This window comes from Acomys russatus, chromosome X, assembly GCF_903995435.1.
Source record: "Acomys russatus chromosome X, mAcoRus1.1, whole genome shotgun sequence".
NCBI classification, from domain to species: domain Eukaryota; kingdom Metazoa; phylum Chordata; class Mammalia; order Rodentia; family Muridae; genus Acomys; species Acomys russatus.
This window is the reverse complement of record NC_067169.1, coordinates 61,693,780-61,982,137: the sequence shown is the minus strand read 5'-3', so window position 1 is coordinate 61,982,137 and position 288,358 is coordinate 61,693,780. Positions and strand designations below refer to the sequence as shown.

The following is a 288,358-nucleotide window of genomic DNA, read 5'->3' as shown; positions in this document are numbered from 1 at the left end:
AACTGTCCCTAATGCTTATTATTTATAGTTCCGTCTGGCAAGGTCTGTGAATATATTCATAAAATAATGATGCATCATATAGGAATTCTAGCAAAATAATAGTATAGCCTCTCTCCCTCTGTCATGAGCACCCTTTCTTTCTCTCCTCTTCCCCTTCTTCACAATAAATCTATCTACTTATCTATCTATCTATCTATCTATCTACCCTACAACATATTGTCATAATTTTCATTTAATAATTACATCAAATAAAGCCAAACTAGTGGATTAGTACAGTAGTAATCATAATTATTGAAAGGTAGAAATTAAGGCTTTAAAAAAGCCTACCTATAAAATAGAAAAATTTCAAGGAATTGACAGGCCCAATACTTTCCCAGAAAAAAAAATTATAGAATAAAAATCAATTCATGTGTAAAAATAAATTCCTGGAAAAAAATCTCTATTTTTCGGTCAAAACAAGTAAATATAGTCCTCCATATTTTCTTTATCTTCCAATGATAGCATTAAGTCACAATCATCAAAACTTCAATACATTTAAAGATCATTTCCACCTCAATATTATCTACACAATGTCTATTCTTTTTCACTGCTTTCTTGCAAAGTAGTCATAACAAAATATATCATTATAGAATATCAGTAAACCATTAGAACTTAGCCTTTGGGAAAGCAATTAAAATATTTAAGCAAGCAGGCTGAGCCTTTGGCAATATTTTGCTTTCCAAAACATGTAAACAGTTGGGTGTGGTGGTACAGGTCTTTAATCCCAGCATTCAGAAAACAGAGGTGGGTGGAGGAACTCATTGAGTCTAAAGCCAGCTTAATTTACATAGAAATACCCTGTCTCCAAAATACAAACTGTAAACAAAGTAGTCAACACTATTACTTAAAAGGAAAAAACTATACTTAGGCTGTGTCAGAGATAGAAATTTCATTACATACCACAGCAATCACAGTACTCTTCTGCAGTGCAGTGAGTCTGAAAGTAAATTATCTTCAATTCATATTTAATTAATATTTTCCAACCTTAAGAGACAAATATCAATACCTGAAAGTGTAACACACGTTAGGCAACATTTGATAGATTGGTTTAATTTACTTTGAAATTTTACTTAGCCATGTTGTGAGTAAAACCTTAGAATTCGAATTCTGGTATGTCTCAGAATAAAGCATAAGTTTACAAGCTGACAAGCTGCCACCTTCTCTAGGCTCCAAGTTAAATAAGCCAAAAAGCACTTGCTGGTAATGAAGAGTATGAAAGTATTCTATCTCTGTTCTTATTTTCCCATTTTGGTGTTTGTCTCATCTCATTTGTCTTGCACCCTGAAGAGGTCCAAAACATTCTCAATGAATAGTCTGTAGTCATTATTATTGCTCTGTTCCATATCTTTGAGTAGAGAAGTCAGGTAAGGAGAACAACATTATATTAGACATTAAAAAGCCTGCATTAGATGCCCTCTTTGATTGAAAAAGAACTTCCTTTTTGTTTTTCTACTGTGTAACTAAAGGCTTTCATCCAATCACTTTTCAGTCAAACTACATTCTATATCTTGCAAATGTGTGATGTTTCACTTTGCTTACTGTTATTTTACCTGTGATTTTTATGTTTTATTTGTCTTCTAAATGGCTATACTAAACAACAGGATGTCACCAGCTGAATGCTTACAATGTTGCTTGATTCTGAAGAAAGTAAGATATCTATCATGAATAATTGAATTTGCAAAGCAGAGTAGAATATCATTGCCTCAGTAAATACAGAAATAATGGTCTTCAATTCATAAAAGTTCTTGATTAAGTCACTTTACAATAGCAACACACTAAAATCTTCACAAATATGAATTATAATACTGAAAAGGGTAATGTGAAAATATATTTTAAAAACAAAATAATACACATTTGAGAACTGAGACACACAACTGATCTAGAGTTCCAATGAGCTTTATTAATTATTGTTGGATAGGAATAGTGCTCTGGGGATAGAATGGTGGACAGCTGTTGGAATATTCCAGGTATCCTAGTGATAATCATAGTAGTTATGGTGCTAACAGCTAATAATGCCTTACTACATATTATGTGCCAGGAATATGCTAACCTACCACCATATGGTAGCATCCTGATATTACATATTAGCAAACCAATGCTCAGAACACTGAGTAAACTTATTCAAGGCCATAAAATCAGTAAAATTTTCTGTTGTTACATGTTCAGGGGAACATGGAGTCATATTTCTAATCTACTTTAAAGAATCAGAGTGGAGACTCCACAGGACTACAAAACAGCTTGCCTCAGAAATCTTCCTCAGTGCTCCTTATTTTTTCTCTTTCAATATACTTTTATGTTAGGAGGGTCATTATTTTTCTTGGGAGTTTAAATATTTCTAAACCTCTTTTTCTCTACCATCACTGTCTTGGTCTCACTGATTCTCATCTCTGTTACTAGATGTCTCTGAGTGTCTACTGACATCTATTCTTATCAATAGATTTTCTTTATTGAAAGATAAAACACAAAATTATTAACCTGAAAAGACAAACACACCCATGTGAAATCAAGCACAACAGCTCTGAGTTTACCAATTTGAATCTTCTAAGTTTGGAGCTGTCCTCCTCTCTCATTTTATGGTCATTTGAAGACTCACAGTAGCCTGATATTTGACATGTTAACTTTAAGCTCTTTTTAAAATTATATAATATGGTAGGTTTATTTTTAGCTTTTTAAGTCTTCATCACACTGATTTCCATAAAGACTGTACCAGTTTGCAATCCCAACAACTTTTCCAACATTTTCTCTCAATTATTTTCCTTTGGTTCTTTTTTCCTTAGATTTATTTTTCATTTATGAGTATTTTGCCTACATGTACATATATGCACCACAGTGTGCCTGGTGCCCATAGATTTCAAAGAAAGGCATCAGTTACTGTGGAACTTAAGTTCCAGATTGTTGTGAGTCATTATATGATGTTGGGAAACAAACTTGTGTCCTCTGCAAAGGTAGCAAGTGCTCTCAACCACTGAACCATCTCTCTAGCCCTATCTTTCTTTCTCTTAATCTTAGTCTAAGCCAGTATAATTTCTAACAGCATACTAAGTACTTCCTTATATCCACAGATAAATGTGGCAGTCACCCCTCACTAAAGAAGCTTCTTTTTGCAGCAAATAGAGACCACTATAGAAAGCCAATACTGGTCAAAACGCAGAGAACAATGGACTATGTGGTAGCCAGCTCCAGTTGATCTACATGTAACACAACCCCGAATAATAAAGCTTAAAGAACATGATGAAAAAGGTAGTGGAAAGACCATAAGAGCCACAGGACCAAGATGTTAACTGTAAGATGATGTCTTCTTATGAACAGAGAAAAGAAATAGGAACTGGGGGGTTTAATAAGAGGGAGGGTGATAGAGAAGAGTGGGATGAATACGAATTATTATCAAAATATGGACTAAAAGTTCTTTTAAAATTAACAAAACATTGTATTTTAAAAGTATATCACAAAGTTGAAATGTCCATTGAGCACAGGAGATACTTTAAATTAATATTACTGTTTTGAAATTCTACAGAGTATTACATATGAAAAGTCTTAAACATGTCTACCACCAGTTCTTCATATGGGATGCTATTATTGAGCAGGATTCAGCACATGTCTACAGCTATTTCTTGCCTACTCCCTACTTAGGAAATAAATTTTGGTGGACCACAGCCACATTAATTAACTTATATGTCTGTGGTTGCTTCCATAATATAACAGCAAAGCTGAGTAGATGTGATGCTATATTATCAGCATCCTAAAATATTAAATATATTATTAAATATATCTTATTTGGCCCTTTGTAGGATTATAAACTTTTTATATAGAAAGATTATTAAAAATACATGAGAGTTTTAATAATTCTTTTTTAAAAAAGACTTACAGTGACAAAAATGGATGGATGACCTAAATCTCAATAATGCCAGACTGGTTAAATAAACTAAGGTGCTTTCTCAATAATAATGTATGTATCACTTAAAAAACAAACCTAAATGTATGCTCAATAGAATTCCATCATTAGAAATGATGGAGAGATAGAGACAAAATGTCCATTAACTGTAAAGCATATTTTCTTGCATTCGTATTTCCATTTTTAATGATAAGGATATGCTATTTATATAATTAAAACACAATGTTCAAATATATTTTAATAGTTTGTTTAACAATAATTAGAAAATAACAACTAGAGGATATTTAGACATATTTCCCTCTTTATAATTTTCTATTTGGACATTATCTTATTAAATAAAGAACTAATAGAACATTCCTAATATTTCTCCAATATAAAATTTTAAAGTCTTTGGAATTACAAACACTTTTCCATATAGTTTAATTTCTAGAATGCTAATGAAATTTTAATGGGAATGAAGATTTAGTTGAGAGAAGATGGGATTAATGCCATGTCTCCCAAAGACACTGGAAAAGCAGATTTCCAGAAATGAAACCTCTACAAGAAAAATGCATTGCCATTTCAAAGACCTGTTTTCTTTTCCATTTGTTTGCCTGTCTTGTTTCACTGTCATTGGGGCTAAATAAAACAATTAACAACCAGGTAGCTCTCAGAATCTTACTGCAATTATCTAGATTCATAATAAGCTAGCACAGGAAACAGGAACAATAAAGCTTGTCACTCATTCAGTGCAGCACAGAAGATCATGGAGAAAAAAAAATGAAGAGAAGAAGCAGCACATCCCAGTTTGAGCAAGACGTTGGGAACTAAACCAATTAGATAAAGTGTGTTTTACATGAAACACTGCTCCACAGATTTAAAGATGGCTTCACCTGAAACCTAGATAACTAGTTTCCTATGAGGGAAAAATTTGTTCCTTTACTTTGGCCTCTATACTCCCTCACTCATATCATAGTGAGGACAGGGATGGGAATACACAAACACATCACTAGCACATGTAACTAACAGTTTACAATAAAGTTCAACACAAAGTAAAGCAAACAAACAAAAGCCATTGCCACTCCTTGGTATTTTGCTACAGAATTCTGGAGGGTACTATTTTTAGGGAAACCATGGTCATAAAGCTGTCACACACGCTACACCAAGTCATGTCTTTGAGTTTTGGATAGCTATGTTATATATTCAGATCAGAGGCTTGAGAAACTCCAGACAATACTGGGTTCCTATAATCTATTTTTGTAACCAATCACAACACAGCAAATGTGACTTGATCTCCAGTTGTTATTGTCAGTGAAAAGACTTTTTTGTGTGTGATATTTAGACTGACTTTTTATTCCATTTCCTGGAGGCAAACACAACAACATGTGTACAATTCTTTTTTTCATATTTCTTAATGTATTTTTAAATATATTTTATTAATTTATTAATATTACATCTCAATTCTTATCCCATCCCTTGTATCCTTCCATTCCTCCCTCCCTCCTGCTTTCCCCCTACTCAACTCCCCTATGACTGTGACTGAGGGGGACCCCTTCCCCCTGTATATGCTCATAGGGTATCAAGTCTCTTCTTGGTAGCCTGCCATCCTTCCTCTGAGTGCCACCAGGTCTCCCTATCTAGGGGACGTGGTCAAATATGGGGCACCAGAGTACATGAGAAAGTCAGACCCCACTCTCCACTCAACTTGGAGAATGTCCTGTTCATTGGCTAGTTTTGGGTAGGAGTTCAAAGTTTAAGTTTTCTGTTACTATCTAAAAAACTGGGAATAAGGCTTCCTCAAGACCCAGCTATTCCACTCCTTGGAATAAACCCAGAAAATGCTCCAGCACACAACAAGAAAATTTGCTCAACCATGTTCATAGCAGCCTTATTCATAATAGCCAGAACATGGAAACAGCCTAAGTATCCCTCAGTAGAGGAATGGATAAAGAAACTGTGGTACATTTACACTATGGAATATTACTCAGCTATTAAAAACAAGGAATTCCCGGGATTTGTGGACAAATGGTTTGAACTAGAAATGATCATAATGAGTGAGTTAAGCCAGAAACAGAAAGAGTCAAATGGTATATACTCACTTATATCTGGACACTAGCCCAAGGGATATGTCCCATGAAAATCTTCACTTGCCAGGAAAATGAGACAGAGGGGAGGACATCCTATTGGGACTCTAGGTGAGAGAAGCATGGGAGAATAGCAAAGTAGAAGGATCCAGAGGGTCCTAGAAAACTACAAGAAGAACATTATGACGGGCAGATCTGGGCCCAGGGGTCCTGCTCAAACTATGACACCAGCCAAGGACAATATGTACAGTGAGAAGATTTTTAAAGCCATCTACAAAACTTGAGAGATAAAAGAATGTAAACAGAAATGGAAAGCTGCTTTTGCATGTCTGAAAATATGAACAATTAACTCTAGGGATTTATCTTTTATTTTTTATTGCAAAGTAAGTTCAGATTAAAGGAATGTAAGAATGTGAATCTACTGCACAGGGTAGGCATCTTCTCTCTCTCTCTCTCTCTCTCTCTCTCTCTCTCTCTCTCTCTCTCTCTCTCTCTTTATTTTTGGTTGTTCAAGACAGAGTTTTCTCTGTGTAGCCTTGGCTGGCCTCATATTCACAGAGATCCACCTGCCTTTGCCTCCCTGAGTGCTAGGATTACAGGAGTATGCCACTACACCCAGCTAGGGTAAGTGTTTTGTAAAGGTTAAATTCTTCTAGTGATAGGATTTTAAGAAAATCCTTTAAAAGTATTATTTGATGTATTTGAAGAACATTGTTTTGTAGGTGTAAAACTTTCAGAAAACCCTAAAATAAAAAAAGGATATTTATTAGACTTTAAGTTTGTTTTGAATAAAACAACTGTAAAATAAAAAAAGGTACCAATAGATATTTCTTTGCTATTGTTTGCCAATATTTGTAACTATGTTCCCATTGATTTTTAACCTGTTTTTCTGGTATTATTGAGCAGCAAGACAATTTCTCAAACTACAGCTGAGAATTTTACATGTTTTCAAAGGTTTGCCTAGGGTGCTTTTGGGTAATCTAGATGTCAAGCTTCATGCAGGCTTTCAGAGCAGAAACAGAAGCAAAAGAAAGACTGAAGTCGGTCACAGACATAGGGGAGGGGAGTAAGGGGAAAATGGGAGGGAGGGAGGAATGGGAAGATACAAAGGATGGAATAACCATTGAGATGTAATATGAATAAATTATTAAAATATTTTTAAAAAGAAAGACTGAAGCAGTTAGGCTTCCACAGTCCACTTGGTACATCTTAAGCACTGATACCTGTCTGTGTTCTTTATTCTAGTGAACACTGTTGATCACACAACACAGCTTTCAACTCAGGCACTTTGCATAGAGTTCATTTTTGTATGAGCATTTGTATGACATTTGTATGTCAAATAAAGGACAGAACATATGAAGGCCTCACTACCCAGACATAGCTATGTTGAGGGTGCAGCACAAGGAACAAACAAAATAAATAATAGTATATCTTGACCTGGCTCACTGCTAGAGTCTCAGACATGGGAAGCTGAGAATGGAGTATTATCATAAGTATGAGGCCAGCTAGGACTGTACAATTAGGACCAGCCTAACCCAGAGTGTAGTTGGACACCCTGACCAAAACAAAACAAAACAAACAAACAAAACCCACAACAACAAGGACAACAAAAACATAAAATGCCTGAACCAATCAGTCTTTTCACAATAATGCTTTAAAATCTAAATATTTTAGTTTTTTTTCTTTTCCTTCTGTCTGCTATATTCATAGCTCACTTGAATGATATTTCTGTTTCTTTAATCTCCAAATGGTTTTCTATAAAGCATTTTTGCCTTCCATTCCTGTATCAGTCAGGCTACATACTGATTCATTCACCATCATCAAACACTATCTTCTGTAAGACTGCTCTGCTTCCAAGTCCCTTATAAAACTCTTTTAGTACTAGTGAGGTAACCTCCCACCTCCAAAGCTATCAGGCTGTAATGCCTGCACATATTCTATCCATGACTTCTATTACAAGACAATGCAAATGTGATAACCAGATGAAAATTTACAGTCAAAGATGACCAATCTTACTTCTTCACTACTATTTCACTTTGGGCACTTTTATACATTTTATTAAGTTTGTAAGCTAGAAGCAATAACTCTTTGGTTCATGTTTTACCTATGGTTTCTTGTAAGAAAGACTAAGTTACATTTTTATTATATTTGCTAGGTATTTATATATTTATGACTTATTTTCAAGTTCTTCATGCTTTTAAAATCAGTCATCTATGAAAATACACAAAGAATTTCTTGTTTTCTTCAATGTTTTAAAATCTAAGTCTGTTTGGTAAAACCTCATCAGGCATCACTGAAAAAGCCTTCAGGTAATGTTACAGTTTCAATAGTGGAATAATGCAAACTGGATAATCTTATGTGGAATATTACAACCTTTTAAAACATCGGTCTTTTGGATGAGTAACTGAACCTGATTATTCTTGTTTCTGTTTGCTTGGGGTCTCCTCAAAAAGACAAACTTACACCAGTCATGCCACCCCTAATAAAAACAGCAATATTCTATTATCTCAATATTATCCCTCAAACACGACTATGGTATCATTTCTCCTTCACACAGGAGGTGATATAGAGCAGTGTTAAGCTATTCATTTGGGTTTCTTTTAGGATATTCTGATCTTTTCTTTATTTAAGCTCATCTGAATTGATAACCGGTCTCCGGGATGCTTCCTGTAAATCATGATGTCACAGGGGTAGGAGTGTATTACCAGTTTTACATATATTTGGAAAAACCTGTAAGTAATCACTTAAGCAGGGAAGGAAACACCTTATTCCTAGCAATGTAGAATACCAATGGGGTAAAATGAGAAAGAACATATGAACTCTTCACAGTCCTCTTATATTTATTTTAATGATTTATATTTATCTTAATTTTGACATGATAATTTCATTTAAAATATACCATCCTTAAAAAATGTACTACCATTTCATCTACTTCTAACTCTTTTTAGCCAGGCATGGTAGAGCACGCCTTTAATCCCAGCACTCAAGAGGCAGAGGCAGGTGTATCGCTGTGACTTCAAGCCCAGCCTGGTCTACAAAGTGAGTCCAGGACAGCCAAGGCTACACAGGTAAACCCTGTCTCGGAAAAAGCAAAACAAGAACAACAAAAAACAATTCTTTTTTATGGCTCCATACAATTTACCTTTTGTTACAGCTTTCTCACCTTTGTTGTGTGCTTTTGTTATGTAAGGTACTTTTTAAAGCAATATTCAAGTTGCTTTTACTGATCACCCAGTACTTGCTATACTCTAATGTTTTCAGTCTCATTTTATTTTGTTTTGTTGGCTATGAAGTCTTGGACAAGGACATCTATTAATTCAAGTACTTTGCTCTTCTAGAACAGCAAGTTTTTTTTTTTTTTTTTTTTTTTTTTTTTTTTTTTTTTTTGTGATGTAATTATGAACCAAGCATGCTTTTCTTGACTTGCAGAGGCTGGTTAGATATGGCATGGGTGATTATGTTATTTATGCACTCAAAGTCAAGTTAAAGCTGTTAGTGGATTGGGCAGGAAATATTGCTGACAGCAGCAGGGAGGGTACCTCCTCTGGATCCAAGCATGTGAATACAATTGGTACAGTTGCCTAGCTAACCCAGCTCTTATGGGGACTATTTTTATTTTCATTTAAACACTTTCTCCAAAAAGGATTTACCAAGCAGCCTAGAAAATCTGCTTATTCCATCAAATATCCTTGCAGCACTTGTAAAAATGTCTATACTGAACAGAAATGCCGCTTCAATTTGAAGCATCATACAGAGCAGCAACAATGCCTCAGCTCCTGACTTCTCCATCTCCTGATTCCTTAACCTTTGTAGTCACATGATTCCAATAATAAAGTCTTTAATTCACTGTGGTTTACAAGTCAAGATGTCTATGGAAGAACATAGAATTGGATAGCAAGTATCTTCTTTAGGAGTCAGCAGTGTTAAGGCTACATAGAGGAAAAAAATGAATTTTCAGAGACGTAAATTCTGCATACAACTTAGGATGCAAGTTTCCTCAAATACATATACTATTTAACTTAGAAACAGTCTCAGTTATCTAGTAAGTTTGATCAAGAGGTTGACCCATAGTAGATTGTACTCAACTATTTGTCTCATGTCAATCATGACAGACAAATGAGTGCATAAATACACTCGATGTGTGAATACTTTCTACACAGTGTCCTTCCACATGATCATGTAGCCCCAGGCTAACTATGAGCTGGCAAGAAACCTGCCTCCTCCTCCATATTTCTTTTTTGATCTTGTACATTTGGTTAGAAAGCTTGACCTACAATTGTAGAACTAAAAACATCTTCTTGTGGTTTTCACCTATTTCTCTGTCACTAATACATAAAAGATCCATAAAAGGTAAATTTACTTATTTTCTACTCCTTAATATTTTAAATAATATAATTATATTGATTTTCTCCCTGCCCCAAGCTCTTTCTATTCCTCATATTGGTTCTGATATTTCAAGCATCCCTAGATTTGTCCACACAGAGATACTCTTTAAGATATGATTTTATACATACACCATAAGATAATTTTTAGTAATCAGAACTAATTCATTGAACGCTTAAGCCAGCGTTCAGTATTCTGCATACATATACTCATTGCATCCTTGCAACAATTCCAGGTATACTGCTGAAATTAAGCTAATAGGCAGAGAAAGAAATGATGCAGATATCAACTCTCTAATTTCAGCAGTCCCCTCTTGTGCATATACCCTGCAGCATATAGAGTCCAAGTGACATGAAATTTAAAAAAGGAATACTAGGGATAAAGAGGTACAATGTTGTGGATGGAGTATGGGCGAGAACAGGGGAGAGGATACTCAATGAAAGCAAAGCATGTATAAAAATATCCTAATGAATTTGAACCTATGTCTAATAATGATTTGTAGTAATTTTAACAGATTTAAATAGAACCCCAAAGGTGTGGAAATCAAATTAATATCATAATGTCATACTCAGAGACATAAGTAAATGAAAGAAATAAAAAGAAAAAAAATATCCTAATGAAATCTTTTATACTATGTACCAATTATAAATTATACAAATTTGGAATACCCATAGATGTCAGGAACTTGGGGACATGGGAAGAATATTTCAGGTATAGAGATAGAATATAGTAGTATAAAAGTTTAAAGGGAAATACGGATCAAGAAGAGTAAAATTGGGCTCGAGGAAGAGAGCAAGGTAAAAGAGGGACTACCAGGGCCATAACTAACACAAAAGACCTCTTGGCCAAATTTACATAAAATGACTAGTACAGAAGGGTCCATATGTATGGAAACAATGCCCTTACTAGACACAATGGGGGAAACAAATGAATCAATGTATCTATGATCTCTTATCAGAGAAGTTTCTTTTTGCAGTAAATAGAAATTAGCACAGGCACACAACTGGTCAAGGTTAGAATGTAACAGAATGAGGGATGCACAGCTCACCCTCTCCCAAGGCTAGGGGATATTTTCAAATGAGGGAATGGAAAGATTGTAAGAGTTAGAGCTGATAAATAATATCAAGGGAACAATGTCTTCTGGACACAGCAGGACAGCTACATATATAAAGACACAGCTATTGTGACAGTATACATAACCCATTTAAGTGGGGCCAGAGAAAAACCCAAGAAAGGAGAGGGGAGGTGGGCTTTCTTCCCTCCTGAAAGAGCCAATTTTATTTAATCATATAGTCCCATGGGGTTAGAGAGATGGAACAGTTGTTAAAAGCACTTGTTTTCCCTACAGAGGACCAGGATTCAATTTCCAGCATTTACATGGCAGTTCACAAGCATCCATAACTCCAATCCAGGGAATCTAATGCCCTCTTCTGACCTCTATATATGTATGTAGTTTCCAAGGAATAAATATTTGGCATGATTTGTTTTCAGTGGAACTTTTATGGCCTCCAGATCTATTACAAGCATGAGCAAATTATCCACATTATCTTATACTTTATTTTTTCAATCATCAGAATTTAAATCTCAACTGCTAATAATTTCCAATACTCGAATCTCCAAATTTTTGTCACCGTCAGAGAAACATTTTTCATTTGCTCAGCAATCCAATGAACAAATTCTTTTAGTTTTAACTTTTCTTTTACATCTAAATATGAGAACTCAATAACATATTGCTGTTAACACCCCTCTCTTACTTTTCATTTTCATCTTTGTTACAGTGGTTGGCTTAAAGTCTGTTATTGATGGCTGATTTCCTGAACGTGTTATCTTATGTCTCACTAGGAAAGGCAAATAAAATGCCATTGAAAATTAAATTTCCCACCAGGCATGGAGACACACACCTTTAATTCCAGCACTCGGGAGGCAGAGGCAGGCAGATCGCTGTGAGTTTGATGCCAGTCTGGTCTACAAAGTGACTCTTTTCTATAATTTGTATAATATTTCTACCACAAACATAAATGTTTGCATGATGACTGTACTACTTAAACTCAACACAGCGTTGTCTCCTCCTTTCTAATGCTCCACTTTCACAAGACTTCTTTGCTAAAGCTTGAGATCTGATAATATTTAAACAGAGTCTTGGCATGACCTTTTATAATACATGATGATGTTTGTATCTATGTGAGATAAATGTCTGACGTATATCGGTTAGCAGGAACCCAGCCAAAAACGCGTGGCTGAGAACAAGTCTGGGCGAGGCACATCAGCATTTAATTGCTAAAGCTTTGTCTGGAAATTTGCTTGCTCTAGTAGAACACAGTGTTCAGAAACAAATTTCCAATGAAGTGCTTGGTTATTTTATGCCTTGAAGTTTAGTGTTCCTCCTAGCTAGCTGCATTCTAAAAGATCTATTTGCTATTCTGTGTGTAAGGTATGTGTTGTCAATATTTTGATTAATAAAAATATATCAAAAATCTTGAAACTGGATACTCTGCCCTACAGGAGTTATTGAGAACATTGAAGGCATTCTGTGTCTTCTCACAAAATTTAGGAAAATGAGACTCCCTCGGTGGTTGTTTTCTTCAATAGTATCTGAGTCAAAGAAAATTCTTAGCTTATGATTTTTCAGCACTCTTGTGGGGAACCATTCTACTCACCCATGGCACCGCAAGAGAAGGTTATTTGAAAATAGCTTCCAGTCAGATTCATTTTTCAAACCAAACAGAAACACTAATTAAAAAGAAAACATCTTTCACCCATCTGTGAGGTTGGACTTTATTTTTCAGACTAGATTTTTTTCAAGCTCTTTCTGACTAAGCATAACATTTGATTACATTTGTACCTTTAGTCTGTGTGTCAGAACAGAAATGAATCAAAAGAGCCTTTGACCTCCTTCAAAATAATTGCCTGTGCAGTGATTTCTAGAAGCTAATAAAAACCACAGTAGAGATAAGGCATCAGGAAAAAAAGAAAGGGTAGATAAATACAATCTTTAGAATTGAATTCTTTCAGCAGAACCTAGAAACAGCAAGTGCTGGGATGAGAAAAATAATAGGTAGTCATTTATTCCCTCTCTCATTAAGTGAAATCCATGAAGTATTTAATTCAGTGGCATGTTCCTGGTGGCTACTTAGGTAAAAATGATTTTAAAAATGACTAGTATTTATGCAAAATGCTTTCCCTCAGTAACCTTCAAACTCAACTTTTATTTTAAGTTATTTTCTCTAGTCAGCTCTTGTAATGAGCATAAATTAGTATATGTTTTCATTTTCACAACTGGACATTCTCAAATCTTATTAATCTGTTTTCTGTTTTTTTCTAAGTTGGTAAAACACCTGAGAAAGATATATTTTATAAGAAATTCTTTCAAAAACTGGAAGTTATCAGTGGTATTTATGCTTAACGGGTTATCATCTAAGTCAATTTTTCAAAAATAAAATCTGTATTTTTCTTCCTTAGTAGAAGCACAGTAGGAAAAAAATACTTCTACACTGAAATGAATGTTCAATTCTGTAAAATTCCAAACAATAGATAAAAAATATTAAAGTAAAAACTAAAATCTACCCTACTTTACAGAATTTATTTTAATGATATAATTATGAAACTATAAAGACTTTTTCTTTTGGGAGATAGTGACAAACCCCATATTAGGTTATCCACTCCTAAGGAGTCAGCCCTAATAATATATGCATATAAACAACACTAAATGAACTAAGATGCTATTTTATATACATATGTAAATATACATACATGTACTAATAACTGTAGAAGAGGTCATGAATTTGAGAGTGAATTTGAAAGGGAACAGTGAAAATGATATAAATGCAGAACTCATCCATGACATTCTAAAATTAAAGAAATTTAGAAACATATGAACTTCTACACTCTTAGAGATGTATAATTCCAAAAAAACTCAAATAAAATATTAAGTATAATTAACCTTGGGCCTACTTTACTGAATTTATTTTAAGAACAGTTTGAAAATATGTATAATTTTTCTATATTTTTTGAGACAGGGTCTCATTCTAATCCAGACTGGCTCAGAACTGATGCACAGATTAGTACCAAACTCACAATAGTCCTCTGTGTCAGCTTCAGTAGTACTGATATTGCAAACATAAACTACTACACTCAAGTAAATAAACTCTACTGCACAAATAGTTCTCTAAGCTTTATGTATATTAGGAACAAACTTTTGAACACTAAGTCTGTTTATTAAAGCATGGTTCAAAGTTTATGTTTTTAAGTTAACACTCTTGCTTCTATGCTTAATAAAGGAAAAGAATATAATCCAAACAGATTACTCAAATTTCCTAGAATAAAAGCCACATAAATTTTAGAAATACAATGTTACTTAATATTTTTCTTTTAAGAATAGGAAACTGTTCTTGAGGTGCTAGGGAAAGGAAAGTCACTGTTTTAATAAGGCAGAAGATAAAAACTCAACACTTCAATATTCATGCAATATGCAAGATAAAGTAGACACCAGAGAAAAAGCTCAAAGACAGATTTTAATCAGGCATAACTATTATAGAAGGAAAATAATCTAGTGTGACCAGAACTAAACTTTAATTCATATAGGGGTGACTGAATTTATTTTTTAAAGGAAATGAGGGAATATGGGTGGGGTATGTACAGGGGTTCAGTTGAGTCAGGAAAGTTAAATTCTGCAAAGAGAAAGTCCATAAAAGTATGCCTTGAGCACATAGACTTGCTTGCTGCAAACTATCTGTTAAGATTCTTTTTTTTCATTGAGACTGGAAGAGTCTTTACCTTCAGGAGTTAGCTAGAACAATTGGTACTTTCAAGGGAGGTAGAGTTATTTTAGTAAGGTAGCTCTGATATATTAGAAACTCTCTTAGTGTTTTCTTCAAGTTTTCATAGGCTCAAACTGAGGCTTAGACAAAAGTGCTCAGAGGACTCCATAAGCATTTGTCCAAGGACAAAACTATCATTAGTAATAAGCAAGTCTGATCATTTTATTACAAGACACATTTCTCCCTGAGAAAACAATCTATCATGAAATGCGCTAGCCTAAAAAAGGAGTTGAATACCAAAATAAGGGAATGTCTATTAATCTCCTTGATATTTAAAACATGTTGTCCATCTCTTGCTTCTTCCCTCACAGTTCTTAGAGCAGCTATTTTAAGTGCTTGGTGTATGTTCGAGGGTTCCTGAGAGATTGAAACAAGAACATGGAACATGTATCCAACAAATGCTTCCTTCAACATATCAAATCATTGAGTAAGAGTCCTAATAGGTTAAGTTCACGGGAACTTTCAATTTTAAAAATGTATTATTTCCTCACATCCTGCATTTTCTTTTTTATTTTATTTTAAATTATTTTCATGTACATTGGTATTTTGCCTACATGTAAATCTGTGTGATTGTGTCAGATCTCCTGGACCTGGAGTTACAGATATTTATGAGCTGGAATGTGGTTGCTGGGAATTGAACTTGGCTCCTCTGGAAGAGGAGCCAGTACTCTTAACCACTGAGCCATTTCTCCAGACTCACAGTATGTATTTTCTTAGGATTTTAAAATTTATTTATTGATAATTATATTTTCTCTTTACTATGAATTTCAGGTAGTTCTATAATTTATTTAAGTTATCTTAAAAAGTTGGTTTGTTCATTTATACAAAAGATATTCAGTGTCTTCAAAAATTCTGAGTTAGCTGCTGCATCACAGTTGCACAAAGCCTAGACAACTGCAGGTATTCATCTGTTTGTCAAAAAGTTTTTCATTTTCTATAACCACATAATGAAGCTTGTTGACAAGCTAAGTAGCTGTGTGCCCTCAATCTATTAGGGCTTTACCACAGTTTCCAGTTTGTCAAAAGGCCCACTGTGACATGCCGTTACTATTCCCTCGTGATTAAGCCTGGTATTATCCAAGCAATATCTGTGATCATATCTTCCTTTACTTTCTTCCCATGTGTTAGTCAAGTACCACTTTTAAGATATGTGATGGCTTTCCATAAAAATCTCCTTCTGGTATTTTAACAAGATAAGCTATTCCTTCATTGACAGTTTTGACACTTTTCTTCCCAGCAATTATCAATAATCACAGCTTTCTTACACCTTTCTCTCTCTCTCTCTTCCCCTCCCCTCCTTTGTCTCTGTCTCTGTCTCTCTGTCTCTGTCTGTCTCTGTCTCTGTCTCTGTCTCTGTCTCTGTCTCTGTCTCTGTCTCTCTCTCTCTCTCTCTCTCTCTCTCTCTCTCTCTCTCTCTCTCTCTCTCTCTCTCTCTCTCTCTCTCTCTCTCTCTCTCTCTCTCTCTCTCTCTCTCTCTCTCTCTCCCTCTCTCCCCCCACCTCTCTCTGGTACCCCAACCCCTTTCCTTCTCCCCCATGTGCATTTAATAAAAAGAAACTAGTAATTACTTGTACTGAATTTTATCTAACAGGGACTTGAAGCAGAATTTTGAACATCTAGAAGGGAGGGGTTCAATTATTGGACTAAAATAGTTACAGATGAGGCAGAATCTGGTTGTTCTGGGCTGTTTTCCCCTGGTATGTCTTAAAGCTGCCTGAGCAGCTCAGGTCATTGAATCTGTTTCATCAATAATTGCAATCTTAAAGAGACAGCACATGCTGGCAAGAATGTGAAGAAAGGGGAACTTAAGAACTCTTAATTGAAAGAATTTGGACTCAAAGACTTCTCTAGCTGCTGCCAAAATTGAGGATGTTTTCAGTTCTGGGGGGCCCAGAGAACAAACGATTAGGAAGATCAGTGCCTTCTAAAGACTTTTTGGTACTGCAATTGCTTCTTCATAGACAGAAACTTCATCTACACACTTTGGATAATATTTTTCCACCCATGGAACTGGTTTGACATTCTTGGTTTCTCCACTGCTTCCCACAGTGGAGGGTATCTCCCAGTCCTTGGTCAAATGTGATTTAGTACTTACAGATGTGCCTTTGGGAATTCCTGTATGGTTTCTTTTCAGTAGCCCCTGTCCCTCAGGTGTTTCTACTACGATTTTTTTTTATTCCAACCTCCTCCTATGATTTTCCCCCAACATTTTGTTTTTGTGTATGTATTTTCCCTGAGATTAAGCTTGAACACACCATATCTGTTGTTTATTAAGTGTTTGTACTAGGGAATATTTATGCTTTATTATTATTATTCTACAAAGCTTTTGTAATGATTTTAATATCTGTATAAGAAAGCTTAATTATTTATCAGAGTAATATTAATTCTTTTTTCTTTTTATTTAAAATAGAGTTTTAAAAGCATAATATATCCTGATTACAGTTTCCCTTCATTCTATTCCTCACACCTTCTCACCACCTCCCTCCCATCTGGATCCACTCCTTTTCTGTCTCTCATTAGAAAACAAACAGGCATCTAAGCAACAAAATAAGCTATAATACAAATGCAATAAGATAAAACAAAAACTAACACATCAGATTTGGACAAGATAAAATAAGGAAAAGAGGCCAAGAGACAGAAGAATAAGAGACTCTCTTGTTTACACACCCAGGAATCCCATAAAAACATTAAACTTAAGGTCATTATATATATGCAGAAGACCTGGTGAACACCTTTGCAAGCCCTATACTTGCTGCCTCAACCAGTGAGTTCATATAAGCTTTGAACATGCTTATTTAGAAGGCTTTGTTTTCTTGGTGTCCTCCATCCCCTCTGGCACTGTCACTATTTCCTCGTCAGCAGGGTTTCCTCTGCCATAACATGAAATATTTGATGGAGACTTCCCACATAGGGCTGAGTGTTCCAAGGTCTCTTACTCCCTGAACATGTCTAGTTGTGGGTCTTTGTATTTGTTCCCATCTGCTGCAGGAAGAAGATTCTCTGATGATGGCTGAGCAAAGAACTGGCCTATGAGTATATCAGAATGTCATTAGAAGTCATTTTATCATTCCATTTTTTTAGATGCCTAGTATTTGGTTTTACCATAGGTCCCTGGGCTACCTAGTTTCTGGGTCTTGGTTACCCAACCACTGTCAAGTATGGGCTTTATCTAATGTAGTGGGCCTTAGGTCAAATCAGATATTACTTGTTACTCCCATAAACCTTGTGCCACTATTGCCTAGCATATACTACAGGCAGGATACCATTATGAGTCAAGGAGTTTATAGCTGGTTTTGTCCTTACATTTCTCTTCTGGCAGCAGAGTATTTCCTGTACCAAATACTCTAAAATGTAGGAATGAAGACTCTGTTTAGGCACCAACTTAACTTCTCCTTGTTCAATATGTTGTATAGGTGTGGTCTTCAGCAATGGGATCTTGCTGTCAGTTTGTATAGAAAAACTTATAGGCTTGTCTACAGCCTGAGTTGTTTGAAGATTCCCATTGGGCCCCTTTGGCCCTCAATTAGAAGTAACCCAGTTCTGGTACTGGAACTTTATTTGGTGACAAGACATGGTCCCTTGGAGCCCTGTCTCCTCTATTACTTGGATAATTCATTAGGATCACACACACACACACACACACACACACACACACACACACACACACACACACACACACATATATATATATATACATTTTAGGAATGTTCTACTATATTAGGTTTATCCTTTTAAGATTTGTGTACAATTGTACTGTAATTTTGATGAGGATTTCATTGAATCTGTAGATTGCTTTTGGTAAGATGGTCATTTTTACTATATTAATACTGCCAATCCTTGATCATGAAAGCTATTTCCATTTATTTATTTATTCACTTTACATCCCACTCACGGCCTCCTCTCCTCAACTTCTGGTCCCACCCTTTCTCCCTCTTCCCTCTATTCCCCTTCCCTAACCCCCCAGAAAAGGGGAGCTACCTCACTAACCCCTCCAAGCACATCAAGTCATCTCAGGACAGAACACATATTCTTCCATGGTGACCTGGCAAGGCAGAGTTTCTAGGGTGAAGTGATTGAAAAGCATGCAACAGAATCCTTGTCAGAGACAGCCCCAGCTCCCCTTACTAAGTGACTTACATGAAAGACCATGCTGCCTATTGAATATATATGCATAGGGGGGCTAAGTCCAGTCTAATATTCCTTGGTTGGTGCTGCAATATCTGCAAGATCGCCTGGGTCCTGGCTAGTTGGATTTGTTAGTTTTCTTATGGAGTTCTTGTCCCCTTCCTTCTATCCTTTCTTCCACTCTTCCAAAAGGCTCCTTGCACTCCACCAAGTGTTTGGCTGTGAGGTTCAGTGTCTGTTTTCATCCACTGATGGGTGGAGCCTCTCAGAGAACAGCTATGCTAGGCTCTTGTCTGCAAACATACAGAATGTCATTAATAGTGTCAGGGATTGGTTCTCTCTCATGGTATGTGCAAGGATTGGTTGGACCTTCCATCATTCTCTGCTCTATCTTTATCCCTGTACATTAAGTAGGCAGGGTAAATTTTGGGTTGAAGTTTTTATGGGTAGGTTGTTGTTCCCCACCCTCCCCTAGAAAGTTCCTTCTGGTTAAATGGTGGACTCTTCAGTTTCCGTGTCACCCTCTACTAGAGGTCTTAGCTAGAGTCACTTTCATATCTGCCTAGGAGCCTACCCTGTCATAGGTTTCCAACTTGTCTCAGAGATGCACCCACCAACAGTTTCTTTTCTCTCTGCAAGCCCTCTTGTCCTCCCACCAACCTCTCCCCACATCTGGCCCCCTCCCTCATTTCTGTCAGCACTCCCACTCCTATCCTGTTCCCTCACTTCAAGCACTTCCTCTGTCTGTTCTATTTCCCCCTTATCAGTGAAATTCAAGAATCCTCCTTGAGTGCTGCTTCTTACTTAGTGTCCATGGTTCTGTGAATGGTAGTGTAGTTATCCTGTACTATATGGGTAATACCTGCTTATAAGTGAGTACATACCATGTGTGTCTTTCCTGGTCTGAGTTACCTCACTCAGGATGATATTTTCTAGTACCATCCATTTGTCTTCAAATTTCATGATTTTCTTGTTCTTAGTAGCTGAGTAGTATTCCATTGTGCTAATGTACCACAATTCCTTTATCGATTCTTCAGTTGAGGGACATCTGGGTTGTTTCCAGTGTCTGACTATTATTTAAAAATAGCTGCTATGAATATAGTTGAGCAAATGTCCTTATTGTATGGTGCATCATCTTTTGGGTACATATCTTGGAGTGATATAGCTAGGTTTTGAGGCAAAGCTATTCCCAATTTTCTAAGAAGCCTCCAGATGATTTTCAAAGTGGTTGGACAAGTTTGCACACCCACCAGCAATTGAAGAGTGTGCTTCTTTCTCCACAACTTGCCAATATGTGCTGTCACTTGAGTTTTTGATCTTAGTCATTTTGACAGGTGTAATATGGAATTTAAGAATCCTCTTGATTTTCATTTCCCTGATGACTGATGATTTTGAGCATTTCTTTAAGTGATTCTTCGCTATTGGAGATTCCTCTGCTGAGAATTCTTTGTTTATCCCTGTACCCTTTTTTTAATTGGACTATTTTGTTTATTGGTGTTTAATTTCTAAGTTCTTTATATATTCTGAAAATTACCCCTGTGTCAGATGTAGGATTGATGAAGATTTTTTTCCTGGTCTGTAGTTTGCCATTTTGTTCTGTTGACAGTGTCTTTTGCTTTACAGAAGATTTTCAGTTTCATGAGGTCCCATTTATTAAGTGTTGATCTGAGAGCCTGAGCTGTTGCTGTTCTGTTAAGGAAGTTATTTCTTGTGCCAATGAGATCAAGGCTGATTCCCATTTTCTCTTCTAATAGATTTAGTGTATTTGGTTTTATGTTGAGGTCTTTGATCCAGTTGTATTTAAATTTTTTCAGGGTGATAAATATGAATCAATTTGCATTTTTCTACATGTAGACATCCAGTTAGACCCACACCATTTGTTAAAGATGCTATCATTTTCATTGTACTGTTTTTTGTTTTGTTTTGTTTGTATTGCATTGTTTTGTTTTGTTTTTGTCAAAAAAGTGTCAGTAGATGTGTGGGTTTATTTCTGGGTCTTCAGTTCAGTTCCATTGATCCACCAGTCTATTTCTATGCCAGTACCATGCATTTTTTTATTATTGTTGCTCTATGGTACAGCTTGAAATCAGGGATGGAGATACCTTCAGAAGTTCTTTTATTGTACAGCATTGTTTTAGTTATTTTGGGTGTTTTGTTTGTTTGATTTTCCACATGTAGTTGAAGATTGTTCTTTCAAGGTCTGCAAAGAATTCTGTTGGTATTTTGATGGGGATTGCATTGGATATGTAGATTGTTTTTGGTAAGGTGGCCATTTTTACTATGTTGGTCCTATTGATCCATGAGTATGGGAGATCGTTCCATCTTCTGATATCTTCTTTAATTTCTTTCTTCAGAGACTTGAAGTTCTTTTTTCTTTAAAAATTTATTATAATTTATTCAAATTACATCCTGATTGTTTTCCCCTCATTTCTATCTTCCCCTTCCCACCCTTCCTCCCTCTTCTGCCCTATTCCCCTCCCCTAGACCTCTGACTGAAGGGGACATTCTCCCCCACCATATGACCACTGCCTATCAGGTCTCATCCTGATAGCTGCATCCCCTTTCTCTGTGTGCCATTGGCCTCCCCACCAAGGGGAAGTGATGAAATTGGGGGCATGAACTCTGATGCCCCCAAGTTGAGACTTGGAGTTCTTGTCATACAGGTTTTTCACTTGCTTGGTTAGAGTTACACCAAGATACTTTATACTGGGACACTAGCCAAGGACAACCCCTACCCAGATCTACCCAATGGACAGGACATTCTTCACAGTTGAGTGGAGAGTGGGGTCTGACTTTCACACGAACTCTGGTGTCCCATATTTGACCACGTCCCCTGGATGGGGAAGCCTGGTGGCACTCAGAGGAAGGATAGCAGGCGACCAAGAAGAGACTTGATATCCTATGAGCATGTACAGGGGAAGGAGGTCCCCCTCAGTCACAGTCATAGGGGAGGGGAGTAAGGGGAAAATAGGAGGGAGGGAGGAATGGGAGGATACAAGGGATGGGATAATTATTGAGATGTAATAGGAATAAGTTAATAAAATAAAAAAGATACGTTATATTATTTATGGCTATATTGACGGGTGTTGTTTCCCTAATTTATTTCTCAGTCCATTTGTCCTTTGTATACATGAGGGCTACTAATTTTTTTGAGTTAATTTTATATCCAGCCACTTTACTGAAGGTGTGTATTAGCTATAGGAGTTCCCTAGTAGAATTTTGGGGGCCAGTTATGTATAATACCATATCATCTGTGAATAGGGATACTTTGACTTCTTCCTTTTCTATTTGCATTCCCTTCACCTCCTTAATTGTCTTATTGCTCTGGTTTGGGCTTCAAGCACTATATTGAAAACATATGCAGAGAGTGGGAAGCTGTGTTTTGTCCCTGATTGTAGTGGAATTTAAGTTTTGTTCCATTTAACTTGATATTGGTTATTGGCTTGCTGTATATTGTCTTTATTGTGTTTAGGTCTGTACCTTGTATCCATGATCTCTCCAAGACTTTACACATGAATGAGTGTCGGATTTTTTCAAAAGCATTTTAAACATCTAATGAGATGATCATGTGGGTTTTTTCTTTCAGTTTGTTTATATGATGGATTACATTGATGGGTTTTCATATATAAAACCATCCTTTCATCCCTGAGATGAAGCTTACTTCATCATGTTAGATGATATTTTTGATGTGTTCCTGGATTTGTTTTGCAAGTATTTTATTGAAGTTTTTTTGTTTGTTTGTTTTGTTTGGTGTTGTTTTTCAATGTTCATAAGTGAAATTGGTCTTAAATTCTCTTTCATTGTTGGATCTTTGTGCAATTTAGGTATCAGAGTGACTATGACTTCATAGAATTAGTTTGGCAATGTTCTTTCTATTTCTAATTTGTGCAATAGTTTGAGGAGTGTTGGTATTAGCTTTTCTTTCAAAGTCTAGTAGAATTCTGCACTGAAATGTCCTGGCCCTGTGGCTTGTTACTGTTGTTGTTGTTTTTGGGAGACTTCTGATGACTACTTCTATTTCCTTGGGGGTTGTAGGTATATTTCAATTGTTTACCTCATCTTGCTTTAACATTGGTAAGTGGTATCTATTAAAAATATCATCCATTTCATTTAGATTTTCCAATTTTGTAGAATACAGGCTTTTGAAGTAAGACCTAATGATTCTTCCTGAATTTGTTATTTGGATACTCTTCCTTTGCCTATTAATTCATTTGGATAATGATTTGTCTGTCTTGTTGATTTTCTCAAAGAACCAGATCTTGGTTTTGTTGATTCTTTGCATTGTCCTCTTTGTTACTACTTTATTGATTTCAGCCCTGAGTTTGATTATTTCCTATTGTCTTTTCTTCTTGGGTGTGTTTACTTCCTTTTATTCTCGATCTTTCAGGTATGTTTTTAAATTTCTAGTATGAGATCTCTCCAATTTCTTTATGAAGGCAGTTTGTGCTATCAACTTTCCTCTTAGCACTGCTTTCATTGTGTCCCATAAGTTTGGGTATGTAGTGCATTCATTTTCATTGAATTCTAGAAAGTCTTTAATTTCTTTTTTTCCTCCATGACCCAGTGGTCATTGAGTTGAGAGTTATTCAGTTTCCATGAGTTTGCAGGCATTCTGTTGTTAAAGTCCAGCTTTAACCCATCATTGTCTGTTAGAATACAAGGTGTTATTTCAATCTTCTTGTATTTGTTAATGCTTACTTTGTAACCAAGTATGTGGTCCATATTAGAGAAGTTTCCATGAGATGCTGAGAAAAAGGTATATTCTTTTGTGTTTGGGTGGAATGTTCTGTAGAATTCTGTTAGGTACATTTGATTCACAATGTCTGTTGATTATTTCTCTGTTTAGTTTCTGTCTTGATGACCTTTTCATTGGTGACAGTACTGGCTTGAAGTCTGTCAGTACTAATGTGTAGGGTTCGATGTGTAATTTAAGCTTTAGTGATGCTTATTTTATGAATGAGGATGCACTTACATTTAGGGCATAGATCTTCAGAATTGAGACATCATCTTGGTGAATTATTTTTCCTATGATGAGTATGAGGTGTCATTCCTCATCTCTTTTAATTAGTTTCTGTTGAAAGTCTATTTTATTAAATGCTAGAATGGCTACTCCAGCTTGCTTCTTGTGTCTGTTTGCCTGGAAAACTTTTTTCCATACCTTTACTCTGAGGTAATGCTTATCTTTGTTGTTGAGGTGTGTTTTTTGTATGCATCAGAATGGTGGATCCTGTTTTTGCAAACTTTCTTTTAGCCTCTGTATTTTTATTGCTGAATTGAGACCATTAATGTTGAGAGATATTTATGACCAAAGGTTGTTAATTCCTATTGGTGGTGGTTGTAGTGTATATGTGTTTGTGTGTGTTTCCCTTCTTTTTTTTTTTCTTCTGTGGAATTATTTATTGTATTTTCTTGTATGTAGTTACCCTTGCTGGGATGTAGTTTTCTTTCTATTATTTTCTTTAGGGCTAGATTTGTGGATATATATTGTTTAATTTGGTTCGTTTTGGAATTTCTTATTTTCTCCATCTATGGTGATTGAGAGTTTTGCTGGGTATAGTAGTCTGGGCTGACATCTGTGATTTCTTAAGGTTTTCAAGATATCTGGACAGACCCTATGGTTTCTCTGATGGAAGTCAGTTGTAATTCTGATAGGTCTGCCTTTATATGTTAATAGACCTTTCTGTATTGCTTTTAATGTTCTTTCTTTGTTCTGTAGACTTAGTGTTTTGATTATTATGTAGCGGGAGGATTTTATTTTTTGGTCCAGTTTAATTGGTGTTCTGTAGGCTTCTTGTATGTTTATAGGCATTTCTTTTTTTTAGGTTGGGGAAATTTTATTCTATGATTTTGTTGAAAATATTTTCTGGTCCTTGGAACTGGGACTGTTCACCCTACTCTATTCTCATGATTTGTAAATTGGGTATTTTCATAGTATCTCAGATTTCCTGGATGTTTTGTGTCAGAAATGTTTTTATAGCTTTATCATTTTCTTTGAATAATGTATCAATTTCTTCTATCTTATCTTCTATACCTGAGATTCTCTCTTCTATCTCTTGGATTCTGTTGGAAATGCTTGCCTCTGTTACCTCTTCCCTAGGTTTTCCATCTCCAGGATTCTTTTAACATTTTCAAGTCTTAGACAGTTTTATTCATTTCCTTCACCTATTTAATTGTGTTTTCTTGTATTTCTTTAAGGGTTTTATTCATTTCCTCTTTAAAGGCCTTTATCTGTTTAATTGCAATTTCCTGTATTTCTTTAAGGGATATATTCATTTCTTCTTTAAAGGCCTCTATCATCTTCATGACACAGTATTTAAAGTCATTTTTCTGTTCTTCAGCTGTGTTAAGATATCCTGGGCTTGCTGTAAAATGAAACTGGGTTCTGGTGTTGCCACATTATCCACACTCTTGTTATCTGTGCTCTTACACTGGCCTTTAGCCATATGGCTATCTCTGGTATTAACTGATATTGGCTGGGGGCTGCTGGCTTCTGGAAATTTATGTAGATGTGAGGTCCAGTTGATGGAGGGTGCAGGGGCCAGGCTTGTCTATCTTATTGATTTAGTTTCTTTCTTTGGTTTTTTTTTTAATTTTGTTCTTGTTTTTTGTTGCTATCTAATTGATTTCAGCCCTAAATTTACTTCTTGCTGTATACTCTGTTTGGCTGTGATTTCTTCTTTTTATAGAGCTCTCAGGTATGCTGTTAAATTATTATGATGAGATATCTCTTAACAGCAAATGGAGCTCATCACAAAAAATCACAACTGGACACAATGCAGAAATCAATGGATAATGTGGAGCTCAGCCTCAGTCACTACATCCTAATCACAGCTTCTGCACCTCTGGCTCAGGGAAAATTCTGGAAGCGGGGAGGAAGAACGATTTTATGAGTCAGAATACCAGAAAGTCTTCTGTGAAACAGTCTTTCCTGGAAATGTCTACATAAGAAAAGTGGGATGATAGCAATATCAATGGGCACGTTAATGTAAAAGAGGGATATCTTGTGGGATCTTGTTCCTAGACAAATGACTACAGGTACATATTGAGTACTGGGGGAAAGAAACATTCAGCCTTTACTAGGAATAAACCTTCTTATTAGTTGTCCAGATCAGAGTAGTCAGCCTTGAAACTATACCAACACAAATTAAGTGTGTGTGTGTGTGTGTGTGTGTGTGTGTGTGTGTGTGTGTGTGTACACCTACATATAAATGTATGTAACAAATATAATAAACAAAATTGAGACTGTCAATTTGCATATCAAAGGGTGTGATGGTGGCTATCTGAAAAGGCTTGTATGGAATAGATGACTCAGAAAAGGATGTAATTCTATTTCTATCAGAATATTTTTAATAAAGTAAAATAATATAATCCATGTAAAATGTGACATAAAATAACAAAACTCAAAACTTTTATCACAACCAAACATGGATAAAAACCAAGGAAGAAGCATTCAGGTTTTTGTTTTTCACTTATTATCAATATGTATTATAAAGATAACACAAAAATGTGACATTAAATTACTTTACCACTACACATAGGAATATGTACACTTCAAATATTTTTAAGCTAACATGAATGAAGTTTTGTATTAATGGATTTGAATGAACTAAAGGAACAATAATCCTCATCTGATACATTATCCTTTGTATTTGAAAACATTTCTGATTATGTTGTTGGCTAGACAGATAAGAGTTGTGTCAAATACCAAGTGGTCTTCAGCCTAGAAATATACAAGAAGGCAATATTATACAGACTCATAAGGTTGTATTTATTTGCTTATTTGTTTGTGTGTATAACAACAATAGTTTAAAATGACAGAAATGTGAATTCGGGAGAAAGTAATAGGACATGGGATGTGTAAAAAGGGAGGCAAGATAATGGAGAAATGATGTGATTATGTTTTTAAAATTGTATCTTATTTATTTTACGACTTCTTCTTTTACTTCATATATTAGTACCAGCCAAGAATAATATTTTTTCTACAGCAATTTTAATTATACTGTTTTAAACTTAGCAGGGCATTTTTCTTAATAACGACATAAATGATGTCAAGATTTTAAGGCTGGAGCATGGAAGCCAATATAATTCATTGTGTGGCTGAAGTATATTAGTAATGTATTCTTCAAAAATTGCAATAAAAGATATTCAAAGAATATTTGGAAAGGTCACTGAAAACTAGAACAAAATTTTAATCAAATCCAGGATTAACTTAAGCAGCTATCTGGAATAGTGTTCATAGTTGAGTTACTTTAGAGGCACAAGGAAAATAAAGTTTGAGCATAAACAAATTCAATTTAAACTGGACCCAGGGAAGAAGGCATGGACCTATAGTCATCTCAGCTTCCCAAGTCTGAAGGAAGAAGATGTTTCAAGTTTTTGAGTTTGAGACTAGTCTGGAAAACATAACAACTCTCTCTATATATATGTCTCTGTCTGTCTGTCTGTCTGTCTGTCTGTCTGTCTGTCTGTCACTCTCTCTCTCTCTCTCTCTCTCTCTCTCTCTGTCACACACACACATACATACACACACACACGCACACACACACACACACACACACACACACCACACAAACACAGAAATTCAATCAATATCTGTACGGTTAATAGAATAAAGGAATGGAGTAGAAGGAAATAGGTCTTAATAAGTGCCAAGTGAGAAAACAGGTTATTCCTTCTCCTTGGTGAATTGCATTATGACAGAATAATGATGATGATTTCATGTGGCATCGGTGTAAGAGGAAATTTGAGTGCCTTTGTATTAAAATAGACTTCAGTTAATTCACTAAAATTCTGGTTCTGACAGTGTCTTTTTTATACTGTGAGGGATAATCAGATGTTTTATATTTGCTTACAAGTTATGAGTGCTCCTTCCTACAGCTGTTTACCACACCCTTTTGTCTGCTGTTTCTACTTTGGCATCCTACCACTTGGTACTTACATTGCTTCTTTATAAAATTACCTCTTAATATCCTATGCTATTTCTAGTGCCCCAGTTAATGGATAGTCAGGGTTTTATTTCAAGAATCCTGATACTGATGTGTGAGAGAGAGCTATTCCTTGCCAATCATCTGCTCTAGTGTAGATCTACAATCTAATGTTTTCTTAAAGATTCCTAAAGATTAATGTTTTTCTTTATGCCATTCACTCCTTCAGCTAGCCATTAGCCACCTCGCCCAGACAGGATCAACAATCACCATCAGGCGGCCCTCACTGGCAACCACATCACTTGCCTGCTATCTCTATTGGGCTTCTTAACCAAGTTTGAACACCTGGTTTATCATTTGCCACATAATAAATCATAGTCTTAACCACCAAGTCAAAGGCCAAGGAGTCACAGTTATTCCTTTATAAGTAGGCTGTTGTTAGCCTAAGATGGCATCTATTAGCCACAGACAATCCCATTATTGTCACAGATGACTTTAATCTAAGATTCATCCAGGGACATAGTTGCTCATACAGAATTTTCTCAAGACCATGAAATCAGGTTTTAAAGAAAATACATTTTGACTTCTTTCTGGAGAGAAGATAGATTTATGAACTGTCAAAATGTGTGAGAAAAATTAGAAGATAGCAAACACTGCTCACACATGAAATGCCTGAATCACCAAAGAATAATAAATATGCTGGGAAGTAGGCTCCCCAGGTGCAGAAGATTAGAACTAGGTCCTCATCATCTCTCATTCTGTACAAAAATCAATTGAAATGGAGACACAACCTTAACATGTGACCTAAAATTCTGAAACTGTAAAAGAAAAACATAAAGAAACATTTCAAAATAAAGACAAGGACTTTGTTAAAATGAATCCAAAATCTCAGGAAATAATATCAATAATTGACAAATTGGATTCCATGAAATTAAATGTTTCTGCACAAAAAAGAAACTGTCCCAGTTGGCCTTTGACTTGAAGGTTAAGACTATGATTTAATCTGAGGCAAGTGACAAGCTAGATTTTCAGACTTGATTAAGAAGCCCAGTGGAGACAGCTGGCAAATGGTGTGGTTGGTTGCCAGTGAAGGCCGTCTGACTGTGAATTCTTATCTTGTCATCAGAAACTGAAACAAGATCTGATGGTATGTAAAGAGAAAGCCAGAGAATGGGAAGAAGTCTTTGCCAGCTATACATCTACCAATGATTATGGTCTGGAATATGCAAACAATACAAAAACTAAATTATAAAAATTATAAACTAAAAAAAAAATACTTAGCATACCAAACATGACAAGTGTTCAAATTCAAAGAGAAATATACAAATGTATATATACATGTGTCTCAGAAGGGAGAGTGAGGAAATGAAACTAGTGAAATGGAAGCAAAAGATATTGTAGAGAAAGAGGAGGTAGGAGGTGAATATGGTCAAAGTACTTGATAGATTTTAAAGAAATTGTTCTAATAAAAGCCAAAACTATGGGCAACAAATATATGTCAATTAAAAGAATATGTGTGTGTGTGCGTGTGTTTATGAATGAAAAATATTCAACTATTAAATATTGAAATGTTAACACTAGTTATCTCTTGATAATAAGGTGAGATTATAAAATGGTACAGGTACGTTTGAGGACAGTTTTGTAAAATTTCAATGTTTAATCATAGACCTAAGCATGTAGCTGTTAGTACCATGTTTGATTAACATGTCTAAGGCTCTGGGTTTTATCCCCAGTTCTGAAAACAAACAGAATTTCACACAACTCTGCAATTTCATTCTAAAGACAGTACTCAAGAAAAAAATCAGACACAGTCACATAAAATGTACATACACTCAAACTAGCAATATTCATAAAAGCCAAAAAAGGGAAACAACCTAATTGTCAATTATTTGATTATTATGTAAGTAAATGTTCTATCTATGCAAGGGAAAATTATTCAAACACAGAAATGAATGATACACAGATACACAGTACAGTGTAACAAACCACTAAAACATTATGCTAAATGCAAAGCCAAATTAAAAAATTGTATGATTCCATAGATATGAAATGTGATGAAGGGGCAAATCTATAGCTACAAAAAGTAGATTAGTAGTTGCCACAAGTTGTGGAGACAATAAAAGATGACTACTAATAAGTGAGGTATTTTGTTTTGGGGTAATGAAAATATTCTGACCATTACCCTGAAAATACTAAGGGTATAAATGATTACATTATAATTGTATAGTATTTTAAGTAAGCTGTAACTCAATATAATAATAAATCTATAGAATAAAAGTAGAATACATGATATTTAACACTGGGAGTAGGGCAAGAATTTGACTATAAATAAATAAGAGCTTTGGAGGAGGTTGTTGGTATTGATATAAATTAGACTTGTGATATTTAAACAGCAGCAAATTTGTAGAAAAGTATTGAATTGTGAAATTTAAATATGTGAATTTTATGATGTATAAAATGTGTTAAAACTTATTTTACAAGATATGAATCACTGATTTCCTCCTAAACTGATTCAGCAAGAATACCTCAGGGTTATTTAGAGGCACCAGTAGTTTGGAAAGGCTTAAACACTGAGAATGGTGATGCATGGCTATAGTCTCAGGTACTTGACAAGCTGATGCAGAAAGATCACTTAAATCTAAAAGTTCAAGAGAAAACTACAAGATATAGCAACCCTTAGATAGAATATAATGAACAAATGAGCGAGTTATGAGCATGTAAAAGTCCAATAGACATTTGTACGATGAAAGCTAAGGTTGATAGAATACTTGGCAACTTCTTCAGCATTACCATATCATCTCATCACACTTGATCCATCTGTGGAATTCATTCATGCACTGGATGAAGGATAAGAATTTATTGAGTTTCTATAATGTGTTATGTGTTGTTCTTATTAAATAAACAACAAAATATTTTTAGAAAGCAAAATAATTATAGATCACAAAATATTTAAACAAAAATTCCATGTAATGTGAGAGGGCTGTAATTGAGATATGTTCTAGGTATAAAGATCCAGGAAAGGAATGTGACTAACTTATCCAGACACTGATGAAAGCTTATACTAAATTATGAATCACATATGGAAATGTTAATTAAAACATACTATCATAAGAATTGTTATATATATTTTACTTACACATAAAAGGCAGTGGAAATACTTAACCTACTTGAGGGAGTACTTTACAAAGGAAATTAAAAGTAAAATTGATCTTGAAAGGAGAAAGGGAGTTTGCCAAGAGATGGTAGTGAGAGAACAAGTTGAATACTCAGCAAGCAAACAAATACAAAGCAGAAACCCCACAAATCCAAAAATCAATGTTTCACAATCTTTTGAGATGTAACAACTAGAACATATTACTCAATCATCCTGTAGTGTGTGCATTTAAATGATTTCTGTCTTAAAGCTGGTATTTACTGTTTACTAGGGAACAGTTAGTGTTCCAAAAATTTATTTATCTTTACATTCTTAATGAGTTTAAGAATTTTTATGAATGTAACATGTATAGAACTCATTATTCTCATGATTGTCACATGGTTCTCCCGGCTGTATATAGTTTGTCTTATACATGTGTAATAAAATAAATTTTTTTTCAAAAACAAAAAACGAATTTTTGTTCATAGCCAAAAGTGGTGGTATATGCCTTTAATCCCAGCACTCAAGGAGGCAGAGGCAGGTGGATTTACATGAGTTCGAGGCTAGCCTGGTCTACAAAGTGAGGCCAGGACAGCCAAGGCTACACAGAGAAACCCTGTCTCAAAAAACAAAACAACAACAACAACAAAAAACAACAAAAACAAAAGAAAGAAAGAAAGAAAAGAATTTTTATTCAGTGTATATATTTTATGTACAGGTAGGAAGATATAAGACCAAAGTTTTTCCTAGGTAGTCTGTATGTAGATTCCAAAATCAAAACCACTACATTATTGTAAGCTAGGATTCGGCACCTGGCCATCACCACAGAAAGGCCAGAGTATGAGTAACTTAAACAAACTTCCAAATATCCATTTAGGATGTGGACACAGCTAAATTTGATTGGTTTTCTAAGATATTGACTTACCGTTGAAGAGAAAATTTACCTTTAGATGATTTGGTGAATTTAGTTTCCTTATTCTTGTTTCTCTAAATTAATTAAACAAGCTTAAAATTTACAATGTATAGTTGAGTTACTAAGAAAGACTTTTTATTAGCATTTAATAAATGTTCTGTTGGATGAGTGAGATGGTTCTATGTATAGAAGAAACATTTGTCCTACAAACCTCAACGAGAGTTTGCTCTTCAAATCTCACCGTGAAGTGTGGGAACTGACTCCATACAGCTGATCTTTGCCACCCACAAGCACACACCTAGATCTATGTATCATACACCTAAACAATAATAATAAAATATCATTATTAATAAATATCCTAGCTGGTGTAGCCATTTTAATATCTAATAAAATATACATCCAACCAAAATTAATAAAAAGAGATAAAGATGATCAAAGGTAAAGTCAACTAAGATGATACAACAATTCTAAACAAATATGCTCCCAATGCAAAGGCACCCACTCTTGTAAAAGAACTACTAACAAAGCTTAAACCACGCATCAATCCACACACATTAACACTGGGAGAATTCAACACTCCACTTTTACCAAAGGATCGGTCAGCAAAACAGAAACTAAACTGAAAAATAAGGACACTATCCAACATCATGAATCAAATGGATCTAACAGATACTCAAAGAACTTTTCACCCAAACAAAGGATTATACCTTCTTCTCAGTACCCTATGGAACCTTCTCCAAAATTGATCATATAGTAGGTCACAAAGAAAGCCGCAACAGATACAAGATGACTGAAATAGTACCTTGTATCCTATCAGATCACCATGGTCTAAAGCTGGACTTCAACAACAACAGAAATATAAAAAAGCCTACACACATATGGAAGCTAAACAATTCTCTACTTAATGACACCTGGGTTAGGGAAGAAAGAAAGAAAGAAATTAAGGACTTCCTGAAATTCAATGAAAATAAAAGAACAACATACACAAACCTGTGGGACATGTTGAAAGTGGTGCTAAGAGGAAAATTCATAGCACTAAGTGCCTTTAAAAAGAAATTGGAAACATCCCATATAAGCAACTTAATGACACATCTGGAAGCCCTAGAAAAAAAAAGAAGCAGAAACAAGCAAGAGAAGTAGACATCTGGAAATAATCAAACTCAGGGCTGAAATCAATAAATTAGAAACAAAGAGAACAATACACAGAGTCCACAAAATCAGGAGCTGGTTCTTTTAGAAAAACAACAAGATAGACAAACCATTAGCCAAACTAACTAAAAGGCAGAGAGACACTATCCAAATTAATGAAATCAGAAATGAAAAGGGAGCCATAACAACAGACACTGAAGAAATATGAAGAATCATAAGATCCTACTTTAAAGACATATATGCCACAAACTTTGAAAATCTAAGGGAAACAGACAATTTTCTTGATCGATTCCACTTGCCAAAATTGAATCAAGATCAGATAAACAAATTAAATAATCCTATTTATCCTACAGAAATAGAAGCAGTCGTTAATAGTCTTCCAACCAAAAGAAGCCCAGGGTCAGATGGTTTCAGTACAGACTTCTACGAGACCTTCAAAGAAGAGCTAATACCTATATTCTTCAAATTATTCCAAAAGACAGAAATGGATGGAACATTACCAAACTCATTCTATAAGACCACAGTCATGTTGATACCTAAACCCCACAAAGACACAACAAATAAAGAGAATTTCAGACCAATTTCTCTTATGAACATTGATGTAAAAATACTCAATAAAATACTCACAAAATGAATACAAGAATATATCAAAGATATCATTCACCATAACCAGGTAGGCTTCATTCCAGGCATGAAGGGATGGTTTAATATGGGGAAATCCACCAATGTAATACACCAAATAAACAAACTGAAAGAAAAAAACCACATGATCATCTCCTTTGATGCAGAAAAAGCATTTGACAAAATACAACACTCATTCACATTTAAAATTTTGGAGACATCAGGGATACAAGGCACATACCTAAACATAATGAAGCCAACATCAAATTAAATGGAGAGATATTCAAGGAAATTCCTCTAACATTGGGGACCAGGCAAGGCTGCCCACTTTCTCCATATCTCTTCAATATATTTCTAGAAGTTCTAGCCAGAGCAATAAGACAACAAAAGTAGATCAAAGGGATCCAAATGGGGAAGGAAGAAGTCAAATTATCCCTATTTGCAGATGATATGATAATGTACATAAAGGTACCCCAAAATTCCACCAGAGAACTCCTATACCTGAAAAACATCTTCAGCAAATTGGCTGGATACAAAATTAACTCAAAAATCAGTAGCCTTCCTATATACTAATGACAATCATGCAGAGAAAGAAACTAGGAAAACTATACCCTTCACAATAGCCACAAGCAATATAAAATATCTAGGAGTAACTCTAACCAAGCAAGTGAAGGACTTGTTTGAAATAAAAAAACTTCAAATCCCTGAAAAAAGAGATTGAAGATGACATCAGAAGATGGAAAGATCTCTCTTGTTTGGGGATCTGGAGAATTAACAATTTAAGAATGGCCATCTTACAAAAAGCAATTTACAGATTCAATATCAAATATGTACCCAATTTTTAAAGACATTTAAAGATCAATTCTCAACTTCACATCAAAAAAAAAGAAAAGCCCAGATTAGCTAAAACAATCTTGTACAATAAAAGATCCTCCAGAGGAATCACCATATCTGATCTCAAGCTGTACTATAGAGCAACAGTGATTAAAACAGCATGGTACTCATACAGCAATAGGCCGATGGATCAATGGAATTGAATCAAAGATCCAGAAATGAATCCACACACATATGGTCACTTGACTTTTGACAAAAAAGCCAAATCCATTCAATGGAAAAAGGATAGCATCTTCAACAAATGGTGCTGGTCTAACTGGAGGTCTACATGTAGAAAAATGCAATTAGACCCATATTTAGGACAATGCACAAAACTCAAGTCCTAGTGGATTAAAGACCTCAACATAAAACCAGAGACACTAAATCGATTAGGATAAAAAGTGGGGAAGAGCCTGGAACACATTGGCACAGGAGACAACTTCCTAAACAGAACACCAACACCCCAGGCCTTAATGTCAACAATTTATAAATGGGACCTCATGAGGCTGAGAAGCTTCTGTAAGGAAGAAGACACTGTCAACAGAACAAAGTGACAGCCTACAGACTGGGAAAAGATCTTTACTAACCCTACATCTGACATAGGTCTATTATCCAAAATATATAAAGAACTCAAGAAATTAAACACCACCAAACCAAATAAGCCAATTAAGAAATGGGACTCAGAAATTAACAGAGAATTCTCAACAGAGGAATATCAAATGACTGAGAAACACTTAAAAATTGCTTAACATCTTTAATCATCAGAGAAATGCAAATCAAAACTACTCTGATATTCCATCTTACACCCATCAGAATGGCTAAGATCAAAAACTCAAGCAACACCACATGCTGGTGACGATGTGGAGAAAGAGGAACACTCCTTCATTGCTGGTGGGAATGGAAACTTTGTACAACCACTTTGGAAATCTATCTGGCGCTTTCTCAGAAAACAGGGATAGGGCTTCTTCAACATCCATCTATTCTACTCCTTGGAATATACACAGAAGGTGCTCCACCCCACAACAAGGACATATGTTCAACCATGTTCATAGCAGCCTTATTCATAATAGTCAGAACCTGGAAACAGCCTAAATGTCCCTCAGTTGGAGAATGGATTAAAAAAAACTTTGGTACATTTACACATGGAACACTACTTAGCTATTAAAAACAAGGAAATCATGAAATTTGTAGACAAATGGGTGGAACTAGATAAGATCATAATGAGTGAGTTAACCCTTAAGCAGGAAGACTCACATGGGATATACTCACTTATAATTGGACACTAGGCCAAAAGGCATTTTCCATCAAAGTCTTCACTTACCAGAAGATTGGGATAGATGTGAGGACATCTTATTGAGACTCTAGGTGAGAGAAATACAGGAGAATGGGAAAATAGAAGGATCCAGAGGGTCCTAGAAACCTACAAGAAGAACATCATGATGGGTGGATCTGGGCCCAGGGGGTGGGTCTGCTCAAACTACTGCACCAACCAAGGAAAATACATGCAGTAAACAGTGAACCCCTACTCTGATCTAACCAATGTTCGGGACATTCTCCACAGTTGTGTGGAGAGTGGGAACTGACTCAGACATGAACTCTGGTTCCCCATATTTGACCACTTATCCTTGGTGAGGAGGCCGGATGGCACTCAGAGAAAGAATAAGCAGGCTACCAAGATGAGACTTGATAGCCCATGACCATATAGTGGGGGAGGAGGTCCCCCTTTGTCATAGACCTAGGGGAGGGAAATAGGGTAAAAGCAAAAGGAGAGGGAGGGGGGAATGGGAGGATACAAGTGATGGGATAACAATTGAGTTGTAATCTGAATAAATTAATTAAATAAAAAAGAAAAGTAAATAAAATAAAATGAAAAAACAATTGAGTTATAATCTGAATAAATTAATTAAATTATAAAAAATAAATATAATTTGACATCTTCATAAATTTGAAACTACATTATATCTTGTAAACTATGGATAAATAAGCAACTTTGAGTCATATGTCAATAAAAGGTACTATGGTTAAGTCAAGAGAAAACAAAGATTTGATCTTCTAAAAATTAAAATACCAATACAGATGAGAATTGATAGGCTGAAGATATTGAGGAATATTAGAGGAAGAGGGATCCCCTGTCTGAGTGCTAAGGGAGGGAAGAATAGAGGATGAGGGAGGGAGTCGGGATCAGTAGGGAATGAGGAAGGAGGCTGCAATCAGGATGTGAAGAATTTAAAACTGTAGAATAAGTAAGTAATTTATATTGCTAATCCCACCATATGGGACTACCTCTGAGACTGGCTGAAACATGAATGTCTAGGCATAGACAATGCTTCTTGTTAACTACAGAAACCCTATGAATTACTATTAGATGGCATTCTTCATATGGCATGAATGAAGATTTATAGAGGTCTTCTTTTCCTGATCATACAAAGAGCAGAAATCCAGCCTTAATTGTTCTGTGCATCACGTAAAATTTATATACATAATTTTGGAACTGTATAATGCGTGTGAGAAATTATATGCTCTCAGAGCAAAAGAATCAGACACTGGCATTTCATCAGACCTGACAGGATGCATTCCTTGCAGCATACTGGACATTGGCATCCTGTTTGGAGAAAATGGTTGAAGGGAAAGAAGTGGGAATATAGAAATGTACAGGGAAGATAGAACAAAAAGTAGATTAATGAATCTACTCCTCATCTTAATGTCTCAATTGTCACCCACTAGGTATTTTTAATTTGCTTGTATAAAATTTTGTATATAGATGCAAAATAGGTTAAATTCTAGATACAGTGGTATAGAATTCAAATGTAAGGTAATTCTTTACACACACAGTATATATATATATATATATATATATATATATATATATGCTCTAATATAAGTTACTGTACCCATATAACTCAATTATAATACAAGATTTACTTCCAATGCTTTGAAAGTGCTGTAGCAAGCTATTTAGAAGAAATAAGTTATACAAATTAAATGTTAGTAGATTAAATCATGGTCATGCCACTCACTAGTCTACTTTTATCACAAGAATGTATATCTTAGGAGCAGAAGATAGATATGACTCTATAGTTCTTTTTTTTTTTTTTTTTTTTGCATTCTTCATTTCCCATTTTTATTTATTTTTTATTTTTTTTATTTTTTTTATTTTTTTTCTTTTTTTTTATTAATTTAATCTTGTTACATCTCAATGTTTATCCCATCCCTTGTATCCTCCCATTCCTCCCCCCCCCATTTTCCCATTATTCCCCTACCCTATGACTGTTCCTGAGGGGGATTACGTCCCCCTATATAGTCTCATAGGGTATCAAGTCTCTTTTTGGCTACTTGCTGTCCTTCCTCTGAGTGCCACCAGGTCTCCCCCTCCAGGAGACATGGTCAAATGTGAGGCACCAGAGTACGTGAGAAAGTCGTATCACACTCTCCACTCAACTGTGGAGAATATTCTGACCATTGGCTAGATCTGGGAAGGGGTTTAAATTTACCTCCTGTATTGTCCTTGGCTGATGCCTTAGTTTGAGCGGGACCCCTGGGCCCAAATCTGCCTATCATATTGTTCTACTTGTAGATTTCTAGGACCCTCTGGATCCTTTTATTTTGCTGTTCTGCCATGCGTCTCTCATTTAGAGTCCCAATAGGATGCCTTCCCCTCTGTCCCAGTTTCCTGGTAAGTGAAGGCTTTTGTGGGACATGCCCCTTGGGCTAGTATGCAGATATAAGTGAGTATATACCATTTGATTCTTTCTGCTTCTGGGTTAACTCACTCATTATGATCATTTCTAGCTCAATCCATTTATCCACAAATTTCGGGAATTCCCTGTTTTTAATAGCTGAGTAGTATTCCATAGTGTATATGTAACACAGTTTCTTTATCCACTCTTCTACTGAGGGACACTTAGGCTTTTTCCATGTTCTGGCTATATGAATAAGGCTGCTATGACATGGTTGAGCAAATGTTCTTGTGTGGTGCTGGAGCATCTTCTGGTATATTCCAAGGAGTGGAATAGCTGGGTCTTGAGGAAGCCCTATTCCCATTTTTCTGAGATAGCACCAGATAGATTTCCAAAGTGGCTGCACTAGTTTGCATTCCCACCAGCAATGAAGGGGTGTTCCTCTCTCCCCACATCCTCGCCAGCATGGGGTGTCGCTTGAGTTTTTTATCTTAGCCATTCTGATGGGTGTAAGATGGAATCTCAGAGTTGTTTTGATTTGCATTTCCCTGATGACTAAGGAGGTAGAGCATTTCTTTAAGTGTTTCTCAGCCATTTGATACTCCTCTGTTGAGAATTCTCTGTTTAGTTCCAAGCCCCATTTCTCAATTGGGTTATTCGGTTTTGGTGGTGTTTATTTCTTGAGTTCTTTATATATTTTGGATATTAGACCTTTGTCAGATGTAGGGTTGGTGAAGATTTTTCCCAGTCTGTAGGCTGTCGCTTTGTTCTCTTGACAGTGTCTCCTGCCTTACAGAAGCTTCTCAGCCTCATGAGGTCCCATTTATTAATGGTTGACCTTAAGGCCTGGGCCGTTGGTGTTCTGTTCAGGAAGTTGTCTCCTGTGCCAATATGTTCCAGGCTCTTTCCCACTTTTTCTTCTAAGTGGCGTAGTGTCTCTGGTTTTATGTTGAGGTCTTTAATTCACATTTATTTGAGTTTTGTGCAAGGTGACAAATATGGGTCCAGTTTCATTTTTTTACACATAGACCTCCAGTTAGACCAGCACCATTTGTTGAAGATGCTATCCTTTTTTCATTGAATGGATTTGGCTTCTTTGTCAAAAATCAAGTGACCATATGTGTGTGGATTCATATCTGGGTCTTCGATTCGATTCCACTGATCAACCAGCCTGTTGCTGTGCCAGTACCATGCTGTTTTAATTACTATTGCTTTATAGTACAGTTTGAGATCAGGTATGGAGATTCCTCCGGAGCACCTTTTATTGTACAAGATTGTTTTAGCTATTCTGGGTTTGTTGTTTGTTTTTCCATATGAAGTTCAGAATTGAACTTTCAATGTCTTTAAAAAATTGTGTAGGTATTTTGATAGGGATTGCATTGAATCTGTAGATTGCTTTTGGTAGGATGGCCATTTTTACTATGTTAATTCTCCCGATCCATGAGCAAAAAAGATCATGCCATCTTCTCAGGTCATCTTCAATCTCTTTCTTCTTCAGAGTTTTGAAATTTTTTTCATACAAGTCCTTCACTTTGCTTAGTTAGGGTAACTCCTAGATATTTTATATTGCTTGTGGCTAATGTGAAGGGTGTGGTTTTCCTAATTTCTTCCTCTGCAAGCTTGTCATTTGTGTATAGGAAGGCTACCGACTTTTTTGAGTTAATTTTGTATCCAGCCAATTTGCTGAAGGTGTTTATCAGCTTTAGGAGTTCTCTGGTGGAGTTTTGAGGGTCACTTATGTACACTATCATATCATCTGCAAAGAGGGATAATTTGACTTCCTCCTTTCCCATTTGGATACCCTTGATCTCCTTTTGTTGTCTTATTGCTCTGGCTAGAACTTCAAGTACTATATTGAAGAGATATGGAGAGAGTGGGCAGCCTTGCCTTGTTCCCTATTTTAGAGGAATTTCCTTGAGTATCTCACCATTTACTTTGATTTTGGCTATTGGCTTGCTGTATATAGCCTTTATTATGTTGAGGAAAGTGCCTTGTATCCCTGATCTCTCTAAAACTTTAAACATGAATGGGTGTTGAATTTTATCAAATGCTTTCTCTGCATCCAAGGAGATGACCATGTGGTTTTTTATTTTCAGTTTGTTTATATGGTGGATTGCATTGATGGATTTCCGTATATTAAACCATCCCTGCATGCCTGGAATGAAGCCTACTTGGTCATGATGAATGATATCTTTGATGTGTTCCTGTATTCATTTTGCAAGTATTTTATTTAGTATTTTTGCATCTATGTTCATAAGAGAAATTGGTCTGAAATTCTCTTTCTTTGTTGAGTCTTTGTGAGGTTTAGGTATCAATGAGACTATGGCCTCATAGAATGAATTCGGTAATTTTCCATCCATTTCTATATTTTGGAGTAGCTTGAAGAGTATCGGTATTAGCTCGCCCTTAAAGGTCTGGTAGAATTCTGCACTGAAACCATCTGGCCCTGGGCTTTTTTTGGTTGGGAGACCATCGATGATTGCTTCTATTTCTGTAGGGGAAATGGGACTATTTAGCTTGTTTATCTGTTCTTCATTCAACTTTTGTAAGTGAAATTGTTCAAGAAAATCGTCCATTTCCCTTAGATTTTCAAATTTTGTTCCATATATGCCTTCAAAGTAGGATCTTATGATTCTTTGAATTTCTTCAGTGTCTGTTGTTTTGTCTCCCTTTTCATTTCTGATTTTGTTGATTTCAATACTGTCTCTCTGCCTTTTAGTTAGTTTGGCTAACGGTCTGTCTATCTTGTTGATTTTCTCAAAGAACCAGCTTTTGGTTTTGTTGATTCTTTGGACTGTTTTCTTAGTTTCTAATTTGTTAATTTCAGCCCTGAGTTTGATTTTTTCCAGGCGTCTACTCCTCTTGGGTGTTTCTGCTTATTTTTTTTTAGGGCTTCCAGTTGTGTTGTTAAGATGCTTATGTGCGATGTTTCCAATTTCTTTTTAAAGGCACTTAGTGCTATGAATTTTCCTCTTAGCACTGCTTTCAATGTATCCCACAAATTTGGGTATGTTGTTTCTTCATTATCATTGAATTTCAGAAACTCCTTGATTTCTTTCTTTATTTCTTCCCTGACCCAGGTGTCATTTAGCTGAGAGTTGTTTAGTTTCCACGTACGTGTAGGCTTTTTGTTATTTCTGTTGTTGTTGAATTGCAGCCTAAAAGCATGGTGATCTGATAGGATACAAGGTATTATTTCAATCCTCTTGTATCTATTGAGGCTTGCTTTGTGACCTACGATGTGATGAATTTTGGAGAAGGTTCCATGGGGTGCAGAGAAGAAGGTGTATTCTTTCTGTTGGGTGAAGGTTCTATAGATATCTGTTAGATCCATTTGACCCATGGCATTGGTTAATGATGTTATTTCTCGGCTTAGTTTCTGTTTCAATGACTTATCCTTCAGTGAGAGTGGGGTGTTGAAGTCTCCCACTATTATTGTGTGGGGATCGATGTGTGGTTTAAGCTTTTTTAGGAGATCTTTTACAAATGTTGGTGCCCTTGTATTGGGAGCATAGATGTTCAGAATTGTGATGTCATCTTGGTTGACTTTACCTTTGATGAGTATGAAGTGTCCTTCCTCATCCCTTTTGATTAATTTTGGTTGAAAGTCTATTTTGTTCGATACTAAAATGGCTACACCTGCTTGCCTCTTGTGACCATTTGCTTGGAATATTTTTTTCCAACCTTTTACCCTGAGGTAATGTCTGTCCTTGTGGGTGAGATGTGTTTCTTGGATGCAGAAGAATGTTGGATCTTGTTTATGTACCCATTCAATTAGTCTGTGTCTTTTTATTGGAGAATTGAGGCCATTGATGTTGAGAGATATTAATGACCAGTGACTGTTAAGAGTCTTACTTTTGAAGTTGTTTCCAGTCGAGCGTTTGTGTAGTTGTGTTTTTGCCATGGGATAGTTATCTATTTCCTGGGTAGTTTTGGTTGTAGCTTGACCCTTTGGGATGGAGTTTTCCTTCTAGTACCTTCTGTAAAGCTGGGTTTGTGGATAGGTACTGTTTGAATTTGTTTTTGTCATGGAATATTTTGTTTTCTCCATCAATGGTTATTGATAATTTTGCTGGGTAAGGTAGTCTGACCTGGCATCTGTGGTCTCTTAGGGTTTGCAGGATCTCTGTCCAGGCCCTTCTGGCTTTTATGGTCTCTGCTGAGAAGTCGGGTGTAATTCTGATAGATTTACCATTAAATGTTATTTGGCCCTTTTCCCTTGCAGCTTTTAATATTTTTTCTTTGTTCTGCATGTTTTGTGTTTTGATTATTATGTGGCGGGCAGTTTTTCTTTTCTGGTCAATTCTATTTGGTGTTCTGTAGGCCTCTTGTGTGTTTATGGGCATCTCTTTCTTTAGCTTGGGGAAATTTTCTTCTATGATTTTGTTGAGAATAGTTTCTGGGCCCTGGAGTCTGCTGTCTTCTCTTTCTTCAATGCCTATTATCCGCAAATTTCTTCTTTTCATGGTGTCCTTAATTTCTTGGATGCGTTGTGTCAGGAGTTTTCCAGATTTGGCATTTTCTTTAATGGTTGATTCAATATCTGTGATTGTATCTTCTAGCCCTGAGATTCGTTCTTCCATCTCTTGGATTCTGTTAGAAAAGCTCACCTCTGTGTTGCTCGCCTTCTTCTCTGAGGTCTCCCGTTCTCGTTTTTCTTCTGTCTGTGTGTTTATCATTGAATCCATTTTCATTTTCAGATCTTGAACTGATTTTTTATTTCTTTCATCTGATTTTTTTGTATATTCCTGAGTTTCTTCCATTGCCTCTTTATAGGTCTTCAGAGCTTGAACCGTTTTATTTATTTCTTTCATCTGGTTGTTTGCATTTTCCTGCAATTTTTCCAGTTCCACTCTATGTGCTTCTTTTATGTCTCTCACCTGTTTGTCTGCATCTTCCTGCATTTGGTTACGAATTTTATTTGTTTTCCTCCATTATCATCCTCATTACTAAGGATTTGAGGTCATTTTCTTGTATTTCCATTGTATTTGAGTTCTCTGGGTTGTTTTCTTTGGGATAGCTGGAAACTGGAGACGCCATGTTGTTTTGGGGTTTTTTGCGTATGCTTTTTCGTTGTCCTTGCCGTCTTTGTTTTTGTTGGGTAGCTTCCAGAGTTGAATGGAGGGTGTCTGACGATAGATTCACTTGTTTTCTCACGATTTCCCTAGGCTGCGAGCTCAAAGCTTCACTGGTGTGGATGTTAGGAGGTTAGCCCTGTTGTTCTGGTCTCTCACAGCCAGTGATCCTCAGTCCCCCTCTGCTGTGGATCCTGCAATTGTTCTGGGTCTCTGAATGAGCGTTGGGTCAGGCCAAGGTATCCACAGCCTTCTGTGTTCCCTGCCAAGTCCAGCCAGGAGCACTGGGACCAAACCACGGGCAGAACTCAGCTAGATTCTCAGGGCCTGAACCTTCTGCCAAGCTCAGCTAGGGATTCTGGGCCCAAAATGCACCCAGGGTCCAGCCAGAATTTTTGGGCTGGGACTACGCACCAAGCTCCGCTAGGGCCTTTTGGCCCAAAGTGCGTGCTGTGGTCAGTTATTGACTCAGGGCCTGAACTGACCACCAATCTCAGCCAGGAATTCTGGATTCAAACTGCACACTGTGTCCAACCAGAGTCTTAGAGCTGGTGGAACCGAGAGCTCTGTCCAGCCTGCGCCACAGCAGGGGAACTGCGGCTGCTCTGAGTTAGCGCCAGTGGTAGAACAAGTGCTCCTCCCAGACTGTGTCACCGCAGGCGAGCTGCCGCTGAGCTGAGGTGGTGCCTAGGATGGAACTGAGCACATCACCAAGCCTGCGCCACAGCAGGAGAACTGCAGCTGCTCTGAGTTAGTGCCTGTGGTGAAACCAAGTGCTCCGCCCAGACTGTGTCACCGCAGGGGAGCTGCCGCTGAGCTGAGGTGGTGCCTAGTGTGGAGTTGCGAGCTCAACTAAGCCTGCGCCACAGCAGGGGAGCTGTGGCTATGCTGAGTTAGTGCCTCAGGCAGAATTGCTTGCTGGTGCCGGGCCATTACCCGGGACTCTGGGGCCGAACTGTCCGCCGAGTCCAGTCTGGGTCCAAAGGCTCCACACGACCCAAATCCTGCCCCGAGTCCCCTCTCCCGCAGCAATTCCCACCAGCCACCACACCAATTGCCTCCACCGGAAGGCTATGAGCTGCAAACTTCAGCCGCCGCTGCTGGTGCCGCTGGTGCTGCTGCCTCTGCCACTGCCGCTCCGATCAGAGAAAAACCATGCTCCTCCTGTGTGCAGGGGCACGCAGGTCCTCCGCACCCTGGTCCCTCCGAACCGTGGAGCACTCTCGCTGCCGTGATGTTCGGACCTCGGTGTTCCTGGCTCAGAAATCTGTGCAATTCCCTGAATTGTTCACTGGAGCCTCCAAACGCGGTCCACACTGCTCGCCGCCATCTTGGATCTTCGACTCTATAGTTCTTAAAAACCCACAGAGACATACAGAATATGACTTTTAAAATGTTTTTATTACTTTAAAGATTCATTGACAATGAGACAAGTTAACTTCTGGCAACACCCAGTCTACCTCAAAGAGGATGATGAGCATCAAAGAACCTCCTTATCTAGATGGCTTCAAATATGGCAAACAAGCCACCTGGAAAAATGTCCTCATTCTTAACACAGACAGAATTCTGCCTAAAAAAGGACAAGCTTGAATGTAGGCAGAGTCGATGGCCAAACTCTGCCAAGACAAGTTAAGCAAGTCCTCAATGATTCCTCCCTCACAAAAATCTATGTCAGATATATTGGGCCAGAAGGCTGAAGAAGATGTTCCAACATTATAGAGAGTTTTGGGTAGAGAGTTTTCAGGCAGAAAACGGTCTCTGTTGTCTTTTCATTTGGAAAGCTACTAACCTGCACTCCTGGCATATTTAGGTAGTCAAGTCTATTCCTTCTCAAGTCTCTGATGGAGTGAAGACAAGGTAGCTGAGTTTTACAATGAAGCTTAGTTGTAGAAGTTAAGATGTTTTTAGGTGTAGATAGATGTTTTAAGTTGATAATGACAATATGTGATGGAGACTGATTTACATTCAAAATTTTAGACACACCAAGGTAGGAAAGATGTCTTCTTTTTTTTTTTTTTTTTTTTTTTTTTTTTTTTTTTTTTTTAAGAAACCATTGTAAATTTCTGGATGTTTATTTAATGAGGAAAAATAGTGCATATTACTACCTTCTGTGCACTGTAAATATTCCTTAACTTCAGGTAACTTCTTCCTCAATTGTGCACCATAATGATTTAAATAGGATGCAGGTTTTTTTTTTTTTTTAGTTTGTCTGAATTTCATAAATCTTGTTCTTTTTTTTTTTTTTTTTTTTTTTTTTATTTATTTTTTTTTATTAATTTATTCTTGTTACATCTCAATGTTTATCCCATCCCTTGTATCCTCCCATTCCTCCCCCCCCCCATTTTCCCATTATTCCCCTCCCCTATGACTGTTCCTGAGGGGGATTACGTCCCCCTATATATTCTCATAGGGTATCAAGTCTCTTCTTGGCTACTTGCTGTCCTTCCTCTGAGTGCCACCAGGTCTCCCCCTCCAGGGGACATGGTCAAATGTGAGGCACCAGAGTATGTGAGAAAGTCGTATCACACTCTCCACTCAACTGTGGAGAATATTCTGACTATTGGCTAGATCTGGGAAGGGGTTTAAAGTTTACCTCCTGTATTGTCCTTGGCTGGTGCCTTAGTTGAGCGGGACCCCTGGGCCCAAATCTGCCTATCATATTGTTCTACTTGTAGATTTCTAGGACCCTCTGGATCCTTTTGTTTTGCTGTTCTCCCATGCGTCTCTCATTTAGAGTCCCAATAGGATGCCTTCCCCTCTGTCCCAGTTTCCTGGTAAGTGAAGGCTTTCGTGGGACATGCCCCTTGGGCTAGTATGCAGATATAAGTGAGTATATACCATTTGATTCTTTCTGCTTCTGGGTTAACTCACTCATTATGATCATTTTCTAGCTCAATCCATTTATCCACAAATTTCGGGAATTCCTTGTTTTTAATAGCTGAGTAGTATTCCATAGTGTATATGTACCACAGTTTCTTTATCCACTCTTCTACTGAGGGACACTTAGGCTGTTTCCATGTTCTGGCTATTATGAATAAGGCTGCTATGAACATGGTTGAGCAAATTTTCTTGTTGTGTGCTGGAGCATCTTCTGGGTATATTCCAAGGAGTGGAATAGCTGGGTCTTGAGGAAGCCCTATTCCCATTTTTCTGAGATAGCACCAGATAGATTTCCAAAGTGGCTGTACTAGTTTGCATTCCCACCAGCAATGAAGGAGTGTTCCTCTCTCCCCACATCCTCGCCAGCATGTGGTGTCGCTTGAATTTTTGATCTTAGCCATTCTGATGGGTGTAAGATGGAATCTCAGAGTTGTTTTGATTTGCATTTCCCTGATGACTAAGGAGGTTGAGCATTTCTTTAAGTGTTTCTCAGCCATTTGATACTCCTCTGTTGAGAATTCTCTGTTTAGTTCCAAGCCCCATTTCTCAATTGGGTTATTCGGTTTTGGTGGTGTTTAATTTCTTGAGTTCTTTATATATTTTGGATATTAGACCTTTGTCAGATGTAGGGTTGGTGAAGATTTTTTCCCAGTCTGTAGGCTGTCGCTTTGTTCTCTTGACAGTGTCTCCTGCCTTACAGAAGCTTCTCAGCCTCATGAGGTCCCATTTATTAATGGTTGACATTAAGGCCTGGGCCGTTGGTGTTCTGTTCAGGAAGTTGTCTCCTGTGCCAATATGTTCCAGGCTCTTTCCCACTTTTTCTTCTAAGTGGCTTAGTGTCTCTGGTTTTATGTTGAGGTCTTTAATCCACTTGGATTGAGTTTTGTGCAAGGTGACAAATATGGGTCCAGTTTCATTTTTTTACACATAGACCTCCAGTTAGACCAGCACCATTTGTTGAAGATGCTATCCTTTTTCCATTGAATGGATTTGGCTTCTTTGTCAAAAATCAAGTGACCATATGTGTGTGGATTCATATCTGGTCTTCGATTCGATTCCACTGATCAACCAGCCTGTTGCTGTGCCAGTACCATGCTGTTTTAAGTACTATTGCTTTATAGTACAGTTTGAGATCAGGTATGGAGATTCCTCCCGGAGCATCTTTATTGTACAAGATTGTTTTAGCTATTCTGGGTTTTTTGTTTTTCCATATGAAGTTCAGAAGTGAACTTTCAATGTCTTTAAAAAATTGTGTAGTTATTTTGATAGGGAGTGCATTGAATCTGTAGATTGCTTTTGGTAGGATGGCCATGTTTACTATGTTAATTCTCCCGATCCATGAGCAAGGAAGATCACGCCATCTTCTCAGGTCATCTTCAATCTCTTTCTTCAGAGTTTTGAAATTTTTTTCATACAAGTCCTTCACTTGCTTAGTTAGGGTAACTCCTAGATATTTTATATTGCTTGTGGCTAATGTGAAGGGTGTGGTTTTCTAATTTCTTCCTCTGTAAGCTTGTCATTTGTGTATAGGAAGGCTACAGACTTTTTGAGTTAATTTTGTATCCAGCCAATTTGCTGAAGGTGTTTATCAGCTTTAGGAGTTCTCTGGTGGAGTTTTGAGGTCACTTATGTACACTATCATATCATCTGCAAAGAGGGATAATTTGGACTTCCTCCTTTCCATTTGATACCCTTGATCTCCTTTGTTGTCTTATTGCTCTGGCTAGAACTTCGAGTACTATATTGAAGAGATATGGAGAGAGTGGGCAGCCTTGCCTTGTTCCCGATTTTAGAGGATTTCCTTGAGTATCTCACCATTTACTTTGATTTTGGCTATTGGCTTGCTGTATATAGCCTTTATTATGTTGAGGAAAGGTGCCTTGTATCCCCGATCTCTCTAAAACTTTAAACATGAATGGGTGTTGAATTTTATCAAATGCTTCTCTGCATCCAAGGAGATGATCATGTGGTTTTTTTATTTTCAGTTTGTTTATATGATGGATTACATTGATGGATTTCCGTATATTAACCATCCCTGCATGCCTGGAATGAAGCCCTACTTGGTCATGATGAATGATATCTTTGATGTGCTCCTGTATTCGTTTTGCAAGTATTTTATTTAGTATTTTGCATCTATTTCATAAGAGAATTGGTCTGAAATTCTCTTTCTTTTGTGGATCTTTGTGAGGTTTAGGTATCAATGAGACTATGGCCTCATAGAATGAATTTGGTAATTTTCCATCCATTTCTATCTTTTGGAGTAGCTTGAAGAGTATCGGTATTAGCTCGCCCTTAAGGTCTGGTAGAATTCTGCACTGAAACCATCTGGCCCTGGGCTTTTTTTGGTTGGGAGACCATCGATGATTGCTTCTATTTCTGTAGGGGAAATGGGACTATTTAACTTGTTTATCTGTTCTTCACTCAACTTTGGCAAGTGAACTTGATCAAGAAAATCGTCCGTTTCCCTTAGATTTTCAAATTTTGTGGCGTATATGCCTTCAAAGTAGGATCTTATGATTCTTTGAATTTCTTCAGTGTCTGTTGTTATGTCTCCCTTTTCATTTCTGATTTTGTTTATTTCAATACTGTCTCTCTGCCTTTTAGTTAGTTTGGCTTATGGTCTGTCTATCTTGTTGATTTTCTCAAAGAACCAGCTTTTGGTTTTGTTGATTCTTTGGACTGTTTTTCTTAGTTTCTAATTTGTTAATTTCAGCCCTGAGTTTGATAATTTCCAGGCGTCTACTCCTCTTGGGTGTTTCTGCTTCTTTTTTTCTAGGGCTTCCAGTTGTGTTGTTAAGATGCTTATGTGTGATGTTTCCAATTTCTTTTTAAAGGCACTTAGTGCTATGAATTTTCCTCTTAGCACTGCTTTCAATGTATCCCACAAAATTTGGGTATGTTGTTCTTCTTCTTCATTTCATTGAATTTCAGAAACTCCTTGATTTCTTTCTTTATTTCTTCCCTGACCCAGGTGTCATTTAGCAGAGAGTTGTTTAGTTTCCACAAACGTGTAGGCTTTTTTGTTATTTCTGTTGTTGTTTGAATTGCAGCCTAAGAGCATGGTGATCTGATAGGATACAAGGTATTATTTAATCCTCTTGTATCTGTTGAGGCTTGCTTTGTGACCTACGATGTGATCAATTTTGGAGAAGGTTCCATGGGTGCAGAGAAGAAGGTGTATTCTTTCTTGTTTGGGTGAAAGGTTCTATAGATATCTGTTAGATCCATTTGACCCAATGGCATTGGTTAATGATGTTATTTCTCGGCTTAGTTTCTGTTTCAATGACTTATCCTTCAGTGAGAGTGGGGTGTTGAAGTCTCCCACTATTATTGTGTGGGGATCGATGTGTGGTTTAAGCTTTTTTAGGAGATCTTTTACATAGGTGGGTGCCCTTGTATTGGGAGCATAGATGTTCAGAATTGTGATGTCATCTTGGTTGACTTTACCTTTGATGAGTATGAGTGTCCTTCCGCATCCCTTTTGATTAATTTTGGGTTGAAAGTCTATTTTGTTCGATACTAAAATGGCTACCCCTGCTTGCTTCTGTGTGTGACCATTTGCTTGGAATATTTTTTTCCACCTCTTTTACCTGAGGTATGCTTTCATTATGGGTGAGATGTGTTTTCTTGGATGCAGAAGAATGTTTGGGTCTTGTTTATGTACCCATTCGGTAGTCTGTGTCTTTTATTGGAGAATTGAGGCCATTGATTTGAGAGATATTAATGACCAGTGACTGTTAAGAGTCTTAATTTTGATGTTGTTTCCAGTCGAGCGTTTGTGTAGTTGTGTTTTTTGCCATGGGATAGTTATCTATTTCCTGGGTAGTTTTGGTTGTAGCTTGACCCTTTGGGATGGAGTTTTCCTTCTAGTACCTTCTGTAAAGCTGGGTTTGTGGATAGGTACTGTTTGAATTTGTTTTTGTCATGGAATATTTTGTTTTCTCCATCAATGGTTATTGATAATTTTGCTGGGTAAAGTAGTCTGGCCTGGCATCTGTGTTCTCTTAGGGTTTGCAGGATGTCTGTCCAGGCCTTCTGGCTTTTATGGTCTCTGCTGAGAAGTCATGTGTAATTCTGATAGGTTTACCATTAATGTTATTTGGGCCCTTTTCCCTTGCAGCTTTTAATATTTTTTCTTTGTTCTGCATGTTTTGTGTTTTGATTATTATGTGGCGGGCAGTTTTTCTTTTCTGGTCTATTCTATTTGGTGTTCTGTAGGCCTCTTGTATGTTTATAGGCATCTCTTTCTTTAGATGGGGAAATTTTTCTTCTATGATTTTGTTGAGAATAGTTTCTGGGCCCTGGAGTCTGATGTCTTCTCGTTCTTCAATGCCTATTATCCGCAAATTTCTTCTTCTTTTCATGGTGTCCTTAATTTCTTGGATGTTTTGTGTCAGGAGTTTTTCCAGATTTGGCAATTTTCTTTAATGGTTTGATTCAATATCTGTGATTGTATCTTTCTAGCCCTGAGATTCGTTCTTCCATCTCTTGGATTCTGTTAGAAAAGCTCACCTCTGTGTTGCTCGCCTCTTCTCTGAGGTCTCACGTTCTCGTTTTCTTCTGTCTGTGTGTTTAGCATTGAATCCATTTTCATTTTCAGATCTTGAACTGATTTTTTGATTTCTTTTCATCTGATTTTTTTGTATATTTCCTGAGTTTCTTCCATTGCCTCTTTATAGGTCTTCAGAGCTTGAACGTTTTAGTTATTTCTTTCTTCATCTGGTTGGTTGCATTTTCCTGCAATTTTTCCAGTTCCACTCTATGTGCTTCTTTATGTCTCTCACCTGTTTGTCTGCGTCTTCCTGCATTTGATTACGAATTTTTATTTGTTTCCTCCTCATTATCATCCTCATTACTAAGGATTTGAGGTCATTTTCTTGTATTTCCGTTGTATTTGAGTTCTCTGGGTGGTTTTCTTTGGGATAGCTGGAAACTGGAGACGCCATGTTTGTTTTGGGGTTTTATTGCGTATGCTTTTTCGTTGTCCTTTAGACATTTCTTGCCGTCTTTGTTTTGTTGGGTAGCTTCAGAGTTGAATGGAGGGTGTCTGATGATAGATTCACTTGTTTTCTTACGATTTCCCTAGGCTGCGAGCTCAAAGCTATCACTGGTGTGGATGTTAGGAGGTTAGCCCTGTTGTTCTGGTCTCTCCAGCCAGTGATCCTCAGTCCCCTCTGCTGTGGATCCTGCAATTGTATTCTGGGTCTCTGAATGAGCGTTGGGTCAGGCCAAGGTATCCACAGCCTTCTGTGTTCCCTGCCAAGTCCAGCCAGGAGCACTGGGACCGAACCACGGGCAGAACTCAGCTAGATTCTCAGGGCCAGAACCGTCTGCCAAGCTCAGCTAGGGATTTTGGGCCCAAAATGCACACAGGGCCCAGCCAGAATTTTTGGGCTGGGACTACGCACCAAGCTCCACTAGGCCTTTTGGCCCAAGTGGCGTGCGTGGTCAGTTATTGACTCAGGTGCCCGAACTGACCACCAATCTCAGCCAGGAATTCTGGATTCAAACTGTACACTGTTGTCCAACCAGAGTCTTAGAGCTGGTGGAACGAGAGCTCTGTCCAGCCTGGTGCCACAGCAGGAGAAACTGCGGCTGCTCTGAGTTAGCGCCAGTGGTGGAACAAGTGCTCGCCCGCACTGTGTCCCCGCAGGGGAGCTGCCGCTGAGCTGAGGTGGTGCCTAGGATGGAACCAGCACGTCACCAAGCCTGCGCCACAGCAGGAGAACTGCGGCTGCTCTGAGTTAGCGCCAGTGGTGGAACAAGTGCTCCGCCCAGACTGTGTCCCCGCAGGGGAGCTGCCCGCTGAGCTGAGGTGGTGCCTAGGATGGAACCGAGCACGTCACCAAGCCTGCGCCACAGCAGGAGAACTGCGGCTGCTCTGAGTTAGCGCCAGTGGTGGGACAAGTGCTCCGCCCAGACTGTGTCCCCGCAGGGGAGCTGCCGCTGAGCTGAGGTGGTGCCTAGGATGGAACCGAGCACGTCACCAAGCCTGCGCCACCGCAGGAGAACTGTGGCTGCTCTGAGTTAGCGCCTGTGGTGAAACCAAGTGCTCCGCCCAGACTGTGTCACCGCAAGGGAGCTGCCGCTGAGCTGAGGTAGTGCCTAGTGTGGAGCAGCGTGCTCAACTGCGCCTGCGCCACAGCAGGGGAGCTATGGCCACGCTGAGTTAGTGCCTCAGGCAGAATTCTTTGCTGGGCCGGGCCAATACCCGGGACTCTGGGGCCGAACTGTCCGCCGAGTCCAATCTGGGTCCAAAGGCTCCACGCGACCCAAATCCTGCCCCGAGTCCCCTCTCCCGCAGCAATTCCCACCAGCCACCACACCAATCGCCTCCACCGGAAGGCTATGAGCTGCAAACCTCAGCCGCCGCTGCTGGTGCCGCTGGTGCTGCCGCCTCTACCGCTGCCGCTCCGATCAGAGAAAAACCACGCTCCTCCCCGAAAGATGTCTTCTTTAAGACTGTCAAATACAAATAGCCAAAACAGTAAGAATGTAACATTTATAAAATTCCTGATTGTGTCATGGTTCTTTTTGCTATAGTTAATCTACTGTTTATGTGTGTAATAATATAAATGTCTATGTAAAAAATAAATTAAAATACCTTGCTTTGGCAAAAGTGTGACATATTTTCAAATTATTGATTATCAGCTGTACAAAGCAACACATGAGAACAACATGAGGAATTGCATTAGAGGGTCACAGCATGATAAAAATTGAGAACCACTGATTTCAACTCACTATATTTTAGAAAAATAACCATGGTTCAGGTCGTATTTTGACGTAGATAATAAATCAAGTCTTCCCTGAACTACTTGGTAGCATAAAAAAGAGTAGAGATAATTTTAAAAGAAATGTACTTTCACGATGTGCAGTTTTCTACTTATTAAATTAAGCTACAAGTTGTAAAGGGCTTCAGAGAGGTTTTACTTTTGTGAATAGACTGTTACAAGAGAATTGGAAATTAACAGAGCAAATGTTATAAAGATAGCTGGTGCTCTCAATTTCAATTTGCTCTGTGCACTTAGTTTATTTTCCAAATGAATGTACTTACATTATTTGCATAGCAAAACACTCTTTTCAGTGATATTAAGCTATACATCATCAAAATCTCTATACCAACTGGAAATTTTTCTGAATTGAGGTAACTTGAATAATTCATGTTTTCAATAGAGATTTTATAGAGAACCTAACAAGTACACTGCCATAGTCCAGGTACTTAGGATTCATTAAGAACAAAGAGACAGAAGTTTTTATTCTCTTAAAGGTGATATTCCAATTTAAGATTTTAACTGTGCTTGAATGGAGTGAGATAAGAAGCATACTAGCTCAAAAGGAAAAGCCATTTAAATGCTGCTACTGCAAACCAGTTATATGTTCTAGCGCTTAAATCTGAAAAGTTTGTGAAATACACTCATTCTTGGATTTGTGTGTTTAGGGCTCATCCGTGTATGTTTTTCATGGCAGGGATTCAAACTAAGACCTCGATTGTGTCAAACATGTGCTGAGCCATGGTTAGAATAAGCCAGCCCACCCAAGCCCCTTAATCTGATCACTTTTGTGTCCACAACACTTTACTTTCTCCTTTCTGTACCTCTAACTCCTCTCAGTGCTGGGGAACTCATCCAGAATGGTGCATGCTATATATGCGTATATGTATTTGATCACTGAGCCATATGCCTAGTTGATTTTTGTTTCATTTTATTTTGCTTTTGGGCGATGGTTGAGACAGGGCTTCTCTCCAGACGTCAGTTTATCTTCATGGTGTCTATGTAGCTGGGAGTACTCTCCCAAATATTGAATTAAGTATGAGTCACCATGCCCTCCCAATCCTCTGCGCTTCTGTCTTTATATTATCAAAATACCCACCCCCTCTTCTGTTGTTTGTGATTCTCTCTCTCTCTCTCTCTCTCTCTCTCTCTCTCTCTCTCTCTCTCTCTTTCTCTCTCTCTCTCTCTCTCTACTCCTCTTCTCTCTCTCTCTCTCTCTCTCTCTTTCTCTCTCTCTCTCTCTCTCTCTCTCTCTCTCTCTGTGTGTGTGTGTGTGTGTGTGTGTGTGTGTGTGTGCCATAATACAGAGGAGGAGGAAGAATGATTTTGCAATTCTGATTCCATTCTGTCTCTTGTCTTATTTCTTTGTATCTATTTTTATCAGCTTCTGCTTATCTGCCAGTATTTGTTTATGCTCTGCTTTTTCAATGTAGCTTTTGCTTTGTTCATTCATCTCCTTTTGTCACCAAATATCTACTTGAGATAGTCATTTTGTTACTTCTCTTTTTTCCAGAGAGAAAGTAAGATGGGGAAATTGCTACCTTATCAAGGTTGCCATTTAAAGGACAATGCCTAGATATTTGACTCTAAATCACAGAATAACTTCATTACATGACTTACTCACATTTGTCTCTTTAAAAAGAGACAATAGACCCAGTTCCAATAAAGCTGAAGTAAACACACATGTTCTTCTTCTCTCACAAAATGTAACTAAAGCTATTTGTAATGATTTGAACTCTAAAGAATCTGCAGAAATATCAGAAGACAATACCTAAATTAAATGCACCACTGAACCAGGAATGAGTTTTCCATTTTCTTCTGTTGTCCCTAGCCTGAAATAAATGTAACATGGAAGTGAATTGGGAATGGTTGGCATGAAGGAGGGAGAGGAAGAGAAGAGAGATGGCAGGGGTAAGGCAGAAACAGAAGAAGGGAGAGAAGGAAGGAAAAAGGGAGGGAGGGAAAGAGAGGAAGAGGGAAGGAGGGAAGGAAGGAGGGAAGGTAGGAAAGACTTAGATATAGAAGAAAATGATTTATTTTAACTTCTGAAGTACAAAACGCATAGGAAAAATCATTCAAGTGTTTGTTTTCCCCATTCAATTGACCTGTTCAAAAGGCTGCTACAGTAAAATTAGAAATGCTGTCAAATATATGAAAGACCAAGGGATTCATAATGCAGAAACTATACAGTATATGAGTAACCACAAAAGTCTCACTCATATTTAGAAAGATGATTGGCAGATAACAATGACAAGGTGATACAGATTTTGGCTTGTCTGATGAGGTATTTAGAGTACTAGAGTAGTTGTTATTAAGACACTTGAAAGTTAAGAACATGTGTCAAATGAGAATATTGGTTATTTCCCACTTCCATGTTAACATGTGTATTTAGTGACATACTTGCTTAAGTCTTATTTAGGCAGCCATACTGTTCATAGAAATAACAGGAAAGGGTCACCTGAACATTGATTATTTTAAATTTAAAGCTAATAATTAATTCATTCTGCCTGACTTTTTAAGTCCAAGAAGCCATGGAGATAATTTTTTGGAGGATCACCCTTCATATATAAAAGCTTGAATATAGCTTTGATCACTAGAGACTGTTAACTGGGGTTTCAAGGAACCTTGGTGTAGCAATTTGGATGAGGATGGCCCCATAGGTTCATATATTTGAATGCGTAATAACAGTGGTTATCAACCTATGGGTTGCAACCCATTTGGGAGTAGAACAACCTTTTCACTAGGATTACATATCAGATATCCTGCATATCAGATATTTATGTTATGATTCATAACAGTAGCAAAATTACAGTGATGAAGTAGCAACAAAAATAAATTATGGTTGGGAGACACCACAACATAAGGAACTGTATCAAAGGGCCACAGGATTAGGAAGATTGAGATCCACTGGCTTTAGTCCCTAGTTAGTGGATTGTTTGGGGAAGAATTATTAGAAAAACACTTCATTCATGAACAGAAAGCAACAATAGCGAAACAGTAAAGAAAACTGGATGATGAAAATAAATAATAAAATATTCTGTCTAAATCCAAATACTGGTGGATATTATTATAGAGTAATAAAAACTTATGTTCACAGAAATGTCTGTACAAAAAATGTTTGTGACATCTATATTGGTAATAACCAGAGATGAAAACAACTCTGATGTACTTCAGTGAGTAAATAGCTCAATAACTATGGCCCATCTATACAGTGGAATCTATTAAACAGTAAAGAGGGAAGAATAACATATAAATCTGAGAACACGAAATTATATTAAGGAGCCAATCTCTAAACACTCTACATAGATCACAATTGACATGAGAATAAAGAGCAAGTCCTATGTTCTTTTTACCAAAGATTTGACCCTTTTTATTATTTCTATTCTTCCCAAAATTGTATATATTATGTGATTCTATTTACATAACAATCATGAAATGATAAAATCACATAAAATATATCATCTCCAAGGACTGAAATTTAAAGCCAGGTATAATGATGAAATGCCAATACAACTGAGTTTGAGGAAATGATAAAAACATCCTTCATCTTTATTGTTGTAGTCATTGTACTAGTGTGTGAGTGTGTGTGACTAGATAGTTCATGTAACCTAGTGGAGAACCTACTAATATTATTTCACTTAAAGGACTTAGCATTAAAATGACTCCTAGTGATTTAGCACTATACAGTGCATCACTCATCCTGCATCAGAGGAACTTCTTGCAAGAGATGACACTTAGGACTAAAATCCACAATTGATAAGCATACAGAGATTAAGATTGTTTGGATCTAAATGGGTGTTTATACCTCATTTCTTCCTTTAAGGCTCAGGGATCTTTTCAAAAGAAGGGGTTAGAAAACTCTAAGAGCAAGAGTTGGTAGATAATTTCAAAGAAACTGATTTCTGGACACAAAAATTCATCAATCTACATGCATGCATTTACATCATTTTTGTGGTAGCATGGACAAGCAAGATGTAATCTCAAGCCAGATAAAATCCCAGAATGAAGGAAAGGAAATGAGCATGAATTCCCACACCTACTTGAGCAGCTACTGATTAGTGTTGAGAAAGAGAATGCAAGTTTTCTTCAGTGATGTAACACCTTGTATATCAACTACACTCCAGGGAAAGCTCCATAGCTGGGAGTAGCTGGCTTACACAAACTGGATTCCATAGACAGAGAGAAAGAGACAGAGGGAAAGAAGCCATGAAGTTAGGTGGCTAGGAAGATGGGGAAAGATCTTGGAGAAGAGGATGAACATGATAAAATATATTATATGAAATTCTTAAAGAATTAGTAAAAACATTGTTGAATTTGTAATAATAGACTTTTGAGCTTCAATCAATGTAATGACTTTCCTCTTTATATATTTTTATTATTTTAAATAATCTTTACATTTAGGTATATTTTGATCATATTCTCTTTCTAAGTTCATCCAGACACTTTCCTCCTCCCAACCCACCCAAAATTTTGTTCTTTCTCAAAAAAACAAACTAAAAACCGAATATAACAATAAGACATCCAAAACCTGGAAAACAAAATACATTATCAGCCACCCCCAAAAAAACCACCCAACTGTAACCAAATAAAATCACATAAGAAATGTATTGAGTCAATTATTTGTTGGTTAACTACTCCTGAACATGAGTCCTGCCCAGTGTCATTCTTTGGAGGAAATTAGTTTTCCCTCTCCAAGTAGGTATAAATGACAGTTTCATTATTAACCTTTACCCTATGGTTTACATCCACTCATTTAAAAAATAACAAAATAAAATATAATAAGATAAAACAAAAAACTATCACATCCAGGGAAGTTGGTTCATGCCTGTAATCCCAGCACTCAAGGAAGCGGAAGCAGTCAGATCTCTGAGCTCGAGGCCAGCCTTGCCTACAAAGTGAGTCCAGGACAGTAAAAGCTACACAGAGAAACCCTGTCTCAAAAAAACAAAACAAAAAAACAAAAACAAACAAACAAACAAACAAACATCCAAAAAACTACTATGTCAAAGTTGGACAAGACAAATGAACAGCAGGAAAAGAGCCCAAGACCCAAGAAGCAGAAACTCACTCATTCACACAATCAGGAATATCATATAAGCAATAAGCTAGAACCCATAATATATGTGCAGAGCACAGGATGCAGTCCCATGCTGGCCTTGTGCATGCTTGCCTCAGTTTCTGTGAGTTTACATGAGATTTGATCATGTTGATTTATAGGACCTTGTCTTCTTGGTGTCTTCCATATGCTCTGGCTCTTGCACTCTTTCTGGGTAATTTTCTGTGAGGTTCCCTGAGATCTGAGAAAGAGAAAGAAAAATCATGAAGTTAAGTGATTAAGGAGGTGGGAAAGGATTTGGCATAAATTGCGAGAAGGGAGTGAATATAATAAAATACATTGTGTGAAATTCTTAAAGATTTAATTGTTAGCAGCAGAGTACATGTCAGAGGTTCAGTCGCAGTCCCCCCTCCCACCAAGTAGAGAATCAGCAGTTCATCTGCTACATCTGAACAGGGGGTTTCTCTATGTCTGTTTTCATGTCATCTTTTTGGGGAGGGAGCACAATTCAGCCCATAACACACGGGGTATGTTATTTAGAAGATGCATATTGTCCAGATGAAAAATGACAGTGCTGAGGCAAGGACAATGCAGTTGCAAATAAAAAATGTGAATAAATTCAATGTGCATATATTACCAAATTGTTGACAGACTTGCCATTAGATCATCTGTGAGGGAAAGAGTGAAAATATGAAAAACTGAGTAAGATTCTCTAAGAAATTTTAATAAAGATAGTAGTTGTAGTATTGAAGGGGAGGACTGGAGCATGTGTGCAATATTTCCCAGGGATATAAATCAAAGCTTTGTTTGGTGTGTGTTCAGATGTCAAGTAGCCATGAGTCAGTAACTAAGAAAGACAGTTTGGAGATAAAAAGTGAGACACATCAGCATTTATATGGTACAAAAGACATAAGAATTTAAAAAAGAAGTTTCTCTTGAAAATTAAAAAAAAAAAAAAGAATCTTAAAAAAAGGTAGTACAGAATGTGTGATAAGAGGATATCACAATCCTCTTTGATCGGCATGCTATTTCTTCAAAAGACATATGGTTAATTATTATCCTATGTTAACGATAAGTGTTGAGATTTTCTCACAGCATTCAATAGCCATAATAAGATATTCACAGGGTGGAAGGTTCAGTGTATGCTTGTCTGGAGGGTGGAGAGCCGAACACAAAAAAAGAAAAGATAGACACTGATTTCAAAACTACAAAGGCTACTTAAAAGTAACACTTAAGTACTGAGTTATATATACAGAATAGTAGTAAAATACTGAAAATGCAGTATTAAAAATTAATCTGGTGCTAGTAAAACAAACAAGCTGGAAAAGATAAAGTAAGGTGACAAGTAATTGAGTTTAGAATCCCAATACAGACAGCCAGATTTGAGGCTACAAATTCATGTTGAAAAATCTTAGAGCAAGGGTTCATAGAAAGTCAGAAAATGCTAATATATTTTTCTTGGTAAAAAGAAGTTATAGTTTGACACAGAACACATCCATAAAAGAATGACACTTTTTCTCCCTTTTCTGTAGACCTTATTTCCAATTATTGAGCCCATGAGACACAAATTAAATACTGCACTTGCCAGTAGAGCATTATAAGAAAATTGAATCTCCATCAGGCTCCCCTGTGTCCCAAGGTTTTATATGAAACAAGCAATTAGCAGTTTTGAACTATGTCCTAGTAAGACATCCTGAAACAATTTCCTTGTGGCCCATGTACCTCCTTAAGTAAATGTTACTTCATAATGTCATTTTCTTTATTTGGTTACCATTCTTTCTCAGAAGTTAATTAATGCTACAGCCTTTAGATTTGAAGTATTACCAAGGCAGCTTATTTTTTGCACCTAAGTTTGAATTTAAGCACTGGTAATAAATTCGAAAAAGTACTTTGTGCCTGCTCTCTATATGTATGTGAAAAAGGTTATAAGGATAAGTTCATAGGCTTCCTATCACCTGACTACTCTCACTAAAAGTCAGTAAGTCAAAGTTTCCTCATTGATGCTGTAAATGTGAGAGTCTGAAACAACAGACATGAATCTAGTGTGGCAGCTACTGCATCCCTAGTAGAGATTCTATTTATACATTACTGGTATGCAATGGTTCAATCACTGTGGGAGTTCTAAAGTCATAAGACCAATCTTCATGATAAGATAAGCTGTATCTAACTAGAGTGGTTAAAACTATAAATACTGCTGAGGATATAATAACTTTTTCTACCTTCATGTGGTCTAGAGATGATCACAGGTAACATTTAAGATCATTTGTAATTTATACTTCCATTGTGAGTACATATATTATTTTAAAGCTTTATTCATTTCAAGCAACATTCCTAGAATTAGATAAGTAATTAGTTCCAACTTCTTGGTTTTAGTAGTTAACTCTAGACCATCACACCTCAAATTGTTGTGACAGTTACTGTGTTTTAAGAGCCTTTAAGAGAGAATTTGTATCAATAACATGGATGTCCCTAGCATCATATTTTTGGGGGGATAACACAAAGACCATGATGATTTGATGAATCAGCAATCTCAGTGCTTTAAAAATTCAAGATCTGATCAACTAACAATTAACTTGTATAGCTTATGTACCCTAAAAAGCCTACAGTAGCACTTTCAAAGCATTGGAAATAAACCTTCTATTGTAATTGAGTTATAGGGGTTCAATATCTCATATTAGAGTATATATATATATATAGTGTGAAGAATAACCTTACATTTGAATTATATACAACTCTATCTAGAAATAAACTTACTTTGCATCTATATATAAAATTCTGCACCAGTGAATAAAAAATGAACTTGTGAGTAACAATCAATTGCTAGTCTGTTTCTATCACAAGAATATACATCCTAGATATGATATATGATAGATAATTCTATATAAAGATAGCGTAAAATAGTTAACTAAGGTCTTCAAAAACCTCAGATGTACAGAATACGACATTTTAAAATGTTTTTATTATTTTAAAGATTCATAGACAATGAGATAGGATAACTCCCGGCAACACACAGCCTACCTCAAAGAGGATAATGAGCATCAAAGAACCTCCTTATCTAGATGGCTTCAAATGTGGCAAAGAAGCCACTGGGCAAAATGTCCTTATTCATACCACAGACAGAATTCTGCCATAAAAAAAAACAAGCTTGGATGTAGGCAGAGTCAATGGCCAAACTTTGGCAAGACAGGGTAAGCAAGTCCTCAACTGTTCCTGCCTCAAAAATATGTCTCTCAGATATACTGGGCCAGAAGGCTGAAGAAGATGCTCCAATGTTATAGAGAGTTTTGGGTAATTAGTCAGGTAGCAAACTGTCTCTGTCATCTTCCCATTTGGTATCCTACTAACCTGCACTCCCAGCATACTCGGGTAATCAAGTTTACTCCTTCTCAAGTCTCTGATGGAGTTGAAGACCAGGTAGCTTAGTTTTACAATGAAGGTTAGTTGTTTAGGCATTAAGGTGTTTTTAGGTCTATATAGTTGTTTTAAGTTGATAATGACAATATGTGATGGAGACTGATTTACATTCAGAGTTTTAGAAGCACCAAGATAGGAAAGATGTTTTCTTCAAGGCTGTCAAGTACAAATAGCCAAAACACTAAGAATGTAACATTTATATAATTCCTGATTGTTTTGTGGTCTTTTTGCTGTAGGTAGTTTATTGTGTGTGTGTGTGTGTGTGTGTGTGTGTGTGTATAATATAAATGTATGTGTAGATAAATTAATAAAAAGTAAATAAAAATTTAAAAAATAAATATCCATGTCAAGCTACTATTCTTGGAAACTATTCTAGTTGACCTTTATTGCCAACTTGACTAGATTTAGTAGTATCCAATAACCAAATCTCTCAATGTGACTTTGAGGGTATTTTCAGAAGGGTTTAACTGAGGAGCGAACACCTTTTCCCATTGTGGGTAGGACAGTTCCTCAGACTGGACGCACAAGTGAATAAGAGGTACAAAATAAGAAATCAACTTTATCAGTGCTTCCTGACTGAAGACTTATGTGACCAGCTACTTCAAGCGATTGCTGCTACAGTTAAACCTGTTCTCACTATCATGATTAGCTCATGACAGAACGCAGTTTGTAACTATGAAACAAAATATACTTTCCTTCCTTTAACTTGGTTTTTATCAGGTATTTGGTCACTGAAACAAGGACAGTAATGAATATAGACCCTGCACTCCCTGTCAGGGCAAGGTCATTTCACGTGAAAATCATCCAATAAAATCTAGGAGATGTGACTATAAAACTACTAGCATAGCCAGGCATGGTGGCGCATGCCTTTAATCCCAGCACTCGGGAGGCAGAGGCAGGCGGATCTCTGTGAGTTTGAGGCCAGCCTGGTCTACGAAAATGAGTCCAGGACAGCCAAGGTTACACAGAGAAACTCTGTCTCAGAAAAGAAACAAACAAACCAACAAGCAAACAACAACAACAAAACTAGTAGCATAAAATCAAGGGTGTAGTTGTATACTTCTATAATCTCAAATCTGAGCTGGGATCAAAAATGAAAGCAAAAGCAACTTCTAGAAAGAAAAACAAATTCTCCCAGTTGCTCTAGCACTTCTGCTTCCTGTAAGGGGTCAGAGGTGACCTGTGAAGAGGGTTCACCACTCTCCTGACCCAGAAAACTCTACAAAATCATGCAAATTAAGACATTAAAATCTTGTTCACTTTCAGAACACTGCGAAACTGCCCAGGCCAATCGCTAGCCCCCATGGAAGTGCTAAGCATGGCAATGCTGTGGGAGGCAGCCAAGAGGATCTTTGGGGCTTGTAGGCCAGCCATTCTAATCAAAAAGTGAGCTCTAGGCCAGTAAGAGACTGTTTCAGAATATAAGATTGAGAACAATAGAAGATATCCCTTAAGGTCAACCTTTGGAATCTCACACAAGCCCACACCTATGCTTACATTCTCCCTCATGAACAGATACAAGCATATACATTACAACAAAAATACACACACAGACACATACACACGCATGCACACACACACACACACACGTACACCAATGAGACAGCACATCATGCCTATTAGAATATCTATTTTAAATGGAAAAAGATCATGAATATTAGTGATACTGTTAAGAAAACAAAGTTCTTGAATACTGCTAAGCTGAAATGTAAATTAGAAATCTTATGTGAAATACAACTTCAAGTATTATGCTCTCTAGACATTTTCCATGTGATGAGTTATAACTGAGAATTTTTCTACTAAAGAAAATGAATGCTATTTTTGTCCTTTCTATATCTAGTTGTTTGACCTTCACATAATTCATAATTTTTAAATTTATTGCATAAATAAATGTCAAATAAGAAATATGAATGATCACATATTTTATACTATACTCATTTTTTTCCTTTTAATTTATTCTTTGAGAATTTCATACAGTATATTTTTGCCATGCTCTTTCTTGTCAGATCCTACTCTGATCCTTATCCACCTAACCTTATCTTGCTAAAAAAAATTAATAAACACGTGGAGTCTGATTTGTGATGGCCTACCACTTCTAAACATAGGGCCTGTCCTGGAGTGTGGTTGATATATCCAGTGTCACTCCACTGAAGCAAAGGAATTTCCCTCTTCCTGAAGCTATTATTCAGGAATAGTTTCTTGTCCAAGAGTGGAACTTTGTGCTTACTTTTCTTAATGCTGGAATTTTTGTCTGGCTTAAGTTTCTGCAGCTATAACAGTCTCTGTGAGTTATTATGTCTAGAAGATGCTATTTCCTTGGAGCCATCTACATCTGTGGCTCTTAGAATCTTTGCACCTTCTCCTCTGCATAGATCTTGGAGCCTTGGAGCAGAGGTAGGATAAAGATCTCCATTCAGGACTGAGCACTCCAAAGTCTCTCACTCTCTGTATGTTTTCCAGTTGTGGGTCTCTGTGTTCATTGCCACCTATTGCAAGAAGGTTCTCTGATTAAGGTTAAGCAATTAACTTGCCTATGGGTATAGTAAAATGTCAGTAGAAGTTGTTTTATTTCTATGTTTATTTTACAGAATAATAGTAGGAGGCTTTCCCCAGGGCCCATTGCCTATTTAATTTCAAGTTCTTGACCTAGTTAACTATATGAGATAAGGGTTCCAGCTCATGGAGTAGGCCTTAAATCCAATAAATCTGGTTGGTTACTTCCATAATATCCACACTAGTGTGACTAGTGTACCAGTCAGTATCTTAGAGGTGAGTCATTATTATAGGTTGCAGGGTTCTTACTGTGTGAGATTGATGATTACTTTTACTCCTCAAACACATATAGCATCTTTTAATACTATCCAATAGGGATGAAGGCCCTGTTGGGTGCCAACTAGACCTCTTCATGTTCTATTCCATGAGTATGAGGTGTTTTCAACAATAGTGTCTTTCCATCAAGTTATGGAAGTTTCCCAGTAGTGCTGGCAATTATCGGTAGTGTTTTCAGGGTTGCTAGTACTCCGTTGGCAAATTATGCAAAAATATGTAAACCATTATAGGTACTTGGGTTTGTTTGTAGGTTGGTTGGTTGGTAGCCTTACACATTATAAAATAATTTGATTTAAATTCTATATATATCATATAAGAAAGAATATGAAATGTTTGTCTTCCTATGTTTGGATTATCTCACTCTGAATGATTCTGTCAAGCTCCATCCACTTACATGCAAATTTTTATTTTTATTTTTATTAACAATTGAATAATAATTCATTGAGTAAATGTGCCACATTTTCATTATCCATTCATCAGTTGGTAGCCATCTAGGCTGTTTTGGATTTCAGGCTATCATGAATGGAGCAATAGTGAATGTGGATTGTCAATTGTCTCTAAGCAAGATGTAGAATCCTTCATGTATGTGCCCAATAGTGGTATAGCTAGATATTGTGGTAGATTGATTTTCAATTTTGAGGAACCTTCACACTGATTTCCTTAGTAGCTATACTAGTTTGCTTGCAATAAGTGTTTTTCTTTTCTGGCATCCTTGCCAGCATATGTCCTCATTTGTTTTATTGATCTTGACTATTCTAACTGCGGCAAGGTGAAATCTCAAAATAGTTTTAATTTGCATTTCCCTGATAAATAAAGGTTTGAAAATTTTTTGTTTCTCAACCATTTGTGCTTCATTTTTTTTTTTTTTGAGAATTCTGCTTAGTTCTCTACCTCATTTTTAATTGTATTATTTGTGTTCTTGATATTAAGGTTTTTTGTTGTTTTTTATTTATTTATTTATTAATATATTCACAATACTAACTCTCTGTTAGAAGTGCAAATGGTAATGTTTTACCATTCTGTAGATTGCCTCTTTTCTTGAGTGATTTGAATATGTAGGCGTCCTTTGCTGGACAGAAGCTTTTTGCTTTCATGAGACCCCATTCATTAATTGTTGATCTTCTTCCTGAAATACCGATGTCTTGTTCAAAAACTCCTTTTGTGTGCAAATGAGTTCAAATGTAGTCACCACCTTCTCTTCTATCAGATTTGAGGCTTTAGTCCTTATGTTGAAGTCTTTGACCTATTTGGAGTTACATTTTGTGAAAAATGTTAGATATTGATCTATTTTCATGATTTTTTGTTTTTATTTCCTTTATTGAAAATATGTATTTTTAGATGGTGTAGCAATTAAGAACACTACTGGGTGCTCTTTTCGAGGCGCAGGTTTCAAATTTCAACAGCTACATGGAGGCTCATATTTATCAGTATTCAAATTCTTCTATATTCTGATATGTAGTTTGGCCAAAAGAATTTGTTGAACGTGTTTTCTTTTCTCCAGTGTAGGTTGTTTGTTTGTTTTTCTTTGTAAAAGAAAACAAGTGTCAGTAGATGTGTGGAGTTATGTTCAGGTCTTCAGTCTTGTTCCATTGATCAATATGTCATTTATGCCAATGCCATGCTGTTTTTATTGCTGTAGCTCTGTAGTCAAATTTTGGAATGGTAATGCTTCCTATTAACTCTTTTATTATTTAGGATTATTTTATATATCCTGTTTTTGTTTTCTTTTGTGCTTGGTGGGGGTTTTATATGAAAATAAATGGTTGTTTTTCTATTTCTATGAAGATTTGTATTGTTATTTTGATAGAGATTGCATTGAGTCTACATTCATTTGGAGAAGGAGAAGGGGGATTTGAAAATCTGTTTGTTTGTGTGTGTGTGAGTCTGCTTCTAGATGTTTTATTTTGTTAATAGAACATATTCCTACAAATTCTACATCATCTTTTTTACACTGACTTTATCATCAGTGTAAATATATGGCAGACAAAGGCTTTCCACTTTAACGGTGTCTTCAGTATTCTTAGATCTTCACATTTACATATTCTTATAAACAGCTTCATAATTTTGAAAAATGCATTATTTTTAGGTCACCACATTTTATAAAGTATTGAGCTTCCCAACCCTTGAAAAACTATTTACTATCTTATTAAATATGTGTATTATTAAACAGTTTTCAACACACTTAGAATTTTGACTGTGGAAGTTTTAAATAATTGTTATATTTACTTATAGGTATATATTGAAGAATCTTTTTGAAAATTTTTTCTTCCTGATTGCTACTAGCATGTTTTTATGCCCGTTCTTATGCTAATTTCTCTTGAAATTGATTGTATATGTACTACCTTTCCCAATGTAAAAAAAATTCTAACTATTTGAGGATTCCTTCAAAACTTTTGTTGTAACAATATATCACACATTCAAAAAGGATATTTAATTAGTTTTCTAACATTTATATTTTTGAGATCTAGTTTTAATATGCTACTTATGTTGACCTTAAAGTTATGAATGCACAAATGGTCATCTTTTGACAGCATCCTGAATATGTTGGACTATAGGGATGCAGTATGAGTGTTATTCAATGATCATATATTTAAATGTTTTTCTTACTGTCAGCAATGCCCAGGAAAATTAATAATTGAAATGATTGCAGCAAGCTGATATCTTTGTGGTTATTCTGATCATTAGAAGAATGGTTTTTTAACATTTAACTTTTGTGTGTCATTTATTTTATTGTATTTGTATGCACTAAAAGTGATTTTTAAATTTACTCTATGCCAAATTTGCTGAAAATTTTTTATTATGACTTGATGTTGCATTTTTAAATGCAGTTTTTCTATTAACTTCATCACTCTATTAGTCTGTTTTCTAGCACTATTAAAAATACCTTAAGCAAGCTAACTTTATAAGGAAAATAGATTTGTAAGTACCACATTTTCTTTTTCAATTCACCTGTTAGTGAGTCTTTATACTGGTTTATATTGTCACTATTATAAGTAGTACATCAAAAAATATGGGTGTGAAAATATCTTGTGATATGCTGCTTATACTTCAACTGTATATCTAGAAGTATTAGAGTTATATAATAGAAGTAGTAGAGTTATGTACTTTTTCTCCAAAAGTGTGTAGTGTGTGTGTGTGTGTGTGTGTGTGTGTGTGTGTGTGTGTGTGTGTGATGAACCTAGTACAGGGACCATGAGAGGGGAAGAAGATAACTTAATAGAGGGAAAAGCTAGGAAAACAGAAGGTAGTAAAATAAATGTGCCACAAAAGAAAACAAGGAGACTATTTGAGGAGAGAAAGGGCAGAGGAGGCAGGAGAAGACAGTGAGTGAAGTAGAGAAGCTAGAAGTAAGTATGATTACACAGATGTGTGAAAATGCCATTCTGTATTCTAGCTTAAAAAACAATAAAGTAACTACTTAAATAAACATTCTAATTAACTTATAATTCTGGTAATTTAAGGCAAAGCATCAGCACTGTATTAGTTCTAGTGAAGACTACATTGCCATTGGCATCACAGTCCATGAAATGTGCAAGAGGAAGAAATTGCATCTTAAATAGAAAGCCTGTGGCCCACAATTACTTACAATTACAAGCTACTCATTGACCTAAGTATTTCCTAGTAGGGTGCTATGATGGTTAGTGTTGTCTTGCCTATGTATGTGTGTATGTATGTATATAATCCATATATATATATATATATATATATATATATATATATATATATATAATAGATTGTTTAGATTACATTAATGGAGGTAAGAAGATCATCAAAAAAATGAGTGACATCATCCCTGTGGTTGGGTCATGAACTGCATAAAAAGGGAAAATTCAGGAACCAGTTGCTTTCTGATTGGGTTTAAGGCCTATTCCATTAGAAGAAATGTGTGCCTTGTACTGAAAATCTGGCCAGGAACCTATGATCAGAGAATTCATCAATCTCAGGGTTGAATTTACTACTACTATTGTGCTAACCAGAGATAGTATCAAGCAGTCCTCTAAATTAAAATCCATAGATTGTTATAGCTCTCATATTTTATGTGATAATTTTGTTTATACAATGGATAATAGTTAATGCAGAAAGCCACAATTGAACAAAGTGAAGAGGGTGTCAGTAGAGTGCTCAACCACAAATGGGACATCTATATTACCCTCAACACACATAAGTCTTAGGGACCATCACGGAAGAAGGGGCAGAAAAATCATAAAAGCCAGATATCGGAAGGACTGAAGTGAAACACTATCTCCTGGACATGACAGGTTTTCTCCACTCCTGAACTCATAGCTTATGTGGTTGTCTGCACAAAATCAAACCAGTTGAAATTCCAGCATGGAGGGGGAAGGGCTCAAGAATTGCTACCCCTAAATAAGGAGCTATTCACAATATATAACTTCTGGAGGAGGAAGAGTTGGTTTTCTTTGTGTGTGTGTGTGTGTGTGTGTGTGTGTGTGTGTGTGTGTGTGTGTGAAAGAAAGCATTTAATTGGAGGCTTATTTATAGTTTCATAAATCTAATCCAATATAACCATGGCTGGGAGAATGGTGGAATATGGCCAGGTGCTGGAGCAATAGCTGAGAGCTCTGTATCCAGATCCACAGGCAACAGAAAAGGATGGGGCCCATCAAAGGTTTACCATATTCTAGTAGTTATCCACAGGCAGGAATATATGAATAGCATATAGTAGGGATCTGTCTTTGGATTACAAAAAATAAAAGGAGACCTGAAGTTAAGAGGATTTGAAAAGTGGGAGTAAGTTGGGAAAGAGCTAGGGGAAATAGTGGGGGTATATGTAATCAAAATATATTATAGGAAATTGTCAAAGAATTAAAAAATGATATATTAAAATAAAGTAAATAAATACAACAGAAAGGCAAAAGCTCTCTGAGCAGGAGCATCTATTATTCTATGCTTCCTGACTATAGATACTACATAATTAGCAACCTCAATGTCTTGCCATCAGGACTTTCTCTTCATGTTGGAATGTACACTCGAAGTGTGAGTCAAAATAAATGCTTTCTCCTGAAGTTGATTTTATAAGGATATTTTATCACAGCAACAGGAAAAGTAACTACAGATAGTGGTTTAAATGAGAACAGCGTCCATAGGCTCATATATTCGAATGTTTAGTCCCAGTTAGTGGAACTGTTTGGGAAGGATAAGGAGGTATGACCTTGTTGGAGGAGGTATGTTATTGGAGGTAGTCAGGCTTTCAGGTTTCAAAAGACTTATTCCAGGACCAGCTAGTTATCTCCCCTACCCCCCCCCCTCTCTCTCAGTTGTGGATCAGATGTAAGCTCTTCAGCTACTATTCTAGCATTATGGCTACCTTGCCTTTGGCTATGTCCTCACCATGATTGTCATGGACTCTAATTCTCTGGATCTCTGAGCCCCAAATTAAACTCCTTGTTCTATATGTTGCCCTGGTCATAGCAATTTTTCACAGCAATTGAAAAGTAACTAAGAGAAAATACCCTCAAATTGTGATCTAAAATAAATTTTTTATCCATAAAGTTGCTTTTATTTGGATATTTTATATCAGCAAGAGGACAAGTAAGGCAGAACTCACCTATTTTGTTTTGTTTTATTTTGGACTACTTTTCTTTTCCTTCATTCTTTTCTTTCTGCACAGGGGACTGAACTGAAGCCCTGTTGAATATGAAACAAACACTCTAAAACTATACTACCTCCTACAGGCTTCAATTTGTCTTCTTTTTTAAAAGATTTTATTTTGTTGCATAATTATGTGTATGTATTTGTGTCTGTGTGAGAGTTTGTGCACATGAAGGCAATGCCCTTAGATGCCAGAAGAGGCCATCAAATCCTCAAGATCTGCAGTTATAGGCAGCTATGAACTGCCTAACTTAGATGCTATGACCTGAATTCTGGTCCTCTCTAAGAGCAGTAAGCACTCTAATTTATTTATTTTTAAAAATTTGTTTACTTTACATCCCAATAATAACCCCCTCCCTTGTTTCCTCCCAGTCCCACCTTCCCACTCTCCTCCCCCCTATTCTCCTTTCCTAGTCCTCAGAGACGGGGAGCCCTTCTTCCCTACCAACTGACCCTAGCCTATCAAGTCTCAACATGACTGTGGCATCCTCTTCCACTGTGGCATGATAAGACACCCCACCAAGGGGAAGTGATCAAAATGCGGGCAACAGAGTCCATGGCAGGGGCAGCCTCTGCTCCCCTTAATAGAGGACCTATATGGAGACCAAGCTGCCTATTGGTTACATCTGCACAGGGGCCCTAGGTCCTGTCCATTCTTAGTCCTTGTTTGGTGCATCAGTTTCTACTGCCTCCCCCAACTTTGGGCCCAGATTTGCAGGCCCTGTTGGTCTTCTTGTGGAGCTACTGTCCCCTCCCACCACCACCACCATGACCACCAACACTCATCCATAGGACTCCCCGAGCTCTACCCAAGGTTTGGCTTTGAGACTCAGCTTCTGCTTTGATATCTTCACTCTCTCAGGTCCCAATTCTTAAAGGCTATACCATCTCCAAATACTACTGTTTTGTGGAGCAAATTTCCAACACAAATACCCTTATACCATATTCAGCCAGACTGTCCTAATCATTTATTTTACTTTTATAGGCATTGTAGTTAGCAGAAAAAGTATGTGGGAGGCAAGTACATTTCCCATTTCACATATCAACTAAAAGTCTTCCATTTTATAAACGTCTTTCACTAATGTGGCACATTTGTTATAAATGTTAAAGAACGAACATTCTCCACCTCTTAGCACCCATTAATTTCCTGTAACTTGATATATAGTGGTGGCCTTGTAAGATCTTCCCCATCATCATTGGAATATTATAGTGGTTTGAATGAGAATGGCCCCCATAAGCTCATATATGAGAACACTCGGATTTCAGTTGGTGGAACTGTTTGGAAAGAATTAGGTGATATGGCCTTATCAAAGGAGATATGTCATGGGGAAGGGGTTGAATTATCAAAATTCCACACCTGTTTTTTTGCCTACTCTCTTTTTCTTGGCCTCATGGTTGTTGTCTCAACATCTCAGCTCCCAACTATTGTTTCAGAGCCATGCTTGCCTAGCTGATAAAATGTTCCATGTCTGGGGGGCTGGAGAGATGGCTCAGTGGTTAAAAGCACTTCCTACTCTTCCAGAGATCCTGAGTTCAATTCCCAGCATTCACATGGTGGATATCAACCACCTATAATGTGATCTGATGCCCTCTTCTGTCCTGCAGGTGTACATGCAGATAGAACACCCATATATATAAAATTAAAAAATTAAAATTTAAAAAATGCTCCATGCCTTTATTGTCATAGATTAACCCTCTGAAACTGTGAGCAAGCCCCCAATAAACTCTCCCTTCTATAAACTGCCTTGGTAATGGTGTCTCTTTACACAATATAAAAGTAAGTAAGACAAATGTCAACAGGTATTATCATTGTGCAGATATTCTGTAGGTTACCAGGGTATTAAGATTTTATGGGTACAACTCTGTTATATAGACAACACTGTTTTGAAACAGAGAAGATATCCTTTCCTCTGGCTCCACTTCTGTGATGTTTCCTGATAAGTTCTCAGCCCTAAACACACACACACACACACACACACACACACACACACACGTATATGGAGGCATCACTAAATGGCCTCACAAGGTTCTTATGTATACATATGTATGAACCTGTGTCTGTATGTATATGTATGTGTATAACAACAATAATTAATATAATAATTTGAGAGTTTATGGGAGACTTGGGAGGAATTGAGGGGGTAGAGGGTCAGGTAAAAATTATGTTAATATAGCATTCCTGCATGATATTTTCAAAAATAAAAATATATTTTAAATAATATATATTGAGATGGTATTATCACCAAAAGTCTGTTACTTGTGTTTGATTTCATCTTGGTCCACATTATATGAGTTTTGAAAAATATGTCAATATTATGCATCATATAGAGAAATTTTTCCCTAAAACATTTTCTTTGTAGTGTCTATTAAACCCCATCTCCCTTCCAACCCTTAGACAATATAACTTCCTGAAAACTGACAGCCTTGATCAGTTCTATCCTTTTATGTATCTCATATAGATGGAATCATATATGATGCGGCATTTTCAGATTTCTTCTTTGCCTTTAAAATAAGCATTTACATTCTCTGCAAGTATTCCCATGGGCTAGTAGATTCTTTCTACTTATTGCTAAGTAGTATTCCATTATATGGAATACCACACTTAATTTATTCCATGGCTTAGTAGTACATTTACTTACTTAAAGACACCATGATTGCTTCAGTTTTAGTAATTTGAAATAAAACTGTTATAAACACCACTGTGTAGCTTTTGCATGAATATGTCCAACTCTTTTTGGTAAATACCAAAGAGTGAAATTGTTAGGTGCTTCAAAATGGCTGTGCCTTCTTCCTTATCAACAAGAATGGAAACTTCTGTTACTCCATATCTTCACCAGCATTTGGTTTTTTCAGTCCTCCATATTTTGAGCACTCTAAAAAAATGTGTAGTAGTGATCCAGTATTTTGATTTAGATTTTTCTAATGGGATAAATCATTGAATTTCCAGAGCTTGCTTACCATTTATACATCTTTGATGTGTCTATTTGGTGAAGTATCTGTTATAGTTTTTGGTCCACTTGAGTTATGACACTTATTATTGAATTTTATAATGGTTTGTTTACTGTGATTTTTTATCAGATATACAATTTGAAAATATTTTCTCACAGCCTGTTGTCTGAGTCTCCATTTTTTGATGCTATCTTTTACAGAGCAAAAAAAAAAAAAAAATCAGTTTTAATGAAGTCTAGTCTACCAATTCTGTCTTTAGTGGATTTTGCCTTTGATACTATATCTTAAAAAATCACCAACCCCAAGGTCATCTACATTTTTCACTTTGCTATATTCTAGAAGCTTTATAGGCTTGAACTATACATTTAGGTGTACAATATATTTTGAAGCAATTTTTAATGTATGTAAAACTGTAGCATTATTTTTACACATGCTTAAATATCAAGTTATTTCAGGGCAATCTGTTGAATATGTAATATTTGCTACAGATAATTTTCTTTTGTTACTATTTGAGAATGTAATACACCATGTAGGCAACTGTGATGAAATTTGATCTACAGCTAGCAGCACTATTTTGAGAGATGGTAGAAATTTTAGCTGATTGAAGCTTAATTAAATGAAGTAGGTTATGTAAGGAAGGGCATGACACATCTCTAATTCTTGGTCACCATGAAAGAGTAACTTTCTTTATCCATATGTTTCTTTCTTCACCAGTATGTTCTGTCTCACTATATACTTACAGCACGGAACATGCCAACAATGGACTTAACCCTCTGAAACTCTGACTCAAACTCTTTATGTCAAGAGGTGGGTTTTGTTGTTTTGCTTTGTTTTTGTCTTGTTTTGTTTTATCAGAGTAATGAAACGGTGACTAACCCACATCTGAACCTGTGTCAAAATTCAGTTCATTAAATTTCTATTGTCCACTTATGGGCTCTAAGTTACACCCATTAATCTATCTATCTGTATTTTCATCAATGCCCCATTTTCTAGATTAATATGACTTTATACTAAGTCTAAATGCTAGGTAGTTTAGTACTCCAGATTTGTTCATCCCTTTCAGAATTATGGAAGCTACTCTTTTGCCTTTTCACATAAGTTTACATTCATTTTGTTGATAGCCAAAAATAATTTGTTAGGATTTTGAACTAAGATTTTATTTATGTTATACATCAAATTGGGAGACGCTGACATCTTGAAAACATTCATCTCCTTCTCCATGGAGATGAAATTTCTCTTCATTTATTTAGTTATTATAATTTAGTTACCAGAAGTTTCTGATTTTTCTAATAAAGATTTTAAATATTTTTAATTAATACTTAATTGTTTCATGTTAGAAGTAATCATACAATAGGATGTCCTCCCCTCTGTCCCAATTTCCTGGTACGTGAAGACTGAGATGAGAGAAGCATGGGAGAATAGCAAAGTACAAGGATCCAGAGGGTCCTAGAAACCTACTAGAAGAATATTATAATAGGCAGATTTGGGCCCAGGGGTCCCACTCAAACTATGGCACCAGCCAAGGACAATACAGGCGGTAAGCTTCAAACCCCTACCCAGATCTAGCCAATTGACAGGACATTCTCCACAGTTGAGTAGAGAGTGGGGTATGACTTTCACACGTACTCTGGTTCCTCATATTTGACCATGTCCCCTGGAGGGGGAGACCTGGTGGCACTCAGAGGAAGGATAGCAGGCTACCAAGAAGAGACTTCATACCCTATGAGCATATAAAGGGGGAGGAAGTCCCTCTCAGTCACAGTCATAATGTAGAGGAGTAAGGGGAAAATGGGAGGGAGGGAAGAATGGGAGGATACAAGGGAAGAGATGGGATAACCATTGAGATGTAACAAGAACAAATTTTAAAAAAGAAGTAATCATACAAATAGTGTTTTAAATTTCAAATCCCAGTATTAGTTTATTTTATATGCTAAACTGATTAATACTAACACAGAACAGACAGACACACACATACATATATAGATGCCTATATATACATGTATACATACATAGACATATACACACTTTCTTATAATCATTTATTAATTTAGGGACCTTTTTATTTATTAAGAATTTCATACTTATATACATTCAAATATGATATCACCCTTCAAATTTACCCTGTATCTCATTCCACTTGTCCAATTCCCAACTTCTACTAAGTCCATTTAGTACAATGATCCAGCAAGCTGCCCCTCCACCCTGCAGAAGCTATCAACTACCAATATCTCTTCAGTTAGGACTGGAACCTGTATGTTGTATACCTCAACAGTGCTGATTTTATCTTGATAATGTGCTGATCTTGTGCAGCTAATCAGAGTTGCTGTGATTTCATTTGTACAATAACCATGTCCAAAATATAGCATTTCACAGCATTTCTCTCCATCCTTTCTTTCTTACATTTACACTGCATCCTTTCCTGCAATGTTCCTGGGCCTTGTAAGTAGGATGCTGAACGCAGGGGTAATAAAGGTATCTTAATTCAGGCTGAGCCCTCACAGTCACTTATTCTCAGCACTTTGAACACTTATGAGTTTCTGCATTGACTTTTGACTACTACAAAAAGAAGCTTCTCTGACCAAGTTGAGAACAAAGCAGTTTGACAGCATGACCAGTTAGCAAAACAACAATAGGGCCAATGACTTCTCCAGCCCTGGACTTTTGACAAGGTTTACCACGTGAGACATGAATTCCTTCCTGTGAAGCAGGCCTCAGATGTAAGCAGAAAGCAGTTGTTTACCCCACAAAGTCATGCCACTTTTGTACCAATACCGATCTGCCAGGCAGGAACCTTGTTTTTTCTTCTTTGTTTTTCTCTAGTCCTACTGTATTAACTAGAACCTTTAGTAAAATATTAAAAAGCAACTATGAAAGGAGATGTTGGGTTGTTCCTGATCTTTTGGTGTGTAAGTTCCAATTACACACACACATACACACACATACACACACACGCACACACACACACACACACACACACCCCAAACTGAATCCATTGCTTTTAAGTACATTAAATTTATCATTTCATTATTGAAGTTTCTTGACAGATATTGGCCTAAGGATTTTTTTTAATAATACCATTGTTTACTTTGGATATTAAGGTAATTCTAACACTGTATAAATATAAAACAAGTATTTATAACAAGATCACTCATTAAAACTTAGTTTGATTTAACCCATGTCTTCAAATTTAATTTAATATTTAAAAAGCAAGCAATCATGTCTTAGGAGATAACTCAACTACATAACATGAGAATTTAAGTTCCATCTCCAGCACATACATTAAAAAAAAGTTGTACATAATGATGAGGGTCTGAAATTTCAATGCTGCAGAAGCAGAGATAGGAGAAGCCATGAGGATCTACATCCAGGCAGCCTAATATAATTGGCCAGCCCCAGGACATTTGTGTGTTCCTTTTAGACAAACAAGGGAGATAGTACTCAGAGAACAACACCAAAGGTTGATGTTTTTGTCTTCAACATGTACCTATTCACAAATTTACATGCATTATACTTCACAAATTGATAAATTAAAGCAGGATTTGGCTAAGCACAGTTTGCTGGGAATATCTGGACTGCTAAATACTTTCACAATCTTTTATACTTGTAGTGCTAGTACCAAGGACATGCTAAGCATGTACCTTACCTTCTACACCTCTAGCATGATTTTAATAAAAAAAAAAACTTTTTAGAACAGAACTACAAACCTGTTTCTTTTTTAATATACTACTCTGTAGCAGAGTAGAGGCTAAACTTTGACACTAATCTTGTCTCTTCACATAAAATTAAATTTTGGATAAAAATTGCATGATATCAAATTTCCAGGGTTAGGCATTGCATGTAATTAGCATGGAAATTCGCACTCTATCTGAGTAGCAAAAGGAAATAAGAACCACCAACAACACCAAAAACCCAACAAAAACAAACCTGAAAATTTGGAAAATCCTCAAGGACTTGTAAAGGTACTGGTGATATATATGTAAGCTACAACACCCAAAACTTGTGAGACAGATAGGGAGATGTAGAAATTTGCAACTTACCTCAGCAGAAATCTATTAATAAAAGTATCTGTGAGAATCACTGGCAAAACAGCAGAAAGTACACTATAGTTGATGAGTTCTTGTAGGCTGGCTTTATAAATCTAAGAAATAAAACCTCCAAGAAGAATCAAGTACAGATGAGATTGGGCGCGTTCAGGGGGCTTAAGGTCAACAATTAATAAATGGGACCTCATGAGGCTGAGAAGCTTCTGTAAGGCAGGAGACACTGTCAAGAGAACAAAGCAACAGCCTACAGACTGGGAAAAGATCTTCACCAACCCTACATCTGACAAAGGTCTAGTATCCAAAATATATAAAGAACTCAAGAAATTAAACACCACCAAACCGAATAACCCAATTGAGAAATGGGGCTTGGAACTAATCAGAGAATTCTCAATAGAGGAACATCAAATGGCCAAGAAACACTTAAAGAAATGCTCAACCTCCTTAGTCATCAGGGAAATGCAAATCAAAACAACTATGAGATTCCATCTTACACCCATCAGAATGGCTAAGATCAAAAATTCAAGTGACACCACATGCTGGCGAGGATGTGGGGAGAGAGGAACACTCCTTCATTGCTGGTGGGAATGCAAACTAGTACAGCCACTTTGGAAATCTATCTGGTGCTATCTCAGAAAAATGGGAATAGGGCTTCCTCAAGACCCAGCTATTCCACTCCTTGGAATATACCCAGAAGATGCTCCAGCACACAACAAGAACATTTGCTCAACCATGTTCATAGCAGCCTTATTCATAATAGCCAGAACATGGAAACAGCCTAAGTGTCCCTCAGTAGAAGAGTGGATAAAGAAACTGTGGTACATATACACTATGGAATACTACTCAGCTATTAAAAACAAGGAATTCCTGAAATGTGTGGATAAATGGATTGAGCTAGAAATGATCATAATGAGTGAGTTAACCCAGAAGCAGAAAGAATCAAATGGTATATACTCACTTATATCTGCATACTAGCCCAAGGGGCATGTCCCACGAAAGCCTTCACTTACCAGGAAACTGGGACAGAGGGGAAAACATCCTATTGGGACTCTAAATGAGAGAAGCATGGGAGAATAGCAAAGTAGAAGGATCCAGAGGGTCCTAGAAACCCGCAAGAACACTATGATAGGCAGATTTGGGCCCAGAGGTCCCGTTCAAACTAAGGCACCAGCCAAGGACAATATAGGTAGTAAACTTTAAACCCCTACCCAAATCTAGCCAATGGTCAGAACATTCTTCACAGTTGAGTGGGGCGTGGGATATGACTTTCTCACATATTCTGGTGCCTCACATTTGACCATGTCCCCTGGAGGGGTAGACCTGGTGGCACTCAGAGGAAGGACAGCAGGTTGCCAAGAAGAGACTTGGTACCCTATGAGCATATACAGGGGGAGGTAATCCCCCTCAGGAACAGTCATAAGGGAGGGGAATAATAGGAAAATGGGAGAGAGGGAAGAATGGGAGGATACAAGGGATGGGAAAAACATTGAGATGTAACAAGAATAAATTAATAAAAAAAAAGAATCAAGTACAAATGGCACTCACAAGAGTATGAGTTTTACCACCTAAATGTGTACCAAGTTCTCATACTGAATACCAGAGAATTGGAGAGTGAGGGAATAGGAAAATAAGTTATATAAATTATAAAAGAATTTAACAGAGCATACAAAGCTGGCCTTCTAGTGAACTATTTAACTGACCACAACTTTACCTGCTGTGGTTAGAATTAAATCCAAATATTCCTGCAATAGGGTATATTCAACTCCAGATCATTGGACAATATTAATAGGAGAGTGTACATAGCATAAGAAAACACTAGTGAGGTAAACAATGTGAGAACTTTTCTTTTCTTTTTTATCTTTGTTGTGTGTGTGTGTGTGTGTGCGCGCGCGCGCGCGTGCGCGAGTGCACACATGCACACGCACTTGGCATGGCAAGCTAGTACTGGGCTGACATTAGTATGGTAGTTGTACATCAAAAGAATAGCAGGAACTGGAATATTAGGGAGGGAGAATAAAGTGGAGGCAAATAAATAGAAAAAATGAAATAGAAAATAGTCACACTACAAATAAATAAGTTAATTAAGAAGAGAGCAGGAATATAAGGAAGAATGGTATGAAATGCTGTCTTCTGGGCATGTCATAGCTATCACACACATGATCACACAACAGCTCTGTTTACCTGCACAACACATCTACCCAATCAAGAGGATTAATAATTTCAGCTTGGCAGGACTCCTGATAACCCACCCTTAGCTGGAGAACTAATGGAGAACTGAGGAAGGAGTAGCCATTTTTTTTTGTTGGAGAGCTGAACATTAGTAGGTTGACTAGACCTCAGTGAATGGCATCACATATTTGAGCATATGTATGAGTTATAATTTTTTTCAAAAACTACAAATTTAGGAGGTAAATTGGATATATTTTGGTGGGCTAAATGCAATTTGCAGGAAGAAGTAGGGGATGGATGTGACCAAAATGCAGTGTACAAATATAAAAATATATTAAAATATAAAATAAACTGCAAAAGTAAATAAAATACATGAATAAAAAACTTATTAAGTACAAAGTAAAGCTGACAAATGAAAAATCCCAGGGAACAATTTTATTTATTTTATTAATTTATTCAGATTACATCTCAATTTTTATCCCCTCACTTTTATCTTCCCATTCCTCTCTCCCTCCCTCTTTCACCTTATTCCCCTGCCCTAGGTCTGTGACAGAAGGGAACCTCCTCCTCCACCATATGGTCACAGCCTATCAAGTCTCTTCCTGGTAGCCCTGTTTATCCTTTCTAAATACACCTTTCTTGATAACAAATAAATGAGGAGGAAAAGGCCCTGATAAAAATTGTATAAATAATGCAAATAACATGCACACACACATACACACAAAAAAACATATCCAAGGGCCACATATGCGTTTTCTTAAATGCTACAAACAATCCTAAATATTTGGCTTTATGTTAGGTCATAAAGAAAGTATCAAGGTTTTAAAAATTAAAATCCTTTACATCATGTTCTGTAACCACAATACTTTTAAGCTAGAAATCAATAGTAAAAAGTAAAGCAAAAGTCCATATATTCCTGGAAATCAATAATTATATCTATAAATAACCTGATATCAAAGAAAAGAGCATTTAAGATGGAGATAATTTGTAACGTGTATGTAGCTTAATGGTAGAGTATCTAGCATGTTCAAGGTCCTGGGTTTGATCTCTATCACCTTCCATCCTCCCCAAAATGGAAACAAGATCTGAACTCAATATTGAAAATGTAGTTCTCTACATATTACAACTTGATTTATATTACTCCATCTAAGTATTAAATTTAGGCTGATAATTCATTATGAATTAATCTTTGTAGAGGATAAGATGTTTTGGTTTAAGTTCATCACGTTATTATTGCCCACTTGTTGAAAGGACTTTGCCTTTCCCTATTAAAACGTATTTGTGATTTAAAAAAAATATTGAACACATGGTGGGAGTTTGTCTCACAGTAAAGTGTTTGTTGGGCTTATATAAAGCCTTCTTGTATTCAATCCCTAGAACCTGAAAAAAATAACCATATTTGTTTTAATGTATATATTGATATTCTTTTCCAATTTCACTGATCTTTGTCTTTTAACATGACTATTGTAGGCTTACTTTTAGTCTTACTATTAAATATCAGGTGTACTGCAACTTTGGTGGGAGGGTACTGGGTGTTAAAGCAGGAGCTTTAAGCATGCTAAACATTGACTCTGACTCTGAGTTACATCCTCAAGCTCTTTGTCCTCCACTCTTGTGTTTTTTAACTTTTTTTTTTTCAAAACTGGCATGGCTACTCTTTATTATCTTTCACACAAATTTCAGAATGAACTTTCAAATAATCTTGTTTTGAATTACACAGGGAGTGATTTAAATTTCTTTCAGTACTATAAATATTAAATTTGTATTTATTAAATAAAAACCAACTTGAAAAATCTTAAGTATTCTAAATCTTCTGACCGCATTATAATGTCTTTCTATTTAACTATATCATTTTTTCTCTTATCAGATTTTATAATTTTTAGTATAAATATTTTACATATATTTTGTTGGTATGGATCTTAACATTTTATTGAAGGAGAGTATTATAAATGTTATTGTTAAATGATTTATATTTTCAGTTGTTCAGTTATAATTATTTCTTGTTTTTCATCTACTCTTATACTACAATCAACACAGATCATTTTTGTGGCAACAAAGGTATAAAGATTTTATCCCACTAGCAATCAAGCAATCAATTTCATAGTGGACACCAACTGGGTGTTCTCTAATCCAATTTAATTTTGACACCACCTGGAGATGGTGTCAAACCTTATTGGTTGAGGACTCAATCTTTAAGACTGTTCCTTTCCACTTGTGAAACCAGCTACAAGCCCCAGGCTATTTTTACCTGTGCTTATGACAGAGCTGATATACAATTGGTATTTCCACATTATAATCTTTGGGTTCAATTAATTTTCTGAAGCAGCTCATATAACAGTGAAACACACATGTTTATTATAAAGAATGTTATAAATAATACTGATAAAGATAAAGCTTGGTCCAGAAGAAAGGTCATGGAGCTTTCACACTCTGAGTGTGTGCCATCCCCAAGAACCTCCCTATGCTTCCCTAGCAGAAAATTCACCAAACTTTGCACTGTGGGGTTTTATGGAGAGTACATTGTGTAGATATGATTGCTAAAAGACTGGTTGGGGGACCACAGGAAAAAATGTCTACTGAGATTTGCCTTGATCGTTCTGTGTAGCATTCGTCTGTTCAGGTTTGGTCAGCTAAATTCTTTATGGTCAGCTCCAAGGGGCAGGGGAGAATGGAAAAAAAAACTATTACAGTTTCTGTGATCGATCTTAGGGAGGATACTATAGGCAAGTGACTTTATTCAAAACATGTCTTATGTCACAATGATATGTAGACTCACCATTGGCATTTGTAACTTCATTTTGTATGCTGAAGTCTTTCAAATTAATTTATAATTCATAAGAAGGTTTTGTTGCACATTTGGGATTTTGTGCCTGGACAATAAATTTATGTATAAATGAGGGTAGTTGAAAGCCATTAAATTCGGCCGGGCATGGTGGCACACGCCTTTAATTCCAGCATTCCGGAGGCAGAGGCAAGTGGATCACTGTGAGTTCGAGGCCAGCCTGGTCTACAAAGTGAGTCCAGGACAGCCAAAGCTACACAGAGAAACCCTGTCCTGTGTGGGCCTTTGAAACCTCAAAGCCCATTTCTAATGACATACCTATTCTAAAATGGCCACACCTCTTAATCCTTCCCTAAACAGTTTCACCAGCTAGAGGAAGGTCTAAGCATTCATACAAATGACTCTATGGGGACCATTCTCATTCAAACCAAAATAGTTAGATAAATCTCACTTGGTCATAATACATGGATTTTCATGTGTTGTTAGATTTTTTTGTTTTGGTTTGTTTTGGTTTGGCTTGGGTTTTTTTGTTTTGGTTTGTTTGTTTGTTTGTTTTTGGTTTTTTGTTTGGTTGTTTGGTTTCTGGTTTGTTTTGTTTTGTTTTGTTTTTTGTTTTTTCCAGATAGGGTTTCTCTGTGTAGCCTTGGCTGTCCTAGACTCACTCTGTAGACCAGGCTGGCCTTGAACTCACAACGATCCACCTGCCTCTGCCTCCTGAGTGCTGGGATTAAAGGCGTGTGCCACCACACCAGGCCTGTGTTGTTGCATTTAAATTTGTTCATTTTTTTTTTTTGTTGGATTTGATTTCTGAGTTGTTCACCATTCTCTAGATTTCTTTAACATTTTTGTCTGGTGTTAATATTGGAATAATGTCTTTAAAAGCATTCCGTCCTAATTTATATAAAAAAAAAAAAAGTCCAAATATAAGGGCTAGGGTGCAGCTTAGCAATAGAAGAATGGGGGAGTAGTGTGATTTCCTGTCAAATATAAATCTCTGGGTTCAACAGAGGTAGAGAACAAGAAAAGGGAGAGGAAAAAAGGGAGAGGGGAGAGAAGAAGAGAGGAGAGGAGAGAGAGAGAGAGAGAGAGAGAGAGAGAGAGAGGAGAGCGCGAGAGAGAGAGAGAGAGAGAGAGAGAGAGAGAGAGAGGAGAGTTAGAGACAGGTTTTTTTTTGAATGTTTAGTGTAAGTAGGACTTTTCTTTGTGAAAAGGTAACAACTGTGATGTGAAACTCTTTTTATACATTTCATTTTCATTTTAGTTAAGGTGTAGTAATATGTGGTTTTCAAAGAACTGCTTCATATCTTAAATTGTATGATGTATAGGAGTAGATTTGTCCATAGAATATCTGGTTATCATTTTAATTTCTGTGGGGTCAGTAGCTAGATGTCTGCTTTCATTCTCATTAGTGGTTTTTGTTATTACTATTTTCTGTGTGTGTGTATCACCAAAACTTTCTAATTTGTATTGAACTTTTTCAAAATATTATTTTTGCTTGCATTCATGTTCTCTATTTTCAATCTCGGTGATTTTTAGTTCTATTTGTCATCCCCCTTTCTGTGTTTCAGGTACTTTTGAATATATATAGTTTTGCTATCTGATTACATTTAAATTGTTCCTCTAATTTTTCTGGAATAAAATACAGACATCTAGAGCAGATAACCTAGGAGTTTGCATTCAACTAATGTCCTTTATTTTAGCTAAAGATATACACCATGAATGACTGTCTTACACTTAGACTCATTCTATTTTTGACTTTTAGAAAAGATTATTAAGCCTTATCTGTGACAACAACATCTGGAATGTCTCTGATTTTGTTATTTTCCCCTTTTCACATCAGGCCTACATCACTTAATACTTTCTACTATAGGAAATTTTATCTGTGAAGGTGCAGCAAGTTCTTTTTTCTTTCAGAGCAACTTAGACATAGAGTATAATATTAGGAACTAACATTTGCTGTACATCAACAAGATACTAGACATAATGTGAAATACTTAATATTTGTTTTTATCTAATCTAGTCTAGTCTAGCTTATAAAAGAGAAACAAGTACATGGTTTATCAGCCCATGGATCTGTTATGTGTTAGAGCAAGTGTTTAAATCTAGGTTTGCTTGATTACAACTTTCTAATATACTCTGATAGCATCCTCTTTTATTTTCTTTTTGATGTTAGACTACCTTTAATAGCTATAAACCATGCACTATGTTTGTATTTTCCTGTTAGCTCTGTATGTGGAGAACCATTTGACTTCGCCCAGGGCTAAAGCATAGCATACCTCCACTTGGTTGTGTATTTGAGCTCCCAACAAATTCTTACAATGTAAAAAGTCTTAACTGTAAAAGTAACTTTTATTATCCTGTTTCAATTGTTGTCTACAAGGATTACTGTCTCTGTCTTTGTCTGGTAACCTAGGCCTAGTCCTGGAAGATTCTAGCCTCCATACAATCTAACCTAGGCCTAGAATGTTTTCAGCCTCTGAGACTTACTGCTTTTAATAAACTCACCTTTACTTGTTCTTTCTGAGCTCTGGGCTGGCTGGTTCAACTCAGCTGTTCTGGCTCAAACTCCTCTCCCATCTGGTTTATTTAACCTGGCTTCTTTCTCAGCCCAGAATTGCTCTGCTTGGCCTCAAACTAACTCAGCAATCTGCTCTAATCTTCTGGCTTCTTCTCATTTTCTAGCTTGTTCCATCTTCACCTGAGTTTTCTCTCTGCGTGTCTCTCCATTACTGTCCTGGTAAAACTGTCTCCTCTCTATAAAACTGCCTCTTAAGTAGCTTCCTTTCCACTCTCTTTTTGTGAGAGTTGAGTGTATCCTATTCTGTCAAATTTTCTCTGATTCATCATCTTTTCTGGCACTCAGACATCACTTTCAAGCATGGGTGCTTCCTTCTACAAGCTAACTACCTTCCTTTGGGATTAAAACCATGTAGTATCACTCCTAGACCTAAGCTTTTCTTTACCTGATATTTGCTCTATACCAGGCTGGCCTTAAACACAGATCTGCTTGCCTCTGCCTCCTGGATTAAAGGCATGTTTGTATTCCAGATGGATCACACAGACCTAGAAGATCTTTGGATGTCATCTTTTGCCTGAACAGATTACATATACCTAGAAAGTCTTTGGACATAACTTCTTGCCAGAACAGGCATATTCTGAACTAACATTCCTCTACATTTAACCCTCTGCCATTACTATCACCTTTTTTGTACATGACTGCTCTCAGTATCATGGTATATATTGGAGATTTTGTAAACCTTGTTGTATATCAAAATTATCAAGAAGACTTATTAGAGCCATTTTTTCTACCACACCTCTTAGATTACTAACTTTCTGGCCTTGGAGTATGGCTTGAATTTTTGAATTAAAATTTTTTCCGATGGGATTGATGTTTCTGGCTCCAAGATCTCTCTTTCAGTATGACAGATATGCTGATATAGATGATCAAATGCTTTTTGATATACTTTTATGATATGGTTCGCATTAAAAATGAGATATGCATTCTCAGTTACTTTCTGAGTCCAGTCAACTATATCTAGAAGAAAAAGTCACACAGAAAAATTTGAAACATATTATTCCATAAACATTATATTAGAGATATATTGTGCACAAAACATGTTTCATTGTCAACAAAAATTTTGATAAACACTACACACAGTGCATCTATTTGGAATATTATGGTCATAGTGTACATGCTCTTGTAAAAGGCTACTATAAGGTAATATAAAGGTACTAAAAGGTACTATAGCAATAAAGTTATTCCACAAATTGTATTTAACCAACTGCATATTAAGCCCATTGGGTCACAAAGCACTTCTTTGTACAGCTAATATTGTTTTTGACGTACTTTGAGAAATGCTGCATCCTTTAAAAGGCTTCCAGAATCACAGAGCCTATTCCACTGCATTTGCACACCCAAAGATTGGACAATCTGTCCAGAACCCAAGTCTCATTCTTCCCCACATGGCTTTAGAATGCAAAGCCAAATTGTTCTGGATAGAGATATACCACCAGTAAATTATATTTTAGGAAGCTTAGTTGACACTCTGATACAGGATTCAGTAGATTTTATAAGGGATTGTCTGTTTTCATTTTATTTTATATGTATTTTTAGACAACTGATATTTAGATAAATCATTTTAACTTGACTTCACTTCAGAGTAAAATGACCTGTTTATAAATGCTGCCTTTCATTTTTTTATAATTTGAAAAAGTTTTATTCAATCATTTAGATTTGAGCTTGTTTGGAGGTTCTAGCAGGGGAGCGTATACGCTTGACCAAAGACCGGTCCTCCTCTATTCAGGGAAGGTCTTCCTCTTCAACCAAGCGTACAGCTTCGGGAGAGATGCACATGGAGCATGGGGCAGTGAGGGAGGAAAAGGATACCCATCTAGTCAGCCAGATCAGCCCAATCAACCCTGGGGACCAATGAGGTGACAGATATCACAGCCAGATCACCCTCACATCCAATCATTTAGATTTGAAAGAAGTCATAGTAGTTAACACATGGGTGTGCATTCTGTACACCATCAACCCAAATGGATTGATTTCAGAATTTTTATAAATAAAAATAAATTTATTTACAGGAAAAATGAAAATACGCTATCAAGTTGAGATGTGTCCACTTGTAGTATTACATGTAAGATAGAAATCTCTTAGGATAAAAATTCCATAATTGAAGAAGTTAATTGAAATAGATGATCCATTTCTTACTATACTTTTTAAAACTTCAAACCCAACTTTAGACCAATATTTTAAAAGTTTCATTTTCTCATTACTGGAGGTAAAAAATATAAAAGCTCATAATACTCCCTAGAACCACCTAAAGCAAGAAGCTGCTCAAGGCTGCAGACTATGACACTACCGACATAAACTGTGACCCAGCTTGTGCCATGTGCCCTCTACAATAGTGCAGCTGGGTCACATGCCCAAGAGGGACTACAACGGAGTCAGCTTTATAACAATCACTTCCCACATCACCCTTGCATCTCTATAAAGCACGTTTCTATAACAGTAGTTAGCATGTGGGAGGGTCTTTTACTCTGTTGTGCATTAAAGACATTTCCAGTTCAGATCATTTCAGTGATCACTTTTACCTCCTGGTGAAATGTGAAAGTTTCCAAAGATTGACCAGGTAGTTTTGGGACACCACCAAGGAATAAGTCCATGTGTCATTTACATAGCCCTTTCCTTGAAGTCCAGTTAAGAGCAAACTGGTTAGGTCCATAATCCAGTTTGACTTAGAAAAATTGGTCTCAAATCAATTTAGTCAATGCATAAAACCTGAGTCCACCGCTATGTAGAACCACAATCCTCAAAGTGCCTGCTCTGTGCCACCTACGATGGTTGTTGGCACTGCTGAAATCAGTTGCCACACAGTGGGCTGTGAGAGAATGCTGGGCTGTCTGGAATGGTTTGTTCAGGATGAACTCATAGAGCAGAACTGCTGTCTCAGAACCATTTTTCCAGCTCTCAAATACAGCATTTTCAATGTTTGTGGCTTTGGGCCACTCAGTGGGGGATGGAGAAAGCATGTCTTGAACTGTCATATGTCTTAGGCATATGTGTGAGTAAACAGTGGTAGAAACTTGAGATTTCTTACATCAGTTAAGGTCCTAACTTGTTCCATCTGAGTGCTGAATGGGTAAAGTAGTTCAAAGAGAATCAAGCTTATAGAGAAGATGTCTACTTTATGGGAGTAGTTCTTTCTATGAATCTGCCCTGGGCTTATGTAGAGCTTGATCCTTACTTGTCCTATGTATGTGGCATAGGCTGGCATTAGAGTCAGAAGAGTTTGCTTTTCTTCATCCTGGTCCATTGCAGTCACTAGTCCAAAGTGTCCAACTTTGACCACATCATCCATTGTTAGAAGCCTTGTGGTGCAGAAACTCCAAGGCCTCTGAGATCTATAGGAAGATGTACAGGCACACTCTATGCTCCCTGTCTTCTATGCTGCAGTGACAGTTCATCTAGTCTTTAAGGTTCTCCTTCCTGCACAGCTGCATCTGAATGTACACATACACCTTGAAGGAGCTGGGCTGCAACTGGTCCAAGGTATTCTTGGTGAAGTCTAAACTCAGAGTGGTTGGCCTGGTGGAAGAGGTAGACAAGGTGACTTCTGAGGAAGCTATGCTGCAGGAGCACTTGAAGTCAGCTTATTTACATAACGGCTGCATTATGTAGCTGGTTCATTCTGTGGTCATCCTTAATGGATACATTATCACAGTCACTATGGAAGAGGAGGTTCCTTCCCTTGACCTTGTGTAGGAAGAAGCTTTAAAAGGAAAAACTTCAAAGGAGTGCCCTCATCATTGCCATCTTTCATGTCGCACTCCATCAGGCAAATGGCCTGGAGGTTGTGAACTGCATGCACTGACTCACTGTTGTCTAAACAGTCTATCCCTGAGAAGTCCAGGGGAAAGAACTGGCTCTCAGTAGAAATGCCACTGAGAAAGACCGGTTTATTTGAGGTGAAGGAGCTGTGACTTCAATATATTCTTTGGTAGAGAAAGGATCCATCCTGCGGATCTTGACTGATGGTACATCCATTGGGCTAAGGGAGCTGAGTAGCCAGTCTGTTCTTTAGTCTTTCATCCAGATTTCATCCATCTTTTTCTGCTACTTCTCTGGTGGTGTTTCTAGCCAGGCATTGAAATACCACACAATGACTGGATGTTCCTGCTTACCCAAGGCTTACCCCTCCTACATCACCTTCTCTCATGCCAACTCCCTATTGGGGAACTACTCAGTTTAGTACTCCAATTGCAACTGCGTGGTTGGTGAGGAATGACAAAATTATCCCCATTAGTCTGTTTGATGATGCAAGTTACACGGCTAATAAAGAAGTTTTGGAAAATAAAGAAGACATTGTAGAGGCTGCTCGAGAACAGCATGTATTTAAGGATGTACAGAGGCCAGCTGTATCTACATTCATCTGTCAGTGTCTTAGAAAAGTTCCCTACAAACACAAAGGCCTTGAAATCAGTCAATAGCAAAATGCAATAATTCCTCTGCTGACAATCAAATGCAAGCCATTCTAGGACTCCTGTCCTGGTGACTGATGAATGTGAAAAATGTCTAAGTCATGATTTTTCCCATGAAAAATACAATAATCATTCCCCTTCAATCCTACAATATCCATATGATAATGGTTACTATCTGCCATACTACAAGAAAGGTGTAAGTAGAGCACTCAGATCACAGTCAGATTCCTAGATAGCCCATACTACAGCAAGGACATCTGCAAGGAGAACCTAGGCCTTTTCCTGCACTGATGGAAGGAAATATCTGGAACAATCTTGCTTTGCATAGCAGCTGTGACCTTTATCATGCACAAGCTTTTTGATCCTCAGCCCCACAGTCAAAGGAAGGAGTCTGAAAATACCAAACTGAAAATACATTCCTGTGAATGTTGGTGCTAGAGACAATAGCTGGAATGACATTAAAAACTCAGGATACAAAATCAATTCAAAAAATTGGTAGCCCTCCTTTATACAAAAGACAAATAGGCTGAGAAAGTATCTTAGTGTAATTCTAACCAAGTAAGTGAAGGGCCTGTATGAAAAAAAACTCAAGTCTCTGAAGAATGAAATTGAAGAAGATATCAGAAGAAGGAAAGGTCTCCCATGCTCATGGATCATTAGGATTAACAGTAAAAATGGGCATCTTACCAAAAGCACTCTACAGAGTCAATGCAATTCCCATCAAAATGCCAATACAAGTCTTTACAGATCTTCTCAACTTCATTTGCAAAAACAAACAACAAAAACAATGACAAATGAATAGTTAAGGAAATCTTGTAAAAGAAAAGATTTTCTAAAGGTATTTCCATCCCTGATCTCAAGCTGTACAATAGAGCAATAGTAATAAAAAAAATCATGGTACTAGCATAGAAACGGACAAGTGGATCAAAGGAATCAAATCAAAGATGAGAAATAAACCCACACACCTATGGACACTTGATTTCCGACAAAGAAGCCAAAACCATACAATGGATAAAAGATACCATCTTCAACAAATGGTGCTGGAATAACTGGATGTCTACTTGCAGAAAAATGCAAATATAACGTTATTTATCAGCCTGCACAAAACTAAAGTTCAAGTGGATTAAAGACCTCAACATAAAACCAGACACACTAAATCTCGTAGAAGAAAAAGTGGGGAGAAGCCTTGAGCTCATTGGCACAGTAGACAACTTCCTTAACAGAATGCCAATAGCCCATATTCTACGATCAACAATTAATAAATGGAACATCATGAAACTGAAAAACTTCTGTAAAGCAAAAGACATTGTCAACAGAACAAAACTACAGCCTACAGTCTTGAAAAAGATCTTCACCACCCCTACATCTGACAAGGGGCTAATATCTAAAATATATAAAGAACTCAAGAAATTAATCACCACCAAACCAAATAATCCAATTAAAAAATGGGGTACAGAACTGAACAGAGAATTTTCAACAGAGGAATATCAAATGGCCAAGAAACACTTAAAAATATGATAAGCATCCCTAGTCACCAGGAAAATGCAAAACAAAATGACTCTGAGATACCATTTTACACCTGTCAGAATGGCTAAGATTAAAAAACTCAAGTGAGAGCACATGCTGGTGAGGATGTGGAGAAAGAGGGAACATTCCTTCATTGCTGATGAGAGTGCAAACTAATACAACCACTTTGGAAATCAATCTGGAACTGTATCAGAAAATTGGGAATAATTCTACCTCAAGACCCAGCCATACCACTCCTGGGCATATACCTGAAAGATGCGCCACCATGCAACAAGGACGTTTAATCAACTATGTTCATAACAGCTTTATTCATAACAGCCAGAATCTGGAAACTGTCTAGATGTCCCTCAACCAAAGAATGGATAAAGAAACTGTGGTACATTTACACAATGAAATACAACACAGCTATTAAAAACAAGGAAATCTTGAAAATTGCAGGCAAATGGATGGAACTAGAAAAGATCACCCTGAGTGAGATAACCCAGACCCAAAAGACACACATGGTATATACTCACTCATAAGCAAATTTTAACCACATATTGCAGGATAACCACACTACAATACAGAGACTGATGCACCTACCAAGGTCCATGTTTGATATGTTTGATGTGGACCTAGACACTCTGCTCAGACGTAGTAGATAGGAAGCACAATCTCCCTGTGGGTCCCAAAATATGAGGAGTAGGGACTATTTCTGACATGGATTCTGGCAAGGCAGCCTTGTCAGGCCACAGAGGAAGAGGATACAGGTAGTACAAATGAGACTTGATAGGCTGAGGTCTGATGTTAGGGGAGGAGTGCTCATCTTTCTGAGGACTAAAGGAGGGAGGGAGAGGGTATGAGGGAGGGAGAGTGTGATCAAGAGGTGATGAGGGAGGGGCTACAATCAGGATGTAAAGTGAACAAATTATAAAAAAAAAAAACCCAAGATATATGCTCTGGTTATCTAACAGATTTTGAGCCAATTTGGTGCCTGGGCCGTGGTGGCTTTGGAATTGTCTTTGAAGCTAAAAACAAAGTAGATGAATGCAATTTATGCTGTCTTTGATTTTTATTGAAATTAAAATAAATATCTTTTTTCTTACCTCATATCCTGGAACACTGCTCAGTCAAAAATTTCCCAACAGCAGTTGAACAAGACCAGTGTTAAGTCCTGTCAGAAGGTTGGAATGGAGTTCTGCCAGATCAAATGATTTGGACTCAGTTAATATGACACAGATCCTTTCATATAATCATACAATGGTCTTACCTACCTTGGGATTTACCTCTTTCAGACAAATGCTCATTGACCTTTAATAACATAAACATTCTTGTCGCAGCAGGCAGAAGCAAAAAGACTTAAGCAATTTTATGTTAACTCTACCTGTTGTTCTTATATCATTATCCCCAAGCTATGAGCCTGGGCTAGAGATAGATCTAAGCATCATCCTCATAAAACAGAAGGTGGAGTAAAGGATTAGTAATACACATAAAAACTGCTGATGCTGATGAAATGTATTTGGTGACAAATTTATAATGACTTTGCTGTTTAATTGTCCAATATAGTTCTATACGGCAATTTTGATAAATTAATTGGTGCTTTGTTTTATCTTAATGGTTTCAGGTAGCTAAAGTTTCTAAAAAGTAGGGCCATATTTCACTGGGTAATTTGATTTCCAAATTGATTTATTTACAAAAATTACACTGAAATCTCTGAACAATGTATTTTACAACATTATACCTGGGTAGTATATTTCAACTAGCAAGCACTTTCGTATTTGAGCTTAACAAGTTTGTGACACAGATACGATCACACACCTGGTCTTTTCCCTCTTTTTCTAGCATATAACTCCTAACATGGTTTGCCTTTTTTGGCATGCTAATTAATTGTTTGATCACTGGCTGCTGGAAACATTAAAGTAGAGAGCATTAAGGCTTTCAGACAAAATTGAATTAAATTACAGGGCTTCCAGATGGTGTCCATGGATGAAACAACTGCTTGCTTAGCATGCAAGATAAATCCTACCCCACACCCCTCCCTCACACATCGGTGGTGACATGAGTGGTCTGAGTTTTGACTGTAAGAGACTTTGAGTTTGTTTATCCATGTCCTCTGTAGAGCAAATCAGTACTTTTGTTTGTTTGTTTGTTTTTGTTTATTAAGACAGGGTTTCTCTGTGTAGCCTTGATTGTCCTGGACTCGCTTTGTAGACCAGGCTGAGTCTCGAACTCACAGGGTTCCGCCTGCTTCTGCCTCCCGAGTGCTGGGATTAAAGTAATCAGCATTTTTTAAATGACCCTCAAAACAGTTCAGCCAAAATGTAAATTATTTTTATTTTCTTTAATGTATGTAGCTGATGTTTCAATCCTTATGTCTGTCATTAATATAGGAGTTTCATTTTCTACTTTATTTGTGTATATCCTCGCTTGACTTTTTAACTACTTTTCTTTTTAGATATAAAACATTTTATTTACTATGTATGAGTCTTTTGCCTGCATGTATGTATGTGTATCATGTGTATGGCTGGTGTCCTCAGAGGTTAGAATAGGGCATCAGTTACTCTGTACTTGTAGTTACAGATGGTTGTGACCCACCATGCTGGTGCTAGGAATTGAACCCAATCCACTGTAAGTGCAGCAAGTGTTCTTAACTGCTGAGTAGTCACTCCAACCCCTTCATTTGCATTCTTAAAGAATGAATTGTTTTTATAGCTACGAATAGTGAATATAACTTTTAGATCTCTTATAATTAAATTACCTTCTAAGGGAATATCTGTTCTATTCCCCCAAATCAAACATTCTAAATTAGTTTTTTTTTTTTTTTTTTGGTACCAAATATAAAATATCTACATTACAGAGTGAAGCAAAGAACTGTTGGAAATATAATCAAGCATTCTCTGAATAAGTCTAGTGCTAAAAATAAGTAATGAACTCTTATTACCCCCATTTACCAAAAGTAGAGGGAGAGTACAATCATAAAGCTTCTAGAACACTGGATTTTCAAGTGTGAAATGGTACAGGTACTATTATTACATGAATAAGTGCATTTGTGTTTATTTATAAATAAAAACAATTGGCAATGCAGATCATGAATTCACAAGGGAGTTCCCAGAGAAGGAATTGAAATGTTTCGAGAATTATTGATTAAATTCTTGGTAGTGCTTACGCTCATTTCTTTATTCTTGAGCTTCAAGCTGTGTTTCTTATACCCAGGGCTAGGAAACAGAGATGGAAGACAAGTAAAGACTGAGGGAGTATATCAATATCACACATTAATTGTGGCCTAACTACATCAAAGTCGATGGCCTCTATTTCTAAGAAATGTAGAGGGAAGATAAGATTTTTATGAGGACAATACTTTCCATTCTTCACCTCAATTTCTTCTTTATATACAAATGATTTATTGACTGGCAGCTGATACTAACAGCAGTATGTGTATATTAAATTTACATTTCAGTCAATCTTAACTAGATGACACCATTTATATCCTGTCTCCGTTCACACAAAGCTTATGAAAAATTAGATAGCCAATGTTAGTAATTAGTTATTGATCTAAGATTATACCCAGTACTTAATAGGTTATGTGTTCCTAATTAATTTGTCATTGTTGTATTATTTTTATTTTTTGAGACAAGCTTTTAATCTGTAGCGTATACTGGACTGAAATTCATTGTTTAGCTTAGACTGACTTCAAACTCATAACAATCCTTGTGTCTCAGCCTCACAAACACTGGAATTACGGTCATGTACCACCATGCTCAGGTAATTTACAGTGATGCTGAGGAACAACATCTAAACGAACAAATGTGTATGAAACCTCTTCACATAGCAAGAAATGTGTAATAAGAACAAGTTATTTTACAGGTTAATTTTCAGGTGTTTTGTATATACCTTTCTTCCATGAAAATTCAGATTACTTCTAAAGTCAATTGTAACTTGTCATTTCAAATGTGCCTTTTCATCTGTCACCTAAGAGATGTCTTAGTTGGCTATGCGCTGAGCAATTGAAAACTGATTTAGCGGTTCCAGCTCTGATCGCAGACATGCACACTCTCTCTCTCTTGAGGTGTGCAGGGCAGCAGGGAGGGTTGTTTGCTGGAGGTGGGGAAGAGAAACAAGGAGGAAACAGATGTTGGGAAGCATTGTGTTCCCTAAAACTCCAAGTGAAGTGCTCTATTATCTGGGTGGGAAGGAAGGTGACTGTGAGATGACTGTGTGTGTTAGACTCAGGTCTCTCTGCTGTCAGCATTTGTGGAATGGACGCTTGCTTTGTGGGTCCCACCTTGATGGCCGTTTTCTCTGCTTGCCTCCTTGCCTCCATGCAGGAGGGAAAGGCCAGAGGAAAGTTCTTCTTGAAGATAAAAGCCACAGAACTATGCCCCAGCTCGTCTGAACTGTACTGACTGACCATCTTCTTTCCCAAAAGAAGAAACTTCATCCTCCCAGCATAAGAAGACTACCCTTCCCTCTTGACCCACAGGTGGTAGGTACTCTCCCTACCTTATAGGCCATTTGCCCTCTTTCACTAGCCCTGACTCAATAAAATAAAGTAAATAAATGGATGAGAAAAAAAGAAGGAAAACTGATTTAGCACTATAGTGTAGTTCATAAAAATTTAGACCCTGAAGTGAATCTTCCTATATTCAGATCCCAGATCCATCTTTAACACTTATTAAACTGTGGGGCAAAATGTCACCTTCTCCATATCTGTGTCTTAGGTTCTCACCAGTCAATCCTCACAAAGTTGTGAGAGTCTAACAATCCATGTAAAGCTTCTGGAACACAGTAAGTGACTAACTGGTCAATTATTATCTTTCGCTTGCTTATCACAAAAAGATGGCTACCCAGATGAAAGGCATTATCTTCTTTTTCTCTGAAATAGCGAGGTCCATATACATATAAAGAAGACACCCTTTCTTGAAGGTGCCCTTGGGTAGTACTTTGCAGTTGAATAGTGCTGGAGGAGCATGCAATCCTTTACCTGATGGGTAAATACCTTTATGATCCGATTTGCAAGTCGTTGTAAATAAGTGCTGAACACATTTCCATCTCATTTTGTCTCAAAAGGCACCATAAAGGTTACAGTTCCTTTAACAACAATGGAACTCCCTGTTTTCACAGGCAGAAAGAAAGAAAGAAAGAAAGAAAGAAAGAAAGAAAGAAAGAAAGGAAGGAAGGAAGTCAGAGCAAATTCCTGTGTAAAACTGCAACTCATTAAAAGCAAAATGCAAAACTCAAAGCATTTGTGGAATGGTACCATTTTCCCCAACTATTCCCACAGCGACCTCCAATTTCTAGTCAGACATTCAGTCCTTTGGATACATCTCTTTCAGTGTCGTTCAAAATACGTACTATGATTGGAGCCAGATAAACAGGTTCACAAATTAGAGAAAATGTCTTGGAGTCCCCATGGCAATCTGCTTTATCTGCATTATCGCCAGGGGTTTTTGAAGAATGCAAATTTGTCTCTGAAAATTAGTTTGTCCCTAGGCCAGTACCCTTTAATTTGCTTTAAGATCCTGGAATGAGAGCTCAGGCTTGAAGCCCCCTTGGCTAAGTTTAGAAGCCATGGAAAAGTCGTGGTTTTTTTCTCTAACAGGTTTTGACATTGGTATCGCATTTGTCTTCAAATCCTCAGAGTGCTCCTGCCCTGAACTTCTGTCTTGGCTTTTTCTAGACTCCTTTACCTACTGGGAAGGCTTGCTGCTATCTCCATGGCAAGGCAGGGCCTCTCCTGGCACGCAAACTTGCTGGGTGAACCCGCCCCGCAGGGGCGTGTCAGTACCACTTCCTGGAGCAATCTCCCAGGGTGGCTCTACTTTTCATTTGAGCTCAAATATTTTGCTGTCTACTCTGCAGCTGCCAGACCTGCTCCTGCTGCTGCTCAGGTAACTCATCTTTTACTGGCACCACCAGGGATAAAAGGTGGTTGATAAAGGCCTCCTTTGCGTGTCCCTGCTTGCCTGCCTGCCTGCCTGCCACGTTACCATCTTTTTATGTCTATTCCTTAGGGAGAGCACCTGGGGAAACCCTTTCTGACCACTGAGAAGATGAGCTCAAGCTATTGGAGTGAGACCAGCAGCAGTAGCTGTGGGACCCAGCAGCCCACTGAGGTTCTGCAGTGCCAGCCTCAGCATTACCACTGTTACCAGCAGTCAAGTCAAGCCCAGCAACCTCCAGAAAAAAATATAGTGTATGAACGAGTGAGAACCTACAGTGGGCCTATGAACAAAGTGGTGCAGGCCTTGGACCCCCTCGGCTCACGGGAAGTGCTCTCCCCACTCAAACCCGCCTCCTCCTACCAAAATTTGGTTTGGAGCGACCATTCTCAGGTAATAAAAGACAGCTATTCCAGATTATCAGGAAAAGGAAAACAATTCTTGAATCTCACTTCTCTTCTTTTCTGCTTCATTTGCTGTAACCTACAGAATAGCTCTTGGTGGGTTGCAGTTATGTATGTGTTGGACAGTCTCCCAAGTTCCATCTCTTAGCTATTTTTTTTTTTTTCTGTTTTCATTTACAGGTGCCTGTGGTTGGTTGGTTGGTTGCCATTTCTATGATTTACACAACCTAACCAGAGCATAGGAACACACATTTTAAAAATTGAAATTGATAGAAAAAAAACATGTTCTAAGTGGCAAAGCATTTTGCCTTTAAGGGCAAAAGCAGTCATCAACTTGAGTGCAATAGGTTTATTTTTAGAACAATTCCCAACACAGTCACTTTATATCAGGAGCAAACAGGTGTTTTGTGCTAAATAGAATGATGTAGAGATAATAGCATATATGGAGTGACATGTAGTTATTTATGTACAGGTAATAGTATCTTGATCCTAGATAAGTGACAGGTGCACATGTCTTAGAATTTTCTTATGTGTCAAAATGACACATACTAGCTGTATAATTTATGGAATGTTGGGAGAAGTCAGGTTATAGGATTTGAAAAGCGAAAAAAGAGGTAAGCAAGTATTGTTGGAAAGCAACAAAAGATGGATCTCTAAGACACTCTTGAAAATGAAATAAATTGTTTCTAAGGGTTTTTGTTACCATATATACCTATGCTAATAGTTTTGCAAATACATGAAAAATAACGTGGGGAGAGGATATAAAATGACAGCTAATGTCTGCTTTGATTCTCTAACTCTCTTTATATTAAATGCACATACCTTTAAGCTTTCTGTGAGCTTCTATCCAAACTGAAATTGTATTTTCAAGATATTTATACTGTGAAGACCTCATAAATGAATGACTGGGGTCTTATCCTGTCTTACATTATTATATCAATTGGAAATAGTAAGGTTCTTTTTCTACAGCCCATACTTCAAGTAGAATATGAAGCAGCAGTCTTAAAGTGTACAGTGAAACTTTTTAAAAATTATTTCCTCAAAGATACATATGGTTTCTAAACTATTGGGACAATCATTTTAGTATTGTTTTATTTAACACTTAGTTTAAATTCAGGGAAAATACAAAACAAATCTCAGATTTAATAACAGCAATTTTCTTTTTTTACTTTTTCTTTTATTGAAAGTAGGTTTTTTTCATAGAATATATTCTGTTTAGTGCCTTCCCATAACTTCTTTAAGATCCTCACCACTTCCTCTCCCACCTAATCCACACCCTTTCTGTCTATAGCTTGGAAAAAAACCTTCATGTGTATTGAGTTCAAGGAATAGTAAAACTATGAGGGTTAAAAAAAAAACAAGTTATATAAGTGATCATAGTGATGCAAATTTACATTGCAATATTCAACATTAGCATGTTAATGAACAAAAAAGCTGATATCATCTTAGATCCTTAATATCTCCAAAACAATGGTTAAAAACAATTACTATTATCTTAAGAATGTTGAAATCATCATACTTTTCAGTTATTTCAAGGCACAGCCTTTTTTTCATGTGAATATGCTAGTAAAAGAATGATAGATACACACTTCGGAGCAAATTAAAAATGAACAAATATTGAGTATAGGACACTTTTGAGAATTGTGTTTTATTATTCTTTGGTTTAACTTTCCTTCCTAATAATAATAAGGTCAAGGCCAAACTAAGATGGTTAAGCTTTTTATAAAACTTTTCTTCTTTTATATGGAATTTGCCAAATTGATCCCTCTAAGCCTCTTTGCATCCTGAAACTTAGTTCCTTGTAGAAAAGGACAATAACATATATGCTCATATGGGCTGAAAGTGTGGCCTTAGTAGCTAAGAAATAGGAATGGAGTTCATTGTGAATTCTAGAGTTGTTTATGACTAGAGAGAAATAAAAATAATGAATGAGTGAACATGAAGGAGATGAGATTCAAGCTGTGGGATAAAGGGGAAGAAGAAGAAACCCTATTCCTTGTTGGAAAAGAGAAACTTTGGCTACAAATTTTCAAATAGACTTGGATATGAATTCCACTAAAAAGGACTACAACAAAACAGCTTTTTAAGATTAGAAACTTCAGTGGCAATGAATAAAAGCCCTTCTATTTAGTTTCCCGTCTTTCCTGTTTGTTGGTGGGATGATGTTGTACACTATGTAAAATAGTCGTCAGTTTTAAATAGACCTGAAATTACCTTCATGCTGACAAAATGGGTTATTACATACCATCCAGGCACAAGGCAGTAGATATTACTCAAAACTCCCTTTATAGTTTAAAAACATCTATCTCTAATATGCTATATTTTAGATAAGTTGATACATGGCAGTTATGCTTATATAAGAATTTACTATAGGGAAAGCCTATAGTAATGAAGAATTATCATTCAATTTTTGATCATGATGAATTCAACTAAACTTTTACGTTGTTTTGATGAATGTGAATGACTTCCTTTCTGTGCTAAGATTTCTATTTACTAGCAGAAAATTGTTTCTGTTCTGTGTGAAGGGGTGTGATATTTAGAGAACTCAGATTTTAAAATCAGTCTTGTCAGTAATAAACTATTTTCCCTTTGAGAAACAATTCATGCAACTCTGCTTTCTTTCCAAAATCTTAATCTTAATTTTAGACTTAACTAAATGCCATTTATGATTATTTAGCATTTTCTATCTCTGGCATTTTAGAATTTGTTTTCTACTACTCTGCTCTTGTGTAGTAAAATTATGTTTACAGATATAAACATATTTATATTTCTATATATATGAGACATAATGTTTCTTTCATTTTTTATCCATAATTGATAAGATATATTTATGGTTTTCTTGGTTATTATTTTGTCTGATTAATAGAGTATTTCTCAAATAAAATTATAGTAGCTACCACTTGCTAGTAAGTTATCTGAATTAATAGTAAAATTTAAATAATGAGGCTTACCCACAGGAACAAGTATAATCATACAAAGCCAGAAACACTTTTAAGCTCAATGTGGTTTCACAAATAAATGAATAATGTTCTAGGAGCTACTTAAAGCTAAAGAAAACAATAACAACAAAACTCTTTAGAATTCAATCCTTAACACTTAAATATTAAACCACCATAATTAACTCAAAAGGCATAGTGCTGTAAATGAACAACACTGGTGTGAATTATTCATTGGACTTATATTTTTTCCTTTGGCTAATTTAAGTATTCATGAAGGTCAAGATATTTTCCATGAATACTGAGAAACTGTTTTGAGAAAGAAAAATGGATCAAAATTAACTATGTTAAATTCCAGTCATTCAGTGAACAGATGCTTCTGAAATGCCTATTTTACAGGAAATGTTGTGACTGGGCTAAACACCATTTGCTTATCCAAAGAAAGTCCACTTGGAGGATAAACACACAGAGTCTGGGCTGTCAGTGGCCCATATGCCTATCTACATTTAAAAATTTTAGTTTATATGTTGTCATGAGGCCTTTCTTAAACAAAATATTGGGTTTTGATATTAGGCTTAAAAAGTTTAACATTATTCTTTAATTTCAAAGCTTGCAACAAAAAATTTAACCTCAGAGTAGCCTAGGGTAAATGTGAATTTGTAAATGACCTTCCCTTGCCAAGAATTATTCACTTGGGGTAAAAATTTGTTTACAATGTATTTTCCTTTGTCTTTGGTTACAGAGACTGTGAATGACTTCCTTTCTGTGCTAAGATTTCTATTTACTACCAGAAAATTGTTCCTGTTCTGTGTGAAGGGGTGTGTTGCTTTGAGAAATTGTTGTTCAAGGGTGTGGTCAGAAAAGAGAATGATTGTTCAGGGAAGTAGGTTGTTTGAATAACGAATGAGGTCATGGGATAAAGGGGCTGGTGTTTTCAGAGTTGGTCATCCCCTTTGTGCTTACAATTAAATGAAGCTTTAGAAATTGTTAGTGCACCTAATTGCTGGGTGAAAATGTTCATGGCAATTGTCTCTTGTTAAGGCAGGTCTGATAAATTTCTGGGCCAGTTTTCAGACAGCCACACTCACAAGCCGTCCTTGTGATGTGGTGATGGGCAGGGAATGTAGCCAGTGGAAAAAGAGAAAAAAAAAAAAAAAACTTTTTGTCTGCTGTTCTTTCTTCACCACTGGGAGATTTGCCATGCTCTTAAGCTTCATTTAAAAGTTAAAGCTTTTCTAAATATATTTAAACTGACCTTTCACATCAGAAGCACTATCCCAGTAGAAGCTCTTCTTTACTGTTTGGAACATATTTCCTAGTAAAAACTAAAGACACAAATCATACACTGAAAAGAGAAGTATATATTTTATTCCCTCTTCATGTAATAGTTTTCTTTTTTAAAAAAAAGAGAATAAGAATCAGGAGTAAGCATCTCAAGTGAAGTATTAGGGCTTGAGAGAAGAAAGCACCTATTTTTCTTTTCTTTACCTGACAACAGAATCATAGATTTTTATTCTAATTTAAGGAAGTGTTTGTCTCATCTAAAAAAAAAAAGGTGGTGGTAATTTACATATCCTCTCTTTTATAAAACATTGAAAAGTCTCAACAATAATCTAAGGCAGGTGTTTGATGATGCTTTTGAAAGGTTCTAACAAAAATGGTCTCCTCACTATTCAGGGACTTTATTCAAATGGTAGATTACCTTTGGAAATTTTATAAGGATAAATGTCAAGTAGTTTTAAATTATATTGTGCTTTCAGATTTTGTGCTTTTCTGTGGTGTGTGTGTGTGTGTGTGTGTGTGTGTGTTTCTAATGTTTTTTAATTTTTGGTTTGCTTTTATTTTTAATTATTGTTTTGCCTGTTTTTCTAGAGAGAGAAAGAGAGAGAGAGAGAGAGAGAGAGAGAGAGAGAGAGAGAGAGAGAGAGAGAGAAAGGCCTGGAATTGAGTAACTGGGGAGTTGGAGAGGATCTGGGAGTGGTTGGTAGAGGGGAAACTCATCAGAATATATTGTTTAAAAATTATTTTGAATTAAAAAGTACTATAAAATGAAAAAAACTGTTTCTTTGAAATTACTGAACCTATAGCTTTTCTGACTAAGCATTATTATTTTCAGTTATTCTTATAAGTGTTGGGACTAACAAGAAGATTCAAAGAACTCCCATGATCTTCTCTGGTAAACAATATGTATTAGTCTTTAAGGAAAGATTTAAATGTCAAATTAAAAATCATGAAGGTATTTCATGTTCCTTGCAGCATTCTTCCAAATATATAGTGAAAAAGTCCTCTGCTGTGCATATAATATTCTCTACTACCTAATTTATTTATTTCTTCTCTGTTGCTTGAATATCTTGAGTGCTTTGGCCAAAGCTACCAAGAGATAAGTGAAAGCCAGTAAGAGATGCTCGAAGATGTTGTGATATTGCAGTCTAAACAGCTGTTACATAGAAAATTCATACAAACCTGCTCTTTATGAAATGTCTTAGGCAGAGCTCTAAGTATTCAATGCTCAGGATTTAAACCCTCAGATACTAAATGTTCAGCTGAAATATAATAGAATAGAACTCCGAAACAATGCAGTTTAGATTTGAAGCTTGAATTTAATTCATAGAACAGGAACTCATTAGCTGTATCTGTTATTTTCCTCATTTAAAAAGTGGGATAACAATAATAAGGGACTCATAAGTTATTGTTGTAGCCAAATGGGATTACATACAGTGGAAAACATATAGTACAGTGCCTGACACATAGGTAAGTGTTAAGTATTGTATAACCTTGAATAAGTCACTTGACTTGTTTGAACCTCTCATTACTTATTAGGAAAGAAAAATAAATAGATTTGTTCATACTACAGTGATTACTGAATGAGGTAAATGAGAAGGTCCACTAAATGAAGTACTATATCATTTCCATTTTTACAGACCCAGTCCCTGAAGTGCAGAGATGTAATATAACCTTTGGAATTCCATACAGCTAGTGTATACTAAAATTGGGATTTAAACCTAGCAGTTAGTTGCAGGTCTATACTTATAACCATTTTGTAATATTCTTGGTATGTGAATTTGACTCATTTACATTACAAAACCTGTCCTAGCTGATTCATTATTGTATTTCGTCACTATTTTCTTTTGTATGTACCCATTGCAAACTACCTAAGATAATATAGGTGAACATAAATAAAAATATATGATGGATATGGTATAATTTCTTCATTCAGGAGGCTGAGGTAGGAGGACTACAGTCAGTGAATGAGCCCAGCCTTAGCTACAAAATGAATTTAAAGACATCATAGACTTTCTAAGAAAATGTAGCATGAATAATACCTGTCTGAAATATGTTCTTTCTCAGGAGCAAAAAATTTTGTTGTTCAGAATTAATTTTTAAAATCTTTTTCTATTAATTTTACTGATTATTATTTATCAAAATAGATGATGATGCAAGAAATTAACTTTTGCTTATTTCAAAAGTTCAAATGCTCTGGGATAACTTTGATGGAAATACTGAAAGAATAGGACCCCCCCTTTACCTTCATGTAAAATTTTTTATCTAAATGACACAAAATATCGTTGATGATATAAAAGGAACATTTTAGGCCCTCCCATCCTACTTCTTTCAGTCTATCTCCCATTTGCTACATCTTTCCATCTTCTGTTCCAGATATTCATATGACTGCTTCCTAAACAAATTCAGTTTGCCACCTTCTTCCACTTCCACCTTTGTTATTTCCATTCCAGGTCCTGTAAATAATTCATCATGACTCAGATCCTACTTACAACCACTCCAATGCACCTATAAAGTCATCTTTAAGTTTTTTTCTTATCCTGCATCTTTTCACCCACAACTCTAGATTTAGTCTACTTTTAGAATTAATATTAGTTTGCATTAACTAGAGAGTGACATGCATAATACTGAGTAATATAATACCTCTGTGGTCTTTATTCCACGCAGGCTTTACACCTCTAGGGTTGACACATTATTTCTAAAAATCAAGACTCAATGACAAATGCAAGTAAATGTTCTGGAAAATAGAATCTCTAAGCTTTTTCTTTCTCTTTATCCTACTTTTCTGCCCCCTCCCTTCCTCTCTTCCTGCCTTCTTCCATACCTCTGGCATTTCTTCCTTTGCTATGATTATGGCTTTCCTAAATTCTGAACATGGTTTTTATAAAGACACATTTCTTAACTGGAACTATTTCAGACTGTCACTCTTGTACGACCTCTCTTTGAAATTAAACTAGAAGGGCACATATTGATTCTTTTTTAAAAAATGTGAACAGCACATAAAATAAACATAATAAACATAAGGAAGTTATTCAATGAGTTAATTAGTTTGTTTTCCAGGTCTTAGGTCTTATTAAGCATCTGAAATCAACTTATTTGTATTTGGTCTGTAGTTTTGATGGATAAATATTTGTCACAATTGTTATGGCATATGATGTTAAAGGTCATCATATCAGTTCTCTGAGCTGTTGTTGCTTGAAGCTGTTAATTAGTTTTCTTTTAGATATATTTCATGTACTTGCCCTGATGATGAAATTCTGTCAAAGTGAAGTTTTTTTGTTTATTAAATTTTACTCTATAATCCTCTAATGGTTTGATAGACTAGTTATGTGCCCAAAGATTCTCTTGTAAAAACTATTATAACTCTGCAGTACTCATCTACACACCAAACTATATTTGAAAATTTCTAAAGGATGATTTTTGCTTCAAACAGAGCATTTACTTACCCATTTATCTTTTTACACAAACTTTAGCTTGGATTTATTGTGGCTTGATTATGAAATGGCATCCACAAGCTCATGTTTAAACATCTATTCCTGAGTTAGTAACACCTGTTTTTGGAGAGTATAGAAGTGTTAAAGGAAATGTGGTCTGTGTAAAGGAATAAGGTCACTTTGGATAGTGACTTTGGCCCTACATCTTTCGGTGTATATTATCCCTGAACTTATATATATATATATTAAATCTCTCTCTCTCTCTCTCTCTCTCTCTCTCTCTCTCTCTCTCTCTCTCTCTCTCTCTCTCTCTCTCTCTCTCTCTCTCTCTCTCTCTGTTTCTTGATCTGCATGGTGTGATCAGCTTTGCTCCAACACAAGCTCTTGTCACCTTTTCTTTTTTAATCCACAAGACCAAGCATCTATAGGCTTTCTGAAACCATGAGCCAAAATAAACGATTTATACCTTAGCCTGTTTTTGTTTTTGTACTTGATCAAGCTATACAAAAATAACTACATCAGATGTAGAAATTATTTTAAATATTATTATCATTATTTTAAATTCTTCACAAACTTAATTACACCTTAATTTTTTCTAGAAAAAATTTTCAGGTTTTCTATGAACATCTCATTTTATTTTTCTCCCCATTAAACATTCAGTGACATTCAGTCTATAAATTTCTTTGTTTGACTTTCAGATCTACTTGTGATCTGCTTCTTATGGACCTTATTTTGTTGAAACTCTATTCTACTGGCCTGTGCTACAGACCAAATATAAGACAGTATTCTCTAAATAAGCCCTCAGTTTTTACACATCACACCAATCTACAAATGACAAAACTGTAGTGAAATTTATTACCCTCCTCAAGTGTTTCCTTGTGATCCAATCTTTAAGTATCTAAAGTTAACTTTACTTCTTAACACTTGAAGTTCCTGTAGTAAACTCCTTATAACTCTTCACTTTTATTTGTAAATTTTTATCTACTAACTGGTTATAAGTTTGACAAGAACAGAGATTGTATTCTGTTAATTCTTATACCTCTATCTTACATAACAATTAATACCCATTACACATATAAAGAGGGCTGGAGATATAGCTCACTTGATAGAGTGCTTGCCTAGCATGCATGAATCCCTCTGTGTGATATCCAACACCCACATAAACTGCTCGGATCCACACATGCATTTGAGAATCAGAAGTTCAAAATTATATTTGGCTTAATAGAAAGTTTAAGAACAGTTTGGGCTATATGCAACTCTGATTCCTGAAAAAAGAAAAAAAGAAAAAAATACAAATTAAAACATCCAATATTCCAACAGCCCAAGATAACTTGCCCAAGTTAGCATAGCTATTTTAATGAATCACAAATCACTGAATTTGGAAACTTACTTTGGCTATTTCCATCATATCAATTTATCTGCTTTAGTTAATATTAATTAAATAATACAGATTCTCACTTTAAACATATTTATATTTTTATTATGATAAGTTATTTGGTGAGTATGATATCTTTATCACCCTAGAACAGTATAAAGATATATTAGAAGACAAAAAGCATCCGTTATGATTTTTAATTCCATTCTTCAAATAATCCTTGAATGCAGAACATAGCCTACATTTTACAGATTTCCTATATGTCTAGAGGAGAATAACAGCTTTCCAGCTTCGGATTTTCTTTCTTTTTCCATTGCACTGTGATACTGACAAGCACTGTCATAAGAGAAAATAACTGAGAAACTTGGGCCAGTTACACTTCAAGTGATTTAACTGAAAAAACGTAGCCATTTTAACAGTTGAAAATGAACACTTTTCTGTGAATAGTGAATTCTCTACTGGAAACCAAAGTTTCTAGCTCTGGTATAGTATGTGCTAAGACACAGAAAATTATTTTGAGCGATGTGGTGAAAATTTCTCAGAAAGCCAACTGATTTCAACCCACTCTGATTGTAAAATTTCCAATGCCATGTCTACTTCATAAAAAGTAAATGATGAAGATGACAAAGAGAAGGAGCAATACTCTTACAACTGTGTCAAAGCTAAAAATCATTACCCGGGGCAGCACAGGAAAAACAGATCTAGATTTTATCCCGGACTTGTATAATTATGAACACTGATTTCACCAGACTTCTGTGTAAAGTAAGTTGACAACAAAGTGATACTTATCATTTCTGAACCATAAGAACAGATGACTCATTAATATAGTATGTATTTTATAAGAAAAAGTGGAACCATCCTGAAATATTAAAGGGATTAAGTGACATAAGTGGTAAGTAGAACTTTGGTGTTTTATTTGATTTAGAGCCCTGTGGTTGTTCTTTGCAAATGTATCATGCAGTGTAGATATATCCTTTGTTCAATTTATAGCAACTTAAATAATTTAATCAGGGTTGTCTCCTCATGCAATCACTTTTAGACAGGTATAATATTTTCAAGCATATAAAAGTTGTCTTTCAATTAGGTATGAGTAAGCACACCTATAATTTCAGCATTCTGTAAATAAAGGCAGGAGAATCATGAAGTCAGCCTGGACTACATACCACAATTCTACCACAGAAAACAATACCCAGGATATAGCTTAGTGGTAGTCCACTTGTTCTAGCATGCACAATGACTTCAATTTATTCTCCAAAAGCCAAAAATATAAATGCTATTTTTCACAAGAAATAATTTTAAAGAGGCAAATAAAATTTATTTAGTCTCCTCATATAACATCTAAGCACAATTTACCTTATAATTTGTAAAACTGAAAATATAATCAAGCAAGTTATGAATATGGCAAAATATAAAGTGATTAAATGCACGATTTCTGGAGCTGTTGCTACTTTTGTTGAAATTATAGTACCTAATAATACTGTATGAGCAGTGGAGCTGTGGCTCATCATTTAAGATCCTGTCTACTCCTCTAGAGGGCCCGGTTTGAATAATACCTGAATGATTGTCATCTCTTAAATTAGGCTGCTTTGTCTAAAATTATTTATAAGTATAATAGGATTGTACCGGTACCTTCCTTATGAGGTTGTTTTAAGTATTGGATTTTAAACTCTATGAAAGATGTCTGATACAGAAAACTTTTATTAAAGTTATTTTCTTTATTTATTCACTCTACATCCCTATCATAACCCCCTCCTCACTCTCTTCCCAGTTCCACCTTCTCTCCTTCTTTCCCCCTCCCCTACTCCTCAGAAAAGGGAAGACCCCAACAAACCACCCCAGCACATCAAGTCTCATCAAGACTGAGTGCATCTTCTTCTCCTATGGCCTGGCAAGGCAGCCCTGCCAGGGGGAAGTGATCAAAAAGCTGGCAACAGAGTCATGTCAGAAACAGTCTTTGCTCTCCTTACTAGAGGTCTCACATAAAGCCTGAGCTGCCCATCAGCTACATCTATGTAGGGGGTCTAGGTCCTGTCCATATGTGGTCCTTGGTTGGTGCTTCAGTCTCAGAAAGCCCCCCTGGGCCCTAGCTAATTGGCTCTGTTTCTGTTGGTCTTGTGGAGCTCCTATCTTCTCCAGGTCCTTCTATCCTTCCCCCCATGCCCACTTTTCCAAAGACTCCCTAAGCTTTGCCCAATGTTTGGCTGTGAGTCTCCACCTCTGTTTGAATCTGCTGCTCTTTGGGGCCTCTCAGAGGACAACTCTGCTAGGCTCCTGTTTGCAAGCATAGCAGAGTATCCTTAATGGTGTCAGGGGTTGGCTGTCTCCCATGGGGTGAGTCTTAGTTTGGACCAGGCATTGGCTGAACATTCCCTCAATCTCTTTTTCCCTGCACTTCTTGTAGGCAGGGTAAATTTTAGGTTGAAATTTTTGTGGTTGGGTTGGTGTTCGCCTCCATCCACTAGGAGTCCTGTCTAATTAGAGGGTGTCTTCTTCAGTCTCCACGACCCCTGCTACTAGGAGTCTCAGCTAAGTCACCTCCATATTCTCCCAGAAACTTACCCTGTCTTAGGTGTCCCGCTTGTCACTGAGATGCCCTCACCCACGTTTTCTGGTTTTTCTTCTCTCTTCAGTCCTGTCATTCATTGTCAGGCTGGGTGCTGCTTGCTTCTGGATGAGAACAAATGAACCTCAAGATAAAACGTCCTGCTTCTTACTCAGGGACAGCTTAAAGAACTCAGGGTGAGGTTCATGCACCAGGCAAGGTTCCAAGTCTCACAGCAGGAGGTGGATATTGAGTTTTCCATTTAGCATTACTCTTAGTTCATTTAGAATGAGATTGCTGGTATCAAATGGCAGAGGAAAGTTGGGACTTCCACAAGCCTATGATGATACCAAAAGTGTTACGGCCCTTTGTCAAGCCACTATGCAAGTCATGACAGGATGCGGATGAAGGCAGATGGATGCCTATAACCAGCTGGAAGGCAGGTCCTGTGAGATACAGGTTTGGTAGTGCTTTGCTGTTGGTCAGCACTAAGCTTGTCAAATTGAAGCAGCCTTCAGTGGCTATGGAGGCAGTTCTGCCATCACTGCCTTACCAGTACTGTGACTCCAGCAGTGATTTTCCAAGGACAGGAACCCTGCCTTCCCCAGAGTAAATGGAGTCTCAGACAGTCATGGTAGAGGAATGGCACAATGAAAATTCACTTCATGAATTAGAGACATTTATAGAACTTGGAGAGTTGAAGGTGTTTGAGGGTGAAAATGTTTGAATTACCTGGAGTAGGGTGCTAGGGACACTTGATTTACATGTAGTGGTATACTACCTAATTTACATGCAGTAGTATGGGGTCTTATCACAAGAAGAACACAGTATTTAATTATCCTATGGGTGTGAGAAGAACTTCCAGGTACAATTAAAGGTCATTTGCTAATAGCCAAGATCTCTTTAGCATAGGGTGGGGTATTTCCAGGAATCCTCAGCAAGGTGCTTGCAGAACAGATTCTATGAGGAAAGGATTGGGCCTGTATACTTCCCTGAGGGCTATGTGATGCTCCTTAGGGGATCTCAGCATCCCCAGATCAGGTGAAAAGATAATCCCTTTGAGAAAGGAAGTCCACCTTAATAGACTGTGCTCAGTTGGGTATCTGGAAATGCCAGACTTAGAACCTTTCCAGCAGAGCCCCACACAGACCTTCTGTCCTCTCTCTGCAGCTCTCCTCAGGTCTGATCTCCACCCTCATTTCTCTCTGTGCTCCCTCTCCTACTTGCCTCCTCCCTTCAACTGTTTCTACTGTCTATTCTATTTCCCCTTCTGAATGAGATTTAAGTATCCTCCCTTAGACCCGCCTTGTTACTTAATGTCCTTAGGTCTGTAAATTGTAGTATATTTATCCTGTACTGTATGGCTGATATCCACTTATAAATGAGTATATGCCATGCATGTCTTTCTGGGTCTGGGTTACCTTCCTAAGGATGATCTTTCCTAGTTCTATTCATTTGCCTGCAAACTGCATGATTACCTTGTTTTTAATAGCTGAATAGTATTCCATTGTGTAAATGTACTACAGTTTCTTTATCCATTCTTGGATTGAGGGACATCTAAATTGTTTCCAGATTCTATTATGAATAAGGCTACTATGAAGATGTTTGAACAAATGTCCTTGTTGTGTGGTGGAGCACCTTTTGGGTATATGCCCAGGAGTGGTATAACTGGATCTTGAGATAGCACTATTCCAAATTTTCTGAGAAAGCACCAGATTGATTTCTAAAGTGGTTATACAAGTTTGCACTCTCCCCAACAATGTAGGAGTGTTCCTCTTTCTCCATATCTTCATCAGCATGTGCTGTCACTTGAATTTTTTATGTTAACCATTCAGATAGGTGTAAGAAACAATCTCAGAGTTAACATGAGTTAGCATAATCATTAGTAACATCACCACCATCAAAGGAAAACAAGATTGACAAGTTTAAAGAATTTAAAATTGTTTGTAAATGTGGAACCAATATGGAAAAATAAGTTATAATGCTCTCCTTTTGTTTATGGAATGTCAGAAATAGAACAGATATTAAGGATTGTCTAAACTATACTTACATACACCTACATGTAGTTTCTCACGTGAGGAAATTGAAGTTCATGGAAAACACATGAGTTCCCCAATATCACAAACTGGCTAATACAATAACTAGGTTTTAACACAAGGAGCCTGACTCTAAGCCCAGGCACCTATCTACTGTACCGTGATAAGCAAAACACACCATCTGTGCCATAAATTACTTACCAGGAATGAAAAGATGTGGTACAAAAGGCATGTGAACCAAAAATATCATGGCTCATTGAATTTAATGTTTCCAATATGAAAGGTCTAAGTGATTTATGTATAGGTGATTTATACAAAATTAAACTTACAAAACCTACTAAAAATGAAATCCTTATTCTTGGAGTGACTTTAAAATTATAACGTGGTCTTTGGTGATTCATTCACAAACATTTTTTTACTTCTTATAGAACAGGAAATGACTGTCTGCAGGATTAATAAAGGGGATAAATATGATCCAGGTATATTATATGCCTGTGACTATTGTGATGAAACCACTTACTTTGTATATTTAGTATGCTAGTAAAATTTCTCACTAATCTTTTAAAAACACAAGAATTAAGTTCATGTAGAACAACAACAACAACAAAAAAAAAACACTTTTTCTCCATTATCTTTTGGCCAGATCCATTAGCACACGCTTATATTTGGAATCATTTTTCTGAAATGAAGAAGATGTACTTATTTGCTTTACAGTCTGTAACCTTCTGCATTTATCTGAACAGTTTTTAGATTCTAGCAGTAAATCCAGGAGCCTATTCAGAGGCACCCAGAAAATATCTGAATCTGTATTGTTCAACTTGAAATAAGGGAAGGGTAAGATGGAAATGTAACAAGTTGAAGACAAAATGACAAAAAAGTGCCAGTGTCCAGAGCATTCTCCGGTTTCAGGAAATGTTTTTAAAAATGCATGTTACACATACACTGTACTTTGACTTCTAATAAACATGTCAGTGTTTGTGGGAAAATATCCCAGAGGCATATCAATCCATTATAAATTATAGGAAGGTGTGAAGACCTTGAGTAATACTATCAACTCTGTGCAATCTAAAGATGGGGCAGTTGCTCAGTGGTAAGTGCTTGAGCAATGTATGAGGTCTTGACTTTTTTTTTTCAGCCAAAAAGATTTATTAATCAATGAGAAAACACAGAAAAATCCATATAGTATGATAAATATACAAAACAAACAAATATTTGTTTTTGAAATTTTTTTTCCTATGGCTTTTTACTTTTTATTGAAAGTAATTTATTTTTCTTTTTTTTCTCATTTAAAGTTTTATTTTATTTTTTTTTTATTAATTTATTCTTGTTACATCTCAATGTTTATCCCATCCCTTGTATCCTCCCATTCCTCCCACCCCCCATTTTCCCATTATTCCCCTCCCCTATGACTGTTCCTGAGGGGGATTACCTCCCCCTGTATATTCTCATAGGGTATCAAGTCTCTTCTTGGCTACCTGCTGTCCTTCCTCTGAGTGCCACCAGGTCTCCCCCTCCAGGGGACATGGTCAAATGTGAGGCACCAGAGTACGTGAGAAAGTCATATCACACTCTCCACTCAACTGTGGAGAATATTCTGACCATTGGCTAGATCTGGGAAGGGGTTTAAAGTTTACCTCCTGTATTGTCCTTGGCTGGTGCCTTAGTTTGAGCGGGACCCCTGGGCCCAAATCTGCCTATCATGTTGTTCTACTTGTAGATTTCTAGGACCCTCTGTATCCTTTTATTTTGCTATTCTCCCATGCGTCTCTCATTTAGAGTCCCAATAGGATGCCTTTCCCTCTGTCCCAGTTTCCTGGTAAGTGAAGGCTTTCGTGGGACATGCCCCTTGGGCTAGTATGCAGATATAAGTGAGTATATACCATTTGATTCTTTCTGCTTCTGGGTTAACTCACTCATTATGATCATTTCTAGTTCAATCCATTTATCCACAAATTTCAGGAATTCCTTGTTTTTAATAGCTGAGTAGTATTCCATAGTGTATAAGTGTCCCTCAATAGAAGAGTGGACAAAGAAACTGAGGTCTTGACTTTTATCTCCAGTACCATGAAAAAAAAAATCCCTGTACACACTAATGAGGCAGTGTATATTTCCTATCTTGGGGAGAAATATAAAGAATGATAGTATAGTCAAAATGGTAATCATTTTGTCTAATCATTATGAATATCACTGTCTTTCACATTCATGAATGATTTTATAACAGCACTACTGGCTCCAGGATGACACTGGTAGCAGAGGAGATAAACTACGATGGAGCCAACTTGAAGTAAACTAAGAATAACAGTCAAGTTTTCAAAAATAGCTTCATCTATTAGTTTGATAATCTATCTTTGTGTTTGCTCGACACATTTTCATTTTGTTCACAGCAGACATATAATATTATTATGGTATATATTAGCACAGTTTTCAAAGAAGAAAAAGGAAACCTAATAATACAAGATTGTGTTGTTACAAAAGTGCTCTAGAAATTAAGTTATTATTAGGTTATTTTAAAAGCTGGCCAAGTAATTCAGTAAATGTGTCCTTTGGATAGACATCATCAAAGAAAGCCTATATACAATGCTCTTATTTGTGACTAATTAGATTCATTTAATGTGTGGCCTAGTAATCACAGAAACTGGAGACGTTCAAAGTACAGTGGTCAGAAACAATTCCTGAACCCTTTGTTCTTCTCAACAGGAGCTTCATTCTCCAACTCTGAAAATATCTACTTGTGCACCAAGCACTCTACATATAACCCAAAATGCTGAGCAGGTAAACAAAATTGTTTGTTACATTAGACATGTTTTTCTTCTTCTTATGTAAGTGTGTTTTAAATTTTTATAGAACTATACCCTCACAAAATGTCATAGCTCACAAACAAAAGAGGACATTCTCATATATGACTATAGCTTTGCCCATGAGAAGGTTGTATAGTAAGTGCCATGAATTACATTTTTACTTCAATTATTCTCTCACTCACTGTCTTTAGTTTAAGTGTAGTTAAATTTTAGCTGAGACTCTTCTAGTGACTAGATATTTAAAATGTTTTTGTTTGTTTGAATAAAAATAAAATACATTAATTTGGATTGATTGAGGAACTGATAGTACTTTAAAATTTATACTTACTGGGCAAGAGATTATCTTTACTATGAGTGCATAATTTCAATGACACACACTTTTATTTCCTTTCACCTTTATGGCCTAACAATACTACTTATTGAGTTAGGTTTTACTGTAAGTATTGCATATCCATATGAAAGCTGTAATTAATAATAGTATAATAAAATTTTTAGCTAATTGATATGTGTAAAAAAGTAAACTTCTAAAGAAATAAAATTCAAGCATATTAAATGTGTAGTTACATGCAAGAGGAGCATATAATTTAGGGTATAGACAAGAGAGAAGATGCTATTTTAAGTTTCAGGAAAACACGTGGTACTTTGTTGTTGTTAAATCCTAATTCCTAGTTTTGTTGACTAGTTTGAGATTTGTTAACCATTTTCTTTCCCCTCATGTTTTAGTTGAGAACTTCATACATGCATATAAGGCATTTTGACCAAATCAGATCTCTATTCCTTCCCCTTAAATTACTATCCTTTCCTCTCATGACCTTTTTCTCCCTACTTCATGTACTTTTATCATTTTTTCAGAGTCCACTGTATGCTTCCTATATGGGCATGGGTGTTGGACCCTCTGCTAGAACATGAGTAGTTTTTCATAGGCCACATCCATGACAAAAACTTCAGTTCCTATCCCCAAGCTCCTTAGATAGGGGCAGGATTTCATGATACCCTCCCCGAACCATATTAGTGTTTTGGCTACTTTGATCTCGGACAGATCTTATACATGTAGTCACATACACTGTGAATTCATGTGTGTAATGGTTTTGTCATGTCCAGCAAATAATATTTTGCTGCAGATCTCCATGATTTCTGGTGATGATAATCTTCCCACATTCCCACCCTTCTTTCACAATTCATGAGCTTTATTTTATTTAATTGTACATATATTTGATCACTTTAATATTAATTTACAGATATTTTCTCACTGATATATAACAACCCTTTTCTATTACAATATTGACCTTCCCTCATTAAAAGTTTACAAATGAATTTGTTCTAGCATTTTTAACTTTCTCTTCTTTCTTTCTTTGTTTCTTTCTTTGTTTCTTTCTCTCTCTCCCTTTCTTTCTTTTTAAATTTATTTATTTAAATAATTTATTCTTTTTACATCTCAATTGTTATCCCCTCACTTTTTTCTTTCTTTTTGGTAAATTCCTGAGACAAAGTCTTGGTATGTACAATAGGCTAATCTAGAAAGCTATACCTTCTTGTTTCAGCCTCCTAAGTATAATTTACAGGTCTGCATCACCACATACATGGTTTCTGTCTCTTTTAATGTAATCTATGACTCTTTACCTCCAACACAATGAATATTTAAAGCTGTATGTTACCATGCCCAGATAAAGCCAAAATTTTAATTGACTCATTTTAAGCAGTATTTTGTTCTAATCCTATGGGAATGCATCCAACATGCAAGTCTCACCAAGTATGGAGAAACACTTAGTCACTAAGCTACTGCTGTTGCTTCTGGAGTTGCTGTTAGTCATATTTGCATAGCACATTTTTATGTGGTCTCCAGTATGCCTGATGTTGCCACATCAGCTAGCATTATCTGGAGAATAACCTTAACCTGGAAAGTGACTCCACTTCAGAAATGCTTTTAACTCCCCCCAAAGAAGCAGCAGAGAACCATTTGACCATTGAGCAGGCACCTTCAGCCTTTCTCCAAAAAGTAAATCAGACAAAAGACTGGGCATATTTGATTACAGAATGTTTGGTCCAGATCTTTTCTCCTTGATGGATGAAAATTTCTAGATTTTCACAAAGCTGGTATCAATGGGAAGAATATAAATACCCAAGTCATTGTCGAGGTTGTTGAAAGTCCTTACTCTAAAGCCTTTACATATCCCCATCTGGGGTCTAAGCTAGTCAGTCTCATTCCATGACTTGCTGTGGGAGTCTTTGCAAAAACCACAGCCAGCAAGATGTCCCTGTAAGGTAAACAAAAAGTCTGGTTAAACATGACTCAGTAGCTGGTGTTGGTTCAAACTTTTAGAATCTGATACTAAACAGTTTATTTTAGACAGATTTAAGCACAGCACAATTTGGAAAATATTTTCAGGTGATACAACAAAGCTTAAAACGTGATTGCATTGAAACTCTTGTAAAATACAAGTGACGTCTTCCATAAAGATGTGTTCTATAAATTAAGTAAAGAAGCAAGCTCAAGGTCAACAATGTTCATGAAAAGTGTCTCTGGGAGAATGGCGCCATAGATTGACTCAGATAAACATAACTCTGGGAAAGCCCATGCTGCCTGGTCATACAAATAGTGCAGATGTCACCAGGATATTAACCACATCGGTTCCCAGCTTTCTGGACAAACAAAACCAAACTGAGTTACATGTCTCTCCTTTTGAAAAGACAACTCTGCATGTTTAACATCTCTGATTCCCCTAGGGCTTATCTGTGAACACAAGTACCTATATGCTTCCTACACCTTGCAAGTCTGATGACAGAAGTCTTTGTCCTTGGTGAGGGAAAACAGTGGGGGCGAGGACTATAAGTTGGAATGATAATTGTTTCCATACACTATATTAGTTACTTTCCAGTTGCTATGATAAAATGCTATAACCAAAAGTGACTTAGGGAAGTGTCTTAATTAGGGTTACTATTGCTGTGATAAAACAACATGACCAAAAGAAATTTGGGAAGGACAGGGCTTATTTGGCTTATGCTTCCAAATCACTGTTCATCATTAAAGAAAGTCAGGGTGAGAATTCAAGCAGGGAAGGAACCTGGAGGCAGAAGCTGATGTTGAGGCCATGGAGGAGTGCTGCTTGTTTATAAAGCACAGGGCCACCAGCCCAAGGGTGGTCCCGCTCACAGTCTTGGTGCCCCCTCATCAGTCCAGTCACTAATTAAGAAAATGTCCTACAGGCTCACTCACAGCTTGATATTATGGAGGCATTTTCTCAATTGAGGCTCCTTTCTCTCTAATGACTCTAACTTATACCAAGTTGACATAAAACTAGCCAGTACAACTGACCTCTTGCCAACTTGACACACAGATAACTCCTTGTTAAGCCACAACCTTCCTCTTCTTGTCTATCCCCCAAATCACACATTAATATTGATATTACAATATAAACATTAAAAAAATTTAAAAGTCCCACAGTTTTTAAAAATTCAATTTCTTTGAAATATTCAGTCTCTTTTAAAAATCAAAAGTCTTTTAAAATCCAATGTCTTTCAGTTGTGGGTTCCTATAAAAATATGTTAAATATTTCCTTACTTCAAAATGGAAGAACCAAAGCATACTCACAATCTGAAAGGAAATACAAAAACAAACTCCAATTGTAAATAACTTGGTATCCAATGTCTCGGACCCACACATGATCTTCTGGGCTCCTCCAGAGGGCTTAGGTCACTTCTCTGGTTCCACTGTCTGCACCACACACAGCTTCTCCTGGTTCCACTCCACCGTGCTGCTGTGCTTGGTGGTTATCCCATAGTACTGGCAACTCCAAACTGCTGGGGGTCCCTTCAACTGGGCTGCACTTTCATCAGTAGCCTTTCCTGGACTCTGTTCATGATGCCAACCTCAACTCTCTTCATGACTCCTTAAACCCTGTGGCTTCAACAGCTACTAAGGCCTCTCCTGGCTTCTCACAGTGCCAAGCCTCAGCTCTTCTCCGTGACCACTTCATGCCTTCAAAACCAGTGCCACCTGGCAAACTCTTCCACAGTACCAAGTCTGGCTGCTAACTTAGGCACCGCTAGAACAAAGCTTCTGTGTGCTAACTCTTAGGAAACACTTCCTAGAAGATTTCACTTCAGGGTTGCTGATGTGTACTTAGCCACAGCTGATTCATCGGCTCCAGCTGACCAGCATCCATTGTCATAACAAGGCAAAGGTCTCTTGTTAGTCACAGCCAATTATTCACCTCTAGCTGACAAGATACCACAGATCCTTCACACAAATGACCTGATAGAAGCTTTACATATCTTTGAAGCCAGACCTCCCTCGCTTGCATTGCTCTCAGCATTCAATGACTTTTCTAGCCTAAAGTTCCCAAGTCCTTCCACAACTCTCCCCAAAACAACATGGTCAATTCTGTTGCAGCAATATTCCACTATCTTTGTATCAACTTCTGTTTTAGTTAGGGTTACAATTGCTGTGATAAAACACCATGACCAAAAGCAAATTGAGGATGAATGGGTTTATTTGGCTTATACTTTCACATCACTGTTCATCATTGAAGAAAGGCAGGACAGGAATTCAAACAGGGCAGCAACCTGCAGTCAGATTTATGCAGATGCCATGGATAGGTATTTGCTTACTGGCTTGCTTCCCATGAATGTCTCAGCTTGCTTTCTTATAGAACCCAGGACCATCAGCCCAGAGGTGGTTGCCCCACATACAGTAGACTGGGCCCTTGCACATCAGTCAATAATTAAAAGCATGTCCTAAAGGCTTGTTTGCAACCTGATCTTACAAAGGCATTTTCACAATTGAGTCTCCTTTCTCTCTAATGACCTAGCTTATGTCAACTTGGCATACAACTAGTCAGCACAAGAAGGGTTTATTTGTTTTACAGTTCCAAAGGCTGAGTGCAAAATGTTAGGAGAGTCCTTACAGCAGGTGGCTGGAAAAGGAAGCCATAAACCTTCAAAGCCCATCCCTAGTTAAGTACTTCCCCCAGCAAGAGTTGTCCCACCTAAATATCCCATAACCTATCCAAACAGTACCACCAATTGAGCACCAAATAAATATTCAGATTCCTGAGTCCATAGGGGAAATTTCTCATTTAAACCACCACTCCCCAGGATGGGACCATCTAGAATCAGACTTTTGAAAGCAAAGAGCAGCCAGAATAGGATCCCACAGACAACAAGAGTGTCTGAAGTTCCTGGTCTGTCTGTATTATTACCTACAGTTATGGCAACCAAAACCACACACTAAGTCTGGTGCCAATGCAGACATTACAATGAAATGCAGAACTTTGATGATCCAACCTGTCCATGAATTGAAGGCACTTTCAAAGGACCTGGAGCCCAAAGGTGTTAGATTTGGGAAGCCACTAACCTTGTGGAAAAGGACACAGCTATGAATGATGGATATGCTTGAAAAGTTAAGTTCTGTAAGAAGTAAGAACACAAGGAAATCACTGAACTTCCAGCTGCCCCTGCTCCATTCCAAGCAAGTTGCCTGCAGCATGGTTTTATTAGTGTCTTTGATCATATCAAGCCTGAAGACTTCCTCTGAAAGATACTACGGAGGACCAAAAACAAACAAACAAACAAACAAACAAACAAACAAAAGAAGCAAGCAAGCAATGGAGATCTTTACAATGAATTACATGGCTCAAGACTGCATCTGCTTCATGTTCCTAGAGAGTACCATTGTGGCTGCCTAGTGCTGATTTTGTGGTGGCAGCATGCAACTCATTACTTGTAGCAAGTAGGTGAGAATTCTCAACCTCCTCAACATTGGGTTCCCGATTGAACTCTCTTACACAGTAAAAGTTCTGGTGTGGATTATCTGGAAAGTAAATTGAACTATGTACAAGAAGGTCCAGTGTCTAAAAATAGACACAGACATAAAGAGATTTATATGATGAATACATGAAAGAGTTCCACAAAGCCAGCAAGTAATAAAGAGACTAAGAGGAGGGTGAGGAGATACCTTTCCTGATTTTTAGACACAAGTACATTGTGCCATTCCTCTGATCTGCCCTCACTTACTTTTTATGTGCATATTTGCATATACTGCATAAGTTACTTTTATTGATTACTTTAGGGGTATGCACAAGGCCAGAGGGTTTGCCATCATATCCTTGTGATGTATTGAGACTGTTCATATCCTTGGAAATACTCTTAGCAGCCAGATGGGCAGATGGGTGGGTAGATGAGGACAACAGAAAACAAAACAAAAATCCCCAAAGAGCCTGGAAGCTATAGTCATTTGATTCACACTTAGATCCCATATCTCTAGGAGAAAAGAAATTGACACCATAAACCTTATGTGTAGTTTTTATATACAACTTATTTAATATGAATTTTATTTAAGCTTAACTTTTTATCTAAACATGCCAATCGCTAATCACTTTGAGGAAGGGGATTAATAAAATGAAGGAAAGGGAAATTCAATATGAATTTCTTAAAAATAAATACCTTTGTGAAGAAAACCACTTTAAACCAGCCATTATGTAGATTCAAGACACCTTGCTAGATTTTCAGTTTTCCAAATTCTCTTACCCAAGACTGAGTAGGAAGGAGGGCAGCAAGTGAGAATTTTTAGAACAATTCTGAGGCCTTCCTTTAAACACACTTTAAAATAAAACAGAAATATAATGCTATGATTCTATTCAATTTACATGAACAGTAGCATTTCTGCTTGTGTCTTAGACGGTCCAGAAGACTGCAGAAGACTCCAGGAAACTTAGACAAACAAATAGGAGCAACATGGTTTAAAAGTGAAAAGAGAAGCACAATAAGAGGGAAAATAGTGTACTTCATTTAATTTGTTTTTGCACCATTTAAGCACTTTTCCTCTAATCCAGTATACCTCCAGTATGAAAATAGAAAAATGAGTTAGGAACAGGAATCTTGGAAATGTTAATTTTTAATATTTTATGAAAGAAAAATACCTCCATTATTTTTGTAAAATATTTATTGAGTCCTTGGGTCTCATGAATTAATCAATCTTTAGAAGTAGGGTAGAACTTAAAAACAAATAAACTATTAGTTCTTATAAAACCTTTTCCTTGTCAAACTCTAGTAGAAAATAATATATAATAAAAAAAATTAAAGCATAGTAAAATGTGAAAATATGATAAAATAAAAATTAATATAGTGTAATTACTTACAACAGCACTGAACAAATGTTGCTTTTCAAAAGTACTTTCAACACTAAAGTTAAATAAATTATAAAGTCATATGTCATTGTTCATAAAAGTGACTATATAATGTTCACTATGAAAATTGTTCCTTATTATTGATGGCTCTAAGTTACCAAATAATGATAATCTTATGTATTTACATGGATTTAATTTTTCTTCACAGGAACTCCATTCTCCAACAGTGAAAGTTACTACATATCCACAAACCACCATTAGGAGATATGTAGTACAAAACCCTGAGCAGGTAAGGTGTCTCTTTTTCCAGTGGCTAAGTAAGTCAGTTACTAGATCCTTAAAAGTAGATTACTGGCCTGTCTTCCAGTTAGAAAGTTCACATCTAACTATTAATATAAAACTATTTTTAATTTCACGTAGCTATGCATCCATATATTCTGACATACCAAAGCAAAAGTTCCAAGTAGCTTGTCTGTTATAATATTTTCATTTCTGTAGCCCCACCCTTGCACTACAAGGGACTTTTGTACACTTTGAACCAGAGCAAAACGGGACAAAGGTCTTCACAGGCTTCCCATAAAAATCTACCAACCATCAGGAATTGGAAGATTTAGCTTATTTGAATTTGCCTTTCAGATGTATATTTGGAAAAAGAAAAGTCAAAGTTAAAAGTTCAAAAATATGTTCATACGCTTGTAGCCTGTGATACATGAAATAGATGCATGCATGTACCTAGAAGCAAGCTTTTTAAAATTACATTATTATATTTTTACTAAGATAAATAACCTTGTCTTACAAAATTATTTATGTGCTGTCTAATTATAGAAGAAAATTAAGAAAACATTTTTCTAAAATAATAAACCTTCCTTAATGTACACACACACTTCTGTATCATACATCTAGAGTGGCAAGAGAAATTTTTTTTGTTTTAAAACATCAATCTCACAGTAGGAAACACTGTGTATAAACAGAGATATGACATTCTTTCCTTTACTCTCTATTTCTCCATTATAACAAGAAACAGTCTTTCCCTCTCCTGAAAGGTTGAGTGTTTATTCGATCTGTAGAAAGAAAAGGGTTAATGAAGACTCTCATGTTTGTTACTAATCTAGACAGTGTGCAGGTTCTACTACTCTCTAGTCTACAATAAATCTACTTATTAAAATCATGTTCTCAAGTCTCCTTATCTAAGGAAGCTGCTAGCTGTGCATGCATATCTGTGTGGATTTCTGTACATAGATGATCTGAGTAAGGAGATGATTGCTTTGGATATTTGCTTGAGTTTTCATAAATTTATGTAAACATTCAAAAAGGATGTGATTATAGCTAAAGCAGTTGCCTTCTCCTTCTTTTGCATAATCAAATATTTAAACAGCAAGCCTCAAAACAGGCAAGGTGGCTGGACAAGGGGCAGTGAGGACAGCCTCAGGGGGAAAGTATTTTCCCTTTGTCCCTCTACAGCTCCCCTTCTCAATGTATGTGATGAGAGTTGAATATATACTATCTGATACAGCCTATACTATTGGCTCCTTATAAAGGCAGAATTTCTGATATGTTTTGTACTTATATACATCTAATCTGCTTTTTTACTCACTTAGTTGCTGTCTTTATACTTACATAGGTATATAATCTTGTATCTGGTAATGTGATGTGATGTGTGTGTGTGTGTGTGTGTGTGTGTGTGTGTGTTTATTTGTATCCATGTATGCAAGTACATGTGGAGGTCAGAAGTTAATATCAGATGCCTTCTTCAATCATTACCTTTTTCTTTCTTTTTCTTCTTCTTCTCCTCCTCCTCCTTCTTTTTCTTCTTCCTTTTCCTCTTCTTGTAAGCCTATCAAAAAGGTTTTTTAAAAATTAATTTATTTACTTTAAATCCCTCTCATAACCCTCTCCCTCCTATCCTCCCTGTCCCATACTCCATCCCTTTCCCTCTCCCTCTTCCCTATTCCTCAGAAAACGGAATCCCCTCTTTACTCACTCTCCCCAGCTTATCAAGTCGAATCAGGACTGAAAATGCCTTTTTTCCCTGTGGCCTGGCAGGGCAGCCCCTCTAGGGGAAAGTGATCAAAAAAGTAGACACCTGAGTCCATGTCATAGACAGCCTTCTTTTCCCTTACTAGGGGTCACACATGAAGCCTGAGCTGCCCATCAGCTACATCTGTATAGGGGGTGTAGGTCCAGTCTATGCAGGGTCCTTGGTTGGTGCTTCAGTCTCCCATAACCCCTTCTAGGCCCTAGTTAGTTGCCTTTGCTGGTCTTCTTGTGGAGTTCCTGTCTCCTCCAAGTCCATTTCTCCTACCCACCCCCAGCTTTCCCACAAGACTTCCTATGCTTTGCACAATGTTTGCCTGTGAGATTAAGCATTTGTTCTGAAGTGCTGTTGGGTGGAACCTCTAGAGGGCAAATCTGCTAGGCTCCTGTCTTCAAGCATAGCAGAGTATCTTTATTAGTGTCAAGGGTTGCCTCTTTCCATGGGGTGAATCTCAGGTTACACCAGGCATTGGTTGGACATTACCCCAGTCTCTGCTCTATCTTTATCCCTGTACTTCTTGTAAGCAGGGTAAATTTTGGGTTGAAGATTTCGTGGGTGGCTTGGTGTTCCCCCTTCTTTTTGAGACAAAGTCTCTTACTGAAACTGGAGCTCGTGGGTGAGACTAGGCTGCCTGCTCAGTAAGCTCCAGGGATCTAGTGACTTTATTTCCCTACGCCTAAGATTACAGGTATGATACTAGGGCCCAATTTTTAATGAATGCTGAACATCCAAACTCTAGTTTTATGCTTACACGACAAACACTTTATCAACTGAGCCATCTCTCCAGCTTGGAACTCACGTTTTTGTTGTTATTGTTGTTGTTTGTTTGTTTTGTTTTTGTTTTTTTCAATTTGTTCAGTCTACATCCCGATTATAGCCCCCCTCTCTCATCGCCTCCCGGTGCCACCCTCCCTCTCTCATACCCTCTCCCTCCCTCCCCTAAGGGGAGCCCTCCTCCCCTAACATCTGACCTCCGCTTATCAAGTATCATCTGGACTGTCTGTATCCTCTTCCTCTGTGGCCTGGCAAGACTGCCCTGCCAGGCGGAAGTGATAAGTGTGTGGAGGCCAAAGTCCACATCAGAGATAGCCCCTATTTCCCATATTATGGGACCTACAAGGAGGCTGTGCTGCCTATCTACTACATCTGAGCAGAGGGCCTAGGTTCTTGGTGTATCATTCTCTGCAGCACCCGCCTCCTCTGCCTGGATTGATTGGCTTGGCTCCATTGGCCTCCTTGTGGAGTTCCTGACCCCTCTAGTTCCTTCTATTCTCTCATCTCTTCCATAAGACTCCTTGTGCTCTACCCCTACGTTTAGCTGTGTGTCTCAGTATCTGCTTGGATCTCCTGCTGGGTAGAGTCTTTCGGAGAACCTCTGTGGTAGATTCTGTCCTGTTCTTTCTTTGCAAACACTTCCAGTGTCTATTCTATTTGTCCTTCTGAATGAGAATTAAGCATCCTCCCTAGAGTTCTTCTTGTTATTTAGTTTCTTTAAGTCTATCTATTATAGTGTAGTTTTCTATATTATTTGGCTAATATCTGATTATAAGTGAGTATATACCATACTTGAAAACATAATTTCATTATTCTTGGGAAAATTTAAGTTCTTAAGTGATGCAAGAACACTAAGTTACAAAGTAACAAAGTTGGAAATGGATTTGAATAATGCAGAAGAAAAATTGCAAATTAATGACAACTCATAATGGACCTTAAGTGAATACCAGATAAATTCTGTAGCTACATATTTACTTTTATACTATATTGTTTATAAAGGCAACAATGTTAGAAGTATATGTATAAGTAAGGACATATTAATAACATCGGGTTAACTTCTCTAAAAACTCATTATCTCAGGCTTGTTGAACTACAAACATTTTCTCAAGAAGACAAAACAGAAAAGTGAAGAAAAATAGTCATTTTAAAAATTTGAACTCTGTCCTTAATTGAGCAATAAAACAAGTTTCAAACCACATGCTTTGTATATAAAAATAACCTAACTGGTTTTGCAAAAATAGCTTTAATACTCTGTATATCCATGTTTTCTTTTTAAGTGTGTTTCTTATGTATTTTGCACTTTTAATTCTCTCCAGGAGAAGATGTAGTTTAATTGCAATGTTTACAATAGGTTGAGGCTCTTAAATAGTAACCTCATTCTCTTTCACTTCCTAGCTTTTCTAAGCTTTATTCCTTCTTCTTGGGATTAAACTGATATCAATCCACTTCTCTAATTATAGTTCCTTCTGTCTCTATTCAGTTCTTTTTTGTGATTGCTCCTGATTTTTTTTATTCTTGATTTGTTTTTATAGTCATAGGATTTATGTATGCTGATTTATTTTTTATGCAAAATGAAGAAAATGCATTCATTTCATTAGTAGACGAAATCCAACTGATATTTATCAGTTTCGTTAAGTTTCTCATTGTCATGCTACAGGTATGGAGAAGATACTGTACAGCAGTGGTTCTCAACCTTCCTAATGCTATTTTCAATTCAGTTTCAGTTACTGGTGTATGTGAGTGTATCTGCACGTGGGAAGACTCACCTATAGATGGATAGAAGGGTGGTGTCTCAGTTCCTAATACCCTCAGAAACATGTGTTTTCTGTTGGTCTTGGGTGACCCACAGGCTAAGAACTGCTGCTCTATAGCCTTCAAATAGGCATAAGGAAATAAGGCATTTTTCTTAAACCAAAGGTGCTTACATTTTCTTTTAGGGTGGGAAGTAAAGCATATCCACAAATAGGCATGAAGATACATTGTAAATTACATGGTAGGGCAGGTGATAGTTACCAGTGGATAAATGCAAATTGTCGTAGTTTTCTCTTTCTGTGACAAAATACCATGACCTAAGCAACATAAAAAAGAAAGCATCTAATTTGAGGCTTGCTTACAATGTCATTGGGTGAGTAAATAAGCATCATGGTGGAGAGCATGGCAATAAGCAAGCAGGCATGGTGCTAGAGCATGGGTGAGAGGGTATAACTAGGTGCGGCCTTGCCCTGAGGTTAACATTACCTTTATTACATTTCTCCTTATCACTCATCACAAACTAAGGCTCCACCATTACATTTCCTAGTGCTCTTTTTCCTCTTTTTTTGCCCTGCTTTCTTTTTCTCACTGCAGATCTGCAGAAGAGAGATAGATCACTCATAAACATACAACATAATCAATACTTAGGCTGTATTCAAATCTCCTCTGCCAACAAAACTAGTCTGAATCTCTTCAGTTGAGTCAAGTCTCAGGCAGATTCTTAGCACAACAGCAAAATGTGGCCACGTTCTTTGCTAAAATCTCTCAGGAATGGTTGTTAGCCTAGTTAATACTGTTTACCTCTGAAACCAGTTGATCTGGGCCTCCATAATCCACATTGCTCTGAGCCCTATTGTTTTTCAATATCCTACAAAAATGGATCATTAAGCCCCACTTACATCATTCAACCACTTTCTAATCCAAAGTCTCAAAGTTTTTCACTTTCCTCCAAAAACAACAAAGACAATAAATAAATAAATAAATAAATAAATAAATAAATAAATAAATGAAACACTATGGTTAGGCATGTCATGGCAATAGCCCACTCCCTGGTACCGACTCCTGTTTTAGTTGATTTTCTATTGCTGTGATAATACACTATTAACAAAGCAATGCTAAAAGAAAGAGTTTAATTTGGTAGTTCATGGTTTGAGAGGGTGTGTTCATAGCCATCATGGTGGGAAGCTTGGCAACAAACAAGCAGCTATGGCACTGGAGCAATAGCTGAGAACTTAAAACTCATCCATAAGTGCTAGACACACACACAAGCACACACACACACCCACACACAGAGGGGGGGGCACTAACTTGAAATGGTATGGGTTTTTGAAATCTCAAACTCTATCCCCAGTGATACACCTCCTCCTCCAACAAGGCCACATCTCCTAATCCTTCTGAAATGTGCCACTAACTGGGGACCAAGTATTAAAACATATGGACATAGGGAGCAATTAAACACCACACTGCAGTTTGACTAGAGGTAACACATTTGTTGTATGTGGAAAATGAAGAAAAGATTTGTTTTGACATGTAATGTATTAGTACAATTAATATGATCTTAGAATCGTTATATTCATGAGGATATTAAAATTCAAACACGTGGGCTTTGCTCAGGTCTTCACAAGTTCTCCTTTTTTCTGACACAGAATCTTGGCATAGTTTTAACAAGATTTAATAACTTACTGGTTAGGGAGGATGACAGAAAAAAGTTAAGTGTGGGCCTAAAAGCTTGATAAGTGGACACATGGGTTATGATGACCTAATAGAAAAGTTTAAGGCAATTGGGGGAGAAGTTGGTTTATTAAAGGGGAATAATGTGAGGTCTGCTTGAGCCATTGGTATCTGAAGTACATAATAGAGAGGGTACCTAGTGCATATTTAAAATGACACTGCTAAAGGTCACATTTGTGACATTAGTAAGAGGGTTGGTACCTAAATTTTATCACCAAGGTGAGTGGGATTGCTGTGAGGTAATGGAGAGGGATCTGTTTCAAGGGAACCAAAAGAAGGACCCAATGTAAGAAAAGGTCCTCTCGGAGAATGTTGTCAAAACAGAATAACTAAAGCAAGTAGAAGAAATTATTGACTAACCATATCAAATTAACATAAAGCCAAGAATAGATATTAGAATGAGCTTTGATAGTTAAGAAAGTGATGGTGGAATTTAAAACAACAGTTTTAATATGCTTTTGGGAACAAAATCCAGTTGCAGGAAGTTAATGGGTGAACTTCTCAAAGGGAAGTGGAGGAAATAAGTGCAGGCAGTGCCTTTCTGAAATGGATATTGTTCAAAGCCAAGAGAGAAGATATCACTAGAGGAGAAAGCTGAATCTTGGAGACTCTGGAAGATTTTTTTATAGATAGAATGAATCAGTAATGGTGAAGGATAGTGATACAATAGAGAAAAGAGACAAGTGAGATACAATTCTGAAAGAGAAAAGAGGGGTAAAATTCCAGGTACACACAGAGATGAGCTGGAAGAAACAACAAGAGTAGTTTTTAATAGTACTGTAAAAATGTGGTGAGAGCACATTAACTATGCCATCTTGATTTTCTCTGTAAGGAAAGGGGTGAGGGAGCATGAGGATAGGGTTTATGAGAAATAAAGGCTTTAGAATCACAGTTATAGCATCTGATTAATCCAAGTATGATCACAAAGCTTGAAGGTGACACTTGAAACTGAATTAACTTGAACTTGTAATGAACAAAGTTTTATTTTAGTTTCAAAAACTGTTTCTCTATTATAGTTTTGTGGCCTGGGAACATTGAAATGGGTGTCGGGAATTACATACTTTGTTAAGTGTGAGAACTACTGCCAGAGATTTTGAAAGTAGCAATTAAAGTTATAACATCAATGGTTTTGAAAACACCTGCTAATTTTTAGGGTGGATTTGGCACCAAATCAAATGTGTAGACCGAAGAAAAGAAGATACCAAAACAGTGAAACTGTTGAGCTCCTCAACTGCTAAGAACTCTTAACATGCTGATTTATTTTTCTACAGTAGTTATTCATATGAATGTTTCATTTTTACCTTTTTATAAATTTGGTAAAGTGATAATCTAAATTTGGATATGTTTTTATTGTCATTTCAATAGGAAAACCAAAACACACTCTAAAGAGAATCAGTAGTTCATATATATTAGCCATCTTTCTTCTTGAAAAAAACTAATGATAGACAAAGATGTAAAATTAACTACATTTCACAGAGAAGAAAAATTTCATATTCATAAATTTGTTTTTATTTTTTAGAAAATTCTAAATCACCAAGTGTTACTACCATCCATTCTCACTCAATAATCTGATCTTCTATTATGGAAAATTCAGGGTCAATAATTTCTTTGCACTCAAAACAGTCTATATTATATAATTTAAACTGATATCCTAGAAATATTATAACAAGATTCCCTAAGAACATCTTAATATATTAAAAATCAATGTACACAAAAAGTAAAGATGGATGGAACCTTAAGATTATTTCACTTGATGCAGGATACCCTGCTTGTACTATCCTTGTGATAAGCATAAGGAAGTTCAGAGATGGCTAATGCCTTACTTACCTAAGAATCCACTGCATATAGATGGAGAAAGAACTGCAGCTTTTGTTTTATGCCACCATACCTTCCTTTTTCACTCCTCCTGCTTCCACTGATTATTTCAAGTTAGAGTCAATGAATTTGTACCATCTATTGATGGCTCAAGCATTTTCGTGTTCAGTTTCTTACTAAGTTGCTGAAAATTTATCCCTCTGATTTGTATGGTTGTTTTTTCTGTCTTGATTCTCAAACTTCATAAGACTTTCCTAGTTCTAATTTGGGGAGGATTTTGGGGGTGAAATTTGGCAGCTTTATCTTTGTTCTTGTTTGTCTTCCCTCACATTTTGAGCCGTTGTGTTATTATTAACCAGAACTTCTAATCTGTTCATTGAGAAATCTGGATCTGCAGACTTGAGCTACATAATTTCTTTTCTTGTTAAGAATCAGTCTTTTGGGCAAGTTACTTTAAGAACTCAGAGTAACTACAATACTTTTCGATCAACAATATTTGCTGTATAATAGTAATTTCATCTACTAGAAGTACATAAAAAATAAATGAATCCAATATTTGTGTTGTGACAAATCAATTAACAAAACAACCTAGTGACTGAAATTAAAATCAGAAGAGACATACTGGGCATGAGAGCATTCACCTTTACTCTCCTGACACTTGGAGGCAGAGGTAGGCAGACACCTGAATTTGAAGCCAGCAAGATCTGCATGATGAGTTCCACAGCAGCCAGGAAGTGCTATAGTGAGACTCTTCTTCAAAAAGAAAAAAAAGTGCGGAAAAAAGAACATGATGTTTACTACATTTGTTTTGGACCGTTGTCTGAATTTTTTATTAGTCTTTCAATCTAGGACACATCACAGGCGTTTTTTGTTTGTTTGTTTGTTTGTTTTTTTCATTAACTGACATCTTCTAAGCACTTGGCTAATGCTACAGTAATTTAGTTGATTACATGGAGAGACAGTGGCTCTTAAACCTTCTGCTCTGTTCTCAGTACTCAAAACATATATTGGACTGAGAATCTTAGCCTTGATCATCATCACTAATAGGAACTATACACTTCAATGACATGCAAATAGAGTCCTAGAAAAATACTTTAATGCAATTCTGCCCACTTTATACTTTAGTAGGATTGAATTATATTTATTCTAAATTTCTCTATTAATTTCTTTGCATTGAAAGAAACCTGCCCATAATCCCAGTTTGAGTGATGTCGACTTCACCCCAGACTACCTTAGAAGAAGCTTTTGTTGTGTCCTGCCTTAGAGACAATGGAGTCACAGCAGCTCAAACCCAGTCTGCTTTGTACTTCTCACCCAGAAAATCAAGTGTTAGCTTTCCTACTTCCTTCAAATCTCTCCCTAGAGAACTAGTAAAAATAGGAAGAATTCAAATTTTTCTCATTGATAATGGACTGTTTTTAAAATCATTTCTTTCTCCTGGAATAAACTTATTGAAGAATCATTCCATCATCTTCCTAATATCTGTTACTACCACAGAAGCTATTAGATACGATTTCTTTGTTGGAGTTCCTGTGAAAATAACACCTTTGAAATCAAAATATACTATTTTATCTCTTATTAGGAACCATTGTCCCCTTTCCTAAGAGGAGGTCACTTCTTCCCAGTAAACAATGTAATTTATGAAAAAACAATAAGAAAAGTGGAGAAGCTAAATACAGATCACGTAAGTAATCTTTTGTTTTAAAACTTGTACAAATATAAAATTTTGAATTATGATTATTTTTTTGGTTTTTTGAGACAGAGTTTCTCTGTGTAGCCTTGGCTGTCCTGGACTTTGTAGATCAGGCTGGCCTCGAACTCACAACAATCCACCTGCCTCTGCCTCCCAGAGTGCTTGGATCACAGGCGTGTGTCACTGTGCCTGGCTGAATTATGAATATTATAATTGTTGAATTATGAATATTTTAATAGAACTGAAATAATATTCAATTACCAAGTACCTGGCAATACCATTGTGAGTTGTGTAGTATGTCATCTTGTCTATGGTCCTTCATTTTATCCTTAACATTTTTATATTTATTTTATTATGAAGCACATTATACTGAAAGGGAACCTAAAGTCACATAAAAGGTTAATTGTAGAAACTGAACTTAATATGTAGTATATTTTTCTGATAAATATATATATATACTATTTAAAAACTAGTTTACAAAATATAATTTAATGGCTATAATGTTAACTTCATTATTTTAATATGTTCAGATTTAAATGACATTATGTATTAGCAGATAAGTAAAATATTCTGAAACGTAGAAAGTTGAAGCTTTAAGCCATATGTTAGTTGGGAGGTTTACAGTGCAAGAATTGTATTGTTTCATATTTCTTTTTCTTTCTTTCTTTCTTTTTTTTTTGGCTTTTTGGCTTTTTGAGACAGTGTTTCTCTGTGTAGCCTTGGCTGTCCTGGACTCACTTTGTAGACCAGGCTGGCCTTGAACTCACAGCAATCCGCCTGCCTCTGCCTCGGCTTCCCAAGTTTTCGGATTAAAGTACTGCATGAGACAAGACAGTATCCTTCTGTAACTGTCAGGAAAGGAACCCTTTCGTTCTTAGTTCCACTTGTGGCACCCTCAGGCATTCTTTTGATGGCATAATAATAGCATTCCTACCCTCGATTATTAAATGGTGCTCTATATGTGCATCTTCACATTGGCATCCCTCTGCATGAATGTCTTAGTGTAAAATTTTCTGATTTTTATAAAGACATTGCTCATATTGGGTTGGATCTCATCCTAGTAACCTCACTCTAAATTGACTCTATTTGAAAAAACCATATTGAAAAGAAAATGCTATATCTCTGGAAGTTATATCACCACCCTAAATTTGGAGTAGGGTGAACACTTCAGTACATAATAGGCAGTTAAATATTATAAAATTGATTTGGATAACAGAATCATTTTTCTCATATATAAATGAAGCACTCTTAAAATGTATTGGATTTTGTTTTAAAATTTCTTGGCATGAGAAAATACTCTATTTTTATAAGCACTTATTGGCAGTTGTTAGTAGACTTGGAGGAAATAGCATGCTATATATCAAATCTTCCTTATTTGATGCCCAGTAAAAATGAAATTACATAAATTTTCAGAATGATAACATCAAGATGTCTCCCTTTTGGTTTTCTTGTTAAACTGAATAGTGCCTAAAGTTTTGGTGGATTAAACACAAGTGTTCCAGAACAGCCCAACATTATGATGTCAAGCAGAAAAAAAAAATCACTACATGTTTCTGATATTCTGAGTAATATTTTCTAAAGCTATTAATTTACATTTATATATAATATTAAACTTGGCTATCTAAAATGATAAGTTTTACACATTAATTAGTAAGTGGAATGTGGGGTACATCATTTACACTGCTTTCAAGTTCCTGTCTTAAAGAGAGTGAGCACTTTTACTTCTTTATAGCCTCTAGAATACAATGTTGACTATATCATATATTGTCTTACCACCCAGGCAGCTCAAACAAGAAGGAGATGTTTAAAGAAGACTGCTTTTTCTTTTACACTTTTTAAAATTAACTCATTTATTTTACATCTCAGTAGTTATCCCAACCCTTGTATCCTCCCATTCCTACATCCCTTCCATTTTCCCCTTACTCCCCTCCCTTATGACTGTGACTGAGGGGGTGACCTCCTGCCCCTGTATATGCTCATAGGGTATCAACTCTCTTCTTGGTAGCCTGCTATCCTTCCTCTGAGTGCCACCAGGCCTCCCTATCCAGGGGACGTGGTCAAATATGGGGCACCAGAGTTCGTGTGAGAGTCAGTCCCCACTATCTACTCAACTTTGGAGAATGTGCTGTCCATTGGCTAGATCTGGGTAGGAGTTCAAAGTTTACTGCACATATTGTCCTTGGCTGGTGCCATAGTTTGAGCAGGACCCCTGGGCCCAGATCTGCCTGTCATAATGTAAGAAGACTGCTTTTGCTTACTTTTGATATCACTATTTGACTGTGCTCATCTTTTTTTAAACGAATGATTTCAATGGTTTGGGAGTTTTAAAACTGCCATGTCAGTTGTCCAAAGTACAATTACCTGTGCCAGCATAATTTTTTGTTTTGTTGTTTTCTCTGTGATAGGGGCTATACCACAGCATGCTGGGTAAAGCCAAGGTCCAAATAAAGCTATTTGTTGGCACTTGTCCAAGAAATAAGAAGCCTCTATAGTAAAAAGTTAGTAAAGTAGTGCCAGTTCCAAATTATTTATCTCTTCAAAATATTTATATTTTTATTATATCTAAAGAAATAACATATGAGAGATCATAACTTGGTTATTCTGTGCATTAAAATTTATACTATGATATACTTCAAAATATGATCAGCATATGTATATATTACTTTAAAATAATGACTTCAGTAGTGAAGTGTAAGAACTGGAGCTATAACTCAGGGATTGTGTGGATGATGCTCTGAATGACCTTATCACCAAGACTGAAAATAGTAAATACAATTCTTTTTAAATTTCCAGCACTACATGGTGACATTTTATAATATAAAAGAATAGATAATATATCTATCTGTCAAATTTTACCAAAGCTGATTAAAGCATATGGTTAGTTTTCTAAAGTGTAAATATCTCAGTGCTATCATACTTGTAAAATGAGTCACATTTAAACAGTCTAGAGAAGAAATGACAAGAACTGATTCTATGACCTTTATATGTCTACCAAGGCAGTTCCTATTAATAATATTTGTTTCTTCATGTATTTTCTTTATTTCAAAATATTTATACACATAAAAATAAACTCATACAGAGTAAGAAGTTTCAGAGTATAAAAAATATTTAAAGCAATACAAATTATATTAATGGTATTTGGCTTCTCTATCTGGGTCTTCATGTCTCAAGTTTTTGTTTCCAAATACCCACTCTTGGAAATTTATCACTCTATTTACAAAAAAAGAGATTTATATATTTGTAATATATGTGTGTAGATTATTTTACATGTTAAATCAGAGGGATAAACTATTCTATTCATTATTCTATACTTTGGTATTGTTTTCATCTGACATAGTTTGAAAATTGTTGCATCTAAGAGTATAAACCATTGAATTACAACTTTTTACCGTTAAAAAGAACATTTACATTGTATTTATACTTTCAAACTTGACTATGTGTGAGTGAATGTAACATTATGACTAAAACCTGAGTGTTTTTCCTTTGAAATCAGGTTTTTAGCTGTCTTTTTTTTAAAGCAGAATAATAACAACATACTAAAGAAGTGTTCAAGTATGTCTGAAGGCCTCACAATGGATATACATAAATGCTAGTTGTTCACTGTATTTCTCAGAAAAAAAGTCATGACATAAACTAGCAGGTGAAATAGATTGGGTTTAAAAGAAAATTCCAAATTTTTGTGCAGTCAATATAAATGACACTTACATCCTTAGAGAACCTGAGGAACAAATCATGAATTCTAGTCACAATTTTGTCAAACTTAGTTTTGCTATTAGAAGTATATCATCTGACTTCTGTCATCATTGAGAGAGTACTATTTCTATGTTCAAAGTTAGTGAGATAAATGATAATAAAACTGAAGTTTATGATGACAATAATGTTATAATAATAATAATACATATTTATCTCTCACTTCTTTGTACTACAAAATTTACAGATGATGCAATTACTCCACACAGCAACTCAATGGAAGCAATATTTGAATAAGCATGGTAGGATTAGAGAAAGGGCTTACATTTTCTAGATCAAAAGCACTAATCAGTGGTTTTCAAAAATTTTTAAAAAGCTCTTTCTCAAGTTTCATAAGCATGAGGTCATTGCCTCCCCAACAGGGATACAGACAGATTTCCTGATATTAAAAATTGCTGTGTTGTACTTTTTCCTAATTTTAAATTCTTTTTAGACTTTTAGCATTTTAGGACTATTATGTAATTAGGTGCTGGAGTACCTATAGAATCCTAAAAGGAAGCTTAAATTATTCATAATAATTTTAGAATTAAGTACAATTAAATTATTAATTTAATTAGAACATGCAATTTTAGGTCTACTTTGGGTAAGTATTTTGATGATCAGAACTGCTGTTTAAATAAAAGCAAAATTCAATAAAATTTTCTGAATGTATAAATTAAAAATAATACATCACTAGTTAAAGTTACAAATTCTATATCTAATTATTTTGTGAAAGACTTGTTGTGGTTCTCAAATTTGTTTCCAGTCTTTTCTTGATTTGTAGTCACTATGATTATAGGCTGCTATTTTTGACATGTGTATATATATATATATGTATATATGTTTTAGGAATGTTGTCCTCAAATTCAATGCCATCATCATGCCATCCAACAACCCCAGATCATCTACTCTCCACATTGTCAACAATCCCAGTCGAGTCATCAAATCCAATGTATAACAGAAAATGATTCAAATATTGGACACGAACTCTGCCATGGTGGGCCAAGCCAGATACATGAACAGGTAAGATTAATCATCTGAATACCTACCAAATTAAATAAGTTTCTGAGCATGTCTTGTGCATGTGAGTATCTTAACACTCACATTAAATTTTTATCCAAACATTGAGGAATTATACCAGTGGTATTTGTGTTTTTACAATATTTTAAAATAACTCTCCAGACTCCTCTCAAAAGACAAAATCATTCAGGTTCATTAATTAAATGTATAAAGTTATAACTTGAATCATGAATATTTAATTGTAACTGATAACTGATCCTTAGAAATGAGCTAAACTGTTGTTCAGCATTACACATTTTCATGCGATATAATATTCAAATGAGCAATGAATTACAAATGCTGTCATCTGAGACGATTGCTAATGGTAGCATTTCACAAGCTGGTAATTAGTTGCTGTATATATATTCTTTGAGACTATACTATACTAATTCAAGTCAGACTATGCTTTTAATTTATTGTGTATTATAACAAAATAGAAACCAAAACTTAGTTGCTAAGGAGAAACCTCCTTGGATACAATCTTGAGTGACTAATTTATGTTATGAAGATGCTGAAGTCTTGTAAACATCTGCTGCACAAGTGATAATAGGAAAAAATGATTTTCTTCGATCTGGTAAAAACTAACAATAATGACTGAAATAATGGAGAATCAGAGGTCATTTGTACTTACAATTTCAAATTGGCCTTTCTCATAGACATCTCTTAAATGATAAAAGAATTAGAAAAAAAATAAACAAAGTATCTTCTACAGGAATTTGGGTTATTTTGTATTAAGTATACATAGAATTATTTCTCAATAATGATACTTAGAAACACACACTTTGGTCATATTGATAAAAAAAACTAGAAATAATTTACAATTCATATTTTTCCAATACTAAAAAAATTGCTAAAATGATCTTTTCTCTGACTTACTGCATGGAGACATTAGCCTCTAGAATAGTGTGTGAAATTTCTTATGTACATGGATTGGCAATGACAAAAATAGTCATGTTATTGGATTAAATCACTTGAAATTGCTATTTTATATGTCATAATTGGCCAAATAGTCATACCTCTGTGTGGTTCAATTTAGTCTTTAATTTTACTTTGCCTTAATTTCCTTTAATAAAATAGAGGGACATAAAATTTAATGCAAAGCAAAATGTTGTCGTCTTACGTAAGAAGGAACAACGTATTTTGAGAGCAAAAGAAAGAATAAATTTATTTCAACTGGGAGATCAAGGATGTGGTGAGGTGGGAATTGAACTAGATTTTGAAAATTGGGCAGTATTTCCACATTTGATATCATGAGACAATGGCCAAGAAAGAAAAAAAAATCACACGAATAAAGTTACAGGTTTGAAAAATTGAAAATTGAAAAATAGGTATTTTGATAGGGATTGCATTGAATCTGTAGATTGCTTTTGATAATATAGCCATACTTACTATGTTAATTCTCCTGCTCCATGAGCAAGGAAGATCATTCCATCTTCTCAAGTCACCTTCAACTCTTTCTTCAGAGTTTTGAAATTTTTTTCAAACAAGTCCTTCACTTGCTTAGTTAGAGTGACTCCTAAATATTTTATATTGCTTGTGGCTAATGTGAAGGGTGTGGTTTTCCTAATTTCTTTCTCTGCGAGCTTCTCATTTGTGTATAGGAAGGCTACAGACTTTTTTGAGTTAATTTTGTATCCAGCTAATTTGCTGAAGGTGTTTATCAGACATTGAAAGTTCAATTCTGAACTTCATATGGAAAAACAAAAAACCCAGAATACCTAAAACAATCTTGTACAATAAAAGGTGCTCTGGAGGAATCTCCATACCTGATCTCAAACTGTACTATAAAGCAATAGTAATTAAAACAGCATGGTACTGGCACAGCAACAGGCTGGTTGATCAGTGGAATCAAATCAAAGACCCAGATATGAATCCACACACATATGGTCACCTGATTTTTGACAAGGAATGGAAAAAGGATAGCATCTTCAACCAATGGTGCTGGTCTAACTGGAGGTCTATGTGTAAAAAAATGAAACTGGACCCATATTTCTCACCTTGCACAAAACTCAAATCCAAGTGGATTAAAGACCTCAACATAAAACCAGAGACACTAAGCCACTTAGAGGTAAAAGTGGGGAAGAGGCTGGAACATATTGGCACAGGAGACAACTTCCTGAACAGAACATCAACAGCCCAGGCCTTAATGTCAACCATTAATAAATGGGACCTCATGTGGCTGAGAACCTTCTGTAAGGCAGGAGACACTGTCAAGAGAACAAAGCGACAGCCTACAGACTGGGAAAAGATCTTCACCAACCCTACATCTGACAAACGTCTAATATCCAAAATATATAAAGAACTCAAGAAATTAAACACCACCAAACCGAATAACCCAATTGAGAAATGGGGCTTGGAACTAATCAGAGAATTCTCAACAGAGGAATATCAAATGGCTGAGAAACACTTAAAGAAATGCTCAACCTCCTTAGTCATCAGGGAAATGCAAATCAAAACAACTCTGAGATTCCATCTTATACCCATCAGAATGGCTAAGATCAAAAATTAAAACAACACCACATGCTGGTGAGGATGTGGACAGAGAGGAACATTCCTTCATTGCTGGTGGGAATGCAAACTAGTACAGCCACTTTGGAAATCTATCTTGTGTTATCTCAGAAAACTGGGAATAGGGCTCCCTCAAGACCCAGCTATTCCACTCCTTGGAATATACTCAGAAGATGCTCCAGCACACAACAAGAAAATTTGCTCAACCATGTTCATAGCACCCTTATTCATAATAGCCAGAAAACAGAAACAGCCTAAGTGTTCATCTGTAGCAGAATGGCTAAAGAAACTGTGGTACATATACACTATGGAATACTACTCAGCTATTAAAAACAAGGAATTCCCGAAATGTGTGGATAAATGGATTGAGCTAGAAATGATCATAATGAGTGAGTTAACCCAGAAGCAGAAAGACTCAAACGGTATATACTCACTTATATCTGCATACTAGCCCAAAGGGCATGTCCCACGAAAGCCTTCACTTACCAAGAAACTGGAACAGAGGAGAGGACATCCTATTGGGAATCTAGATGAGAGAAGCATGGGAGAATAGCAAAGTAGAAGGATCCAGAGGGTCCTAGAAACCTACAAGTAGAACATTATGATAGGCAGATTTGGGCCCAGAGGTCCCGTTCAAACTAAGGCACCAGCCAAGGACAATACAGGTGGTAAACTTTAAACCCCTACCCAGATTTAGCCAATGGTCAGAACATTCTCCACACTTGAGTGGAGAGTGGGATATGACTTTCTCACGTACTCTGGTGCCTCACATTTGACCATGTCCCCTGGAGGGCGAGACCTGGTGGCACTCAGAGGAAGGACAGCAGGTTACCAAGAAGAGACTTGATACCCTATGAGCATATACAGGGGGAGGAAATCCCCCTCAGTCACAGTCATAGGGGAGGGGAATAAGGGGAAAATAGGAGGGAGGGAAGAATGGGAGGATACAAGGGATGGGATAACCACTGAGATGTAACAAGAATAAATTAATAGAAAAAAAGAAAAAAAAGAAAGTTACAGGTTTGGAGAAGTACATTTTGTGTTTCAAGGTTAGTTAGTCATGCGGTAGGAAGATAGCTGAATGGGTTTGCCATGCAAGCATGAGTATCTCAGTTCAGATCCCCAGAACTCTGAAGCAGGCAACAATGTGTGCATCTGTAATCCTAGTGCTTCTATGGCAAGATGAGAGGCAGGTAGGAGACTCCTTGGAAGCACTCAGGCCAGATGGACTGGTGTATGCAGTGGCAAAAACTTAAATGATCTTTTCTGAAATGGGGTGGAATGTAAGGCACTCCTCTGATGTCTAAATGCGTGAAGTGGCACATATAGGCCTCATTTACATACATGAGCCAGCATACATATCACATATATTCAGATACAGATGCACACACAGTACAGAAAAGAAATAAAATAGAATAGTTTTTTTAATAGAATGGAAGGTATGTGATAGGAAGTACTTGTTAACATGGTTCATTAAGGCTAGCTCATGAGGTACTAAAAATGTTAATATGAAAACAACTTTGGGCTATATACTAGATAGTAAAGGTTTTAAATAGGAAAGTACCAATAAGAATACTACTTTAGAGGGTTATCTATGGCAAGTAGACTAACATGGTGCTTAATTTTATTCTCATAATGATCAGATTAGAAAGCTATTACTGACTTTTTGTTCATAAAAGGAAACTAACATTTGAAGAAGTTAAGTTACTTTAGAGACATATACAGCTAGCATAGTTTAGATCAAAATTTCATACAAAAGGTACAAATATTCTGACATGAGATATATTGGTGATATAGACTAGATTAGCTTCAGAGTAAGAGCTAGTTTTATCCCTAGCACTTTGCATTTTAAATTATTCATTTTAATAATATAAAATATCCCTGCAACATTCTCCTTAATTAAATTTTGATAGTTATATCTACCTCACAGAATTGACAGAAAAACTAAAAGAAATACACTTGAGAAATATCTCCATAAAATAGGAAGAAAAAGGAAAATGTCACGGTGGAAATTTTTTGAAAATAATAAAGCCTAAATTAGATTAATGATGGAAGGAGTAATGTAAAAGACACTTTTCAAAGATGGAAGCACTATTATAGGATTCAAAATATTAGCTATAAGGTGCATTGATATGCATTTACCCAGTTAACTGATAATACATATGACCAGCTGATATTATTATCTACTTAAAAATACCAAGAAGAGACTTGATACCCTATGAGCATATACAGGGAGACGAGGTCCCCCTCAGTCATAGTCATAGAGGAGGGGAGTAAGAGGAAAATGGGAGGGAGAGAGGAATGTGAGGATAAAAGGGATGGGATAACAATTTAGATGTAATATGAATAAATTAATAAAATATTAAAAAAAGAATTAAAAAATAAAAATAAAAATCATCATCATCTTTAGGTACCTAATATATTCTTTCAGCTTCATTACTTACACTATAGTTTGCAATTTCAATGTACCTTTGTGAAAATACGAAGTACATTTTTATATACAGCTTTTCCATTTGATTGGATCTTTATGAGGATAACCAGGAGGTGTACAATATACACAAAGGAAGGTCTTAGTATTCACATGTCCCTTGTAGGTCTGATATATCAGAAGAGTCTCCTGAAAGCTTGTGTTTGGAATCCCAGCTCTGGGGAGGGGAAGATAGGAAGAGTTGTAGGGCTTTCTGACTAGGTGTGAGCTCTGAATTCATTGAGAGGCTCTGTCTCAAAAAATGAGGTGGAGAATAATTGAGAAACATGTTAATATTGGCTTCTGGCCTCTGTGCACATGTGACCACTCCAATATGCATATGCACCTGAACCTACATATACAAATGTGGTTCATAAGGAAGACAAATAATTATCTATAATATGTTAATGAAAAAGGTGTGAAAACAATTTAAGATAATTGTGTAAGAATTCAATTAGCTTTATTAACTGGCAAGTTTTAAGTTTTAGTTTTCATAGAGATAGAGAATCTTGAGATATATTTGTAGATACAGAACAATTAATTCCACTATTGGTAAAGCAAAGAGTATAAGCATTTAAAGGTTTTATATAGAATACTATTTATTTGTATATGGCAACCTTAGAGAAAACATCTTTCCTATCTTGGTGAGTCAACAACTCTGAATGTAAATCAATGTGTATCATATCTTATCTCTATCAACCTAAAAAAATCTATCTAAACATAAACACATCTTAACCCCTACACAACTAAGCTTAAGTGTAAGACTAAACTATCTGGTCTTTAATCCCACCAGAGACTTGAGAAGGAATAAAATTAAATATCTGAGTGACAAAACACTATGAATGTAACATTTATATAATTCTTAACTGTTTCATGGTCCTTCTTGCTGTATGTAGTTTATTGTATGTATGTGTAATAATATAAATGTATATATAAAAGTAAAATTAAAAAGAATATTATCTATATAGATCTTTGTATACAACTTCTAATTTCCATGACATAAATATGTTGTATGATATTAATATTACATGATAATTCATCCACATCATGATTTCATATAAAAGGCTTCTTACTGTTTAACAGACTTTTACTTCTTTAGGGGAGCAACTCCATAAGGTATACAGCCAAGATAACTAACATTGTGGAATATTCATCCAGACCTTATACATAGAGGGAAGCTACATACCACAAGACCATATGTGGAAGTCAGAGGACAATTTGTTAGAGCCTGTTCTTGCCTTCTAACATGTGGGTCCTGGGGATCGAACTCAGGCCATTGGGCTTGTAGGCAGGTGCCTCTATCCACTGAACCATCTCCGTGGCTCTGATTTCTTTGTTTCTTCTGATTAGCCTTGATGATTTTGAACTTGAGACACCTGAGTCATCTGCCTAGGCAACTCATTCTGACTTTTAAAAAATATGAATCTACACTCCTTTTAAAGTTAAGTAAAAGCAGAGAAGTAAAAGCAGAGAGGTCACACGAGTAGGAGGGATTTCAAAGAAGGACTATGGCTCATGAATATATATTTCTTTATAAAGCTATATGAACATGTACTGTGATTTGTATCCAGAATTTATTTTTTGTTGGTCAATGTTTTATAATCTAAATTTTGTATTATAGATGTAGTTATGAGTGCCCATTCTTACTTGCTATCTGGTCCTTCCATTTGTCTCATATGCCCAGACTTCTAGGGTATTCAGCAGAGATGTTGAAAATGAAGTATCAGTCAAATCTAAACTACATATCTCTTCATCCCTTGTTCAATATTAAGACAATATAGAGTATGACCTAAGCTATTGCTCTCTAGGCAGTGAATCTTTGGATGATTGACAAGGTAGGCAACAGCATTAGAAAGATTAATAGCAAAGAAATGAAGCCAATAAAGTATGTCTGAGGACAGTAGTCATGGTAATTTTTTGTCAAAGAGTTGAAATGCCCCTAGGTCAATAATTTTTTTCATTTAACCCTGAGCTGCCTTTTTCCATGTCTGATTGCCTACATACTCAATTAAAATAAAAAGTGAAGTATTAGAAAAAATGCATAAAGGCCATTGGATTGAATATTTTTTCTTAGTCTAACTAGTTTAATATGCACGAATAAATCAATGGACTTTCATCAAAGTAATAGGAATTCTTTTATAGTCAGCATTATTACAATCATTCACATTTTATTTACCCACAGTAGGCAGATAGGAAAGAAATTTTAGGGGCTTGGAGAGATGGCTCAACTGTTAAGAACATGTAGTGTTCTTGTAGAGGACCTGAGTTTGATTCCCATCATCCATATTAGGTATGTCACTACTGCCTATAATTCCAGCTCAAAAGATTTGACAATGTCTTCTGGCCTCCAAAGGCACATGCAGATTCCCCCCAACAACACACATGCGCATGCGGGCGCACGCACACACACACACACACACACACACACACACACACACACACACACACATTATAAAATTAAAAAATTTGGTGATAATTGAAAACTCTGATTTATTTAGTTATTTATTTTACTGTTTCATGTAAACAATTACATTCAAATATTTAATGTTATTCCAGAAGGGATGGAGTACACTAAGGAAATAAGGCCCTATAAGCACAGCAGTATCAACACACACATAAACTCACAGAGAATGTGGCAGCATTCAGAGGGCCTACAAAGGTCTATGTCAAATGGGATTCCAATGTTGGGAGAAGACATGGGCACAAGCCCCCATAGCTAACCCAGAAGCTACGTATAATTGATAGGCACTCTAAAGGAGTCTCAAAGGTGATACAAACCACTCTTAAGGCCAGGCCCCATACCCAGTAGTAGATGGCCAACACAAAATAGATTCAATGGCTTCTTTGTAGGTTCTCTGTCTTATGAGGTTTTAACAGGGCGTCTCTTTTGTTTTTCCTTCTTCTTCTTCTTCTTCTTCTTCTTCTTCTTCTTCTTCTTCTTCTTCTTCTTCTTCTTCTTCTTCTTCTTCTTCTTCCTCCTCCTCCTCCTCCTCCTCCTCCTCCTCCTCTTCCTCCTCCTCCTTTCCCTCCTCCTCTACATTGCATGTCATTACAGATTATACGCATCTGTTTTTATGTTTTGAGGGGATTTCTATGTGTCCAAACAATCTTTTTCTGTATCTACATGTATATCTTATGTTTTTAATTTGGCTCTTTCTCTTCTGTTTGTTTTGTCCTAGTCTAGTTTGCTATTTTTTTAAAATTTATTTGTTTTATTTCATTATTATTCTTTTTAAATTTTTATTCAATTAATTTATTCAGATTACATCTCAATTGTTATCCCATCACTTGTATCCTTCCATTCCTCTCTCCCTCCCACTTTCACTCTATTCCCTCTAAAAATGCATGCTTGTTTTCTAAGGAGAGACAGAAAGTGTGTAGAAGGCAATGAGAGAGAAGAAGTAAGAAGAAATCTCAGAGGAGTTGAGTAAAGGATAACCATAATCAAAATATATTGTATAAAATATCTATTTTCAATAAAAGAAAGAAAAAACTCAATATTACTCAAGTTTCAAGTTTTTATTCACTAGAGCACTTAGAACTGAGTAAAATGAAAGTTAAAATATCTCAATGTGGGTTTTTCCTTGCAAATCCTCTCCTCCTAAAAATACACACATCTGATGCATAAAAAAATTCACTGGCTTGATTCATATGTTGATTTTAATATTTTTTATTCTTTAAAATTTTATATCAATATATCTGTCAACTTAGAAATTTATAATTGCACTTGATATTTGCTTCAGGTGATAATTCAGGATGATGGCCCTGAAAAATTGGACCCTAAATATTTTGGAGAGTTGCTTGCTGACCTAAGCCGCAAGAATACAGACCTATATCACTGCTTATTAGAACACTTGGAGAGAATTGGAGGAAGGTACTATAGATGTATTTTTTTATCTTGATGTTGCAATTGTCAAATATTTTAGTATACTTTTATAATTTTTAAATTAGGCATTTAAAGATTATTTTTGATCTGCATATGTGTATGCCTCCATGAGTTTATGTATAAAACATTTGTTTGGGTCCCCACATAGTCCAGAGGGGGTTGGATAGCCTGAAACTTGAGTTATACACAGTTGTGAGCTGCTCAGCACCATTTTGGGAATGAAACATGGGTCTTCTCAAAGAGTAGTATGTAGCTCTAACCACTAACCAATCTCTCTAGCCCTCAAGATAGTCTTTTTGAGAAAGCATGTTCAGGTTCAGAGCAGAACACTGGTACTCTTCCTGAGGAAATAGGGTAATTACATGAGAAAACTGAAAAAATGTTTAATTTTAGAAGTTAATCATGCTGATTGTGGTGGCTTCACACCGGTGATCCTTACCTTCATTTTGAGGCCATCCTGGGCTATATATCTTATCTTGGCAGCTAGTGCTATATAGCAAGACTATATCTCAAAAAAGTCAAAACTAAACAATGAAGAAGAGTTAGTGTGCTTTATAAAAATCAACAAAGATCTCATTAACTACTTTAAGATCAGTTAAATAATTCTGAATATCTTCTTTTTGAATATATTCTTTTGTAATGTACTTTTATAGCAAAAACTAGTACTTGGAAAAGTAACTAAATAAAATGAATGTCATGTTAACAAGACAAAAGATAACAAATACTGGTGCAGATGTGGGGAAGAAAAAAATTGAATATTGGGGTAATTTACACTTGTCATTATGAGAAATAGTATTGTGGAGTTTTAAAATAAAAACTAAAGCTACCATGCGACCCAGAAATCTGACTATTGGGTATATAATCAAATTAAATGAAATGAATATGTAAAATACACACCTTCACTGCCATGTTCATGATACTAAGGAATAGAAATTTAAAAACAAGCAATTTCATAGAAAGTAAGAGTAGGATGGGCATTGCCACAAATTTAGTAAAGTAGATGGGTCAAGATGGAAATTTTATTCAATGTACAATGGCTGGATGAGGGTACGTTCTATTGTACTATTACAGAATGATGATTATAGTGATAAATACCTTTAAATTCCAAATTGAGAAGAAAGATTTTCAGTGTTTTCCTCATAAAGAGAATAAGTTTGTCTAGGGGAGGGAAAGAGGAAGGGATGGTGGGAATGGAAGGATGTTAGTGAGAAGGTAACAATTGGGATGTGATGTGAATAAATTATAAAATCAAAATATTAATTAAAAACAAAATATGTTAGATATTATAGGAATGTTTAAACTAATTTGAAAATTGTACTGTTTACACATGGATGTAAATATCACTTGGTGCCTCATAAATACATAGGGTTCTATGTGTCAATCACAAATATTTGGGTTTTATGAATTTTATGAATTTTAACATATTACATTTATGATAGAATATATGCTGACTACCAATACACCACTATGTGTATGTCATTGATGTGTTCTCAATTTATAATTTTTATCCATAAAAAATTATATTAAATATATATATCACTATATTAATTTATATAGCATATTGTATGTAAAATATATTGTGGAGGATTATATATTTCTAAATAGAAAACTGTATCATATAATAAATAATATGCAGCTAGATATTTAAATACATACATTTACCTTTTTCTGTGTACATGTGTGTACCTGTATGAGTTTATGCGCACCACATGATTACAGGTGCCTCCACAGATCAGTAGAATTTGGATTTTCTGAAATAGGAGGGGAACATTCATTTGTTATTATGAGTTACCTGATGCTATATAATGGTGGTCAAAGCATGTATGTGGCAACAAATTAAAAATAATCTAGAAGATAAAGGAATGTCAATAGATTTTTTAACTCAGATTTTTCATTGACTATATTCTTCTGATTCTAAATAAATGTTTATAATGATTTATTTATTTATTTAGTATATAAATATAGAGGGGCATGCCACAATATACACAATTTTGTATACCTCTTAAGCTAAAGAAAGCATATATTTTCCTAATAAGTATTTATGTTTAGTACCTTTAATATATTCTTTTAATCTACCTATCTCTTTTCTATCAATTTTGTTATCGTCCTGTAACCTTTCTCTTACCATTTTCTTCAAATACTTTTTGTTCTTATCTACTTGGTCGTCTGCTAGGAAAATGCTAATGCCAGGTAAGTACAGCTCTATCACTTGGCTTCTCTCACTTATATCTACTTCCATCTCTACTAATCACCTTTCACTGTCTACTAGCCACAGAATTTAGAGAGCTGTACAATGGCTATTTTATATAGTTTAGAATTCATGCTAGTTAATGCAGGACTTAATATCTGTTGACTAAATGTATGCCTTCATTACTGGTAATCCACTCAAAATATATCATAGTAAAGTAGAGCTGATTACTTAAATCTGTTCCATTATAAATGTGATTTTCCCTTTTGCTATATTTTGATCATAATCAACATTTCTTGCATTACCTAGAAAAACTACTTCATGCGTTCATTCATTTTGACAAGTTTACTGTCTTAATATATTTCTCTTCCTCCCAATAACCAATTTATTGAATGACAATCATGTGCCAGACACTCTACTGCTTATATGTATTACAAAATTTGAAAATTAACCTCGTAAAATTTCAGATGAAGTTAGTAAATAAGAGCACATACATACTGAGGGCTAGAGATGTATTCAAACATTTTTGTGTATTCTCTTACCTATAAACTATGACTATGTTTCTGCAAAACACTCCTTTTTAGTGCTGTAGGTATGTTTTGTGAATATTTTTCCCCTGGATATATCCCAAGATATCTATTTGGCACAACACAGCAAATACCACTTACATACATGTAAACTATTGTACATATATTAGCCATGCCTTAGGAATGGGAACCTGCAGTTCTTTTCCCATGATAGCTTGCATAATTTTATAAATGTATGCAAAAGGCTTTCCAGCATGAGCCATTTATCTCTATAATCAACATTTTGCTCATAAGCAATTGCATAAAGAATAAAGCTAGGGATAATGTATTGAAAGTCTTTTACCTTAAAATATCATTTCTGCCTTCCTGTCAGAACATGTACAACTGTTTTTATTTTGTTTGACTTGTTCACCATACATGTTCATACCCCATTCTTCTACTGTGTGCAGAGGAAGCAATCAGACAAAAACTAAAGATCGATCTGTGTTGCCCTTGACAACACAGTAACTGTATTCTTCCCAGTTTTCACATTCCCTACAGGATCATATTTCAGACTGGTATAACCACTGACAATCTCATAAGATTTGCCTTCTTAATTTGGCTCCACAAACACTCTCTCAACCTCTCTGTCCAAATACTCATTTTGTTGCTAGAAAGTCTATTATCAAACTAGAATTTTGATTGTTTTGCTTTGTTTGGTATAGATTCAAATGGCATTCTAACCTCCCCTCTTCCTGCTATGCATAGATTAAGTGAGTTAACTTCATGTTAAAAGTTTTTATTTTGATAAAATGGAATGAAAAACATGAAAACAGTAATAATGAGAAACAAACTCAAAACTGAAAATGAGAACCAAAGAGAAAAGAGGAATGTAGAATTACAGAAACCCTGTGATAGTTTTTTGATTCACCCAAGGACCATCTCCCTTGGGTGTCAAGAACTTCTACATCTCCCCTCAGATGGACTGGTGACAATGGATGATGTACTAATTCTGCCAATTTTATTATTTTTAGTCAGATGTTGCTCATTTTAGATCAGCTAATTCCAGGAAAATTCTTTTAGTCAAGCTAAGTGAAAGTTCCGTTTTTAAATATTTAAATGTCTTTATTTATGATTCCAATTTAAACCAGTATTAGTATGATATACAAAATGTAAAATAAGAACAGGAATATTTAAATGTGGTTACTGGATACATTTTTCTAAAGTTGTGTTTTTATTGTTATTCTTTCAGCAAACAAGATTTTGACTCTGCAGATGCAGTAAGTCCAAAAATCATTAAAATTAAGTAGAAAATAAATACATTTTGATTGTGATATTCTTTTATTTAGTACAAATTCTTTTACTTAGTACAAAACAAGTTAGTAAAATAAAAAATGTTAATATCTTTGTAGTGGCTATAAAATAATAATCACAGAGACTATTTTTATGACTGTCGTAGGATTTAAGTTGTCATTGTTTAAAGTATATTTAAATTTACCTGATCACAAAACTGTTTTAGAAGACAGAAATCTATACAATAAAAATAAATGTTTTCTAATATTCTGTAAAACCTATTTGCAACAGCAACTTGAAGTAAAAATCTTTAAGTATCAAGTTTATTACCACTGTAATTTTGTAAAACTATTTATTTTAATTTAATAAGCAATCAGATATTTATTTTAGCACAATAAAAAGAACAATCACCTATTGCACATTAATTTTATTATTAATTCCGGTATACTGCTATTCTGCATACACAAAATAGCTCTCTAAATCCTAAATTGCCTATGAAAAGCACTTATTTTAGCTTCTCTCTTAAATTTAGTTGAAGCTTACAAATGTTGCTGTGGTAACATTATAGTCTCTCAAAACTCACCACAGCCTCAAACAAATTTTCTTTAAGCTCTATAATACCTATAATTTCATTTTATGGTTTTCAAAATTTAAAAGTTAAACTTCTTAAACATATCTACCACCCAATAAAACTTAGTTTGAATGAACATTGATGATACTTTAAGTGGAATTTGAAATTTATATATTAAAGCTTGGTCATGAGCATATGTAGTACATATTAGCCTTGATCCTCTTGCCTTAGATGCTTGGATACTGGTTGAATAGGCATACCACCATACCCAGATAAGTAATCACTTTGTTTTAAATTGCTATTCCTTCCACCCCTTGGTTCTGGAGTTCAAAGCTAGACCCTTGTAATGTTAGACAAGCACTGTGCCTCTGAGCCCTATCCCTAAACTAATCTTTTAAAACAGAAATGGGATGTTTGACTGGTCACCCAAATCTTTTCTCTAACAATGAATTCAGTATTAGTTCCATATCTATCTATATAACTGAGTATTTAAAAGTGAGACTTGGTAAAACTACAAATACTATTTGTAGAAACTATTCTTTAAAGGGTGACTTAATCTTCTGCTATCCTCCTAAAATATGCTCTTTTTACACAAAAACCTATGGAGTGCAGTCCATAAAATTAAACTGCTAATGTTTTCAGTGGATAACTTCCATTTTCTTACAGTCAGAAGACATTGAGTCATTGATTCCTAAAGGACTGTCAGAGTTTACAAAACAGCAAATTCGTTATATTCTGCAGGTAAGATAGAATCAATGTCCAGCTTCAATGTGATAGTTGTTGCTTCATCTTACTATAGTTTATTTTGCCATGTTTGCTTGTTATCTCTTAGAAGCCTGTTCTTTTCTTTTTGGTTTTTCAAGACAGTGTTTCTCTGCGAAGCCTTGGTTGTCCTGGACTCGCTTTGTAGACCAGGCTGGCCTCAAACTCACAGAGATCCTTCTGCCTCTGCCTCCCAAGTGCTGGGATTATGGATCCAGAGGGGATGGAAGGTGGGGTGAAACTAAGAGTAGAGAGAAGGAAAATTATAAACATGATATATTGTATGAGAAAATAATCTACGTTCAATTTAAAATTTTAAAAAGTAACACTACAGCTCAGATCAACTTACTAAATTAATTAATTAAAAATTTTTTATAATAAACTTAAATTGTGTTTTCTTTAGGTAATCAGTCATAGGCAACTACTACCTAAAATGATTCTCATAAGAATAGATAGTCTCAAATAAAAGCTATATTGCACAGGAGTTGAAAATATTTTAATTAGATAGGATCACATTTTAGATTAGTCAGACCACCAAGACTTGAATGTTTAGCATTCAGGAAGCCAATCTAGAAATATTACTGTCTGCCATGAATTGTTCTTAATTCATACTTGCAAGATTTTGTACAACCTAATTCTAAATCATAGTCTTTTCCCCCTCTTTTTCTCATGCCAATTTCATACTCTACTTCCCCCATTTCTCTTTCAGGCAGTGAAAATGGAAAGGCATTGTCTTACCTTTCCAGATTAGTGTAAGGATAGAATCCACAGGAACTGGGAATTCTGCAATAAAGAAAAATCCACAAATCAAGATAGAAGCTAAGGAAATATGAGTGAAAGTAGTATGCATTTAAAAAAAAAAGGAAAATGCTAGTCAGGATACAGAGGAAAAGGCTTATGGGATAGCAAAGTCATCCACATAATATGGAAATCACTATGGATGCTCATCAAAAACCTAAAACTACTGTCTTAGTTAAGGTTTCTATAATTGTGATAAGGGTTTATTTCACCTTCCACTTCCTACTTACAGTCCATCAGTGCAGGAGGTGAGGTAAGGAACTCAAGACAGGAACTAAGTAGAAGCCATGGAAGAATACTGCAGTTAGCTTCACCCCGTGGCTTTCTCAGTTTGCTTCTTGTACAACTCAGGATCACCTTCCCAATGATGGCACTGTCCACAGAGATCTGGGATCTCTCACATTAATCATTAATCAAGACAATATCCCACAGACATTCTTTGTTCTTCGTTCTGTTTCTTTATGAAATGCATGGCATTTTAGAATTCCACTTTGATTTGTTGTTATTGTTTTGAGGTGCGCTGGTTTTCGTGATTTCTCTAGATATCAAATTATATATCCATGACTAAATCTTGTGTGTGGATTTGAGTGCATTTTAACAGTTTCAGAATCTGTAGAAAGCTTTGAGGTTTTTATGTCTTTTTACTCTATATTTGTATTATTCAGATACAGTACTTCTCCATTAAACAGTAACATATTAGCATCATATTGTTTCAGCTACCAAACATAAATAAGAAAGTTCAACATAATTACAGCCTGTTGTATTTACCCATATGATATTTTTCCTTCTTACTGTCCAATTGATTTAGAATTTTATTCTATTTAGAGAAATAGCTAATCTAGTAGGTCTAATAGTGATTTGTTGTTTCGATTTTTCTAGGCCTAAAAAATAGCATGATTTGTTTTCTTCATTTGGAAAGGAATTCAGTTTCATTTGATATAAAATATATAGTTGACATTTCTGTTCTTTGAGCATTCAAAAATGCTCTTGTTTTTGTCTCCATAATTTCTAAAACAAATCTACTATTGTTTTAGCTGGTTTTCCTAGTAACTAAGATTTCTCTTGAACCTTTCAATTTTTGTTTTTGTCTTTTAAGGTGTTTGGTTTTGATTTCTCAAGAAAAGATTTCTTTGAATATATTCTGTTTGAGATTTGTATATTCTCTCTCTCTCTCTCTCTCTCTCTCTCTCTCTCTCTCTCTCTCTCTCTCTCTCTCTCTCTCTCCTCTCTCCTCTGTCTCCTCTCTCTCTCTCTCTCTCTCTCTCTCTCTCTCTCTCTCCTCTGTCTCTCTCTCTCTCTCTCTCTCTCTCTCTCTCTCTCTCTCTCTCTCTCTCTCTCTCTCTCTCTGTCTCTGGCTGGCTGGCTGGTTCTGTCCGTTTCTCTCTGTGTCTATCTGTCTGTCTCTCTGTGTCTGTCTGTCTGTCTGTCTGCCTGTCTCTCTCTCTCTCTTTGTCCCTCTGTCTCTCGCTGTGTGATGTGTGCGTGTATGTGTGTGTGCATGCACACATGCATGTGTACATATATATTAATGAAGATTGCTAACATGGAGAACTTCTTAGCAGCTATTTCTCTGAATTTCTTTCATTTTCTACCTTTCTTTTTCCCTTTCAGAGCTCTAATGATGTGACTATTGGGTACGCATAAAGGATTCTTGGATCAACTTCATTTTTGTAATTATCTTTTATTGATGCTGATATTATGATCTTTCCTTTGTGTGCTTACAGTTAATTTACTCTGTCTTTTCTCTGAATTTTTTTTATAATCCATTCACTAAGAGTCTTTCTGTTGCTGTTTTCTTGCTTATTGGAATTGTTATGAATTTTTCATTCGATTATTTTTTTTACCCATTTCTTTGCTAAGACTCAATGGCTTATTGTAGAGTAATCTGTTTTAAGTCTGTTGTTAATTTCATTATTATATTTTATTCAATTTTTTAATAAATGAAGAAAAGTAATAATTTCATTATGAAATTTTCATGTGTAGCTGTCATTGTACTTTGTATATATTAATCTATCCAGTACTTTTGTCTTTGATCCTCCTATGGGTGAACCTTCCTACACTGCCCCACAACACACGTCTACTGTTATACAACATGTGTTCTCTTCCTCCCCTCTCTCTTTTTCTCCATATTAAAAAACATATGTGCTATTTGTGTTTCTTATTATCCTGTTTTGTTTTTCCCCTTCTCCTATTACTTTCTTTCCTCCCTCTCTGCTATATGAATATATGTACACACACACACACACACACACACACACACACATACACACACACATATATTCTATTTCCAGAGAAAAGATAGAAAGTTTATCTAAATTTGTTTTATTTTGCTTAAAAGATCTGCCATTCTTGCCACTGCTTGAAATAGAAGTTTTATTGTTCTTTATGACTAAATAAAAATCATATATACATAGTAAAATTTAATCCATTCACTTTGATTTCATATCATAGCTATTGAGAATATGTCACAACAAATGTGCGGATGTAGGTATCTTTGTGGTATGTTGTCTTAGAGACTGAGTATATGCCTAGAAGTGTTGTGGATGGACTACATGGTAGTTTCTTTTCTATTTTTTTTTTTTTGTGAAATCTTCCATATTGATTTCCACACTGGCTTGAAGAGCTTACATTTCTACCAGCCATATAGTTATATTCCAAACTCCAGCATCCTGGTCAGCATCTGTTGTTTGTTTCTCTAAAAGTTTAAAGAAAAAAAACTGTGATAATAATAGTCTTAGATGGCAGGAATTAACTTTTACAATTTGAAATTTATTGGTCCATGATATTCTAGATTTTATGTGGGCTTTTGTTTTTGTTTTGTTTTGTTTAGAAAGCTGATGTTGTTTAAATAGCTTTGCTTCTGTATGTTAAATGGAAGTATTCTCTTGAAGCTTTTAATATCATAAGAACTACAGCTTTATGTGTTTGTGGGTGAGTCTGGGTGTGTCTAGAACTGATAATCTGATAGAACTGATAGTCTCATTTTCAGCCAAACATTCCTGGTTTAATTTATAGAGCGGTTTGTGACTTTCCCTTTCTCAGTGTCTCGAATTTCTCCTAAGCCTTTTATGGTTGCTTAAAAGTCTTTGCTGGGCAATTCTAACAGTTCTTTTCATGTTGATATTGAATTCTATTGATTGGGATTGGTTTTCCTTATCAACTTGAGACTTCTTTTTTATCTTTCAGTGGTGAGTGAATCTTGATGAAAACATGAGTATTTTGTTACTGTGTTTTGAAACTCTGAGGCTCATTCAGATAGTTTGTTTTAGGTTACCTCCTGCAGGAAATAATCAGAAGAAGTGTTACAGTTTCTATTACTACCAATTGGAAGTGAATGCTCTAATCATCCTGTCTACATAAGATAGTACGGAAGGCTTTATGTTATCAACTGTACAACTGAGTTTGGTATATCATTTTTGTGCAGTTAGGATGAAAGTCTCATCTCTCTACTCTCTCTACTGACATCAACCTAATAAATAGTGTTGATGTGTTTCTTTAAATTGGTAATGGCAGAGGTCTGGGCTCATTTCTCATCTTCTTATCCTTAGGTGAAATAGGAATTACAATTTTCCCTGATGTGGTATTTGGTTTGAGTCAAATTTTTATTGCCTAAAGGTTTTCTGCATTTACTCTGTTCCTTTCATCATCTTGAATTTTTCAACATGTTTATGTATAACTGTCTATGATTTTTAGTCAGACTTAGTAAGGACATCAGAAAAAAGTGTCTCTCTTCCATCTTTGCAGAAGGTAAAGTTTCCTTTTAAAACTTTCCCATTAAACAAATGAGAATAATTTATTGTAAGAGTATTCTTTCCCTTGAAATTAGTTGATTCCATCTATACTTCAACATTATAAAGTTTATTAGTATTTGGTGAGCATATTATGTTATAAACATTGACAAAAGCATGGAGTTTTGCATGCATTTCCACTATTATAGAATTTATTGATTAATAATATATTCATAAGCTATGTCAGTATGTTGGCGGAACATCAACAATTATCCCTCATTTTATTTGATATTATGGCAACTGGAAACGGCAAGTTTTTTTTATGCAAATGTTATCTACTAATATTGGTTCTCACATTATGCATTTCATGTTACACAATAACATAGGATATTGAATTGCTAAGAAACCATTAAAGAGATGATGGAATTCAAAGTATTCTTTCTAAAGGCCTGAGCACTCATACAAATGCAATGAGAGCCATTGGATGTAGTTAGGTAAGATATTAAGGAAACCTGTACTGAATGAGTTTTGCAAGATAAATATCCCTCCAAGGTATACATGGGTCAAAGAGTATTCATGTTCTAGGGTAGTCAATATGAGGCCATCCCAAGTAATATCAATTCGAGGGAAGCATGTCCAGAAGATAAGGCTATTATGAGCTGTAGTTCTGGGGTCAGTTCTGAAAGTTTTCACTTATTGATAGCATGATTCATGTACCACATGATATGATGAAGTATCAATAAGGCTGCACATGTCAGTGTTAATAGGTTTACATACTTTATATGAGTGTTGCATCATTCATTTGTTGGTGTGTATGATAGACTGTTAGACCTGCGTTTTGTTTTATATGGTTTTGATATGTCATATTCCCCTGTCTTCTTAAGGTAATTTTAATTGTAGACATTCATATGTAGTCAGTTATATTTGACTTGTCTTGATCAGTGGTTCTCAAGCTTCCTAATGCAATTTAATACAATTCCTTATCTTGTGCTGACCCCAACAATAACATTACTTCCATTGCTACTTTATAACTGTAATTTTGCTATAGTCATGACTTGAAATATAAATATCTGATATACAGGATATCTGATATTCTACCCCAAAGGGATCATGACATACAGGTTGAAACCACTGGTTTTAACAGATTATTTATTTTTCAGTCTGTACTTCATGGTTCTTACTGGGTAGGTAGGTGGTTATTCACTTGCAACAGAGAGTCATTCAGCATCAGAGATTATGTTCACTATGCAGCAATCAAGATATGTTCCCTGGTCTGTCTCAACAGCTCTCTGTGATTTGGAGAGGTGGGACAACACATTGCTATAGCAGAGAGCCAGGATTGAGTTCCAAGTACCCACACAGAAGTTAACAACATTCAGTAACTCCACTTCTTGGAGGTTCAATGCCTTTTTCTTGCCTCCTCAGGCCACCAGGCACTCATGTGATGCCTATCTACATATACACGTGGGCAAAAATACTCATACACATGACATAAAATGAGCTTGTCTTTTTAAGAATTGTGTTGTGAGGTAGCATACGTTTTTAAATGTAGTAAAATGCTTTGAGGAGGGTGGAGTCATTCAAGGCAGGTTACTGCCTGAACACTCCACTTGGAATAGCTTAGGGCAAAGTGCACTGTATTCCAGACAATATTTTTTTCTTCACACCTCAAGTAGAATCCGTGCACATCACAGCACACTTAGGCAAGCTCATTTTATGGCCTGAAAAATAAGTGTCTCATCTCTTCTTTAATCATTTAAACAAAGAATTAAAAACAAAATTTAATGATAGAATTCTTCTGTGTGAAGGAGATGATTTTTTCCAAACAAAAGAAAAGCGTAGATTCCAATGATCTAGCTAAAGTGTTTTTTAGGAATGTTGCTTGACTTGCTTAAGAGCATTATTCAGAAAGTTTTTTTTGTCTCCAGTGAAATATATCAAAAATAAATTTATGAGAGTGAGGGGCATGGGAGGCATTCTAATGAGAGTACATGGGAGGGTCTGAAGGGAGGAAAAAGAAGAGGGAAAGTGATGTGATTGTTTCAATTGAGATTATGTATAAAGTGCTGAGTATGGTGGTGCACAGGCCTTTTATCCGAGCATTAGGGAGGCAGAAGCTGGTAGATCTGTGTAAGTTCAAGGCCTTCCTGCTTTATCTACAAAGCAAGTTCCAAGCCAATTAGGACTACACCATGAGCAACTATCTCAAAAATGCATCAAAAATAAAAGTTTTTAAAATATAAACAATGTTTACTTCTTCTGCTTATTTTAAAGCATTGGGAAAATAAAACTTCAATTGCTTTTTTTCTCCAGATGAGGGGCATGTCTGACAAGTCACTGAGACTAGTGCTATCTACCTTTAGCAATATCCGGGAAGAACTTGGACATCTTCAAAATGATTTAACAGTAAGATTCATTTGATATTTCTTTCCTAATCAGTATTTCTGATTGTTTGCTTCCTAATAAAAAATGAAAATATTTGATATATCTTTTAAAAGTATATCATAATGTGACAATAATACACTTACCTAGATATAAATTATTTTGTGAAACAGCTAATTAGCATTGAAAGATGAGAAAAAACTGCCTTGTGAGTACATGAAAGTATGTTGATATTTACTAATCATTTAATTTACCATTAACGTAATTTAATGCTTAAAGGCAGAGTTGCCTGCAAATTTAGAATGACTGTATTCATTTAATAAGAATTTCCTTCTTTACTATAATAATACAGCATATTTTGAATTTCTCTTTAAATAAAACAAGTTGAAAACCATTCCTCCCAATAGCTAACCTTTTCTATTTTTTATTTTAACTGTTATTCTGGTGCTATCACCTAGATACATTCTGAATGTTCTCTTCATAGTGAAAAATACCTTGAGGACTTTGGAGTGGTTCTTTCCCCTACTTTTCTAGCTTGTTTCTGCATTCTCATGAGTGTACCCAGATTTTAATTTGAAAATTCTCCACCTGCTGGGATTAAGAAGTCTTTGTAGATTGAAATAAAACATAAAAATGATTTCAGAGCATTCTGCTTCATTGCACTTAGAAATAGTGAATCCATCAAAATATTCCTTTCAATATAGGTTTTCAAGAGACTTGATACCCTATGAGAATATATAGGGGGAGGTGATCCCCCTCAGGAACAGTCATAGGGGAGAGGAATAATGGGAAAAGGGGGGGGGGCAGGAATGGGAGGATACAAGGGATGGGATAAACATTGAGATGTAACAAGAATAAATTTTAAAAAAAATATTAAAAAAAATCTTTACCACGTAGGAACATAGCAAATATCAGATTTTACTTTTCCCTTGATCTGTTAAGATCCCAACAAAATTAAGCTCAGTCTAGCCTTTTTCTCATTCCTCCAATAAAACAAGAATAGGATAAAAAAAAAAACAAAGTTTGTATTTTTGTATCTTATATTTCACTCTACTTTGAAGTATTCTACTTTGTTAAGCAATTACAAGATGAAACAAGTTTTTATTTAAAATTTTACAACATAAACAAGACTTTGCCCGTTAACAATTTTATATAACTCTGAGTTCTAATAAGTAATTTATGCCTTTAGTCACTGGAAAATGACAAGATAAGACTTGAAAAGGACTTGGCATTCAAAGAAAATCAAATAAAGGAGTATGAAGAACTCTTGGCATCAGTGAGAGCAAATAATCGCCAACAGCAAGTAAGTTGATGTCTTTTGTAGGTGATACTCTAGATTGATAGCTTTCCATATACTCAATTGCTGGCGTATTGAAGTTCTGAGACGCAATCCAGACGGCATTAAAGTGTGATGGAACAATTTGTTCATCTGAGAATTGAATAGCTTTGCATATTTTCAACAGCTGAATGCCCTCTCAGAAAAATACGGAACCTTATGGATTATATAGTATACAAAGTAGACAGTTCTTTGTATTTGGGAGCAAGAATTGCCACTGGAAGTCTGAGTTGACTCATTTAATCTAACGATGTACTAATAAGGAAAATTTTACATCTTATGTTTGTGTAGTGAATAAACAAGGGAATGAACTCTATAGGCATTCTACAGTTTTCTGATATAATTCTACCCAAACTGTAATGAGCCTCTAGAGTTCTTTTTTTAATTTTTGTCTCATGACTTCCCCAAAGCTATTTTTACCACAATTGAGGAAGCAATCATTTTAGTGACTGCTAGTATAGTATGTTATTCCTTTTTACTCGTTAGTCAAATGATATTAGGAACAAGATTAATATGTAGTATGATGTTTAAAATACCATCCAAGGGCAAGAATCTAGTAGACTCAATCTGAGAAAACATTTCCTTCATTTTTCTCAATGAATCCTCTGTAAATTCAAAATGCATTATTCTTACGGATTTGTATCTTCTTTACAGCAAGGACTTCAAGACTCAAGCTCAAAATGTCAGACATTGGAAGAAAATAACCTTTCTCTTCGACATACATTATCAGACATGGAATACAGACTAAAAGAACTAGAATATTGTAAACGTAATTTAGAGCAAGAAAATAAAAACATTAGACTACAGGTACTAATTTTTGTATTATTGCCCTAGTTATATAATTATAAATCTATCATAGTTGATAGAAAATACAAACTTCATCTTGAGAAGTACTTGGACTCTTTCTGTTGATCTTAAATGAAAGTTTTATCATGCTGACACTTGAACTTTACCAATAAGCCACTCCAGATCATTTTTATTATTTCAATGTCTTATTTAATCACATGGTATTCATGTAATAATAAAGCTTGAAACCTAATATGTATTTCCTTCTTAGGAATCCAATTATAGAAAGTTTTTTTTTGGTTTTGTATAGGTGTCTGAGACTTGCACAGGCCCAATACTTCAGGCTAAAATGGATGAGATTGGCAACCATTATATGGAGATGGTAAAAAACTTGAGACTTGAGAAAGATAGAGAAATCTGCAAGCTAAGAGTATGTTGATCTTACACTGCATAAATACCTACTTTTACAGAAACTTGTTAAACAATAGTGATTGTTGGGTTTAAGAGTTTGTAAATGTTGTTTTTGTTTCCTCTGATGATAGGATGAGATGAAAGCTGTACCCAAACTTTAGGAATACATGAATTAGGCTGAGCCCAGAGCAGTTCTATCTAAACATCCCTAGGCCTAGGCCTGGAAGCTTCTAGCCTCCAAGCAATATAACCTTATGCAAGCCTGGACTTTGAAGGCTTTAGATTCTAATCTCCATTTGCTAACCTAGACTTGGAATGTTTTCATCCTCCAAGATTTACAGCTGAATAAGCTCACACTTTTTAGTGCTTTCTGAACGCTGGCTGGCTGGTTTTAACTCAGCTGTTCTGGCTCAAAACTCCTCCCTCCAAACTGACTGATTCATTCGGATTCTCTTGGTTTCTCACTGAATTGCTCTGCTTGGAAAAACTGCCACCAAACTCCACAAATTCAACTGCATGAACTCAGCTGCACTTAACTGAACTGCACCAAAGTGTACTGTACTCCTGAACTCTGTTTCCACAGACTCCTGCACTGTACTCTATTCCACTGTACTGTACGCTCCACTGTTCTTAAGTAGCTTCTCTTTTCTGTCTGTTAGTCTTGAGAGTTGGGCTCATGCTATCTCTGATTCATTCTGTCGAATCTTTCTCTGATTCATCACTTTGTCTCTTCCTTCAATTAGACATCACTGTTTGAGATTATAGTTGTGTGCTAAAAGCATGTTTATTTTCCAGCCAAAGGGATTCAAGGTGTGTGGTAAGAGTATGTCTGTATTCCAGCTTGATCACACAGACATAGGTCTTTGGATGCCATGCTTTACCAGAGTAGCCATGTTGCTGGATTGAAATTTCTCTACAAGAGGTAATTCAGTAGTTAAAAACATTTGCCACAAAACCATGGGGAGCAGAGTTTATATACCAAAACCCATGTAAAAGACCAAGCATCCTTGAAATGCCTGTAACTACAGCTCTGTGAGATCTATTACCATCTACATACACATACAAGCATGAACACATAGGCATGTACAGATAAATTAATAATAAAATTTTTATTAAAAATAATAACTATAATCACCATCACAACTACTCCCTGACCTTACCACTATTTTAAAAAATGATTGTTACAACTTTAAATCTACAAAGAAAAATAAGTAAATTGAAGATTTTAAAATATTTTCTAAAACCTTTTTCTTGTAAATATACTTCTGTATATTAAAAAGCAGCAAAACTTCTAACTGGTTTTTCAAATTAAATTATTATAAAATTTAATTAAAAATTTTCTTCTCAGATGTTAGAAGGAAGTCAATTTTATTGTCATGATTTTTATTAATTTTTAACAATTTGTATTTGGAAGATGGGTAGAAGACCCTTCATAATATTGCTTAATGCTTGTTTTTTCAGAGAAGAGTAATAAATATCTCACATTATACAGCTAAGACATAGTTTATCTGGGTGATTATAAATACTTTAGTTAACATTTTTAATTAAAAAAATAAGTACACCATTTCCCCTTTCTCTTTCCTCTCCACAGTTCCTCCTGTATACCCATTCTTTGCTTCCTCTCAAGATCCTGGCCTCTTTTTCTTTAAATGTTGTTATTGCTTATTTCTATAAATGCCCAAATACATTAACACATCCCAGTTAGTGTTACTTGTATGAACATAGTATTGAGGCTGTCAATTCCATATTGAATAACCAACTAAGGGATTTATACATAAGGAAGCCTACTTCTCCCACTCTCTGCATTTCTTAGTTTTCTGTAGTTCTTTGTCTATAGATGGAGATGGTGGAAAGATTTCCCCTTCTGTGTTAGCATGTTCTTCAGGTATTTTTTAGACAGCCATATTGTTGAGGCACCATGGATGAAATTTCCCAGTCATTGCTAAAGGGTCAGTCTTAAAGCAGATTTACTAATCTGGCTTTTACACTTTTACTGCCTCACTTCCTTGATGTTTCCTGAGCATTTGGTTCAGTAGTTAGGTTTTACATGTATCAGTTGGTGCTGGACACCTCATGATCATTTGCTCTCTGTATTTTAACAAATTATACATATTAAGAATTTTGTCACACAACACATGATATTATGCTGAACTTGATTATCTATGGTGGACATCACGATTAAGATATTTTCAAAAATAAGTATGTAGTATGTTGCCTTATAATTCTTTTTGAATTTATTTAACTAGCCCTTCGAATTATTAAATGTAAACAAATACATTTAAATATCTCATGATTTCTTTATTTTTATTTTCTGTGGATTGTTATGTCTGTGTGAGGTTATTGGATCCCTTAGAACTGGAGTTACAGACAGTTGTGAGCTGCCATGTGTGTGCTGGGAATGAACTTGGGTCCTCTTGGAAGAGCAGCCAGTTCTCTTAACAGCTGAGTCATCTTTCCAGCCTTTTCATTTAAATAACTTAATAAACAAAATAGCCAATGCTTTTTCTCTCCTAATATCAGTGATTTTTTTTCTAAAATAAAATTTAATTTGTTAATAGGCTTACTGATCATTCTACCAAATTTTTTCCACTGGTCTCTTTTTTTTCTTTTTTAAATAATTTATTCAGATTACATCCTGATTGTTATTCCCTCAGTTGTATCTTCCCACTGGTCTCTTTTCTAACCTAACATTCATTATTGATAGCACTTTATCCGAGCAGCTTCTATGTCCACATATGTGGAAGTGAGGAAAACAAAGCTTGTCCTTGGGCATCTCTTCTTTGAGTTACAGCTGTTATTATAGTAGTATGGACTGCTTCTGGGATTCAACTCTTTTGAAAATAATACCTCCTTGGAATGCTGTGAATATTCCATTAAGTCATGCGTTAGGAGTCATTTTGTGAACTAAAAGTCACAGTAGAACATTAAGATTGAAGGTGTTTGGCAGAATTCAAAGAACCTGTTTTCTTAGCTTTATTTTATTGCTATGGCCTAAAGCAGTCGCTTAGAAAGTACTTAATCATATACAGCAAATAAGACATTTTAAGAAGAGAAATTTCTAACTGATACTTTACATTATATTTTGTTAATAAAATTCCACAAACATTTATGGAAATTGATATATTATTTTTAATTTTATGATTAGCTATGTGACTTGACCTAACTATACTACATGAATTAAGTTTTATTTTTAAAGCATTATAATAATTATTATTTCTAAATCCTTAGTCCCAATTAAACCAGTACCAAAAAGATGTTTCAAAAAGAGAAGGAAGTTGTACTGACTTCCAATTCAAGCTTCACGAATTGACAAGTTTGCTTGAAGAGAAGGATTCTCTTATAAAGCGTCAATCAGAGGTAAGAAAAGGGAAAGGAAAATGTAGGGTGGAGAAAAATTAGACAATTAAGTTCTGTAGAATAAATAATTCCCATGGATTAGGAAAGGACACACTGACCTGGAGAGGTGGTTTAGTGCTTAAAGGCTTGGCTCTTATTCAAAACATCAAGGAAATGATGCAATACCAAGACATACTATACTACATATGAGAGTATGTATATGAATAGTAAGATTTTTCACTTGAAATGAAAGCAGGAATTGAAGGTTAAAAAGAAAAACTGGTGTTGTCCATTTACTATTTCCTAGACACTGACTTTATATTTCATTTGCAATGAATTTCCCCAAAGCCTGTGAGCTCATTTCCAAATCATGAACTCTTCTTTCATTAAGGAATTATATCATATCAGTAGCAAGTAGCCCAGACTCTGCCATACAATAAATTCTATTGGAACTATTAAAAATAATGGCTAATATGCTATTGCTATTATTTTTAAATGGCACTCACAATAACATTCACAATAAATTTCTGTTAGAATTCTGCATCTACTTTCTTAATTGAAATGTCTTTGTTATTTATTATTATTATTAGTAATTGACCTTATTTTCAACTGTTCAGAACAAAAAAATTTACATCCTCATACTGACAACAATTTCCATACATTTGTCAATATACCACCTTAGTTACTGGGGTTCTTAAAAGGCATGTATAACCTTTTGGGTACTGGGAATCAACATTAGTAGGATTAGAACACTTTACATCAAAGCCAAGGAGGAGGAGTGGTGGGGGATTTTCTCAGTAATCTTACTGCGTCATGCTTATATTTCTTCTTAAAGAATCATTGTTTTTTATTTGTAAGGAACTATCAAAGTTGAGACAAGAAATATATTCATCCCATAACCAACCCTCCAGTGGTGGAAGGACTACAATCACCACAAAAAAGTAATGCACATTATTTTATATGGCATATTACTATAAAATTTAAGTTATTATTCTCTTTGTTGATGTGTATATCACTAAAATGTCTTTGGATTTATTTGCATGTTAGCAAATTATTATATATTAATTATTAATTATTTAAATATTAATTAATTAAATATTTTAAAAGACATTGCTATCATGGCTAGGATAATGTGAATTTACACTATGTGAAATTCTATAGATGTAAAAGCAAATGATCAGTTGTTTATTTATGACATTGTGCCTATCATTTGATAGATATTTATGTAGTTGTGCCCAATTTGAGACTATTGTGAAAAATGCTACAGTGACCATCTCTATATATGTGTTGACTATGTCCTTCAATTCTCTTTAGTATAGGCCTAGGAGTGAAGTTACTGGATAAGATTGTAGCTGTTTACTTAACTTTTTGAGAGACTGCCTTGCTGCTTTCCAAAGAAGTTGTGCCATTATACACTCCCACAAGTAGTACATGGGCGTTCTAAGGTTTCTCTACTATTGCCAACATTTCTTAGTGTCCTTCTCTTGGACAACAGAGCTGATGAGGCTATTATTTGTAGCTTTGACTTGTGTATTTGAGGGTTTTTTTTCTTGCTGAGGTTTTTATTTGGGTCTTTGATTTATATTTTTCCAACTAGTGATGATATTTTTGCATTATATCATACATATATGTATATACATGGAATATATGTTTATTCTTTGGAAATTTTTCTATTTAAATTATTTCTCTACTTTCAATTGGCTAGTTTTTACTGTAGAAGCTCAGTTTTATTCCATTGGTCCATCAGTCTTTATGTCACTGTCACACTACTGTTAATACTACAGGTTTTAATAAGTTTAAATCAGGAGTGTTCACCTTCAAATCATCCTTAGATTATTTTTCCTAGTAGTTCTGAAATTAAAAGTGTATATACCACCATGCCCAGTTCTCCTTCCATTACTACAACAGTAATTTGTAGTCTTTATTGTATAAATCTTACACTTTGCTACATTTATTCCTAAGTAGTTTTTTTCATACTATTGTTAGTATCATTGTTTTATTTTTTTAAAAACTTTATATGTATAGGTCTTTTGCCTGCATGTATGTTTATGTACCATCTGCATGCACAGGAAGGCCAGGAGAGGGCATTAGATCTACCAGAACTGGGCTGTAGATGGTTTTAAGCCACCACATGTGTGTTGGAAATTGAGCCCCAGTCTTCTTGAAGAGTAACCAGTGTTCTGAACCTCTAAGCCATGTCTCCAAGCACTCGAATTGCTTTCTTAATTATATTTTCTGATCATTCATTATAGAGGTATAAGATTACAGTTGGTAGTCTGTGTATTAATTTTATATCCCTCGAGGCTAAAGATGTGTTATAATAGTTTAATTTTTAGTTGAACTCATCAAAGTCATCATATATGAGACTATTTCATTTGCAAATAGAAGTGTTTAACTTCTTCATTTTCAGCCTGGTTACATTTTGTTGTTTTGTTTTTGTTTTTGTTTTTGTTTTATAAGACTGGGTTTCTCAGTATAGCCTTGGCTGTCCTGGACTCACTTTATAGACCAGGTTGGCCTTGAACTCATAGAAATCCACCTGCCTCTGAATCCCTGAGTGCTGAGATTACACAGGGCCCAGCTAGTCTGGACCCATTTTGTTTCCTTTTTCTTGACTAACTGCCCTGAAACATCCAATACAATACTAAATAGAAGGGATAAGGGGAAGTTTTTTCACTCTTCTTGATCTTGACAAGTGGGTGTGTGAAATTTACTCTTTACTTTTCATATATGATGTTAGCTGTGGGTATTTAAAAATCAATCTGAAGATATTCAATTCTATACTTTATGGCATTTTTCCATATTATGATCATGCTACAAAATTTAAAGCTCAATCTGTACCCACTTAGATGATCAAAAGACTGTGTCCACCATTCTATAAATAATATAGTACATTAAATGACTTTAAGATGTTACAATCCTATATTGTTTGAATCAAATATTTTGTTCATGCTATGTGATTATTTTTATGTTACTGGGCTTGGTTTACTAGCATTTTGTCAAGAATCTTTACTTCTGCATTCACAAATAATAGTGATCTGCTTTTGTTCTTTTAATCTTGTGATATATTTCTAGTTCTGGTAGCAGGTTAAAACTTACTTTACTGAATGAAATCAAAAGTACATTTTTAATTAAGTACTCTTCAGGAGAATTTCCAAGGATTAGCATTAATTCTTTTAATTTCTGATATACTTTACTAGTTGCAAATATTTGAGTATTGTTTTCCTGTGTGGGAAGTTGATTTACTTTGTTTTTAATAGTTTTTCTGTTTGTTCTTGAGATAGGTTTACACTCTGTATTCTCCTAAGAATGGATTCATTTCATCTGGGTTACCAAATCTGTTTCTGTGCAGATTTTTACCATACTTTTATGTAGTCATATTTTATTTCTTCAAAGTCTGTAATAAGTGATTTCCCCTTTTACCTTTGAGATCTTAATAATTTGAGTTCTTTCTTTTTTTCTTAATCAACCTGTATTAACTTCTCAGTTTCCATTTATATTTTATTGATTAAATTTGTTCTTTATCAATTTCACACAATGTACTCTGTTGTTGCTTCCCACTGTCTCTTTTTTCCCTCTCACCTGTCATACACCCCTCTTCCCTACAAGTCTCTTTCTCACATCCACGTCATTCTTATTTATTCAAAGTCAATAATAATGATCTTTTATTTTACCTATGTGATTTTAGCAATTTGAGACCTTTCTCTTTTTCCTGGTCAATCTATACTAACTATTCAGATTTTTTTTTTACTACTCTATTTTCTGTTCAATTTATCTCCTATCAAACATTTAAATTTCTATTTTCTAACTATTTTGTGTTTACTTTCTCCTTTTGAATAGTTGCTAAGATACAAGCCTGGGGGATTAAGTTGAAATTTTTCTTCTCTTATAGAAAAGGAAATATAGCCATAGTATTTTTCATTCAGCACTGCTTTCATTGTATTGCATAAGTTTCTGTGTGCTCTATTTTTGTAGTTGTTTTAAGTTATATCCTTTCTCTTCTCTTTCATTTGTTCCAGTGCTGTGAATGGAACATAAGGCTTTGTACATAATACGCAAGCACTCTGTCTTATATGTTGCCATCATCTGTAAAGAAATTTTGGGGGGTATTTTCCTTCTCTAACTCATTTACTGTTTAGTAATATCACCTAATTTACAAATGCTTATAAATTTCTTAATTTATTCACTTATATTTCTTATTTCATTCCATTTTAACTAGAGAATACTCTGCATGGTTGTGCTCTTAAAGTTATTGTTTGTTTCATAGTCAACATTTAGTCTATCCTAGACAAAATTTGACATGTATTAAAAATTATGTTTTCACTTCCTTTTAGGTTTAAAATACTATAGATGTCTTCTAGGCCTGCATATTAAGTGGTATTCAAGCCTATTTCCATGTTCACATACTGCCCAGTCTACTCTGTATAGAAAGTAGTTACTGAAACTTCTATGTATTATTTACCTATTTTCATATTTAATTCTGCCATGTTTGGGATCATATAATTTTGAATTCTCTCAGTTAGACTTATATATGTTTTTATTTTTTGTGATGCCTGTTGAAATTTCCTTCAGAATTTATTTTTAAATAAATTTTAAGTTACATTCATTTATTTTGTATGTGCATGCTGTGGTGCACATACGGTGATCACAGGACCACTTGTGGGATTCAAGTTTCTCACTCTACCAAGCTCATTTTGAAGAATGAACTCAGGTCATCAGGCTTAGAAGAAAGGGTCTTGACGGGTTTAGCTAACGTCCTGGGCTTCAATTTCTTTTGTTTGTTTGTTTTTTGAGACAAGGTTTCTCTGTGTAGCCCTGGCTGTCCTGGAACTCACTTTGTAGACCAGGCTAGCCTGAAACTGAAAGATCTGTCTGCTTCTGCCTCTCAAGTGCTAAGATTAAAAACATGCACCACTGTGCCTGGCTACCTTAAATTTCTTGTAGAGCAGTTTTGCATAAATCTTTATACTCTCAGAGCTTTTTTCCAGTGGCATCTTCCTCCAGCAAGGCCACACCACTAAAAGTTCCCAGACAACTCCACCACCTAGGGAGCAAGCATTCAAATGCCCAAGATTCTGACAGACATCTCATTCAAACCACTACACAATGTTTCAGTTCATGCTTGTTTGGCCTCAGTGCCCTTAGGCCTATGGTAAGACAGAACATTTGTCAGTGGGCACATGGCAGAAGTAGCTGCTTATCTCATGACAATCAAGAAACAAAGAAATTTGAGAAGACAGGCCATGGTCTCAACATCTTCTAGGGTACATGACCATTGACCTGAGTTCCTTTCACTAGATCTCATGTCCTAAAAGTCATGCCACTTACTAATAGTGCTACACATTGGCAACCAAAGTTTTAATCCATTGGCTTTTCAAAAATGTACCCACAATATAGCAGAATTTACATGGTATATATACTCTCATCATTTTGTTCTAAGGCTATGTTTTTATATTTAGGAAATTTCTTTTGTTTGTTTATTTTTAAATAGGATAACTAGCTGTTCTTCATACAATTGAACAATTTGCTGTGACAAAGCATTTTAAAAGCACTTATATTCATGACAATTATCTACACTGTTTGTTGAAATCTACTATCTTGTTAGATGTTTGCTATTCAACACTCTCCTTGGTCTTCCTTTTGTCCATTTTTTATTTAATCTATTTTTTATGATTATAAGTCATCTGTTGTTTATCATGCATATTTTTTTTCATTTTACTTTAGCACTTATAATATATAGTATTCTTCAGCATATCTAACTTCAACCACTTTTTTTGAGAAAGGGTTTCCCTGTGTAGCACTGACTGTCTTAGACTCTCTTTGTAGCGCAGGCTAGCCTCGAACTCTCAGTGATCCAACTGCCTCTGCCTCCGAGTGCTGGGATTAAAGGTGTGTGCCACCACCGCCCGGCTAACTTCAAACACTTTTATACCCTGGCACATGTCGCATATTTCTATTTCCTCTTATTTTTTTTTTTTTATTTTTTACTATATATACTTTCTCATATACATCATGAAATTTTTTTTTTACTTTTAAAAGTTAACTATCACTGAAAAGCATACTAAGAATGACAAAAGGTTGGAGAGATGGTTGAGGTTAAGAGGACTGTCCAATCTTCCAGAGGTCCTGAGTTCAAGTCTCAGCAACCACATAGTGGCTCACAACCATCTATAATGAGATCTAGTGCCCTCTTCTGGTGTGCAGTTGTACATGAAGATACAACATCATATACATAATAAATAAATCTTTTTTAAAAGAATAACAAAAATGTTTTAGATTTCTCCATATAATTACCTTTTCTAAGTCTGTTCATTCTTCATCCTGCATCCCAATTTTTATCTAGTATCACTTTCTCTCTGCCTACATTTTTATTCTCCTCTTCTAGTGAACAATTCTCTTTGTTTTTTAAGTTGGAAAGCTGTCTTTATGTTGCTTTCATTGTTCCCAGTCAGAAGAGTAACCCACTATGTGAAAGGAATATGATCCATTAATTACAGTATATATCTGAAACCTTGCATAGGATAAATCCTTATATAAAATTTGTCTTTTCTTATTTGATTTTAAAACAGATACTATCAAGATCACCATATAATTTTTCCATTACTAAGTGCAAATGCTTTAAAATCTGTTCATTTAAAGAATGTATAATATACCTCTGAATTTTCAGCAGTAATAATTTTGTGCTTTCGAAAATAAAATGGTTATGTATGATATCACCCATTGATCTAATAATAAAGACAAGTTAGTAATAAGTGAGTAGCATATAAAGCATGGATAAATTAACTTACATGGATATGTACATTCACATGCTAAATATGTACAACATAACAAGATTGTATTGCCCTACTCATAATGGTATAATATTTATAATTTAAGAATTCTTTACTTTGGTATTTTTCATTTAGTGTTTTAGAACTTATTTGTCAAGAAGTGTGTGGAACTGTTGAATAGAGAAGGGGCAGAATATTGCTTTTCCTTTGTATAGACTAGCACTAGAGAGGGCTGCTACACAAGATATGGCTGAAGCATACATTATTGTGTCACTTTAAGTTGACAAACTTTCTAGAATCAATTTAATTTTCCTTTCTTTATCCAGTAAACATGAAAAACTTCAAGCAGTTAGTTTAGTACTTATGGTACTTCTTTTTATCTTTTATGTGTATAATTGCCCTGTGCTACCAGTGTGCCATCGTGATCAGAGGCATATTCCTCTCTTTGTTTAACACAGTTGCTCTTTTATATTTGAGAAGGCATTTCATTTGAAACTAATCATTCATTGATAAAGTGATTTAAACCAGGGACTAGAAATAGGAGTGATTACAAATGAAAGTTATTTCATACTACCTGTAACTCTCTTTTTGGTGTATAGGTACAGGACACAATATCCAATCCTAGGCCTCCTGTATGATGACTATGAATATATACCACCAGGTAGTGATACACAGACTATTGTGATTGAGAAAACTGAAGACAAATGGACTTGTGTAAGTTTACTTGGGTAATTCTAGCCCATTTTAGTTACTTATTTATAGATTTTTAAAATTAGGTAAAATATCAAATGTCATAGACAATTTGAAGGGGAACGGAACATGAATGTGCATGTACTGATTAAATTTGTCTTGTATCTTGGGTATGGATACTTAGTCTTAGTACTCTTATTTCTTTAAAATTTGAAAAGAGAGTTGTAACAATTTTCTCTATAGATTGTAAAGTCCTCTAGTTTTAAATTCTGGAGTTTAATATGAGGCCAAATAACCTTACAAATAATATGTACTCTAAAATTTACTTTCTATATCTTCCTCCAACACAACCAGATAACATAAATATTAACACCATTCCAAATGCTTCGACTCATTACAAAGAGGGTGATTATTTTAAAAATCTTTTTTATAAATGTGTCCAGCTATTTTCCTAAGACTTCAATTGCTTTCTTAACTGTTAAAGTAGTGATCATCAAAGAAATACATATTCCCTAGCATAGTAGTTTTCTCCAGTGGCATCTACTTTGCAACTCCAGAGCATTTACTGTATTTAGACATTTTCAGTTTTCATTAAACGCTAGCTATATTGGCATCTACTTGGGAATAGACCAAAGTAATCTATACCCATGCATCTTATAGTGTGTAAGAAACCCACTTACAAAAGAATTATCTGGCCCCAAATTTTAACACTGCTGATTTTGAGAAAACTTGCTAATATTTAAAAAGTGCTCAAGTTTTTCTTTAATTGTATACTTCTATAATCTTGCAAGATATTTTAATAATAATTCACTGATCATGAGCACAGGGAACGTGTAACATTCTTCAGGTACAATGGACAGAAAAAAAGCTTCAGAATCTCAGCTCGCAAACCATACATATATAATCTTATACAAAACAGTGTAGAAAGTAACTTCAGTGTTATGTTAACTACTGCTTCTCAAATGGTTTATAATGCTACAAACAGGCAAAGCAAATCCATGGTTAGTAAACTCAAGAAGAGCTTAGTCTGAGAAAGGAGAGGCTGACAGCAAAGAACATAAGGAGGACTTCAGTTTACTAATAATACTTTGTTTTCTGAAATGCATAACTTTGAGTACATATTTTCAATTTGGAATTGTTATTTTATAAATTTTTATTGTACTTTGATACATGTGGTGAAAATAAATAAATCTTACATCCTAACATTACACCTCAGTTAGGTTGTTACTAAAATTAACCAGTTATTAAATAATGAATTAAATATATATATATATATATATATATATATATATATATATATATATATATATATATATATATATATCTTGGACAGTGGTGGTGCATGTCCCTGATCCCAGCACTTAGGAGGCAGAGGCAGGCAAATCTCTGAGTTTGAAGCCAGCCTGGTCTATAGACTGAATTCCAGGACAGCCAGAGCTACAAAATAAAACCTTCTCTTGAAAACAAACAAACAAACAAACAAAAAAGAAATGATATGATCTTATGGTCAAAAAAGTCCAAATATGTCAGTAGTAATAAAAATACATAATGATTTCAGTTTTAATGCTCTTTCCCAGCAATTAGACACTACTTTTTTTAAGTAATCAGCAGAAGCAGTATTTAGTAAATCTCCAACAAAATAAAAAGACATGAACAGTTTATTCTTTTAAAATCATATTTCAAATGTCTTTGACTACTTGGAAACTATTACTAATTATCAAGTGATAAGCATACTTGATAACTCAAGAACCAGATTGGTAGCAAAAAGAGGTCTACACAGGATACAACATTTTCACTCAAGGATAATTAGATGCTGAAAGTTAAGACTCAGAAACAATTGCTGGATTACATGTGCCTCAGCCATGAAAACAGTGTGGGAATCTGTAGAATTAAAGGGCTTAGTGTAGTAGCCATTCCTTCTGTCTCCAATGAAATAAATATTTAAGGTCTGAAGGAAACACAGAGGAAGAAGTTCCAAATATATTTAAATAAGTCACAAATGATAGATTCGTATTTATCAGCAGGCATATTTCAGCATATACGTAACCTCTAAATATGACAATAAGAAGAAAATGCACCCAATCTCCCTCCTCCTGGCTTAAAATCATTTAAAGCACGTGCCTTAAGTCAGAAAGATTATCATTTTATTGGGTACTCTAAAAATAGTATGTAAAAGTGTGATACATTTGTGTTAGCAGTACACATACCCAACTGAATAATTTAGTATATACATGTAATAATGGCAGTATTTCAAAATAATTGTGAACCAATTGTAAGATACATTTTTTTTCTCTTCTAGCCATGAATGGATTCACTTTACAGTACTCAACTGAAAAGAAAATTTCTTTGTCTGCATCAGTATTTTAATGGTCATTTTTCCACTGCTAAAATGCAATCAAATTGTAAATCACGGTAGTACCTCATGAATCTAATGGGATGATTTAATTCTGCAGATGAGTTCTCCAGCCATTCAGGAGATCTAAATCCTTTTTATACATTAACTTATTTGATATAACACCTTGCAAATGTGGAAAAAAAAACCCTTTGTGTTTAAAGTGTTTGCAGACAGCGTAGAACCTAACCTGCTATTTTTATATAGAGTGCTTCCTATATGTTGAACTTATTCATAAGTATAGAGTCTTTACAAGTTACTCTATTATACTAAATATGTGATTTAGCTACAAGATTTCAGTGCTGTTTTTCAGCAAAACAGAGGCAAAGGATAATTAAATTAAAACATAAGTTAACAAGCATGAAATATACATCCTAAATTTACTTTTCTCACATTAAGTTTATGACTACAAGAGTGTGTAACAGGGCTAACATATCTTGGAAACAGAGAAGTCAAAGGTGGAGGTTAATTTTGTTAATCATGGAAATGGGCTAATATCTTTTTAAATAACTGTATTAATTAAATTATACATTGTGTAACTTGGTTCTAAGTACATGTGAGTACCTGGGAAAATCTGTTCTTTCAAAACATATATTCTGCAAGTGATCCCATTCACTTTCTTAAAAACATATAATAGTGTACTGTAGTAGTAGGGCAATAAGAATGTAGAATGTTTCATAGTGATATCCAGACAAACACTGAAATATTGCAAAGCCATAAAAGCTTAAGTAATAAAAATAGTAGTAAAATATACTTCATAGCCTTATCTTACTTGGAGGATATCTTATAGTAGAGTCTTCAATGTATTTAGAAGTTTGTCTGTTGAATTACAATGATATTACAAAGTGAACACAAGTATTTCTTAAATATATTAAAGAAATTTCATAACATAACCTAATTAAAAGGTATAAAAATTTATTCATCAAAGTTTGTACTAATGTAACAAATATATTCGGGTTACATGTTTAATACATAGTATTGTGCTAAAACATCTATGGAAATCTTTATAAAATTCTTTAATGTTTAAAAGCATACTCTAATTATTAATTGTTCTAAGAAGCAGTTAGGATAAGCATGGCTGTGGCACTATACTATCTAGAGTTATGAGTTAGAAATATATAAAAGGTCTTGATAGGAAATTAAGTTTTATTTATATTCTCATAACAATTGAGATCAACATTAAGTTCTCTGACATGAATAAGATTTCTATTTTACTAATATTTTATTATATGAAACTTTAATGTTTCAAATTCTTACAATTCCCCTCTATTTTATGAACAACGTATCAGTTTCTTACTCTGCTAGCTATTAATATATTTAACTGTGGCAAGTGTTATTCATCCATTATTGAAGTTACAAGTGAATGTTTTAATTACCTTGACAGAAAACTACCATAATTACATTTTGAAAATGAGAGTAAGAGTTTTTCAAAATTACTAAAAAACTGTATCCAGAATTAGAGAGCAATTAAAAAGATAGCTTATGTGATTCTGGATAGTTAGAATCACATAAATGTTTCTTATTATATTTACCTATGTTTTGAGATCCAACAGCAATAAGAGGAATATAAATGATATATCTTCTTCTCACCAATTCCATGTAGTTTCTGAATAAAAACTCGGGTGATATCAGGTGAGAATGCCTGTTTATCCCATTTCTATTTCCATATGTTTTTCACTTTATTTTTGTCAAATAAAACTGAGACTGTAGACTATCATGAATAGTTTGTTTATATGTCTAAATAAAATGTTAATCATCTATATGGTCCTTGTGGAATTTCAAATAGTAAAGACTTTTAGCTTATCTTCATATTTTACCAGGAAATATTTTTAATCACTTGAATGCTTATACAGTAGCTAAGAGGCAATACTGTAAAACAAACACATAGAAAAAATGCTTCTTGATGTGGCCTACACAAGGTGGAACTTTAACAAAAGTTTGATAACAAGTTGATGTAAAAATGTAATACCTTTGTTTACAAATTTAGTTTTCTAAGCCCAAAGATAGTTTGATGTGTTCTTTCCACCTTTGTACTGGTCTTTTCACCAAATAATGTTTTTCAAGGAGTATGAAAAGACCACAATTTTTAAAATTATTTAACAATCACATTTACATCAATTTAGCAAAAACTTCTGTTTGCATCTTTCTCATTATTGCAACTTATAAAGATTACATTTTTGGAATATAAAAATTCTTTTGGGCCCAAATCTGTCTATCATAATGTTCTACTTATAGGTTTCTAAGACCCTCTCGATCCTTCCTGCTCAAACTAAGGCACCAGCCAAGGACAATACAGGCGGTAAACTTTAAACCCCTACCCAGATTTAGCCAATGGTCAGAACATTCTCCACACTTGGGAGTGGAGAGTGGGATATGACTTTCTCACGTACTCTGGTGCCTCACATTTGACTAAGTCCCCTGGAGGGGGAGACCTGGTGGCACTCAGAGGAAGGACAGCAGGTTGCCAAGAAGAGACTTGATACCCTATGAGCATATACAGGGGGAGGTAATCCCCCTCAGGAACAGTCATAGGGGAGGGGAATAAGGGGAAAAGGGGAGGGAGGGAAGAATGGGAGGACACAAGGGATGGGATAACCATTGAGATGTAACAAGAATAAATTAATAATAAAAAATTTTTAAAAATTCTTTTGAAGGTAGGTGTTTTTAAATGATTTTCTCAAGTGGCCCATCTTCACCCTGACACACCATTACAAAATTTACTTGATTTCATATTAATTTTTGTTCAACTGAAAAATACAATGTTTCATGCTTACTGTAAGATAAATAGCAAGCACAGAATTTAGTAAAGAGTATAATAAGCACATCTTTTACTAAAAAGTGACCCTAATATTTACTCCAGAACAAGACATACTTTTTATTCTACAAAGGAATAATGGGATTGGTATGTGACACAATTACATGATAACCAGTATCAATCGATATTCTGTCATTTTAATGAATTAATCTTATTAAGAATGCGCTTATTAAAAGACAGGCATGCTCTGACATGAGTTCTGATGCCCCCAATTTGATCACTTCCCCTTGGTGGGGAGGCCCAGCAGCATACAGAGGAAGGTGAAGCAGGCTCTCCTGATGAGACCTGATAGGCTATGGTCATATGATGGGGGTGAAGGTCTCCTTCTGTCAGAGGTCTAAGTGAGGGTAATAGGGCAGAAGAGGGAGGGAGGAAAGGGGTGGGGACAGGAAGATACAAGTGAGGGGTTAACAATCGGGAAACAATATGAATAAATTATATTTTAAAAAGCCAGACATGGTGGCATATGCCTTTAATCCCAGCACTTGGGAGGCTGAGACAGGTGGTTTTCTGAGTTTGAAGACAGTCTCTACAAAGTGAGTTCTGAGACAGCCAGGGCCCCACTGGAACCATATCTCAAAGAAGTGTTTATAAACTTTATTTTCACGTCCCAGCATATTGTTTTATTTGAAATGTAAGCTACAGAGATCTTCTAAGGGGAGGACTTCACAATATAAGTATATTTCTATACTTAATACCATCAGTGTTGAATACTCTCAGTTTGTATGGGTCAAGGACCATCAAAGCAAACCAATTTGTTTAGATGAAAGAATATATACATAGTTTTATGTAGTTTCCTAAATGAATCTAGTGAGATAATCATGTTGTGGAAAATATCTGTTCCTAGGATGATTCCTAGTAAATCAGATGGAGGTGATGGAGGGTGGGAACTGGAGGATAAGAGCAAGGGGATAACAATCAGAATATAATGTGAATAAATTATAATAATAAAAATAACAAAAAATTTAAAGGCTTACATTAAGTGATGTGTAAAGCAGTAATACTATTATCAACTGGTTCCAATTTTTAAATGAAACAAAATTCTCTTTGGAAGAGCTACTTGAAAATGTGTAAGTATAAAGGCATAATTGGAACAGTCAGGTATCTAGGACTGGAGCTTGTATGCAACCTCATTTAACAGGTTTCAAGTGTACAACGTAATGCTTTTAGAAGAGCAGAGTCGATATATACAAAGTTGAGAACTAAGGAAGATTATTTAACATAATGATATTCTAGGGTCATAATATAGTCCTGCTCATACATGAAGATTTTACTCAAAATATTTAAAAGACTTACTGGATGAAATCTCAAGGTAATCAAGCCATGATTCCTTTTGTTCTGCCTTCTTAAATGAGCAATTCTAGCATCTATCAAAAAATTTTTAAACAATATCTGGGATTCACTTCAATTTAAACCACTGGGGAAAGGAGGCATCAAATAGCCAATTATCAGTAAGTGAATGAAGAGAAGAAGCAGAATGTAAATGAAATAAGTTTTGTCAAGTAATGTTAATCATTGAAGATTTGTAATGGGTACATCGAAGTAAATTTTATTCTTGAATTTGTGTGTAGATATAAAAAACAACTTCATCAGCAGTACAGGGTTGATAGTGGTGTTTTTCCTGTTTGAGATAGGGTTGAATTTAAGGGCTTTATCTGGGAAAAAAATTCCTGATACATTTTATCATGCCATAGATCATTTAAAAGTGAGAGTTGAACAAATCTATCATCTGCACATGATGGCTATGAACTATTTTGTAAAAAGGACTTTTCAGTAGGTCTCTCTTGGCATACAGGTCAGTCCTGTGTCAGGAAAAACCTGTTCTTTTCAGGACAATCTTTAATTTGTAATGTGATTTCTATTCTGCCTGGACTGGAATATTTTAGGGACAATTTATAAGTAATAAATAAATAAATGTATTTTTGTTCAATTCCACTACAACCAGGTATAACCTCTTACTATGGCACCTTGCTTCCCTCAGCAACTGGGAGGTATAGCCCTTACACTCTCCAAGAAGATCTTCAAATAGAAACCAAAACCAATAAAAAAAAATGTGCTGCCCTCAAGCCCGGAAGTGGTGGCACAAGCCTCTCATCCCAGCACTCAGGGAGGCAGAGGCAGGTTGATTGCTGTGAGTTTGAGGGCCAATCTGTTCTACAAAGTGACTCTAGAACACCCAAGGCTACACAGTAGAAACCCTGTCTTGAAAAATCAAAACCAAACAAAAATAAATGTGCTCTTACAAACCCACAATGGTTTTCAACTAGAAAAATCACAGGCTCCACCTCTTATCAGTCATAATCACTCACCATATCTCTCAACAGATTATTTCAGCTCAGATTATTTGTATTTATAGGTTTCCTTTCCTTGTTCTTAATAGCATGTCTTCAATAAAGATTTTCTTTATCCACTCACCCAGTTAGTTAATCAAGAGCACCAAAGTAGTCTAGAATTATACTAGATGCTTTTTATCTAACACCTTATTACAAACAGGGTGACAACACAGGTGAACTTGCCAGAAATGTAAAATTGTAATCACTACAATTGAATCTGAATGTACATTTTAATAAGTTTCCTAGGTAACCTTCTAACTATTAAATTTGTGGAGCACTGGTGCAATACATGAAATTAACAGATTTTTTTCCTGCTGCCAATAGGCTTTACAGAATAATCACTCAATTGGCAAAAATGTAACTAATAGTGATATATATGGCAACATGAATCTTGATAAATAATAACTATTAAAAATAGCAAATTATTGTATGCTTATTTCCAGACACACTTCACAAATACATGAAATCAATACTTTACCTTTTAAGTTACAGTGGGAAATATACTCATTTCCCTGAACTAGATCATGTAAAGTTTTAAATTTTTTAGTTTCTTTTCTAATAGTCAATCTCAGATCTTAAAATGAGTACCTTTATGTATAGCATTTAATCATAGTTTTTATCAAATAATACCAAATTTTGATGAATAAACATGCCACAATCATTGTTAACTGTTTAAATCTCTAACTCACATTAACACAAAAAATTCAACAAGGTATTTGCAAAAGATCAAACTGCCTAAGAGAAACTTTAAATGAAAAGTCTTTAATAAGGAAGTAACATTATAACACAACTTTAAATAAACTTATAAAACTTTGAATTGCAATAAATGCTTTTTATTGTATGCTCATTTCAATGAGTAACATTTAGAAATAATAAGTCCACATAACAGTAACAATCTTATTTTACAGCGTGTACATCATTTACAGCCACATAACACACAAGTTTAGAATTTCCAAATTTAGTATTCTGAAGTTAAGAAAGATAAAAAAATTTATTTTCAAGTAACTGATTCTTATCTGGTGCAAAAACAGAAAGGTGAGTATTACTTAAAACACAAAGCCACAATATAGCATGAAATGAAATTACACTTTATGCTGACCAGCTGAATATAAACTAAATTAGGTCAACTAAAACTTAAAAGTACATATCATATGCATTACATTTATGAACAGGATTTCATTAAAATTCCCTACACCAGCTTTTAATATTAAGCGCCATTTTGATTTGCAGCATGCTAACACAAAGCGCTGTTAAAGGGATGCATATTTTAAATTTTTACACTGTAAACTGAATACCACCTCCAAACTCTATTGGCAGCATATTGTTCTGTTAAATACTGCATAAATACCGCCTCATTGAAAATTCATGTTAAGAATATGGTATATAGATTTAAAAATCAAATTTTTCAATAATGGCATAAAATTGCACCTTTAAACATTAGAGCAAGTAAGACTTGAACAGTCACACTTACTAAAACTGTCCTAAAAATTCTAAATATTTTAATATTTAAGAAAACTGTTCTCTCAATTCAATATTTAGATTATAAGAAACATAGTGCTGGACTTTGTAACATTATACTTGCATCCATTTTAGAAAGCCACATTTGACTCAAATACACTTTTATCATATATGCCATACTGAATCTACTTGAACATCAAAACTGGAATTTCATTTCTAATATTTCACTTCAGATTTCAGCACAGAATGCTATGTCTTAAACTATCCTGTGATAAAATATCAGCAACTCTGAAGTTCTAGTTCTCTCTCTCTCTCTCTCTCTCTCTCTCTCTCTCTCTCTCTCTCTCTCTCTCTCTCTCTCTCTCTCTCTCTTCTAGTACTGAATTAATGTAACTTGTTTTTTCAATGAGATTCCTTGTAATGAATACACAAAACATTTGCCATTTCTAGAATCCAATGTCCAAGTACAATATAAAAGGTTCAGTGACTAAGTGACGGATGGATGACTGCATTTTCTTTCCCCACCCATTTCTAAAATTGCATAAAAGTGAGGATGCTTGCTACAGCAAAGCATTTCTAAATCAATTATATTCTCCTTTTAGAAACACTTATCTCTAGTGTGACCAATCAAATAAGGTGTCTTTCTTAACTTTCCCCTCTGTAGTTTAGTTATGCATATAATACTGTCAAATACACAGTTAAGTTCATCTGCAACCATCCTATAGTACTTCTTAAATTCTTTAATTTTCAAAGGGCTATAAGATCTCCCTTCTACTCCAAATATTTTAAGATCTTTAATACAAAGAATGTAAAGTTAAGACTTGATATCAAGCTTTTAAATCAGATAAAACAGTGAGATTTTCTTTCCAAATAGTAAATCTTATTTTGTAAATACCTTCTTTCTTTATATTGATCTTACTATATAAGAGTCTCCTTGTGGTGCCTCATTATATGCTGATTTTTTTCTGACGGTCTCCTGAATCCCTTCTTGCAGAATTCACACCTGTGTGGATAGTCTTTTGTATGTATTGAAATCACATGCCGTTTAAAGCCAGATGCGTCTGTGGTGCTGTATTCACAATATTCACATTGGTAAATCTTCCTTCCAGTATGTGTCTTCATGTGCTTTTTGAGCTCATTCTGTTGTCTGAATCCTCTCTTGCACCTTTTACACTTCAATGACTGATCCTTAGTATGAACTGAAAGGATATGACCACTAAGAATAAATGGATCTGATGTTTTAAAGTCACAATGCCTACACTGATGAATCTTCCTACCCTTATGAATATCACTGTGTTTTTTAAGCTCTGAAGGACGATGGAAACCTTTATCACAGACTTCACACTTGTGAGGAAAGTCCTTGGTATGGACAGATATGATGTGCCGCTTAAGGTCACTTGAGTTGGTGCTCTTATGATCACAATGAGGACATTGGTGTGTTTTATGTCCTTGAAACAAATCCAGATGGCGTTGAAGCTCTCTTTCATCACCAAATGCTTGAGGACAATGCTCACATTTATATGGCAAGTTGTTACCATGTTTAGACTTAATGTGAGTTTTCAAATTTGATTGATCTGCACACCTGAAGACACAATACTGACACTGATATGGCTTCTCACCAGTATGGGTTCTCATATGTTTCTTGAGTTCAGAAGGATGACGAAAACCCTTTCCACACTCAACACAAACATGAGGGAAATTCTTGCTATGAACAGCCAGCAAATGTCTATTTAACAGTCCTTGTTCAGCAGTTTCATAATCACAGTACTTGCACTTGTGCATCTTCGGCTCCTTGTCTCTTAAAATGAGTTTATTTGAACTTAGTGGACTAGCTTCTCTGTATCTTCGGGTGTATTCTGTAAATTCATGGGTTTTATCAACTTTGTTTATGAGCTTATGGCTTTCTAAGTGGTTATGGAAACTCACTTTCTTGTTAGTTGTAAAGTCACAATCTGTACACTGATATTTCTTTCTCATCAAATGATCAGGATGATTCTTCATATGTCTTTTTAAGAATCCCCTGGATTTAAACTTTTTTGTGCAAATATGGCAAGGGTATACTGTCAAGGGCTGTCCATCAGGACCTATTATAACAGCTGGATGGGGGAAAAAGAAAAATGTGACATTTGATGACAGTGCTTTAAAAGATTTTGTAAAACAGGTTCCTGAAACTAGCTGAAATTCACTAAGTGAAAATACTAGTTGAATAAAAGCCTTATATGATAAAAGTGCATATTATAAAAGTCTTGTAGTAAAGCTGCTTACTGAGTAGTGAGTGGCTCTCTATTGTACACTACTCACTATGGCATGAAATACAAAAAAGGAGAATTAAGCACCTCTATAATTAAACCCATCTGAATTTATCTTTAAAATATCTTTTGAATAAGGAAGAAATAATCCTTCTTAAAGCACTAATCATATGCTGTTAAAATATAATTATTAGAGCTGGAGAAGCAGCTTAGTGGCTAAGAACACTTGCTGCTCTTGAAGAGGATCTTAGTTTGATTCACAATACCCATGTCAGACAGCTCACAACTATCTGCAACTCCAGTTCCAGTGGTTCCAACACAAACAACTGCATGTATCTGCACGTACATACCCACGCATCCACACTCACACACATGCTGAATTAAAATAATTCTTACTATTTTGTCTATAGAGAATACAGGGATATATGGGGGTGTAACTACCTTAAAAACATTGATTTTACTTCTTGTATTACATGTGTATCTCAAATTACAATAATATCCATAAAACAAATATCTCACCTGTTTGCCACTGCCTTGTTTCTCCCCTTCTCCTCTTCTTGATTTTTTGTTTAAGTACTTTATTTGTGTTAATGTTATCACAAATTTGAAGGTACTGAGCTGCTGTAGTGCTTCTGTTTTCTAATGCTGAGTCAAAAGTGTTTCCTGAAAACAAAAGATAATGTTTGGTTCCCAGTTAGTGGAACTGTTTAGGAAGGATTAGGAGCCTAGGCCTTGTTGGAGGCAGTCTGGATGTGAAGAAGAGGGTGGGGGTGTGATTTGAGGTTTCAAAACCCCACCCTAGAGACAGTTTCTCTCTCTACTGGCCTACCTGATTGGCCTACTGGCCAAGCTGCTTGTCTGTTAACCTGATGCCATGTTTCCTGTCATGATAATGAACTAATTCTTTGAAACTGTAAGCAATCCCCCAATTACATGTTTTCTTTAATAAGAGTTGACTTGGTCACAGCCCTTCACAGCAATGGAAAAGGAACTAAGACATACATGAGAAATGTAAATCTATAAAACTGTCAGAGTAGCCTATATGCTGTGATATCTATCTTATTTGTATGAAACCTACATTTAAGTTTAGAGTCAAACTACCCAATGGAAGAAACAGAACAACTATATACTTTATCATGAGAAAAAGTCTTCTTTAAGAAAAATAGACCATTCTATCATGGAATAACAATAAAGTATATTAAACTAAAAATGTTATTAAGCTGGGACACGGATTTATGATAGATACATATTAGATGATTGCCATAGAAATTAAGAGAGTCTTACTCCAAGAATGATATTAGCAAATTGTTGATTTGAACAATTGTTCTATTTCTCTTCAAGTAATTTGTTTAAATTTTTTCTATAGCAACCTTTTATGGTTCATGTGGTAAATTGGCTAATACTTGTACCAAAGGGAAATCTAAAATGGATTTCATTCACAAGTTAATACATATTGTATTTATATATGTTACTTGTTAAAAAGAGGCAGACTCATGTGTAACACCTACAATAGGTGAAGCCCAAAAACTGTGTCTACAGACACAAGCTAAGTAGTTTTTACTGATCAAGTAGCATATGAAAGCAAACATTTAATTTATTTCCCCTATACAATGCTCTCTCACCTGTCGCTTGGCAATCTTCATACCTTCGGGAAACTCTTCTTTCATCTATATATTTAAAAAAAGACTAGTTATAAACTTATATACTGCCTAGAGAAACTACTACCAGGTTGCATTTTAATCTACAAAATTTTACTTTTGCCACCATTTTCTCAATGAACTACACTTGTTATTGAATGCTTTCATAAGTTAGATAATCTTCTCCACTAAAAATAGAAACGACATATCTGCTTCCTTAGAGTTGATAATATCTAGAACAGTTTTACAACTTAAGTGAAAATTGAGTAGCTATTTCTGCAGAGTACTCTTAGCAATGAAGATGTTCAATACATGCATGACTGTTGAATGAATGAAACTTTGAGAGAACTAACTTTGGCTAAACTAATGCATTGCACGCCAGAAGCTTTTAAAATGTAAATTATATAAAAATGAGATTAACAAAAGACAGAATGGAGTTTTTAAAAACTTGATGACTTAACATACATTCTAAAGATTTTGATTTTTCCCAGAACCTCAATTTTATTATTTGTGTGTCAACAATTGAAATATAGTTTTGTAAAAGGGGATGGTTTAATTTTAAAGGATACTCTTATTTTTGAAAATAAGGTATTTTATGGTGCTTACTTATATAGGTAAGATTTAGAACAGACAGATCCTAACAAAATGCATTAAGCAATGGTTAGTAATATAAGATATGATAGAAACATCATGTAAAATAATTGGAGATGAATCAATTCATGGCAGAACATTTTATTCAATTAGCCAACACACAAGGGCTTTAGAGCACAGAATATTTAATTGCTCAAAAGCATAGTAAATACATACTTAATATACTTAGGTAAAAATACTAGTGGTCCTACCATATGATGCAGGATAGACAACAGGGGAAACTGTTTTATTAACACCAGAGTCCTCAAGCTGAATCTCAAGGAGACTTCCTTCCTCTTCCCCTACAATGACTTCCATGTTCAGGTCATTTGATATTTCAGGATAACCTAAATTTTGGAAATAATTGCTTGTTTACAATCTCAAGTATTTAATAAATGTGTGAAGAATTCCAAACAATTTAAATCTTTAGGTTTTTAAGATTTCATCTCAGTTAATTTCAAATATATAAATTTATATTAAGTTTATATTTTGTATTTTTGGAAGCTAGTGCTTCTAGAAGACAACTGTTTTCCCCAAATTGTTATCTTCCTATATTTGAAACAAGTGCTATGAAAATGGATTCTTTAATTTTCTTTATGAGACAAGGTCTTGCTTTGTAGCCAACGCTGGTCTAAATCATGCAATCCTACTGCTTCAGTCCTCAGTGCCTTTGAATTATAGCCATGCACCATTATGCCTGGCTCTGAAAATGTCTTTTAAATGTACAAAACATTTGTACTTGAAAAGGGTATTATAATAATAAGGCATTAGAAATTTATAAAAGGGGTGTTATTCCATACACTTTCCTGAGAGTTTTTTGGAACTCAGAAAGTATTTCCAATATACAATATTCTTCCCCACACTATTTTGCTAGTACTGTATACGTAATGATTAATAATCAATATATTGGTCAATTAATAAACTTTTAAAAATAATTAAAATTATATGTGTATATACATACATAGGTACATGCAAATATAAATGTAAAATGCTTTTGCTCAAGAATTAGTAGACCTTCTTCAAGAAGCAAGACTTTTAAGTATACTACCGAGAGAAAAAAATAGACATATTTAAAGATAATAGTATTGGGGTTTAAAATATTTAAACCTGAGACAATTTACATACATTGTATGAAAAATATTTCTATTTAATGTCATAAATATATCATCAAATTTAATTTATGCTTTCCCTATAATTCAAAAATATACTATAGATGAAATGTGTAAATGCAAGACACTTGTCTATGTTTCCCACATTCCTACCAAATCCTAGCAATAGATAATAACCTCTACCTCAGTTTCTTATCTGCTACCATGCCTCTTATTTAATGAGTTAAAAATGATAAGATTTAGAGATGAAGCAAACATTATTTAAATAAACGTTTTTGGTCCTAACTCAAGTACTTTGCACCAAGTGTTTTAATAGTTTCAGCTGTGATGTGGAATTAGAATTCAGCTCTCTCTGGTTGCTAGAGAAAGACATGAGGAGTAGTTGTTACAGTGCAGCATAAGTAGAACAAAGCACTATAAAGGTAATTCTGTGAAAAGGAGGCACTCCCTCTTCTGCAATAAAACCAAAGAGAGTTTTGTCAGCATGGCAAGGAAACAGATGTAAACTTAGAAAAACCCTGAGTAATGAGATGAAGACAATGTGGGAAAAGAATAAACATCTCCATGAAAAGTAAACAACAAAAAGCATGAAAAAATGACAAAAGAAAGCAAATTTGAATAGTTTTACCCTATTATCCTCGGCCCCAAGAAACCCTAGTAAAAAGTACTCATAAACAGCACAATAAATTAACATCCTGGCAGAATGGCTTGTATAAATACTTACCAACCTAACCTCTCAGTAACAGGAGATTGACCAGTTAGCCCTTCCACTGCTAAATCCAGATAGGCCAAAAGTGTTTACTGCCATGTGGAGAAAACACTGGCAGGAGAGTAAGACAAGACTTCAAGTTCTAGTATTGTAAAGGTCTTATTTTCCCCAAGCCTTTACTTGTCTTATTAAAAAGAATACTATTTTCCACCTCAGAGATTGTTAAAATTAAATGAAACTAAATAGATCTAAAAATCTTTATATTTTTAAATGTTATGTCTATGTATGTGTATATGCCTGTGTGAGTTCATGTGCACCAATTGTGGGCATGTACAAAAGTAAGCCAGAAGATGGTGTTGGATCCCCTGGAACTGGAGATATAGCTGGTGGTTATAATCTGCCTGACTTAGGTACTGACATTGAACCTGGGTTCTTTGCAAGAGCAGTAAGTGCTCAATTAGACAGATATAATTCTATATACATAATATATAATGTATAAGATTCAGTTTTTATATATTTGTGAACTTCATTACAGCAAAAACTTAAACTCTTCATCTATTTTTTATAACATTATTTCAGATGTAGAGTTCATGTATTCTTATCTGAGTCATACAGGCTTATTTTTAAATTTTTTGCTCTTATTTAATACAGCTATTGTTATCAATTGCTTTTAAAGTTGTATTATTGCTTCTTCTAAGTCATTGCAATACCCTTTTATCTTACTGATATCATCCTCTTCTTGGGAAGAATCTTTAACTGCCATGTAAACCATTTTCTCTCGCTGCATTCGGTTCTGGTCAAGCACTCCAGCTACAGAATGGCCACTGGTGTATTCACTCTCTGTGACAATTTCTGTCCCACCTTAAAAATTAAAACATATGTAAACTATAAACATGAGTATATACAGGGTATATAATTATTGTGACAAGCTTGAAAGTACCATTAGAATATTCATATTATGAATACCTTAAACATTCATCTCTCATTTCAGTTGTTAACAGTTATATAGCATTTATATTCCAAGCAGTATTTTATATATATGCATGTTTGTATGTATACCCATTTATTTCTCATAAAAGAACACTTTTAGGTAGTCACTGTCATTATGGCCATCAAATGATGAAGAAACAAGGCAGAAGATCATACAAGTCATTGAAGGTTTTTCTCAGTTAAAGTTTAAAATCCAAACTACTTGCCTCTGTCATCAATGCTCTTATATACTCATCATAATCCTTATTCTAATACAAATTATTTTCAGGTTTTAAAACTTTTGTAATAATAGTTTTATATCTGAAAGAATCTAAGAATGACATCTTCCCTATTGTCATTTATGTGTCGATACTCATATACAGTTTTTAAAATACACTAAAAAGCCTATGAACATTTTCGTATTTTGAAAATTTTAGAATAATCCACATGAAAGATAAGATTTGGAATGTCTCTTATATCATAGAATTAAAATAGCTTTGTACCTATTTCAACATCATCTTCAGCCTCTGCTTTAAATATATATACTTTTATCACTTCTGAACCAAATCCATCTTCTTTAACATCTTCTTGTGAACCATCAGTACCAATTTTCAATGGTGTGTTTCCCATATGCTCCAACTTCTCTCCCACATCGTCCACTGTAAAACATAAAGGAAACTATTTCAGTTAAGAAGTTCCACTGACATTTAATGAGTGTTAAGCACAATGGCAAAATAATGTTTTAACCACCTACCCACTATATTCCCTTAGTGACCTATTATACAGTCATTAAAAATGGTATGTTTCATGGGAAAACAATACTCAAGACCAGCTATATCATAGAATCAAAGTTACATTAAAATATTTAAATTAAATCAATATTACTTAAACTATGTTTCTGTATAAGAAGCACTGAAATTTAAAATAGTAAACATGTATTTAGGTAGGCTAGTATTTAGGTAGGCCATTTTTCTTATATATTACTTATTACTTTAGCAGTTAATGAGTAGACATTCATAAATAGATATTCATAAATATATATTTATAGATATTCACTGCAGTCCATATATAGTGCCCCTGTGATAGTAATATGGTTCTTAAAAGTGCAAAGAATACTGTTTTAATATACATGTTAACTTCAAATACTATGTCTTTGCCTTTTCATATATGATGTCTTTATAGTCGCTGACTCCTCAGGCTATCTATTTATGTATTTGCTTCACATGCAATTATGATATAAAGTATAGTCGCATTTAAATAAAAGCCTATCACTAAAATCAGTAACAGAAAACAATATATGAGTCATAAAATAAGTTCATATAAACAACTTCCAAATGAATAAGCAGTTGTTTCTAAAAACATTAATGTATCAAATCTATTAAAGTGATGAAATAAAACATATCCAAATAATTTTAATAAAAACAACTTTTCATAAATCTTCATGAAAATATTATCTGAGAGCTCAAACTTCTGTTGAGGCATTTGAACAAAGACACAAATTTTCTCGGTATGTGAATTTAGTAATATATGCTTCTTTTTAAAAGCATAAACAAAGAAAATCCCTAATTGGGTGGTACTCTTTCCTTATTAAAAATCCTGATTGGGGCTGGAGAGATGGCTCAGCGGTTAAAAGCACTGACTCCTCTTCCAGAGGCCCTGAGTTCAATTCCCAGCAACCACATGGTGGCTCACAACCCTCTATAATGAGATCTGGTGCCCTCTTCTGGCCTGCAGATGTACATACAGGCAGGCAGAGCACTGTATACATAATAAGGAGTAAATAAATCTTAAAAAAAAAAATCCTGATGCTTCAGAGCATATAAAAACAGTAATACAAAAAAAGGTAAAGGAACTGTATTTGAAACTACTACTAAAGATTTTCAATATATGTACACAATATTATTCTGTTCTACACTCTGAGGATAACAAGACATGTCATATAAATACTATATATGAACCACAAAATATATATTCTATTATTAATCTTGTAATAGCCACAAGTCATATTAAGCAGCATATAAATAATGTGTCTCTAGCATTTTAATTTCAATCCTGTTCTTATAAAAACTAAAAAGCAAAAATATCACAATCTAAAACAAAACCATGCTATTAAATATTTTAGAATAAAATACTGAAGCTCCTGAATATATCTAAAAACTTTAAAACTGTGAAAAATAAAATAAATGCATTAAAGAGCTATGATCTTGGTACTTCTTAAAAATCCAGGCAGATCTAAATGAGTCAAAGTGTACAATTTCTCTACACCAGGTTTAAGGTTGATAAGTCATCAAAAATGTTGTCTTGCCTGTATGAAATGGAAAACAACAAATTTCACAAATTATTTTAACTCTGAAAGGCTATTTTATATTCTTATTTAAATATAAGTAATCCAATTCTATTTAAAAATGTGATATTCTATTGCCGATGAAAACTAGCATTTAAATGATACAAGAGTGATATAAATATTTCCATCGCACTATAGCTCCTAATCATATTACTACACTCTTAGAAATCTGGGATGACAATGTCATGAATTAAGATGATGAGCTATATGATATTTATTTAATAGTTTTTCTTATCAAATAAAATAATGAGATTTTAGAAATGAAACAAACAAGCAAAATTTTAAAGAAAATTCTGCCTCAAAAAACCAAAAGTGCATACAAAAAAGCTTAGCATAACAGAATTTTAAAATATACTTAAAAATTAAATAAATATACTTTGTGGTTTTAGTTTCAAAGATTGCTAACACAAAATTATGAAATGTCATATGTACACAAGCATACATACACAGATTTCTACATAGAGATTCTCTTCACAGTATTTTATTTTTATTTTTAAAAGGAAAAAGCACATATCTTGTAAAAGTTAAACGCCAGTATCTAATCTTTTCTATTTGTAGCAGGATTCCTTCAAAATTTATATTAAAAAAAAAAAAAACCAAAAAACTACTTTTTGCAAGACCTGTATGGATGCATGTGTACTCATGTGTATGTTCTAAGGGGTGAGGCAAGTACTCTACCAGAAAGATTTCCTATTTTTATAAATACCATCAAAAATATCATAAGATTTTTATTATCTTTGATGGTTGGTCTGGCAAATCTAGCACCCAAAATGAAAATAAAATATTTCTACTCTATTCTTTCAGTTGAAATGCTATAAGGACCTCAAAGTAGTATGAAATAAATGCATCAAATAGTTTTAAATAGACCACACATAATCAATTAATCAAAATAGAACATAAATCTGGAAAGAACAGCAGGATACAAACTAAGTTTATGCTATGATTGAAATATTTTAAAAATTCATATAATCTATATCTAAACACATTATGCTTAATTTCTTATCTAAAAATTTATTGGCAATGCCAGCACCTGTTATATTTTTAAAAAGCAATGGTAACATAATTTACTACTCATTTTGAAATATAAATTTATCATTGAAATGTTGTATTAATGTTTCTGTTGAGCCTTTCAAATACATATTCCTATTCTAAGACATTAATTGATCTTTTTACTTTACTTTGGTGTTCAATTTTTGAGTATATTAAAAATATAGGTAAACTCCAAAAGTATCTCAACACCATAGCTTAGAAATTACTTTCAAAAGGATTTCTTCTATTACTTTTATTGAATGTATCTTTAATCCCAGAATACCTTTCCATATATAGAAGTTAATCTCTGAAGCAACTGATTTTATGCTTCACTTACAAGATATCATTAAGTAGTCTTCAGAAGTGCTCTTGACATCTTCATCTTCATCATCATCATCTTCAGTTTTTATGGTAACAGTAGAACCAGGAACACTACCAGCTGCTTGAATCACAGTTTCTGTATCTGAATTGGTTACTAGAACTTCTTCTGATACCATTGTGGGAGAGTCAACACCTGAAACACAGTCTTGGACCACATGTCCCAAATGTCCATCAGGACCAGTAACAAGATCAGCTACAAACACCTGCTCAGGTACTCTAACAGTTTCTGTAATTAGTTCAGAAGTCAAAATATGATCTCCGTCATCTTCCTCTAAATCTTCTTCAATGGCAACATCAGCCTCAAGTACCGCTTCAGGAACGATCACACCTTCTGTTACTACATCAGTCTCTGTGATAATATCAGGCCCATGGACAACCTCAGCTGCAAGGCCATGATCAAGAGTTATCCCATCATCTGTGACAACATCAGAAACTAACACAGCTTCAGGAACTGAAACAACAATATGGTCTCCATCGATATGTGCAGTACCAGCCATTCCAGCCACTACAATACAAACAATTATTCAAAAAAAGGTAAAGTTATTTTATTAATAAAATATTATTTTTAATAAATATCTACTTCTATAAATGTTTAAATATGGACTAAATGATTTGTTAAATATATATAATTTAAAAACATTGTTGATAATTTAACTGTAATAAAAAATAATCACTAATTAGGAATTTGGTTAGAGGTCAGTGTAAAAGAGTCAAAAAATCTAAATTAAGACCTTAAAAGTAATTTATTGTCCTTTAAAAAAAAGTCAATGAGACATCACCATACTCTTAAAATAACTAAAGTTAAAAAACAAGCTGATGAAGATAGAGAAAAATGTCTCTTATATGTCTGGGGAAATGCAGAATGTTAACCGTCGTTCAGAAAAATACTTTTCACAGTTTCTGACAAAACTAACCATTCATTTTTTTATACAAACAAACAATTGCAATCTAGAGCATTTCTTCCCAGAAAATGTAAAACATGTTTACACAGAAGCTACTCTTAAATATTCATAGTAGTTCATAATTGCTATTACTCATAATAGTAGAAAAATAAACACTATCCAAATACCAATCCATCAGCAGATAAATGTTTGGTTAAATCAACCCTGGCACACCCTTTCCACAGAATAATTCTTAGTATGAAAGACAAAGTGCTCATATAACCAACAACTAGGATAAATCTCCAGAAATTTATGCTGAGTAAGACTTGCTACTCAAAATGAGGAAATTAATTGACAATGTGGGCCAATCCCTAAACAATGTACCTAAATAACCCCTTTAAAGGCTTAAAGAAGAGGTGGTGGGAGAGTTAAAGATGTATATAAGAGCTAAAACTATGGTGAAGGGTCACAAATGCTATTACTCAGACTATTGTAAACCTTAACTCACATAAGTGTAGTTATCTGCATTGGACCACACAAAACCAGCCCTATCAACAATCAGTCAAAGAAGAGAGAAGAGCTGATGGGGATCTACCCTCTATCTCTGAACTTTTGGCTATGGAAGAAAGTGGGAGAGAAGGAAATCACTGACTGCCTTTAGTTGTATAACTTTTGCTGAGCCTAGAAGGCTCCGAAGAATAGCTCTAAACCACATCACACAGATGGCCCTGTATAATCCTGGTGGGTCACAAAATGAAAAGAGAAAACATGAAGGTAAGAAATTTGTTGGAAGAAAGAGTGAACAGGCATGGTAGGAAATAAGAGGTGAGAGTAGTCAGAATGAAAGGGATACATATGTGAAATTATATTCAAAAATTTTATTTAAAAAGATGCCATTAAAAATTAAAAAGTCTTACCTAGAGTCTCAGTAGGATGTCCTCACATCTATCCCAATCTCCTGGTAAGTGAAGACTTTCGTGGGACATCCCTTTTGGGCTAGTGCCCAATTATAAGTGAGTATATACCATGTGAGTCTTTCTGCTTCTGGGTTAACTCACTCAGTATGATTATTTCTAGTTCCTTCCATTTGTCCACAGATTTCAGGATTTCCTTGTTTTTAATAGCTGAGTAGTATTCCATAGTATAAATGTACCACAGTTTCTTTGTCCTTTCTTCAACTGAGGGACATTTAGGCTGTTTCCAGGTTCTGGTTATTATGAATAAGGCTGCTATGAACATGGTTGAGCATATGTCCTAGGAGATGGGGCAATAGAAGGACCCAGAGGGTCCTAGAAACCTACAAGAAGAACATCTTGGTGGGTGGATCCAGGCCCAGGAGGTTCTGCTCAAACTATTGAACTAACCAAGGACAATACAAGTAGTAAACATCGAACCCTTACTCTGATATAACCAATGGACAGGACATTCTGCACAGTTATGTGGAGAGTGGGGACTGACTCTGAAATGAACCTTGGTACCCCATATTTGACCACCTCCCCTTGGTGGGGAGGCCTGGTGGCACTCAAAGAAAGAATAAGCAGGCTACCAAGATGAGACTTGATAGCCTATGACCATATAGTTGGGGAGGAGGTCTCCCTTGGTCTTAGGCCTAGGGGAGGGGAATAAGGTGAAAGCAGGAGGGAAGGAGGAATGAGAGGATACAAATTATGGGATAAAAATTGAGTTGTAACCTGAATAAATTAATTAAATAATAAGAAATTAAAAATTAAAATTTCACACACAAATATATGTCCAAAGGATAGAAAATGGTTGCGATACTCTTTCTGAGTCTATTTATAATACATTATCTACATGAAATGGCCTCTTTGACCTAATGATCACTTTCTCATAAAATACTATCTGAAAGAATGTATAGTAAGATACTACCAGAGATATATAATGCTCACTATCTATAACCAATATATCAGGAAGTTAGTCAAGATAAAAAACCAACTTATATCATCAATGATGAAAACTAAGAATTAAAAACGGCTGATTTTTCAACAGAAATCTTGCAACCATCATTATTATACCTTTTTTTTTTTTTTTTTTTTTTTTTTTTTTTTTTTTTTTTTTGAGACAGGACTTCAGGCAGCTCAGGCTGGCTTCAAATTGGCTATGTAGTCAAGGCTGACCTTGAACTCATGATTGACCTCATTGCCTCAGGAGTTCTGGAATCACATGCCAACACATCCATCCTCCTTTTCAGCTATGCTAAACCTCAACATTCTTAAAATTCCACCTTTAATTTCCACTTAAACTACACCAAAAGAACATAACAACAGAAGTGGCAAAATAGACCCAAGGCTTCATCCCTACACAAGGAGCTACAGGCAACTAAGGAATGTTCAGAGTAGGAGAAATAGTCTTCCTCAGAGAGGAGCACACCAATACCAAACAGTCAGCCCTGAAAACATATATTCAGGTAACATTACATTATACAGACTTAGAAGGTTATATTTATTAATATATATCAATGACAAAAGAGGCCATGAATTTGAAAGAGAGCAAAGAAGAAGAGGGTTTGGAGAGAGGAAAGGGAAGGGAGAAATTATGTAATTATACTATAATCTCAAAAATAAATTTAAAAAATTTAACCACAACCATACAAAGCTAGTAGACAAAGAGAACGTGTATTTAAAAAGTGGTTTTTGTCATTTATTACTCTGAAAAATAAGAGATAAGGACAGAATAGGGTTTCAAATCTTGCATTTATCCAGAGTGGAACTATAATAGCTTTAACAAAGAAAATTAAATGTTAAGCCTATTAAAGTTCCTACTATTGGGATTCTCTATATGTAGATGCTAAGATTACTATTTCATGAAAATATTTTCACAAATCAACGATTTAATATTCAAGAAATGCTAATTATTTCATAGCACTGCTGGAGATTAATTTGATTTCTGATTAAATAGTGGGGAAAGATGGAAGGAAAGAATAAGACTAGTTTCGTCCTATGCTCAGATTAACCTGCTCAAGTGATTTTAAGAAAATAAATGATTCCAAATCCACCTAGCCTAGATTAGGCCAAACTCAGTCAAAACTAAACCAAAATGAATCTAAATATACTAGTTACCCTGATATTTCTTAAACCTGAACCAAATGATCTTAAAGAATCTAGATCAAGAACTAATAAATACAGCAGAATATTGTCCAATTACTCAGACCAAAACCACATAATTTTGCTTTCTTCTTATGAGTTCATCTGTTACATTTCATTAAATTCTAAAACAAAGTCATTTATTCAGCTATATATGCACTGTAATTCCTTTAAAATGTCATTTATTCAGATACACATGAGTAATATTATGCACTAATGATGCATCAAGTAACCTTATACTATGTGTGTGTGTGTAAGGAAGCATATACACTCATAATTTCATTTAATCATCAAAGTAAGTGTGAGTATTATCTCCATTTTATATGTGAAAATATAGTTTTTATTTAAAAATTGTATTTATTGTTGTGTATATAAAATTGGGGGAGAATCCTGGAGGACAACTTTTTGGAGTTGTTTCTCTCCTTTAACCTTTACTTGAATTACAGGAACTGAAGTCAGGTTGTTGTTAGGCTTTCATGGCAAGTACTTCACCTGCTAAACCATCTTGCTAGGTCCCAGAAACTATATTTTAGAGAGGTTTAGCTGTATTCATTCTTTGACTCATTGTAGTCTTGTTTTTTTCCTCCTTCTTCTACTCACCTAGGATCATAAAGTTTCATTTCTCATTCTAGATAAATTTTAAAAGAGAGACTTATAAAGTTAAGCAAACAGGCCATTGCTATTGTAATATTTTGAGGAGATTTAAAACACCTATCACAGAAACTCTTTTAAATATTTTTTTAAAAATTTAAACAGAACTTAATGGCATAAAGAATTTATCTTACTAGTTTAAAAAAATTAGAAACAATCATCTTTCAAATGTGAACCAATAAAATGAACATGTAACAATGAATAGTAAATCCTGACTTGAAGTATTTTCTATTTTATTTGTTAAAAGGTTATCTAGCACTCCACTGGAATGATGACAAAATTTTCTTTCTTAACAGTCTATCTTGGACCACTATCTAAGTTTTGTTATTTAAGTTTCAAAGCAACACTGACATTTGTAACACCATACTCTCAAACTGTTAAACTAAATGCCATCAAATGTAAGGCCAACCACTGTACTCAAATATCAGCAAAAAATGCATAAGACACAATATTGTAAAATTTAAAATTTCAACCATCCTTCAATAGAACTGATCTAATAACTTCTAAATTAGTTCTTCCAGTTTTCTATACAATATCTATCTCATAGTCTCAACTGGGAATTGTACAGAATTTGAAGACCTTATGACCTGTAATCTATTTAAATGGATATGCATACAAATTTCTGTTTTATAACTTTAAAGATTTACTAAGGACAAATGGAAAACTAACATATTTTAGGATAGCACCATCACAAACCATAAATCCATAATGTAAACATTAGTCATATTAGAACTTCTTGGTTTCACTATAATTAAAAAACAATGTTACTGCAATATAAAAATTCAGTCGACATTGACTTATCCACCACAGTTTAAGAGATCATAAAAATGTAATTTAAAATAATTATTTAAAAAATACAACTAAGTAGTCGAATTATGAATAGGCATATAAAAAAACTAGTTCTCTACTTTTTTTCTGACATAACTTTTTTCATTTTAAGATAAGCCTTCAGCACAGGGCATGGTGGCACACACCTTTAGTTCCAGCACTTAAGGAGGTAGAGGCAGGTGGATCGCTGTGAGTTCAAGGAGAGCCTGGTCTACAAAGCGAGTCCAGGACAACCAGGGCTACACAGAGAAACCTTGTCTCGAAAAACCAAAAGAGACTACCCATCACATTACTATGACAATACCAACCGAAATTGGAAGTAGTGCTCAAACTTCCCATCTTCTTACTCCTTCCTTAAACAAAAGGGAATATACAAACGAGAAACATTTTTCCAGCAACAACATATTTTATAGCGAAAATCATGTTAAATATATAAAAATGACCCCCAAGAAGCTCTGATGTTTATCTTATGGTTTTAAGTACGCCTTGCCACACTGACACATGCTTCAAAGGGAATAAGCCTGAGAGAGAAAGCTTCTAGTCAAATATAAAATTGATCGAAAGTATTTCAACAACCCAAATATCTACCAACAGACTAGTGGATAAATACAATAGGATCACCTATAGCATATCATTCAATTATAAAAAAGGACTTATGTGTTGATATGTGCAATGACATAAATAGCAATTGAAAATGTGTTAAAGTAAAAGAAGCTATGTATGAAAGGCATATTTATATGACAGTATTTATAAAAATTTTTCAGAATAGGTGAATCCATAAATTGAATTACTGATTGTTAAGGACTGGTAGAGAAAGAAACAATGGGTATAACTGCTATTAAATATGTAGTCCATATACATGGTTTTGAGATTATAATTTTTAGGCTAAGAAATGTTCTGAAATTAGATGCCATAATTCTCTAATTGTACTAAAATATGGAATTATAAACTTTAAAATATGGCCTGGACACATGGCTCAATTGTTAAATATGCCTGCTGCTCTTCCATAAGACCTGGGTTCAGTCCAAGCTGTAACTTCAGCTCCAAGCAATTTGACACTTGCTTTTATGGCTTTTATGGGTACCAGCGTACATGTGCAATACACACACATACTCACACAAATAAATACACATACACGCAAATAAATAAAAATAACTACTTTAAAAAGGATGAACAGTATAGCAATTGAATTGTATCTCAATGAGAAATAAAACATATTTATATAAAAGTAATTCAATATGTAGCTCCTATTTCCCAAACAACAGAAAGCAAATAAAACATTACATTTAGGAAAACCTTAAGACACTGAGGTCACAAAGTTGATATTTAAAATGAAAATATTTACTATATTAAAATTCAAGTACCCCTCTATTCTAAGACCTAAATTAAAACAAAAATGGTTCTAGCATTCTAATGGCTATCAACTCTCCAGCCATGAATTTTAAGGAAAAAAATAATGTCTCAATCTTTAACCGTATCTTTCTTCTACAATTCTTTCTGTGTCACTTTTTTTCACTATTGTGATTTAAACATGAGAGGACAACTTAAAGAATTCATTTTAGCTCAGTTACTGAAATTTTAGCCTGTTTCCATTGCTGTGGTTCTGAAGTGAGAAAGGCTGAATGTCATTGCAGAGAACATGTAGTAGAGCAAAGCAGTTAACCTCATTGTGAAAAGGAAGCTGAGGGAGACTATGCCTGTGGTAGCAGGTATTCTCCATTCTTCCAATTTTATTGCATGTAGGGCCCTAGTCTGTTGGATGTTAATGCTCATGTGTAAGGTGGGTCTTTCATCCTACTCAATCCTCTGTAAAAAACATACTAACAGATATATCGAAACATGTGCTTTGATAACCTCTTAAAGTCTTTCCTAACCAAGACTATCACAATTATTGTACATTTTACCACACCAAATCATTTCTAAAACATCCATAAACAACAAACCTCACTCATCTTTTAGGAGAATAAATCCATAAATCCTTTATATGTCATCATCATCATCTCAATTCTTACTAAATTCAATCTTGAGTGCTCAACTGTATTTATATCTGACAAATGTCAAATAATCACAGAAGAGGACCTTAAATGTTATTATCTCAACTTCCTCATTATAAAACTTGATCAGTAATCCAGCCAAGTTTATAATCTAGACAGCATCACTGTCAAGACCAGAATACAGTTCCTCTAATTCTTGTTACTGTAAACTCTAAAATAGTGCAGCAAATAGCACATTAAACCATGCTGAGAATAGCAGCATTTTCTTAGTTGAACAAAGTATTACAAGTTCTTATGCCCCAAAATTTCAGCTTCATCAACTCCTCATCATTCTATGAGTCCTGTGTCCTTCTTACACCAAGTTTTCATTTCTGTTTTCCCCTTTTTATTCCTATCCTGCCTTTAATTCTTAACATTCCACCCTCACCACTTTAATTTGGATAACTCTATCTCCTTTAAAATTCATACCAACCTTCCCAAAACCTAGTTTCTTTTAGACTATTAAAATGGTCTGAATATATTCAGCAAAGTGATTACTGTCTTGAGAATCCTGAAAAAATGAGTATAAAGTAAGAAGTCTTTTATTAGGGAAAAAAAGGAAAAAGTGGACTGGAGAAATTGGTCAGTGGTTAAGAATGCTTGCTCTTAGAGGACCTGAGTTCAGTTCTAAGCACCCATGTCAGACAGATCACAGCAACCCATAACTCTGGTACAAGGAAATCAAATGCCTGCTTTTGGAATGTGGGCACCTACACAAGTGTGCCTCTCTCTCTCTCTCTCTCTCTCTCTCTCTCTCTCTCTCTCTCTCTCTCTCTCTCTCTCTCTCTCACACACACACACACACACACACACACACACACACAAATAAGTTTTTTTTAAAAAAGAACTGTATTCTATTGGTAACAACCTTGAGGAAATGAAATCTGAACATAATTACCAAGTATATGATTTACTTATCTCTTTATAATCATCTTAATCATTCTATCTTTATGAACAATACAACTTAAAATGCATTTTAGAGAGCTGATTTAACATTTTCTACAGTGAAAACTAATATATATGACCACAACATGATTCAACTAGGCACTTATGCATAGTGAGTTTTTCATTTCTAGTAAAATATTACTTTTATATCCAAAGTAATTATTTCAATCTTCTCACAAATTATATGATCTTAAATAAGTTGTTTATATATGGCTTTAAGAAAATAAGCTGTACACTTTATTTTCACAGCAAAAAATTATTTCATTGTAATTATATTTCCTTGGTATGCTTTTAATATGTTTTTACTTTACAATGATCACATACAACAAAGAAAATGCTTTACCAAAATCCTGCATAATCATGGTATGGGCCATTCTCGCATCTGAAGTGTGCAATCCAAGACTTCCACCACCTGAATCCATCCTTAGCAAAGTTCATTCACAAATACCTGTAAAATAAATATTTTGAAAGAGTTTAAATACTTTTATCTCCAAGTCAGTTGTTTTGAGAACAATACAATAGCAAATACTCCTTTCAACCAGGTATGCAAAGCTTATTACAAAAGAAAAGAAAACCCCAAAACTGCTTAGATGCTTTATGTGAGAACCATACATAAAAGAGGCAGGTGGAAGTAAAACCAAGATAACAGAAAATGAGGCACAGTTATGGTGATGAGCCATAGGAAAGTGATTTTAAAAAACAAGCAAAAGAACAAAACTGCAAAACTGAGGTCCAGTTAAAATATATGTAATAAATAAAAAAATAAGATGACAACAGATTAATAGTTGGGATATTTATACATTACTAGAAGACTCAGATGTCTAGTATTAGTGAATTTCATCCAGTAGCTCTCATCCATTTCTTCCAGAACCAGATCAGCCCTGCAGCGGAGCTCTGCAGATATTGTATTCACCTCTGGCTTCTGGGGTTCTACTTATAATGCAAAATGTTCTATCACAAGTTTCCCCGGAGTTCTTTGAACCAGTAAGGACTTCTGGCCTCACTCTACTATATTCTCTTGTCTCACAGTTTTGAGGACTCATGAAACATGACTGCTTCCTAAATATGGTAAAGATAAGATCAATCACATACAAACATTTAGCATTGTTTCTTTCAGCATATTATCTGCTTGCAATTGTACAACTGATATTGTTCAGTAATGTTAATAAATAATTCTATTCTCTTGGAAGTTTTTAAAGTAATAGATGAACCTGTTTAATTTCCTATATTAAGACAATCAGACAACATGGAACAGAAAGCCACGTGTTTTGATTCAACATATTACTTATAATTGCATTGCGCATTGCCCCAGCAACAAAAGATTCTAACCAAACAATTAAAAATATGTATATTTAAAAAGGTATTTACCATATTTTCACTCAGAAGTGTTGTTAAATTGAACCACATCACACAAGGGTATGTTCTTAATGAATATTTTATAACAATGACACAGAAACAAAAAAGTTCTTAAGTACTGAGGTATATCTAAGCTTTTCTTTCCTTGCTATAAATCTCTACAGCTACCCAAAAGCAGAATAATCTTAGCAAGAAATTCCTTAGTAAACATTTGAGCTGTATACTTCACAAAAATATGCTATATCAGTGGATAATTACTTCTAAGACCAAAATAATTAAGTAAATTATGTAGAAGCAAAATTAGATATCTGGAGGAGGGAGTTCTTAGCTATATTTTGTCTGTCTTTCAAATTAGCCTGATTTCTGACTTACTGTCATTAGCCTGATTTCTGACTTACTGTCATCAAGATGAAGGGAAAAGGCCAATGAAGTTCATCATAAATTACTTGTATATCCATACTTTTAAATAAAGACACCATAAGGTTTTATTTTTGACACTTAAAACCATACTAGGTAGACTTCGATTTTATCATTTGCTTTCTTTATCAGATGACTAATACAACCATTGCAAATGTCATTCTATTCTTTAAATTTTGTATGTAATTACTGAAGAAAAGAATAAGTAATTTGTTAATCACCTTTACACAAGTGGACTGAAGAAACTGTAGATATTCTTATGGATTGTAAAATGAATTTTGCAAAATTTCTTACTTTTTGCCTTCAAAGTAATGCATTTTCTTTGGGAAAATGTTCTTTACCTATTATGAAAATAAAAATTAGATACTTAAAGACATTTTAAAGCAAATCTCTTACACAACTTAAGAATGTTTTTCTTTACTTTTCAATTTGTAAGGTGAGGTTTCGAAAAGCTTAAAGGCTCAAATCTGTGCTTATCGAAAAGGCAGCCAAAGGGACGCCACCAGACCCAGCTTCATCCTCCCTCGAACTACTACAATATAAAAATATTATTACATTTAGAATTCTACTGCTTGATTAAGCCAAAATCCGTTTTTTGAACCGGGTTTTAAAAACATCTTATATAAAGAACATCCAAGGGTAAGGTTATCTTTGCCAAACCCACCCAGAAAAATCTGACCTAGGACTCAATGAAGTGTGAAAATTACAACATAGAAGGCAAGTATTATGGGAAGTACACACTATATCAATAGCAAAGAAATATAGTGGAATACTTTTTTCACATATAGGAAGTTTCGATAAGATCAATAATAAATAATGTAAGAGAACAGCAGTATAGTATTTAATAACCAGTAGGTAGCTAAGCTTCTCAGTCTTCTCAAGAGTGTACCACACATGCTTATCGAACCAAGATAAACCAAGCAACTATGCTTCAAGTAAACATTCTTCGGTCAATGCACGGGAGACAGAAAACACAAAAATAAAATTTTACACTCATGTGTCTCCCCGAAACAGCTCATCGGGGAGCAAGCTTCTCAGTGATGTCAACAAGGCAAGGGATAGATGAGAAATGGTAAGGCAGCCGGGCAAGAGAATGGGAAAGTAGTATTTGCAGAGATAGACAAAGGAGCCCTGGCAAGTAGCAATATTGCAGCTTTGGACACAGTACTCTTCCCGCAGAAGTCTCCCTTTCCCACGACCGTGCCAAGTTTCAATCATTTCCAGCAGAACGCACACACGTGCCCTCTCCGATGTCGCCCATCCGAATGATGTTCAAGCGCAAGGGAACAAGAACAAGAGAGCCTTCGCAGCGGGGAGGCAAGAGAGAGCCAAGGAGGAGTCCCCCGCTGCGCCCTCCCTGCTCTCCCGCGGTGCAGCGGTCACCGGCGCTGCCCCCACCCTGTGCCGCCTAGCCGCTCACCGCCCCTCGCTCCAGCCGCCCCGCCGCCTTACGTGGGAGCAGGTAGTTCAGCAAAATGGTGGTGTTAGAGCTGAGGCGACTGTTGCCGCACAAGGCACCCCCCACACAGCCTAGATCTGAGGGCTCCAGATCCATGCTCCCTCCCACGCCAGGCCCCGGGCCACTTCACCCGGCCGATTCCGCTAGCCCTCGGGCCGAAGGCTCCAGTCAGCCGCTGTCACGGAGCGAGCGCAAGGACCCGGGGCGCGGGAGAGAGAAACATGGAGGGGGGTCGCTGAGAGAAAATGCCAAGGGGACGCCGCACTCTCCACCGTTTTGTTTTCCGCCATTTTCCTGTCACCCTAAACCACCGACGGCCACAACGACGGCTCTAGCTACCCCGTGGGGCTTCAGCCGAGGAGAGTAGGGGGCTGACTGAGGAAGAGACTCTGACTTTGCAAGGTTTCTCCGACCTCAGATGGCGGAGAAGAAGGAAGCCCGCACTCAAGAGGCTAAGGTAAAGCTCCGGGACTAGACGCCACTTCCATTGTTCCCTTCGCCCTCCCTGAGACGCTGGGTGGGAGCCTCTCCCCTCATGGAGACACGCTGAGCATGGCAGAGCCGACGCTCCCGAGTTTCTCCTCGGGAGTCTCCTTACCTGTCACCTCCGCCACCGGCTGCAAGCGCCACCGCCTTCCCCGCCGCCAGTCAGACTGAGGCCGAGCTCTGAACTGCTGCGGGAGGCGGCAGCCTTGGACCTGGAAGGTCCTTGCTTTCGGGTTTCCGAGGTTCCGCAGCCTGAGCCAATCACAAGCTACTCTGCATCAGAGAGGCGCTCCGCCTCGTCTCGCTTTATGTCGCTCTTACATGCTGAGGTTGCATTACGTCACGCAACCCTTGCTGCAGGGTAGGGGGCCAAAGGGGGGACGCGCGCACGCGCGCGCGATGCCGACTGTGGAGCCCGCGCTAGGTTTGTGTTAGGAGACCCCGCGGACTCGCAGTGAAAGCTGCGCTGCTGGTGAGGTCCGAGTGCGCAAGCTCGGATCTTGGGACGTCCCTAAGGAGTTTCCGTGGGAAGATTTTGTTTTCCAGGTTTCCCAAATGGGATGAGGAGAAGGAGGGAAACGCAAAATGACCACTCGCTGAACCTCCTATAGATATGACTTGCTATTTAAAACTCTCTTTCTCGCCATCTCTCTCTCGCCATCTCTCTCTCTCTCTCTCTCTCTCTCTCTCTCTCTCTCTCTCTCTCTCTCTCTCTCTCTCTCTCTCTCTCTCTCTCTCTCTCTCTCCCCTCCCTCCCTCCCTCCCTATCCCGTCCCTCTCTCTCCCCCTCTTCCCCCTCTCCTCTCTCTTTTCTCCTCTGTCTGTCTGTCTGTCTGTCTGTCTCTGTGTGGGTGTGTACCCATTCTGCTGTGGAGGACCTGATAAGTTAGGCTAACTACCGGAACATTGCCTCTCCACCAATAAAAGCTATATATGATTTGCAGGTCCTTCATCCCTTTTTATAATGGGGATAATTTGACGAAGAAAGCTTTGTAGTGCCCTTTTTAAAAAATGTAATAAAAAGGTAGAAAAAGGAACTAAGTGAAATGAAAACTGTCATTCCAGAATATGACACTTTTAGCTTCTGTCAGCATGAAGTAGAAAGGTGAAAATTTTGGCAGGTGTGCAAGAAAAAAATAATGAAATGTGAAAGAAAAGGAGGTATGAATTAGGTTGTAATTTTAACATGTCTTATGTTCTGATAGTTAAGCCTTAATTACATGATCATTCACAATCTATAGCACTATTTAAACCAGGATGAGGGAAGAACAACTCATTATCATCGAATAAATAATATGAATATTTAAAAACAAACAATGTTAATGTTCCAGAACATTTTTATCATTTATCCAAGTATCTAGAACTATACCTCTATAAACCTTTAGAGATATTTTTAGGAGTTGTCTAGAAAGATATGGCTATCTTTCCCTGAAAGCTACCACGTACTAGATATTTTACTTTTAAAATAAATAGTAATAAATATTTCTCCCATGCTGGAAACCAAACCCAGTGCCTCATACAGTAGACAGCAAGCACTCCACTGCTGAATTACATACCCCCCGCCAAGGAGATATTTCAAAGGTCTATATCACAACTGCTCAGTTCTCAGACTAGCCAAAAACAGCCATAATTTGTACCTAGTGAGCAAGGTTAGAAATGTACAGGCTTTGGCATTTGAATTATATTCCATTTTATCTTGCTTTGAAATTATTCCTTTGGGAATTTCTTTTAACCTAAATTTAAAATGTAAATTTCCTTTCAGTGGCAGAATAAGAAAGGAAGGAAGGAAGAAAAGATGGGTGCAGAATATAAAAAAGAAAGGAAGGAAGAAAGAAGGGGAAGAAGGGGCAAGAGAAAGAGTAGGAAAAGGGAAGAAAATAGTATTTGTCCAGATTTGCCCTCTTGGTTTACTTGTTCTTTTAGCTGTCATTTTCTTATACTTCCTATTTTCTTTCCTAGATGAGGAAAGTTATTTTTATGAGTGTATATGGTGGCATATTTCTGTATTTAATACTTTTCCAAATACTGCTTAATGATTTTTTTCCTGTGGCAATTCCAACTGAGTACTTAGAAGAAATTTAAGTGTGTATGTGTGTGTGTGTGTGTGTGTGTGTGCGCGCGCGCGCTCGCGTGGGCGCGTGAGCATGAATAATACCGATGACAGCAGTCTGGTAGATAACTTAAAAACTGGAGATTCATCCTTGTTCTTTTATCTTTAAACGTCTGGCCAAAATGTCCTGAGAATTCTATCTCCTTAACATCTGGAGAATTCACCAAATTCCTCATATTTCTAACATCATCCTTTGTTGAAGTTTACATCCATTGTTACTTGCATTACTACAACACTATGCTAAGAAATACTTTTATATCTGTTTAGTAACAAAACCCCAAATTTTCAAGCATATATATATATATATATATATATATATATATATATATATATATATATATATATATATATATATATAATTGAAGCTCCACAGTCCATTCTTACTTAATGCTCTCAGCAAGTGGGGCAATTGTAATGCTCTTCTGATTTATTTCTCTTCCATATAGCTCAATTTAATGAAATAAAAAACAAATCTAATCACATCAAAACATAAAATATACCTACTCATTTAGAGGAGGAAGCTAACTACTATATGGAAGAAAAAACATGAAGCAGAGGTTTTTGCGGAGTTTTCAAAAAATAATAAATGTTGTTTATATGTTGATATTTTAGAGCCTCTGAAGTTTCATACTATCTCCAAGACCAATAATTTAACCAGGATCTATAAACTCTAATTTATAGTGTGCTTTGGCTTGTAGATTGTCCAATTCACTCCCATTGACTTCTTCAGTAACCTCAGCCAACTAAAAGTGAATTGCTACGGTATATTTAGAAACCAAACATTTCTGTCTCTTTTCTTTTTTAATTTTATTAAATATTTTACACACACATTGATATTATTACATATATAATAACTACCTACAGCAAGAAGAACCATGAAACAATCAGGAATTATATTAATGTTACAGTTTTAGTGTTTTTGGCAACCTTGAAGAAAACATCTTTCATATCTTGGTGAGTCTAAAATTCTTATAGTAAATTAATATCTATCATATCTTATCTTTATCAACTTAAAACATATATCTAGACCTAAAAACATCTTAACTCCTAAACAACTAAGCTTAATTGTAAAACTAAACTATCTGCTCTTCAACCCCATCAGAGACCTGGGAAGGAATAAAATTGATTACCTGAGTAAAAAGTGAGTGCAGGTTAGCAGCTTCCCAAATGAGAAGATTACAGAGACAGTTTGCTACCTGAAAAGTCACCCAAAACTCTCTATAACATTGGAGTGTTCAGCCTTCTGACCCAATATATCTGACAGACATATTTGTAAGGCAGGAACTATTGAGGACTTATTTATACTGTCCTGGCAGAGTTTGGCCATAGACTCTGCCTGCATCCAAGCTTGCCCTTTTTTAGGCAGAGTTCTGTCTGTGGTAGAAACGAGGACATTTTGACCAGTGGCTTGTTTGCCACATTTGAAGCCATCTCCATAAGGAGATTCTTTGAAGCTCTTCTTTGAGGTAGTCTGGGTGCTGCCAGCAGTTAACCGCTCTCATTGTCAGTGAATTTTTAAAATAATAAAAACCTTTTTTAAATACCATATTCTGTATATGTGAGGTTTTTTGAAGACTTTAACAAACTATTTTACCTTATCTTTCTATAGAATCATATCTATCTGTTGCAGCTAAGATATACACTCTTATGATAGAAATAGACTAGTAATTGATATGACCATGATTTAATCAACTAATAATTAACTCATATAACTTATTTATCCTAAATGGTTTTGCAGTCACAGTTTGTCATCAGCTATATTCTTTTTAAACTGAATCTCATGTATGAACTATATTCCTCTTGTTGCTTTCACTGTAACCTAGGTAACTCCCACAGAAAAATACAAAATGAATGAACATAAGCATATTCTGGGTCACCTAGAAAAACACTTTACAAATAAATACTGTCATGTACCGTCAACATTCATATTTAAATTTCTATTTACAAACATTTTTGACACTAGATAATACTATTTTAATTGTTCTGGAATGATTTGAAACAAGAGTCAGATTTCATTTATAAATCTTATGGTGCTACCTGGTGTGCTGTGAATAATAAAATTTAGAGTGGTGGGTTGAGTGAGTCATCTCATAACACACAATAGGGCAAGCCACATTCATATGTCACTGCAGTCAGATTCATGTATGAGCTACAATTTAGTTTCATCAAAAATATAATGTGTGATATTAAATTAATGCTGTTAGTTCAATGGGATTTTTGTTTTCTACACACAAAAAAACCCCAAAGAATGTATTTCTATATTGCTCTAGTTTTGTTCTTGTTTAACTGACATTATAATAAAACTAAATTATCACTAAATAATAGCATTTTCCTTCAAACTAATTTAGGATAAAAACTACAAATTCCACATAAAAATTAAGTCCTGTCCTCCACAAACAATACCAGGAAACCTTGGGGAAAATAGCTCACTCTAGCTTTCAGATATGAAAGGAATAAGATGAGACTTTGTCATTTTGTTATTACAAAGAGGAAGCTTTCAGAGACTAATGTGTTCATGTCCAAAGTACATAAAAGCTTCTAAACATAACAGTAGGTGTGAATGATGGAAATATACTAAATAAAATTTTCTAAGTTGAATCAAGATCTTAAAAGAGATCTCCTATTCCCCCTCAAAAAAAAAAAAAAAAAAAAAAAAAAAAAAAAAAAAAACCTTGAGTGGAAGCTGTTTATCTTGTATCCATAGATTATGAACTTATATGCTCTAAAAATAAACAAAACAAAATGAATCAAAGTTTATTGTATTTTTCCATAGAAACTATTTTAACACAACAAAATATCCCTAGTATGATCAAAGAAGTTTTTTTTGAAAAAATAAATATGAAAATAAACATTTTGAAGTCTCAAATGTAGCAATTGACTCAAACAACATCACCAATGGATGAACTATGAGATGAAATACTAAAGTATAGCTTTCTGAGAGATTTCGAGCTGTTATCATCCAAATATCTTAACAGCTTTCTTATCAGCATCTTCACCAAAATTTGAAACTATCACTATTTTTCAGTTGATGATCTAACAGATAAAAATGATATCATATTGTGCTCTAAACTTGCACTTGTCTGATACCTAATGATGATAAATGCTTTTCTAAAAGAGTGTTTATATTCCATATTTCTTTCTAATTAGACAATACTATTTCAGCACTTCTTAAATGTTACTAAACCTCATTTTGTGACACAATATATGGTCTATTCTGTAAAATATTCTTTATGCACTTGAATCAAACATAGAGTCTGCCACTCTTATGTGGGATGTTTTATATCTATCTGAGTCACTATTTTGTTTAGGTGATTTACCTACAACTAAAAATGAGGCAATAAATATCCTCTTATTATTATAGTACTGAATTTTTTCTTATTGAGGTCTATAGTTCTATATTTAGGTCTTTTAATTTAGGATAAATATATGTTTACATCAAGTATATTTTCCTTTGTTATATAATGACCATCTTTGTCTCATGTGACAGGTTTTTCATTAAATTCATTAAATTGTAGTTTTTCTGAAATAAGTTTAGCTGCACCTTTTTGTTACTTTTGTAAGAAATATCCTTTCCTATTTCTTCACTTTCAGCATGTGTATCTTTAATTTTAAAGTTAGCCTCTTATAGACAGCATGTGTTTGAATATTTATTCGTGTTTTAACTTTGTTTTAATTCACTGAACCATTCTGGTTTGGGGTTTCTCCTCCTCCTCCTCCTCCTCCTTTTCAGTTGGAAAATTTAATCCATTTGTTTAAAAATACATATTGATAAAGGATAACTTGCTATTTTCATTTTAGTTATTTCTTTCTTTTAGTTGTTTTGATTCATTGCTCCTGTGTAGTTGTCTTGTTTTGTGATTTATTGATTTTTTTTATAATGATGTGATTTGATTCTTTTTCGATCATGGTAAATTAAATGTCATTAAATACTCCATTTTAAGTTATTAGCAACTTGACTCCAAATATATATAGTTTTTTCAGATACAAAGAATGTAATAATGCTATTTGCAGTTAAATGAGTGGAACTGGAGATCACTGTGTTAAGTGAAACAAATCAGTCTCTCCAAGATAAGTATTACAATTTTTTTCATATATGGAATTTAAGGAGGAAAATGTGTGAAAGTAAATGGAAGAGTATAAAAGATACAGAATAGTGAAGGACATAGGGCATGAATATAATAATATGATCAGAGTACATTGCATGTATTTTGTGGAAATGCTTAAGGCTTGTCTTTTCTGCTAATAAACATTTACAGGTTTTTATATTTTGGTATCAATCCATTGTTATTTACATGGGTTACAATTGTTTCCTCCTTTTTTGTAAGTGACATTTACATAATATTGTTTCCTTTGTTGTTCACTTTTTCAGTTAAAAAAAATCCCTGCCCATTCCAATGTCCCTATATTTTAAATATATAATTCATGGCTTCAAGTCTTATGTATAAGCATTTAATACATTTTGAGTTTATTAGTATACTGGCCAAAACATTGGGATGTACTTTCATTTTTTATGTATGGATAGCACATTTTCCAAAAGCTACTTATTGAAAATATTATCATTATCTAAGTGTGTTATAAGCACCTTTGTTGAAAATGAGTTGGCTACCTATGTGTAGATTTACCTCTTGGATGTGGCTTTCTATTCTGTTCTACCATTACTTGTGTCTTTATGCATGCCAGCATGATGCTGTTTTCATTCTTGAAGCTTATAGTACAACTAGAAATTGAGTGGTGTAATGTTCCTTGCTTGATTATTTTTGCTCAGGGTGGCCTAGGCTGATTAAATATTTTCATGTTTCTATTTAAATAATGAAATTATTTGTCTGATTATACGAAGAATGTCATTGGTATTTTGGCAAAGGTTTCATAGAGTCTATGTAATTCTTTGTGTAGTATATGGTTTCAACAGTATTGATTCCTCTAACCCACAAACCCACGATAACATTATTTTATTTTTGTATATTTGCATATGTCATAAGTTTCTTTCACCAATGATTTCTAAGATTTATTGTAGATTTTGGGGGTAAAGTTTTTCTTAGATAGATTGTGTGGCTATCATAAATTTAATTCATTCATTGCTTTAAGTTGAACATAACCTAGTACTCACATACAATAATGCTATTGTTTTCTTCATGTTGACATTCTATTATGTATCATTGGTGAGCCGGTGTGTAAGTTTCCATTATTTTGAAAGGGACACTTAGAAATTTCTACCTATAAAATCATATCATCTGGCTCTTCGACTTTTTCTGACCTCTCTTCTACATGGATCCCTGAATCATTGGAGGAATATGTTGCCACTTAGGGCTGAATATTGTACAGTCTCTTAATCTCTGTACCTTGTGCAGTTGTGGATGTCAGTGTCGATCATTACCTACTATAAATAGATGCATCTTTAATGAGGTTATAGTGTGTGTGTGTGTGCACACGCGCGTGCGTACGCCCCCATGTGTATGTGTGTTATAATGAATATAACCTGTTTGATCTGTATGATGTTACATTAAAGAGCCGCCCCTAGTTCCCATTTCTCCCATCAGGTCATTTGTATTTAAATCTTCACCTTTGCCCTTTCCCATCCCACTTTTTTTTTTTTTTTTTTTTTTACTCCTTCTCTAAAAGAGTTCACTGTTTGCCATTTCCCTGATCAGACAATTTGTACACTGTTATTCCTCATTCTATTTCTACCCGGTATCCCTGTCCTGGCAGTGGACCTGCTTTACTTTCTTGGTTTCTGTAGTTACTCTAGGGTATGTATTCACATCTGAATATTTGTAGTTAAGAGCCTCCAAAGAGAGAAATCATGCAGCATTTGTCTTTCTGGGTCTGTGTCATCTGACTCAATATCTTCTTCTCTGGTTCCATCCATTTACCTACAAAGTTCATGATTTCATTTTCATTACAACTGAATAGTATATATGTGCAACATATTTATTATCCATTTGTCAGCTGTAAAATATTTAGCTGTTTCAAATTTCTGGCTGTTATAAACATGGCTGAGAAAAGCAGTTTTGGAGTAGGATATTGAGTACTTTGAGCATTTGCCAAGGAGTGGTTCAGCTGGATTATATGGGAGATTTATTTTTGGCTCTTTCAAAATCTCCACTTATTTCTATAGTAACTACACCAGTTCGCAATCCCACTAACAGGGAATGAGGGCTCCCTTTTCTCACATTCCCTCCAGCATTTGTTGTCAATTGTTCCTTCAATCTTTGCCATTCTGACTGAAGTAAAATGAGATCTCAAAGTTGTTTTGATTTGTATTGTCCCTAGCTACTAGGGACAATGAAAAAAGATTGGATATTTCTGGAATATTCAGAGCTCTCTATTCAAGTCCCAGGCCCATTTTTTAGATTCTTTTTATTCTTCTCTCATAAAATACATCCCAACCCCCATCCTCACCTCCCTCTACTCCTCCCAGCTCCCTTCTCCCTCACATCCTCTCCTCCTCTGATTCTCTGAAAAATAGCAGGCCTCCCAAGGATATCAAACTAACACTATGTAACAAGATGGAATGAGACTAGACACTAACCCTCTTATCAAGGCTTGCCAAGGCAATACAGGAAGGGGAAAAGTGTCCCAATAACAGGGGAAAAAGTCAGGGACACCTTCCCTCCCACAGTAGGAGTATCACAAAAAAAAGCTAAATAACCACAATGGATTTGCAGATGACCTAGTACACATCCACACAGGCACCATGATTCCAAGTTCAATCTGTGAGCCCCTATGTGTCCTGCTTAGTTGATTCTGTGTGCTATGTTCTCTTGGTGTCCTTGACCCCTATCACTCCTACAATTTTCCTTCCCCCAGTGTCCTGAGCATGTGGATTTATGTCTCAATCTTCAGGTATTTGTTTTTTGTTCTGTTTGCCTCTTTGTTCTTCTAATGCTTTGAATATTCTGAATATTAATCCTCTGTCAGATGCATAGTTGGCAACAATTCTCTACCATTCTGTAGGCTTCCTCTCTACCATGTCGATTGCTTCATTAGCTGTACCAGAAGCTTTTTAGTTTTATGAAGTTTCACTTATAGGTTGTTGGCTTTAATTCTTGGGCAAATAAAATTATATTCAGAAATTCATTTCTCCATGTATATCATATTGGGTACTACCTATTATTTCTGTTAACATTTCAGTGTTTCAGGTTTTAAGTTTAAGTATTTGACCCATTTGGAGTTATTAGTTGTGCAAGGTGATGGAAAAGGGCCTAATTTCATTCTTCTGCATGTGGACACTGAGTTTTCTTACCACCATCTGTTGACAACAGCTTTCTTTTCTCCAGTGTATTTTTTAATTTTTGTTTTCTTTCTCAAATATTAAATGGTTGAAGTTATCTATGTTCATGTTTTGATGTTCAATTTTATTCCATTGTTCTACATGCCTGTTTGTGCTTGTACTATATACTGTTTTGATCACTGTGGTATTGTAATAAATATTAGCATCTGGAATTGTACTCTATCCAGCATTTTTCTTTGTCCTCAAGATTGTTTTGCCTATCTGGGGTCTGTTGAGATTTCATATGAGTTTTGGGATCTTTTTCTTTTTTTGTGAAAGAAAATAGGTGGCGATTATTATTTTGATTGTATTGAATCTGCAAGTAACTTTTAGTATAATGGCCATTTTCACAACATTAGTTCTACCAATCTGTGAGCATAGGATGTCTTTCCGTTTTTACTGGGATTTTCTATTTCTTCAGAGATTTACAGTTTTATCACAAGTTATCTCACAGACCAAATGGCTGAAAAAAAAAGTGAGTGTGAAAAGCAAGTGGTTAAACTTAAAAACCAGAGACATTAATTCAGTTAGAGGAAAAAGTGGGGAAGAGCCTGGGACACATAGGCACAGGAGACAACTTCCTGAACAGTATACCAACAGCCCAGGCCTTAATGTCAACAATTAATAAATGGGACCTCATGAGGCTGAGAAGCTTCTGTAAGGCAGGTGACACTGTCAAGAGAACAAAGCGACAGCCTACAGAATGGGAAAAGATCTTCTCCAACCCTTCATCTGACAAAGGGCTAATATCCAAAATATATAAAGAACTCAAGAAATTAAACACCACAAAACCAAACAACCCAATTGCAAAATGGGGCTTGGAACTTAACAGAGAATTCTCAACAGAGGAATATCAAATGGCTGAGAAACACTTAAAGAAATGCTTGTCCTCCTTAGTCATCAGAGAAATGCAAATCAAAATGACACTGAGATTCCACCTTACACCCATCAGAATGGCTAAGATCAAAAACTCAAATGACATCACATATTGGTAAGGATGTGGAGAGAGAGGAACACTCCTTCATTGCTAGTGGGAATGCAAACTAGTACAACCACTTTGGAAAGCTATCTGGCGCTTTCTCAGAAAACTGGGAATAGGGCTTCCTCAAGACCCAGCTATCCCACTCCTTGGAATATACCCGGAAAATGCCCTACCACACAACAGGGACATATGCTCAACCATGTTCATAGCTGCCTTATTCATAATAGCCAGAACATGGAAACAGCCTAAGTGTCCCTCAGTAGAAGAATGGACTAGGAAACTGTGGTACATTTACACTATGGAATACTACCCAGCTATTAAAAACAAAGAATTCCCGAAATTTGTGGACAAATGCATTGATATAGAAATTATCATAATGAGTGAGTACACCAAGAAGCAAAAAGAGACAAACGGTATATACTCACTTATATCAAGACACTAGTCCAAGGGATATGTCCCATGAAAAACTTTACTTACCAGGAAAGTGGGTCAAAGAAGAGGACATCCTATTGAGACTTTAGGTGAGAGTAGCATGCAAGAATGGGGAAATAGTAGGATCCACAGGGTCCTGGAAACCTACAAGAAGAACTTTATGACAGGCGGATCTGGGTCCTGGGGTCCTCCTCAAACTAAGGCACGAGCTAAGGAGAATATAGGCAGTAAATTTCGAACCCCTACCAAGACCTAGACGACAAACGAGATATTCTCCACCGGTGAGTGGAGAGTGAGATCTGACTCTCACACGAACTCTGGTTCCCCTTTTCTGACCATGTCCCCTGGATGGGGAGGCCTGGCGGCACCCAGAGGAAGGATAGCAAGTTACCAAGAAGAGACTCCATACTCTAAGAGGATATATAAGGGGAGGAGGTCTCCCTCAATCACAGACATAGGGGAGGGGAGAAGGGGGGAAGTGGGAGGGAGGGAGGAATAGGAGGAAACAAGGGAAGGGCTGAATAAATTAATTAAAAAAAAAAAGAAAAAGCAGGTGGTTAGTCCCCACTCCAATTTCATTAGAGCTAAAAAGATGTTTTGAATTTGTTTTGAAATGGTTAATCATGCAATTCAAGCTTGCCTTAGATTGTATAGAGTTATACTCAAAACAGGAGGTGACAGGAGAGAAAAAAAGAGGAATAATCAAAGTCTTGTCATATAATTCGTTAAACTCTGAAGATCCTAACAGTACTATTTCCAGTCCTGAGGGACCAATGATAACTTCTTACACACAGTTAGTTAGTAATCAAGATCCCCACATTATCTTTTTGTGGTATATCTTTAAATTGGGATACAGATAAGGTCCATATGTTGTAATTGGCTGATGTTTCTTGAGTCACTTTGTTTGTTTTATTTTTGGAGACTCAATTTTGCTACATATCTCTAGCTGGCCTGGAATTTTCTATACTGCCCAGGCTGAAGTTTACTTTGCCTCTACCTTCCAATTCCTGGGATTACTGGCATGCATCATGCAACCTGACTTGACTTGAGAGAGAGAATTTTTAATTAGCTCTCTAACTCATAAGCCCAAATAGTTGAGATGCAGGTCAGCAGGTTTGCTAGCCCAAGGCCCCAAATGATAAGTCACAAAGAATGCAGAGCTAGAAAACAAAGACCTATTGAGTGTTCCAGGGACCTGCTGGCCATAAAAGATAGGGAGGGTACACAAGGACAAATTCCTGAGAGAAACAGGTACCGGACATGATTGAGTGAGTAATGAGCCAAGACCCCTCATCCAATCTTATGGTGTTTGCTTAATCCCCTCTGAGGCCCGCACACAATGTTCCATATTTGAGTTTACCAGATGTGTTGTTAGCTCAGATAAACATCTACCCTCAGGTTCCGAGGAAAACAGAAACTGAGGACTGCTCCCGTGTGACTAAGTCCGACCTTACCCCAGATCTGCCTACGCAATTTGCTGATGTTCAAATGTTTGAAACAACCAGTCGTGTGTGGCTGCGCCAAAACTTCCCACTTCCCCCAACCTTTGTCCATATAAACCCCAAACCCCTGGACTTCTGGGTGGACCCCTCTGTCTCCTGCGTGAGATACATGTAGACCGGAGCTCCGCCAATAAACTACCTCATGCGTTTACAGCAAGACGGTCGTTTGTGTGTCTTTGGGTGCGCGCCATCCCGAGGCTTGAGTGAGGGTCTCCCTTCAGGGGTTTTTCAGACTCACTTTTGATTAATAGATTCTATGTCCATTTACTTTATACAACCTATTGTGAAAATGAATTAATTTTCCTGTACAGCCTCTCTCTTTCACATTTTGTTTTTTCCAAATTATATTTCCTGTGCGTGTGTGTGTGTGTGTGTGTGTGTGTGTGCCTGGGCGGGGCGCGAGAGCGTGTGTGCTGGGTACATTGTATGAAGTTTTGTCTCTGTATATTTAATTGTTGATTGCTAAACTGCAGAGAAATAAGTACTAGGTAGATATTGGTGTTTTGATTTCTATGGCCCAGCACTATATTTTGTAAATATTTGTCCTTCTTTACTTGCCTATTGGTTGTAAAGATCTGACAGCCAATTGGTATGCAGGAAGTGGAGGGCAGAATTGCAAGAGAGGGAGGTGGTTCTAAGAGAAGAAAGGAGACACTGAGGGCTTGCCAGTGGACAACAAGGTGAAAGGAAGGACCAAAGTGGAGCAGAGAGGTACAGCTAGCCACATGGTGGGATGTAGTGCCAGGATTAGTAGGGCTAAGCTAGATAGCTGGCTGGGAGACTGTCCTAGCTAAAAGGCCTACACTTCAAAATATTAAAAAACATTTGTCTCATTATTTATACGACTAGTAGGTCCAAGAATTGTTCCCTCCCTTCTCCTCTCTCTCTGTTTGTGTGTGTGTGTGTGTGTGTGTGTGTGTTGGGATTGAAAACTACAACATCATACATGTTAGATAAGTATTCTACTCTTGTGCCGTGTCCATAATCTTGATGATTGATCATTTATAATGACTTTAAAGTGTTCCTTCTTCTGCTGTTCGTCATCCAGATACTTGATGGTATATAGTATTATAATTGGGTTCTACTACCAAAAATTTATGCATTATATAAATAATCCCAAATGCACCTGTTTGGAAGTGGGCCTAAATGAGGTGACTATATTACGAGCTTTCTGTTCCTACTAGTGAATCAATGTCTTTACTGTGGGCATAGGTTAGTTATCATAAGAATACTGAGTTTGAGTTCATCTTGCTGGCTTGCTGCTTAAAGCTCCTCCACATGAACTTTTTATAGTTTTTTTTTTTTAGAGTTTTGTACAGCATGTTTTAAGCATATTCATCCTCTCCACCAATTCTTTCCAGATCAACCACTCCTTCCCTGCCTACCCAAGTTTGTGCCCTATTTTTATAATCTTTCAAGACCAATTTGTGTTGCCCAAATACCCTTCTACTGGAGGTGATCAGCTTACCAGGATCTACAGTGTAGAATACATTCTCAGAGAATATTGCTTCATCCTCTCCCAGTAATTACCAATCACTTCTTTAGAGCTCTCTTGCTCTTCTGTCATCTGCCATAGTGTAGCCCAGAAAGACTGCTTGATGCAAACATATTGATAATGTATTTCCTGACTCCGGAACCTGAGAATCTAAATTCTACTTTTCGTAAATTATATAAGTTGTATTTGATTGTTAACTTTTACATTCAACTTGACACAGTCCAAAATCACCTGGGAAGAGAGGAGTACCAATGCGGGATTGGGCTGTTGGAATGTTTTCTGGGATTATCTTAATTGATTAATTGATATCAGAAGACCTGGACCTTGATAGACAACACCATTCCTTGTGGAGGAGGTTTTATACTATATAAAATTGGAGAAATTGATCTGAACAAGCAATAAGGAGTGTATGCATTTATTTCTCTCTGCTCTCGACTGTGTTTGTGACTTTTCCACAATCATGGACCATAGCCTGGAATTATAAGTTGAAATAAATCCTTTCTCCCTTAAATTGATTTTTGTCAAAATACTTTATTACAACAATAAAATAAAACTAAGTAACTTTGATGTTCTCTTACAGGAAAACAAACAGATTAATATTATCAATTCAATGTTTGTAAAAAAGATAGATAGATGATAGATAGATAAATAGATATTCTTATATATTTTTATTAGGCATGCAATACCATTTTACTTTGGGGATACAGATACTGAAGATGTTTTTAGATCTATTAATTCATTGGGGGTTTCATAACTATGTATAGTTACTGCAATAAAGAGAAATATCTTATTGTAAATTATAGTAGTATACAACTTGAAGTTTTATTTATGTTTCTCAGTTAAGCATTAAAGAAATCAGCTAAAGTGACACAAAGAAGATACAGTATAGATCTGAGTAAGATAAAGCATGAAATTGCCACCAAAGAGAATGAGAACATGACAGGACTAGAGAAATTTAGTATGATTTTGAGGTAGGACTAAATGGACAGAGATAAAATTCCTGGCCAACAATTTATAATAAGTTCAATAAATGTGGTTATAGAGTTTCCTTGAACCACTTTAACTTGCACTGATTCTGATAAATGTAGATAAGGAATTCGATTCAACCCAAATTGCATTTTGATTGGTGGATATGAAGAATAAAGATGAAAGACTATTGAGAGCATATATGAGGGAGTGATGATAATGATGGACCATGGGATTTTCAATAGGAAATAATAAAGTGCAGGCTTGAGAATTATGAGGAACTGTTACATTTGATAAAATCTAAAGAGTAAGTGTCATGTACAGTTATAAAAGACTAAAGATCCAGGTGCTAAAAGGAATATGTTAGAATAATAGGAATGGGTATATAGTAGTGTATTTGAAATTGAGGTTATGAAGAAAGTAATAACTGGGCCTAAACGATAACTGTAAAAATAAGTACTGAAGAGAAACAGTAGGTAGAATCTTCTGCCCTTGAAAAAGATAACTACCTAACTGCTCTGGGGACCAACATCTTTAACTATAATTTCCCATGCTCCTCTTGTCCATTTACTTCAAAAATTGACACTTTTGAATATAGAACTAAGCCATCAGACATTTACAAAACATTTGTGAGTGACCTCAGGCAGGAGGCATGTAGATATCATTGGGCAGGTATCTTGAATTTTTAAAGTTTAAATTTTCTCATCACTGAACAAATGGCAACATCTATTAGAGTGCCTGGACACTTTGTTATTAATAACTGTCCTGGTTAGTTTTATGTAAATTTGTACAGGACTTTTAATCCAGTGACATAGATGCTCTGGCAAAGGATCACAGTCAAAGGCTTTCTAGGTCTATGTGAGCCAACTGGATTGCAGACATGACCTGGATTATAGTATGAAGGTGCTGGAATTCAGATATGCCCTTAGTATATACCTTTAATCACATAGGTGAGGTTAGTTTGTAGAAGGAAGCAGCCATGTTTGAAAGCAATATCTATTGAGAAGCAGAAAAGGTGACACATCAGAATAACTCAGTATAGGATATGCATAACTCTCATGAGAACACATAGAAAAGAGAGGCTACTTAAGAGAGCAGTGGATGGACAGAGATAATTCACTGTCTTGAGCATTAGTTGAGAGGCAGTGCAGTGGAGTTAAGTTTGTGGCAGTTCAATTGGTGACAGTTCCATTTGTGGAGTTCAGAGGCAGTTTTACTGTGACAGTTTTATGGAGACAGGTTGCAAGAGAACAGATTAGACATGGGTGAAGATAGAACAAGCCAAAAAATAAAAAGGAGTCAAAAGATTAGAACAGATTGCTAGAGTTAGTATGAGGCCAAGAAAAGCAATTCAGTCATAAACTGAGAGAAGCCAGTTTGAATCAATCAGCTTGGAGAGGAGTTTGATCTATAACAGCTAAGTTGAACCAACCATCCAGAGTTCAGAAAGAGCTAGAAATGGTAAGTTTATTCATCAGTAAGCCTTTGAGATGACAATTACATCTGGAATATAAAAGTTACATTTACATCAACTTGACACAGGCTAGAGTTATTTCAGAAGAGGGAACCTCAATTGAGGAAAATTCCCTACCATATTGGGCTGTGGGCAAGTTTGTAGCACATTTTCTTTATTATTTATTGATCTGGGAGGGCACAGCCCATTGCAGGTGGTGCCACCCTTGGGATGGTGGCCCTAGGTGCTTTTAAAAAGTAGACTGAGAAAGGCAGAGAGAGTAAGCCAGTAAGCTGCACTCCTCCTAGGCCTTTTCTTCTGCTTATGTCTTCAGATTCCTGCCCTAACTTTCCTCAGGGATGGCTGTGATGCCTATCTATAAACCAAAATAATCTCTTTACTCCTGAAGTTCCTCTTGGTGTTTTATCATGGCATAGAAAGCTAACCAAGACATTAGGTGTCAGATTCCTTGGTATTAAGGAAAAACTACAAAATATAAAATACTTGAGTTGGTACAAACTGATAAACAATCTCTCTCCCTCACCATCTCCCTCTTTACCCTCATCTCCTCATCTTCCTCTACCTCCCTCACCTCTTTCTCTCTCCTAGTACCATTAATTTATTAAAGAAGATATATATATATATATATATATATATATATGTATAGAGAGAGAGAGAGAGAGAGAGAGAGAGAGAGAGAGAGAGAGAGAGAGAGAGTGTCTAGGCATCTCTCAAGCCAGAAATTGGTAATAACCTCGATGTTACCTAGATGTTCTCCTCAATAGAACACAACTTACTCAGCCATTTTTAAAAATAGCATCATTAAATTTGAATGCAAATGGATGGAACTAGAAAAAAATCACCCTGAGTGAGGTATCCCAGACCCCCCAAAAAAACCCAAATACAGTATGCATTTGCTTATATGTAGATTTAGCTATTAACTCAATAATAACCAAACTACTCCATAGAACCACAGAGGATGGGTATAAAATAAGGTCCTAGAGGTTACAAATAAATCTTGTCATGTTAAGAAAGGGAAATATGATAGATAACTATGGATAGATAAGTGAGGCTGAAACAGGAGGATCAAATGGGAATGAGGAGAAGAGACAGGTTTAAGAAAAGGAATACTAGAAGAGACAGCTAAAATTAAGAGGTATTTGAGGGGTAGTATGTAAATCTAATAGAATAGAAAGTTCCAAAAATATATACATACATGAAGATGATCTAAATTAAATCGCCAAATAATGGAGAAACAGAACCCAACTGAAGTTTCCAATACCAGGATTTGGTTACATCTAATGGAGTTGTTGGCCAAAGGGATCACGTGGGAATCCCTAAACAACTCTGGCTCTTGCCAAGGCTTTAGATTTCTCTCCACAAATTAACAGCAAGGCCCCATTGCTTAAGACAACACCTATATAACTCACTGAAATTGGAGAAGTGGAGCTGGTACCTACATAGAGCCTTTACCCCTATGTTCTAGCATCTTTGGTTTAGGAAGGGAGGTACTCTGTTTCCTACCAAAAGTGAAATGTAAACACTATGCCAGGCACAAACCCTTTGATCTGCTATAGTGTCCTGTGTGCAAGATATGTTATTGATAGCACAAAGCTTATGGAAGTAAATAACCAATATCTGATTTGACTTAAGGCCCACTCCATGACATGAAACCTATACCTGACACTCATTGGGTGACCCAAGAACCAGAGACTAGTTAGTGCAGGGACCTAAGGTATCATCAAATGCTACTGGTTGAAAACAAACAACAACAACAAAAAGATGTGATAAAATGATTCCTAACATTATTCTACTATAGTCACAGATCAGCCATCATCAGAGAAGCTTCTTCTTGCAGCAGAAGATAAAAATACAAAGATCCACACAGCCAGACATTATCCACAGAATTGCAGACTTGGGAACACTCAACTCTAAATGGCATGTCTCCACAAATCCCTACCCTCAGGGGTTAGGGAACCCAGCTAAAGAAGCAGCAGAAAGAATGTAAGAACCAGTGGGCTTGGAGGAATCAAGAAAACAAACCCCTCTAAATTGACATGCTCAAAAGGCATTATGAACTCAGACACTGAAGCTTCTTGAACTGGGCCAGTACCTGGCTGCAACAAGTCTTAAGTTTAGTTTTTGTTTGTTTGTTTGTTTGTTTTTCTTTGATTTATTTATTTATTCACTTTACATCAGTTGCAGCACCCTCTCTCCTCTCCTCCCCGGGATTCCTGAGTGTGAAAATAAGTGGATCTCTGAGTCTTCTGCCATTTCTTATGCTTTTTTTTTCTGTTCCATGGTTTGTCTTGTCTAAGATGATACTTTTGGCTTCATCTTTTTTTTACTACAACTGAGTGAAGAGTGGGGTCTGGCTTTCACATGAACTCTGGTGCCCCATATATGACCACGTCCCCTAGATGGGAGGCCTGGTGGCACTCAGAGGAAGGATAGCAGGCTACCAAGAAGAGACTTGATACCCTATGAGCACATACAGGGGGAGGATGTCCTCCTCAGTCACAGTCATAGGGGAAGGGAGTAGGGGGAAAGTGGAGGGAAGGAGGAATGGGAGGATACAAAGGCTGGGATAACAATTGAGATGTAATATGAATAAATTAATAAAATATATTTAAAAAATAAAGTCAGATTTTGGCTTTATCTTAACATGTTTTATTTCATTATATTTCATTGTTATCTCTTAGAAGCCTGTTCTTTTCTAAGGAAAGACAGAAGGGGGCAAGTCCAGATGAGAGGGGAGGTAGAGAAAAACTTGATGAAGTAGAGGAAGGGGAAAACATAATCAGTATACATTATGTGAGAGAAAATAAATTTTCAATAAAAGGGGAAAAACAAGAAAGTAGACTTGCTTTTTATTTTGGATGTGAAAGCACTAAGCAATATACACCCAATTATGACTTGTGCTAGCTTGTATTGAACTTCACAGAGTTATAGTAAGTACATAATGGCTTCTTCATTTCTATACTTAAGAATATGTTCTTTCCATGCATCAGTACATGATTATTTCCAATATTTATGGGGGAAATATAATGTTAGAACAGTGACAAATGTAATTATATCTGTTAATCTAACACTTTGGCCCTTGACATGCTAGCTTGCTATAGTTGGCAAAGGGTTCCTCCATATCAATAATGAGTTTACCAGCGAGAAGTAATGTTCCTACAAAGAGCCTTGGGACACAATGGCAATTTAATACATGCTAAAATACATTGTAATAATGCACTTTTACAATGGTAATATGCAGGAATTACAACTTATACACACAGAGAGAGACAGAGAGACAGAGACAGACAGAGACAAAGAGACACACAGACATATTCACTAAACTATTAAAGTGTGGAATTCCAATGAGAAATCTTAATGCATTTGTCTACTTTGTGTTTGAAAAGTTAGTATGTTATTGTCAGCTGTAACCTTTCTGAAATAAAAACAATTTTGTGGAATGCAGGCTTCTGGCATAGAGGTTCTGTCTTTCATTTTGGAGACAAATGGACCCTTTTCAGTTTTGCCTGTAAAATTATCAGGACTATAGTTTTTCAAGGACATTTCAAAAGGATAAAACAGTTTTATTTCATTACATATGCTAAAAACTCTACATTTTTACAACTTTTTCTGATTTGGTTTGTAGCCTGTGTGCTCCCTAGGGAAATACATGCCTGGTACTGTAAACCTATTCAAAAGCCAGAGGCTGGGAAGGTCACAGACCCAGGTGGGGGTAAGCATCTACTACTGTTGCTTAGCTGAATGGACATGTGGTCAAACTTGCTTCTAATGTGTATGTTTATATGTAGAAAATTGAACGGATCTCAGCATTGATGAGAACATCTTATTTGCAGAGGGCCATGATTAATGCAGAGGGACATAATGAACCCACTGGTCATAGGGACTATTGAGTGTTTAACCCTAAACAATATATCTATGTAAGTCCTTAGAATACTCAAAGGAGCTCTCTGAAGAAGGAGCAGAACAAATATAAGTGTGTGAGGATGAAGACTGCTATAACATACTGTCTTTTTATGATAGGACCATTGCAATAATGACCACAAAAGTAGCTGTGGCTGTCCAAAAAAGTCTTATACAAAATTGGGCCACTCAACATCCCTCATGGACAGATATGGGGCTCATGAAACTTCAACTTACCTGAATATGTTGGCAGTTAATGGCTGCTGGGTAGGGGAAGTTGTTTGTTTTTTTTCCAGTTTGTATCCTGGTAAGTTGTTCAAGATCCAGTAATAGACTCTGCGAGTCACATACACAAAAGAAGATATGAAACCAGGATGAGAATTAGTTGGGGGAGAACAAAGAAGTCAGTAGGAGTGGGAAGGGAATAAGAGAGAGTAATCAGGATTAATTATGATGATAAAAGAAAGTACTTATGTGGGAACCTGTCAAAAATTAAAAATGAAGGAAAATCTAGATAACTGGAATAAGGGCATTTAGGGGTCAATGTAGAAACCTAAAACAGAGGAAACTTTCTGGAATCTGTGAAGGTGATGCTAGGAAGGTCTCTTACCTATTAAAGAAGGATGAGGTGTCTGAACTGGCCTTCTTCTATAACCAGGAAAGACTCCCAGTGATGAGACTGGGGCACCAACCGAGGCACAAAACCTTGAAACCACACCTGTCCTGTCTGCCAGATGTTCTGGGCAAATCTGGCTCAGAGCCTGTGGGAGTTTAACTGGTCTAACTGGAGGCCAAAGCCAGACGAGGAAGCCCAGGCAGGACGCTGCTTATTCAGGAGCCAGAAACTAGGTGTCTCAGAGACCCAAGGAAGAACTAAGCACAACTGATAAAAAAAAAAAGAAAGAAAGAAAAAGAAAAAGAACAAAGGAAAAGGAAAAGAAAGAAAGAAAAAAAATAGATTGATGGGGAATGGATGCAGACACTAACACCTAAACATTAGAGGGAGTGCAGGTAACTGTTCAGAAACAGGAGGAGAGTAGGAGGCAAAAGGATCTAAGACACCAGGAGAACACCAGTCACAGAATCAACTAAGGGCTCATAGACTGAAACAGCAATCACAGAGCCTGTATGGGTCTGTGCTGGGTTCTTTGCCTACATATTATGGTTTTGTAGCTTGGTGTTCATGTGGGACTCATAACAGTGGGAGTGGGGATGTCTCTGACTCTTTTGCCTGCTCTTGGAATCCTTTTCCTCTTAACTAGGTTGCCTAGTGCACCATTGATATGATGGCTTGGTCCTAGTCTTATTACAACTTGTTTATGCCATGTTTGGTTGATATAATTGGAGGCCTGCTCTTTTCTGTGGGCAAATGGAGGAATGGTGCATCTAGGGAAGAGAAGATATGGAGGGGATGACTGAGAGGAGTGGAGGGAAGGGAGGCTATGGTTCGGATGTATTGTATGAGAGAAAAATAAATAAAAAGAAAGAACTCATGGGTGGGAATACCCTCTGTTTTTCTTTATTAATTCTCTGAGAATTCCATACAATGTACTTTGATCATATTTACCCTTGCCCCAACTCCTTCAAGATACACTCCCACTTCCTACCCACTCAACTTTGTGTCCCTTTTTTTTCACTTCTCAAGACCAATTTGTGCAATCCATAAATGCTTGGATGTGTGACTTTCCACTGGAGCATGCAGACCAATTAGGAACAATAATCTTAAAGAAAATTGCCCTTCCTTTTTTCTAGCAGTTATTAAATGCCAATAGCTCCTTGGCTATGGGCAAGGCTTCATGCCTACCTCTCCTTTCCTTGCTGAAACTTGGTCTGGCTTGAGTTTGCAGAGGCCTTATGCATGCTGTTACAATCTCTATCACTTCATATGGGCAACTGCCTTTGGTTTCCATCCTCTAGCTCTTATAGTCTGTCTAACCTTCCTCCAAAATGATGTCTGAGTCTTGGGAGGGAAGAGACGGAACATGCATTCCCTTTAGGGATAAATATTCTAACCTCTTATTCTGTGTACCTTATCAAATTATGACATTAAACATCACCTACTGCAAAAAGAAATTTTTTAATCTATAGGTATCATAAGTGATTAGGAGTAATTTTATTGCTATATTTATTTAGCAGAATAGTAGTAGTTGTTTTTTCCTAGGGCCCATGACCTATCTGGTCTCAAGATCTTAGTCTCATTAATAGTGTCAGATATGGGTTCCAACTCAATAACCACACCTTTAACCCAATTAAGAAATAGTTATTTATTTCCATTAACTGCAGCTCAGGCTCCGCATCCCTACCTGTTATGGTGGAATTAGCCAGTGACTGTGACTAGTGGATCCTGACAGGGGAAGCAGGAGCGGGAACCGCCAGGAGTGAAAGAGACCTCAGAGAGTGGAATGAGAAACAGACTTCTCTGGAGACAATTTCAGTGATACAGTTCATTTAATGTGTGTGTGTGGGGAGGGGTTTGAAAAAGCTGCTTTACCCTTTGAGGGGTGGGTAGAGGCTTTCTGGGTGATTGTACATTATTGGCCACGGCTAGGGTACTGAGGATGCCTCATTTGCATGAGGAGGAATTCCTGGTACTGACAGGCATGACCTTATAAGGGGAGAAGTTTAACCTGGCTGCCAGCCTATGTGACCTCCTGGGGGTAGGGGCAAAAGTAGGGATGCAGTGCTATATGCACCAGGACACAAAGGCCTGGAGCAGGTTGGGAGTAGCCCTATTCCTGCTGATCTCAGAATGAAATTTCTAGGGTTTGGACATGCTTCAACACCACTCTTGCTTCCCCCTGTCCCATGGCTTCCCAACCCCACAACTAACATTGTGCCATTATTATACCATCAGATATATCTTGCAGGTAGGTTACTGTTGTAGTTAGATGAATTCATAGCTGGGCAAGATTGATGATTACTTTTCTGCTTTCATAATGTGTATAGTATAGTATAGTATAGTATAGTATAGTATAGTATAGTATAGTATAGTATGGTATGGTATAGTATAGTATAGTGTAGTATAGTATAGTATAGTATAGTATAGTATAGTATAGTATAGTATGGTATAGTATAGTATAGTGTAGTATAGTGTAGTATAGTATAGTATAGTATAAAATCCAGATATACCACTCTTTGACATATACCCAAAGGACTCTACTTATTACTACAGAGATGCTTTCTGGTCCATGTTCATTGTGACTTATTCACAAATTCAGAAACAGCCTAGTTATTCATAATTTAATGAATGGATAATGAAATTGTAGTACATTTATACAATGTGATATTATTCAACTATTAAGAAAAATTGAAATTATGAAAATTTCAGGTAAATGAATGCAACAGTAATGGCTATCCTGGATAAAGTAACCAAGACATTCAAAGATAAATATCTCATGTTTTATTTCATATGTAGATGTTAGCTTTAATTTTAGATATGTTTGTTTGTTTGTTTGTTTGTTTCATTTGGAATAACCACAGAAGTTAAGTAAGTTATGAGAGGCTGTGAAGAGAAACAAATCTTTTAAGGAAGGAGAAACAGAATGCAGTGTTATAAAGGGGATATTGGAATGGAAAGAATATATGGGAATGGGCATGAGAGGGTAGTAGAAGCTTCATATATGTGTGTTAAAGAAATTTAAATGGCTTTACCATATAAAGGAGATGATATCCTACACATTATATGCTATGAAATAAAACTCTCAGTATCAAGAGTGGGTTATATCTTTTTGAGTTGTTGACCAAAACATTGCAGACTACTGGCAACACTACTGTTTACCCACAACAACCTGATAACACCCTGTTGCTAAAGATACTGTATATTTTTGTCAGTGAACATGGAGAAATCAAGCTGTCATTCAACTAGAACCTTCACCCCTACTGATTGCTTCTACATTAGTAAGTTTTGATATAACTTTTCCAAAGGTCATAAGTATTACTTATCCCTCTCCATATTCCTTTATCTATACCATCTTTCTAACCTCTACCCCAATTTAACATTTTCTGTTTTAAAATTCTCTTTATACCTTCATATCACTATTTTTTTCTCTCCTCTCCCTTGAAAGTTTCACCACGATGGTCCCTTAATAATTTTATGACATTGTGGGCAAATATATAAAGGCATGTATTTTATTTGTTTGTTTCCTTTTTATCATAATTTATTCAGATTACATCACAATTATTATCCCCTCACTTGTATCTTCCAATTCCCACCCTCCCTCCTTCTTTCACCCTATACCCCTCCTCTAGACATCTGACAGAAGGAGACCACCTCCTTCATCATCTAACCACAGCCTATCAGGTCTTATCCAGGTAGCCTGCTTATCCTTCCTCTGAGTGCCACCAGGCCTCCACACCAAGGGGAAGTGATCAAGTTGGGGACATCAGAGTTCATATCAGTGACAATCCCTGCTCTCTGCCCAAGCATTGAGAATGAGCTGTCTATTGGCTAGATCTGAACAGGGGGTCTTATTGTGTGCAAGGTATTGAAGGAACCAGCCCCCTTAAAGACCCCCATTAAGGCCAAAGTATGTACATTTCCATGGGGTCCAGCTTGAACCAAGGACAGACAGATATCAGATCACTGCGTGTGTGTGGCAGGGACAGGAAAAACCTTGAAGAGTCCAACTTGACTCAAGGTCTCAGTCTGTGTTCAGAGTCTAGCTGGACTCAAGGACAACCAGCTGTGTTTAAATTTTCCACTACCTCTCCCCAACTAAAAAAGTTCCTAAACGCCCCTGTGACTGCTTCAACCAATCTTTCCCATAGGTCAGCTTGCCCCTCCACCCATTATCCAACCACCAAACGCCAAGACTTGTAACTCCCTGCTTGCAGCTTTTCTGCCCAAATGCCAACCAATCACATACTGTAAAACTCATTTCTTTGTCTAAAACCTATAAAAGGCCTGTGCCTCTGTTTCTCGGGGTCTGCAGCTTGAAAGAACTGGACAGACCCCATCGCGATGGCTCAATAAATTCCTATTCCTATGCATTTGCATCAACAATGGACTTCGTCTCTTAGTGGAGACTCTGGGAATAGACTAGAGATCTCTCTAGAGGTCTCAGTCTTACAGTATGTATTTCTAAGGGCATTAAAAAAATGAAAGAAACATATCTGAACATTCAAAGCTAACATCCATAAATGAGCGTAAACCTGCAACATTTCTCTTTCCTAGTATGTGTTACCTCACTCAGAATAATCTTTTTCAGCTTCATTCATTTACCTGCAAATTTTGTAATTTCATTTGTAACAGCTGGGTAATATTAGATTTTGTTGTTTCCTAGATATTATGAATAGTTTATTTCCTGTGACAATGGTCCTTGAGCCTTGGGTTTGTGGTAGTGGTATATATGCTTCCTAAATGTACTAACATTCTTCAGTCTCTAAATCTCTGCACATTAGCAAGTAATAGGTCTCTGTGTTAATCATCATCTATGGTAAATAGGAGATTCTCAGCTGAGAATTGAGAGATGGATTTTCTATAGGTATAACTATGTCATTAAGAGTTGGTTTAGTACTATTTCTATTTAACAGAAAAATGGTATTAGCTTCTCCTGTATGGCCTATGATACATTTAGCAATAAGTTTGTGGCCTGATAATGGTACCAAACTTTGGCTTCATTTTGTGAAGTATGCCTTACATCCAATTTTTCAAAAAGTTGTCAGCTATTCCCATGATCTTCATGTCAGGATTGTGCCAGTTGACATACCATATCAGACAAGTGATTGCTGAAGCTTGCAGTTCTCACAGTTTGGTACATTATTTTCTGTGCTTTTATTTTGAAATTCTTCTCATTTCATGCTCCTACTTTATATATTGGATCTTTTCAGGGGATCCTCAAAATCTTGTACATTCTCTTCATGTGTTTATTTTTATAAGTATAATTTTCTTGAGTGACACAAGTTCTCTACTTTGTCTTCAAGCCCTTATGTTCTGTCTTTCACCTGATCAGTTATGTTGGTAAGGCTTTCACTGATCATCTTGTTTTAATAATTCATTTTGAACTTCTTTTAAATTGGGGTTTCCTTCAGTATTTCCTTTTATTGAATTTAATTTTCATATCCGAGACTATCTTATTCCATTCCTGTGTTATTTTGGGCTTCAAATAGTTTGGTCTTGACTTTTCTCAGCTCTTACAGATATTTAATCATGCCTCTTGCCTGTAACTATTCCTAGAGAAATATATACAAACATCTACTCACTCCAGATAGGAAACTGATAACAGAGTAGAGTATGGATATGAAGAAAGTCCAACTTAGTGCACCAATGAATTTTACTGGGGTTACTTACAATAAGAGTGAGCGGTTACTAACAGGAAAAGAAATGATACCAAGACAGCTGCATCACCAAAGTCCACCCTGGTAAGAGAGGCAAATCATGAAAACTGAAAACCTGGAGCACACTGTACAATCTGCAGGTAGTACAATAAGTTGTAGAGTGTCTTTTCTAGGTAGCTCAATTGATGAGTCTCTTCCAGGCAGCTTGATTTGGTTTTGTTTGTTCTAGGCAATTCAGCAGCTATCTGCTTCTTTCAGGCAGCACAGCTGATCTCCGCTTCTTTCAGTTTCGTTGGCTAGTCTATTTCGCCTGTGTAGTCTTGGGGTGAGGAAGATAGTGGCTAGTAAATCTGATCAGTTTATAGGATTTCTGAAACTATTTTGAGTCTTTTACTTCTTGTCTTAAGAAGCTTGCCTGTAGGATGGACTGTTTTACTTCCCCTTAGAACATCTGATTATTTCACCTCCCTGTAAAACTCTTATGTCTTAATGAACTTACCTCCAAGATGGAAGATTTTAATCTCTGAGAAAACCACTACACAATAATGCCTCCTTTAAATTCTTTGAGCTCTTTGAACATGTTTATAATTGTCCATGTCTTGAATTCACCCAAGATCATTGCTATCAGTTTGGTGGGCTGTGTTTTTGTTTTTGATTTTTGGTTTTGTTTTTTGTTTTGAGACATATTGTATTCGTTTTTCTTACTGCTTGTATTTTTCCAATGAGATGCAGACATGTGTAGTTGTTGTTTTTATCATTTGCTATGCTTTTTCATCACACTCAGCTAGTGTCTGGAGGTGAGCAGCAGACTAGTATGCTTAGGGAAACTGGAGGAGATAAGGGCAGGCAGGGTGAAGAGGATACCTTAACAGGCTGCTTGTGGTGGGTGAGTTAAAGAGCGTTCTGGGTTTTAGAGGGGGCTTCCCAACAGATCCATATCAGGCCCAAGTTTGTTAGTTTGGCTGGAAAAGCCACTGGAGCAAGGAAGAGATCCCAGGTGGTCCAGAGTAGCGCAACCAATAACCAAGAATATTATACACAGCAAAGCAACCTTTTATGAATGAATGTGAAATAAAAATAAAATTTAGGACAAAGACAACCTAATAACTAAACTAGGACAAAAACAACCTAAAGGAATTTAAGATAACTAAATTAGAACTACAGAGAATACTGGAAGCAGTACTTAATACTTAACAGAAAGATAACCAGACCTAAGGGGTCACAGGAAAAGATTTTTTTTTTTAAATCCAGGACAATTAGTCAAAATACATGTGAGGAAATAAAAACAGAAAATCACCAAGATGACATAAATTAACACATTTAAAAATAAAGCTGAATATTAATAGTTTCTACTTTCTTATAAAAAGACACAAAATGGAAGATTGAATAAAAAATCAGGATTCATCATTTTGTTACCCTCAAGAAATACGCCTCAGTATCAAGGACAGATAGTGTCGTATGGTAAAGAATGAGGAACAGTGCTCTATGCAAATGGAACTAAGAAAGAAGAACATGTAGCTATCTGAAAACACATAATCCAGACCAAAATGAGTCAGAAGATGTATGGAGGGAGACTTCATACTCATCAAAGGAAAAACTTTACTGATAGAAAAAGAGATTTGTAAGGAAACGTATTCAGAAGTGCTACAGTGAGGTGGAAGGAAGCAATAAATGGAGAGAGAGTAACCAAAAAGCATTATATATAATATATAAAATGGCAGAGAGAAAATATATGAATAAAAAGAAAGAAAATTATTTTATTTTTGGAAATAAGATCTGGTCATTTTGCAGTCCTTGTAACACCTATTTAGGTAATAGTTTTTCTTCCAAATTCATCTGTATTCCTTGGCAAAACAATTGCTTTGATGATCATTACCTAGAATTATCTTGGTCCTGTAATCCATTTTCTTGTTGTTGTTTTTTATACAGAGCCTCTTTACACAGCCCGGGCTTTCCTGGAACTTCTTATGTAGACCAGACTAGCATTTAATTCACAGCAGTCTGCTTTCATTCAGTGCTGGGATTAAAGGTATATGCCACTGTACCTAGTCTTTTTATCCATTATTTTCAAGTAATTCACTTTTTATCATAGAGTCAAGCCTGCCAATATGTGGGAAATTATTCTGAGTTTCTATTTTAAACTCTAGGCACCATGTATGTAGGAAATTTCTTCCCCAAAGTATGGTGGGCCCAGTATCTAGTTTGTGTCTTGTTGATCTGTGCTGATAACACTGGTCTGACAATTTGATAACAACTTTTCATGACGTTGTTTTTGTTCTGGGGGGGTTTTCTTCCCATGTCCAGAAGCATAGGTTCTTCTGATTGTTCTTCTAGATATAAACTGTTTTCTACACCATTATCCACAACATTTCATTTACTATAACCTCAATTTTATAATAGACCATTGCATATATGCTTAGTTGGCTACTTTTTTCTGAGCTGTTTTAAGTACTTTGCATGTCTTATCTCATCTAATCACCCTGACTACTATATGAAATACATAGTCTCCTTATCTTGGGTCTTCCATTCAGGATTTGGCTTACGTGGTGAAACGGTTAGTTTTACACATTAATTTTATAGAGAAGGAAACTGAGAGCTTGATGTCTCCTTCATTGGCCCTATGACATTTTTATGAACCTCTTGGCCTCATCTGGCATCTCATATTGTCTCTATTGCCTTACTTCAGTACCTTTTTTCTAGTCTAAAAACATTCCTATCTAGGCACTTACCAAGTTCTCCAAACTTTATAGATTATAAGTAACACAAATCTTGTGGATAAAGATTATTAAACAAATGATATGAAGGCAGATATCTTAAATATCCAAAATACCTACTTAAATAAAATAACAAATTTATTAAAACCCCACAGGGATAAATCACTCCTCAGAGATCAGCATTGTATATAAGGTCAATACTGTTTTAATGATACTTCCAAAATAACTATTGTATGCAAACTTTAAATAATCTTAGCTATGAAATTCTGATTAGAAAAGTAGTGTAAAGTGGAGTATTCCATTGTAGTTCATTGGTAAACACCTTACCTAACATGTGTGAAATATTAGGTTCCATCTATTACACGAAATAACAAATCCAGTGCAACTTCTCTAGTGATTTGTTTTCTTAGAGTACTTACTCCATTAGCATATGAATGTCTTTGACATATTTTGTCTCTCTCCTGTAGTCAGAAGGAACAGTGTTATAAAGACTTGTAAATATGCGTGATAGTATCATAAACACAAACTAAACTCATTGTTGCACCCAACAGCAAGCAATTAGAAATTACACTTTCCCACTGTGACATAGATTTAAGAGTCAACAAGAGGCCTGATGTCATAATTACATCATTAAATTAGACAGTCAAAGGAGCATATGTCAAAAGAAAAATCATATTTGGAAAGAAGAGATAAAGAAGCAGGAGGGAAGTTTGGAAAAGTCAGTTGAGGTAGATATAATCAAACAAACATGGGACTTGTGCCTTCTAATGCAAAGAGTATTTACAGAAGAAACCATTTTTTTCATTAGCCCTGTTGCTATATTTGGTAAAAGTAAAGAGTAGTTATGATTAATTGGCAATTTGGTATTTTCTGAGCACTCTTTTAAGTGTTTTTGTATGCCTCATTTCATTTCATATAACAAACTCATGAAATATGTATTACTATGATTGCTGTAGACAGCATGAAATGGTAGCACACTAGTTGTTACTTGCCCAGTATTACACAACTAAGTGTAGAAGCTAGAAATGGAACAATCACAGATCTATGCTGTCTACTAATTATTGTGCAAAAATTATCTTCTATATGTAGATTATGCCTTTGGTTATCCTGTGTCTGTTCTCACTATGATGTGAGTACTCACAGTAGAAGACTCGGTCTGTTGAGACCTCATCAGAATATAGAAAACACAACTACCCAGACTTTTCTTAGGTCAACCTTAGCAGTGGAAGCAATACACTAAACACTCAGAGTATATTACTGTTTAGGCCTAAAGGAACCAACTAGAGTTTGATTTTGTGTAAAGACCTACAGAAGCCCTGTTTCCCAGGTCTGGCCCTATATATCTCTCAAAATGAGCCACAGAAACTATTATCAAGCTGAAGTCTGTTTTTATTCTGGGCCTCATGACTTTCACAGGAAGCTCTAGGATTGCCACATCATGCACAGAAGCAACAGCTGAAGGTAATTTTAATCTATTTATCTAAAAATCTATAACATATATGAAGATCCCCCCTGCAAAAAATTAAGTCTAGTAGGTCTAGAATAAAAAGTGTGAACAAGAGTGGTATGTAAAGAAAAGAGAAAGTACACACTACAATAGAAGCATATGCTGGAGTCAGAATAATTATAAGAATAATTCTGGTTTGACACTTTGTATGGTCTTGGGCTACATATTATGATGTAATTTCTCATTCATAATTGGAAAAATGCTAACACTCTTCTCATAGAGATGTCATAAATCTGTCATAAGTGAATGGATGCAAAGCATTTCCCACTTTCTTGTGGAAAATATTATATAAATGTTATTTTTTAACAGGCATAAATATGCATGATAGATATCAATATAAACAGAGATGAAAAGAAACAAAAAATTCAGAGATTATATCTTGGAGTCTTAGAAGTCAAACATTTAAAAGGAATTCAAAGCTTTACTCTAGAGTAAGTTGGATATAGTAAATAATTTAATGGCAGATGTAATGATATTCAATTTGTATGCTAAAATACTAAGTGTAACATGGCACAAGAATGGTTGTAGGTAGGTGTGGCTATGGGGAAAACAACTAGTATTCCCTGAAAGTTGTCTAGGCAATAGATGGCAGTTTCTTAGACAAAATAATGAAAGAACAGATCCTGATAAAGATGTTAAATGGGACATATTTGAGATATATTTTGGAAGTAGAAAGACCAGAGGTTAGAGATAATTTACATTGCAATTGAGCTGATAATTTTTTTCTTCAATCCATGTCCCAGGGGATTAAGAAAAGATTGAAGAATAACATTATCATCAGTAATTTACATTATTAGTGATACTTTGTTGTGAATCTTAGATCCTGGAGAAAGGCACTGTTATTTTATTAGAATTTGGTTAGTATGTCAGTATACTAGCTTGGGTAAAGAAATTTATTTTATTTTATATTTTTAAAGAAAAAATATATTTGTAGTATAACATATTAGACAACCAATATAATTACTCATTCTCTCTTGTACCCATTGTATCTGAGCAGATGCTACATTCAAACTACATGACTTAGTTAAGGTCATGAAATTAAAAAAAACTGAACAGTGTCAATATTTTATTACTATGATAGGGCATTTGTGGAGATAGAATGACCCCGGAAGTTAGCTAGAGATAGGGAGAATAAAAAGAGAAATTAGGTTAAAGACTAGATATACAAGGAATTTGGAGATGAAGCAACAGAGAGACATAAAGAGAGAGAGATTGATTAGGGAATAAGGGAGGTTCATGAAGTCCAACTATTCACAAATTTGAGGAATAGCTACATGTTTCCTCACCTCCAAAAAGGAAACATAAGTAAATGTTATTATGCATGACTAAAATAGCCCCTAGAAAGATTATACTAGTTTCCATCTCCTTCAACCTTTAAACTAACATATATGTTATTTTAATGAATAATTATTAAAGCCAGGTATAGCAGCATATACCTGTGATTATAACATTGGGAAGGATGAGAAAAGATGACTATGAGTTCAAGGCCAGCCTATACCACATAATGAGGCCCTGTTTCAATAAATGAAGGAGAAAAAGGAAAGAAGGGTGAAAGAAAGCCCATTGTTACAGGCTTTGAAGAAGGAAGGAAGAACTAAGAGCCAAGAAATATAGGCAGTCACTAATATCTGGTGAAACCTGGAAAAATATTTCTTCACATGCAATATAGCTATGCCAATATCTACTTTTTAGCTTAGTGAGATACATTGTCAGATCAGAATCTATAGAACTAAGAAAATAATTCTGGAATGTAAATTATGATAATTTTTATAATACCACAGGACACTGACACAAATAATAAGTTTATTAATGAAGTCTATGAAAACACAAAGAAACAAGAGAAGAAATATTGAAAACAGTTCAAGATAAAAAAGCAGAATCACTAAAGAAAACCCAAACTGAGATAAAGTTGGAAATGAACAAAGTAAGAACTCAAATAGTAATCTCAGAAACAAGCCCCACCAATCTCATTGAAGACAAGAAAGAAATGGATACCCTGGAGCAAACAGACAAAACCACTACACACAAATAAACCCTCCTACAAATACAGGAAGGTAAAGAATCCTAGGTCAAAGGCACAAAAAAATATTTCAACAAAAGCTTAGAAGAAAATTTCCCTAACCTGAAGAATGTGCCTATCAAGGTACAAGAAATATACAGAAGAAAAAATAAACAAGACCAGAGCAGAAATTCCCCATGACATATAATACTCAAAGCACTCAATGAACAGAACAAAAAAAATAATATTAAAAGCTGCAAGTAACATATAAAGGCAGATCTACTAGAATAACTCTTGACTTCTCAGTGGACACTCTAAAAGCCAGAAGAACCTGGATGGATGTTATGCAAACTCTAAGAGACCACAGATGCCAACCTAGACTATTATACACAGTAAAACTGTCTATCATTATAGAGAAAATAATATTCTTTATAAAACAAACTTTAAGCAGTATCTACAAATCCAGAAGCACTAGAAGGAAAATGTCAATTTAAAGAGATTAGCCACACCCAAGTTAAACAACAAGAATGAAAAAAATCCATATCATAACAACAAAATAATAGGAATAAATAAACACCATTCATTGATTACTCTCAATATTAATGGCTTTAATTCCTCAATATAAAACTATAAAATAGTGGACTGGGTTAGAAAACAGATCCATCTTTCTCCTGTACCCAAGTGACAGATCTTACCATCAAGGCAAGATATCACCTTAGGTTAAAAGGATGGAAAAAGATACTCCAAGCAAATGGACCCAAAGAGACCCAATCAGGTGTGGCCACATTAATAAATGACAAAATAGAATTAAAACTAAAACTAATCAAAGATAGGGGAAGGATGTTACATATGTTTAAAGGAAAAATCCACCAAAAAGATATTATAATTCTAAACATCTATGTGCCAAGCACAAGGTCACCCGATATATAAATGAAACACTGCAATAGCTCTAATCACAAATACTAACCTCTCACAAATAGATAGGTCATTCTGACAGGAACAAAACAGAGAAATGTTGGAGTTAAATGATGTCATATATCAAATGGAGCTAGCAGATATTTACAGAATATTTCCCCCAAATTCAAAAGAATACACCTTATTTTTAGCATACCATTGAGCTTTCTTCAAATTTGAACACATACTTGGACACAAAGCAAGTCTTAACAGAAGTAAGAAAATTGAAATAATATCCTGAATCCAACTGAGCACCATGGTTTAAAGATGGATATCAACAAAAACTACCAACATAAAATATACAAACTCATGGAAACCGAACAGCTCTCTACTGAATGAAAAATGGGACAAGAAAGAAATGTAAAAATTTAAGAATAGAATGAAAATGAAAACACTATATACCCAAATTTATGGGACATAATGAAGTTGCTTCAAGAGGCAAATTTATAGGACTAAGTGTGCTCATAAAAACACTAGAGAGCAGGAATGATACAGGATGTCAGTGTCCAGCATGTTGAGAGGAATGAATTCTGTCGGGTCTGATCCAGTGTCAGTGTCCTGTTCTTTTGTTCTGAAAACATAACATCTCACAAGCATTATACAGTACTAAAATTATAAATGTATAAGGTGCGCGTGAGGCAAAGAACACTTAAGGCTGGTTCTCTGCTCTTTGTATGAGCAGAAAAAAAGACATCTGTAAATCTTCATTCATACCATATGAAGAATGGCATCTAATAATAATTCTTAGGGATTCTGTAACCAACAAGGGGAACCTCCTTGTGGAGATGGCAAAGCAGCTACTGGGCAAAATGTCCTCATTTCTACTGCAGACAGAATTCTGTCTAAAAATGGGCAAGCTTGGATGCAGGCAGATTTGATGGCCAAACTCTACCAAGACAGGGTAAGAAAGTCCTCAATAGGTCCTTCTTCACAAATATGTCTGTCAGGTATATTGGGCCAGAAGGCTGAATATGATGCTCCAACGTTATATAGACTTTTGGGTGACTATTCAGGTAGCAAACTGTCTCTATCATCTTTTCATTTGGGAAGCTGCTAACATGCATTCCAAGTATACTCAGGCAATTAATTTTATTCCTTCTCCAGTCTCTGATGGGGTTGAAGACAAGATAGTTTAGCTATACAATTTAGCTTCGTTGTTTAGGGGTTAAGATGTTTTTAGGTATAGACAGAAGTTTTAAGTTGATAGAGATGAGATATGATAGCTATTGATTTATATTCAGAATTTTAGACTCACCAAAATAGGAAAGATGTTTTTATGGCTGCCAAATACAAATAATCAAAACATGAATGTAACATTTATATAATTCCTGATTGTGTCATGGTTCTTCTTGCTGTAGGTAGTTTATTGTAGATATATATAAAATAAATGTGTTAGTAAAAACTTTAAAAATTATATCAGTCTACACGGAAAAAATGTTTTGCTACATGAAGCAGTTTAAAGATAGTAAAAATTTTAATTACTGTATGTTACAATCCACAAAAAGATTTGAGTATAGAAAATTAACAATAAAAAACACTGAAAAGAACATTATGATAGGCAGATTTGGGCCCTGGGGTCCCGCTCAAACTATGGCACCAGCCAAGGACAATACAGGCCGTAAACTTCAAACCTCTACCCAGATCTAGCCAATGGACAGGTCCACAGTTGAGTGGAGAGTGGGATATGACTTTCACACGTACTCTGGTGCTTCATATTTGACCATGTCCCCTGGATGGGGAGACCTAGTGGCACCCAGAGGAAGGATAGCAGGCTACCAAGAAGAGACTTGATATCCTATGAGCATATAAAGGGGGAGGAAGTCCCCCGCACTCACAGTCATAGGGGAGGGGAGTAGGGGGAAAATGGGGGAGGGGGAATGGGAGGATACAAGGGATGGGATAACCATTGAGGTTAATATGAATAAATTAATAAGAAATAAAAATAAAAAAATTAAAAAATATAGAGATCTCATATTAGTAACTTAATGACACACATGAAAGCTCTAGAACAAAAAGAATAAATAACACCCAAAAGGAATAGATGGGAAGATACTCAAACTCAAGGCTGAATTCAATAAATAGAAACAACAATATAATAATACATAGAATCAATGAATTAAAAAGTAAGCTCTTTGAGAAAAAACAATAATTGATAAAAACCTTAGCTAAATAAACCAAAAGACAGAGAGAGAAGATCCAAATTAACAAAGTTAAAGATGAAAAGGAGGGCATACAACAGACAAGAAAGAAATCCAGTCAATCATAAGGACATAATTTACATGGTTTTACTCACCCAAAATGAAAACCTTTAAGGAAAATGAAACTTTCGTGATCTATGCAACATACCAAACTTAAATCAAGATAAGATCAGTATTTAAAAGAGACACATAACACCTAGTGAAATAGAAGCAGTAGTTAAAAGTCTCCCAAGCACAAAAGGTCCAGGATCAGAATGATTTAGCTCTACCACACCCTCAGAAAAGAATTATTCTGCAAAATGAAACAAAAGTAACACTACCTAATTCTTTTCAGAAAGCCACAATTACACTGATACCTAAACCATACAGAGACCCAACAAAAATTACAGACCAATTTCCCTTATGATCATAGATGCAAAAATTATCAATACAATACAACACTTGCAAACTAAATCCAAGAGAACATCAAAAAGTTTATCCACCACAATCAAGTAGACTTTATCCAGAGATACAGAGATGGCCCAGCATGCATAAATCAACAAATGTAATGCACCAAATAAAGAAACTTTGGAAATCTATCTGGTGCTATCTCAGAAAAATGGGAATAGGGCTTCCTCAAGACCCAGCTATTCCACTCCTTGGAATATACCCAGAAGATGCTCCAGCACACAACAAGAAACTTTGCTCAACCATGTTCATAGCAGCCTTATTCATAATAGCCAGAACATGGAAACAGCCTAAGTGTCCCTCAGTAGAAGAGTGGATAAAGAAACTGTGGTACATATACACTATGGAATACTACTCAGCTATTAAAAACAAGGAATTCCCGAAATTTGAGGATAAATGGATTGAGCTAGAAATGATCATAATGAGTGAGTTAACCCAGAAGCAGAAAGAATCTAATGGTATATACTCACTTATATCTGCATACTAGCCCAAGGGGCATGTCCCACGAAAGCCTTCACTTACCAGGAAACTGGGACAGAGGGGAAGGCATCCTATTGGGACTCTAAATGAGAGACGCATGGGAGAATAGCAAAATAAAAGAATACAGAGGGTCCTAGAAATCTACAAGTAGAACAATATGATAGGCAGATTTGGGCCCAGGGGTCCCGCTCAAACTAAGGCACCAGCCAAGGACAATACAGGAGGTAAACTTTAAACCCCTTCCCAGATCTAGCCAATGGTCAGAATATTCTCCACAGTTGAGTGGAGAGTGTGATATGACTTTCTCACGTACTCTGGTGCCTCACATTTGACCATGTCCCCTGGAGGGGGAGACCTGGTGGCACTCAGAGGAAGGACAGCAGGTAGCCAAGAAGAGACTTGATACCCTATGAGAATATATAGGGGGAGGTAATCCCCCTCAGGAACAGTCATAGGGGAGGGGAATAATGGGAAAATGGGGGGGGGAGGAATGGGAGGATACAAGGGATGGGATAAACATTGAGATGTAACAAGAATAAATTAATAAAAAAAAGTAAAAAAAAATGATGATTTCATACTCCCTGATGGTGAATTAATAGAATTTCTGAATTGATTCAAGTAATTTTTTAAAAACCTTCCTGCCATGTATCAAAAACTATTAGGAGCTCTGTGAACTTCCATATGAATTACATTTAGAAGAAAAACAAAACTGAAACAAATGAATAATCAAGGAAATATATTCATTCTAGGTTTAGTCCGAGGATAAGGCCCAGATATGCACCACGATAAGAAAGACCATATAAATATAGAAACAAAGAATAAATAGATATACAAGACAGACACCTGTTTCTTAGGAAAATCTTGACATAAAACTCTTGCTTTGATCAAATAACATGTACATTTGAAATAAGAAAAAGGTCAAACCTCGAGTATGAACTCATAATGAACATACAGATAAAACCACTGTTTTAAACTTATAATGAACAGAAGTATCTAGTTATAGTTCTACTGAGAGAACTTACTATGAAGAGCCTAAAGTTTATGAGTTAAAGTATAGATAGAGTTTTTCATTCCAACCAGTGGCCCCAAATAACAAGGCTACCAGCCTGAGAGCTTAAGAATTAAGAACAAAGAGAGAGAGCTAAAGAGTGACCAGCTCCTTTTGGCCCCCATCACCAATGCTGATGTCCCACCGCAGCCATCCCTGTGATGTAAAACCTCATTTTTACACAGCTCACAGAAGTGGACACAACTGTAGACCAAAGGGAACAAGCTCCAACATGAAATGGCAGTAAAACTTAGCATCAGTCTCCATGTGGTACTGTAGGAATGAAGAAAGCAAAAACAATGGCATAACAGAGTCTTCCAGACAAGTTCCAGAGAGACACTGAGGTCAAGCAGCATGTAACAAGATTGGATTCTCTATAAGGAATACCCTGATTGGCAACTGTATGATGTAAAGGTGAAGCCTAAGTAATGGAGATGTCAGGATGTCGGAGCTGCCACAACCATGCTATGTCCACTAAGAGATGCTAATAGTATAGAATAAAGCCATCCCGAGAGAGATGCTGTGTGTGCATCTAGAAGCAAAGCTGGAAGGATTGAGTTACCTAAGCCCTCTGGAGTCTAAAGGAGTCCATCACAAGCCTAAGATGACATGACATGAAGTTTAGAGTTTGATATGTGCCCTCCTTGCTTTCAGTCTTGCTTTGATCTGATCATTCTTTGCTATGGCCCATATTTTTTCTTTTGGAATGTCGGTGATCATATAATTGTGTGTTAGAAGTATGAAACTAGGTTTGGTTGGGGATTTTGGCATTATAGGGGCTCACAGTTAAAAAACATGCTGAACATAAGAAAGACATGAAAATTTTACAACTGTTTCTTTTAGTTTTTGAAGTTATATAATGACATTATTTCCCCTTCCCTTTGCTCTCTCCAAATACTCCCATATAACCCTTCTTGATCTCTTTCAAACTCATGACCTTTTTTGGGTCATATCACTGGGGGTAGGGTGGGGGAAAGCGAATCTTTTCTGAATGGAAACAGGAGACACAGTAGATCTGGAGAGAGGGAGGTGTGTGTAGGAGGAGCTGAGAGGAGAAGAAAAGGGAAGTGCACATTGAGATGATTGTATGAGAGAATAAAAAGAATGAAATAAATAATTTTAAAGTGATATGTTTGGTTGTCAAGTTGACAAGCGAAGGAATTGTAATGTTTAATCTTCACTGCCAATGTGACCAGTTTTAAAAATCACCTAGGAGACACACCTGTGCATGTTCTTGAGAGGGTACAGTATTTCTGAGAGAATTAGCTGGGGAAGAAGGAAAATACAGGAGAGAAGAATCCAGATTTGGAGATCCTTCTTTTGTACTACTCAGTTTTCAGAAACCATTTGACAATTATCAGTTTATTTTTACAAATTAATTCATGCTTAATTTTTATACTTCAAATAGTTATTTAACTTAATACTGATTTCATGCAATTTTTGTTATATCACTATAATTACTCATTTTTAAAAATTTTAGGTAACTTTTATTAAATTTTTTTTGACAAATTCATATATGCATATAATGCATTCTGATTACTGTTGCACCCAACCGCTCTGAATATTCCAACTACATTTGCCATACCCTGCATGTTCTTTTACCCTATTCTTGTCTTTTATTACATTATTTTGATTTATTGTTTATTAGGGGTAGTATTACATACATGCTAATGCATGTATGTGTAGCCAGAGGACAACTTGCAGGAGTTGGTTCTCTCCTTCCATCATGTTAGGCCTGGGAATTGAAATCAGGTTATAGGTCATTGGCATCAAGAACCATTCTGACTAAGCCATCTCAGTTACTCCTCGATTATTTGTTTCTTATGATTTGCTAAGCTTAACCAGAGTTATCTTTGAGAGCACGGGTTAGGAGCTGTCCCTTTGAGCTGGCAAGCTCATCAGTGAGTATGTAACTGAATATATTGTCTCTCCTCCCAAAACCTTCAGTAGCCAATAATGAATACGGAGAGGTAGGAGTGCATGAGTCTGTCCCTAACCTATGATTTCTTGTTGACAGGCCTTGTCTTGTTCAGGACTATTACAGGTAGCAATAACTGAAATATCATAATCACATTGGCTGTATCCTGCCCACAAGACAGTACTTCACTGTCCTTGTCCCTTTCATCCAGTTCTTACGTTTTTTTCTGCCTCTTTTTCCACAACATTCCCTAAGCCTTAGAGGAGATTGTATAAATGCCTGTTTATGTTTGAGTATTCAACCACCACTTATTCTCACACCTTGAGTACTCAAGTATCTCTCTATTCATCCTCTTTTATTGCAAAGAGAAGCTTTTCTATTTAAGGATAAGAGTAGCACTTGTCTATGAATATAAATATAGATATTTGGAATGCAGCTTTAACCCATGACAATTTAGCTAAATTTAGCTAGGACCTATGTCTTCCTCATCCATGGTTTTTATTAACCAGGTTTATAGTACCAAAAAAGAGTTATTTTTGTGAATCAAGCCTCATATAAAACCAGATATTTGTTGATTACTCCCACAACAGTTGTGCCACTAGGACATCAGTTGACACATCTTACCTGGCAGTTGTTTTATAGTTTGTGGAGTTCATAGATGGATAAGATCACTGATACTTTCACTTACCCAGTAACACTTTTTATAACTATGTTTTCATAACTTAACATCTTTCAGCACTATGGCAACTATGCATCAGGAAAGATGCATAGCTCATTTCCAGCTTGGTTTCTCTGTATCATAAAACTAGTGTGTCAGTGTCTTCAGTGATAGGTTCTTATCAACTAGTTTCTGGTGGGTAACCAAGAGGAAGATTAAGAGCCTGTATTGTGTTTTGAGGGTCAGTGATGAAGACTCCTAGAAAAATGGCACATAAGGTGATATTCTTCAGCAGCACTAGGATTTTTACTTAAAAATCCATGGCTTGTAGGCAGGATAAACCAAGGACCATGTACGGACTGGACCTAAGTCCTCCACATAGATGTAGCTGATGGGCAGCTCAAACGTTATGTGGGTCCACTAGTAAGGGGAGCAGGGGCTGTCTCTGACATGGACTTTGTTGCTTGCTTGTTGATTACCACCCCCTGGTGGGTCTGCCTTTCCATGCCACAGGAGAAGAGGATGAACTCAGTCTTGATGCAACTTGAGCTAGGGGTGGGTGGGTAGGGGAAGGAATAAGGGAAGGGGAGGAAGGGGACTACAGGGGAACTGGGAGAGAGGGTGGGACTGGGAGGGCTGGGGAAGGGGGATACTACTGGAATGTAAAATGAACAAATAAATAAAATAATTAAAAAATAGATGAAAAAATTCATGGCTTTTAAGAGCAGCATTATTCAGCCCTGCAGGGTTCCCTTTCTCTCCCTCTTCTAACGAGGCAGTAGTTCTCATATGACATTCTTATTTACCTTTTGTTTAGGTTAACTCTTCCTCACTCCCCACAGTATCTCCACTTTTTTCTCTACTCCATGAATCTTAGGGCTTGAATTCAAGTCATCAGGATTGCCAGTAAGTGCCTTTACCAATCACTATTGTTTATAAACAGTTTGAAACTGAAAGTCAGACCCCACTCTCCACTCAACTGTGGAGAATATCCTGTACATTGGTTAGATGTGGGTAGGGGTTTGAAGTTTACCTCCTGTATTGTCCTTGGCTGGCGCCATAGTTTGAGCGGGACCCCTGGGCCCAAATCTGCCTATCATAATGTTCTTCTTGTAGGTTTCTAGGATCCTCTGGATCCTTCAACTTTGTCATTCTCCCATGCTTCTCTCATCTAGAGTCCCAGTAGGATGTCCTCCCCTCTGTCCCAGTTTCCTGGTTAGTGAAGACTTTCATGGGACACGCCCCTTGGGCTAGTATGCAAATATAAGTGAGTATATACCATTTGACTCTTTCTGCTTCTGGGTCAAGTGCCCTGAATGGGGAGACGTGGTGGCACTCAGAGGAAGGATAACAGGCTACCAAGAAGAGACTTGATACCCTATGAGCATATACAGGGGGAGGAAGTCCCCCTCAGTCACAGTCATAGGGGAGGGGAGTAAGGGGAAAATGGGAGGGAGGGAGGAATGGGAGGATACAAGGGAGGGGATAACCATTGAGATATAATATGAATAAATTAATAAAATTAAAAAAGAAACTGTTCTTCTTTTCATTTCATTGAACATAGTATAAAATTCCACAAATAAATGCCCAGATATTGTGCCAAATTTTGGAAATAATGAATATCTGCACTTACTGAATTAATGGAATTGGATAGAAGAAATGAAAGTTTTGCATTATGGTCATCAGGAGGGACCAGCAAAGAAAACATTCAAGGTATAAAGAGAAAAATTAGCAGAATTATAAGGAAAAAAGTATTTAGAGTATAGAAATCATATTTGTGGTGTTTTCTTGGAATATAACAAAATGCTATATGTAGGCTACACAAAAACATTTTTTCCCACAGGGAAATTAGTAGTTGGATTTCATGTGTGCACGGCCTATTTTGTAAGGTATCTCTGGTTCTTCATAAACTGAATATTTCTTTTCTTTTGGAGCATAGGATGCTCTTGGGGCACCAGATGTGGAAAAATCCTGCAAAGAAGTTAAAAATATCAAATTAATTACATAACATTTGATAAAATGTCTAAGCTTCCTGAGATATGCCTATGTATTATAAAATTAGGCATATATCATTTTATTTCAGAAAAGTTTAATTATTATATGTTCACAATTATTTAAAAGAAAATTATTTCTTTTAGTAAATGAATTTTAGCTGCTTTTAAATAGCCACTAAATGCATGTACTATAATTCCTCTAAACTGGCTTAGATACTATACAACTCAGAATCTCTTTACTACAGTAAGAAGCATCATTTCTAGGTGCTATGTATGAAAGAAAAAGCAAGTAGTTTTGTGATACTACCAAAGATCATTTGGTTACTTTACAAGATGAATGTTAGTCCATCTCTGAGGAAGTTTTCTAGCATTTAATCAGTTTATATTGCCTTCAAATCTCCTAATGATTGCTAATTTAAGTATTTCATATATAAATTATAGTGTACAAATTAGTTCAAAGCATGTTACTGTACTTATAGGTACTTTAATACCTATTCAATATTACGTAATCTATATGTCTGACTACCATTTCCTAATCCCATTACACAAACTGGAAAAGTAGATGTAGTGATTTATTAAGTAAACTTTCTAGGCCTATATCTGAACTGATTTTGTTATATCATTAGCATAATGAATGCCAGTGTTCACTATGTTATCTGCCCTGGAATTGTGATGATGATAACCATAAGTAGAAATTGACATGCTTTATACATACAAAGATTGGCTTCGAGTATGTGGTTGACAAAGATTTGTTCCCATAGTTTACTGCAGGATTAGTTGGTCCTGGAGAGCCATTCCAGTTATGAGCTGGATAGTTGTAAAGAAAGCCTTCTTTGTGTTCTTGAGCAATAAAGCTATTTGAAGAATAAAAAATTAGAATACTTCAAAATATAAAATATACACACATTGTAAGGGTATTATAATGCAATAAATTATTATGACTATATTCTATATGAAATGAAGTCATGCAGAAATCATTAGATTGAAGCAAAAGACAATGAAATAATGGTGTATTCATAAAGTTGGAAGGTACTAAACCATTTTTCTTTTAATTATATTACAAAACTAGAGGCTTGATAGGGAATAGTCCCTATGTTCCTTCTCAGAATGCTTAAGAAATTGTGATACTTAGATAAATGGGGAAGCAGAGCAATAAAAGTTCTAAGGTTTAATTTTGGTCACTTCTGAGTTTTTCTCTGGAAATATGCAAAAGAGGTATATCGTACTCTGACACAAATACCATTATATAGATACTCACAGTAGGAAACTGTATATGCCTGTTTTTCTTTGCAACTTTGTATCTTATCCCCTCCTCCCCCAAAAGAATATAAGATTTTGAACTATCCAAAGCAATTATTTCCAAATGAGATACTCTTATCTTTCTTCCTCAGTATTTGTACTTTACATTTCACTTTTATAGGATAGACAGCTTACTTGGAATTTGTTCTGGATAATTGTGATGATGGAGAAAAAGAACTTCCAGAAAGGGCTTCCTGGTGGGATATATTCCAGAGATTCTGCACAGACATTTTTTTAAGAGGGAGAGAAATTGGTTAGTCATGACTAGAAGGAAATGTGAAATACAGTGTATAACTGCTCACACTACATCTCCATGCTTATACCTAAGTATCATGATAATTCTAAGCCACTTCCTACAGAATGACAAGTGAGAAAAAGTAAATAAAGATACTAGGAACTTTGCAAACATCTATTAATGTAGCTATCTGCCAATTCTCATCTGTCTGTCACCTATATAGTGATAGAGAATGGCATTCTGAACAATTGTATGGGAGCTACATTTCAGACACAATCTACGCCTTAACCGAAGATTAAGTTTAAGCTTACCTGTCATGATGTGAAAAACTTCATAAATAAAGAACAGTTGACAAATTTAATTGTGGAGAGAAAATTTAGGTTGAATACGAGCTACAATATAATGTAGTGAGTTTTTAAGAAAAATACAAGATTTAGTAATCAAAGACCAAAATACTCCAAGTACATGTACAAGGGCTGAATTGTAACAGTATCATTTTTTGAAGCAAGAAATACACATTTCCATATATATATATGAAACATTATAGTGAATCTAAGTTTACACAAACTTATTCTTTTTTAAATTAAAAAATTTAATTTATTCACTTTACATATCAATTATAGTCTCCTCCCTGGTCTCTTTCCAATCCCACCCACCCTCCCTCCCTTGCACCCCTCTCTTCTCCCCTAGTCCTCAGAAAGGGCGAGTCCTCCTCCCCTAACATCTGACCTCAGTCTATCAAGCCTCATCTGGACTGACTGTATCCTCTTCCTCTGTAGCCTGACAAGGCTGTCCCTCCAGGGAGAAGTGATCAATAAGTGAGCACCAGAGTCCATGCCAGAAGTAATCCCTACTCCCCATATTATGAGACCTACCAGGAAACTGTGATGCCTATCTACTACATCTGAGCAGAGGGTCTAGGTCCTCACCATGCATGGTCCTTGGTTAGTAAATCAGTCTCTACAGGCACAATCCCCAAACTCCAAACCTGCACTCCCCAACTCCCAACCCCAATCCCTCTACCTCCAACCCCCAATCCCATCCCACCACGCCAACACCTAACACCCACCCATCAGCCAGGATTTGTTGCCTCCATTGGCTTCCTTGTGGAGGTCCTGTCCTCTCCAGGTCCTTCTGTCTCCTAACTCTTCCATAAGACTCCCTACACTCCACCTCAGCATCTGCTTTAATCCACAGTTGGGTAGAATCTTTCAGAGGATCTCTATGGTAGGCTCCCTTCTGTTCCTTCTCTTCAACCACTTCCGGTGTCTATTATATTTGCCCTTCTGAATGAAAATTAAGCATCCTTCCTAGTGTCCTCTTGTTATTTAGCATCTTTAGGTCTGTGTATTGTAGTGTGGTTATCCTGTATTATGTGGTATTATCTGCTTATAAGTGAGTATATACCATGCCTATCAATTCTGTCACTCAGAATGATGTTTTCTAGCTCCATCCATTTGTCTGTAAATTTCAATATTTCTTTGGTTTTAATAGCTGGATAGTATTCCATTATGTAAATGTACCACAGTTAATCCATTCTTCTGTTGAGAGACATCTAGGTTGTTTTCCAGAGTCTGGCTATTATGAATAAAGCTGCTAGGAACATAGTTGCGTAAAGGTCCTTGTTTTGTAGTGGAACATCTTTTGTGTATATGCCCAGGAGTGGCAAAGCTGGGTCTTGAGGTAGCACTGTTCCCAATTTTCTAAGAAAATGACAGATTGGTATCCAAAGTGGTTGTACAAGTTTACACTCCCTCCAGCAATGGAGGAATGTTCCCCCTTTCTCTACATCCTTGCCAGCATGTGCTGTCATTTGAGTTTTTTTCTTAGCCATTCTGACAGGTGTAAGATGGAATCTCAGAGTTGTGATTTTAATTTCCCTCATGACTAAGGACATTGAGCATTTCTTTAAGTGTTTCTGAGCCATTTGATATTCCTCTGTTGAGAATTCTCTATTTAGTTCTGTACCCCATTTTTAAATTGGGTTATTTGGTTTGGTGCTGTTTAATTTCTTTAGTTCTTTATATATTTTGGATATTAGTCCTTTGTCAGATGTAGGGTTGGTGAAAATCTTTTCCCAGGTTGTAGGCTGTCCTTTTGTTCTGTTGACAGTGTCCTTTGTCTTACAGAAGCTTTTCAGTTTCATGAGGTCCCATTTATTAATTGTTTTATCTTAGAGCCTGAGCTTTTGACTTTCTGTTTGGGAAGTCATCTCCTGTGCCAATGAACTCAGAGCTCTTCCCCACTTTTTCTTCTAAAAGATTTAGTAAATCTGGCTTTATCTTGAGGTCTTTAATCTGCTTGAACTTTAAATCTTTAAAACAATTGTTAAGGATAGTCCAAATGACTCACCAAACAATATTGACAATGGCTGTTGCCCCTGGTTGCCTCTGAGAGGTTATAGGTAGGCTCCTGATGCTGAAGATACTTCACACTTAGAACACAAGACCCAGGTTATTGGATCTGGATCTAACTAGAAAGCCTACTTCCTAGCTTCCATGGTACCAGAAATGCCAGCTGTGACTTCTATGAACCACAACAATGACCAGCACGGCAAGATACTCATAAAAGTATAGTAAGCAATAGTTGTTTATTTGAACTTAAGGCTTACCCAACAGAGAGGAAATCATGTCTAGTTGTAGAAATCTAACTTGGGGCTAATGAAGTCTTGTACATAAAGAAGATCTACCACTTTTCTAGTCCAACATTAATTCCTGCATACATTCTATTTTGTCCACATATCACTCCTGATAAAAGTTTATTTTCCTAGCAAATGAAGATCATCACAGAAAGCCACAACTGGATACAATACAGAGATCAATTCTGTGGCTTGCAGGAATGCAGCCCCAGTGGATACATCTACACCACAACTCCTGCATATGTAGCTCAAGGAGCTTCTCAGAAAAGGGCTAGAAAGACTTTAAGAACTAGTCAACGATGAAGTCCTGTGTGAAACAGTTTGTCATAGAAATAGCTGCATAAACAAGATCTGAACAGTAGCACATCCCTGGACATCCTAATGTGGGAGGAAGAAAATCTTATGGGGTCACACCCCTAGACAAGAAAATTTAGGCAACTGATGACTTCTGAAAAGAGGAGAGATAGTGTACTCCAGGAATGAGCCCAATAATTGTCTAGTAAGGAGTGGTGATCTCTGAAACCTAATATACACACAAACAACAAAAACGAACTCAGCAGGATATATTTTCAAACTCAGTATAGAGAACAGTTATAGTTATATGCATCAGAATTCAATGAACCTTGTTGAATGCATTAGAGAGTACCTAATATCATTTAGGATATAGTTCATGCTAAAGACCAAACATAATAACATTGATTTCTTCACTTATAGACTCTGAAATCTGTTATGACCAAATACTAATAGCCTTATAAAATATCTACCTGAGCGTATATACAAACACAAAGAATATTCAAGAATAAAGAAGGCATATTGACATTTCACTTAAAACTAATCTACTATTTTTACTTTTACACCTTTCTGAATGCCCTTTGATAACTTCTTGTTCTTTCTCTTCCTTATTCTCCCAACCCTCACCCCAATTAAATTTCCTTCCCCATTATTCCTTTTTTTTCTTTCATGTCACTTCTGTTCTGCTGTCCCCACTCTCTTAAGATTTTCCTTCTCCTTTACGTATCTTTCTAGTTTCCTGACATCTATAGGCACTCTGAGTTAAAAACACAAATCTAAATAATGCCAAGCTTCAAATATGAATGAGAAAATGTGAAATTTGTCTTTTGGGGCCTGGTTTTCCTCATTCAGTATAATGTTTTCTAGTTCCATCCATTTACCTGAAAAGTTCGTAATTTCATTTTTATTCACAGCTTAATAAAACCCCATTGTATACAAGCATCATATTTCCATAAAGAGAATAATAATCAGAAACAATTTTTATTCAAATGTTTCTTGTTCCTATTAGCAATTTTAATAAAAAGAAGAAACCAATAAAAAAGAAAGCATGCTGAATGAAATCTGATTAATTTGTACTTAAAGATTCAGCATATCTACATTTCTTTTACTCTTACTTCTTTTGGACTGGCAATAATTAAGCACTGGGTGCTTAAAATCTGATAACTAGTGTTCATCTACCCAGAGAATAAATGAGTCAAGAAAATAGAAGGTAGAATACAGTTTTAAAGCATCTATGATAGTATTAATTCAAAAGCCACAAAAGAATTGCTTCCTGCTCCTATCTCATAGCAATAGCTACCAAAAATACTAAGCCTAACTATCCTTTGATGTGTTTTAGAACAATTGTGGAATCAATTTCAACCTTTCCAAAATTTTTAAGTATATGCCAATTGGCTTGTGGAACTTAGAGAAGATTTTCACATGCATGACTGAAAATCGATAAACCACAAATAAATGTGGCTTAAAAAATCTGTGAGAGGAAAATCTAAAACATGTCACATATGTAGTGATACACAATAAAATATTAGAGATGGACCTTGTAAAACCAGCAAAATAGTGGTGGAATCTCATAACAACATTCTTGCTAATTTACACTCTCCTTTGTTGTATTGAAATTTGCTCTAACCACAAGTCCAGAAATATAATAAAATTAAGTATTTTAGGCATTGACCAAAACTTCTTCCCTATATCTTTGATCTAAGAATGCACTCACATAAGTGCATCATGCATGTGCCTGCCCAGATAAATATATGTTACATGAATGTATTGTAAGGTCCATTAAAATACAGTCATCTCTGTTTGCATTCTATGCCACCATTAACAACACCCTGAGGGTATTGTAGAGTAGAAAGAGTGAATGAATATGCCAACAGTGAACATTTTATAACTGCTGTGTTAATTAAATACCTATCTTACTCATGTTACAATTTCTTCCATTGTATAACACCTAATATCTAATAAAGAGACTATGTATCTTGGGTGTTCAAAAGAAACAGCATCAATTTCATGTAGCTGTTTTCAATAATAGAAATTGTTAACTATATTACCAAAAGTAGTCTCATTCCTAAGCAAAGATTTTAATGTAAATGAATATAAAATTCTTTAATACAATTTAGAAATATGTATTTTCTATAAAATATAATTCCTTTACAAATGTCACCTATTATTTTAAAATAGTTGTCTCATGGATCCATGGTGATGAAAAGAACACAAAATTTGCTAGAATTAGTCTATTTATCATCACATAAATTTTTAAAAACGTCTTTATTTTAATTTATTTTATGTACATTAGTGTTTTGTCTACATGTGTAAAGGAGTTGGATCTCCTTAAACAAGAGTTACAGAGAGTTGTGAGCAGCCATGTGGATGGTGGGAATTGAACTCAAGTCTTTTGGAAAAGCAACCAGTGCTCTTACCACTGAGCCATCTCTCCAGCTTCCGCATCAATTTTTAAAATTTTGGGTGATCACATATGTTCTTAAGATGTAATACAATTCCATATTATTAAATCTCCTGAGTGCCAGATATTTTCTTTCAAAATGTTAATAATAGTATCAACTACAGAGTTTTCTGTTGTGAAAATTTAATATGATATATGAAATCCTGAGCCTCATGCCTAGTGAGGTATACCTTTTCATTGAAATTGTATAAAACACTAATTTTAATCTAAGGCTATAAATTCCTCAGTTATTCATACTTTTCTCTAAGTACATTCTATATTTTAATGATATGAACACAGAGACAGGCAAGACATGGAATGTGTGGTCTAGATGGAAAGGATCACAGGCATAAAACAGTCTAGTCTCTGTTTCCAAGGGATAGTGAGTAGATCAACTGAGAGAATGTGGGTGAAGAGCTTTAAACATCAGATAGATGTTCTGGAGAGATGCTCAGCAGTTAAGAGAACTGGCTACTCTTCGAAAGGACCTGGGTTCAAATCCTAGCAACAACAAAAGTGGCTCATAACAAATTGTAACTCCATTCTATGAGATCCCATGCCCATTTCTGGTCTTAGTAGGCAATGCATGCATTGCTACATAGACATGCATATAAGCAAAACCCTCATAACAGGACATGCAATAGAAAAGTAAAAATCTGTTGGGTATTTAAAATTATTATTTTCTAAAAACAGTTTTATTAAGATGTTATTAATACAGTATAAAATGCATCCATTTAATTCACTGTTTTCAGTATAGTCATAGAATTGTGTACTTGCTAGTATAATTGTAGAATATTTTCATCACCTTCAAAACAAAACTCTGTATGAATCATCCATTATTTCTTTTCAAATCTTACTCCATACTCCTGCCCTAGAAAACTATAAATCTATTCTCTGACTGTGTGGAACTTCTTCTGGAAATTTCATATAAATGAAATCATGAAATATATAATCCTTTAAGACTTCCTGACATTTTCACATACTGCCATGTTTTTAAGGGTTATCCATGTTGTAACATAAATCAGGACTTCTATTTTTTATTACCAAATGATATTTCATTACACTAATATGTCACATTTTGTGTATTTATTGATTGATGGCTGTTTTGGTTCCTTAGTTTTGGCCATTTGGGTTTCCTATAGACATTCCTGAATAAAATATATGTCTTTCTCAAATTCTCTTGGTTATATGTTTAGAAGTAGAATTTCAGATCCTATGGTAACACTGTAGATAACTCCCTGAACAAGTGCCTAACTGTTTCTCTAAAGCAGCTGTGCTATTGTACATTCCCAATTTAAAAATGTCTTCACACACAAAAAAATGTCTTAACTAGAACTTGTTCTTTTCTCTTTCATTGTATCTATTCTAGAGTGTGTGACATAGATTCTCATTATGGTTCCAGGTCTCATTCCTCTGATGACTATTAATATTGAGTATCTTTTCATGCATTTACTGCTCATTTGTACATATTATTTAGTGAAAATTTTATTCAGAGATTGTCAATTTTTAATTGGGTTATTTACATTTTTTCATTTTGCATTGTAATTCTGCATACAAGGTCATCATAAAACATATGATGCCCCTAAGTGTTTGGTCTCTGTCTGAAGCTACTTTCTTCCTTGTCATCTTTGAAGAACAAAGATTTACATTTTGCTTATTTACACCAGGCGTGGTAGTGCACGCCTGTAATCCCAGCATTCAGGAGGCAGAGGCAGTTGGATGAAGGTGAGTTCAAGGCCAGCCTTGTCTACAAAGTGAGTCCACGACAGCCCGGGCTACACAAAGAAACCCTGTCTCAAAAAACAAAAACAAAAACAAACAAAACATTTTGCTTATTTATAGTTTATCTTCTTCGTCTTTTATTTTTATCTGTTTTACATTTTATTTCACATCTAATAAACCAGTACCATGTTTGTTTTCACATCTAAGAAACCAGTTTCCCATTTGTTTTCACATCCTAGAAACCATTGCTTAAACATAATCAAAGAAAATATATAATGGTATAATTGTAATCTACTAAAAATGGTCTTTCAGCTCTTATATGTAGATTGTTTACTAATTTTAAGTTAATTTGTATATAATATGATATAGGTATCTAGTTTATTTTTACATGTGAAGACTTTTTGTTCTTCTTGGGGACCTGAGTTTGATTCCCATCATCCACATCAGGTGGCTAACTACCTTTAAGTCCAGTTCTAAAATATCCAGCAGCCTCTTCTAGTCTCTGTGGGCATCCACACACATTTGGCATACACTCACACAGACAAATACAAATGCATAAAAATAAAAATAAATTTCCAGTTTCTCTGTATGCAGAAATAATGTTCATCAGGATTTTTGACTCTGCTTCTCATAATGAGTTTCATTGGCACCTTTGTAAGTGTCAATTGATTGTAAATATGAAGGTTTGCTTTAGAACTATCTGTGGAGGAATGCCTTGAGTGGATGTAATAGTTGTCAATAAAGTGTTGTTTAGCCAATCAGCTGGGCAGAAGGACAGGAAGTTGAAGGTAGAGCTTCCCAGAGGGAATTGGATGAGCTGGTAGCTCCATAGTTGACAGCTGGGAAAGAAGCCACCACAGGAATCATCAGGTTGCCAAGTTATTGGTATATATGTAGGTTTAGAGGCCATAGGATTAGAATAGTTTAGTTTAGTTTACTAGTAGATTTATAGTAGTTTATATTCTGTCCTGTATAGTGGTTGCAGCTTTAAAATATACTATAATCTTACTGTGTCAGTTATTTGCACCCTAGGCCATACAGATAAGTTATTTGTAACAACTACCAATTTTTTCTGTATTTATTTCTATGCCTATATTTATACCAATACTTCATCATCCAAATCACAATAGATATGTTCAGAAATATTAGTCCTCCCAGTTTCAAATTTTTCATTTTAATTGTACACATTTATGAGATACAGTCTGCAATAGACAATGCTTATATGCTAGATATACTAATCAAATGAAAATCGATAAGGCTTCTTTCTCTTTAATATTATATATTTCTCTTATTTATTTTATTATTATTTATTATTATATATAGTCTATCGGTTATGGAAATATGGATATATATATATATATATATATATATATATATATATATATATATATATATCCAGTTGTCCATTGATGGACATCTAAGTCAAATATGTATCTTAGCTATTGTGGATAGGTACACTCTGTGTGATTTCACTGGTATCTCCTAAATGTACTCACATCCTTCTCTGTAAATAAATACTGATATATATATATATATATATATATTTTATATATATATATATATATATATATATATAGAGAGAGAGAGAGAGAGAGACATTTAAACTCAAATGGTTGCATCATACAGTAGATCTAATTTTCAGAGACCTCCTGTAATTACTCCATAGAGGTTGTATGGATGTGTAAAACTGAAGAGTTCATAATCATCATATAAAAATAAGAAGAGTTCTCATACATCAGTAACAATATTGTTGGAAACAAATTATGAAATTAATATTACTCATAGATGATACAGAAAAATTATGTTGAAAGAATTTAACTAAAGAAGTATAATATCTTTATTGTAAATATTAAAATACAGTAATAAAAGACCTCAATGAGGACACAAAGGAAAAGCCTTCTATGTTCAACCCACAGATTAAAAGTACTTTTTTTAAAAAAATTAATATCCTTCACACTTTAAAAAATCCTGTAATTCTTTACTTCTACAGAAACACACACATGTGCATGCGTGCATGCATGGAAACTGACTTAAGCAATGTTAAGCAAGAAGAACAAAACTGGAAGCTCAACACTACCTGATTTTTAAATATAAGACTAAGTAGGTGGCATCTTGCTACCAAGCGTGATGACCACAGTTCCATCAACAGGACTGACATGGTGGAAGGATAGAACTGACTGCCTCAGGTTGCCCTCTGAATACCACATACTTGTTGTGGAATATGTTTACCTAAACATACACGTGCACATACATAACAAATAAATAAAGTGTAAAACTGAAAACATACTACAAAGCAACTGTAAGTATATGCTTTGCTTCCACTATTAAGAATCTTCTGAAAAGTCAAGCTTATACATCCAACTACAGGCTATCCAAAATCAAGTGGTCAACCCTGAAAACATACACATGCCAATAACATGTGGTCTAAACAAGTTGTATTATAGATTCAAGAATATGCATATATGTATATAAATGTACATGTGACAATTAAAGAAAAAGATGCCATAAATTTAAATGATAATAGTGTGGGTAACATGGAAAAAATAGAAGAGAGGAAAGGATGCTAATATTATAATCTCAAGAAATATAACAAAATTATAAATTAATTGTAATCAAAGGATATCACAGCAAAACTATAAAATTTTAAAAATTTACCATAACAGCATATACAGATGAAGTACTGGAACATGGAAACATTGGTATGTTTTGAAAGTTTAATTGTTGAGTTAAATTGCTGTGTGAATGATCAAAATTCATTCTATACAGAAGTGTGCATGGATTCTAATACTGTAATAAAATATCTAAGATAGTTATCTAAAAATAAGGATGTTTATTTTTTCCTTCAGTTTTAGAGATTTCTGTTCATGGTCAATTTTCCTCCTTTCCTGTGAGCCTGTGATAATGCATCACTCATAGTGAGTGCACAGTCGAACAACAACAATAACAACAAAAACCAAAACAAAGAACTACTTAGTTATCAAGACGAACAGAGATATGAACTCTGTAAGGGGTCAATAACTCTTCAAGAGAACATCCCCAGTGAACTTACTTCTTCCTTCTAGGTCTCATTTCTTAGATATTCTGATTGCACTATATGTACCAATAGAAATAAACACATGGTGCCCCTTTACAAAACACTTAAACCATCATATCCAATACAAAATCCAAGAATACTGTGGCCAGTGCAGCAGCCACACACTGATGAAGATAATACATTATCATTAATAAGAACAAAAACTAGAAGTAAAAAGTGATAATGCATCATTTACTAGAAAATTCTTCCCTTTATCATCAATCATAACACTACCTACAATGTACACAATACTGGTATATGCTTGAAAGAATATTCAGGCTGTCAAAAATTACAATTCTAATAGAAAATTAATGAAAATATAATTTTTCAAACATGTTAACAATGGCACATGCAGTTTTCCATGTGAAACAGGTTTGAGAGGTTATAGTTAATATATAAATGATGACTTTCATCTAGGAATTTCCTTTCATACTTTACCATATTACCATAAAATAGCAATATGTACCTCTTCCTAAATGTTTTAAGTTCTTTTATTTTCTCACATTTTTTATGAAAAATACAAAAAGCAAGAAAGCTTTTTAACTATACCTTTGGCATATTTGTTTGTGTGCTATAGCTAAATACATTTTTGGATGACATATTTTATATGCAAGGAAGGTAAAAATTTACTTCTAACAAGATAATGAATTGTAGAATGTGCAAAAACTGTTCTAGTGAACTTTTGCTGGATCATACTACTGTTCTGTAAAATGAACAATGAATTATTGCGATTTGGAGCTAATTTGTTTTCATATTACAATAAGGGAGATAAGAGATTAGTGGCTCCCAAAATAATTTTTAAAGAATAAGACTTTTTAAAACAGTGTCTTATTTATTTAATTTTAATATTATTTTATTAATTTATTCATATTACATATCAATGGTTATCCCCTCCCTTGTGTCCTCCCATTCCTCCCTCCCTCCCATTTTCCCCTTACTCCCCTCCCCTATGGCTGTGACTGAGGGGGACTTCCTCCCCCTGTATATGCTCAAAGGGTGTCTTATTTTAAGAGATAAAACTTTATTCTATATTTATTATTTAAAACAATTTCCAAATACAAATACTTTTGGATCCTATTCTTTGCTTCCACATCTTCTCTTCTTCCCTACCCACTTGACTTTAAGTTCTTTCTCAAAAAAGAAATAAAACCATAATAGAACAAGAAAACTTCTACAAACCAATAAACTATACCCCAAACAAACACAAGCAAACATACAAAACACCAAACTGTAACCAAATGAAAGCACACAAAAATCTGTGGAGTCCATTTTCATTGGATAATTACTCCTGAACATGGGACTTGCCCTAAAATGGTTGATATACCACTGTCACTCTACTGAAAAAAAAACTGATTATTCCTCTTCCACCAGCTATAAGTTTCAGTTTGGTTGTTAACTTTTATCCTAGTGGTTAGGTTTGCAATCATTCATTTTTTTAAATACTAACGTAAGACATAATATGACAAAACAAAAGTTATCACATTGAAGTTGGGCAAGATAAACGCAAAACCAACTTTTGTTTTTAATGATATTCCCAAGTATGTAAATGAAGAGATAATATTTTTAACATAAAAGAAATCCAGAAATGTATGTGCATCATTTGCCTGTTTAATAATAAAAAATTAACTTAAGCCCCATCAGAGACTTGAAAAGGAATAAAATTAATTACCTGAGTATACAAGGAGTGCAAGTTAGCAGCTTCCAGAATGAGAAGATGACAGAGACCTTTGCTGCCTGAACAGTCACCCAAAACTCTTAATAACATTGGAGCATCTCCTTAAACCTTCTGGCCCAATATATCTGACAGACATATTTGTGAGGCAGGAATTATTGAGGACTTGTTTACCCTGTCTTGGCAGAGTTTGACCATTGATTCTGTCTGCAATGAAGCTTGCCCATTTTTAGGCAGAATTCTGTCTGTGGTAGAAAGGAGGACATTTTGCCCAGTGGCTTGTTTGCAACCCTAAATATCCAAAACACTATGAATGTAACATTTATATAATTATTGATTGTTTCATGGTTCTTCTTGCTGTAGTTTATTGTGTATATATACATGTACGTATATGTATATATATAGTATGTAAAATACAATAAAATAAATTGTGAAGCCAAAAAAGTAACTTTGCTTCTTTTCTACCATAATAGTTTATATAACAAGTTTGATAATTGAATAACTTTCATCCTTTTACATCAAATATTCAAAGCACTCTTTTAAAAAAATATTTATTTGTTTATTATGTATATAACATCTGCCTGCATGTGCCTGCCTGCCAGAAGAGGGCACCAGATCTCATTATAGATGGTTGTGAACCAACATGTGGTTGCTGGGAATTGAACTCAGGACCTTTGGAAGAGCAGCCAGTACTCTTAGTCTCTGAGCAATCTCTCCAACCCTCAAATCACTCTTATGAAGCAAAGATATGTTTTCTTGTTATATATCATATACATGATATCAATAAGTCATATGTCATCAACATGTGAATATACACACACAAATATGGCTATAGGTATGTTTATCCACACATACTAAGATATATTTAGTTTCAAATTTTCAAAAGAAATTTTTAAAATTTCAATTAGAAGATAATACTTTTTCTGGTGCCAAAAATATTTTGTCCTAAGGAAAAATACACCTTGCCCAAAAGGGAACCTGTCCCCAGAGTTAGGTTTGGGGCAGGATTTTTGTTTCTATATTTCCAGGAGAATAAAATCATCCTCCTAAGGATTCTAAAGACCACTGGACAAATGAAACAGCTGAAGAAACAAGACAGATGATCAATAGAAATTGTCCCAAGAAAAAGAATAAATTGGCCAAATGGTATTGCTGTCTTCTACAGACATAAGAGGCAAATGGTCTTTATGTGGTCCCAATTCAATTAAATAAGAAAACTGGTTTTGGGGTTGGAGTGTGGTTCTCTCCCTCTCTAAACCCATGCATGCTTATTAAAAGAAAATCCAAATTTTTTGACTTATATCAGAAGAGCCACCTGGCATAGAACAGAGGAAAACAAAAAAATAAGTGACTATTTGATTGCCAATAAGCTCATAATCTTTTGGTTTTCATTTGACTCTTTAAAATTTTTCTTAAAATATAAATTATTTCAAAATCTGTAGGAAAGATATAAACTTTCTGTCATGATACTAATAGTTATACACAGTACTGACTAATTCTAGAAATAATTATCTCAATTCCTGTACTTGTTTTCAGGTATAAGTCTGAAGCAGGTAACTAGGAAAAATATTTGTGTACCTCAGATGTACTTAATAGATTGTAGTCCTCAAAACTTTCAGTGATCTGCTTAAAATGGCATTTAAAATGTTTAGGTGTTCTATCATTCCTAAAAGTAACCTTTGAGGTCTCCAGGAAGACGGTGGGGCCCTGTAACCATAAATCCACTTGGACTGTGGTAACTATAACCACTTGGAAAAACTACCCTATGCTTTTTCTACCACCAGGCTCTGTGCAAACAATGGACACGTTGAGGTTGATTTCTGTGTTCTACCTTGCCTGAATGCCACTAAGCTGACAAACACTACCCAAAGAGCAACTTCGGACTACAAACTGCTCAGGACTTTCTGTTGCTGAGTTCATATGAGACTGAAGTGAGCATTTTACAGAACTTTGAACTAAAAAATACTTAATCCTAAGACAGCTGAATAGAACCAAGCTGGACATTGTGGAAAGCTTGGCAGAAACAGCTTCATTAATATAAATAGTTTTCCATGTTAGAGTTACAATATATCCTTTTTTTATTTAGACAAAAAGGAGGAAATGTTGCAAAATATTTTATCACACTGTGAACTCTGAGATTATATTGTTTATTGGAAAAACCTGTTTCTAGTTATGGTGTGGCATAGCCTTAGCACACACCTTTAATCCAAGACAGTACTAAGTCAACCCCAGGACAAAAGTCAGAGCAAGAAACCAGTTAACAGAGAATGAATGTAGGAAAAAAAAAAAAAGAAAGAAAGAAAGAGAAAGAGAAAGTCAAGAGGGTGGATAGAGAAACACACAGGAAGTATAAAAGGGACTTTCAGTTTGCGGGTATTTTTGAGACAGCATCCAGAAGGAGCTTTTATTCTGGGGACATCAGCTGAGGAGGAAGGTCAGCTGGGTTCTTTCTCTGCCTCTCTGAACTAGCAAGCTCTCACCCTAGCATCTGGCTCCCCCGTCTTTACTGGTAAAATCTAATCATTCAGATTTTATTAAAAACAGCATATGGTGACACAGACAAATGTGTATCTCTATCATCTTGTTAAAACATCAGAAAATTTTTAAAAAACAACAATTTGCACATTATATTCACCTTTTCTCACTATCTGATTTTAGAAGAATGCACATACATATTCACATCTTCTTCATGCTTTAAAGTAACTTTATTTTTCAATATTTAGTTTGTCAAGTTTAATCATCAAATAAAACTCTGTTAAATAATTTTCATGATCTTGTCTAATATAAGATCTAATCTTTCTACTTAAAATTATCTCCTAGAAAAAATAAGAGAAATCAAAATAAATAGACTAGTTAAAAATAAGCTTCCTTGTTAAAATTAAAATCTGAAAAGGCATATTTCCATATATGTGACAAGGTAGAAAACACAAGGCATGATAACACAGATCAGGGACTTATAAACAAGAAGCAGCCTCTGGCTTTATAGTAAGTTTGAACTGAGCACTCTAAAGCAATATGCCCCTTCTACCTTGGCCCTGCCTACTCCACTATTGTTAGATTACAAAACAAAAATTGGTAAGAAATAAAATTTAAATTTCTCTCACTTGGCTTTCAGGTTAAATATCTTTTGATAAACTCTCTGAATATTTGTAAGGAAGGGAAAAGATAAATTAAAAAAATAGAAGAGTAAAACGTTTTGTATGCATCTAGGAGCCAGAGGCAGGTGGATTGTAAGTTGTTTCTAGACTGGGAAACATAGCATCTATCAAAAACAAATAAAACAAGAAAAATCAAAGACGTTTGGTGACAAGAACTTAATTGTATATATCTTTGAAATCTCCCTACTCTCTTTCAGCATAATATGGTATTTTGCACATGATATAACTCAGAGTTATATATTGAAAGCTTAGTTTTAATAAATTCAGTAAGTCAAAAAGATGAAGGTCAAAAGAGCATTTAATCACATGCTTGCAAACACAATAACCCAAATAGGAAAATCAGGAAGCAGATAACAACCACACTAAGAAACTCTTTCGAGACTGTAAAACAAAGCCAGGCTTGGTGGTGCACACCTTTGAGCCAAGCATTCAGACAGAGGCAAGCCATATTTTTTTTCTCCAAAAAATGGCTAGAGTTATTGAGAAAACTGTTGTAATATGCAGAGTGGCCCATATCTACATTGGCCCAGTGTAGTAACCACCAGAACCATGTACTACTCACATTTATATTTAAGTTAATTAAACTAAAAATTACAATGAGGGCTGGGAAGTAAGAGTGCTTGCTGTACAAGCCTGAGAAGCTGAGTTGTATTCCTGGGATCTTTGGAGGAAGGAGGGAATTAATGCCCTGAATTTGTTTTCTTACCTCCACAAATGTGCTGTGACATGAACACATGGATACATATATACATTACACACAATAATAATAAATACATTTTTGAAGATTTATTTACCTTCGTTTTCTTTTCATCAGTGCTTTGCTTGCATATATGTATATGTGCCATGTGCAGGTATAGTGCCCACAGATGTCAGAAGCTGGAGTTACAGATGGTTAAGAGATGCCATGTGGGCATTGGGAATCAAACTCATATATGAAATATTTAATTTCCTTTCATAGATGAGTGGCACTGCTCCCAGAAATGATGAGTTACTGAACATTTTTCCCAGTCTCAAGGGTGAGATACTGCCACTGGACATGGTCAAGGAAGCCCCAGAAGTCCTCAAACCAATACAGGCTCTTGTCAATCCTTTGGCTTGCATGCCAGAACTAGGAGATAAGACTGTATTGTTGAAGACACCTGTCCTGGTTAATTATTTTATTTTATTTTATTTTATTGTCAATTTGACACAAGCCAGGATTATCTTAGAAGGGGAAACCTAAATTGAGAAAATGCCTTCATCAGATTGACATATTGGCATTTTCTTGGGCTGTATAAGAAAGCTGACTGAGTGTGAGCTGGGAAAAGAGCCAGTAGGCAGCATTTCGCCATAATCTCTGCTTCATTTATCACCTCATAGTTCCTGCACTGCCTGAGTTCCTGACTTGGCTTCCTTTAGTGAAGGACTTAAACATGTAATTCAAATAAACGCTTTCCTCATCAAATTTCTTTTGGTTATGGTTATTAGAGCCCTAACTAGAATACTCTACACCTTGGTCATAAGAAATATCAACAGCAGGTCAACCAGTATCCGAAGACCAATCTGTCAGGCATTATAGGCCCAGTTGTGCAATAGCAACTTCACTGGGGAAAACTAACATCTTTCTGACTGGTTTTGAGGCCCTCTCAACTAAGCATTACATATCTTGTACTATAAGATTTCCTAACAGTTTAGGTCTGGGCAGATTGCAGGCCCTGGTGGAAAACATTACTGTAGTGTAAGTAAATTGACATGGCATAAAACTACCTTTTAAGGGTCTATTCTTAGGCTAAAAAACAAAAGCTGCTCCCTGCTTTGATCAGAGAAGCCTTTCCTTACAATGAACAGTGGTGATGTAGAGACTCATGGCAGTCCAAGATATTGAATACAAGTAAAAGTTCAGTTCATTGCCTCAGTTCTAAATAAAATATTTCTATCACCTTCTCTAAGTTTCATGGAACACTACAGAGGGATAGGCAGGAAGTATTTAAGAGCTATAATATAAATATAAAGGGCTGCAAAATTTAATATTCTAGATTTGACACAACTATTGCAATCATTAACTCACATCTGTTGTTACTCACCTACCTTAGGCACATATAAAATTTGGCTATCAACAGTCAGGGAAAGAGGAAAGACTTATGGTTCCCTTTACTTCTGAATTATTGGTCGATTATGGGGTTTGGATCCCCAGTCTTAGTTGTATACACTCTGCTGAGCCCAGCAGGTTTCAAAGGATAGTGTCAAACTCATGATCATGCAAATAGCCCTTGTATAACTCCATCGATCACAAAACAAAATAAAATATGAACATGGGAGAAAGACGGAGAGATTTGTGGGGTAGGAGGAGGGAAACAGTGGTGGAATGGTTGGGAGAGGGCAGGATGAGATTTGTCAATATATATTGTATACTTGTGTGAAATTGTTTAAGAACAATTTTGATAGTAAAAAACTTAGACTTTCAATAATACATGTCAAGTTTCCACAACAAAACCTATTTAAATTTAGTTCACCATAGGGTTAGAGGAAATATCTGCCAAAGAAGCACCTAATTTCTTCCACATTACCATTTGATGCTGTTCTTCCTGGGAATGAACTTTTAGGTCAATGATAATCTCCACAGTGTTCAATGAAGTCTGTTCAATGGGTAGGACTCAGAAGATAATCTTCATTTAACTAAAGGCTATTTATTAGAAAATGAGCTTCAAAGAGTAGCCCTGCCATTTAACATGCTGAGAACACAGAGTTCAGAAAAGATGTAAGCTAACGACTGTCTTTTGGAAGGCCACATATCTAAGAATATATGGGCAGCGTGAATAGGACTACATTACTGATCTCAAGAGATGGATCTGTCAATAAAATGCCTGAATGACAAAGAAAAAAACTTGAGTTTGATATGAAAACCATACACGAACCAAAGCATGACATATCACACATGCCATCGTTGTTTGGGGATACAAAGGCAGGTGACTTGGTGGCCACCCATCCTAGCCTACTTGTTGAATTGCAGGCAAATGAAGGAACTCATCTTTTAAAAGAGTGGTGGTATAAGGAACAGTAGCCAGATAGATATTGTCTTCAGGCCTCTATAGTCTCACACACACACCAACATGCAAACATACACAAATACACATACACACACACAAGCATGCATGCAACAGTATTTTGTAAGCAGGCATGCATACACATGCATGCACACAAGCAATCATGCACACTTGCGTACATACCTGTACCCACACAAGCACATGAATATGCACATGTGTACACACAAAATTTAGATTCCTTCTTTTGCAACCTTTAACACTTTTAAAGTATTTAAACTGCATATTGGGTAAGGTTTGTTGTTTGTTTTTTCCTAACTCAAAAATATAAACAGTTTCTAGTGTGCAGGAAAAAACTGTGCAAATGGAGCCCTAAAGCTCTCAAGGTCACCACCTGCCATAGCCTCTGATTCAATTCGAGCATGCTGGTTTTGTTAATTAAGAAAAAGAACCTGTACATATTGCAGTGTCCTACACAGATCCTCACAGCAAGTTTTTGATTCTTATACAACATGCCTCCTGTTAGCCTAATTTCCTTCCACTTATTATGTTTTGCATTATTATTTAGTAATATTATAGTCTGAGGAAGTTTAATGAATTTTAGAAAATTATGATTATGAAAATATTAATTACTGATGAGAAAAAGTTTAATGTATTAAAAACCACTTTACTTATTTACCCCTCTGTGTGTGCATGCATGTATTAGTGTGTGTATGCATACGTTTATGTGTGTGTGTGTGCATTGCATACTTGAGTATGTGTGTGTGTGTGTGTGTGAGAGAGAGAGAGAGAGAGAGAGAGAGAGAGAGAGAGAGACAGACAGACAGACAGACAGACAGACAGACAGACAGACAGAGACAGAGACAGAGAGACAGAGAGACAGAGAGACAGAGACAGAGAAAGACAGAGAGAGGAGGGGTGGTGTATTCCATGGCACACAAGTGGAGGTCAGAGGGAAAAATCACAGGAGTCAGTTATCTCATTCAGTGAATCAGCAGTGAAACTCAAATAGTCAGGGTTGGCAACCAGTGCTTTTACAGAATGAGGTCTCTCACTTTTGCTACAACAACTTCAGAAGAATATTTACACAATTTAAGTTTCAAGTTATTACAAGTACTATCTATACCATTTATTGTCAGATGAAGATAAGTTTTCACATAGGCTTTTCCTAAAACCTGAGAGAAGGTTGATACTGCCATCTACTGGTAAATGTAGTGAATTTACGAAGTGTGGGTATTTGTTTAAAACATACTTTATGTATCTTGGAGGCCTGCTCTTTTATGAAGAGGAAGCAGAGGAAGAGTGGATCTTGGGGAGAGAAGAGATGGTGATGTGACGAGCTGGGAGGAGTGGAGGAAAGGAAAACTATGGTCTGGATGTATTGTATGAAAGAAGAATCTATTGTCAATAAAAATCTTAGAGAAATTCAGAAAGAACATAAAATAGGTTTATAATATAATAAAAGAAAACACACTTCATTATTTTTATTTTTACTTTTGAGACTACAATTTAATTACAGCTCTTCTCTTTTTTCTTCCCTCCTTCCAAGCCATCATATATGACCCTCCCAGATCTTTTTAATATTCATGGCCTCTTTTTGACTAATTACTATTGCATGCATTTTTATATATACAATATATAATAACAACTAGTGAAATTGCCAGGTTGACAAATACAACCTGATACCCCAGAAGAGTATCTTTGGATACTACATTTGTTTATCTGCTGTAAAGTGTATAGGTAATTTTTAAATTATCTGACTGAGGAGACCTGGATCCTCCTTAATGGTTGTAGTTGTCTAGTATAAACACAGTGTACAAGACTAGTCATATGTGGGGTGTCCTGGCTTCTGGTGTTCTAGAAGAGCACTATGAATGTCAAATCATTTCACAAGAGTCTTCCAAACTTCATGAATCATTGACAGACAAGATCTCTAACACAGTATGAAAAGTATCTACTCAAATATTAACCATGGAGTTAATACACCAACACTTAGGTGCCCTTTGGTCTTAGAGGATCTGACTCCAGGACTGACTACTAATTTGCTGTGTAATACTCTGAGATTTTCTTGATTGATATTAGAATTTGATGCCCAAACACTCAGGCACACTACTCAAAGTTTTCTCAAAGATGAACTATCTAGGACCACTTGAGGCAAAAATTTGGGGGCCAGATACAATGATTAGGTCATTATCACATAGACAAAAAGATAACTTGCCAAGAAGGTTAATTGGCATAAGTCAATAATCACCGAGAAACAGTATTCATATCCAACAAGATTACAACAGCATATTCAAATTAAAGCATATTTGGAGGACTTTTTAAAATGTGTTTCTGTCATTGTTGGTGTCCCAAGTTTCCAGCTTTATTAATATATATGATCAAAATGTGGGTCTTGATTTTATCGTAGACTATCAGTGAGCAAAGGTGGAAGACAAAAAGGATAATATCTTTTACTAGATTGTCTATATGCACCTATATATAGTGCCATCATGTTTTCTCAAAGGCAGCTACCAATTAGCAATTAATTTTAGTCCAGCTTGGGTCATAAAAGGTAGGACTTCCAAAGCTATTGATCCTTGACAATGTTACTATCTATTACCAGGTCCACTTTAATTCAGATTTAACAAGAAATGTCTACCATTTTCCTTCCATGGAGAAATGATACAGAGGATTAATCCTTTGCCCTTACATCTGAGAGAGACTATACTGGATTAAAGTCCAGTTGGTTATGAATCATACTCCATCAACAACTGAAAGATAATTATGTTTCTAGCAGCCAGAATGACATGTTGTGAACTAAGTGCCACACAGTGAACCACCTTGCCAACAGCAAATTGCAGCAAATTGTGATGGTTTTGTTATAGTTTTATGGCATTATTGATAGATCCAATCAGGGTGGGTGATGAGATTTAGTTTCATATGTTCATGATTATATCAGCAAGATAAGCGAATTTGCTGAGGCAACAAGAAGTCATAAGATACTAATTAAACTCCCATCTTTGTATAGAGATGCAAGCTCTGACAAGTATACTATCATTGTACTTTATCTTACTATATACTTTCTAGAATTAGGTCCACATCTTATGCTTACTCTAGAATAATTTCCAAATGGAAGTTGAAAGTCTTGACAGATAATTTATTATCCCATCCTCTCCATTCCCCCTTTGTCCATGCATTACATTTTAGTACAAAGGGAATATTAGCAACACAATTCTGCTCTCAGAGCTCTTCCGATATTCTGTGTGTACTCATAGCCTCTGGAATGTAAAGAGGATGCAACACACTACTTTTCTCCTAGTAGGAAAGTACTACATACATGTTTTACTTGCTTACTGTAAATAGTAACAGATGCCATTTGTAGATTGCTAACTATAATCCAGGCACCATTTCATTATTTCATTTAGCAATCTCATACCCAAAATATATTTTAATGTTAATTTAACCCCAAATAGTCTGAAAATAAGAATTCTCAACTATTCAAAAATGGCTAAGTTCTAATCCTCTGTCTCAATAGCCTATATTCTTATACATTACCACATTTTTCCATGAAATACAAATTCTAGGCTTACTTGTAAATCTGCACCCTGACATTAACTACACAAGTCAGTGCTAAGCAGCCTAGAGCAACACCTAGTGGGCACCTCACATCTTTGAAGACAGAGTAAGTGTGTGTGTGTGTGTGTGTGTGTGTGTGTGTGTGTGTGTGTGTTGTGTGTTATTGGATGATAGAGAAAAATTTAAAAACACCAAAATTGAGCCTTAAAGATAAAATTTTAATTTATCCAATGAATTTGTGTGCTTCCAAGTAAAGAGGGAATTTTTCTGCTATTAACTTATGGCAAAAGAAATGCTTGTTAAATACTATAAGTGGAATGTTGTGAGTTTGGAGGGTCTTTCAGATAGGCCCACTGGAGAGATATCCTGACAGCTTTCCTCAATTATCCCACCCAGCTGGAAGAAGCCATATCAAATCATTGCCCCAATTCTACAGTGGCAGTTTAGAGTAAAGAGGATGATAAAACAGCAGGAAAGGTAAGAGAAAGCTCCTTGTGATGAAGAAAATATAATCTCTGGTAGGGTAAAAACCTCATAAACCAGTTGGGCCAGAAAATCATTCAGTCAAGGGACCAACCCTAGCAAGGTGGGCTTATATAAATTACATACTGTTACTAGCGCTCAAATGGTCAACATGTGCTGGCTAAATTTAAAGGAAAATGTATAATATGGAGGGAATAGTAAGAAGTGTTTTTATTTTTCTATCAAAGGTTGTTAATCCCACAAGGACCCATATTTCCTAAACTTCACACTCTTGGCAATGGGACCTCAGGTAAGAGTAAAAAATCAGAGGCCATTTTGACCAAGCATGCTCATTGTATACTTTGGATTCAAGAACATTATTTAACATCATTTTGAAAAAAAAAAAGTTGCCTTGCTGGGATTGAAGGGAGGAGCTGCTGGTTGATTTAGTGAACAATTCGTGAAGAATTGTCCTAAGAGATAAACTCAGTGGCAAACTCAGATGTTCACATAGAAGCTGGGAAATAACTGGCACTAGTCTGATATGGTAAAAGTTCCTGATTGAATCATAATTTTTCTGGTCAAACTTAGGGTGCTTGCACTCTCACATGTATAACTCCTCCAAGGGGAAAACCACTGTTTTTATTATTGAACAGAATCATTGGAAAGGGAACATTTTGTAAATACGAAAATATTTGAATGATGTTGCAGATCACAAATTTCCATTCATTAACCGTATTTCAATAACATTATTGAAAATTTGAAGTTAAATAATGTGTTGATACTACTATAAGATGTTTACAACCAAGCTGTAATATTCCTCATGGATTTAATCGTATAAGCTTAAAAATGAAATCAATAAGAAAAACGTTTATTTCTAACTATACCACTAACATGCCTTTAAGCAATGCTCTGTCTTTTGTGATGACAACTCAGAAAGGATGTATGTGAACCCTGATTTGTTCCAAGTCCCATATTTGAACCTCTTTTTACTAGTGTCTTGCTTGCACATATTAATTAAAACCACGAGTGCATTTTATTATTAATATCTCTTAGTTTTAACTCCCCGTGGACACAAGTTTTTCTTAATATGATATTTGCTGACCAAATCAACCACAAAAGCTGAAAATATATGATACTATATATGTAGCAATATAAATCATATGGTACATAACCACTCACTTATTAATGAATTAACATTTGTGTTCATGAATTTGTTTGGTTTAGTGGTTATAATAGGTAATGCTAACAGAATTAAACATATGAAGTTATGATTAATTCTCTGCTTGATCTCTAACAGGAGGAAAATTATTTCTTTTTATCTTAAATATTATTTTTTATTAAACACCTTTTTTTTGAGATAGGGTCTCACTTATATAGCCTTGGCTGTCCTGGAACTCTTAGACCAACCTCAAACTCAAAGAGAACTGGGTGCCTCTGCCTCCCAAATGCTGGGATAAAAAGCATGCACCACCAAACCCAGCAACGCTTATATTAAATTGATTTTTACCTTATAACCGCTTGTTTTTTGCAGGTTTTGCATTTTACAATAGATTTCTAAGTCAATGGTTTTTTTCAAGAAAAATGTTTTGCCACTCTTAATTTTTTTAATTAAAGGTGCTTGTATACTTGTGTGGAGGAGCACATCATAGGACTATATGGAGATTAGAAGACCTCTTGTTAGAGAGTTCGTCCCTTTGTTTCTCTATAGGATGGTGCAAGTTTCCTTAATCACCTTTCCAGCGTTAGTGCATTTACGTGGAAATTCTCAATTTCTTTCAAGGCACAAATCCCAGCTTTGTACAAAACAGAGAGTTTTAAATAAAAATGGAGATAAGCGTAACCCAATTTGGCTAATTGTTGTTTCTGATTTAAATATAAGCTTAAGACTGTAAACCAAACAGTTTGCCTTTCACCAGAGCAGGAGACTGGTTTTGAAGTTTTAAACAGTTTTACTTAGATTTCTCCAGTTTCACTATTGACCTGAAAACTACAAGGAGTTTTCAATTAATGAGGTTCTTCAGTGTTTCTAGAATGCCTTTTCAGAGTAAAATATTGAATCAATGAAAAAGTAATCATAGCCAGCCATGGTTGCTCTTACCTATTATCCAAACATTTGGAGGCAGACACAGGAGGACTGCCATAAACTTGAGGCCAATCAAGCCTACAAAGTGAGACCTTGCCTCAAGAAAGAAAGACTACAAATTTATTATGGCAAAGCAGCTATCTTGCCTTGTTGATTTACATAGTAGATTTTCTTTAGAAATTCATGAATTAGGTAAATTACAAATGATAAAGTTTTAGTTATTTATATATCAATAAAATAATGACTAACCATTTACAGAGATGTTGCATATTGAAAATGCAGCAGTGATCTTTAGTTTACTGAAATTTTCACAGAACTGGTTATGATAGAGGGGCATTACTTAACTATATGAAATGATATTGACTTCTAAGGAGAGCATTAATCATGATAGTAGTATTATGTACATAAGGAATATTTAATTAATTATATGTTTTCATATATTATTGTCTTGGGATTTTATTGCTATGAGAAGGCACCATAACCATGAGAACTGATATAAAGGAAAACATTTAAGTGGGGCTGGCTTACAGTTTCAGAGGTTTAGTCCATTAATGTCATAATGGGAAACATGGTGGTGTGCAGGCAGACAGGGAGCTGGAGAAGGAACTGAGGGGGTCTACATCATAATCAGGCAGCAGCAGGAAGAGAGAATGTCATATTTGGCCCCTCTTGAGCATATGAGATGTCAAAGCCCACCCTCAGTGACAAACAGACCATACCTACTCCAGCCATTCCACACCTCCTAGTAGTGCCACTGTCTATGAGCCCAAAAAAACTATTTTCTTTCAAATCACACAATTACATGACAATAAGTGATTTCCTTAACTTATTATCTCTTAATTTGAATTTACTCAATTTGTAAACATAACAAAGTTGGCAACTGAATTTAGAAAATCTAACTGTCAATTTATCCCATTTAACTTTTTAAGGAGACCATTTATCATTCAGTGTTGATATTTATGCTTTAGTTGTCCAGTTATATCACTATATATTCATTTTCTGAAATTCTAATATAGCAAATCCAAATGCAAAATAAATACAAAATGCCCCAATATATTTATTGTACACTTTCATTGATGAAAATGGTCCAAGTATGTTTATTCTCTGGCAAGTATTCCAGCAAGTAAGCTTATTTAAAAAGGCAAATTAATTTTAATTACTTATGATGAGAACAAAACCCCCAAATAACCAGAAAACACAGTGGTGAATTCCTGTAGGACTAAATTATTCAGCATACATGTTTGCTGTCAAAGATTCAGAATACATTGGGCTTTCTAATTATATGGTCATGCTAGAATTATAACAACTTCGAAAGAGGGTGGAGTTAGGTGAAGATAGAGATAGCAAATATAAAATCTTACCACTACTATCTTGAATCTAATTAATTAAATTAGGAAAAATATAATGTAGACACTTCAAGGATTTTCTGTTTATACTGAGTTAGCTAGCTGAATAAAGAAATTATCAATGGAAAGCTATATTTGAATCTGTGGACACAAGTTGACATTTATAATCTGAGACCTCATTATCAAAGGAAATATTTCAAATGTATAATTAGAGTATGGTGTATCTAGACATCTTTCTAAACAGCTCAAATCTGTAAAAGTCTTCCAGTTTTTTATTAAGTAGCTAACTGATTAGTCAATTTCTACTTTCTAAAGTCTCCAAACTAGAAAACAATTTTAAAGAGAAGATTGTACTAGGTTGGGACAGACATGGTGGATCATTTGTGGCTTCCCCAGGCAAGGAAATATTCACAACATTTAAGAATATAAACACTTAGGTAGACACAATAGCAATAGTCTTTATCCACAGAAAGGTTGAGAGGTAGAAATGAAAATAGTATATAACGAATATAACCTACCTGATAAGCATTTTTTTATGAGTTTCAGCCAAACACAGAGTGTCCAGATCACTTTTTAAAAGATGAGAGTGAAGGAGAGATAATGCAGTCAACTCAGAGATTTGGAAACTAGATAGGTGACTATGGAGGCTAAGAACAAGTGAATTGTTAGAGATGGAAAAGTGTGTCTTGTATGCCAAGTTATCTAATTCATACTTTCTTCCTACAAAACAAATGCTCACTTCAGAGAAAGACAGCCTGCCAAAACCATTTGATAATTTTAGAGAATATCATTTGAAACATATGAACAATATCTACATTAGGATATTCATCCAGAGAAGTTTAATCTTCCTTTTTGAAAGATGTTTGGAACAGATCTTTAATGCTGTTATTTTAAAGTCCAAATATTTAATTTGTTTTATTTTTAAGTAGAAAATAACTCATCAAAAATCCTTCGTTCAACAAATGCTTAGGTTAAATGTTTTAGTGTCCCATTGTTTAAGTGGCTTTGCTATTAAGACAGTACTGAGTTTGAGGTTATTTAATCTCAATACAGTTTGTACTTCTATAATAAAAAGAAGATTACTTCATGGCACTTGTGATTTGTTTGGACAACACTATTTCTGACACCTCTTATACTTGTGATCTAATGTGACAGCAAGATTCCCTTTTATTTTTTTATTCAGAGTAGTCCCTAAAACACACTGAGTCTCCAAGATCTCCCAAATGACTTCTTCTAAATGGCCTGGACAATTGGAAATATTACTGGATATTAGATTTTAATTTCTAGACCAAAGTCTTGGCCTTTTACTCATAATGTTTTTGGCTTCTCTGGCAAACCATCTCTCTCTCTCTCTCTCTCTCTCTCTCTATATATATATATATATATATATATATATATATATATATATATATATATATATATATATATATATATTAGCTTTCTCCAAGCCTGTTTGTGATATATGTTTTAACTTGATTTTACTTGGAAGGAAATGATGGAAGAGGTTAAAACAACAACAACAACAACAGCAACAACAACAACAACCATTTCCAGTGTCAATGCTGAAGTCCTAGCCCATACTCTATTGATATTTGAAATATTGCCTGGCACTAACTGTCCCATATTTGTGCAATTTTATCTTTTGGTAACACTTACTTTTAACACTGGAAAGCTCTGGATTCATTCTCTATGGCATTCCTGACTTTGATGCCTTCTGTAAACTTAGTTTATTTGACAAATGAGTTTCAGTGTTTACCTCTCCTTGATTAGGTTGAGGAAGATTCCTATCAGTACCAAAACCATATGCAGAATTACGCTGAGATCGCAGTGCTGACATACTCCTCTCTTCTCTGGCATATAAAAAAATAAAAAACACAACTCAGATAGGATAAAGCATTTACATAACTGGTTATAGAACAATGTCTTAATAGTTGTTTTTGAAAGTACACAATAAATGTTTCCATTTTAAGACTATACTCAAGAAAAAGAATTGATAAAAATTGCAATCTGTCAAATCTATTTCATGATCTAGGTGCTTTACTTCATCTGATTTTATACATTTTGTTGGAAAAACTTTCAGGCTATGGTAAAGTCAAAAAGAATTTCAGCATATATCCATATATCTCCCATATTGATTTGACCATTACTATATTATTGTACATATACATATTTATATATCCATTTCCTACCATTAATCCATTTTATTTAATATGAAATTGAAAATAAGTTTTAGAAAGCAGGATATTACATGAAGAATTGCATCCTCCTTTCAATATTACAGAAAACTTACTAGTTGTGTGTTTTAAATTCAATTTCCGATAATATACCTAAGGCCCAACAATGGAAGGAAAACTCTCCTGGGCTACCTACTTAGTGATTTGTGGCAAAGAGGTGTGAACCCTACTCAGGTTCAAGAATCTTTACATTTTTCACTAAGCTAAGTAATCTCATGGAGTAAATTCAGAGTTATCTTGTCAATTCACAATTCAGATAATAAAAGAGCTGTAAAAAAGAACTCAAACTTAAAATCATGTTAAGTAAAGCAAATAAAGTAGCTTAAATATTTATACAGAAAGCCCATAAATGAGGTCAAATCTTGTGAAGACTACTACTATCTTGCTAATATTTCAGTTTTGTCTATCTTGCTAAATACTATTAATAATTTCATTTAACTTGCAGAACAATGAAGAATATATATATATATGGAAATAGTGAACTTTGGTTTACTCAAGGTCACAAAGTCAGCAAAAGAAAGAGAATTGGGATGTATGTACATTGATTAAGAACTTTGCAATAGGGGCTTGGCGTCAGGTGCTCAGTGGTTAAAAGCAATTGCTGCTCTTCGAATGGGCCCAAGTCCAGTTCCCAGCAACCATGTTGGACAGTTCATTATTGTTTATAACTTTAGCTCCAGGATATCTGATGCCCTCTTCTATCTCCTATGGGCATTCGCCTTCACATTGCATATACAGACACACATACACATAAAATGATAAATCTAACAATGAACCTTGGGATAGGAACATTACAGAGAGTATTTTTAAAGTGATTTGCATAAGTGTTACTTGTAATTATAATTATTCTTTGCTGTCTCAAGGGATTTACAGCTTATACCAACTGATAATATGAAATTCTTCACATTAATTTCATTTTACAAAATTAATGTTAAAATTTATTGTATGTATCACTTATATAAACATATGAATATACATATGTATATATGTATACCACATAGAGTTTAAAGAATATGGAATAATGGCACAAAGATTAGAACCTTAAAATGACAAAATGATTGGTGAGTTTAATCTTCTCTCTTTCTACAGACAAATACCTATGGCAGTTCAAATTGTTGATTTTGTTGAAAGTTGAAACCCAGCTGTTATCAATATGAGTCAAACAGTACCTGACACTCCCCATTTATGACTAATATTTCAAAGTATCCTCACAGTGCTTGGAAGAAAAGTAACATTATTTTGTCATAGAGGCATGATAGTGAAGTAAATTATAATTGTAACTAACTGATAGAAATTTGAGAAGATTATACATTGCTATTTAACCCTTATGTTTCTAAAGTCCAGAAGCATTGAAAACTATAAAAGATAGAGTTTGTTTTATGTAAAGAAATAAGGGTGATGCAGCAAGGTATACTACCAGCTTTAACACTGTTTTAGCTCATCGGGTGCCCTTAGCATAGCATGGAATTTATGCCTAGTAACCAGATGGCACCACAACCTTGGCCAAGTTATTTGATCTTTTTATGCCTCCGTGGTCTCATCAGTATTTTATTGGGCTGCTGAGAGGATTACGTGAATTAATAGGCATGAAACATTTGTAACTCATCTTGCCAGGCATAATAAATAGCCAATACCTGATTGCTGCTTTTAGTATCGTCCTCACATTTCTGAAGTGAGTAGGCCTGATCATAAACATTTCTGTTTTGTAGCTGCGGAAACTAAAGCCCAAGGGGGTGAAATTAGTTAAGAAGACAGAGTCCCATTGAAGCCAAGATTCATCTGTTGGTGTCTCAGATAGTGCTTCTGGTATGAGAGTTGGATGGACTGACTCAGCAGTCTCTGGTCCACTGTCCCCACACTACCAGGGCAGAATATGTGGTGTATGCCAACACTGACTTGGTGGAAAGAAATCATTGAAATGGGAAATTTTCCTTGTTGAATTTTTTTTAAAGCTGGAAAATCCCTTTTTAAAATTTTCCCTACGGAAATCCCAAACCAAATATGTGTACTTTAGCAATGTTAATTTGACTGACTTTGAATTACAGTGTTGATGGGTAGGGGAAAAAATGTACATTTACATGCATGATAAGTAGCATTCATTTTTTCTTGGTTCACTTGTTCACATGAGAGATGCTTTATTTTCTCTGAGGTACTTAGAAATATTTTACCTGTGATGGTTTCCATTCTTCTTTGACTTCCCTTTACAGTAGTGGGCAATCTGGATCACCACACCAACTATTACAGCCAGTGCTATTCCAGGCAATGTTGCTACTAAAATCAGGTCCAGAGTGTTCCAGAGCTGTTCACATTTGCCTCCCATGTACCAGTAGTCTCCCCACTGGCCTCTGAAATTTGAACATCTAGGGAAAGATAAAATAAATATCTCACAAAATAAGGGAACACAAGTCATCTCATATAAGAGAATCAAACATTTCATTGTTATTCAACTGTGAGATTTATCCTTATGTTTCTTCTTCAGAGATTTACATCATCCAATTTTCCACTTGAGCAATTGCTCCAAATCTACAAGTTTGAACACACTGAGTGATTATACCAAAGCTGCAGGATTTCAGGATTTCCTAACCACCAGCTAATGAAGATGTGGCAATTAGTACATAGGAACAGAGAAAGAATGAAATTTGTCTTAATGCTTTCAAAACTACCCACAATTTGCTCACTGCTCCTACGTGTGTTCTACTTTGACTAATCTAGTTCTCTGGCTTCTGTAAAACAACAGTTCTGCTCAGTTTAAGCCATCAATTCTGGACACATATCACTAACTTCTACAGGAAAGAATACACGTTAACAGACTGATTCTACCACACCACAAGGAATGCAAGAAGAAACATGAGAAAGGTTTTGACTGCCAAAAGAATGCCTGCCCCCATCTTTCCCATGACTCCAGAATTTCCTTTTTATTTTTTTTTTTCAGAAAAAAGTGACTCATTTATGAGCTACATGTGTTTTTATAGGAGTTGGGATGCAGCCAAATAATGTGAGTATGGTTTCTCTGGTGCATAGACTAAAAGCTGGCATGGCATACTCCCACATAAAAATGTCTATGGGTTTATGAAGAGAGGAGAATGGGATTTTCCATGCCTCCCTGGGAGTGACTGTAGGTGAAGTTTGCTGAAGTAGTGTCTTTAGGGATTTCTTCACTGTCTCCTGAAGGACTGATATGACATTATCCAGTTGTACAATAAAAGCAGTTAGTAAGGTAAGCTACTTGTTGCCTTTTCCAACACAAAAATATTACAAAATATTACTGGTATTCTTGACATGAAGGAGTTGATTGGATAGTTATAATCTTTTATAGCACTGATTGTGATTCTTTAATAAATGTATCTGCCAGTTTCAAATTAATAGTCATCTACTTATAGGATGTGTCTTTAAATATAGAACATATTTTGACCCATGTAAGGAGGTCAAAGAACAGTTTTCATATATCTTATCTATCTACATGTGTTTCTTTCTGGAAAAAGACTTTGGTGAGAATATATTTCTTCTTTAGCATAGCAGTAAATAAAAAATGAATTATTTTTACAATAATATTTCACTCATTCAACACATATTGATTATGTGCTAAATACAGTTCCAGATATTTGAAGTACACTACTGAATAAAACAAAATGATTCATATGTTCAAACAACTTACAATAAAGAGAGTTTTTTTAAAAAAGTAAGCAAGTTAGTAACTTATCTACCACGCTTAAGTTTGAGAAGTGCCAGGGGTTAAGTAAAGTAGGATGGGTAAAGGGGTATTGATACCATTAATATATTCTCCAACTAACACTGACATCTCTTACAGCTTCTATTGAATGAAATTAAACATGTTCATTACATTGACAAGTTGTTGGTCAAAATATAGAATTGTAATTAAATACAAAATATTGATTATACAGCATGATGAATGTATTTAATGATGATATATTATCATCTTAAAAGTACTAAGAGAGTGAATATTACGCTGTCACTAAAAGAGTGAGGTCATGCATTTCATAATAAGCTAGAGTTAAGCATATTGTAATGGATATATATTTGAAATTTCATTTCATATCCCTAGCCTCACGATACTAAAAGTAATCTAAGTTCTCATTTCACTTAACTTATCAACAGCATTTAACACAGATGATTACTCTTCCTCCACTGAATTTTCACTTGGCTTCCAGAACATTCTTTTATTTTTATAGTTCATCAATTACCTCTAAATTATCTTTGTTGTTTCTTGTTTTCTTCTTACCTCCTTAAAAGTTGTAATGTTTTATGGACTGCCATCAATACCTCTAGACTTATATGTTTATCTTGGAGTACTTGTAGAAACTGGGAATATAGAAAAAAAGACTATGGAGCAGAGATAGAAAGATCTTAGGAGAATGGAATAAAAGAACACAGATTATGTGAAATAGAGAATAAGGGGAATGTATGTTTATGTGGAGGTGGGAATGGAAGAGTAGGTCAGAAGAGAAGGTGGGAGAAAGGATAACTAATACTAAGAATGTTTAAAGAGCGAGGTATGGTGGTACATGCCTTTAATTCAGCACTTGAGACAGGGGCAGCCAGGCTGCTCTCTGAATTTCAGGCCAACTTGGTGTATACAGTGAGTTTGAGAGCAATCAGATACATAGTGAGATGATGACTTAAAAAATAGAGTGTTTGAAAAAGTTATATAAAACCTATTATATACTACTACTAATACACACACACACACACACACACACACACACACACACGCATGCATGAGAGAGAGAGAGAGAGAGAGAGAGAGAGAGAGAGAGAGAGAGAGAGAGAGAGAGAGAAAGAGAGAGAGAATTTATATAAAAGTTTAATTGGAATTTCCCTTACACAGATAATTATTCTTTTTCTAGAAGCCAAAGATTGCCAAATTTGAAGCCCAGTGCCAAGTGTGGGATACCTCCTGTCAGTTTGTTGCTCAGAGGTAAACCAGAAATCCTCATGACAGTACAGGCTATTAATGTTGCTCTTTGTTGCCAACCAGAACTTGGTGGTAAGACTTTATTATTGAATAAACATTCATCACAGGGCATAGAAAAATCAAATTGATGCTGATTTGGAAGCTTTTTCCTGGCTGGATAGGTTTCATAGTACCAGAAGGCACTGTGTAAGCTGCTGTGGGAGAAAAAGTCATCAACAGTTTTACCTGGTTGTGAACTATAATAACAGCTGTGGCAAAATATGCCATGGGTACAATAGTAGCACAGATGTTATGAAGATAATGCACCACTTTTGATTGTATTTAAGTCCCACCCCACAACTGAAGACAAATGCCTTATATATAAATCTGACCAAGAATCTGTGGTTCGGGAGCTCACAAGTCCGGAGTGAATACACTATTAATATTTTGCTAAATGGACACAGGATCAAACTGCCTTGTAAAGTAGTATCTTTATACCCACAGATTAGTGTACCTCTCACTTACCAAACATGTAACTGACAGTGGGTTACTAATTAACAGTAGACAAACAACTAAAAAAAAAACAATAATCAAGAAAAGAAATAATTTAAAATGAGGTACAGAACTATGAAGTTCTCAAACTATGAAACACATTTGGCTTAGAAACATTTGAAGAAATATTCAATATCTATAGCCATCTAGGAAATGCAAATTAAAACTACTTTGAGATTTCATCTTACCCCTGCTACAACATACAAGAACAATACAACAAATGATAGTATACGCTAGCAAGGATGTAGGGGAAGGGAGACATTTACTCTTTGCTAGTGGGAACATAAACTTTTACAACCACTTTGCAAATCAATGTAGCAGTTCCTCAGGAGGCTAGAATTCAATTTTTCCCAAGGTCCACTCATGTTCACATACTCAAAGGACTTCTTTGAGGGAAAGAATGAAAAACAAAAATGGATGGTGGCCCTTTCTTATGATCAGAAGAGAAGAACAAGGAGGAACCTGAGACTCAAATGAAAGACACACACACACACACACACACACACACACACACACACACTTAGGAGCTTTGCTCTTTTACCTGACAATTAATCCAAGGTAAAGAAAAAGCAGAATACATGAAGTATAGGGAAAGGCCTTCATGCTCAAAAACTACAACTGGCCAAGTCTATGCTCTCCAGAAATGTTAGATACTACAAAGGCTTAAACATTTAGCTCATGACAATCTGCCTGTCTGGATGATGTCCCTCTGGGACAGGGGAGAAAATGGTACTTCTTTAAGAAGAAATGAAGCTGAGAAGATAGTAATATTATTGTTCATTCATTCCTAGGCATCATGTTAATAATGGCTGTCAAATGCAGGGAAAATCTGCCCTTATTTAATGATTCACCTTGGGCAGGAGAGGCATGACTAACTGAGCAGGATCTTCCACAAGGACAATACCTGTGGGAAAACATAGAGGAAGAAAGGGTATTCTGCAAGAATTGAGTGGCAATTTGTACTCAAGTTTTTCAAGGACACGATAAAGCCATTTTATAGCCGCAATGAAAAATGGCTGTTACAAAATGCTCCTTGATAATGTGTAATCTGTTTTTCCCTCTCTCTTTATCCTAATAGTCAGCTAGAATGTTTATTGTGTGGGCGAGGCTACTGTTGGCCTGGGAAAGATCACATGTGGCCAGAACAGGGTGTAGCTTGTCACAAGACTTGATAGAAAAAAGAAGCGAATAAAAATGAAGGGTCAGGGTGGGGTGGGGGAGAAATAACGAGCAGTTATTACAAAACATCAGATTGTTATGATTTACTTTCTTCTGATAGCCTCAAGTGCAATCTTGGTAGTTTTATGGAAAGGAGTTAGGTCCAAATAACAGTTTCAAGAATTTGCTCCCGACAGAGATGCTCAGCCTGGATTTTCTTGACATGACATGATTAAGAGTGAAGTTAAGTTGCTTAAGGGCAATCAGAGGCTTTGCACAATTGTGGTTAAACCTTTTCAGTCCTTGAGAACTAGGGTCAAAATTTTGCAGGAGAATTTAGATTTCAAGGATTAGGTAGCAAGTTCTGGAACTGAGAGGGAAAGCAAAGCAGCTCCTGCTACCTGACAGCAGAAGCTTTCAGGTGGACAGCTCAGAATGGAGAGGCCCCTAACTACAGTATTGTGGACTGTGGGACTGGGGCACCAATTATTAATTTCTCATAGCATCTTCCATAGTTCTGAATTCCCAGTGAAAAAGATGACTGTAACTTTGAGACTAATTGTTGACCACTGGGAATTAAGTACTTTTAATTTCTATTACAGTGTCTAATATTCCTCAGGTGTATATAAGCTATCCTTTTAGGCATGTTTATATTGTTTGTTATTAATTCATAAGATTATTCCCTTACTTACACATAAACTAATGGGCTGTCTACTTCAAGATTCAAAGTCTTGGGCTATCTACACAATTCCTAGGTGTGTTGGCTTCATCAGATATAACCAGCTTAATTTCAGACAGCAAGCGATGTTACCCACAAACCTTACAATTACCAGGATGCCATGAGTTTTACAGGCTTTTGTATGGCTCCTAGGTTATATAAGGGCTTCAAAAGCTTCTTACCTAGCTCACTACCCAATACCAGGCTTTTCAAGTATGCCATTGCAGCTAGAGATCATCTGTATGGCATGAATTAGGCTTTTTAGTAAGAGCAAGAACAGTAGGTACACCTGGCTTTTTAGTAACAGCTGGGAAAATGAACTGAGGCTAGATGTACCCTTTTAGAACTGGATTCTCTAACAGTGTTACAGTGCCTATTACAGATAGAACCACTGTGTCTCTGTAACTCATAGAGTGAACAATCCTACTTATAAAATGGCTGGGTAAATGCTTTATTTTATCAGCTCCTATATGCTATAAGGAAGAGCACTAAGTAAGTTGGATTCATGTCCATAACAGGCCTTTTGTGTCCTGCTCAGTAGTTATTGACTCCCAGGATGTTCCTGTGAAACTGTCTCACTGTCCCCCTCCTCCCATGATTACCATGATTATGGCCTGAAAAGTTTAAGAGTGGTTGACCCGTAAACCGGGAAGAGTTTGAGATACAGAAGGTTGAATGGTGGGAAGCCAAGCATCTGGACTGACTGTAGTACAACTCACTACTGATGTCATTCATTTTAAAAGGAAAATAAAAAAGCAGAATATCTAATGGCCAGAGTTGTATGACAAGGGTAGTACTGATACTAGCACTATAAGGGCCTGGGCCTGGGACACCATTTATTTGTAACAGTAGTTGAGCAATATAGTGAGGTATCACACTCTGGATGGTACAATGGCAGATGAAACATTGTAACTACTACACTTTCATGTTCAGAAGTCTTTATAACCGAAGTGTGGCCTACTGCCTAACAATGGTATGAATATTCATTATGCAGGTCATGGTGACTAATATTGTACCATGGCACTTTTATCTACTATATAACTCTCAAGAAACAGAGCTAGAATAAAGAAAAATACAAAGCTTATTAACCCAAAACATATGGGGCTAAAAATATACCACAACAGTTAAGAGCACTTGGTTTTCTTGAAGAAGACTGGGTTTCAGTTCTGAGCGCCCACATAGCAACTCACAACCCTCTGTCACTCCAGTTATAAGGAATCAAACTTCCTCTTTAGGCTTCTGTAGATACTACAGACATGTTGGATTAAGCCTTTATAAAAACAGGGTTTGAGAGATGGCTGAACAGTTAAGAAACTGGCTGCTCTTCCAGAGGACACAGGTTCAATTCCCAGCACCCACAAGGTGGCTCACAACTGTCTGTAACTCCATTTCTAGGGGATCGAACACACTCACACAGATATACAAGCAGGTAAAGTACCAATGCATATAAAATAAAAACAAATCATTACATCATATATAACTTCCTGATTGGCAAAATTCATCTTGTTCATTGGGACTGAATTCCTTGAAGAAATACTAATGAATTTAATTTTTCATGTAGCCACTATGTCTGTCCCTTATGGGTTTTGATGTTTGATACAAAGAACTGTATCCAAACTATTTATTTAAGTGTTATACATCAGAATTGACAAATAGGCACATGTTTCTGCTCTAAATACACAAAGCATTATATTCAAGAAAAAAGTAATTCAATGGTACAATGTGTAACTTCTTCTCATTGATTGGATCAGCTAATTTTTGCCACAATGTGAGAAATCTTTGATTTGACTTAAGGCCCATTCTACAAGAAGGAACACATTCTCAAAATTGCTTAAGTAACCAGTAACTAGAGACTAAATAGCCCTGAGACCTAGGATAAAACCAAACACTACCGATCATTTTGAAAGTATCAATAAAATGACTCCTATTTCTGCTATAATCATAGACCAGTGCCTTATCTTGTCTTTATCAGAGGGGTTTCTTCCTGCAGCAGTTGAGAACAAATACAGAAAACCATATCCAGAATATATATATATATATATATATATATATATATATATATATATATATATATATATATACAGAGAGAGAGAGAGAGAGAGAGAGAGAGAGAGAGAGAGAGAGAGAGAGAGAGAGAGAGATTGGAATGCATAGCTCTAAATGGCATGTCTTCATCACATCCCTCTCCTTAACGCTCAAGGAATCCCAAGGAAGAAAAAGTGAAAAAAATTTAAGAGCCACAGGACTTGGAGAATACCATAAGAACAAGGCCCTCTGAGTTAACTAAACAAGGCATATATGAGCTCACAGAGACTGAAGTAGCAAACAAAGAGCCTACATGGGTCTGCATAAGGTCCTCTGCATATATATTATAACTTTTAGATTAGCATTTTTATGGGACTCCTGTGTGTGAGCACAAGTGGGTCTCTGACTCTTGTGCCTACTGAGATTCTTCCTCATCTTGGATTGCCATGTCCAACTTCAATATCATAATTTTTGCCTCCTCTTATTACATTTTATTTTGTCATGTTTTGTTGTTTTCTCTTAGAAGCCTGTTCTTTTCGAATGAGAGATGGAAAGAGAGAGAATCTTGAGAAGTGGGAAGGAGTTAAGGGGAGTAGATGAAGGAAAAGATATAACCAAGATATAATGTATGAGAAAAGAATCTATACTCAATAAAATGAAAAAAAATAAAATTTTTAACTTTGTTGTTGTTTTTGAGATATGCCTCTTGCTATTTTGTGACAAGAGTGATCTGGAATTCATGGGCTTAAGTGAACTCCCTGCCTCCACCTCCAGAATAGTTGAGAATATATGCACATGCCATCAGGGACAGCTTTAATGGCTTACTGTTTAAAATCACTTTTCATTGTTTTTAGTATGATTCTAGTACTTTGTAGTATTAAGAAAGCACTTGTATTCAGTAATTGATTCATTAAATAAACCCTTATAAAGTGGAAAGACAGAATAGTGCATGTATAGAAATGAAAGTACAGTCATTCAGAATGTCTAGAACGATGTCTAGAGTGGTTTTCCAATGCTAAAAAGTTTGCACACCTCAGAGTCCTTGCCTATACATGGTTATATTATTATTAAGTTTCATTATTGAGTCCTGTCTATATTTTCTTTCAGTTAATGAGGTAAGCTTACTTATTTATATATTATCTTTTCCTCCAATCATTCTCATTTTTTAAATATAGATTATTAATTTATTCATATTACATCTCAATTGTTATCCCCTCCCTTGTATCCTCCCATTCCTCCCTCCCTCCCATTTTCCCCTTACTCCCTTCCCCTATGACTGTGACTGAGGGGGACCTCCTCCCCCTGTATATGCTCATAGGGTATCAAGTCTCTTCTTGGTAGCCTGCTATCCTTGCTCTGAGTGCCACACCAACAGCCCAGGCCTTAAGGTCAACAATTAATAAATGGGACCTCATGAGGCTGAGAAGCTTCTGTAAGGCAGGAGACACTGTCAAGAGAACAAAGCGACAGCCTACAGACTGGGAAAAGATCTTCACCAACCCTACACCTGACAAAGGTCTAATATTCAAAATATATAAAGAACTCAAGAAATTAAACACCACCAAACCAAATAGCCCAATTGGGAAATGGGGCTCAGAACTAAACAGAAAATTCTAAACAGAGGAATATCGAATGGCTGAGAAACACTCTCATTTTTAAAGTTAGAAAAAATGAAATATATGCTTGAATTTTAAAATAAAAATTTATGAATCAACATACTTTTATGTTTTAATAACTGGAAAAAGAAAGGCTGTCACATGCCATAGTATGTCTAAAGCATATTTTAATTTACAAGCAAAAGATTGTTATTCATTATTGGATTAAATTAAATGATACACCCTAATTTTCCATGTTTGTTAGAAGAATAAAAAAATTTAATAATGAATATATATGTATATACACTAGCTGCAAAAAGTCTGTCTGAAGAAAGAAAATCTAATGCCATTAATCTCATAAAGTCAGAAAATAATCTCAGTGGTAATTTTTAAAATTTCAGTATAATTTTTATAATACTTTAGGAAGACCACAACCATTGTCTTATGTGCATATGAGTTGTTTCTGATTAATTATTTTAAAATGTTACATCATTGTACATACAAAACAAGTAAAAACAGATGAAATTACTTACAATATACCATTCTTATACAGCATAAATCCTACTTACTTGCAGAAAGGCTTTTCATCTTTGCATGCACAAACAATATTCTGTGGGCAGAAATCTGTTGTGTTTCCTAGACAGTCATCAAAGTCTTTCACAGATGTACAGTTGGCTGTAAACGGTAAAATTCAAAAACCATCTGAACAACAGAAAAAAATGTTTCAAATGTACACCCTACACATGTGCAAAGTTCTGAATGTTAAGAAAATTGTTTATATGGAAGGAAGTAGGAAGGCACAGACATGGGAGGGGATGAAATTATATTTTAATTAAAGAAAAAATTTGAATGAAAGAAGTTTGTGCTATTTTAAGATTTTTTAAACATCATATTGATAAAAAATCAGGCCTCAAAATTCAAGATGAATATCCAAACATCTTCTTTTACACTATTTTATACTGTTTATTTTGAAAATATGGCTTTATGAAGCCAATCCATAGCATTATGGACAAAAGGACATCTAATGTTCTTTCAGGCTAAATTTGATACAGGACAAAAGCATCATATCCAAAGGTAGAGGAAGTATACAACCAATATGCTTAACTTCAATTTATTCCTATTATCCTGGAACAACAACTGTGTTCCCTTCCATGTAAAACGTCACTAATTTACAAAGGCAGGTTGAATAATCCTTTGGATGTGTCTATTTTTGCTTGATCTTCTGTTGGGTTGCATTGTCCATCCTTGGCATGAGGAAATTTGCCTTATCTAATTGTATCTTGTTTTGTCTTGTTTGGTTATTGTCTCTTGGAGGCCTGCTCCTTTTTGAAAGGAAATGGACTGGTTGAGGATTTGGGGAGAGAGAAGCTTGGGGAAGCTGGAAGGAGTGACGGGAGGGGAAACTGTCATTGGGATATATTGTATGAGAGAAGAATCTATTTTCAACAACAAAATATGATAATGACTACTACTACTACTAATAATAATGATAATGATAATAATTACACAATTAGTAAGCCACAGACAGTAACAGACATTTCAGCTCCAACACATAATCTTTTTCTCAAGGCCTCCATACATATTCATTCTGCTAATGTTTTGGTTGCAGTAACATCATAATAAGAACTGAGAAAAAGGCTAGAGTCTAACATGAACACTTAGTTCCAAAAAAAAGGGTGACTTGTTTTGATCTTTCATCAGCAAAGACACAAAACCAAAAAGTTTATAGAATGAGGTTTAAGAATTGTCTGAATCCTGGTATCTGTTTGGCACAGAAGACGGTGCATCATGCAGATCAGACTTGTAGCATCCAAAAGGAAACTAATCACTTTTTGCAGAGTCTATTTTTTCCTGATTTTACTATTTCAATATATTACTAAAAGGAACAAAAGGTAAACATGACAAAACACAATGGAATTTGTAAGCAAAACCAAAAATACAGTGTAAGATTTTGAATGTTTGATTCTCAATTTTTAGTATGAAAGCAACTTCAGCGGGCCAAAATGTTCCCTCCCTCTAACTGCACACTACTGAAATTTCCACTACAATTATTGGGCCAAATATTGCTGCTTAGGGAAAATTTCATCCACAAATGATTTTACCAGACAATATAAAAATAAATATAGTTCTTGGCTGCACAACAATTTAAGCTTTATTTTATAGACAGTTATGATTACACCATCTATTTCTTTCATCACCACTTTAAAGAAATCCATGTGATTTGATTATATCAGATAAGTACATAACTGAATACATTGCAGGTTGAAATTTTTCTTAAAAAACTCCAAGTTTTACCTATTAGGTGGCTTAAAACGAATTACCAGCACCCCTGAAATAAAATCTTTTCTTATTTTCCCACAGAATTTTTCAATTTTATGTTTATCTAAGAGGTCAGAAACCAACATGTTAGCTTCAGAGAAAAAAAAACCCTTCAGAAAGTGAACACCTCAAATAAAGGAGATACTTTGAGAAATTATAAATTTTCAATGACACAGCTTTTGCTTAGAATGCTGGTAAACTGGACACTGAAGCCTAATTAATTCACTATATCATCAAAGTATAGCAATAAAGTAAGCAAATTTTTTCTTACGTTGTGAGCAGTGTGTCATCAAAAAACAGCAGGTGAGCAGAATTTGAGTCAGCATAAATGTGTAATCCGCCATTCTGAGAGTACAGCAGAAACCTTAGCAGTCTTAACTGAACTTAGGTCTCCAGCAGTTATGCCATCCTGCTGGTGAACAGAGATTGTGGGTGGCTTATATAGGAGATACGAGAAGACGGATTTTGAACTTTTTCCTTCAGCCTGTGTAAATTGCTAATTAACTTTTCATTGTAGACTTACTGGTAGCCTGTACACACAGTTCCTGCTTCAAAGCACACAAGTGATTTGTCTATGAATTCAGTACTGCTTGTATTTATTCTCAACTCTGTGCTATTTCATAAAACTGTTTGTTACTATTTATACTGAGTTTCATTATGTCATACTATTGCCAAAGAATAATCTTTACTTGGAACATATTTCTATTATAATACAGTTTCAAAACTGCTTAGAATCAGAGATCTCTGATTTCATGGTCACTGGGATTGCTAAGCAAGTATCAGAAGACACTTTTGTGTAACATTGCCAATAAGAAAATGAGAAATTACAAAATGGAAAAAGACAGAAACAGATAAGGAGAGCTGCTAGGAAGAGAAAATTAAGAGAGAAAGAAAGAAACATTAGTCAGACAACAAATACAAATGTAATTTAGTTGTAAACATTCACTTTAACAGGCAATGTTTAGAAAAAGAAATATAACTTTTGACCTGGAAAAATTGGGACTTATTTTATAGACATATATGATTACATTGTTTATTTCTTCAACCATGACTTCATAGAGATACATGTGATTTTACTGTATCAAATAAGTATATAATTGACAGTATTACTTTCTTAGGCTTGGACACTACCACAGTGTTACTTCTTTTCTCACTAAAACCCCTCTCTCTCTCTCTCTCTCTCTCCTCCTCTCTCCTCTCCTCTCTCCCCTCTCCTCTCCTCTCCTCTCTCTCTCTCGCTCCTCTCTCTCTCTCTCTCTCTCTCTCTCTCTCTCTCACACACACACACACACACACACACACACACACACGGTAACACACACAGTAACACACACACATACACCTTTAGGCTCACACTGTCAGGACACAGCTTGCACTATGGTGTGTTTATCTGCTATATATCTTCTATTTAGGTCATCTTGAAACTGTAGTTCACCTTGTATGATCCTTTTTTATCTCAAAAGGATCCATTATTTCTCCCACTTACTGGCAATTATATTTTATGTATTATTTCCTGTCCAGAATGTATCCATTATTTTATTTTATATTCCACCCCTGCTTTCTGGCTAATAATAAGATGACAATACTATTAGCTCTAGGTTGAAACATCTTGTTACCATAAGTAAAAGCATTTTCCCCTATTTGGTGCATGCTGATTCAATATAATTTATTTATTCTCAATAGTGTATTTAATATTTTAAGAGTAAGCTGTTTGTTTTTTAACACCGTGGCACTTAAGTGTGTAGTTTATGGTATTAGTGT

The 288,358-nt window shown here is 35.5% G+C and overlaps 3 protein-coding genes and 2 pseudogenes across 7 annotated transcripts; 1 reads left to right on the top strand and 4 right to left on the bottom strand.

Annotated features, from left to right (window-relative positions):
• Window positions 1-16,037: 16,037 nt before the first annotated feature.
• On the bottom strand, window positions 16,038-19,343 carry LOC127185312 (replication factor C subunit 4-like; annotated as a pseudogene).
• Window positions 19,344-87,548: 68,205 nt separating this feature from the next.
• LOC127185311 (eukaryotic translation initiation factor 2-alpha kinase 3-like) lies at window positions 87,549-95,084 on the bottom strand (annotated as a pseudogene).
• A 1,430-nt stretch (window positions 95,085-96,514) lies between these two features.
• On the top strand, window positions 96,515-173,498 carry Pof1b (POF1B actin binding protein). 4 transcript variants are annotated; one of them, XM_051142471.1, is made up of 17 exons: window positions 96,515-96,561; window positions 96,685-97,005; window positions 113,318-113,392; window positions 120,751-120,831; window positions 130,232-130,333; window positions 134,972-135,094; window positions 143,849-143,979; window positions 147,938-147,965; window positions 149,216-149,290; window positions 156,151-156,243; window positions 157,409-157,522; window positions 158,210-158,362; window positions 158,652-158,771; window positions 161,981-162,109; window positions 162,947-163,029; window positions 169,458-169,572; window positions 171,848-173,498. In XM_051142471.1, exons 2-17 carry the CDS (start codon window positions 96,724-96,726, stop codon window positions 171,851-171,853), a joined length of 1,710 nt encoding a protein of 569 aa, XP_050998428.1. In that variant the 5' UTR covers window positions 96,515-96,561; window positions 96,685-96,723; the 3' UTR covers window positions 171,854-173,498. The 4 variants fall into 4 exon arrangements, with proteins under 4 accessions (XP_050998428.1, XP_050998427.1, XP_050998429.1 ...); XM_051142470.1 differs by having other exon boundaries at window positions 134,921-135,094; XM_051142472.1 differs by lacking the exon at window positions 134,972-135,094.
• Window positions 173,499-178,866: 5,368 nt separating this feature from the next.
• Window positions 178,867-202,153, bottom strand: Znf711 (zinc finger protein 711). Its single transcript, XM_051142473.1, has 11 exons — window positions 201,873-202,153; window positions 200,037-200,156; window positions 198,848-199,101; window positions 198,386-198,490; window positions 189,560-190,108; window positions 186,353-186,508; window positions 185,604-185,741; window positions 183,275-183,409; window positions 182,418-182,462; window positions 181,315-181,458; window positions 178,867-180,642 (listed from the first exon to the last, which is right to left on the bottom strand). Exons 4-11 carry the CDS (start codon window positions 198,462-198,464, stop codon window positions 179,465-179,467), a joined length of 2,424 nt encoding a protein of 807 aa, XP_050998430.1. The 5' UTR covers window positions 198,465-198,490; window positions 198,848-199,101; window positions 200,037-200,156; window positions 201,873-202,153; the 3' UTR covers window positions 178,867-179,464.
• A 41,785-nt stretch (window positions 202,154-243,938) lies between these two features.
• Window positions 243,939-286,941, bottom strand: LOC127185879 (uncharacterized). 2 transcript variants are annotated; one of them, XM_051142474.1, is made up of 7 exons: window positions 286,869-286,941; window positions 284,848-284,953; window positions 275,487-275,678; window positions 272,813-272,934; window positions 245,519-245,603; window positions 244,800-244,938; window positions 243,939-244,061 (listed from the first exon to the last, which is right to left on the bottom strand). In XM_051142474.1, the coding sequence occupies exons 1-7, from the start codon at window positions 286,939-286,941 to the stop codon at window positions 243,939-243,941; spliced, it is 840 nt and encodes a 279-aa protein (XP_050998431.1). The 2 variants fall into 2 exon arrangements, with proteins under 2 accessions (XP_050998431.1, XP_050998432.1); XM_051142475.1 differs by having other exon boundaries at window positions 245,519-245,601; window positions 272,841-272,934.
• Between the last annotated feature and the right edge of the window lie 1,417 nt (window positions 286,942-288,358).

Bases quoted from the DNA above. Each gene is read 5' to 3' on its own strand.
- Pof1b (XM_051142469.1), top strand. From the start codon at position 96,724: ATGAGCTCAAGCTATTGGAGTGAGACCAGCAGCAGTAGCTGTGGGACC. The intron at 149,291-156,150 runs GTAAGATAGAAT...TTTTTTCTCCAG, and splicing joins AAATTCGTTATATTCTGCAG to ATGAGGGGCATGTCTGACAA. The intron at 162,110-162,946 runs GTAAGAAAAGGG...TTTATTTGTAAG, and splicing joins TTATAAAGCGTCAATCAGAG to GAACTATCAAAGTTGAGACA.
- Znf711 (XM_051142473.1), bottom strand. From the start codon at position 198,464: ATGGATTCAGGTGGTGGAAGTCTTGGATTGCACACTTCAGATGCGAGA. The intron at 182,463-183,274 runs GTAGGACCACTA...TTAAATATATAG, and splicing joins TGTCTATCCTGCATCATATG to ATGAAAGAAGAGTTTCCCGA. The intron at 181,459-182,417 runs GTGAGAGAGCAT...TTTTGTTTTCAG, and splicing joins TGAAGATTGCCAAGCGACAG to GAAACACTTTTGACTCAGCA.
- LOC127185879 (XM_051142474.1), bottom strand. From the start codon at position 286,941: ATGGCGGATTACACATTTATGCTGACTCAAATTCTGCTCACCTGCTGT. The intron at 284,954-286,868 runs GTAAGAAAAAAT...TACCGTTTACAG, and splicing joins GATGACACACTGCTCACAAC to CCAACTGTACATCTGTGAAA. The intron at 244,939-245,518 runs GTAAGCTGTCTA...TTCTTCAAATAG, and splicing joins TTATCCAGAACAAATTCCAA to CTTTATTGCTCAAGAACACA.